Source organism: Equus caballus, chromosome 30 (genome assembly GCF_041296265.1).
Source record: "Equus caballus isolate H_3958 breed thoroughbred chromosome 30, TB-T2T, whole genome shotgun sequence".
Lineage (NCBI taxonomy): Eukaryota > Metazoa > Chordata > Mammalia > Perissodactyla > Equidae > Equus > Equus caballus.
In genome coordinates, this window is record NC_091713.1 from 29,563,217 (window position 1) to 29,851,574 (window position 288,358).

The 288,358-nt window shown below is 40.4% G+C and overlaps 3 protein-coding genes, 1 long non-coding RNA gene and 1 pseudogene across 5 annotated transcripts; 4 read left to right on the top strand and 1 right to left on the bottom strand.

Moving 5' to 3' along the window:
- The first annotated feature begins 42,895 nt into the window (after window positions 1–42,895).
- On the top strand, window positions 42,896–46,428 carry RGS1 (regulator of G protein signaling 1). The gene is given in 5 exon segments (NM_001081939.1): window positions 42,896–43,015; window positions 43,387–43,467; window positions 43,891–43,952; window positions 45,258–45,421; window positions 46,175–46,428. Coding segments are annotated over 5 exon segments (591 nt in total). The 5' UTR covers window positions 42,896–42,917; the 3' UTR covers window positions 46,361–46,428.
- A 28,516-nt stretch (window positions 46,429–74,944) lies between these two features.
- LOC106782902 (uncharacterized) lies at window positions 74,945–235,511 on the bottom strand. 2 transcript variants are annotated; one of them, XR_011434177.1, is made up of 5 exons: window positions 235,265–235,511; window positions 208,071–208,219; window positions 202,540–202,648; window positions 137,490–137,593; window positions 74,945–75,061 (listed from the first exon to the last, which is right to left on the bottom strand). It is a non-coding gene; the product is annotated as an uncharacterized lncRNA (long non-coding RNA). The 2 variants fall into 2 exon arrangements; XR_011434178.1 differs by lacking the exons at window positions 74,945–75,061; window positions 137,490–137,593 and adding exons at window positions 186,346–189,582; window positions 205,933–206,054.
- RGS13 (regulator of G protein signaling 13) lies at window positions 106,154–132,301 on the top strand. Its single transcript, XM_001490478.5, has 7 exons — window positions 106,154–106,386; window positions 107,694–107,764; window positions 108,250–108,321; window positions 113,362–113,430; window positions 116,857–116,918; window positions 129,854–130,020; window positions 131,158–132,301. Exons 4-7 carry the CDS (start codon window positions 113,366–113,368, stop codon window positions 131,341–131,343), a joined length of 480 nt encoding a protein of 159 aa, XP_001490528.1. The 5' UTR covers window positions 106,154–106,386; window positions 107,694–107,764; window positions 108,250–108,321; window positions 113,362–113,365; the 3' UTR covers window positions 131,344–132,301.
- Window positions 235,512–235,684: 173 nt separating the features above from the next.
- On the top strand, window positions 235,685–238,385 carry RGS2 (regulator of G protein signaling 2). Its single transcript, NM_001144133.1, is given in 5 exon segments — window positions 235,685–235,794; window positions 236,900–237,001; window positions 237,105–237,166; window positions 237,748–237,914; window positions 238,191–238,385. Coding segments are annotated over 5 exon segments (636 nt in total).
- A 36,695-nt stretch (window positions 238,386–275,080) lies between these two features.
- LOC100629218 (CDGSH iron-sulfur domain-containing protein 2 pseudogene) lies at window positions 275,081–275,448 on the top strand (annotated as a pseudogene).
- Window positions 275,449–288,358: the final 12,910 nt, after the last annotated feature.

Consider the following 288,358-nt stretch of genomic DNA (forward strand, 5'->3'; position numbering starts at 1 on the left):
AAATCAGTAAAGAGGATCTCATACAGTGCCAAGTACAGCTGAAGTGCTCAAAATGTCAGCTGAGTTGATTCAATCAGAATGGCCAGGATGTTGAGGGCATTGGTGCTTCTGGTAGAACTCATGCTCACAGCAGTGGCTGTCAGTCGTACGCCACATAACGACACTTCAGTCAACGATGGCTGCACATGTGATGGTGGTCCCATAAGATTAGTACCATAGAGCCTATGTGTGTAGTAGGCACTCCCATCTAGGTTTGAGTAAGTACACTTTATGATGTTCGCACAACACGAAATCGCCTAATGACGCATTTCTCAGAACATATCCCCATCATCAAGTGGCACATGACTGTGTACCGAAAAGAGTTCTCATTTCTCAAAAATTCCAGCCAAGAAAAAAATGAATAGTTTTGTTCTTCCTTCAGTGCTCTGAAAGTTCCCAGATAGAAACACACATGACCTATAACGCTCAAAATCCACATTCAAAGTTCCACCAACCACCAACTAAAATACAGAATTTTTCCCATTTCCTCCTCTTTCTGTGTTCCAGGCAGGTAGTGAGAAGGTGTTGGTAAAAACAGTGGTTTCCCCTCACACGAGCCCATTGACCTTCTGCCCTTTCTGAAAATGTTTCCTTCTTCAACATTTGAAGAACTCTAATGTTTCATTTTTCCCACTGATTAACCATTAACTACATAGGCAAGCTGCCAACTGAAAGACTGGGAAAGAAGAGAAGGGCAAATGAAATTTCCCTAGGAAATACTATTTACAGCACTAATTTACCTCCAACACTTCGGATATACCTAAAGCCTAGTTTATCCCCACTAGAGAAATCGGTACTTCTGAAATATTAAGATTCCAAGTAACAAGCATGCAGTTGGAGCAACACTGGAAAGTAGGCATAATAAGAAACTTGAAATAGATGCTATTGGGGCATTACTAGGGAAAAATAAGTTGAATCTGGTCTTCAAAATTTAACTTACATTTTCTAACACATAGACCACAGAGAGTGAGCTAGAAAATATGTCTATAAGTGTGACCATGGATAAACAGTCTAAAATCTGAATTTTGAGCAATGACATGAGAACAAGAAACCCTCACATTTAGTTAAGAAGAAAAAGATAAAAGACTTTCTACAAAGAATGAATCATTGCAACTTAGATGACCATAGGATTTTGACAACTGAGAAAGACAAGAAAGTATTAGCAGATAATAGAGAATCGGGATGAAAGAAGAAAAGGATCTTTTAGAAACTTAAACATGTTACCACGCCTTGCTAAGGAACTTCTAAGCCCCTTCAATTTCAAATTCCAGTGGTTAATTAGGATTCCTTCTCTTATTTGATCTATCAGCTGCATTTAACACATAGCTCTCCTCCTTATGAAAATATCTACTTTCTTCACTTGATTTCAAGAGCTCTCACTCTCCAGCCCTCCTCCCCTCTCCTGCCTCCTGCTTCGTTGCTGGACCATCCTTTTCCTCCTAATCGCTCATTACTGAGGTCATTCTCTTCTCTATCTGCACTGACTTCCTAGGTGTCTTCACCAATCCCATGTATGTGCTGGTGTCCTGCAAATGTATGTCTCTAGTCTGCACCTCTCTCTTAAAATCCAACTCTATTGGATGATATAGACTCCTGTATCCAACTCCATTCCATCTCTTCTTGGATTCCTAATGGGCTTTGGAAATTTCACATTTATCAAACCGAATCCTTGATTCCCACCCACCTATCCAAACCTGTTCCTCCTCCAAAATCTTCCCCATCTCACTTGATGTCACAATTATTCACCTGTTGCTCAGCCCACAAGCCTTAAAATTATCCTTGACTCCTCTGTTTCTCTCACATCCTACGTGAAGTCCTTCAGCAGATCCTGGCCACTCTATGTCAGACTTTATTGTGAAACCGGTTGCTTCTTATGACCTCCACTCTGTCTAGTGTCCTAGTTCTAGACAAAGTACTATTCAGCTTTCCCCTAGATTCCTATACAGTCTGCTGTCTGATCTCTCTCTCCTTCCATTTTTATACCCCTTTCTCCCATAAGTCTGTTCTCTAGAGCAAACAGGGATTCTTTTAAAAATATAAATAAAATCCTGTCATTTTCTTCCTTGGAAACCTCTAGTGGCTTCTCATCTCACTCAGAATAAAAGCCAAGCTCTTTAGGCTGGTCTACAAGGTCCTCTATTATCTAGCCCTAGTAACAACCAATACGTCACCCCTTCCATCTTTTCATCACCATTCATTACTTCATCATCTCCTGCCACAGAGCCTTTGGACCTGCTGTTCTTTCTGCCCAGATTCACTTCCCTGAGAACATCCCATAACTTTCATTCTGACTTCTTTCAGGTCTCTTCTCAAATGCCACATCCTCTGAGAGACTTTCCCTGACATATGATTCTTACTCTCTATCAGTAACCTCTACTTTTTGTCACTCCAGGCATTTTATCAATTATCTGTTTGCTCATGGTCTGCCCCACCCCCACTACTAGAATGTAAGTTCCATGAGGACAGGGACAAGTCTGATTTGTTCTCTGCTCTACTTCCAGTGTCAAGAACAATTCCCCAAACATACTAGGAACTAATAAATAGTTTTTGAATGAAATTAATTACTAATTGAATATATGTGAGTAATTGATTTAGTAAACTACAAGCAACTTATAATACAAGTGTAGTCAATCTCAGTGAATTCTCTTGATTTTATAAAGTCCCCAGTTGGATTCCTGTGTGCCTGGCTGGTGATAACAGACAAGGTTCTAGTGTCCATTTCTGTTTGTATGAGCAACATATCACACACAAATGCAAGTGTAACTTTAACATCAATAGTGACTCTAACCAGTTCATATCACACTGTAAATTAATAAAATATTATTAATAAATCTGAAGGCACACAGAGCCAAAGAGGTTAAGACACCAAACAAATACAAAGAAACGGCACAAAGAAGAAGTCAATGATCATTACTGACACATGGTGATCAGCCAGAGATCACAAAACCATGGGAGGGAAAGATCAAGGGCAAATCATTTGATTCACCTCCACATGACCAACCTACATAGTTTCCACAGAAAACAGAGAACCTACTAGGGCCACCTACTATTTTCCCTCTAGAGTTTTCAGAAGATCGGATGAGGTCTGCTCACTAAACCTTTCAGTGAACAGGTCCACGAAGCATCATTTTGGCTCACTGAATGACAACATAATGAATCCAGGCTTCCTCACACATCTTAAATGGAGAATAGGTATCCCAAAGGAAGTTATCCATGAAAATCAAGTGAAGCCTCAGTGTAGATTCCAGGAACTAAAAGACTCTTGCCATTAGTCACTTTCACAAGAGCTCTGTGCCATTTACTTCTAGCCAAGGATCAGAAGAGTCATGAGGGAAGCTGGACACTCAACTTCCATGACAAAATATGGGGGATTTCTCAAGGACAGTCCCCTTCTCTTGAGCAGCTTCAAATGCATTTAAAAACTAGACAGATGCACAGAGATACACACACACACAAATATATAGACACATGCTAACTCAGGTATATCACAAGAGATTACAGGAGACACACGGATCATTCATGCCTTCCTCTAAGTTTTTTTTCCTCCAGATTTATCATTTTCATGTTTTAGAAAGGATAATTAGATTAATATATCTGAAAATTATGGTATTTGCACATTTGGGGAAGATTCCATCATGGAAAAGCAAGTTGTTAAGTAACATCAAGTATTTTCTGCCTTTTTCATAATCTTCCATTCACCTTCCACATGCTGAGCGAGAGCAGAGTCAGAATGTCCTTTTCTTCAGCATGGGCCCTGTGGGTGACCCCTTCTGAGAAGCTGCTACTGGCTCATGCAAACTCTTGAACTGCAAATGACTAATATAAAATAACTACTAGAGTAAAGATGCCACAGGATGTGATTACAGAACATGCTTTCTAATCCCAGGAAGAAACCAAGAAAAGGCAAAAATGAAGTCAGATAGGAAAGTAGTAGGTAAACACCCCGCAGGACTGAATAAGTGGTTAACATGCATTCCAAAAGTCTCTTATTAAAAACAAAAAAAATCAACTAAGAATAATTCTATCTCACTTGGTTCTGATTCAGTTTCTTTCAGTGGGCTAAAATAAGATTTATAACTTTTTCTGCTTACCTATCGAAGACTGTAATTGTATTCATTTATAATCAGCTATGTACAAAACACATTCGTTTATTTATTAAACAAATATTTATTGGGCACCTCCCATGTGGCAAGCACTCTTCTGGCACCACAGAGGCATCAGTGGATGAAAAGAGAAAAGCATGTGCTCTGGTGGGAGTCATATTCTAGTGTGAGAAGACAGATGATTAAAAAGTAACAAATATATAGAAGGTTAGACAGTTATGATTGCTGTGAATGTGAAAAAAGCAGGGATGAAAGATAAAATGCTTTGAAGGGTTGCTATGTAAATACAAGTAGTCAGGGAAAGATTCATTAAGAAGCAAAGATTTAAGCAAAACCTAAATGAAGAGATTAAGTCATTCAGATATTCTAGGAATGTTCTTCTAAGCCGGGTAACAATTTGTGCAAAGGGAATGTGACTGGCATGGTCAAGGAAGAAGTCGGGGTGGGGTGAAGGAGTGGAGAAGGAGATAACGGTAGAGAGATTGTAGAAGGTCAGACTACTTAGAGACTGGCAGGACTCTGGAGGGACTTTGGCTTTGCTCTGAGTAAAATGGAAAGTTAAGGGAGGATTTTGAGCAGAAGAGTGAGTAACCAACTTTTTTTTAAAAGATCACTCAGGTTGCTGTGATGAGAATTGACTAAAGGTGAGGGATGGAATGGAGATTTAAAAAAAGGAAGATTAGATAAGGGGTTACTGCTACAATCCAAGCAAAGGATAATGTCTTAGACTGAGTAGACATGGGTGATCAGAGGGAATCAGATTCTGAATATTTTGAAGACAAAGCTAACAGGATATACTACAGACTGGATGTGAGAGGCAGCAAGATTGACTCTAAAGATTGTGGCCTGAGTATCCAGAAAAATAGAGTTCCTACATGTCCAGGGAGATCAGAAAGAATTTGGCAAGAGTAAATTAAGAGTGATGGAAAATATGGACATCCTCATTTGGAGGGAGGGGACGTGAGGAAGATTGTCCTTGAGCTAACATCTGTGCCAACCTTCCTCTATAGTGTATGTGGGACACCCCCACAGCACGGCTGGATGAACGGTGTGTATGTCTGCACCCAGGATCTGAACCTATGAACCCCAGGCTGCTGAAACGGAGTGCATGAACTTAACCACTATGCCACTGGGCCAGGCCGGCCCCTTAACATCCTCATTTTGAGAGACCAATTAAATATTCAAGTAGGGATACTTAAATCTTGAGTCAAAGGGACATATCCAGCGAGATATAAATATTTAGGGGTTTTCAGCAGTACATAGGTGGTATTAAAATCATAAGAATGAATGAGATCATTCAGGAATTAAGTGAGAACAGAAAAAAGATTTGAAGACAGCCTTGGGCCACTCCAAAAGAAAGAAGTCAGGAGATGAAGAGCAACCTGCACTGGAAAATGAAGAGAAATGGCCAGTGAAGTCAAAGGAAAACCGGGCTTGTCCTGGAAGACAAGTGGAAAAATATTTCAAGGAGGAAGTAATAATCAACTGTGTCTGATTTTTCGCACAGTTCAGGTAAGAAGGAGATTGAACAAAGATCTTGGTTTTAATGACACAAGATCTTGGTGACATAGACAACAGCAGTCTCTGTGGAATATTGAAAGCAAAAGCTTGATTCAGGGTAAAATTGGAACAGCGTAATTGGAGATAGTATGCACGATTGACTATTCTCTGGAGATTTACCATGAAAAAAAGAGGATAAATGGGGCAGTAGTTGAAAAAGGGGTAGTGACATCAAGTGATCTCATAAAAAAAAAAAAGGGAAAAGAAACAGCATATTTACATGCTGATGGGAAAGATCATGCTAACAAGGGGAAAATTCGAGAGAGAGAGGAGAATTGCTGGAGCAATACCCTTCAAGAAGGGAAGGAGCTGACCTTCAACATGGACAATTTCTCCATGGTAACAGGAGAGAAAGTAGAATAAGTGGGCACGGAGGCCAGAGGTTGGGTAGATAAAGAGGAGGGAGTTTGCAGAAATTCTCCTCTAATTGCCTCGACTTTCTCAGTAAAACGGGAAACAAGAGCACCACCTGGTAGTAAACGTTCAAAGAAGGAAACTCATCGTTCAAGGGGGAAAATACTGTTCAAATCACAAAAACAATGTCCAGAGAGAGAGAGAGCGCTGCAATCTCCTGGTAATCTGCCATCTCTTTGCAGACAAACATCTGTACCAGGGCTCAAGACAGGACAAGATGTGCTGATGTACAAGAAGTCTCCATCTGTGGCACAACCCGTGAAGAGACGAGGAGAGCCACGTATTTAGAGTCTCATTTAAAGGAAATGAAACTCAGTAAAGCTAAGTCAGATCTGGCAGTTCACTTCTGCCTCCAGTTCTGTCCAGACTCAGCCATTACCACCAAGAGGTTTCAGTTTTACAAACCACAAAGTCCTTGGTGTTCTTAAACTTGGTTATTTTGGGGGCAAATGGGAGGAATGGGAGGGGGGTACATATTTTGTTTGTTTCTAATGAGAAATCCCAACTTACTAATTTTTTATATTTCTATTGCAAAGTCATCAGCGCCCCTCTGCACAAAATATTTCCTATTTCAAAATTGGCCTAAAGTTGACTGTTTTTACATAAACTGGAATTTTCTCTTATTTTGGTGGAATTTAGAGGATCTTGACTTGTTGCTTTTTGAACTAGAGTGAAGCAGGCTGTATACGGACACAACAGAAGGATTTCTTGTGAGTGAAGTGAGCCACATTCTGTAGTGAAAACCACATGTAGCTTATTATTCTATATTATGTATAATTAACTATGGAGGTTATATCTTGTACTCTGGAACCAATCTCCAATGCTTATTCATTCATTCAACAAATATTTATTAAGCACCTGCTATGTATCAGGCAAATGGTGTACAACAGGTAAAAAACAGGTAAAGATCCTTGTCTTCATGAAGCTTACTAGATTCAAATGAAGAAATATAGATAACATAATAAATAAAAGAAAAACTTTAATATGTAAGAAAGACAAGTACAATGAGAAAAAAGTACATCAGAGTAAGGAGAATGGAGAGATGGTTTGCAATATACATGGTGTGGTCAGAGTAAGCCTCATAGAAAAATCAACCTTAGGACAAAGAGTTGAAGGAGATGAGGATGTGAGTCCTGTAAGCTCTCTGGGGAAGAGAGAGGCAGGCAGAGGGAACAGCAAGTACAAGGCTTGTGGGAGAGAGAGTAACTGGAGTGTTTATAGTAGTGTGAGAGGTCAGCTAATGGGTAAGGAGGAGAGGAGTAAAAGATCAAACTGGTTATGTCATTTGTGGGGCCCAGTGCAACATAAAATGTGGGGCTCCTTGTTCAAATTATTAAGGATTTCAAGGCAGCTACAGCAGAGGCTTACACCATGCAGGGGGAACTTCGAGCACAAGGCCCTGTGTGACTGCATGATGAGGTCAGGTCAAACAGGAAGGGACTGATGGAGCATATTTTGAAGGGCCTTGTAGGCTTTCGTAAGAACTTTGACTTTTTCTCTGAGAGAAATGGCACATCATCGGAGGGTTTGAAGCGATCTAACTGACAGCACCCTTGTTGAAATTAGCTGAGGGGCCCACTGTGGAAGAAGGAGACGAGATAAGAGACTGTGGCAATAATGCAGGTGGCAGACGATGGTGCCTGGGTCCATGGATAGTGTTGGTGGAGGCAGAGAGAAGTTCCGGCTCTGGCTATATCTTGAAGATGAAACCCACAAGATGAGTGATGGGTTTTATGTAGGGAAAAAGAGAAATTTCAGAAGAAATAAAGAATGACTCCAAGGTTCTTGGCTTAAGGAACAGAAAAATGGGAGTTGCCACAAACTTAGACAAGGAAGTGTGGGAGAGAGACAGACAGGGTGGTGGTAGTGGGGAGGGAGGGACCATCAGGGGTCAGTTCTCAACACGGAAGTTTGCGATTTCTCTTAGTCAAATAGTGGAGACAATGAGGTGGCAGGTGGATACATGGGTGTGGCATTCAGGACAGCCATCAGGCTGTAGATAGGAATGTAAAGTAACCAGAAAAGCCTCAATCCTTGAGTGCAACCAAAAGTACTCAACTCATTTAGATTCTCCAAAAGTTTTAGACTAATCAAAATTCTCCTTTGTGTGCCACACTGACCTTGGCTAATGACATTTGTGCTGCAACATTGACTTTTTCTCCATTTTCGTTTTATGAAATAGTCTTTTTCTTCTCATTTACCAGCATACCAAGGAGATTGAAATGTGACTAAGAAGAAGTTGGGGAAAACTGTTTCTAAATATCACAATTAGTTTCTACACCAGCAGTAGACTTTTGTTTTGGATTTGGAACAGACTATTTTTTTTTAATCTCCCAAATGGCCTTTCTGTTACATAAATGTAAAGAAAATACACATCTATTACATCTATGATGTCATCATTAATCTAAATGCAGATAGTAAATATTCTGGTTTAGGAATGTTAACTAGCAGGTTGAGCAGAGGCTGCATATTCTTTTTGTTTGTCAAGGGGAAAAAACAATTGTCCAGGGAGAGAAAGAACTAGCAATAGACGTGTCTGGACTTTTTCTTGTACCTGGCGAAAGAGCTGGTATTTTTGTTAGTTTTAGTTGTTGCTGGGGGAAAATATGGAACAGAAGGGGCTGCCTTTACAAAAACATGATGAATCTCTACCTTCAAGCAGTGCTGTATGCCAGCCTGGGTGTCAAAGGAGGCCAGAAATTGGAGAGAGGGCCATTTTCCCTAACTCTGTTCAGAAGCAAATCCACAATTCCCACATGTCTGGGAGTGGCAGCTTAGAGAGCATCTGGAGACAGTTCCCTTAGCAGGGTCCCGTCAACTCTTGAGAGGAGCTCCCAAGAGAGGGGCCTCCTGGGAGGGTGTGAAGACAGGAAACACTAGCCAGGGGGAGCAGGACAGGGCTGAGGAGGCAATGAGGGGCCACGTGGTGATTCTAAGGGAGGCACTCCTTTGAGGAGCCCAGAAATAATCTGGGAATGTTTTACAGGAGAGGATTGATATTTGCTAATTATAGTGAAAGAAAGTCAGGGTCGCTGTAATTTAGTTCACCGTTCATTGATGCATGACGCCATTTTTACCCCCAGCTCGGTGAAAGATTCATGTGCATATATATTCTAGTTCTATGCGTTCAATATATTCTAGTTCTAATAGGGACTGAGGAACGGTGTATTTATCAGCTGATGCTTTGAAATTACCTTTCCTCCAACATGATCTGTTGGCTCTGGCTAAGTAAGCAGAGCCACGTCATTTCTCTAAGCTGAGTGACTTGCACCCATACCCTTTCCAGTCTTCTGCCAGCTCTCCTTTCTCCTGCTCTCTGTCACAGTAGGAGAGATGGGTGGGAAGAGAATTTTTGTGATTGGAATCCAAAATGAATACAGATTGCTATTGTTTATTATAATTAGGAATGCAATGATACTTATTGTGCAATGGTATTATATACCTCATTCTCTTCTCGTATTTGAACAAGATGAGGAATGCCTATAGGTGTTACTTTTACTAATGCAGTATAATATGGGTTGTAATAATGTTTACAGTACTTATAACTTCAATGTGAAATAGAACTTTTGTTCCCCTGCAATTTGCATTCGATTTATTCTCAGGTTTGAAGATGCCCTCTATTTGGGGGTTTATGAATGGGTAGGAAAAGGTAAATTGACCCTAACACACACACAGAACAGGAAATATGTCTCCTTTTCATGTCTTCAAAAATATAATTATGGGGCCAGCCAGGTGGCATAGTGGTTAAGTTCGCGCGCTCTGCTTTGGCAGCCCGGGGTTCACGGGTTCAGATCCTGGTTGTGGACTTACACACCATTCATCAAGCCATGCTGTGGTGGCATCCTATATACAAAATAGAGGAAGACTGACACAGATGTTAGCTCAGTGATAATCTTCCTCAGGCAAAAAGGAGATCTGGCAACAGATGTTAGCTCAGGGCCACCAAAAAAAAAAAGTGTTTGTGTGTGTGTGTGTATGTATATATATACACATATATATATGTCCCATAGTTTCAAACTGAGTATGACATGACTAATTGTTTTATTTTTCTGATAACAAAACTCTAAAAACATGTGGAAAAAACATTTTTTTTTTTTTGTAATCTGAGAAGAACAAAAATACTTTAGGATTATATCCTGTATCTGTTAGGTAATTTGGCCATTCAGATAATTCCTATAAAATAGGGTTTCTCAGCCTTGGCACTAGGGCCCTCGAGGCTGGATAACCTTCCCTTGTGGGAGCCCATCCTATGCAGTGTAGCAGGTTTACCATCATCCCTGGCCTCTAACCACTAGATGCCTTCAGACCCTCCTCTCCAGTCATCACAATCAAAAATGTCTCCTGAAGTTGTTAAATGTCCCCTGGGTGGCAAATCACCTCTGGCTGAGAACCACTGATACAGAATCTACTGCTCTACACACTGCCATAGAGAAATAAATTCATTTTCATAATATACTTTGTTATTCTTTCATTTTGAGCAACCATTTTGAAGTCATCAACCAAGGGAAGACAAGAAAGCTTTGCCAAAAGGATACTGTAAAACATCTTATCTTCCCATATTATTAAATGACTCCATGCATATTGTCACTTGATGAAGCATACAAAGTCTCAGTAATCTCTGTGTCATAGTCCTGCTATTCAGAGATGACACAGTTGACTAACCGACTTCCTTCTTCAGAAATTCAGCAGCCTAGAAACAGCAAGTATCAGGCGATTTCTGTCCACTCAGTGGGACTCATGTCTCGCTAAGCTGGGCAACAGGAAGGAAGACCACAGAACAGAACCCTGTTGGTTTTTAATTTGTTTACTGATAACAGCCTACCTTTGAACACACTTTACCGCTGACATCTTTTAATACAATTACTTTTCATGTCAGACATTGAAAAAGTTTCATGTTAATTGCTTGGCTTTCCATTTCATAGGGGAAAAGCAATGGTTAGAAATTTCTAACTGATTGAATCATATATAAATCCAAGCTATTTTTTGCATATGTATCCATTACATTCCCATCTCTTGTTCTACGCTGAAGAAAAGCTGAAGTTACATAGACTTCACGCACAGAAAGTATTTTTATGAGGAATATAGTGGAATCTTTGTAGCAAAGCCTATTTTCAAGACTAGCTGGATGAGCCACTTATTTCAAACGATATTTGATATGATAACACCGATAATGTCACAAAATTTGATTAGTTCTCCAATTCCTTATGTTTACTCTTGATTATACTTGAACTTTGACCCTGTTTCACTGACTTTCTTCTGCTGAATATCAATGGCCTCAAAAAGAAGAAAGGAAAATTGGGCAGTTTGACGTATAGAAATAAGTCTGAGACAATGTTTCATTCAACAGATATTTTTAAACTTCCTCTACTTATTACACTTTTTTCTAGACCTTCCACTCTCTTTGAGGAGAATTCCAGACAAGAATATCCAGGTGGTGGTATGTCTAAAAAAAAAAAAAGCTGATGTAAACAGGAAAAATTTTTTTTAAATTTATTTCACGTTGTTTTAATAAGGAACCAAAAAAGAAAAGAGGGAAAGCATTCTGCCTCATGGGCAGGGTAGATGAGAAAATAGGGAAGCAGTGTGAGGCGGGTCCTTTCTACTGTTGGTAGAATGTCACCAGATACTGAGACAAATGGATTTCCCTGCATTCTGCAAAGCAAAACTTCATTCTTTTCAGTTTTCAAATTTTTAATCTGAATTTCTTGATGCATGCAAAAGACGTGTGAGAAACATTTTTCCTCTTTCATTAAAAAAGAAGTATTCACCAGCAACGGTCTGAAAAAGGGGAGAAAAAAGAAAAGAAAACAAGAAAAGCCACAAAGCCTCAGCTGCACTTAGTTCCTGTTCGTCGGGGCAGCTTGTGACGTCGGCTAGTTGTATTTTGAATTCACATATTAGAAATGTTCATTCAGAGAGGAAACTGGCTTTGGTACAATCTGCAGAAGAAAATAGCATTCACAGAACTGTTATTCAAAAAGATGCACGGAGAGCTGTATCTCTTATTTCAATGAAACTTGCCTTAACTAAAACAGGGGGAAAAAAATAGATGTATTTTATAGGTAACTGCTGATTTAAAATTTGAATGAAGCTTCATAAACAATTATTGGAATCGGAATTGAACATCAAAGAATTAAGCAACAAAGCTTAAGTAGCTGAGAATTGGGGTTGGGGGGGATGGGATCGGGTCTCATTGAACCAGGCGTTATCTTGTTTACCTCCAAGCACGTCTCTACTTGTAACATCAATATCATAGTTGAGATCCCTGAGCTATCAATTCTTCATGCAGCCTGCCCCTTGCTAGGCCCTTTCTGCTGTGCATTTCCTTGTTAGGGTCTACAAGACTCTCCCTGGACTAAAACTCTTCTGAAGTCTTCATAGACTCCAGATCGCCACCTAGGATCTAATTTAGCGCAGTAAAGGATCACTCATTTATTAAAGACACCCAAGCCATTCTTTGAAACTAGAAGCTTACATTTCAAAGATATGAAAATGACTTCTAGCTGCCATAATTTCATAGCATTGGACCATTGTATGTCACATACTCCTGCTCTGCTCATAATATTTAGACAGTATCATAGCAACACATAAAATATAACCTCCAGCGGTCTGCGTTCCTCCAGCCTACGTTATCAGGGGTTGGAGGAATTGCTGAAAAAAGGAATCACCTCACAGATCAGAGTCTGAAATGCTCCCTTTATGGTAACAATTGCAGGAACCTGGAACAGAAATACAAGCTAGGATTTTACATGCAGAGCTGACTACAATTTCTAGAAATGTCCCCTTTGCACTTGTAGTTTTCTAATTTTATTTACAAGACACCAAGAAATCGTCTTATTCAATTCTGAAATGGGCTGATAAAATTTGAGTGCTTTATAGTGTTTTTTTTCCTTTCCAGAGTAGAAAAATAGATTATCACCTTTTCATCATCTAAAGTGTGTTGTACTAAAATATTAGTGGAGATGACACAGAGGCAAATATCATTCTAAAACCTGGTTCTTTTTCCATATGCTTCTTGAATTCAAAAGTAAATTTCTCGTTTTGGCTTGCAGACAGAGAGCCAGACAACAAAAATTCATTTTATCATATTACCCATTTACACTAAAATAGATTTTCTACAGTGCCCAGCACAGAGATTTGATTTTATTCTATTTATTTATTTATTTATTTTTAGCAGCTTAAAACAACAAACACTTATTTTCTCAGAGTTTCTCCAAAAGTAGCTTAGCTGGAGGGTTCTGGCTCAGGGTCTTTGATGAGACTGTGATCAAGTTGTTTGCTGGGCCTACAGACATCATTTTTCATATTCATGGCTTTGTCATATAACGTCCAACAGATTCTCTCTCTCTCTCTTTTTCTTTTTCAGTTTAAATTTTTTGCGCCATTTGTCATTAAGGTACCGTCAACATCCCTGTGGCTGAAGTTGAGTCTTCTCCTGGTTTCCTCAGAAAGCAGAGCCATTGGTTGAAAAATCCCCATATTTCGTTGACCAGGAAAGAGCCTTGAATTGGGTCCAGGTGTCAGTCTGGAGCACAGGGACCACTCAAAGTCCCCGGTCCTTCATCAGCGTCAGCAGGCTAGAGGCAGTTATGATGAAACACAACATCCAGTTTGGGTATCTCCTAGGACAGTGGGTCTCAGGTTTGCCTGTGCAAATGAGTCACCTGGGCCTCTTGTTAAGAGGCAGATTCTAATTCCCTAGGTCTGGGATGAGCCTGAGATCCCGCATCAAGCACAGAGACTTTAAAGAAACGTTGTTGACGATCTCCCTTGTCGTTGTTAGCAGCTCCCCATTCCTACTGAGTCTCTTCTCCATCAACCTTCTAAGTCACTCTCTATTTTCCATCTGCATTTCATCCAAAATACCTTCTGATATATCTGTTACTCTCCATTCTCACAGCTACTACTCATGCCCAGATTGTGTCTCCTCACAGACGATTACCATGATGCTCTCACTTTACTTCTTTTAAAATGTTTCCTGTAGCACTTTCTAGGGTTCACAATGTTTCATACAGTCATCACATTTGAAACTCAAAACAACCTGTGTAGTAGGCAAGTCGAACATTATCCCAGCTTCACAAATAAGGAAATAGGCTCAGGAAGAGCAAAGTACTTTCTCGAGCTCCTGAAGCTAGTGAGTTACAGGGTTGGAACACTGCGTCTACACCGCAGTTCCCCAAACTTAATTCAGCCTTCTTACAGCCAAGTAACAAGAGCACCGCAAGAAAACCCACTAAAGCTTTCAACTTCTCAAAAGATGTTGCAATTTGAACTGGCAATGGCCTTACAGATTATGAAATTTAACAGCCCTTACTTTATATATTGTAGCTCCGGAGATTCAGGGACTGTGTGACGTGTCCAACGTGACAGAACTAATTATAGACTCAACCAGCAGTTGAATCTACTGCCTTCCAGATACAGTATTTTTCTACTACGCTTTTCTCTCTTACTCCCTTAAATGCCACCTGGCACATTCAGCTCTCCAAAATACGTGCCAGTAACACAGCCAACATTCACTTCTGCCAGTCTCAAAGACGTGTCGTTGCTAAAGACAGGTTCCATTTTCTGCTCTCCAACAGCTGGCCCACAGTAATACTACCTCTGGACAGCAGTCCGTGGTGGTCAACAAACCTGGAGCAATGTCCCTGTAGTCTTTCCAAATCTGAGTCTTAATCAAGTTCTATCCCCCTCCGCAAAGCCTTCACTAATTTCTCTGGACCTCAGGAAACCCCTCCTAAGTTCTCGTAGTACTTGCAGCTTCTACTATGCAATTTCATACCCCAAATCTCCTTGAGGGCAGTGTCTGACTGTCTTACATCTCTGTACATCCCCACAGTGCCGTCCCATCCTACACCACCCTTCCCCCAGGATTCACAATTTTCTCCTCGCTGAGGACAGTTGATATATGAAAAGCTATTTCTTCTCCCTAGAGCATCCTTCCAACCCTACGTATTAAACCATCTAGAAAGTTCCTACTCAGCCTTTACTTCTCAGTTGACATACTGCTTCCTCCACGAAGCCCCTGCTGATGTCTCCAAGTAACTTAGGAGAGCCTTCTTCTGGGTTCTTCCAGCATTCTGTGCATTACTCCTTCAGATCGTCTGGTTACATGGCTAGTGTCTGCACATCAGTTTCCTCACCAAAAAGATTCCTCATTAGAGACCCCACCATCCGCTTGTCTTCTGCACTGAGTACAGTGCCCAACACAAAACCGGAACTTAAGATGTTAAATGAATCAGAACAGTAGATGTCTATGCCCATAATAATGGAGACATGCTGTGTTCTTTAAAGCTTAAGAAATAAACACAGAGTTAGAAGCTTATGGGGGAAATACTCATCAGGGAAGTAGGTCTTGGGAATCAAAGGCCTGGACATATTTCCTACAGCAACTAGCAAGGTTGGAGAAAGACCAAGTGACATTTTGTTTAGATGTTGTTTTTTCAGGAGTTGGAGCTTTACACTTAGAGGTAAGGTCTTGTCTCCAACCGTGTTTTCTAGAGTGAGAGCAACGACCCCTCCCTCAGGACTGTATTGAACAACTTGCTGTTCCTTTAGCTCTACTCTTTAAACCTACTCTTTTTAATTTATTCTTCCCTCTAAGAAGACCCTCTGCCTACTCCCAGGTGGACAACCTTGTAGTCTTCTCTCCATAAACAGCATAGGGTCATTTTTGTGCCAACTTCTCTGATTCCATCTAGAGTTGACTTCTGTTATATTTCCAAAGCCTTGCATGCACAATTCTATTCCAGTCCTTAACCTGTGGGATGGTGACACTTCGTCTATCTCCCTGCTAGACTGTGAACTACGTGCAAGCATGAGTTTCACCTATTTCATGCACAATTTTCAGAGCTCAGCAATACCTATCGCTTTTCACAGAACAAGTAGGTACTCATACATTTAGAAGATGGGGGAGGAGAGAAAAAGAGGGGCAAAAATGGAAAGACACAAAGACACCTTCGTAGCCAGTGTTGTAGATGCAAGTTAGTTTCTGTTGATTAGAAGATTTGGAAGTACAGCAAAGTCAAAGCTGTCTTCTTATTTCAGCTTGCAAGCAAGGTTGTACAAACATGAGATGTTCTCTTAAATTCCAGCATCTATTCTACAACTTCTTGGTTGTCAAGAGTCAATGCCTAGCTTGCAGCTATGGGAATCCACCTTCTAGTGTCCTCAGTATTGGAAGGCGGCCATGGTGGCGGCAATGACGGCTTCTTAATTCCAGCATCTAACACCTACATTGTAACTCCAGGAATTGTCCTGGAACTTACAGCTCTAGCGAAGATCTCAGAGTTAGTAGCTTCTCCATGGGGTTAATCTGGTGTTGGTCCTGGAGGTCCAGCCTAGAATCCTCTTTTATCCGTTCTAATATTTGTGTAAACACATGATTTCCTGTATTAAAACTCTCGTTGCTTAAAATACCTATGGTGGCAGTTTCTGTTTCCTATAGTTCATCCTGTCAGATACAGTAAGAGAGAATAAGAGGGCAGGGGAGTAGAGAGAGAGGGGGATGGAGAGAGAGAGAGGGAGAGAGAGGGAGAGAGATAGAGGTGTTCCTGTCTGGAAAAACTCATGGCTGGCAAAGAATTTACTATTTGTTCTGGCCAACGCCTGATGATAGGCCTCTGACCTCCCTTTCTTAGAGCATTTACTAAAAGGGCTTACAATTGAGAACCTTCCTCTGTCCCTTTGAGATGTATTTGTATCTCCTATAGCTGAGGAGTGTCTTTCTCAAGGGCCTGAAAGCCATTCCTTCGAAATGCAATGATCGGGAAGCACAGGGCTCCATCTCCAGTCTCTATACGCGGACAGAATCCTAACTTCCATCACAGCCAGCTAGCAGACACAGCTGGCCTAAGTGTTTATACTGACCAATCCTTTATAATTTTTCACTTTTCTGACGCTGCTTGAGCCCCTACTCACTCCCACCCCCTACTCCATCATTCTTCCTTTAAAATGCCCAGGCACCTCTGTGCAAATCCAAATGGAGTTTAGCTCTTTTGTTTACTGTCTGTAGTTACTGCATCAAATCTGTTTTCACTGCTTTAACTAATGTCTGCCTCTGTTATGTTTGACAAGAGAGAGATTCACCCTTGTTGTTTTCTTTTTCTTCCACTCTGGTTAAATCCACTTATATCCAATCAAATCATAAGAATATAGTTTATTTTTTCTATAAAAATGTCATTTTGGTTTTGACAAATAAATAGCAAGCAATAGGATATTGGAGTATATGAGGAAGCCATTTGGTGTAAACCTAATTTGGCCTTTGTTTTTCCAAAAGGGCCTGACATGGCCATTGAGCGTGCATTGTATATCTGCTTTAAGCATTTGCTGTGTCCCAAAGACAAGAACAAATTGCCTTAAGATAAAGGTGCAACTTCCCCCACATTGGCATTTCCTTAAGGATAAGCATCTCTCCCTAGGCTAGGAACTGACTGCTGTGCTCATCTGTGACCACTCAGCTCATCTCCAGACAACACTCCTGCCACCCTGCTGTGTCACTTTTGGCCAATTGGGAGCAAAAAGAAATTCCCACTGGTGATTTAAAAGGGAAATTACCTGGAGTGAAGACAAACTCTAAGAGACCCACTCTTTCTTTGGCCTTTGACTAAACAGAAATATTTCAAAGGAGCTTGAATTCTTTGAAACACACTTAATACACACTACTTGCTACTATCCTCAGTTCATGTAACTGTTTGGTTTTGCGTTTGCAGGAAATGAGTAACTATTCAAATATGCAGAGTCCCATTATTTAGGTTCAGTTCTCTTGAGGAGATGAGAACAGTTAAGAGGGAGTTGCAGATACTTCGTAGTTCAAGCTATACTTGTAAATGTTTCTGACCTGGAAGACAGACTCTACTCATGGGTGCAGTTCTGGGTTAAGCTTTAAGAATGTTTGAGAAATCCCCCTGTTGACTAAGCATCAATTCACCGCAGTCCCAGAGAGTTATCCTCTGGACATCCCCTTTGAAGTTTTTTTGCCTTCAAAGGCAATCGTGCAAGGAACCATGATTCATCGAATATTCTTTCCTAAAGAGAAAGCACCTCCATGGATAACTTGAAAATTTCCAATAAAAGTAGCTTTATTACCATTTTTCTCCTTCTTCCTAGTCATTTCTAATGAGGAAGCCATGAAAAATGTGAACAACCTATGAGCTGTGGCCTGAGAATCAGTAGGTATCATGCAATCTCCACCTCCATTAACTCCCAGTGAAGCCTGAAAAATTTCTCCATTTCTAAAAGAAAATAACTTTGTCCTCTTCTAACCTCATAAGAATAGCACAAATATTAAAAAAAAGATTCTGTACCAAACTATGTGAAGTCTTTGGGAGAGATTAACATTTGTGGCTACAATGTCGGGATTATAATGGAAATGATTAGGAATAGTAATATTACAAAACATAATATACCATATTTATAATAGCAGATGGAAGGCCGCCTTTGGGAACTACAAATGTTATTTTCAACGGTGTAAACTCTTTCTTGATATAAATATTTCTTTCATTTCTAAGAGAACTCAAGTTAGTGTCAAAGAAAAAACAGAGCTGGACAGCAGTTAAGGCAGTAAAAACAGATTTTATTCAGGAGTATTGCAAGAGGGGAAAAGAGATTTCAGTAGAGAACTGGGCTCAAGTCTGAATGCAGCGTGGCTACTTGGAAATTTACCGCCAAGGAGCAGGATGGGGATTAGAGGAAATTTACTAAGAGGAAACATCAGGGGGAAGGGGATTCTGGCTAAATTGACCTAACAGGATTCTTGCTGAAGACAGGCAGGATGATCAGATATCACCTGGAAAATGGTGGAGGAGGAGGAAGATAACCAGATATTGAGAGTGATCAGATATGGAGGACGGAAGATTCTTGCTAAACTCAGTTAGAAGGGGGTTGCTAAAACTGGATTTTTCAAGGAAGGAGACAGATGAGCCTAGAAGGTGGTTCAGGAGCCTGACTAAAGTTGGGTCAAGCAAAGAATCTTTGTCATTAGAAACTCCATTACTAAAGAAATTTTCTGTACCAAGAAATGGAGCCAAAATGACTGATGCGATGGTCCCCACTTTTTAAGAATATTTCACTGAAAACACTATTTCACCCCATCACTTCTTTTTTTTAAAGTAAAGGCAATTAATGAAAACATACACGTGCAAACAATATAATAGTCAAAAAATCAGAGGGAACAGTAGATGGGGTGAGCTGAAGCTGATCTTTTCTGGATGTAATCCCTTTTGAAAATCATATTTTAGGTTTGCATCAAAATCATGACCTGAGATGGTAGCCAAAGCAGAAATGTGACCATACAGAGGCAGATGGCAGACTGAGGACGGACCTGTGTCTAAGGATGCCCTCAAGGGTTGAGTTACCAGGTTATTGAGTAAGTACATTAGAGGAACTTTGGACCACCCACCAGTAAGCATATAAAATTATTTTAATATTTCAAGCTGGCTTCTGATAGATCTCTGGTTGCCAGGCTCCATTAAAGATCACAGAGACTTTCATTCACGTCTGAAAGGCTGATAGCCACAATCTCTGTGCACAGTCTTCATAAAACAATTACTCACTTAAGAAGCAGCTGCTGATGTTTCCTCATATCTTCTTTGTTCATGGGGTCAGTGGTAGTGCTACAGCCATGATCAGAAATGGAAAACGTTGACAAATGTGTTGTGCAAATGCACTTCCATCATCAATTTTCTTGAGTGACAGAAATAACCCCATTTTTAATCACACATAATTTTTTTCAGCTTATTGCTACTGAAAGGGCTTTGGTGCAAAATCCAAAAAGCAAGATAAATGAATAGTTGTATGTTTATACCAAACGAGAAATGCAAAAGCATTCAGACCACCTTCTATACATCCTTTGCCAGGAGTATCCAGCTTCTATACATCCTTTGCCAGGAGTATCCACCTTCTATACATCCTTTGCCAGGAGTATCCACCTTCTATACATCCTTTGCCAGGAGTATCCAGCTTCTATACATCCTTTGCCAGGAGTATCCAGCTTCTATTTCCTGGCTATGCTTCACATGCAACTAACTTTCCATCTTCCACATTTCCCAATGGCTCCACCAATGTGAGGTTTTGCAGCTCTTTCTATCTCACATATCATAATAGAGGCTGGAACAGGGCACAAATGGCTGGTGCAAAGAGACACCAGTTGGGAACAACGTTTCAAATACTCCTATGGCTCTCCAAAGCCAGAGGAATTTAGCTCTCTCTAGCTGCTGCGTAGGTCTCATTACTTCTGCAAAGATGTAGGAAAATGAGAGATGGGTATCACTGCTTTTCAGATTTAACCATGTGTTAAAGTCTGAACTCTCTTCACTACCATATGATTCACACACTATCAGATAAGATCATGATAGCAGGGAAATATAAATTGAACTTTCACCAAGTCCATTCCATTTTATTTGAATGCAACAATTAATAAGAGTATTTTATTAAAAACTGGAAAATCTGGGACAAATGCTAAAAGGCATGATTGGACATGAACATACATAGGAAGCGTAAACCAGAACTAGTTAAGCAAACCAGTAGTAAATGTGGGAAAAGTATCAAAGAACTAATATTGGCATGAAATAGCAAATGAAGTAATATAAAAGTAGGCAGATAGGACTCTAATTTTACTTTTTTTTTTTTAATAATAGCCTGTATTTTTTAGAGCAGTTTTAGGTGCACAGCAAAATGGAGGGAAAGGTACAGAGATTTCCCATATACCCCTGCCCCCACACATGCACAACCTCCCCACTACCAACATCCCCCATCAGAGTGGTTCACTGGCTACAATTGATGAACCCACTCTGACACATCATAATCACCCAAAGTGCATAGTTTACATTAGGCTTCACTCTTGGTGTTGTTCAGTCCACGGGTTTGGACAAGTTGATTATAACACGTATCTACTATTATAGTATCATACAAAGTATTTTCACTGCCCTAAAAATTCTCCGTGCTCCATCTATTCATTCCTCCCTCCTCACTAACCTCTGGAAACCACTGATCTTTTTACTGTCTCCATAGTTTGGCCTTTTCCAGAATGTCATATAGCTGGAGTCACACAGTATGTAGCCTTTTCAGAGTGGGCTTATTTCACTTAGTAATATGCACTTAAGGTTCCTCCATGTCTTTTCATGGCTTGATAGCTCATTTCCTTTTGACGCTGAATAATATTCCACATCTGCATGTACCACAGTTTAGTTTTACTCTTTAAAATATTTTACCTTTCAGGGGCGGGCCCGGTGGTGTAGTGGTTAAGTTCACATGCTCCACTTCTGCAGCCTGGGATTCACGGGTTTGGATCCAAGGCACAGACCTAGCACTGCTGGTCAAGCTGTGCTGTGGCAGCATCCCACATAAAATAGAGGACGATTGGCACAGATGTTAGCTCAATGACAATCTTCCTCAAGCAAAAAGAAGATTGGCAACAGATTTTAGCTCAGGGCCAATCTTCCTCACAAAAAATATATATATATTTTACCTTTTAAAAAATACTAAGATATGGGGCTGGCCCCATGGCCAAGGGGTTGGGTTCGTGCATTCTGCTTCGGCAGCCCAGGGTTTCATGGGTTTGGATCCTGGGCACAGACCTGGCACTGCTCACCAGGCCATGCTGAGGTGGCATCCCACATGCCACAACTGGAAAGACCCACAACTAAAAATATATGCAATTATGTGCTGGGGGGCTATGGGGAGAAGAAAAATAAACAAAATCTTAAAAAAAAATACTAAGATATTTCAAATGTATAGAAAATTTTGAATTACAACACACAGCCATATATTTATCATCTCAATTTAACAAATATGGAATTTTTATATTTATATTAGACAATTTTAAAAGAAAAAATATTTGGGTACAAAACATTTACTTTCCTCTATCCCAGATGAAAATATTACACTGTAATTGGTGTATGTCTCTCCCCTCTTAGTTAGTGATTCCTGTGAACAATGCTGTGTAACAAACTACCCCCAAACTCAGTGGCTTAAAACTATATTCTTTTATTCTCATGGAGCTGAGGATTCAGCTAATCTAGACCGGGCTCTGGTGGGTGGCTCTGCAGATCTGAGGGAGCCCATTCATCTATGTGAGAGAGAGTTGGGAGAAGGCTGAGGACGTCTGCACTTGGCTGGGGCCTTTTGGCTCAGCTCCATGTGTCTCCCCTTAGGATGAGCAGCCAGCTGATGCACAGTCTTTTCCTAGCAATGCAGAGGCAAAAGAATGCAAGATGAAATACCATAGCCTCTCGAAGCCTAGGCTCAGAACGATCGTACCACCACTCCCACCACTTACTTTTGGCCAAAGTAAGACATATGACCAAATCCATTCAAAAGGGGGAAAAGTACAGCTCACACATAAACATGACTATAGGTTTCAAGTTGGAAGAGCTGTATACAGTAAGAAGGGAAGAACCGGGGCCAAAAATGCATTCAATCTGAACTCCCATGCTTGTCTTTATACTTTATCATTTATGTCTATACGCATAAATATTAAATTAGTGATTTGAGGGTTTTGGTTCTTTTTTTTTTTGGTGAGGAAGATTGTCCCTGAGCTAACATCTGTTCCAATCTTCCTCTATTTTGTATGTGGGATGCTGCCACAGCATGGCTTGATCAGCGGTGTGTAGGTCCACACCCGGGATCCAAATCCACAAACCCAGGCCGTTGAAGCGGAGTGTGCAGACTCAACCACTGTGCCACCCAGCTGGCCCTGATTTGAGTATTTTTAATTTTTAAAATTTACATTGCAATGATGTAATACCTTACTCAACCTTGCGCAAATTGTCTTTTAAAAATCATTCTGTTTGCAATGATTGTCTATGTTGATCAGTAAATGTAGATTATTTTTCACTACTGAATTTTTTTCTGTTATGTAAATATATTATAATTTATTTATGTATTCTGCTATGGATAAACATAAAAGTTGTTTCTAATTTCATGTTATTACAAAAATTAATGCAATAAAAATTTTGTGTAGGTGTCCTCATGTAAAAGTATGAGGACTTCTCTAGAAAGTCTCTAATATAAAACATTGGAGTCTTAATGGTAAGTACTCCTTTTACATCCAAAATCAATGTATTCAGTAGAAATATAATGTGATCCTCATATGTAATTTAAAATTTTCTAGTTCCCATGTTTAAAAAAGTAAAAAGAACAGTATTAATCATATATTTTATTTATCACAAACATATTAAATTATGTTTCACTATATATACACAAAATATTATCATTTCAAAATATAACAAAAATTATCAGCAACATATCTAACATTCTTTTTTATACTAATTCTTTGAATCCACTACATATTTCATAGTTAGAGCTCAGCTCAACTTAGCTAACCACATTTCAAGTGCTCAACAGCCACATGTGGCCAGGGGCAGGTTAGTCTAAGACAGTACATTTCTAGATATTATTAAATTACTTGCCCAAGTGTTGGTACCAATACATGAGAGCTCCAATAATTATATATCCTTATCAATAGTTGGTACTATCAGATATTTTCAATTTTTTGCCAATCTGGTTAAGCAGCAAAGGAAATTAGTGGAAAACTGGAGAAATTTGATTAAAGTCTGTAGTTTATAGTATTGTGCCAATGTTACTTTCCTGATTTACTAATTGTAAAACGGTTCCGTACAATGTTAAAATTAAGGGAAGTGGGTGAAAACTATACATGAACTCTGTACTATCTTTACAAGTCTTCTAAAAATCTAAAATTATATCAAAATGGAAAATTTTTAAAATCACCCCTTAATTGAACTTGAATTTCATTTTTTCCCATAGGTCACCAGGTATACCGCTTAATCAAGCCTTTCAAGTTTTTGATATGCTAATTGAAGGCATTTTTATTTAACTACAGTAGTAGATGAAAGAATTTGCTGGTCCCATTCTCAGTTAACTCCATCGATAATTCACGAGTGGCCAGACCATCTCGTGTCGGTGGACCCTGGAGACAAAGTAAGAGGAAGTTAGCTACTTCTGGGTACTGAACTTGATACCTCTATTGTGAGCTCTTCTTTTCGATGTCATATTGCTTTTCTGTACTTCTCTATAACATTGATTTTATTCCACCGTATACTAAACATAATTGTGCAATTAGCAGGCAACGCTTTCTTATTGCGTAAAAAAAAGACAATAATGACAACAACAAAAACCTCTGTATTGCCTTCAGCAGTGTGCACTAGATATTAATTAAATGTCTTAAATTGGTTAGAGGAGGACAGCAACATTCCAACCCTTAAAATTAGAGAGAAATTCAAATCACACTCTTCTTTTCACTAGAATTTATGGTTTACCATAAAATTTTGCCTTTCCCCCCACAGTATTCCTCAGAAGTCTTCAAAATTGCTTCCCAGTAACCAGAAGTGTTAACCAAAAGGAAAAAATAATTAGTAACAAGCGTCTAGCCTGCTCCTCTGGCTGCCCTACTTCTAGTTAGTTAGAAATCGTAAGCCTCTTGAGAGCCAGCTGAAAGCAGCTGTGAGACAGGAGGACGGCATCCTGTGAGGAAGTCGTGGTTTTTTCTCGAGCTTGCTGGGCATGGATACTGGCGTCAACGGTCACTTTCAGCCTGAGATGCAGCGACAGTGCCCCAGAAAGCTCCTCTCTCCCAAAGCTTTTCTCTTTCTCTAGCCAATTAAACAGTACTTATAATTCATAGGCTAATTTAACCTCCACATAACAAATACTCCATGTCAACTCCCTTTAATAATGAATAGTTTGGCAGATCCCCTTTTTAGATGAGCTTTGAAGGTCCCAAACTTGGAGACTGTTCAGAGCAAGCATTAGATGGGCTAATCCAGCTTGGAGGGGATAACCCTGCACTGAAGTGCCTCCCCTTTAACCATCACAGTAACTGATTAAAATACACAGGGGAGAAATGTTTTCACTGAGAAACTACCCAGGAGATCCATTGAAGATGACACAGTGAAGAGTGTGGACAAGGGTAATCCAGAAAGAGACAGAAGGGGGTTTACAAGTCAATTTCTATTTAATCCATTATGGTATCTGTGACCTTTGTTGGATTTTTTTCTGTCTGAATTTTCGAAGTTAAGGTTCTCAGTAGCATTTCCTCCCCAGCTAAAAAGACATAAGTTCCAAGCATTAATTCACATACTAGGTATCTATCTACAGTCATAGCTTTATTTTCAAGACCTGTGTGTTCCCTAGCTGGAGGTCTGCTAGTTGAGCATTCAGCCAAAGTTTCTACTCTGAAGCCCCAACAATAAGTAAAGAATGTTCAGAGGGAGCCAAAAGAGCAAAGAGCTCTCCTGATGGAAGCAGCCAGTGACTAATTGTGGTCACCAGCTTTCACACCGGCATTTTCCAAAGTTTTGGAGTCATTTACGTAGTCAGAGATAGGATGCCCTACATTGCCACCATCCTGGAAGAGAACTTGACAAACTGCCAGCTGGAACACTTCCCTCATGTCAGGTGTCACAGGGGAAGTTCAAGAGTGAGACCGAGAAGGAGAATTGATCTCTGAAGATAGAGCAGTGGGTTGACCATGCACGTGTTCCCATACGTGCGGCTTTGAAGTTGCTTGAAGGGAAATTTGATCTCAGTTTACAGAACAGGAAGGTCAATGGTTATCCTCGAGAATAACCCACCATCACTTCTCACAGGGTTTTCCTGGCTGACTCAAAGCCAAGGCTTTGCAAAGGACATAGGGTATATGCTTTAAATAGTTAAGGGAAGTGCCTTGGAGAGATTTTATCTTAATTATGTTTAATACTTATTTATGATCACAGTAGCAATCAGTGACTTTCAAGGACACTCTTTTAGATAAGAGGCTATCGCGGACATTCACTGTTGAGTTACTAAAATATCTTCTATCACTCTTGGTGAAGGATATGTCTCAGGGGCAGATGTTTCTGCAGTTTTAATCTTATAAGTAATAAATCATGTAAAAAAATAATTCCAGTTGTGGAGATCACTGCCAGTTCTAACCATCAATTTGTTGAAACTTCTACACACTTAGATCCCTGTACTTAGAAAGCACATCTTAGAGAGGGTGCTCCATGGGCAATGGAGTCAGAGGCCCTGAGATCATGTCCTTGCTCTGTCTTGATGGAGTTGGTGGGCCAGGGAAAGAAAATATGGCAGAGTGGACAGCCACTGGGTGTCAAATCAGACTCCCAGGACCAACAATTCCAGCCCTAAAACTTGTGAATTGTGTAAACTCAGGCTCGTTACTTAACCTCCCAAAGGTATAGTCACCTCATTCATCAAATGGAGATTAAGTTGTCCCGTCTTCCTAGAGTCCTTGTGAGGAGTGATGGATACATAGGAAACACTGCACAGAGCAAGCGCTCAAGTACATATTTCTTATTAGATGCGTGACCTTAAGCAGGTTTTTAAAAAATATCTGAGCCTAGAGTTTTCCATTGTAAAATATAAGAAGAATAACATCTATCTCATGGTATTGCATTCACTGACATATGGGAAAAAAGTATGCTCTAAAGATCTGTAAGTCAACTGTTACACTTTTAAACCAGTGTGCCCTTCTAATAAACATCTTTTGAGATCCTTTAGGAGAAGCGTAACATATCAGAACTGAAATGTAAGTGAAGCGAATTATCTTAAAATGTTTCTGGAATGGTATATAAAAAGAGAAACAGGAGAAAGCATAGATATCATTCAGATGTGTGTGTCTGCATGTTGGCATTAATGATAAATATAAGAACATGTGATTGCACCAGCAAAGGTCCTTGAGACTTTAATTGAATATGGATATTCTCCCATCACTGTGTTTTAAGTATATCATGTGAAAAATAATCAACCACTGATTCCCGGAAATGGCCACATTAGTATGAACCAGTATGCAGGGCATCCTGTATAGCTGTTGTGTATCTTTCTCATCTTTTTTTGAACCTATTTCCTGCACTGCAAAGAAACTGACACAGGATGCTCATGAAATGAGATTTAATTTTTCAGTCCAGATGTGTTACAGCTGAACATCAGAAAGCCCCTAGATTTCGCAGAACTAAATTTTAGTATTTTTCTAATGGAAACCCCCATGGGTTGTAGGGTTCTCATTAATCGCCTTGGAATCGTATTATTGAAGTTGGTCTCATACTCCTTTCCTAGCTTCTTGCCATCAAAATGTATTTTCATATTTTCATTTTGGCATAAAATGTTGTCCTACTAGGTGATCTTGAAACATTGACTTTAAAAAACACACTCTGCAAAGAACCCTCCACACTAAAATTTGCAAAATGCACTCAAAGGAATTAGGTAATAGATGAATTTGAACCTGCAAGATAGAGTGACTTTTCATGAGGGATGTTCAACTTGTGCAACTCACAAGCCAAGTTCTTAAAATCTCATAAGATGGCGCATTGTCGTTCTAATTTTGAGCTGAAAGAGCTAAAGTTTCCAAATCATACTTGAAAATTAGGTAAAGGTCTTAACATGCTGTTAAAAACTACAGTCTTCATACACTGGTGAAAATTTCCATGAGAAGAACTGCCTGGGAAAAGAAAGCAATTGCTGAAGCTGGTGGAGTTGGGGAGGGGGAAACCCCTTTTAGCCATGGAAGATAAGTTGCCAGCAAACAGCTTTGATTATGAGCTGTGGGCTCTACACATGTGAGATAAACCCCAAGATTCCAATTTGGGAAAGACACAGTTGCAAAAAAAAGAAGCTACAGGGGTAGCCCTCAGGACAACCCAAGTAAGGGGAAAACTTGATCTCCATGGGAAAGTTTCTCTCTTTGTGGTGCTGAAGAAGTCTCCAGGGTGCACAGTGCTCACACACTTATGGGAAGTGGCACTTGGAGGTATTGACATTTTTAGTCACACAAAGCAGGAAGGTTGAGAGCAGCTTAAAACAATGGAACAAGCATTGACTTTGAAGTCAGAGTCAGCTCTATTCCAAGTTTTGACACATTTAGTTAGAAAAGTTAATCTTTTTGAAACTTGGTTGTCTAATTTGTTAAATGGAGATAATGACATTTGTCTCAAAGGACAATGGTAAAGATTAGACCAAGTCATCTAAAACATCTGACAGTTTTATATCTGTCGTTTCACGCTATTATTAGCTATCATGATTACTTTTATGAGTGGTGGAAAATTACTTCTCTACTGAAGCTGGAGGAAAAAAATGGTATGAGTGTGGCCTTGGGTAGTATTTCTTTTGAATCACTGGTGTGTACAACAAAAGAAAAATTGGCACGGAGACTTGTGCCAGTGCGCATAGCATGAAAACTTCTGATAATGAGCCTGTTGTAGATCCCTTCCCTTCCCTCAGTTGACCCCTTTCCAGATCATAACACAAAGGGATCAAGACATGAAATCAGTCTCTTAAATGTGATTCTCATATCCAGATGCCTATACTATGGCAAAGTTTCTTTTATTGGTCCAACTATTGCAAATATAATGTGTTATTCCCTGCAGTTAAGAAGGGGAAAGTGGTGTCTGTTAATTATAGGAATGGATTTCTAGATCTACCTGTTACCCACCCAAACCTGCGAGTTATCATTTGACATAAGGACTCTAACCAAAGCAGGCTGTACTGTCTTAACCACGGCCAGGGTTTCGAATGATGGAAAGTGTGGTCTGGAGGTTAGGACAAGTGGTTGGAAGTCATGCTCCCACGAGCTGCCCCTGGCTGTGACTGTGACGCATGGTTGACTTCAGACTGGTCATTTGACCAGCATGAGCCAATTTGTTCATTTCTATTATTTCTTCTGAACCTCAGATGCCATCACTCTAGAGACAAAGTCTAATACCTCAACTTTAAAAACTGAACCAATCCAGCTCATTTGATAATCCATATGATCATTATATTATATTCACCAGTAAATGTAATAAGGTCAGCATAACAGTGTTCTGAAGGTCAAAATAGCAGTCAAATGAATATATGAATGAAGAACAAAATTTGGATATGAATGGCTTGTCAACATGTAATGTCATAGCAAGAAGGAGTTAGGACTAGGTAATAATTATATTGACAAAAAGTGACGCAAAAACTATGGTCACTGAATGTAAGGGTATCACCAAGCTGGGATTTCTTTATTCAAAGATTTACTCTTCTAGGGCTCTGAAGACATCAGACAGACAGAACAGCGATCCTGAGAAAAGGGAAACAAATGAGGCACGCCTCATGATTGCACAGTTTCCTGCTGGAGAAAGTGTCCTGGGCATGGTGGAGGAACCCCGGCAGAGCCCAGCATTCTCCCTGAGTTGAGGAGGCAATGCTGGAGGTCAGGGAAACTAAAGCAGACAGAGCCCGCAGGAAAAAGTACTGCAAAAGAATGAGCTACAGAGAGAAAGGACTCTAGAGTTTCCAGAGGGTTCCGCTTCAATATTAGTTGAATATAGATTAGCACGTGCCTGTGATGAAATTACCAGAGGCCAAGGAAAGAACCATTGGAAAGGATTAGAAGAACAATACTCAGAGGTCACACAGGGGCAGAAGGAGTACCAAAAGCCAGAATGGAAGATTGAAAATTCAAAGGGTGTTGGGTAGAGTACTAAAAATGGCCACGCCCCAGAAGCGGTGGAAAACTAACCTACGATGAAACGCTGCTTTGATCCCACTTGACAAAGCCTGACTTGGAAAAATGAAAATGTTTTCAAGTAACTTAACCATGTCCAAGAATATTTATAGGAACGAAAATACATCTAGCACCCAAAAAGGTAAAATCATAGCTTCTGGCGTCCAGTCAGAAATGACCAGGCATGCAGAGAAGCCTGGAAAACACAACCCGTTAATGAAGCCGAAAATCAATCAATGACGCTTCTTCAGAAATGCTACCAGTAACATGACTAGTATGCAAGGACGTCAAAACAGTTGTTAGAACTGCAGCCCGGCATTCGAGAAGTTGGAAGACTGAATGTGTTAACTAAAGATACAGAAATGAAAAGACTCAAGTTAAACTTCCAGGGATGGAAACTAAAATATCCAAAATGAAAAATGGACTGTAAGGGACAATGTCACATTAGACAATTAAGACTAAACCTAGAAAGAGAAAATAGTGTGTGTGTGTGTGAGGGTCATTCACCACCATTTCTGAAAAGAAAATTTTAGGAAGAGACTCAAGATATGGTAACCTAAAATCCTATAGATGAACAGAGAAGTCATAACTGGGATGTGAAATGTCCTATCACTGAGATAAAAAAAAAAAAGGAGGGAAAGAAATTGCTTTCCATGGGAGGTTTTGATTTCCTTTTTTAGAAACATTCATGATGTGTGTGTATGTGTATGAGTGTGTGTGCTTTCCTTCAAAAGGGGAAGGAATGAAAAATGAAAGTGGAGCTAAGGGAAATGAAGAGGTTTTTCCCAATAAGATGAGGCCTCCAGAGGCAGAGACTGGCAGGCCCCCGGGGATCTAGGGGCTGAAGTAAGAACTATGAGCAGACGCCACTGAATAGACCACTAGCAAAGGGAGGAAAGACAGTTTGTCAAGAGAGAGCTGCTCCTGGGATCAGAGGACAGAAAGAGACAGGTCCTGAGCATGGGGTGGGAAATCTCTGTCCTTCTCTATTGACTATCACATCCTAGCTGTGTGATCTTGGGTAAGTCACTTAATCCCCTTGAATCTCTATTTCCTTCTCTAAAATGGGAGTCATTATAAATACCTCACAAATTGCTTTAAAGATTAGTGATATAGTTTTCCTAATCAGAAGGCTCCATATGATCTATTTTCTCAGGAGCTGGGGGTGGAGGTGGGGGGTGTATAAGAAAAAGTAAGTCGTAATAACCAGACACATCTGACCTGAGTCCTGAGCATGCAGATAGAACAGTCAGCTCAGTACGATGCTCAGGTTGACTTTTCTATAATATTTGCTTGCCTCCTTTTTTTACCTTTGTTCTATTTAAGCTCGACGATGTATTCTTTTTGCATTTTTTGTGTGTGTGGGAGGAAGATTGGCCCTGAGCTAACATCTGTTGCCAATCTTCCTCTTTTTGGTTGAAGAAGATTGTCGTTGAGCTAACATCTGTGCCAGTCTCCTTCTATTTTGTATGTGGGATGCCACACAGCATGGCTTGATGAGTAGTATGTAGGTCCACACCTGGGATCCGGGCCAGCGAACCCCGGGCCGCCAAAGTGGAACACATATCCTTAACCACTATGCCACCGAGCCAGCCCCACTTTTTGCATTTTTTTAAGACACTGCAAGTGGTACGACAGCAGTGAGCTGTATTTCTTTCAAGATAACATTATGAGAGGAAAGGCAGCACTGCCTTTTAAAGCCCTGAAATAGCAGTGTCTGTGCATCCTTGTTCCTGAGACTTGAGAGAAAAGTCCATTCAGCTGGGATCCCCAGGACACATCCATAATTTCACTGAATCTATCAGAGTTCAGAATACTGTTTCTGAGTAGAATATAAAAGGCTTTGCTCCTGAAGCAACAAGTATGAAAAGAAAAACAAAAAAAATAACAAAAACATCATTTTTTTCTGTAAGCACTTCTTAGAAGTTTTACTATTTAAATGTTTAATTAATTTTCCCCAGTTTTATTGAGATATAATTGACGTATAACATTGTAGCAGTGGTAGGGGTGTAACAGAGTGATTTGGTAAATGTTTACACCGCAAAATGATAACCAGCACAAGCTTAGTCAACATGCATCATCTCACAAACCTCCAGTCTTTTTCTCGTGATGAGAACTTTTAAGATTTACTATCTTAGCAACTTTCAAATATACAATGCAGTACTGTTAACTACAGTCCCCTACTGTGTATGACGTCCTTGTGATTTATAACTGGAAATTTGTACTTTTGACCTCTTTCACCTATTTCCCCCATTCCCCACACCCCCGCCTCTAGCAATCACCAATCTGTTCTCTGGATCTATGAGTTCGTTTTTTGTAAATTCCACGTATAACTGAGATCATACAGTATTTGTCTTTCTCTGTGTGGCTTATTTCACTTAGCCTAATGCCCTCAAGTTTCATCCATATTGCCGCAGACGGCAGGATTTCCTTCTTTTTTATGGCTGATAATAATCCATTGTGTATATATGCCACATTTTCTTATTCATTCATCCATCAATGGACACTTAGTTTGTTCCTTGTCTTGCCTTTGTGAATAATGCTACAGTAAACATGGGGGTGTAGATATCTTTTCAAGACAGCAATTTTGAAAAATGTCAAATTTTTAAAGAGATCAGATTGTTGTAGAAGCAAAGAGGACTAGATGAATTAAAATTCTAGGGCCAGCTCAGTGGTGCAGCAGTTAAGTGCGCACGTTCCACTTCAGTGGCCCCGGGTTCGCCGGTTCGGATCCCGGGTGCGGACATGGCACCACTCAGCAAGCCATGCTGTGGCAGGCGTCCCACGTATAAAGTAGAGGAAGATGGGCATGGATGTTAGCTCAGGGCCAGGCTTCCTCAGCAAAAAGAGGAGGATTGGCAGAAGATGTTAGCTCAGGGCTAATCTTCCTCAAAAAAAAAAAAAAAATTCAGAGAGGGAAGAGCCTTTCATAAGCGAGCTGAGATCACCAGCCACTTTCTTTGCCACACCCAGGCACAGGCGGAGAGTAAGCTTTCAGACTAGGCAGAAAAAACTCCATATGATAAAAGATATTAGCAGAAATTCTGATGGCCACAGGGGTTGATGTGATGGATTAGAATCTAGAGGAGTCCCAAACACACAGCCAGTTTTCCACCTAGGACATCTGCTTTGTGCTTTTGCTGCACAGGGGTTGGGCATGTCATCTTGAAAAACTGAATGGAATCTCCAACAGTCTGCTGTTCTAAGCTGTCCTTGATGGCTTCCTGCAAAGAAGTCTCTAAGACAAAATTGCTGAAGAAAGCAACCAGAAGAAAAGGGGGAGGCTTCCCATGGCCTCATCTCTATCTGGAGCATGAACTCCTTCCAGAAAGGCTTGAGTCTGTCTTCCTTCACCATTCCCTCATGTCCCCATCACCGAGGCACTGATGCTCCAACCAACAAAAGTTGGAAAGGGAAAGAGGGGTGGAGGTAATTGAAGATCCACTGATTTCCTTCTCTTTTATTGCTGGGTGTCAAGTGATATCTCTTAAAGATGTTAAGTCTGGTTTACCGGTAAAAGTATTTGAAAATATTAAGAAAGACGCTAAAAATATACACATACCAAAACTGAATTTGAGAGAGAAAGTAGAGAAGTAGGGAAAGTAGAATATGTTACATGCATTATAACGCATAGTCAATAAGGGGCATCCTTTAAAGCAATAATGGATAAAATGTATAATAAAGTCATAGTCAGAAAGATAATCCCTAAGACAAAAATGCAACCTTCAAGTTAATGGGGAGGAACACAACCACAAACTAAGACAACAGTGAAAAATGACACAGGCTAGGGCCCATCTGGTGGCACAGCAGTTAAGTTCCGCCTCGGCGGCCTTGGGTTCGCTGGTTCGGATCCTGGGTGTGGATCTACGCACCACTTGTCAAACCATGGCTGTGGCAGTAGCAGGTGTCCCACATATAAAGTAGAGGAAGACAGGCATGGACATTAGCTCAGGGCTAATCTTCCTCAAAAAAAAAAAATCACACAGACTATATCTTTTAAAATAATAAAAATAGAAACCGTGACATAATGTGATGAGATGACTAAGTTGGGTCATTTTCTTTTCCTCATGTACAAAGATCTGGAGATCCGCTGACCAGCCTGGAACTGTGGCTCCAGGATTGCATCAGGGTCTCAGATCCTTATACATTTCTGCTCAGCCATCTTTAGCCTCTGGTTCTCATCCTTTGAAACCTCATGGTGACAAGATGGCTGCTCAGACAGATGGCATAAAGAGGAGGGGCAAAGAGCAAAAGGCATATGCAGTTGTCTGCCCTCTTTCCCTGGAAGAATAACTGGCACATCATAAGTATTATTCATTGAGTGAGCACATTTTTCATGACCCTGCTGACACCAGGTTAGGTGCCACCGTACAGCCCCCCAAGTACCCTATACTTAACCCCACATTGTACATGTAACACATGTTTCTAAATGTCCCATTTATTTGTCTCTCTCCAGAATAAGATTCACCTCTAGATTCCCTAATATCTAGCAGAGCGAATAGCATACAATAAGCACCAAACAAATATTTGTTGAACAGTTGGATAAATTAGTCTAAGCCCTTAACCCCTTATTCATACGCGTCATATGATTTTTTGTACTTTATATGCGTCAGGAATTTTTCTGGACATTTGAGCAAAACAAACTCCTTCTCATCCTTTGTAAAATCAAGTCAAAAAAGTTTGTTCAGAAAAATTTTGCTCTGTTTGTAGAATATGACTGAAAGACTATAGATTTTTGTCGAGCTTGGGAGACAGGACCCTCCGAAGCCCTAATCTTTCAACTATCCATTCGCTTCCTCTCTTCTTCCTTCTAATTTCACAAAAGAAGACAGCGAATCAAAGTAAAGTTTTCACAGTGAAATCAGGTAGCCATCGGCCATCTGTACCTTCAGAAGCCAAGTAACTTAGGGAAGAATAAAGACAAGAGAGAAGAAAAGGGTTTTTGGGTACAAAATGCCAGGGTTTTAGCAGGAAAGGCAAATTAAACACTGAACTGTGTTTCTGAAAAAAAATAAACAAACTTGGATAATGGCTTGTTTACTATATAATGTTGGGTACAGTTTTAATCATTGATTAATATCAATTATTGCCACCAAGTTAGGCTGCGGTTAAACTAGACTTTAATTTGATGTAATCATGGGGGTACTTTCTAAGAGATCACAACCACCTGTATCAGCATCCTCACCTTGCAGCAGTTCTGCACACGGTGGCACACTCGTAGAGAGCTCCACAGCTGCCCAGACCCTCTTCCTCTGGACTGTCTGATGTTTGATTTGATAGTTGGGTATGGTCTCTGCCAGAAAAAAACCCAACAAACTTCAGCATTTCAAACCTTTTTCATTGTTGGTTCTGAAGTGGTAGATTGTGTAAAACAACTTTTCTCAATTAAAAGGGAAGTGAAATGGTGACCTTCTCCCTGGTATTATACTCCATTGTCTTTGAAACTGTCCCAAATCAGGGGGAATTCTGCCTAAAGGGGGAAAATCCTAATTTACCGATCATTTGTAGATCTTCTCAGAAGCTTTTAATTTTCTATGCAGGGTGAATCATGATTCATTTCGAGATGTAAAGGATGAATTATAAAACGTAAGCCTCTACAAGCTACTTGTTTTAAAGGATATGATTTCCTGGATTGACTAGGGTCATGTAACTCAGGATGCAATTGCCATATTCTAAAGAGGTTTCTGGTTTTTCAGGAATCAATTGCTGTTTCATAGTGAACAGTGGAGTCAGGAGAAGGACTGATCAGTTTCAGAGATCATCATGGACATTGCCAGCCCCACTGTGACATTTCCAACCCTTACCCCATTCTGACCTAGCTTCCCTGCTTTCTTGCACACACCCAGCCTTCTGCTGTAATTTGGTGCAAACATCACTAACCACCTCCCTTCGTTTGTACTGCTTGCTCCCTCTTTCAAACGGGGGAGGCTAAGACACCTCAACCTTGCTTAAGTAAAATGTGAGAAAAGAACCTCCAGGCTAGAAGAATGGAACAAACTCCCACACACAGCAGGCTGCCTTTAAAATTTCTATACACTCTCTTTGGTGTGTTAAGATCTTACTGTCTCAACTAAGAGCCTGGGCAAAACAGAATCACAGGGGAAAAAGCCAAAGACTCATAAACAAGACACCAAATCAAGACGAAGCAGAACTTAAAACCTCTCAATGACCAAAAAAAAAAAAAAACACACACACATAAAAATTTCTCAGAGTAAAAGTTACCTGATTTTCACAGAAAATAGTAGCAGTTTATAAGTTTATCTCTCCTGATCTTTCGTATCATCTGAGACAAAAAACAAGATTATGAGCTTCTTCTAACTTTGAGTTCTCACCAAATATATTGCCCAGCTGTTCTGCTTCTAGAAATCTAATTGAAAACAAGACAAAATACACAGGGGAAAAAAACAGCGATAAGAAGAGACTGGAAGAAGGGCTATTTATACTTTAAGAGTCTGCTATCCTTGGAAGTGAGGAATATGAACTTCATTGTAGGTGGCAGCCATGTTTCCTCAATTTGTACCTGTCCCTGGTCCAAAGCAAAGTCATAATTTACAAATATTCTGAGGCCTGGCTGAGGTTCAGCTGACCTTTGAAGGATTAGTTCATTCAGCATTTCCTTTTAGTCCTTGAAGTCCCCTCCAGGACATTTCCAGTTATCTTCTTGTTTGTCTAAGCTAGTTATTGCTCAAAATGGGGTTGCTGTCACTTGCAACCGTGAAAATCCTATCTTAACAGCAGACCCCACAGTGGAAACTTTCCACCAATCCTAATTCAGACTGATATGACTTAGCTCTTTGCAGTCTCAGAATGGATTGGCTCAGAAACTGGAGCTGGAGAAGGTCTGTGGGCGGGAGTGATCAATATTTCCAGCTATGAGTATCTGTAAAAAGCAGATGGCAAGAAAATTAGATTGGGGTTGGCAGAAATAGGCTGATATTTCCACATCACTAACATCTGAACATACAATTGTACATTTGTTGAACGTGTTAGTTTAGAGAAGTACACTAGCTAAGAGAAAAGGAGATCAGGACAAATAAATATTGGTTGAGAAAGGAACAGTCTGGAAGATTGGCCCAGAGAATGCAGAGCTACAATGCCAGAAAGAGCCCTGCATTTGGAGCAGTTGGGTTGCCAAATTCACTGAGTTTTAGGACAGAGAAGTCTAGGCAAAGGGAGCTAACATAGACATGAAAATGGAAAACATACTACCTATATAACAAATTCTACCAAAATACTCAATTGTTTGGGTCTAGTTCTGATCACTGTAGAACCTCAAAAGGAGCAAAAATCTCTCTACACCACTGCCCTATCTGTGAGTTGCTTAATGATTGCCTTTGACTTCTGTACAGAGGAAACCGACAAGAAGTCAGCTGATTTAATCAAACTCACAAGACAGCCCAAAGTTATAGCTTGGTATTGAAGCCACAGACCATGAAACGCAGCCAAATCAACACTTCACTAGGATCCAATGGGCTCGAAAACTTTGGGTTAATTTAAAAAATAGAAGATAAATAGGATAATAAACGAAGGCTATTTGAAAAGGACAGAGCAGACACAGGAAAGAGTAGAACACCACAGACCATTTGTACCCACAATAATAGTAGATTCATGCTCAGAGTGGCTGCTCTCTACTGACTTAAAGGTGCTTATGCAAGCGGGAAGAATATGACTTATTTTGAGAGTATGCCATTTATTATGAAATAAACGTCCAGTATGTCTGACATGAATACTTGGTAAAAAAAAAAAAAAAGTAAATAAAAACAAAATATTCAAAAAGACATGGAGGAAGTACTGATAATGTAGCCACAAGAAATAAATGGTGTGCCTTTGGAAAGAACAGGGCATGTCAGGCAACCTGGATAGATTTTTCTAGGAAAAATCACATAATTAATGGGGAAGAACAAAGCAAATAAGGCAATGGTGTTGACTTCTTTAATGTGTAGTAAAAGCAAAAGGAAATCACTGGAATGGTGTTATTGGAAATTTGGAAAATTAAAAGTCATTTATTGAAGTGGTTCCCTAATAATTCAAATATACTTTCCTTTACAAATTTTCTCTCCATGCTGACCTTTGAGTATCTTTGTTTTTGCATTTATGTCCTGTGTTATATAACAGAATTTTCCAGTCCAACAGCAAATAATGCGTCAATGTTCTTATAGCATAGTTTTCCATCTATTTGAACTTAGGAATAAGACACCTGCTTCAGTACTTGGTAAATTTTATTTGCAAAGCATAGTCAAATAGAGTCTGACATGACTACTCTCCTTTGTTGAAATGATAATAGAGCCTAGAGCGGTAGTAAAGGAAAATGAGTCCATTGTGGAGGAAGCATAATATTGTCAGAGACAATATTAATCAAAGATTTTTTTAGGATTTTCAAGAATGACTTGGAAGATGGCCTATTAATGAGAACTTTGCTGTAAGATGAGATCTAGAGTGAGTGAGGTTTATAGAATTCCATGAGCTCAGTTCACTGAAGGTCCCACATTCAGTTTTCTTATAATCTCTTAAATTATAGAAAGGAGGTGTTCAGTGTTGACTATAAACTGATTAGAACAGAGTGAGAAAAAGAAACTAGATTCTTATCTTGCTCAGTTGGCAGTTACTGAGATCACTGAATTTCACCAAGTTGCAAATATCTCCTCTTTAAAATCTATCAGCTGATTTCTTCATTTAGAAAATAAAATTATAAGCAAGGCTAAAATGTTTAATCCTCATTCATAAACAATATAACATTAGGTATCAATGTCCCCACCAACATTCTATCTGGACATAGAGAAAAATCCTTCCAAATTCATCTTTGTTGAAGCTTTTCCAACAAACTCTGAAATGGAGCTGAAACACTGTTGGTGGCCCTACCTATAAGCCTGGAGGCTGTCAGAGCCAAAAAAAGACCCAGTAGTGAGCTTTGTCTTAATTCCCTAACCATTGAGTGGTTATGCTAATTCAACAGTCTTTCAGAGCCCCTTTTAAACTCTGCAAAGCTTTGTGTTTACTTATAGGATCCTTTCTTCCATGATCTTTCTACATGTGCGAGATGTCTACTTGCTGAAGACCAGTTTCTCCATTGTAGTCCTTTGTACTTTCCAAGGGATATTGATCTTGAATGCAGAAATGGGCAGAGAATAGACACGGGCTGATTGTGTAGTAAGTGGCAACAGCACTTTTCTTCTGTCTCAACTTCTGGAGTTAATCACTCCTCTGTACATTCCTCTCCGATGGCATTTTTCACTTTGATTACTTGCTTAAATACTTTCTGCCCTACTATACTGTGAACTCTTTAGGAGAGAGATTCATTCATCTCTCTATTTGCAGTAACTAAGTCTGACACATTGTAGGCCTGCAATTAAACTTTGTTCAATCAAGACATCTTGTTTCAATGGATCCAAATTGCTGTTCACGTCACTGACTCAACAGTATAGATACCTTTTTACTTTTAAGACACAATCTTGTACTCATTATTGTCCTTTTCCTCATAATTCCTAATGTCCACAACAAAATTTCAGCAATCTTATAAAGGCTTAACATCAGTTTAATCAATATTAAGTTGGAAAAAGTCATTCAACCAAGTGCTCTCTACTAGGATTCAGGCAGTTGGAGTAATTGGAACCAAAATGTAAAATCAAGTTAGCAAAGAGTAAAACTTTCCCCATCGAAATTGATAGACACAGTCTGAACCGTTTTATTGAACCAATCTCCTAGACACTTTAAAATATAACACTGGGATTTCTAGGGCAGGGAAACTATTCTGTATGATACTATAATGGATACACGTCATTATACCTTTGTCAAAACTCATAGAATGTACATCACCACCAGTGAACCATAATGTTAACTAAGGACTTTGGATGATAATGATGTTTCAATATATGTTCGTCATCGATATATACCACAAATATACCACACTGATGTGGGATGTGGATGGTGGCAAAGGCCATGGGAGGTAGAGGGAGTATGTGGAACTCTCTGTACTTTCCACTCAACTTCAAATTGCTCTAAAAATAAAGTCTATTAATTAAAAAATAAAGATGACATGAAGACTGCATGAAGTATTCCTTTTCTTAAGACTCCAACCTAGTTATTTAAGCACAGTTTCACAGAGGAAATACACAAACAAGACTATGTTTGGGAGAGCCACTCTTTCTTCTATTGGCTTTTATCAAATCCTCTACAATTTCAGCCAAAGTCCTTGATTCAGTAAAGTTACCATTTGATCATTCATCTTTTCTTAATGAGTTTTACAAAGAAGGGCCAGACAGAGACACTATGCACAAGTGAAGGGATCTTCCAGTGCCCAGTCACAGGTTTATCAGCCCTTGCTGATGCAGCTTCACCAAATTTGCCTACCTCTGGCACATAGAGGCTTTGGATGTGCTAGCGAGCAGCTCTGAGAGAGCAGCTCCATTACTGTGCCCTTGAGGTGGCTTCAACAGCCAACTGTGATATGGGAAGTTCGGCTGGACCCCCTCTATCAGGAATTTAGCTCTCTGTTTAGGCTTGGAAGCATGCAATTATAATTGTTTGCAAATACTTAAGCTTGAAAGTCTATATTGAGGTAGCAGAAGGTTGGAGATTTAAAGGAATTATTAATGTATAAGAAGCGAATATTGATTTCTATCTCAGACCAGAGTTTTCTAAATAGGGTGTCAAGAGAACATTATTTCTTCTCTTTTTTTTTTTTAGGAAGATTAGCCCTGAGCTAACATCTGCTGCCAATCCTCCTCTTTTTGCTGGGGAAGACTGGCCCTGAGCTAACATCAATGCCCATCTTCCTCCACTTTATATGTGGGATGCCTACCACAGCATGGCTTGCCAAGCAGTGCCATGTCTACACCTGGGATCCCAACCAGCAAACCCCAGGCCACCAAAGTGGAACATGCACACTTAACTGCTGCACCACTAGGCCAGCCCGAGAACGTTATTTCTGCAAACTATTTTTCCTACCTAATGAGGGTTCAGTTTTCTAAAATGTTATGAAACTGCTGCATATTCTACCCTCCTTTTAGAGACCCACAAATGTGCATTAACTTATCAAAAGCTCCCAGAAGATCTGCATTGATCAGTTTAAGAAGCTTATTTAACTTTAACCCAACATTTCCCAGACTAATGCGACCCCGTAACCTTTGCAACTGCTGCTGTTGTAGTTGTCATTATGCTCATTAACATCCAAAGGAACTTGTTACAGAAACATACTTTGGAAATTGTCAGTATATTTGGATATTAATAATAGCGGGTCATTAAAAGTAAACTATAAATCATTTTTCTGTGACATAACTTACCCACAATTATACAGAGGAATGAGAGATGACTAGATAAACAAACATGAGCCAGAAGATCTTAACATAAACGTAAGCATGGACTGAACCAAAAGAAATACACAAACAAATCTCTTTATGTCATCAGTCTTTGAACCCCATCATTTTTATTTGGGTCTCTTCCAAAGTGGCCAGTTCATCTCACTAGTTCCCTTTCTTAATGCATCATGTTATTTTTTTGAACATCAAATGATGCTTCATACGATATACATACAATTATATGTTCATGACTGTGTAGTGAGTGAATTTTGAAACGTCATAAATGTGATTCCTTCAAATATCTTTTATCCTGGTGATAGAACCAAGATAGGGCAAGTAATACTCTTTTCCTTTTTGTTAGTTTTACCTAATTCCATCAGAAGCCTCTCTAAGTAAAATTTGTTTTATCTTCTCGGGGGGCAAAAATCAAAGGAGGTTTAAGTTAAACTGGGCACTCTGTAAACAAACCACACTCTGTATTTAAACTCCATAAGAGCTCATATTGCACTAATTCCTCTACCCTGATCAGTGACTAGGCATCTAATACCTTGGGGTTTTAAAAAATGTTTTGGTGAACAACATTGTTGCTAAGCTAACATCTGTGCCAATCTTCCTCTATTTCGTATGTGGGTCACCACCACAGCGTGGCTTGATGAGTGGTGGGTAGGTCCACACTTGGGATCCAAACCCACAAACTCCGGGCCGCCACAGTGGAGCACAGAAACCAAGTGGAGCATGCAAACGTAACCACCATGCCATCAGGCCAGCCCCTGGGGTTATTGATCAATCTCTAATCTTCATTACAATTAGACTATACCTCACCAGAGCTACTGCTGAAATTTGAAAGATCATCACCTCGGAAGTATGCATTATTGGCCTGACCAAATATACTCTTATTTTACTATGAACATTTTTCCTCTGATACTGCGCAATTCTTTAGTATCAGTATATTTACATATGTGTCATATTTTTGTGTTAACTATACTTTTGTTTATAGTTTTGTTTTAATTTTACTTTGTTTTTATCCTAAGCAGTAGTACACAAAAAAATCACAGTTTGATATATTAATTATATTCTTAATAAATATTAAAATCCATGCACCCCTCAAGATCACCTTATATATCATCAGTTGAGTATCTAGCACACACGTTGGGAAACACTAACATGAAAATTTCTTGCCAGGGGGCCGGACCCGTGACCAAGTGGTTAAGTTTGCGTGCTCTGCTTTGGTGGCTCAGGGTTTCGCCAGTTCGGATCCTGGGCGCAGACATAGCACTGCTCATCAGGCCATGCTGAGGCGGTGTCCCACATAGCACAACCAGAGGCACCCACAACTAGAATAGACAACCATGTACAGGGGGGCTTTGAGGAGAAGGAAAAAAACAAAACAAAGATTGGCAACAGATGTTAGCTCAGGGCCAATCTTAAAAAAAAAACATTCTTTCATGCTTTAAAAGAAAAAACTTCTTGCCATGGAAATAATGGATGAGAGTTGGAGTGGGGCAACGTTAAGATAACCTCTCATAACTCTGCTTCCTACCACATATCTGCACAAATAATCAAACAAAAAAGTGTTAGTTTTCTTCACGCTGAATACATCACTAATATTGAGCTTCTATGTGATATGATATATCCACCAAATGAAATATTTTATTGAAATACACAATTTTTATGAAGAAACAAGCATCCCCTGGAAGGAAAGACTCATACAGCTAATGCTGTAGGCATGTGATATATATGTGTGTGTCTCTGTATGTTTAATTCTCTTTCTTTCAAATCAAGTGACCTAGTCTCGTTCGGTTAGGTTTCAACCACAAAACATCACTGTAGGCTTTTTTTTTTTTCAAGATACACGTCACAACACACCAAGAAAGAGGGAACTTCCAGTGTCTGTGGTAACATCACTTGATAAACAGTCTCGTTTGAACAGCAAGAGACTGCTATATAAAGCAGCAGAGACGGCGGCCAGCAGACACTTGCCTTGCGAGGACGATACGAGCAGCAGCCATCTCCACGCCAAGGTTAGACAAAATGCCAGGAATGTTCTTCTCTGCGAATCCAAAGGACTTGAAAGGAACGGATCAGTCACTTCTAGACGACAAAACGCAAAAAAGGAGGCCAAAGACTTTGTAAGTTCATTCAGTGTCTCATTTTGTGAATTTTGACTTAGATTATCTTTAATGGCAGAAGGATTGGGAATGAATGGAAGAAGATATGAGCATTTCGTTTGGCCAGATCAGAGCGATTATCCGTTCTGAGCTATAAGTATATTCAGTTGCATTAAAAAAATGAATCACAATAGGGCAATAAATTAAGGTGGGAATTTTTCCAGCCTTTGGCCCATAAAAATGGGCTCAATCTTAACATAGCAAAATGTTGTATCAACTATTTTTACTATTGCCTCATTCCTTGGAGAAGTTTATTTCAGGCTCTTTTCTTTTTACAAATAAAGTGTATTCTATTGAGGAAGTATGAATAATTACTTTTGTGTTTTTTATAGTGGGATGGACGTGAAAGCATATCTGAGATCTATGATCCCACATCTGGAATCTGGAATGAAATCTTCTAAGTCTAAGGACATGTACGTATGCTAATACATTGAATTATCATTATAAAAGCAGCCTATGCCTTAGGTCTATAGACTAGCAAGAAATTCATATTGCACAGAATGGACTTCATTTCTTTTAAGCAATAAGCCTAAGAAGATTAGGCTGCATTAGTACCAATGTAAACTAAATACACACATGTGTGTGCATATATTTGCTATTTATTATACTGTTGGAGGGTGTGTATTTGGATTTTTTCACATTTTCTTGGCAGATATTTTCATAACTATAGTAACTCTAAGGGAAATTTTGTTTTCTTATAGATAAATTTTAATAAAATTTATTAGAACTAGAGTCTTCATTTGCGAAGTTCTCAAAATGCAGCAGCTATTCTAATTTCATTTGTGCTTACATGAAAAAGTCTTTTACTAATTGATGTAAATTTTTGTCCTCTGCAGACTCTCTGCTGATGAAGTAATGCAATGGTCTCAGTCTCTGGAAAAACTTCTTGCCAACCAAAGTAAGTATAGATTAACTACTGAATGTTTTGGGTTTAGCTCAATATGCTAAGAGATTGAGTGGCTTCATTAAAACATAGTATTCTGGCTAGCAGAGTGTATGAAAAGCTGTATTCTGATTTTTCTGTTGTCACTGATGGCTTTAGCATATTATGCCCCATGGTGGTGGAATGTTGACTTAACACCCAGTTCTGTCACTGTCCTTTAGACAAATTTGCCCAGACAATTTGGTGTTTCCACGGATCATGATAGGAGCAACATTAAAAATTATGCTGGAAGTTTAACGTTTTTAAAAGTAAACCAAATATCTTCACATGTGAACTGCTCTTCTGAAAGTTACCTAAAGAATGTCTTTTTGTATCGTTGGATGTGTGGAGTAGGATTCATCCAGTCAGTTAATGATTTTATCCTCCGTACATTCATGAACTCGCTCATTCAGCCCACTTTTATGTGGCAGGAATTTTAGAAGCACCCAGGATTCAAAACCCAAAACACAGTGCCTCGCTGCCTTACTGCTCTGCAGGCAATTGAGACCCATGGCACATAACTGCATTATATACGACATGACACATGTTATAACACAGATACGATACAAAGAATTTTGAAACACAGAGTCATGTGGAGAGTTTCCGATGAGAGAAGGTAAAGAATGAAACCAGCTTGCCTTACCCTCCTCACGGGCACTGCAATTCTACTGGGGTCAGGAGCCTTGATTGGAGATCAGGAAGTTCAACCTGGTTTATCCATCTTATTATCTGACTTCGTTTATGATTCAGCCTAACAAATAAATGGAATAGAAATAGCCCATTTAAAAGTCTCTTAACACCAGCAATTATAATCACACATAGGTCATACATAGGCATCACATTTTCTGACTAATATGAATTGGATGGGGAAATTATATTTGTTAATGATTAACGTGATGTTAACGCCCTTTGTTAACGTTTGCCTCCCTAAAATACTCTACAGTCTGGCTAAGAGCTGCTATTTATAAGAAGAGAGATTGTTTCATAATCAGCAGAGGAGAATTTTAATTTAATTAGTAGATGGAAGGAAAGCATGGTTTCATAGCCACCACAAAGTGTGTGTGTGGATATGTTTGTTTGGCCCCAGATACACTACAAATGAAGGAATCTATAAGGCCTTCCCATCTCTACAAAGTATGACACAGCTATTTCAGCAGCAGCCATCTCTTATCTTTGTACACAGAAAATGCAATAGTATTTTTCTTGCAAATTTCTTATTCAAGTTATTCATTTATTGGCTCAATCAATTTAATTATCTTATCCCTTGCCTTGTCTTTGTAGCTGGTCAAGATGTCTTTGGAAATTTCCTAAAGTCTGAGTTCAGTGAGGAGAATATTGAGTTCTGGCTGGCTTGTGAAGACTATAAAAAAACAGAGTCTGATCTTTTGCGTTGCAAAGCAGAGAAAATATACAAAGCGTTTGTGCATTCAGATGCTGCTAAACAAGTGAGTATTAAGTTCATTATCATGCGTTTATATGTAAAGGAACTTAGATACAGAAACAACATTCCACAAACATGGCAAGATGAAATCCTTTTTGAGTATCATGATTTTACTGCTATATATTTAGGTACATGCACCTAGTTCAGTGCAATGATAATCTAATTTTCTATGTTTGTGAAAAGATTGGATGCAAGATTGATTTTGCAAAATTAGCTAACATGATGGGGGTGGGGTAAGGGGTACTGGTGTTGCTGGGCAGAAGTGCATGTCAGGGAGTCCTTAATGAGCTAGTTCATCTTAGATTAGGGTAAAATACACTATTACAATAGTGCAATATGTACAATTGCAGCAGCAAAAATATTTCCAGTTAGCAGTTGTGCCCACCTTCCAGTCAAATGCTGTTGGTTCAACCAGAAAATAGCTGCGCCATGTGCCTTCTCCCCCTGTAAATCTTAAATGTCCGCATCACTTTTTCTGATGCATGTATCACCTTGCATGGATATTTAATTTTTCATGTCTGCCTCTTTTGTATCTCTCAATGATGCTATGAGCTCACTTGGAGCGAAGACTTACTTGTGATATTTCTTTTTAGCTCCTCCATACCTAGTATAGGGCTGGTTTAGAGTAGGCTTTCAAGAGATATTTGAGCTGATTGAAATGAGGGCTTAAAGCCACTGTCCTGAAAAGACAGAGTAACAGCATAAAATAATGCAATAAATTGAAAGTACATATTAACTAATGAGGATTTCTTTTTAGATCAATATTGACTTTCACACTCGAGAATCGACAGCCAAGAAGATCAAAGCACCAACCCTCACATGTTTTGATGAAGCCCAGAAAGTCATATACACGCTTATGGAAAAGGACTCCTACCCCAGGTTCCTCAAATCAAATATATACTTAAATCTGCTGAATGACCTTCAGGCTAATAGTCTCAAGTGACCAGTTCCTGGCTGGAGGGAATTAAAGATGGTATCAAGAACAGAAGGAATGTGCCAGAATGGCTCCCTAGAAGAACAACTTGACCTTTGGAGGTGACTCAACATCAGTCCCAGGGGAAGAACATATGACTCAGAATGGGTTAACCTGGAAGTTATCCAGGCGCAGGGTTGAAGAAGCGTAAGATGAAAATTGAGAGACAGTAGGAGGAAGGAGATACCGTGGTTCTGTCATAGAACATGGTGGACCTACGTGCTAGAAAATCCCTCAGAACTGAGAAGGCCGGGTAACTCTAGTTACACAGAAACTGTGAATAAAGGTTTTGAAACTGATTAAAACATGCTATAAGCTTCAAGGCCAACTGACATTTATGCTGCGTATGGTTCTACAGTGGGTGTATTGAGCTGCTGAATTCTCTTTCACTTGGATGACTCTTTGTAAAAAAGTATGTGTTGAAAATCTCTCTTGCTATCATTGACACAAAGTTTATGGTGTTGTTTTGTCTGTTGAATTGTTTTTGGCTTGAAAGAGAAGAAGAAGAGAACAATGTATTTAACTTAAGCTATTGCTCTTATAACTGGGAAGTTAGAGTGTATTTGTAAATTAAATTATCTCAGTGTCGATAATAAATGTGAGTTTTGTATTAAAAATATATACGAGCAATTTCTGTTTACATTTCCTTGCCACTGTTACGAACTGTCTTTTATTCCTGAAATGTCAAAAAACTTCAAGCAAGGGCCTTCTATTTTCTATTACCTCTTCAACATTTAAAAACATCATCCAATTAATTCTACATTTTATGTATTATGTGTATTATTGGACAAAATTCATTAGTTTTCTCTCTGCTATCACAATGCATAAAAATCAGACAAATATGATATGCTTTCATATAGTCAAGCTTCAAACTGATGAAAAATTGAAAAAGTCTTTAAAAAAGGGATGGGGAGCTTATTTCAAGAAGTAATCTAATTACCAATTGATATCTTATTGTGATTTAACGTTTATAAAATCCAGGTGTATTTTCTCATTTGATGCTCAGAGCAATCCTATGAAAGCTGAGACTCAGGAAGATTAAATCACTAACTCCCAAATTTAGCTAGCTATCAAAATTACCTAGAATGTTAAAAAAAAAACAAAACATCTATTTCAGGGCCCTACTCAAATCGAGTGAACCAGAATCTCCAAGGGATAGAGTTATGAGAATCTATATTTTAAAAGGAAACCCCAGGTAATTCTGAAGATGCTCTGGGAATCCAGGGTTGGGAACCCTGGGATTAAGGGACAGTCAGCCTGCCAGGGATTGTACCTAAATCTCTGACTACACAATTGTGCTCTTTCTACTATGCAACACTGCCCCCTATTGACCAGCAGACATTTCCTAGGGATCACCTTCAGAGAGAAGAAAAATAATCAAGATGATGCATATTCCATAGCCTGTACAGCTGTATCTTCCCAGGCACCTGGGTCCCATATCTTATTGAATAATGAGCAATCCACACATCATAATGAAATGCAATGGATATTCTCAGTACAGGTGTGCCCATTCATCAGGCACACAACAAATGTATGGGGCAATATGTAGATCAGATTCAAAGAGCATTATTCTTGAGTTTCCATGGGACAGAGTTCAAACTGACTCTACCTTGAGCTTTATTTCATGGTTTAGCAGGTTGTTTTATAAAGGAAGTTTAGGAAGGAAGCTCAGTTCCATAACAATAATAATAATAATTGAGTATTTCTCGCCCTTACTCATTCCATCTCCAAATTCTGTCCTCTTTCTACAGTCAATGTGTGTAGCTGGCATATCACTTGCTCTTTTCCTATTACTGCTGCCCTAGCACCAGCTCTCATTGCTTGCTAATTCATGTGACTTGTTTTCCCTCTTTCCAGACTCTTCTCTTCACTCCATCTTCTGAATAGCCACAAATATCACCTTCTGAAACATGGATTTGGCCACGTCACTTCCTGTGACATACAAAATAAAGTTCAAATTTCTCCTCCTGGAAATCAAAACACTCCCAGTGAGACCTTCAGGGTCGAATTCCCACTGTTTCCTTCTTGGTATCCTCCTACCTTGACATCACCGTGGATTACCTGCCTTTTCTTGAACGGGCCCCGGCCTTTACTATCTCCAGGCCTTAGGTTACTCTCTATTATCTCTCTAAAATGCCTTATTCTACCTGATTCCAGTTTTCAAAGTCCAACCAATTCTTCAAGGCCCAAGTAGAATAACCCTTCCATAAAGTCTTTCTAACACCTTACATCATTTCGTAGTTATTTTCAATGTCTAATGGAGGGGAACTGAGTCCATATAAACACAAGACACTCTGCTCCTATTTCTAATCCTACTGTCACATTAAACAGTCCAGGCCCTTCAGACTGTGAGGGATGAGAAGCACAACTGCCCAACACATACACCAGACATAAACTGAACGCTTCTGGTCTGTGTCTTGATAAGACCCCATGTTAAAGAGCCATCCAACTGTTGGACACATGGTCCAAAAAGAACGTCTAAGACACCTCTTCATTTTCAAAAAAGAAAAGTGCCATCATGACTGCCTAGACTCAAGGTATCGTAAAATAACTGAAATGATAATTTTCTTTTCATTGGCATTGTTTCTCATGATGTGATTGTTTTAGAAGACCCTTCACGGAAATGTGATGACCTCTAGTGACATCTACTATTTAAAGAAATCTCATCCAAATGTTCGATCTCAGAGTCTCAGATCATGACTTCTCTGCTGTTGTGACATTAAAGCAGTGGCAGTCAACAATACTTATGATTTAGAACTCATTCATGAAAAAAGTAAAAACATTTATTGTTTTCGGACTTAACGTTACATTATTTCTAACATGCGTTATCTCAGAAAACTAGGAATCTGTGAAGGTAGAAATGAGGGTGATGATATACCCCATGATATCTAATAAAAAGTACACATCTAACATGATGTAACATATCCAGAATTTGAAATATGATGTACATCCGAAAAAAATAAAAATTAAAAAAAAGTACACATCTACCCATTTAGTTCACATGGGATAAACTAAAGTTCAAGTTTCTTTCTATGTGCAAACATAGACTGCATTATATTAATAGGAATTTTTGATGATTTATTGTTGAAAATAAATTCTGAAATATGTGAAGGAAAAATAAAGTAAATGGTGATTTAAACTACCATAGATAGAAATAATGGCTGTTGAATACAGAACTGCAGAATTCCTCAAGACCAGCATGAAACCACATCTGTAGAACAAAAAATACTCATCCACTGCTGAAATGCTTCCATCTTTTTGTTCAGACCAGTATCTTAGAAGCTAAAAATGTATCATCCTAATGGCAAAATCTTGTGTGTTACTCCATGCCTAACCAAAATGAAACTTTTCTACAAATAAGTCAGTGGCAAAATATAGAACCTTCTATAGATGTTTCTATATAGTCAATATTCGACTGGGTGGTTACTTCTCAGTGGCTCTTTTAGCTTGAATTGGAAAACAAGACAAAAAGAAAAAGAAAGAGAGAGTGAAAAGGAATTGGCTGAGCATCTTAAATGTTTATATTACCTTACACCTCATTTTATAACTTGAATGTCCTGAACGACCACACATAATATTTTACCTTCTCAAATTGAAATTTTAAATCAAAAAGGATTATAACTTAGGGGCTGGCCCCGTGACTGAGTGGTTAAGTTCGTGCACTCTGCTGCAGGTGGCCCAGTGTTTCGTTGGTTTGAATCCTGGGTGCGGACATGGCACTGCTCATCAGACCACGCTGAGGCAGCGTCCCACATGCGACAACTAGAAGGACCCACAATGAAGAATATACAACTATGTACTGGGGGGGTTTGGGGAGAAAAAGAAAAAAAAAAAAAGGATTATAACTTAGATTTGTCTACATAATTTCACTTTAAAACTCTCATAACTGATGGGATATTAGGCTAGGAATTTGAATCTAACCCCCAAAGAACTAAATTTATAAACTCAGGAGGACCTTGCCTTGGTCTGGAATCTTGGGAGAGATCTATACTGGTGGGTTTGATGATTGAAAAAGAAGTCAAATTCATAGGATTTGGGAGTTAACTTGTTTAAATAAGAAGAAATGGTGCATTGTAAGCACATTTATTAATTTAGAAAACTGCGTTGGTCATGTCCATTACACTTCAAAATTACATGTTCACCTCCTCTGCCCTCTCTCTCCTGTCACACTCATAAGCCAAGTCAGATGTTTTAGGATCCATCCAGCTGAGGATGCACAACTTCACAGAGTTTGGGAACATTCCAAATAGACACTCTTTTATGTCACCCAAGAGAAAAATCAACCTTCTATTTCTCAAGTGAAAAATGTAAGACTTCTAAAAAGTTCTGTAGCTCCAAGTTTTCTTAGCAAAAAATAGTTATTCAAATAATAATACATTATAATAGGCATTAGATTTTTTTCATCCAGGAAAAGTATTTGATTTTGTTCTATATTTAATGCATATTTTTACTCGTTAATAATATTAGCTGGCTGATTTTCTCCATCTTTTTCAGAGGGAAGGGATAATTAGAGCCAATCTTGAAGAATAAATACAACCCAACCAGAGGAGAAAGGAGGTGAGAATGTTTCAAGTACAGGGAAGAGTCTGAATAAGTCAGGAAATCAAGAAAAAAATTATGCTGTTCAGCAATGGTGATTTATTTAGTGTGGTTGGAATATATGGGGGAAGAGAGGGTCTAAGAGGGAAAGCTAAAAAGGGAGTTTAGGGCAGATTCTGAGAATAAATATAGTCCATTCCAAAGAGTGTAAATTTTATCTTTTATATGATAGGTAACTACTGAAGTTTCAAGCACAAGAGCAAAAGACTTAACTGCTTTTGAGCGTCTATTACGATACATACATGTCACTTGTTTAGTCCACACCAAAACTCTTTGATACCAGCACTCTTAACCTCCTTTTATTGATCAATAAACGTAGAAACAAAAAGGTGAAAAAAACATATCTAAGGACACGCTAGTGAGTAGCCGACCCAGAATTTGAATCCAGGTATGTGTGTTTCCATGGACTTTCCATTAGCTCATGCTTCTTCCCGAAAGAAGATGATTACTTTGTGTTTTAAAAAGTGAATTCTAGATTTAGTGTGGAAGACGCTTTTAAAAGAAGATATAATGGAGGAAGGAAAGCCAGAGAGGAAGCGAGTTTTTTAGCCCAGCGGGAGAGAATCAGAGCCTGAACTAGGACAGAAATCAAGAAAATGGCAAAGAGACGGCAAACAAGCAATAACTGGGTAAGCTGTTTGCTGTGAGGAATAATTACGACAAAAGAGTATAGGATGCCTCCAGGGTGCCTAGCCAGCACCCTCAAAATTACAGCAAAGTCCTTTCTGGTTGAATTTTAAATATATTGACTTTGAGGTCCTTCCATTACAAATGCACCTTAAATGACTTGGAAAAAGAAGATGGCCGCCCTGGAGGAAGCTAAAGGCAGATGCTTTTAAGAGGCGCCAAATAGAAGAGGCAGTGCTTTCAATAGATAACAGCTTGTTGATAATTAACCTCCAGAGGAAGCATTCCACGTGTTTTCTCTCAAAGCCCACTTTCCTTTTGGACAAAAGCAGAGGCTTGCAAGCCATCTTTCAGGCTGAGAACAAAAACCAAGGACCGAGAGATTCAAAAGATTTGCAATAAGAAATTGCTCTAAGATTCGGAGCACCTTTTAAAGACAGAAGACAAAATTGAAGTCTAGGACCCAGGCCAAGAGACAGGCAGAGCAGCTGTCAAACACAAACAGAAGCTGCCCTGGGGACCAACCACACTGGACAGTATGGAGGACTGTGATGAAATCAACAGGGCCAGGCATCCTGCGTCCTTATGTGGAAGGTCTGGCCATCACCTTGACAGTGGGTCTACGTGACTGGTGGCATATTCTAGGGTTCGTTTCTTGTTGACAGAGACAAAAAAGAGGACCAGAGACCTGAAGGTAGCCAGTCTCTCTTTTGGCACATTTCTTCATTCAATCCTCCTTACTTTAACTCCTCAAAATAGGCGAAGTCATTTTTATCCTTTATTTCTGGATAGAAAAAAAAAAACATAGACATATTATGAGTTTCAGATAGCCTCTTATCCGCCCCAAACTATCTCTTGGTATTCAGGTCAAACCTAGAATGTGAAAAATTCAATGAGCTTAGTTTAAACCACTAAAATCAACACACTTTCCACAGGTCTTATCTTCTGTACTCTGTCTTTGAAACCCCAGGTTTGAATGAAATATAAGAACAGATTGTATTTCTGGTCTAGTGGTTTTTTTCTTAAATCTGTCAGTTAATTCGGTGCTTTCAAATGACCCACTGTGAACAAGTAATAGGTAAAACATGTTCCCATATTAAGAATTAAACTCAAGAACTTAGAATAGATACTTTCTAGAATGTTTATTTGGCATTATTTTGTCTAGCATGATTATAATTCATACTATTTATGGGTGTAGTTAAAAGTGGCAAAGTTGAGGGAAAAAGTTCAAAATATTCCTTGCTCAGAGGTTTCTTAACTCCTCTTCAGAATTCTAGACTCCATCCATACTCCTAGAAAATGGTCTAGATTATTGCCTCCTTAATATACTCACAAATTAATGACACCTGCTCTGTGCCATAAGCTATGCCAGGTGCTAGGGAAACAGAGATGAATAAGAGACAGCCGTAAATTATTGACAGCCTTATGATGATCTTGGAAAGAGAAGAGCAAAAGGAATTGCAGTGGAGTAGACTAAGTATCATAAGAGAAGTGTAGAGGAGGGACAAAGAAGATTGTCTGATAGACGACTTTCCATGGTGGCTCTCTCCAGGTCCCTGGCGAAAAGCCAAATGGGATTGGTGGTCCTTGCTCCCCGTAATGGGCAAGGCTGCACAGTGCCAACTTTCCAAAAGGTCTCTAGGTGTTATGGCACCATAAGCAACTTCCTTGGGCATCAAGTTTGTCTCCTTTAGAAAGTTCTCTCCCTCCATTGTCACAAACTTAGTTGGGTGCTATCTGCTCCCTTCCGAAGTTCCTACTAAAAAGGAAGCAGTGAAAGAAACCTACTCCTCCCCCTCCAAGGGATGCTGTGAGTCTAAGGAACCTTGGGCATCCTGCCGCTCCCCATTCTGCTCCTATGGAATTCTTGGGGTTTATCCCAGCCTCCTCTCAACAGAGAGGAACGATGTACTATGAGAGCTCAGAGGAGGGAGTAGGAATTCTGTCCTGGAGGAAGGATACGGCTTCAGAAGTGACAGTTGCACAACAAAATGTGGATTAAATTCTAAGTAACTCGAATTACTTTTTGAACTATTATATCATTGGATTAATTGCAAGCTCTGTAACTTGCAAATAAATGTAAATTCTGGCATTATTCAAAAGGGCTGGAATAAGTCTGTCCCACTAATTACTAATACTGTATTATTGTGCCCACATCAATATCTTTTCACTTTAGCTATTGTTATTGTCCAAAAATGATGATTTCCTTTTCTCTTTCATTTTAGGAGGTTGTGATAGAGATTGCCTAGATGGTCACCAATCTTAGGCCTTCTCTCTGGGAACCAGAAAGACTACATTATCCAGCCCCTCCTAAAGTGAGTAGAAAATACAGAATCTTCTATGAATGTTTCCATACAGGCAATATTTGACTGGCTATTTACTTCTCAGTAGTTCTTTTACTTGAATTTGGCATTTTATCTTGAATTGCAATTTTATATTTTATCTTGAATTATCAGAGTCACAAAACTGAGCTCTGTTTGGTGAGCAGAAGGAATAAGCACCAGTTCCAGGGCTGGCAATGCAAGACCCCCATTATCTCTTTTCCACGTACGCTGCTAGAAGCAAGCACTGACGTTGCAAAGCCACATGAAGGTATTACGACACCCAGAATAGTCAAACAACCCACAACGGCACTTGTGCATGTGAAAAATAAGCCTCTAAAATTTGAGGATTATTTGTGAGAGTAACTATGGAGTTTTATCCTAATGAATGCAAAGACATTGATACACATTTATGTTTCCTTCAAAAAGACACAATTTCTTGGGGCCTGCCCAGTGGCATAGTCGTTGGGTTTACACACTCTGCTTTGGTGACCTGGGGTTCACAGGTTCAGATCCCGGGTGCAGGCTCATGGATCTTAGCTCAGTGACCATCTTCCTCAAGCAAAAGGAGGAAGATTGGCAACAGATGTTAGCTCGGGCCCAATCTTCCTCCAAAAAAAAAAAAAAAGAATTTCCTATTTCATCTCTAAAGATATACAGAGACATCCTGGAAAAAACCAGCGCAATTTCTCTGTCATAACGCAGTGTTATTTAGTTCCCACATTAGGCAGAGGTTATCTCTCTGACCTTGTGATGTTCTTCGAGATAGAGCTGCCTGGAAAAGAGGACGTAAGCTATGGATGAGAACAATATGTGAAAAGCTTATTTCAAATGCAACTTAGAATAGAAAATGCCAAGAACAACACAAAAAAGGGAGTGAAGACTAAAAAGCAGGAAAAGAATAAGTGATGGAAAATTTTGCAACTGATAAAAACACTAAGTGAAAACAAGTTGGCCATGTAACATGTTTTTTCCACTCACTCGCTTTGACTCAATTTAGGGCTACATACTATACTGATATAAATACTTTGAAGTTTAAACTGACCAATTACCAAGTAAAAGCCAAGATTCCAAGGAAATGCAGTGGGTGGGCTCTGGAAAGCATACTGTGGTTAAGCTGGGATTCAGACCGGAAGTGTGAATTCAGTGCATACCAGGCACACTGGAGGGGTGACTCACCAGGGCCAATCTTTCTAAGAGAGCAAAGAACTACCCATGAGATAATTCATCCTAAAAGACGAGAGTCTTGTGATATACAAATTTGGTCTAAAGACAGTGGGAAAGAGCTGGAAGAAACGGGCTACGTTAAATACAGGTGGCTGACACTCATACTGCCCTTTGATGCACGTCTAAATCAGAGGGAGAGGAGAGAGCAATAAAAGAGTGATAAACACGAAAAGGACAAATTCCCCGAATGTCCTGTGAATTTCTGAGAACACATGGTAACGGTGTATCGCTCAAGTGATGGTGAAGCACTCTCATCCCCTGGAGTTGGGATTCGAGCACAGACAGGACAGAGCACACTCAATTGAAAATCAGTCCTCTCTACATCTAGAAAGGAGAAGAACTGGAAGGGGGTTTGGGGCTTTAGTAAATGTCACCACTGCTGTTAGCAAACATTTATAGCAGCCTAATGCTGTATGGTCTTGAAGGGGCTCTTGAAGCGGAATAAGGTCCTTCTGCCTCACCCAAGTTCCGATTATTTGAGAAATAAAATAAAAAGATTAAGGTGGAGGCCAAGATATTACTGATACAGCTAAGTCAGAGAACAGGGCATCGAGAGAGAGTCAAATGGCCTGCGAATTTAACCACAGAATTAGAGCAACCTGCTACCCAGTTCCAGGTAGTGTCAGACAGAGACACAATCTCTCTACAGTGGATGGCCAATGTGGGGAGCAGATACCCAGATGTCTTGTCTCAATTCGCACAAATATGAAGAGTTGGCCTAGCTCAGAGCTCCTGGCATGCGACTGGGCCTCATATAGATAGAATGTCTGCTCATTATGAGCTGGGTTCTATCAGACCACCAAGCCATAAAATCAGGTGGGCCAGCAGCAATCCACTGAGAGATGGAAATGGCAAATCCAGGAACAAACATGAGCAGGGCTTACATGTGCCCTACGGCACCTTAGGGCTCCCTTATGGCTAATGATGGAAAAGTTCACACCAAGTTTATTTTGGCGTAGTATGTAGGTACAAACTGAAAATGGACTGATAACTGCAATACAGTCTTTCTAAGGGATGGACTTAAAAGACAGGAGTGAGAGGAAGTCCTCCCAATGAGCGGAGTTTTGGGCAATGCACCTGGTCATCTACTTCATATGGACAGAAAAGTGACCTGAGGTTAGAATAGATATTGACTAGTGGACAGTGGAGAATGGCTTGGCTGGTGGATTGGGGCCTGGAAGGAGAATGATTAGAAAATTGGGAATAAGAATGTCTAGGGAAGATGCACGTGGGTGGACCTAGCAGAGCATCCAAAAGTATGAAGGTCTTTGCATCACATGGTAACACCCAGCAGAGATCATCCACCACACCACAGATATAAACAACCGAGTAGACAGAAGGACTGTGCCACTTGACCTCAGACAGCTGCTGTCATCAGCCAGCCTGTGAAGGGTTCACAAACGGAATAGCCATGAGATATGCATTGGCCCAACAGAATGGACTTCCGCCCATGAAGGCTGATCTAGCTATTGCCCTTGCCAAATCCAACCATTAAAAAAAAAGGACAAATGCTGAGCAAATGATATGGTACCCTGTCTCAAAGAGGCCAACAAAGCATTCATGGCAAGTTGAATACATTGGACTTCTTTCACCCTAAAAGAGGCAGTGATTCATCTTATCTTGAGTCAACGTATATCTGGGGTATAGGCTTGCCTTTCCTGACAGTAAGGCCATACCCAGCCCTACTATAAGAGGGCTTACAGTTTTTCATCCACCATTAGAGGATCCCATATGACATCACATCAGACCAAGGGACCTAATTCAAAGTAAAGCTGGTATAGCTGTGGGCACATGGCCATGGGATCCATGGGTCATATCACATGCTATATCACCCAGGTGCTGCCAGCCTGATGGAGCAGTGAAATGCTCCATCCATATGATGGCCCAGGTGAGGCACCATCTTGAGATGATACCCTTCAAGGGTGATATATCATCCTCCAGAACAAAGAATACACCCTTATCAATGACGATTGTATGGTTCTGTACCCCCAATACATAGAATACATGGGTCTAGGAACCAAAGGGTCAGTGTAGGAATGGCCCCATTTGCTATCACTCCCAGTGACCTTATTCCTGGAAGGTGAATGCTTCTATCAAGGGACAAAACCAGAGTCACATTAAACTTTAAACTACAGGCCCCTCTTGCTTACTTTGGGCTTCTTGTATCAGGAGACTAGGAGGCAAAGAAAGGCGTCATCATCCTGGAAGAGGTAATTGACCTTGACCATTAAGAGAAACTAGGGCTGCTGTTACACACGAGGGAAAAAGGAGACTACTTTTTTTTTTTTAAGATTTTATTTTCTCCTTTTTCTCCCCAAAGCCCCCTGGTACATAGTTGTATATTCTTTGTTGTGGGTCCTTCCAGTTGTGGCATGTGGGACGCTGCCTCAGCATGGCTTGATGAGCAGTGCCATGTCCGCGCCCAGGATTCGAACCAACGAAACACTGGGCCGCCTGCAGTGGAGCGCGCGAACCCAACCACTCGGCCACGGGGCCAGACCCATAAAGGAGACTATTTTTGACATTCAGATGTTCCAATGGGGCATCTCCTGGAACTCAAACAGTACATAGACAACCGTAGCAGGCAGGCCTGGGAGGGGCATCGTGACCAGGGAATCAGACCCCTGGACAACGAGGATCTGGGTCACCTCACCACATAAGCCACCAACACCAGCAGAAGGGCTGGCTGAGTGTGAGAGGAATCTAGAATGGGTAATAGAAAAGGGAGATAATGAGGACCAGTTGTCGCCTCTAGACCAAATGCAGTGCTGGTGTTGGTGGAGTATTTCATTCACTGACCTTCCTCTGATAAGTTTCCCCCAGGAAAAGAGTCCTTCTAGAACCCTCCAGCAGCTGTTTCTGGAGGCAGTTGAACATACTATCTGAAGCAATTATATTTAGGTGGTGGAAGGCGTGGATGGTGGTGGATACTTCGGGGAACAGTCTGCCTTCAGAACTGAGCACTCTTTCTCCCAGCAGCAGGAGTTTTGGCTGCTGACAGCTCACTGACGAGTCCCTCTCTAGGAATTGCTCTTGGCCTCGGAAGCTACCTCACCAGCTTTCCATCCCTCTCTGGGAGAAGCCTGCAGTCAATGCCTGGTCAGTGCAGGGTCCCAAATTCTGGCCCCCTTGCTTCAACTGGATCAAATATGAAGGGCTATTCCATCTCCCAAATTCCTGCTCCAATCATCTGAGACCTCTGATGCAACTATGTCAGATATTTGTTTAAGATTTATAATCCATCTGCTTCCAAAACAGGAGTTGTATCAGGTCATAAAATTAGCATATTCTATAAAAGAATAAATTACCATGAAATAAGGCAAAACTATTTACAGGGACTATTTGTTCATGGTTCACAACAAATATTTATTAAGTTTATTCTGCAAATAGGGAACTGGGTTAAGTGCTGTGATCAACCAGGCACGTATTCTGCCATCAATATGATTACAGATTGATCTAGAAGATGGCATGTGCAGAAAGAAGTATAAGGTAGGAAGATGAGGACCTCTCACAGTATTCACAACTCTAACATATGTCATTTCTTTGATTCCAGAACAGCATTATGAGATAGAAGGAGCTGTCACTATTCTTATTTCATAGGTAGCAGACCGAGGTAAAGCAATTTACTCAACTAGTGGCAGAATTAGTTAGTACTTTAAAGCCAATTGTTCTGTCACTGCATTAGGATAAATGTTGTTTGTTTGGATCATAAGATCACCCAAATAGATGATACATTTTCTCTGTCATCATCAAAAAGCCTCTAAAGAACATCCATTTTATAACATTTAACCATTTTGGGAATCTGCTTCATTTTGCTTGGTATCCTGCGTTACTTTTTTAAGTAGTTTTTAATGATTCAACATCTCTGGGTTACACTGCATATTATCTGTTCAAGGGATCTTTCAAGCTTCATAGATTTGAGTGACAACGTGGATATTTGCTGACTCATTCCCGAAGTAATTCCACGGTTATGAAATTGCTCCTTCCCGGAAGGAAGTTTGCTTAAAGGTAATCAACCGCAAAAATCAAGGACCAGAATTCGATTTTCACAAGGTTAGATTCTAAAGTTTGGCTTTTGTTAAAGAGCCCCGCGGTGGCAAGTGAATCATGAAATGGAGAAGGCTTATCAGGCTTCCCAAGAATAGAAAAAGAAGGAAGGAAATGGAACAGCAGGAGGATGGCTTGTTCTGGAGCTGGGCTAAGAGAAACAGAACAGATGCTGCCTTGAGGCAAGGAGAGTTACCGGAAAGGGTAGCTGACCAGAGGCTCATTGTTGACGGGGAGATGAGGCCACGCCCCTTGAATAATTCACGCATTTGCTTGGATCAGAACTCGGAGAGTCAATGCAGAGGCAAAAAAAATAGGAAAAGGATGTTGAAACTCTTGCTGAGCAGGACAGAGAACTGGGTCATGGGAACACCAGAAAGGGGACATGGGCTGCGTTTTGTGAAGCACAATCTCCCACAGAGGAGCCATCCTGAGAAGCACAGTTGTAGACACGGGGCACTTGGAGCATCCTTTCAACTTGCTGGGCAGGGCTTGGTGGTAAAGTCAGTCAGACCCTAAAACTGCCATATCTCAAAGCTGATGGGGAAGCTTCTGGTTCCCGAACTAGCACCAAGGGAAGGAACTGAAGCAAGGGAATCAGGGAAGGAAGGAAAATAAAGACCAAAAAGGGAAGGAAACGTGAACCCCAATACCATCCCCATCATGAATGGTCTGACACGTATCCATGAAATCAACTCTCTGGACACAAACAGCACGTACAGATGCTCATTTCCCTTTTCTCTACTTTCTTCTGTCTGAGTGCCCGGGCCACCCAGACTTTATTAAGCACTTTGTGGCATGCGTGCATGTGTGACTAAATGAATTTTATTTTTATTTCCATTTATTAATCAACTGAATATATTTGTATTTATCACAAAAAATCTGGTTTCAACTAAAATAATAAGAAAAGCTCAAATGGATTCCTGACATTTTCTTTTGAAGAACTCAATGCATCTAGTCTAGTCTTTCTATGCAAATTTATCAAATGTGGATCATACACAAAGCTATTGCCAAGTATATTAAAAGACAAACCATGGGGCTGGCCCCGTGGTGTAGTGGTTGATTTCAGAATGCTCCTCTTCAGTGGCCCGAGTTTGCATCCCAGGCGTGGACCTATGCCACTCACTGGCTGCCATGTTGTGGCAGCAACCCACATACAAACTGGAGGAAGATTGGCACAGATGTTAGCTCAGGGACAATATTCTTTAAGCAAAAAGAGGGAAATTGGCAACAGATATTAGCCCAGGGCCAGTCTTCCTCAGCAAAAACAAGCAAACATAAATCATAGAACAAATGTTTCTGGAATCAAGAAGTATCTTATGTAAGGTAAGTTCCTCCCATATTAACACAAAACCTCAGTAGTTTGACACAACAGAAGTGCATTTCTCAGGCATGTAAAGTCCATGTTATGTTTGTTGGTTTTATTGGGCAGGAGGGTTAGAGAGGTTCTGCTCTTACCCAGGCCTTCCAGGACCTGTCTGTCATCCTTAGCGGATGCTGATGTGATCTTCCTGGCCATCAATATCTAGCTGGCAGGTGAAGTAGGAAAACATGTGGATGACCACACAGATCTTCATGGACAGGGCCTAGAGGCAGTGTGATCATTTTAATCCACGTTCTATTGACCAGGACTAGTCACCTGGCCACAGAAGCCCTCAAGGGAGATGTACTCCCTGGTTAGACAGCCACTTCCCAGCAATAAATTTACACTATAAAAGTGAAACATGATGAGGCTAGCCCAGCGGTGTGGTGGTGAAGTTCACGCACTCTGCTTCAGCAGCCCAGGTTCATGGGTTCGGACCCTGGGCACGGACCTACACACTGCTCATCAAGCCATGCTGTGGTGGCATCTCATATACAAAGTAGAGAAAGATTGGCATGGATGTTAGCTCAGGGCCAATCTTCCTCACCGAAAAAAAAAGAAAAAGTGAAACATGAATACATAGCAGCCAGCCAGCTGTTTCTGCCTCAAGATGTTTAGTGTGGGAGACATGAGTATCCATAAACAGATCATTTCAGTACAGGATCCTTCCTGTGGGCCAAATGTCCAGGAGGACTTTCTGGACAAGAAAAAAAAAATGGACTTATGTCTATGCCACTATTTGTAGTAACTGTTGCTAATAGCAGCAATTTTGTTTGACTCAGTTTACCCAATCTTTTCCTTAAAAGAAGCCATTCGTATTTGCAACATACCCCAAATGGCCATCTGCTAGTCATCTAACTACTTGAACTTTTTATTCCAGTCCAAAAAGATAACTCAATATCTTATCAATAAACCTCACAATTTCTTACCTATATGCTTTCATTTCTTTAATAAACTTTATTAATGTGCCAAATTCCATATAAGTCCCAGAATATTGTGTTAGGGGTCTTGGGGGTTGCCTTTTTCCCCTATATAGAATAACTTCGCTTTGTCTTTGCCATCCAAATCTTACCATTCCTTTAAAATCCAGCTCATATCATTCTTTCCGATAAAGCCTTCATGGAACAATCAAAATTGCGGTTAATTTATCTTCTTCCAAATTCATATATTACTTTCTATCTCAGCCTTCCCTAAGCAGTTAATTCTATAGGGACTTACTTTGTGTCTCTTCTTTTTTTTTTGAGGAAGATTAGCCCTGAGCTAACATTTGCAGCCAATCCTCCTCTTTTTGCTGAGGAAGACTAGCCCTGAGCTAACATCCATGCCCATCTTCCTCTACTTTATATGTGGGACGCCTACCACCGCATGGCTTGCCAAGCGGTGCCATGTCCGCACCCGGGATCCGAACTGGTGAACCCCGGGCCGCCGAGAGGTGGAACATGAGAACTTAACCGCTGCGCCACCGGGCCAGCCCCTTTGTGTCTCTTCTACTGTTAACTTAAGCTGGTATTTTTTCTGAATTTCTATCTCCTATGGAAGCTTCTAGAGGGAAGGATCCATGTGTTAATTTTTTTTAATCTCCTAGGCATGCAGCATAAAGCTTGCAATAACAACTACTTATAAATATATTTTACTTTGAAAATATTTGTGAGAAATTCTAATTGTTTAATTGATATATCCATCCTTGTAGGGTAAAAATAAAGAAACACCCATAAAAGTGTTCTGTCAACTGTTAAGCTTTTCCTTAAAGGAAAGGAAAAAGTGATAATTGTGGTGGAGAATGGTGGACATTCAGCAGAATCTGATCTCTGCTCCTCCTGGGCAGTCAGATGTGGCTTCGTTCTCTAAAGTGGACTGTGAGTGGAAGTGACGTGTTCCACTGATGCCCAGACCATGAGGCAGTGGGCGGGCCTCCTCCACCCTTTGTTCCACTTCCCGTGGGCGAGAACCTAGACAGGGACCCACCCAGCTTCAAGTGTGAAGATGACGCCAATGCCCCAGAGGAGGGCAGAGCTGCCCTTTCAGCCTCCTTGAAGGAGATGTTTTACCATTGCTTTTGGAGTCCCATTGTTATAACCTTTACCCTAGCCAGCACGGTAATATATGCATTATTACTGTATTTAAATTTCAGGTGAACAGCCATATTTAATGGTTTGGCGCTCACGTCTGGTCAGGTTGGGCGTAGGTGGGCCCCAGTCGCAGAGCTGGCCTGTCACCCTTGACAATGGACATGTTCAAGTATTTACCACAGTCATAGACAAATTATATCTTTTTTTTTAAATGTGCACCATGATGTGGAAAGCGTAGGAAGGTATCAACTTAGAGTTTTCTGAACGTCTCCCAAATTCTTAATGACAAATTCTTAACGACTATGCCATTAACGCCTCAACAGCATACATGTGGCCTCATGCCAGATATTGTATATTAAAAACAAACAAAAGTACTAGCCGAAAGCTATTGCCCTTTTTCAATGGATTCCTCATCCCTTCTTTGATTTTCTCTCTTTTCTGCATGAGCAATATGCAACAGGACAAATTTTCCTTTTGACTAAAATTGGAAACTAAAAGACCCTCCACCGCTCATTTCCCTTTCAGCCAAGCTCCTTGGAAAATACACAAAGGGAGATTTTTGTGACTCTTCTTGTAGTCACAATCCAGGCCCTTCCTTTCACATTCTTCCTGCTTCTTAAGGGTCAGAGCCTTCTTCTATGACCCGTGGTTTCTGTTCCTCCCTCTGGGTATTTGTTCAAGTTTCTGAGGTGGGATGGTGGTGTATTTCCACTAGGTTCTCTTTCAAACATGAGTCTCCTTGGCCTGCATGACTTTACTTTTCCATTTATCAAAATGAACCCATGTTCCAGCCTCTATAACATAATTACAGAAAAAAATTCCAATTACAGCAGTTCGATTTATTCCAGGAAAATGCCTGACCAAAACAACTTTGCTCACATACCCCAAAAGCTAAATCGATGCTTTTAGTGGTATCATGAAAGGAATGTCATTGACAAAATGGGGCATCCTCCTTTAATACTCTGGAGTCCAGATCTGGAGAATGTTTGCAAAAATCTCCGAGGGCTCCTGACCACCCTGAATGAACATGACTCAGTCCACAAGGACTTCTTTTTTTTTTTTCTGTCCATTTTTTTCTTTTTTTTTTTGTTTTGAGGAAGATTAGCCCTGAGCTAACATCTGCTGTCAATCCTTCTCTTTTTGCTGAGGAAGACTGACCCTGAGCTAACATCCGTGCCCATCTTCCTCTATTTTATACGTGGGACACCTGTCATAGCGTGGCTCGCCAAGTGGTGCCATGTCCGCACCCGGGATCCGAACCGGGGAACCCCAGGCCTCCGAGAAACAGAACATGCGAACTTAACCGCTGCGCCACCAGGCCAGCCCCAACACAAGGACTTCTTAAATGTCTGTTCCATTCCAATACTATCTGGGAGGAAATCATGAGATGGGAAAGCGATAAAATTGGGCTTTCTGGCTAGCTAAGTCTTCTCTCATCTGCTCTGTGGGGGAGAAACAAACCCCACATCATTATATTCCACTGTCTGTAATCATAGAATGTCAGATCTAGGGCTATCGAATTTACCCTTCCTATTTGTAAATTATGAGGCCCCAGTGCAAAAAGGTTAAGAGCTTTATCCATAGAGACCCAAGTAATAAAGTCACAAAGTTAAAAATCCACAAGTAGATAGTGCACTGGAGCCTGCATCAGATCTGAGTTTTATAAACTGCCCCAGGCTGTCTCCCCAACTAAAGCTGGTCAACTTTAACCCGGTAATACTGTAACCTGGTAATAGTCCAGTAATACTTCATCAATGCAATGCTCCCATAATACTTGCAAAACACAATGCTGCAGGCTGGTCTCTGTTTTCATTAAATGCATTAGAACAGGGCAGTTTACCACGTACAGAATTATACATCAGTAGCAAATCTATGGCTTACGAAGCTTGTCGAGGTGGAACAGAAAGTGCCGATAACACCATACGAATATTTTATTGAACAATAACTTTTGAGGCCTCGCTTGCGTCCAGCCAATGACTCTTCTGGACACGAGCATCACGTAGATGACCTCGTCCTGACTCCACATAACAGCCACTAATCGCCAGCTCGCTGATCCACCATTCCGTCTCCCCATTAGCTCGTATTCTGTCAGTGTAAATTTGGAAAGCAGGAAAAGAGCAAAATTCCACTAGATCCTGCTGAGAAAATTGCTGCCAGTAATTCACATGTGTTGCAATAGTCTGCATAAATTGAGAAAAAGTTCTCTTCTCTTTTATTTTTCCCTCATCTTTACTCTAGGTTTCTATCATTTCTCTACTTTCTCTACACCTGCCCTTCCCCTTACCCAAAACCTAACTTCATTCATGAAAAAAGCATTTTCCATTTTCCCAGCATTGAACTGTCCACCTTGAGAGCACTTAATAGTTATTTGTTTTTAAAAATAACTTGTCTCACCCACATCCAAACATTGTCAGTGAAAAACTGTCCAGACCCTCTTGTGTGGTCCCTCTCTACTCAAAACACAGGCTTATCATAATACTGACAACACGTATAATTTATTTAAATGATAATCATTGGACTGTAATGCCTTTGAAGGCAAAATGTCTGATTTATTTTTGCATCTCCATTTCAGACAAACATGTCTGTTTGCTGAATGAATGAACATGTTCAATCTATTAATAAGCTCAAACAACAGTGCTCACTATTACTGTGTATGGGAATATAGGACTTAGGAAGAAAAACACTAAATAGTCCCTATAGTTAAGTGAAAGAGAGCAGAAAGGGAAAGAACTTTCTCCTTTGGTTCAGGAGGAGCTTTCCAGAGAACGGGAAAGACTGCATTCCTTACCTGGATTTTATATGCTTTTCTGGATGAAAGTCTTATTTTAGTTTGCATTATTTTCATCACTTGCAATAAATATGTGCCCTTTTTCTTAGGCGGTCTTTGTGTTTACTATTTCATTGTTTCCTTATCATAATTATAGTATATCTAATAAAAAGTCAGCATTTTCCTTAGGGTAGATTAGAATCTAAGGGAATTGGGAAGGAAGAATTTGGGAGGAGAAAGATGTTCCATCTAAGACGGCAGAAAGTTGCTGCAACAGCTCTTCAAAAGAAGTGATGGCTGTAAATGCCGAAGAAACAGGAAAAATGAGAAAGGCCAGAAAAACAGAGAGGGGCAGTGAGGAAGTGGTGAGGTAACAGGGCATATTGATCATCTGTTGTTTCATTTGACGTTGACTTGTCAGGATGTAAACCTTTTCATTTCATCCAATTTCCCAGACACACATACACCCAGTTGTTGTTTTGGTCTCCTCGGTAACATCTGCTTACTACCTAATAAACGCTTCATGTGAATGGAGAAATTTGTTGTTATTGTTGCCAATAAAGCGAGGAGGAGTCTGAGCTTGTCTATGTTGAGGCGCCAAAGAATAAGCAAAACCTATAATGAAACAGAGAAAAAAAAACAGGAAGAGTGGAAAGCACGAAATTTAAGATCTCCAACGGCCCTTCACCCCCCAAATTCACAGAAAAATTGGTACGGTTTTTAGATCACACAGACTGAAATTCAAGTTTCAGAGACATTTTTACCTAGAACTCGAGGGACAAAGAAAGCCCCAGAGAAGCATGATCTGCACGTGGTTTCTGAGAATGAACCCTCCAGTGTAAACTGAAATAAAATGATTAAAAGATGGTTTCAGAGAACTAGACTGATGCACAGAGATTTTGCTAAACTAGACTTGGAACGCATCTTGACGCGACATACTGGACCAGTATTCATCCTCACACTGAAAGGTAATTAGCAAACGTGCTGAAGAAGAGTTGAAGAAGTTTTTGGTTGGTTTACAGGAAACTGTTTCAAGCGACGAGCTACAGAGGATAGAACTCAGCTCTGTTTGTTACAAGACAGGGTGTTTGCTTCAGTGAGCGACTGTGAAGGGGTAGGACAAAGTGGAAATAAAATCTCGACAAAAACGGTATCTTTCTCAATCGTGTATTACGAAGTTTCCTAGAAGTGTTTACCTTAACATTCCTTGGAAGGACACAATCTTTTACTTCTTCGTTGAAACCAAAGTATTACTTTTCGTCTCAAGAACTCTATGGCTCCTCTTGGAGACTCATATGCCCAAAATTTAATCTGGAGGTTTAATATTACAACCCACAAAAGGAGTTCTTTACATTTTGCAAAAATGAAAAACTATTTATTCTATTATATTGGAGATTTTCTTCATATCATCAAAGGCGACTGTGATGATTAGTTTCATGTGTTGACTTGGCTAGACTATACTACCCAGTTACTCAAACAAATACTAATCTAGGAGTTCCTATGAAAGGTATTTGGTAGATGTGGTTAACATCTACAATCAGTTGACTTTAAAAAAGGGAGATTACCCTTGATAACGTGGGTGGGCCTCACCCAATCAGTTGAAAGGCCTTCAGGGCAAAATCAAAGTTTCCCTGAGGGAAACATCAGCTCCTGGCTGAGAGTTTCCAGCCTGCCAGCCTGCCTTTGGACTTGCCAGCTCCCACAGTCACAGGAGCCAATTCCAGACAGACAGATAGACAGATAGATAGATAGACAGACAGATCGATCCTACAGTCACAGCAGCCAATTCCAGACAGATAGAAACATAGATACATAGATAGATAGATAGATAGATAGATAGATAGATAGATAGACCCTACTGGTTCTGCATCTATGGAGAATTCTGACTGATACAGTAGAAAAACACAGGTTTGCCTAATACTGATGAGAATAGCTGTGAGAGAGAGATGGTTAACCTAGCAAAAAAATTTAATTGCTGAGTTTCTTAGATAGTAGACACATAAGAATATCTCCTTGAGTTGAGAAATTAGATAAAAGCCAGCTAAAAAAAAGAAGCTAAGCAATATCAAGAGTTGCTAGGGGGCTGGCCCCGTGGCCGAGTGGTTAAGTTTGCGCACTTGGCTGCGGCAGCCCAGAGTTTCGCCGGTTCGGGTCCTGGGCATGGACATGGCACTGCTCATCAGGGCACGTTGAGGTGGTGCCCCATGTACCACAACTAGAAGGACCCACAACTAAAATATACAACTATATACTGGGGGGATTTGGGGAGAAAAAGCGGAAAGGAAAAAAAAAGTTGCAAAAGACAATTTGATTATTGCCCAGTCTACATTTTAAGAGAAAAATATCTTTAGAGAGAAAAATTCAGTCTACATTTGGAGAAAAATACACCACGTCATATAGTACTAAGATATGTGTCTTAACCACCCCCCCCCAAATTGTAATCTCCTGAAAGGCAAGGAACATGTCTTAGAAAGCTTTGCTGACAGCAGGTACACAATAAGTGGTGGCTGGATACAAGAATAAATAGGGGCTGGCCCAGTGGCACAGCAGTTAAGCACGCACATTCCGCTTTGGCAGCCCAGGGTTCACCAGTTCGGATCCTGGATGCTGACATGGCACCACTTGGCAAGCCATGCTGTGGAAGGCGTCCCACATATAAAGTAGAGGAAGATGGGCATGGATGTTAGCTCTGGGCCAGTCTTCCTCAGCAAAAAGAGGAGCATTGGCTGCAGATGTTAGCTCAGGGCTAATCTTCCTCAAAAAAAAAAAAAAAGAAAGAAATTAGCATCCTGACTGTTAGTCATTCGGCACATATTGACTGGATGCCGTCTATGTTGCAGCCCTGGACTGAGTGTGGGGTTACAGTGGTAAACACACACAGCCCTTCCCTCAGGGAAGCATGCCCTGGTTTATCTGACCCAGTGTCTGACAAAGGTGCCCAGGGATATACTGAAGAAAAAGAGATTATCCTGGTTTATGTCAAACTCAGACAGCTGGCAGTTTTTTTCCCAGAATGTTTAGTTTGGCTTCTTAACCACTATACGCTTAAATCATCTTGTGGAGACAATATGGTAATTAAAGGCATGGTGGGAGTTGTCAGACAGCCCCAAGCCTGTAGCTTGCCATCACCACCACCTATGACCTTGGCCAAGGTGTTTAACATCTCTGAGCTTCAGGGTTCCCAACTACAAAATGAGAACAATACCTAACTGACAGGGGGTGTGCATGTGTGCGTGTGTGTGTGTGTGTGTGTGTGTGTGTAGAATAAAGCACGGTTAGTAAAGCTTGCAGCTCAGGGCCTAGCATGTGGAAAGTTAGCAATAAATGGTAGCAGGATTTGATGTATTTTGCATTTAAAAGCCACACAATCTCTGGGGTGACAAGTGTCTTAAAGTAACCACTACGCTAAATAATACTTCCTTCTACACATCAAAGCTTACCTCCACGAGGCTCCGAGGAGCGTCCCTTCTTTCAGAATGACGTTAGGACGTGCTCAAAGCTTTAGTTTACCCGAGGGAAAATCCCCAACATGTGATGGTAACGCTACACAGAGAAATTTCAAGGAAAAAAATATAGATATAAATATACATTGATAGGTTTATATATTCAAATATAACTGTGTATATACAATTTATAAATATAAATAATAGGCACATAAGATTCATGAGAATCATAGGCTATTAGCTCTGGAAGAAGTGCTGGAAATCACCTAGATCTCATTTGATAAAAGTCTGGAAAAGCAAAATAACTTCCTCGGGCACTAATTAGTTAGTGGCATAGTGAAGACAAGCCATTAGTTCAGGGAGGTGATCCTTTATCTATCATATTGTTATATTAATTATATCATAATATTTATCACTTACCTATCATTTATCTCCATACTTTGCAATTATTGTTTCTCAAAGGGATAAATGCTATTTCCAATACAAATCCTAATACTTAAGACTTTCTCTGTAAACATAAAGACAATGCTTTGTCCTCTAATATAACACACACTTATTAATAAAAGTCTCTGGTCACTCCATGAGAGGCGCAGGGAACCATGACTGGGGGCCAGTCTGTCTGTCCTTCCTGTGGGGCAGTCACTTGGCTAAGGGCTTTGCTTGGGTTTTCTCACTAATCCTCACCCAAGATCCTTTAGGATACATACTTTGACTCTGAATATTGTCCAGCTGGGTTCACTCAGGCTCAGCGAGGTTGGGTGATTCATACAAGTTCACGCTGCTGCCCATTGATAAGGCACGACTGGAAGCTCTTCAGCCCGACTCCAAAGGCTGCAGACATATGGGAGTCTCTTGGCATTATGAATTGCTAAATCCCTCTCTTTTATCTTATTTCCTAGTGTCCAGGCTTCCCTGCCTAACCCATGATCAACCGTGCTAAGCGCTTGACTTCATTCTCAAGCTGGTTGACAGGAGATGACAGCCACATAAATCAGAAAAAACAGCCCTGGGTTTTGTGCTGATGCAGCGAAGGAGTGGTATGTATCAGCCTGGGCCTTTTGCACCTGTAGATGATGACACAGGAGTACAGTTCCTTGGGGTGTGAGGGCGACTGCCCAACAGCAGGGCCCAGTGTCCTATGGACCTGAACAGAATCAACATTTCCCAGAGCCCTTTTGAAATTACTAAGGAGATAGCATTACCCAAATATCTTTAAAAGGCCACTGCCTTTAGCAATTATCTTCCCTAATCTGGGATGCTAAATTCAAACAGCAAATGGGTACAGAATGTGACAAAGTCATCTTTTCTCCTTCAAATTTACAGCAGAGTACGTTGATGTCCGCACTGTTCATTTGACAAAGAGCACAGAAATTGAAATCAGAAACTGGCGCCCACTTCACATTAGCTACATAACCTAGAGCTTCTCAGGGACCCTGGAAGAACTTCAGTATCTTTTATATAATGGAACTGGTTCCATCTACTTTTATTTACTTAATGCGTTTATTATGCCCACCAAATGAGAATGTTGTGGACATGGATGTGAAAAATATAAAATGCTGTACAAATCCCTGATGTTACTAGCAACTAGCAGTGTTCGAAAAGAAGGCTCTGGAAGGTTTTTGATGACATGTTCATAGCAGGTAGTTTAGTGAGGCGGAGGGATTTCAGGCCTGCTCTACATGGAATGGTAGAAACCACTGAGGACATTGTGCTCCCCATTGTTAAGGGGAAGCCCACCTGTCCAGCCCAGGTCTCAGACTCCAAATGGCAGAGCTGGAAGGGACTTTTAGAGATGATCCATGCAGACCCTTAGATTATTTAGACACTTAGGGAACCAAAGACACAGAGACACAAGGGCTTGTCCAAACCCGTCCAGCGTACCCAAAACAAAAGGAGACTAGAACTCAGCTCTCTGGGAGTTAAGTCTGGTGTTCTTTTAATGTTGCCTTACTCTCTTCTGCATTTTGATTATTAAAATCTAAATTTTCTTTGAAAACAATCTAAAAGTAGAAATTTTCATGATTAATCCAGTGGCCTCTAATGGCCAGACAGTATTTTCAGAAAGCATCACAGGATAATTCAGACAAAAAGAAAATGACCTCAGGGCAGCTATGGGACCCAGGCTCGCAAATCACCACCCGAAGATGACAACCAACAGTTAATCTTGCCACTAAATGACGTAACCACAAACAGTATGACTCTTTTCCTTCTTTCTCTGGTTATTCCAGAGACAAGAAAGCACCAGCTTTTGGGGAACTTCTGGAAAAAAAGGAGACTAGGTGAGACCTTTTTTTCCGTCAAGTTTATTTAAAACCCAAGGATGGTCATGGGCTTTTGAAGGGTATTAAACCCATCCTTCCTTCTCAAACACCCTATTTTAGCTCCACCCACTCAATGCTTTTTATAAATAAGACCACTTAGTCACACAACAAAAGGAAGTAACCAAAACTGGTGGTTGCTTAACTATTTCACACATTTAAAAGTTTTAACTGACTTCAACTGAGATACACACTTGCAACTGAAACTTTGAATATGGCACATAAATTCTTGCAGTTGGAAGCTCCATTAAGAGGCTCACTTATGCAATCTTGCACCTGAAGAAAATATTCTCCCTGTGAGATCCTGCACAGAAAGCCATCGGGCAGCTCCTAGAACTAATCTTGTAATGAGGCATTCCTTACTGGAGGAGGCGGGTCAGGGGTTGGCAAGGCCACTTCATTTATGTATAATAATTATTATTTAAATGCCTGGCTCTCCATGTCTTCTACCACTTGGTCCCGTTGCCATATGCATTCGTGGTATCCCATACCTCCCCCCTTGGCATTCACCTCATTTTCTTCTAGGTTTCACAACCTCTCCCTCTTTGAATGCAGGGGCTGTGTCTGTCTTATTCCTCCTCTTTCCCCGGCATCTGGCACTCCACCTAGCAAGAGACAACTAATAAATATTTCATGATTTCCCGCTTAATGGTTTTGGTATATTCCCTAGAGATTTGCAGAATAAATCAAGTTATTTTTCCACGTGACATCCTTTACATATTTTTTTTTTTTTTTTTTTTAAGATTTTATTTTTTTTCCTTTTTCTCCCCAGAACCCCCAGGTACATAGTTGTATATTCTTCGTTGTGAGTCCTTCTAGTTGTGGCATGTGGGACGCTGCCTCAGCGTGGTTTGATGAGCAGTGCCATGTCTGCGCCCAGGATTCGAACCGACGAAACACTGGGCCGCCTGCAGCGGAGCGCGCGAACTTAACCACTCGGCCACGGGGCCAGCCCCATCCTTTACATATTTTAAGATATTTAGCAGATCTTCTCTTCTCCAGAATTAACAACCTCAAATCCTGTGCAACTCTTGACCTGACTGGTCCCCGAACCTGCCCCATTGCAGTCACTGTCCCCAGCATGTGCCTGCATTCGTCAAAATCCCCTAAAGAATGTTACAAAGACTGGGAGCAGAGGATGCCAGCAGAATACAATGAAACTGTTCTCTCTTGAGTCCACCTCTCCTCTGTCAACACAGTCTGTGTCTGCATCTTTTTCTCACTTAATCACATCATATGTTTGGATTATATTGCATTCAGGTCCTATTTATTTTCATGTGAATTTATTTGAAGGAAGCACTCCTTACTGCTTGAATTAGATAGAAAATTTGAATGTATTCCTGCTAACTTTTTCAGTCCATATCCCATGTTATTAAGAACATTGCTTATTCTTTTTTTTTTTTCTTTTGAGAAAGATTAGCCCTGAGCTATCATCCGCCGCCAATCCTCCTATTTTTGCTGAGGACAATTGGCCCTGAGCTCACATCTGTGTCCATCTTCCTTTATTTTATATGTGGGATGCCTGCCACAGCATAGCTTCATAAGCAGTGTGTAGGTCTGTACCCGGGATCCAAACCGGTGAACCCCAGGCCACCAAAGCGGAGCTCGTGAACCCAACCACTATGCCACCAGGCCAGCCGAACATTGGTTAGTCTTGGTTCTCTCATTTCATTCTTGAGGTGCCCCCCGCCCTCCCTCCAACTGTCTACAATGTTAGTGTCATATGCACCTTGAAAAGGACTAGAATTTAAAGAGTGATCCTGGTGACAACAGAAACCCAGAATTTTTTAAATTGTTCTGTAACTTTAGAGAAAACGGTCCCTAACTATGTCCAGCATGGATGTGAGACCGTCCTATATAGGAGGCCCCTAGGAAATGCCAACAGACATGAATCATCACCATCCTTCCTCTGAAAGAGCCCATCTTTCTGCTCAGAATGGCCCTCCTCCTTCTAAACAAACTCGAAAATGAGGAATGCAGGAGGCATCATCTGATAGTCAAAAGGTTGAAGCCTTTTACATATGGTAGCCAATTGGAGATTCTTCAAATCTAAGCTGATCGTTTTTCTATAAATCTGCATTAATTTTATTTTTTATTTTTTATTTTTGCTGAGGAAGATTAACCCTGAGCTAACATCCATGCCCACCTTCCTCTACTTTATATGTGGGATGCTGCCACAGCAAGGCTTGCCAAGTGGTGCTGTGTCCACACCTGGGATCCGAACCGGCAAACCCTGGGCTGCCGAAGCGGAACATGTGAACTTAACCACTGCACCACTGGGCTGGCCCCTCTGCATTACTTTTTAATACCCACCTCTACTCCAGGTATCCCCACCAGAATTCCAGATTAGGACCAATCCTTATCTTTACTCTTTCCTGTCCCCACTGCCTTTCTCCAATCTATTAGTAACCCCTGTCACGGCATCCTTCAAAATGTCAAGGAGATTCCTCTTTTTCCTCATATTCTATGCTCGATTTATTTAATCCACTTAACAAATACAAATTAAGATCTTACCCCGTGCCAGGAAATATATTTGTTGTTAGGGGTACATCTCATTCCAGAAAGTGACATAAATGAGTCATAAAGTTCCAAAACAAAAGAAAGAAATAAAACATGACACGAAAAACAAGAGAAAATGGGAGTAAAATCAGACCAGGTCTATCAAACGGAGTGAGGAGTGAGTTTTAAAACCCATCCCATGAAGATCTAGACACCACGGTTGAATCAGAGTTAACTTGAATTTTTGGACAGTCAAGGAGAAGTGGAAAAACCTAACCCATTTCACAATCAAAATTGTTCCTAACATTAAAAACAGAATTGCCCAGAAAAACCATTCTTCTTTGTCCTAGAAGCAGAGAAGCGTTTTTCCTCAAGGGTCCCTATGGAAATAGAAATGATCAAGTGTTTCCTCTCAGAAAACAAAAGAAACGATACCAAGTTTCTCTCTAATGACTTTCCCATTTATTTTCCCTTTCACCCAGGCATCCCCTTGACTCACTTCCTATTCAATTTTCAACCCACTGCATTTGAAACTTCTATCCTTACAACTTCTCTGAAACTGCCTGACATACGAGGTTCACGTGCCCGGTGACTTCACACTTCCATTTGCTACAAAATATTCTCATCTGCTCCACCTTCCTGACCTTGCACATTACTGCTAGAAGAGTTTGCATAGAGAACTACCTTGATGTGGTTGTTCTCCAGCTGAGGAACCTACTGAACACCAACCACATCAAACCAGAACTCTTCTTCCACTTTCTAAGGTGTTCAGATCCAACTTTATTTCCTGTACTCCAACACACGCTCACAAGTCCAATCACAGAGCATGCTATGTTTGGTGCCTAATCATTATACTCCTCCCCTCTTGAAGCCTCCATGTCCCTACCCACCTGTTCAACCCTGGTTCTAGGCTCTGAGCAATCCTACGCTTAAAACAAGGGGAAACAAGAATCTCTCCATTAATAATTTACTGGGGGTATGTTGAACCAGTCTTGCTGCTTACTTCCACTTTGACACAAGTAGCTTTCACCTTTTCTTCTGATCACTAGTGCCTCATACTGACTTAATTTACTTTTTATCAACCCGATGTACCCAGGCACTAATATTACACCCCCACTAATGGATCTCCACTAACTTCCCATCTTGTGGGTCTTCCGTTTGTTGACTGCTGCTTCAGCCTCCGTTGACAGCCCCTCTCCTGCTTGATGTCTACTTGTTTGGGACCCTTGATTAGAGTGACCCACCTTCCTTTCTCCCAACAGTCGAACAACCTGGTTTCACACACTGACCAACATGTCCACTTCTCAGATGACCTTGATTCCATGTTTTAGAGCTGGCCTAGACTTGAGTCTGTCAATTCTAGTTCACAGATTTCTTCAGTCTGGCCCATCCTGTAAATGAACAGATTCAGCCTCTTCATTATAGGATCCACAACAGTATTTATCCCACTCCCGTGTGTTTTTTGTTTCTTTCTCTTTTTTCCCAGTTTTTATTGAGATATAGTTGATACACATATATATTGTGAAACAATGACCACAATCAAGCTAATTAACATATCCATCGTATCACATGGTTATCTTTTTTTTATGAGGATGATTATGATCTACTCTCTTAGCAAATTTCAAGTGTACAATACAGTATTACAGTCACTTGCCACACAACGATGTTTCCTGTCAAGGACAGACCACATACATGATGGTGGTCCCGTAAGATTAGTACCACAGAGCCCAGATGTGTAATAGGTTATACTTGCCACACAACGATGTTTCCCGTCAAGGACAGACCACATACATGATGGTGATCCCGTAAGATTAGTACCACAGAGCCCAGATGTGTAACAGGTTATACCATCTAAGTTTGTGTAAGTACACTCTATCATGTTCACACAATGATGAAATCTCCCGACAACCCATTTCTCAGAACGTATCCTCATCATCAAGGGACACGTGTTTGTATTAACCGTAGTCGCTGTGTTGGGCATTAGTTTTCCAGACCTTGTTCATTCTGCATAACTGAAATTCTGAACCCTTTGACCAACATCTCCCCATTTTCCCCACCTCCCAGCCCCTGGTAACCACTATTCTATTCTAGTCTCTGCTTCTAAGAGTGTTTTTTTTTTTTTTGCTGTTCACCATTTTTAGAATGCTATACCTCTCTTCTCAAAGCCAAATCTATCCTTTAAAGCCCACTTCAAGTCCTACTTCACTGAGAATATTATAGTTTTTCACTAGTATATCATCTTTGAACTTTATAGTAGTTTTCATCTGTACCACATAAAATATCTTATAATTCTCTGTTCCCCCAGGTATATAACACAATTGTTTGCTAACAACATTGCAGTTACATAGCAAATATTTTATCTCAGCATGAAATTGCATTTCAAAATTCAGAATATTTCAAAATAGGAGAGCTGTATGGAACTTTTATAAAACAAATTATAAAGTGCTGGACTGTAAATTTAACCCATATATAGATGGAAAGATAGATAGTAGATAGATAGATAGATAGACTATTTGCATGATGTCAAAGCTGTAGAAATACTTTAGTCCCAAGCTCTCAGTCATCTTCCAAAATAAATTCTATTCTGTTGTTGGTGTTTATCTAAAAAATATATATTAAGTAAAAGACAAACTGGGAAGAGTAAAATATAAACCCCATAATGGAAGTAGACTTTGAATTAACTTCTTTAGGTTAAATTCTCTCTTAAAGATTATAATGATTGTATCAATATACCTTGTTGTGACTTTTTTGTACATTAAAAAAGTATTTAGCCTCCTATGACCAAACTTCCTATAAATTATGTTTATTTAATGTTTTTTTGACAAATATGAGCAATTAAAAGTTGGTTTTGATGGATTAACAGAAAAGAACTATCATTGCAACACAAAATAAAGTGAAATGGCGCGATTACATCTCTAGAGTCTTACCTAGCTTTACCACTGTAGGATTCTATGAAATACTAAAGCATCTGCTGCCAACAGATTCTTGAGATAACTTTCTTTTTGATAACGTATAGACTGTATACAAAGAAACGGACCCGGATAACTTTTTCTTATGGTTTTTAACTTTATTCCAAGTCTACAGTCTTTGTGATTAGAAGACTAGAGTTAAGTCTAGGCTCCACCAATAAATAGCTGTGTGACCGAGGACAAGTCAACCTCTTTGACTTTATTCCCTCATTTATAACATAGGGATAATAAAAATACTTACCCTTTCTTCCTCAAGATAATATCATGAAAAACATATGAGAGAACATATATTAAAGTGCTATGCAAATAATGTTTTATATAAAATTTAATTATTATTTTTGTCAATAAACATAATCACAAATCTTTCAAGATTACAGTCATTCAACTTGAAACAGCTAAAATTTTGCATTCACATCCGATGACCTCTTCCTGCCTTGGTTACCAGCGAATGGCCAAGCTTGTTGCTGTAAATAAATGGGCACTAGGCTGTTTCTAAAAAATACATGTGGCTCAAGATTAGACTTCTTCCCCTTTGTGGTCTCACATGTCTGACCACACAGCTATTTTTAATCATGGCCTATGCTTTTGGGTGACATCTAACACCACACGTAAGCGTCATCATCCTTATCGAGATGTGGAGATATATGACGTGTTGTGGATTACAATGTACTTCTTGTTTTGTTTTCTTTTGTTTTCCTTATCATTTTAATATGTGGGTGTTTTTTTTTCTCTTGAGAAAGATTAGCCCTGAGCTAACATCTGCTGCCAATCGTCCTCTTTTTGCTGAGGATGAGCTAACATCCGTGCCCATCTTCCTCTACTTTACATGTGGGACGCCTACCACAGCATGACGTCCCAAACAGCGCCATGTCCGCACCCGGGATCCGAACCGGCGAACCCTGGGCTGCTGAAGTGGAACGTGCGCGCTTAACTGCTGTCCCACCAGGCCAGTCCCTTATCATTTTAACATGTGCTTCTACTTTGGTAACTTTGAAAACATTCAGATCACCTCACCATATTGAGATAGCCTAGACCACTAGTTCTTCAAGTCTGTAAAGTTCTGATATGAAAGTGGGCTAGCCAACTGTACTTGACCTAATTTATTTAACTAATAAAAATGTTTTCAAAGAAAGTTTATAAAACAACGATGAATTCCCATTATTTTCAACTCTAAAATAAATTTTAAAAAAGCACTAAAGGCTGAATGATAGTATTTTAATAACCATTTGGAATCCCAACTTAGGCTGTGTCTTTAATGCTACCGCATAATGGCTGCATGCTCTTTGCCATTTCAGCTGCTTACAAAGTCTTGATGGAGAAAACATGACGAAGACTCATGAATATGTGGCCTATTGGATTGGTTAAAACATTGTTAATATTATGAGCTTATGAGTTCTGCATAGTGTTTTAGAGTTTACAAAGAGCTTCCACAGATGGCACATTGTCCTGGACTGAGCACCAACTTGGAGGTTCAAATCCCAATCGTCCTATCTCCTGCCCCTGTGAACTCGGGCAACTCAATTATTTATATTACCTGTAAAAAGGAAACAATAATATTTATCATGAAAGATTATTCCGAAGTGTCAACGAAAAGCTGACAAGGTATTTATAGCAGTACCTGCTATCTTAGTAAAACGTTATCTTGCCTTTCTTCCTGTTATCTGGAGAACTTATGAGTTCAAAAAGGCAGCCATCCTTATTATTCTCATTAAGGATAAGACTCAATGTTTAATGACTCGCTCAATGTCATATTGATTGTAAACAGAAATGGGACAAGAATCAAATCTCCCAGACTGAATCCAATGTCTTTACAATATCAGAGTACTAACCTATCTTTCATGAACTGGTTTTATCATTTGACCCCTGCCCCCCAAAATTACCAGCTGTGTATAAGATGTGTAACTCACTGTAAAATCTACATATGAGCAATGAATCAAAATCATGAATGAGCCAATATCCAATATTTTCACTTGTAGGTATAGATGTAATGTAAATGGTTGCGTTCTGACTTTTGATAATGTAATACAATTATATCTCTATTTCTATTCCATTCTATTTCTAAGAATTGATACAAAAGTTGTGTCTCTATTTTAGTGCTGTTGTATTACCATATAAGAAAATGAGACGCATTAGAAATAAACACGTCAGAGACCCAAAGTTGTTAAGGCTCAAAAAACCTTTTCTGCTGCAATTTTTACAGTATGTGAAAACATCTATTACTGAAATTTGATTACTGGGAGTCTGTGAAGATGTGCCAAGAGAATAAATTTCACACACACTGAACCATATGGATTTTTTACGTCCATAGACTATCCCAGAGAAGATTGTTTTGACAAAACCCTCTGAGAAGTCAGAAAGAATCTATGACCCAAATAAAATTCCTACAATCAGAATCAAATCCCTTACCCATATAATACTGTCTGCTTCTCTTTTTACATACGCATTCAGAAACTACAACTCCCAGAACACAGTACGGCTATGAGAAGAGAAGCATCCTAAAATGAGTGTACTCCACAGGTAAACAGTGAGAGGAAAGGTGAGACAAGTTGCCGTGGGGACTAGCTGCCCACCCCACAGGATGGGGTCAGCCTCCAAGGCCATTTCATCCTCAAAGATGGAACAGAGCGGGTTGAGGGCCGGGGGTTGTCAGCACAAAGGTGTCTGCCATTGACTCCATTCCTCAACATCACACTCCCAACCACTAAGGCCTCTCAGTAAATTTCCTCCAAATAAACACAGCACAGTTCAAAAGAATTGTGATGGATGAAAAATGTATCTTTCTTACCAGGCATATGTTCCTTCTAAAGAGAATAAATGTATCTCTTTTGAAGATGAGAAAGAACATTAGAAAAGTTGATCACAAAGAAAATCGTCGATAAATTTCCCAAAGAAGAAATTACACAGACCACAATTCAATAAAATTTGATATTAGGGGCCAGCCTGGTGGCGCAGTGGTTAAGGTTGCACGTTCTGCTTCAGCAACCCTGAGTTCACTGGTTCAGATCCCGAGTGAGGACCTACACACTGCTTGTCAAGCCATGCTGTGGTAGGCATCCCACATATAAAGTAGAGGAAGATGGGCATGGACGTTAGCTCAGGGCCAGGCTTCCTCAGCAAAAAAAAGAGGAGGATTGGTGGCAGATGCTAGCTCAGGGCTAATCTTCCTCCAAAAAAAAAATAAATCCATAACCAATCCGCTTTTTGCCAGCATAGCTTCCTTGTTCCTGCTCCCTTCTGTCTATAAAAGTCTTTCATTTCGTACAGCTCCTCAGTGCTCCTTTCTCTCTGCTAAATTAGATGCTGCCCAATTCAAATAGATTTTGTTCAAATAAACTCTTAAAATCTTTAATATGCCTCAATCTATCCCTTAACACTCCCTATCCTGATACCACAGTTCTATGGAAACCCCCAGAACAACCAGAGATTTGAATTCAGTTAGAGGAGATGAGAAATTTCAGTTTCTTGAATACCTCAGTTAATGGATTGAAATCCACGTTCACTCACCTGTTGAGGGAAATGAGAATGCAAATAGATATACAGGCTTGTGCCACATCATGACATTTTGGTGGACAGACCGCATGTATGACAGTAGTCCCATAATCTTAGCACCACATAGCCTAGGTGTGTAGGAGGCTATACCATCTAGGTTTAGGTAAGTACCCTCTACGATGGTCGCACAACAACAACAAAATTGCCTGACACACATTTGTCAGAACATATCCAGGTCGTTAAGCAACACACAACAGCATTTCTATACAAATATAAAATACACACTTGGTGTGGAATATATACTTTGCATGCCAAGACGTCCTTTTTCTTGCTCTATTTTCTTTGGGATTAAGGTTATCTAAACTCTGGCTATATCATCAATCTCGTACAGACCAAATCCTGGATGTGCTAGGTAAATAGCCTTCTGCTGTAACTCAGGCAATAAGTCAGCTATGAAGCTGCTATGAAGAAGTCTGCCTGTGGGAGTAGAGAGCAGGGAAATCGGACCTAGCCTGGGGGACCAGGGAAGGCTTCCCAAAGCAAGTGGCATTTTCACACAGGTTCCTGGGTGAGGGAGCCTCCCCTAAACCTGTCCAGTAGGTTTTATCACACCCTTTCTACAGCGAGGAAAAGGGTGATCGAGTTTGCCTGGGGGAAGGTCAGGTACTGGGGCACTGAAGGGGTTCAAGGAGCTTTATTTAGCCTTATCTATAACTGTTCACTTTTCATAAGGAGAATAGCTTTGTGTATTACTTGTGTAATTAAAAATCCATTTTTAGGGCCGGCCTGGTGGCGCAGCGGTTAAGTTCGCACGTTCCACTTCAGCGGCCTGGGGTTCACTGGTTTGCATCCCAGGTGCGGACATTTGTCAAGCCATGCTGTGGCAGGCATCCCATATATAAAGTAGAGGAAGGTGGGCATGGATGTTAGCTCAGGGCCAGTCTTCCTCAGCAAAAAAGAGGAGGATCGGCAGCAGATGTTAGCTTGGAGCTAATCTTCCCCCCCTAAAAATCTATTTTTCCATACATTTAAATACCTTATGTCCGAGATCACCTAGAAAATAATTGCCATTGATGGGATTCCAACTTCAACTCAAGTCTGTCAGACCCCAATGCTCGTAACCAATATGCTCTGGAAAACACCTAACCTTCCAATAATAAGCCAATGGGTATGGAAATCACAGTAAAAAGAATATGGAATGGGATATTTTCATTGAGGTGTCTGAGGCTCAGATGCTTTTGATGCATAGAGAGGTCTCCAACAGATCTTCCAGCATTTGGGACTCAAATCCTGCTCCAGAGCAAGAACCCAATGCCCTTCCTCCTACTAATGTATGTTCATCCATTTTTCCACATAAAAGCTGTGACATTCTTCTGGCTGCAGGTACTGTAACTTGTACGTACTGTTCTGAACGATGAAGAAAAGATGCAGAACTTAAACAAACAAATACTAAGGGCAGGACCTGCATCCTTGGCCCATAATGGCAGAAATTTCTCCCTGTTGTCAAACACACACACATCACACTCTCTCACACACACACACACACACACACACATATACCACTACCATCACCACCACCACTTTATCCAGCACGTTATTAGCAGCAAAGAGGAAATCTATGATAATCTGCTAAGAAAGAGTGATAGGCCTTATTTCACCACAATGAAGGCATCCAAGTTTTTCTGCCTTGGAAACTGGAAGCATATAAGTCAGAATTCTTAGTTGTAAGCAAAAATAAGACAAAATAAGCATAAAAAGAAATTTATGTATTAGAAGGCCAATTATTGGGTAGCTCTTATAATCTCTAGGCTGCCCAGGGTTTGGAAACTCCATCCCAAATCCTGCTGCAAAACTGTCCCATGGATTGGCCATTACCACCCCGCTGGGCACAGACACTGCTGCCTGCTGTGCTGACACTCCCAACACTGGGCACATATGCTGTACTGGGTCGTACTGGATTCCACAGCCCCGCTGCCCTGGAAACAGGCTGTGGCTGCCGCCCACACACCACTCTCCCTGGAAGGATTCTGCTGTTCCCCTTTATCGTGTGACTAGCTTCTGATTCATATTATGGTGCAGAGGCATCTGACTGGCAGGTGCTATGACATGTACCCATGTCCTAGCTGCAAGGGAGACCGGAGCATTTTAAATTTTCACTTACAAAGTGGGCCATGGGCTCTATCTTACAAGGCAGAGGACTCTTCAAGGGGTTCAATGCTGAGAAATCGAATAGAATGATGTATTGACCAAGAGCACCACGGTAGAGAAAAAGAGAACCCAAAATGTTTTTTTCTGTCCTAGTTTTCTTTTCTGAAACAGGGGACTGAAAAAACCAAAGAAGTCAATGATGGATGTGACAGACCATTTCCGAAAACTCAACACCTTCATTTTCGGCCAAGAGTAAATGAATATTTTACCCGAAGGAAACAAACCTTCATAGAGGTTAAAGTGTAGGACTGCAAACTGGTGTAGGAGAAAATAGATGCCCGATTAGTTTCCAGTTAGCCAGGCCCAGTGAGGTGCCCTTTGGGTACCAAAGCTGAAGTTCCAGCAAAATCATCCAAGGTGGTCATCCTTCTCCTGGGCAGCCCTCCGACCCTCCACCTTGAAACGAAAGAGTCAGGGTAGATCTTGGGTCTTCCTCCACCTTCTCTCTCTTGTGAATAACGTGTTTGACAGGTGAAATCCTAAGACACGATAAATGTTGTCATTATTTAACGTTGATAAAACATACCATTCTGGTCCCTAAAATCCTCAGTACCACGATTACTCCTAGTTCATGAACTATGAAAATAACTATGGGAAACCTATTCCTAATTAATCTTTCCACCTAGGGCCTAGATAAAGAATCCCAGGGGTGAAAATAAAGAGATCTATAAAAGTATCAACGCTTCAGCAAAAATGTTGCTCTTGACTTTTCCTACAAAATTAACACATTGGCTTTTAACTATAGTGGCTTGTGGTGACATCTAGTGGCTAATGGGCATATTTTGAAATCCCCAATTTGATCCATTTCATCAATTTTCCTTTTTTTTTTTTCATAAATACAATCATAATCTTTTCACTTATGGATTCTGGCCCATTTAAAGAAGAAAGTAAATATGTAAAATCTCCCTTTCTCATCACAAAGATAGAAATGCTTAGAAGAGCGATCTGTAGTTAAGAAAGGCCACCTTTTTGAAATTCTGCTTCAGTGCTCTTCAGATATCAGCTACCAATCACAGATAGTTAAAAAGACAGAAAATAAAATCATGCAAGCTCAGAAGGAATGCATGCACTGTAATCCATTAACCCCCCAAAAGTATAGGAATATGAGGCAGAATCATTAAAGATAAAATTACTGGCATGGAGGTCACAGATTGATAGTCCTGACTCTGCCACTAACTAGCTATTGTGAACTTGAGCAAACTGTAACTTCTCTGTGCCTCGATTCCATAGTTGGCGACCTCAGGTTAGAATTGAGATGACTTTCGGGACACTTCCAATGTGAGACTCTGCAAATCGCTGTCAGTCACATGGTCTTTCTCACCTAGGCCCTGTTCCTAACACCACGGAATATTGACATGCTCTGTTCTGACTCAGGACTAAAAATTTAATATATCAGTGCTCTGGCACATGAATTTTCTTTTAGGTCCCAAATTTATAATATGTCTCTGAGATTTAATTCACTTATAATCTCAATCTGTTTCATAATTATATTAGCTATTGAATAAAGCGATATGAGCTTTGGATGTTTCCTCAACTCATTTCACTAAAAGGAAAAAGGACCCATTAGCATCCTTCACTCAATATTTAATAAACAGATCTTTTCTCACTTGATCCATGAAATTCTTAATTTTGTGGAACTCCATCACGTCTTCTCACACTCTTCCAGTTTCTACACTTGAAAAGCCCTAGTCCTTTTTGTTTGAACTCATTTTATAGCTATTGACCTCCTCCACCATTTTTCTGATCTTCACTTTCCTGTTATTTTAGTTTAAAAATATAAAATTTGCATCTTTTAAAAAAATTTGTTACTGAACATTTCGAGCATGGAGAAAATTATACATAATAATATGTCAAAGACTCATGGATCCACCACTTTTTTTTGTACATCATTACATTTCGCCATATTTGACTTGGTAAAAGTAGCCCACTGCATGGACAATGGTGACCCTGTGTATATATCCCAATTCCTAACTCTATCGAAAATCACTCTCTAGGGGCCAGCCCGGTGGTGCAGCGGTTAAGGTCTCAAACTCCACTTTGGCAGCCTGGGGTTCACCGGTTCAGATCCCGGGTGAGGACCTATGCACCGCTTGTTAAGCCATGCAGGGGTAGGTGTCCCACATATAAAGTGGAAGAAGATGGGCATGGATGTTAGCTCAGGGCCAGTCTTCCTCAGCAAAAAGAGGAGGATTGGAGGCCAATATTAGCTCAGGGCTAATCTTCCTCAAAAAAAAAGAAAAAGAAAATCACTCTGTAGATTTAGGGTTTTATAATCTACCTGCATATCTTTATATTTTTATTACATATAACTATAAATAATATGTGTATAGGTTTGTGGGTTTTTAAACATTATATAAATTTTATATACAAGTATATATCCTTTTGCAATCTGTACAGAAGTGCTAACTTTAACTTACTAAAATTTACCAAACTTTTCCTTTAAGGTTTATTCCTTTATCTTTTTCTTTAAGGATCTTTCTCTAGCTCAGGCTCATAAAAATATTCTCCATTAGTTTTTTTTAAAGTTTTAACATTTATGTCTTTAGCCCATATTTTTGTGTGTTATGTGAGGTTGGGGTCTAAATTTATGGATTTTTTAATGCGTATAATCAATTATCTCAGCACTATTTATTGAGTAATCTACATTGTCTGCTGATTTCCATCTCTGTCATTTTATTTTTCAATATGAGTACAACTGTTCTGTGCCAGTTCATTTTTCTATTTGTCTTTCTTTGTTCAGATACCACGCTATTTTAATTTCCGTAATTTTAGAGTAAATCTAGATATGTTCTCTCGACCTTTATAAAAAGTGCCTTTGCTATTTTTGACCTTTCCTTTTACATATGAATTATAGCAAGAGGTTGTCAAATTCAAAGAAAAGAGCTGTAATGTAAATTTTTTTGCAATTATAAGGAATATAGAGGTTAATAAGGGCAGAGTTAATATGTTTACAATATTCTCCTCTGTGAACATAATATAGTTCTTCATTTATTTAGGTCCTCTATTTGTTTTGTGAAAAACACTAAATTTTCTCTAGTTATTCTTTCATATCTCCTGTTAGATTTATTCTGAAGTTCTACGTAATTTTTGTCACTATATAGTTTTCTCATTGTTGAAACTATGTAAAGAAAAGCTCTTTATTTTTACATGTTAATCTTGTATTTCAACAACCTTATTAAACTTTCTTTGATGTCAAATAATTTGCTTGTATCATTCCTTGGATTTTATAAGGAGAAAATGAAACCCTATGATAATTGCAGTTATTTTGGCTCTTCACTGCTAATAGTTATACTTATTTTTAATTTCTGCGTTCCAGCAAAACGTTATAGAAATAATGATAGTAACATCACAGGATAATGCTTTAAAGGTTTTACACTTAATACAACATTTGCTGTAAGTTTTTGGTAAGAAACTCTTCACAGGATTAAGGAAATTCTCTATTGTTATTTTTTCAGGAGTTTTATTATAAGTGAGTGTTGCATATTTTTTATCAAATGCTTTTTCTAAACTTATTGAGATGATGACAGGATTTTTATCTATTATTGGAGTGAAACACACTAATAAAGTTCATAATGGTAAAACGCTGCATTCTGAAACAAACTCAATTTAGTCCTAACATATTCTTTTACACAATATTAGATTGAATTTGCTACTATCTTCGGAATTTTGCTTATAAATTCATAAGAATGATGAGCTTGCAATTGTCCTTTCTGGTGTTGTCTTTCTCTGGGTTTGGTATAGAGGTTTTACTAGCCTCATGAAATGTGTTTACAAGGGTGCTGATTCTCTAGTCGTTGGAAAAGTTTATGTGGTATTGGGATTATTTGTTGCTGGCGTATTTGGTCAAATTTACTTGTAATCTTATCTGGGGCTGGATTTGCACGTTTGTGAGTGTAAGTGAAGGCGGAGGGGAGGAGAGATGTATGTCCATGCACGGGAAGATGAAGATTTTCAACCTTTCACTCAATTCCCTTAATATAGATTTATTCAAATTTTTTATTCACTTCTCAGTCAGCAAGGTAATTTACATTTTGATAGAAACTTCACCATTTATTTCCTGCATTCATAGTCCTCTCCTATGATAGTGCTAAACACCTATTGGATCTGTAGACCTGTGGCCATGACCTTTTCCCATCCCTAATATTGTTTTAGGACATCTCCCTTTTTTGTTCCTCCATCAGAGACTTCCTTGTTAACTTTACACAGAAATGGACAAATTTGTTTCTTTTTTTTAAAGACTGGCACGTGAGCTAACAACTGTTGCCAATCTTTTTTTTTTTTTTTTCTGCTTTTTCTCCCCAAATCCCCCCAGCACATAGTTGTATATCTTAGTTGCAGGTCCTTCTAGTTGTGGCATGTGGGACGCCGCCTCAACATGGCCTGACAAGCAGTGCCATGTCCATGCCCAGGATCCGAACCGGTGAAACCCTGGGCCACCAAAGCAGAGCTCGAACTTAAACACTCGGCCACGGGGCCAGCCCCCAAATTTGTTTCTTAATCATTTCTATGTTCCCTTTCTATTAAATTAGAATTATAGTTGTTTTTTATTCATTAATGTTTGTTTTCAGTTACTCTATTCCTTTCCTTTGGTTTGTGTGGGTTCTCCTTACTGTTATTTCTCTAACTTGTATTCATCACTTAGCTCATTATTTTACAGTCTTTCTTCTTTTTAAAAAATAAGCATTTTATGCTTAAAATTTCTCTTAAGAATCACTTAAATTTTATCCCACAAACTTTGACACATAACATTTTTATCTTTTGTTTACATTTTCCAGTTTCCATTTTGATTTGTTGTGTGCTTTTTATTGATTTATTTTGTTTTCGTTTCCAAATGCATGAGGAATTTTTAGATATCTTTTAAAGATTGAATTCCAATTTATTTTTATTTTATTGTGGTAAAAACACTTGACATGGGAGGTACCCTCTTAACAGATTTTTGAGTGTAAAAAAAACAGTATTGTCAACTATAAGCACAGAGCAGATCTCCAGAACTTATTCACCCTGCATAACTGAAACTTTACACATGCTGATTAGCAGCTCCCATTTTCCCCTTCCCTCAGCCCCTGCCAACCACCATTCTCCTCTCTGCTCCTATGAGTCTGACTATATTAGATACCCTGCATAAGTGGAATCCTACAGTATTTGTCCTTCTGTGACTGGCTCATTTCGCTTAGCGTAATGTCCACAAGTTTCATTCAGGGTGTGTAATATTGCAGGACTTCCTTGTTTTTTAAAGTTGAATAATATTCCGTTGTATGCATACAACACATTTTCTTTATTCATTCATCCATTGATGGACACTTACGTTATTTCCACATTTTGACTATTGTGAATAATGATACGATGAACGTAGGAGTGTAGATATCTCTTCGAGATCCTGATTTCAACTCTTTTGGAATAATATCCAGAAGTGAGACTGTAGGATCATATGGTAGTTCTCTTTTTACTATTTTGAGGAACCACCGTACTGTTTCCTATATGCATTTCTACCAACAGAGTACAAGGGTTCTAGTTTCTCCACATCCTGGCCAACACTTGTCTTTTGTTTTTTTGACAACAGCCCTTCTAACAGGTTTGAGGTGATATTTCATTGTGGTTTTGATGGGCATTTCCCTGATATTGACACTGAATATCTTTTCACATACCTGTTGGCCATTTGTATGTCTTCTTTGGAGAAATATCTATTCAAGTCTTTAGACCATTTCATAATTGGGTTATCGGTTTTTTTGCTGTTGAGTTGTAGGAGTTCCTTATATATTTTGGAAATTAACCCCTTATCAGGTTTGCAAATGTTTTCACCCATTCCATAAGTTGCCTTTTCTGTTGATTGTTTCCTTTACTGTGCAGAAGCTTTTTAGTTCGATGTGGTGCCACTTGTCTATTTTTGCTTTTATTGAATGTGCTTTTGGCATCATATCCATATTTAATTGAATTTCAGCCAGAGGACAAATGATAGCAATTCTCTGATATTTGTCCCACTTGTTTGGGAAATCTTAGGATGGTACATTTCTATTTTGTATTCATTCATACTGAATTTTATATATGTCTTGTAGATCAAGTTGTTAATTTTACTATTCAATTTTGTAAATCCTTACTTAATTTTTAATTGTTTGATGTACAGTTCCAGAAAAGGGTAATTAAAATTTCCCATTGTTACTCCTGGATTTGTCCACTTCTCAAGATTCTTTCAAGAATCTTAAAGATTCTTTTAATTGTTGTTATTAAGTACCTGAAAGTTTTGGATTGTGATATCTTCCTGGTGAATTTTTATTTTTATCATTACGCAATGGCATTTAGATGTCTAATAATGGTCTTTGCTCTCAAGTCTGTTACATCTAATACCAATCTAGTGTTAATTGCTTTTATATTTAGCTAAAATTTGTCTGACATCTTTTTTCAGCATTTTACTTTCAAATTTTACTAGGTTGAAATTTCTTGAGGTTAGTAAATCGGGTTTTTTTCACTACTTATTGAGTTCTAGGCAATTAATAAATATTTTTTAACTTAATAGAGAAATATATTTCAACCTGTCCTTCTGTTTTAGGTGGATCTCTTGTAAGTAGCGTATGTCTGGAAATTGTTATCATTGTTCTTGTGCTAAGTTGTTTTAATTCAGTCAGACCACCTCATTCTGAAAACTGAAATGTTTAATTAATGCTTAATTTTATTGTGACTTCTGATATATTTGGATTAAATTCATCCTTTTTATTTTAAGCTTTATATTTGTCCTTTTATGCTTCTTCCTATTTCTTATCTTGGATTGGTAGGGGTTTTTTTTTTTTTTCATTTTTTTATCTACTGGTTAGAAAAATATATACTCTTTCTAACCTCTTTCAGTTATTATCCGTAAAACCTTGGCATGAATACCCAACTGACAAAAGTATAAGGTTTATTTTAAAAATATCTACTTTCTTCCCGTTACAAGAATGCAGGAACATTTTAACTCTGATCGAGCCCCTCCCAACCTACTTGTTATTCTTGGCAGCATTTAAGTTCTGCTTTGTTTTTTACCACTCAAATTATTATTGGGGCCTGCCCTGTGGTGTAGTGGTTAAGTTCATGCACTCCGCTTCGGCAGCCCAGGATTCGCAGGTTCGGATCCCAGGTACAGACCCAGCACTGCTCATCAAGCCATGCTGTGGTGGCATCCCACATAAAACAGAGGAAGATTGGCACAGATGTTGGCTCAGCAACAATCTTTCTCAAGCAAAAAGGGGAAGATTGGCAATAGATGTTATCTCAGGGCCAATCTTCCTCACACACGCAAAAAAAGAAATTATTATCATTGTTCATACAGTCAACACTTGAGTAGATGAATCTCCACATGTTTACCAATTTCTTTGTTTATCATTTCTTTTTGAATTTCAATCTTCATCTAATTTCTTTTTTCTTAAGTGTATCTACTTGAACTATTTCATTAAGAATCGAATAGTCACAGATTTTGCAGTCTTTGTTTAAAAACCTGTCTAACATTTTAACTGCACATAGAATGTACAGCTATTTTCTCTTAATGCTTAAAGAAAATTTTCCATTATATTATTGTTTCTATGCTTGCTACTGAGATATCTGCAATTATTCTTTCAAAGATAATCTGTCATTTATATGCAGTTATATCTAGAAAAGAGTAAGCTTTTTTCTCTTCCTTGATATTCTACAGTTTTATGCCGAAGTTGTCACAAATATAGATTAAAGTCATAAGAAAACATGCAAAATGCAATCAAAAGTAGAGATTGTGTTTTATCTATGTAATTCCACTTCCTTGTGTAGTACCTGATTTTGCTAAATAAAGTTAGAGTTATCTGGAAAGATTTTCTCTCTTTAAGCACTTTGTAGGATACCCTGCAGTTCATAAAAAAAATTATAAACATAATCCTTCTTAGAAATTACTGAAACCTCAGCTCTTAGCAACTATGTCTATAAAAAACTTTCATTTAGTGTAAAAATAAATTTCTTTTTCAAAAAATAAATTTTTTAAGATCTAAAAATTCAAATCATAATTCTCTCGTCTAGCAATTATGTCAGTCAACAAATTCGAGTGTGCCAAAAACATCATTTTTCTAAAGTAAACTTACTGTCTATATCAGTAGGTTCAGACTAACTATGAAATAAACCAATGAGACTTTTTACCACAATATAACTTAGGCCAAGTACTTCCTGGAGGACAAGGGCATCTTGCTCTTTTCGATGGTACTCAGCAAAAACTAGGGCACATTTCTATCATCCTTAACCCTCTATCCCTTCCAGGATTGGCCGAGGGCAGGAAGGCACAGCCCGGCTCAGGAACTGACTCTGGCTCTTCAGGACAGAAGGTTCTTGCTACTACTGAAACTTTCGTCTCCTTCTCTGTTACTGAGAAGCTTTAGTTAATCTGAGGACGGAAGTAGCAGAATTTCTACCTGTGCTCAACATCTATATTTTAAACTCTGATTTAAGCATTTGAACTTCAAAGGCCAGGGATGGTATTTTCTTGTGGCCAGTTTTTCTCTGCATGTGTTGTGTACCATCCTTCTCCAAAGCAAAGAATGCTGCAGGCCTGCTGCGCAAATGTTTGAGACAGGTTAGGGGGCAGAATATGGAAGGGTAAAGAAATTTCCAAAGAAATGAGGTGACTTGGGCCTACTTTATCTACACAGAAGAGACAAGTCTTAGAAGCCAACAAAAGTTGACTTTAAACATGAGTAAAGATAATAGCTTGAAATTATGAATATGCTACCATTTTCTACCTTATAAAAAGACAATTTCATATGGCTCAACCTGATATAAGTGTATACATGTTATAATCATTCAGTTCATCAGCTTACCATATTCTCTCTTTAACAGGGAAATCAGGGACCATTCTGAATCTATATAATCTTTATAATCCACATTTCTCTGTAGAGGAGGAATATAATTCCCTTCATAACACCAACCTAAGAGATTCTCCATCATCAGTGAATTTTTATGATGTAAAAGCCATTGGACAGCTTGGGAAGACCTAGGTGACACAGTGTACTTTGGTGTGAAAGAGTTTGCACACTGGAGCCAGATGGCCTGGTTTCTAACCCAGGATCCACTATTTGCTGGCTGTGTGACCTTTCTGTGCCTGAGGGTTCTTTTTTGTTTATCTATGAAGAAGGGATAAGAATAGTATACACCTCACAGGGTTTTTATGAGGACTCAATGAGTTAATTTGACGGGCTTGGCAGAACAGTGCTCGGCACATTTTGTGCTCTGTGAGTGTTGTTATTATTACTAGATGTAACGGGTTGAATTATGCGCCTCAAAGATTCATATGTTGACGTCCTAACCCCCAGTATCTCAGAACGGGGTCTTATTTGGAAATGGGGTTGTTGCAGATGCAATGTCATACTGGAGAAGGACGGGGACAAAAGGGGACATTTGGACACAGAGCCAGACATGCTCTCGGGGGACACCCTTTGAGGATGAAGGCAGAGATTGGAATGATGCTTCTAGAAGACAAGGGGTGGCAAAGATTGCCAGCAAACCACCAGAAGGCAGGGGAAAATTGTGGAACACATTCTCTCTCACAGCCCTCAGAAGGAACCAAGTCTGCTGACATCTAGATCTTGGATTTCCACCCTCCAGAGCTGTGAAACTATACATTTCTGTGTTTAAGCCCCCAGTTTGTGGTACCATGTTACAGCAGTCCTGGCAAATTAATACTTTAGGTATATGACCAGGGAGTCTAAAAATAAATCTACTTTCTCTTTTAAAAGACACCCACGTTCCTTGAAAGACAGTGCAGTTTGACAGACAGTAGCCTCCCCAAGTATTGACCACCGCTGGAGGGAAGACTGGCCTTGTTCCGCGTGGACAACAACTTGCAGACAGCGATATGACACTGGCAGCCCGTGAATTTTCCATACTTGCTAAGCAGGCTTTCTGCACTCACACATACGGCCAGGATAGGCTTCAGAATGCTGTGTGTTATGTGTCCTTCCAACTCAGAAAAATACCTGTGCCGACACGTCCAAGATCAAGATCAACTACAACCCAAGTTTGACTGAACATTATCCTAAGAAAGATTTCTTTCCTCGTTGAAAAATCAAGTGGAGGGATTATCATAATATTCAACCAAACATTTTCATCTAAACGATTTGGACATTTCAGGTGAAATGTCTTGGTGTCTAATTTGTTTGTTTCATTCCTTCCTCTCTCTCCATGTACAGCTCTTGCCATTTTTCATTCTGTATCTAGACAGAATTTAGCCTTTAATTTTAAGATTCACTTCTGAAACAACAATGTGAATCTCGCCATCCCGAGGAGTCTGTCAGATTTTTCAAACATGCTTTGCTCTTTGAAAAATATATATGTTCCCCAAAGTCACTAACTCAGAATTCACTGAAGAATAATTTATTGTGAAATAGACAGAAAAGACAAGTCCATGGGGACATAAAGTAGACTAGGGCTTGACAGGGGCTGCGGAGAGACCACATGTGGGCGCAAGGGATCTTTTGGGAGTGACTGGAAATGATCTAAAATTAGATTGTGGTGACAGTTGCATAACTGTACATATTTACTCACACCACTGAATTTTACAATCAAAATGAGTGAATTTTATGGTATGTAAATTATTCCTCAATAAAGCTGTTAAAACTAATAATAACTTGATCATTTTTAATAAAAATTTACCTCCGTACAGTTTGCATTTTCATAGGCAGCTGTAGAAGCTGAAAAACGAATGGAGAAGCTTAAGGTTATAAGAAAAAGCTGTTGCCACAGGACAGCTGATTAACATCTTTAATATCCATTCCATTTTCCTTCTATTACCAAAAGGATCTCTGGCCATCCTCGCTGGGAAAACATTCTTAGTGTGTGATTATGTGTTACTTTATGCCGTTTTATCTTCATCTAAGGCATGCAGGTTGATCCCACGGCAGACTGGTTGCCTAATATTTATACAGCTCCCACTATATTTTACGTTCAAGATACTGCCATTTGAGAAAGGGTTATTTACCGTGACAAATCTTAAATGAGAAACGAAACAAAATTTAACCAGAAAAATGTTTCTGTGCCAGAGTCATATGTGCATTGCAAGAGGGAAAACAAACTTCCCTTTAAAGTGGTTTTAATTATTCAGTCTCTGACGTTATTTCAATATAACCCAACCCAAATGCAGCCTGATTCTTCTTTGCCACTTCCGATGAGTAGTGTAACAATACACTCCACCGTTTAAGGAAGAATCCTTTCCCTTTCCAGACCCTTTGAATTTCATACTCAAAGCAATCTGACTTCTCGTGAAAACTGAGTCACTGAACTGGGGCTTACATTAATTCCGTTTCCTACTTGCCTAAAAGCACGTTTGGGTCGTTTTTTGGAACAAACTTTTAAGGACCAGATCAACACCATCTAAAAGCCCAGGCTTCTGGGCTGCTGGCCACTCACACCTGACGTCTTTACTACCCCCCAGAAAGCCATAAACTCTCGCATTATCTTTTCAGTGTTATCTTGTCTAGTTATTTCTTAATTGCTTTCTCTAGTCCACTGTTCCCTGACCTATGGATACTCACTCAGCACTCCTTTCTGCCCAGGAGTCTTGGCTATTCTTAATGGCAGAGACCATGACTTTACTCATCTTCAAATGTCCAACAGATGAAATTGTTAGATTCCACCCACTTTTCAAAAGCCATCCTAATCCTACCCCTTCCACGATATATTTCTATCACCAACCAGACAGAATGTCTTACTCCTTTTATATCCTCTATATATTGTACCACTTTTTCTACATTTATTATGTTCTCATTTGTTATATAGAAATGCAATCAGTGTTCTTACTCCCCATTATACTGTAAGTTTGTGAAAATAAGAGCTAGGTTGTACTCCTATATAATCTCCATTCTGCCCCCAACCCCCAGTCTCACCCAATATTATTCTTAGAATTGGAAAGTGCTCAATAATATCAATTAAATCAAATGGTAATGGTTATGCCATCCTTAGCTTTAATTACAGCATCCACGTCTATCAATTCACATGGTAGAGATGATGAACAAACATAGCTTATCTAGTTTGTCTAAGGAGCAAGAAACATTTGTACTCAATGAAAAGAACTTCTCTGCGAAAATTCTGAAGGGAATACGTCTCTTTGTCAATATATCTACAAACTTCCCTGTCTCTCATGTTTTGCAAGTTTCCATCAGCATCTGGAATGATGGTTACATCGCTCTACCTTCTGATATGCAAAGCAGGGTGGGGTAGTAGATAAGGCGTGTACTTTGCAGTCACACAGACTCAGTTCCAAACTATGTAGCTCAGTCAGATGACCAAAAGCAAAATAACAACCTCATATGGTTATTGTGAGGATTACATGGGAAAACAGTTTAAGACACTCTTTACAAGGTCTGGCATACTAAAGATACTAAAAAATCTTGAATTAAAGGCACCAATTCAAATAAACAAATATTTATGGAGTGCCTGCCAAAGGCCATGCACTAATTTGTTCTGGAGACCTAAAAATGAGCAAGACTGGCATAGGCCCTATTCTAAGGAGCTTAGAGTCTCATGAAGGAGACAGACAATGGAACATGCAAATGTCGTGCCTTGTGACAAGTCCAGTAATGCAGAAATAAGTTCAGAGTGCTTTTAGGGTACAAATGAGGGCACCTGTGGAATTAGAACAGACTCTTTCACTTTTCTGATGTGTTCAAATTGCAGTGAAAACTCAGTACCTACAAACTATGGTCCTTATTAACAATAAAATCTAGTTGATAGTCTGGTGCTGGGGGCACAGTGCAAGGTGCCCAGTACCAATTAACTGCATTAGAGACCATCATGTCTTCCAGGGTGCGCCACATTCTAGAATCCACTAGCACAGTCCCCTGGAGAAACAGGAATCAGATCTACATGCAAATATCCGTCGTTTACATATGGAGAAGAGCCTCAAGATAAAGGCATAGTCAATACACGTGTCTTGTATTTGCATAGTTTCCTATTTTTGGAATAACTTAAAACTCAGTGTGAAGAGACAAAAGCTGATTAGCAGTTTCTGCCAAGCAGATGCCCTTGTTACACTCCTAAAGCCTGCTTTCTTTATGGTCTAAAATAGCACACTAATTTTAAAAGGCGAAATAATGAAAGCCATAGAGGGCGGCGGATGGAAACGTTTTCAAAGCTCACAGGCCAATTTCTCATGTAAGTGGCCCCTGGGGAGTGATGAGAAACTTGCGCTCCACTTGTTAAACAGGAACCCAGGTGGCTATTTCACACTTTGGGGCACTTATAGCAACCTTAGCAGACCAAGAATGCGAAGGGGGAAAAACAACGCGAGTTTAGGGAAATGAACTCTAGTGGCTTTACTATTTAGTATGAATGGCAGAAGGGCCTTGAATTCGTTTCCAGGGGCCATGTCCTCCGTCTCTGAACAGGGTTGGCAAAGAGCTGCAGGAGGAGGGCACAGCATGTCTACACATTCCTTCCCCAGGCTGGCATCCTTTACACTCCTCCTAATCCTGCTCTGCTCTTCTCTGCACCCAGCAGAGGGGTGAGTATGCATGTTCTGACTTGTAGCCTAATTCTAACCATCTTGGACAAGCACAACCTGGAAAAACCTTTTATTTCCCTTAGTCTCCTTCGCTTTCCAGTCAGCTCTGCTTAACATGATTTCAATTCTTGTCCATCCTTATAATCAAAATACTTTATTCAACTATGTCTTCCAAATAGTTGACAAATATACACAAGTTGCCATTATATTTCCATAAAATGTCACCCTTATAGCTCTTATGCACTCCCATCTCTGTCACCTGGATTCTTTGTAAAAGTGAGTACCCTCCCCAACCATGATTTGACCAAGAAGAGTAACTTAAGTCTTGCACGTCATCAACTGGAAACAAGAATGAAATTAAGGATCATGAATGAACGTATAGAACAAAAGGCTGAACGCTGTAAGAGAGATATCCTTGTAATGAGCACCCTGGTTCTTGTTCAACAGTGAAGGATAGAACGGAAGAGCTCCGACTAAATGCACCAGGGTCTGCTCAGCAATGAACAGCTACTAAAAACAGCTGGAAGGCTGAAGAAGTCCTAAAATAGATCTAATTAAGAGCCATGTGATATTGAGTCCCAATTTCCTCTTCTGAAAAACGAAGACAACAAGACTTACCTCTTAAGGTCGTTGAAATGATCGGGTGAAGTTCCAAGCTCACTGTGCCCACCGTAGGCCCTATATAAATGGTACTTGTTATTATTATTACTCTGATTAATAAACACTCCATAGAAACCGTGGTACATCTGTAAACACAGAATGCAACAGAACTCCTCATACGGACCTGACTGCCTAGAAGTCATGTGTGATGTAAGGGAAAACCCCTGAGCCACAAGTTGATCCATCTGGTCACTAGACACGGCTCTACACACATGGCTGTGAGACCTGGGCCATCTCTCTTTCAATTTTGTCATTTGAAAATTTAAGGAGTCGACCTAAATTGTAATACCCTGGAGAGCTCAGACTACCGTTCTCATGAATCCTCCAGATTAAGCAAGGTCCACCTACAGTGTCTGAGCGATCCGATGTCTTGGGTCTGACCTCATACTCAACTTTAGGTGGAAGCATAACTAGATAATATACTGGAGCTTTGTGGGAAGAAGGGTGGCTAAAGCACACAAGATGTCTCACCAGAGAATGACTAACTAGAACGCTTGAACTCCTAAACTTCTTCAGACCACATCCTCCTAGGCAACTCTACTAGACCCCCAAATTCATTTATTTCTGTTGAGAGGAAGAAGCTGCTGTACCAATTGATAAAGAGCCTATCTCTTAGGAGCTCGGAGCACTTGACAGATACTATCACATTAAAACTGTTAGTTGTTAGAGGGCAGCTAGTAGGAAAAATCATTCTACTGATAAGGAATCTGAAACTCGGAAAGTCAAGTGACTGTCTCTTGGGCACCAAGTGAGTCGAAAGCAATGTGACTCTCCAAATTCTATTTACTCTTCAGGCTTCTTAATTAGGTCAATTGCAACTGTCCAGGCAACTTTGACATCCTCGGTTATGGATCTCCCACCTGGTGGCCCCTGCTGTGCTTCTCCCCGAGACCCCGACCCTGGCTCTGCCCCCTCCCACCACCACCTCCCCACTCCCACCACGTGAAATTCATCACTGCCCTTCACGCGACCAGGAGCACATCATTATCAGCTCCACTATCATCTGCACTCAGCATCTCCATGGTCAAATGCCCTCTTCACATTTTATGCAATTATAATGTTAGGAGGATAATTTAAATACCTTCCCTCTAAACCTCATTATAGAGAGAGAATTTTCCCCAGCCCAAATTGAAACGTACACAAAATTTGCCTTCCGGTATCTACCCCCTGACCTTTTATGTTTCCTTCCCGCAAGACCTGACAAATAATTTGTGGGGCCCAGGGCAAAATGACAATGACAGCCCCTTTGTTAAAAAGCTATTAAGAATTTTAAAACAGGGACAACAAAGCATGAAACCAAGCTCTGGGCCCTGGGTAACTGTGGGACATGTCACGTGATCATGAAGCTAGTCCTGTCTCCCAGTGTCTCGTCCTCTTGAGTTCTAAATGCCTCTGAAGATGTACACTCTGGTATCTTCAGCAAGCCTGAAATATTTTCCCTCTCCCCACAGCATCCTCCAGTGCTGTTTCGTCAATCCCTCGTCTCTACATCTTTACCTTGTGCACCACTGACACTTGCTGTTTTCCTGCCTCAACCCGTCAGAGACCAAGCTATGAGCTAGTTAATTCACTAGATTAACTGTGCCCTGTGTTACCTAGAAAGTAGTCCTTGCATTTCCATTTCAAAGATGGCCTCCAACATCCCAGCTGCATTTTTATTGACTAGTCCATCACTAATTGGCCCTGGGGAAATCCTGCGTGTGTGGACAGTGTGAATCTCAGTATCTTTCGAGTAACCTCGCATGTGGTTCACCTAAGAAGAGGACTTGACCCAAAGAAAGTCTCCTCAGTCAAGGAATTGGTTTCTTTTCTCCAGGATGATAGACAAAACATTTAATTTCTCACTATCTAGAACCAGTAAGACATCTGCAGACTAAGAGGAGCTCTGCCAATTAGCAGAGGCCACAGCCTGAATCAATAAACCGCAGCCTAAAAATAAAGCCACATGGTCCCTCTGGAACACTGCTTGACTTAAAACAGACCTAAGTGGAATATTCCTTAATGACCATTGTTTCATAAGACTTTTTTTGACCCTTTTTTTCTCAGGCATATTTGATTCTCCAGGGTATTTCTAGGCATTGCAATTTAGCAATTTAAATCTGTTTCTAATCTACAGATAGCATCGTTCGTCCTCCCAAACAACCCTGAGCCTTGGCAGAAAGTAAAAATAAAATGTTTTATTAAATAAATAAAAATAAAATAAATATACCATTAAGCATATTATTGTTTACATTTTCAGCTACAACTAGTGTTTTGAACTGAGAAAGTTATTTAGAAAAGTTTGAGTGCTTTTCTTTTGTCACCTAATTCAAATGCCTTTTGCTTTATGTCATGTTCTAGAAATACTGGGCACCGACTGAATTTCAGAAATTTAAACTAGAGAATTCATTAAAGGAATTCCTACGAATGTTTTTGTAAAGTAAATCATTATTTTCAATATGAATACTCATCCCCTCATGTTTATTTTTTGTCAGATATTTTATTATATTCCAGTAGCAGGTGGCATCTGCCTACTGCATCATTTGAGACAGATAAATTAGATTTAGAAGCATTCCATGCCATTTATTCAGCTCAATAGAAAGCACGTTAAAAGCACTTAAGTGGCAAGACCATGTTCTCAATATGAAATTAATTAATTACAATGAATATAATGCAGCAAGCATGGGGCCGAATCTGTGTCATTGCAACATCTGTGTCACATAATATATCCACACGTGTGCCTGAAATCTTTAGCTATTACACAAATGGAAATGAGAATATAAGATACAATTCTTTGGTTTTCAACCAGAAGGAAATCAAAAAGGGGCTAAGAGAGCTTATAGGAAAAGGAGCACCGGAGTGGTGGGTTAGGAGGTCTCAGTGTGTCACAACTAGCTGTGTGATTTGGGGCAATGTACGAGAGATCAGTGTCTTTGTCAATAAAATGAAAACTTTGAACTAGACTATCTCCAAATTTCCTCTAAACCCCAAATTTCTGTGATACACCTTCTGCTTTAAAATGAGCTTGGAGAAGCAGCTTCTGATACCAGCTCTTCAACGTCCTATAATGACAACCAAGACGTAAATATAGAAGTCTTATAAAGTCTTATAAAAATCTCTTCACAAAGCTGTTCAGCAACAATATTGAGAAAACAATCTGTTAAAATAAATTTCACATTTCTATTTACCCTCTGTCTACTCACTTAGCAAAGAAGACGGGATAACTATCTACTAACCCAGGGGAAAAAAAAACCCCAAAATGCCATTTTTCCTAAATGACTATATTTGAAATTTTTCAATAAGGTTAAACAAGTTTCATGTTTTATTAAATATTATTCTCTGTAGTATCTGAAAATGTGTTTAGGAAAAATGGATGCTTGTGATTGCTGTCCACAAAGTTTTCTTTTTCAAACTACACTCATACGTCTCGTGTCTTGGTCCCCCTCACCTGCTTCCCATTCTGCCCCCATCCTTGGCTTCATCTACAAAAGTCACCTGGTAACACCTATTGGTCTCAAGTCCTACCTTCAGAATGCCCTACACGATTCTAGGCCCCCAGGATTCTACCTTTTATAATGGCAATTTCTTTTCACTTTCCTTTGGGCCAATTTATTTTCCCCTTCTGTAAAAATGTCTAAAGGACACATTTTCTATAGCTGAAAAAAAAAAATTTACTCGATGGACTAGTTCTAGAGTTGTCAGTGCAACCCTCAAATATTCAAACGTGAAAGGGAAAAAAAAAACACAAATTTTTTTTATGGAGGAAAACATACCAAAGTAGGATTCTAAAGTCTCTGGGATGGCAATTTTTTAATTTCTTTGCCCTTCCTAGAAATTAAACACGTCTGAACTAATCTTATTTGCATATCACGCCCTTCCAAAGGTTTTAGACTGTTTATGTTTTTTTCGGATCCTAAAGACAAACATTTGCTTTGTGCTTTATTTTATTTCCTTGTTTGACAGAATCATAAGGACTCCTTTGTTCAAATTTGCATGCTTCATAAAAATACATATTTGAGTAAATTATACTTACAAAGCTTAGCATTTCCAGATATATCTCCTTAACTACTACACTATTGTAGGTTCTAAAAAGGTTACGGCAGAGACGGAACTCTCTTTAAGGAAGGCTTCCAATGTGGGAAAACTTATAAAATATAATCCTTCTTCCCAAACTCCACTCCGCAATTTTTATGTAAGCGAAAATTGGTTAAAAGAAAAGAAAAATTGGTTAAGAGTAGTTTTTATTTTGGATGCATCTTGTTAGAAAGGGAATATATTCATTAATTGCTGAAATATTTATTGAGCGTCTACAACACCAGTCTCAGGGCTACGTTCATTGATGCAGCTGAAGTGAGTAGGAGAAAAGCAGGAGATTTCTTTAGCAAAGGAGGGAGAAGGCATGCGAGGGAATCCTGAGTTCTCTACCCTTTTGTGTACCATCTGCCAGACAGAAGGACCTGTCTTCTCAAATTGCCCTTGTGTCAGAGTCACTATGGAGCCCTCTGCCTCCTGAGTCCCTGGACACCACACAGACCTCCGTGAGTGGGCGGGATGGGGCTACACATCACCATTCACCATAGCTCTGGGGACAGGTTTGTTTCAAGATTGTCAACAAGTTTTTAAATAGTGATCTGCAGAAGAGCCATTTTAATCTCTGCGATTAAGAAGAAAAAGAAACAGGAAACATGGCACAAGCGTTTTTGTTCTGCCCTTCTCTAGCAGAAAATTCATGCATCTTGCAGAAAGTGACAGGCTCATATAAGAATAAGGGCAGTGAATTGTTTAGGTGATGAGAAACCAGACAGGCCTCAGCTTTGCAACCACATACCAGCATGGTTAAGGCCTCCTTCACTTAAAGAAGCAAATAATAGTGCTTTCCGTCTGTGATAATGAGGAAATACTGAAGGTCCAGTTTCCTTGACATTTCACTGAATTTGGTTTTATTAAAATGTATTAGTGTATTATTTCATATAAAAGAAAATATGGATTACGGTAGACAAGACATATCTTGAAAGATCTTTTCACTACCAGCCACCTAGAAATGCTAGAAAAAAATATAACAAATACCCCCATTTACATGCATAGCTGAGTTTGCACAAAGTAAGAAAAGTCCCCAAGGAAAGAGGGAATCCTAAACCAGAGCGGTAAACTTGTATCGATCCTGTAGCTGAGCTCAGCATTTGCCAACCTCAGTTACCTAGAAAGCTGGCTTTTAGGAGTCCTTTGCAAGCCAGAAAAGGAGAGCTCAGGCTATACCAGGGTGGGAGGAGAGCCAAGGACCCCCAAAGTTAGAGCCTCAGTGAACGAGTCAACAGGAAAAAGAAGTTACCTGCAAGACTGAAGCCAAGGAAACAGGTTGGATTCAGCATAATACCAGGTGTGTGCTCTCTTGGGCTTATCATTTAAATTCACCCTGTCTGTGTGGTCCAGGAACCCCGACCGCCCAAGCCAAGAAAATAACAAAGCCGTCCCGAGTTGGAAGGGCCTGGGTGGCCTGCCGAAGTTAATGCAAATCTTCTTCAAAGGAATGTACCCTCAACTCCCATCCTCAGAGGGCTCCACAGATAAACAACGTGAATGTACGCAAAAGCTAATGGACGCTTCCCAGGCCAAATTAAACAACTGTGGGCTGTCTTCTTTTTCCAGGAAAAGAGTATCGCTTTCCTAGTTATGTCAACGTTGCCTTCAATATATTGAGGGAAACAATAAGATTCTAACTGATCCCCTGAAATCTAGTTGGTAAGGACAGATGGAGACCACTAAGTGCTCAGGAGAAAATGGAAACCAGGCAGAAGCGCTGTTCCTTTTCAATTACAGACTGCAGACTCGAAACCTGAGAACTTGACTGATTTCCTGGGAAGGCCAAGAGAATGGATTTAGAGCAGCTGCCAAGTGGAAACTATAATGATTGGGCTTTAGGGACTGAAGTTTATAGTTGGCAGAAGCATGATTATAACAAAGGCATCTTTAGAGTAAGTAATTTGAATAAATGCAGACAAAACTGGTAGCTAGTTTTAATTGCTATTTTGCGCTGGCAACAGTGTTGGGTGCTCAGGAATCTGCTTCTCATTTATGTTGTCACTATGTTTCTGGGTCACACAAGGCAGAAGGCAAAGTTAGATTGTTTCTAGTGGGCCACGAGCCAGAGAGGACAGGACGAGGCGATGAGTCAAGTCTCCAGGTTATAGAACGTTAGGCCACACTCTAAGATAGGAACGTCGAGTCTCTTAAGACAGACGGAGATGCTCTGCAAAGATGCAACACAGGAAGGAAATGCAGGCAGAAAGGACCAGTGGAAAGGCTAAGGGGGTCAGATTCAGAGCTCAAGGAAAGCAGGAGCCGGCTCCAGTCACCCTGACACAGAGCGTGCAGGTGGAACTGGGAAGTCCACAAGGAAACCCAGATGGATGTCCCAGGATCTGGTGAAGGGAATCCAGCCATCGCAATGTGCAGATGATGCATATCTGTTCACTTCAGGAGAGGGGCCATATCTCTTGCTTGGTGATATAATGAAGATTTTGGTGAAGAAACTAGTATTTTGGGTGGTTTCTGAGAGCACGGTACTGTCCACAAATGACACAGAACTCAAACGTTTCTTAACTTTTCAGTAAAAACTCTATATCTGTAAATAAAGACAAATAAAATTTTTTTAAATTCCTTGATGAAGGAATGTAGAGCTAAAATAATTGTTTTTTAAAGAAACTCTTCTGTTAAAGACTAAGGAGGCAATATCTGACATATTCACATCAAATATTGTCTTTGATAGATTGTTCTATCATCTCTTTCTTTTCATTTTGTCTTTTTAGATTACTAAGCAGGAATAACATTTTTCCACGGTACTCAAGTGTTAAGCGCCATCATGAAAGTTTTCATAATTTATCTAACCACTTAATTTTCACTTGAGTTAAAAGAAACAGAAGCATATTCTAAATAAATTTACTGAAGTATCAGACGTACATAGCTAGAAATAGCTGTTGAATATGATTATAAAATCTGGTTTGAAAAGAAACATTTCTGCCGGCAGATAGAAAATAAAACTATAAAGTTTGTGCTTCCATCTAAATAGAAAACTCTCTGGGGCCAGCCCATGGCACAGCAGTTAAGTGCGCTCGTCCTGCTTCAGTGGCCTGGGGTTCACTGGTTCGGATCCTGGGTGTGGACATGGCACTGCTCATCAAGCCATGCTGTGGCAGGCATCCCACACATAAAGTAGAGGAAGATGGGCACAGATGTTAGCTCAGGGCCAGTCTTCCTCAGCAAAAAGAGGAGGACTGGCAGCAGATGTTAGCTCAGGGCACACCTTCCTCAAAAAAAAAAGAAAACTCTCCGTCATAGTACACGTAGTAACCATTCCACAGGGTCATAAAGTGGGTTAACATACTTGTGAACATCTCAGAGACTCTCTTCTCTACGGGAATGAAATCACTGGCACAAAATCTGCCTCCATTTCTCTGAAGAACTTTCCAGTGCCTACGAGTGAATTCACCAGTGATTTATTTTTCTTCTTGAATATATTAAAAATTGTTACCCTAGGAAAAAATGCCAATAGCTATATACTATAAATAGGATTCACTGTAAATAGTAGGCTTATTTCTTAAACCACCACCACTAACAATAATCAATTTCTAATATTTCATTTTTCTGTTTGAGTGAAGAAGTTCATTTTGGGTTTTAAACATACAAAGATATTAAATATTCATTAATTGTGCACATTTGAACTTGCGTTACTTTGGACTTTGGTTGAAGCAGAAATAGAGTGAAAATGCTCAAGAGTAAGTCTTTCAAAGAAAAGGACATTCCCAAGATACACCAACAGAAAGAGCAACGATGATGTTACCTGCCCTCGCCTGGCTTCTCTGAATGAGTAGGATCCACCTATGTCCCAAGGATTACATTGCAATGACCAGGGATTCATTGTTCTTGGCCTATCCTTTTCCAGGGAAATAAAAAATGCTTAGATAGCTGCCATAAGCATCTACACCTTGTAGGGGAGGAAGACATTTCCTCTACCCGCTGTGGGTTCTTTGGGCGGAGAACGAATTAAATTCACATGAGACAGAATAGCAGAAGAAAATTAAACAAAGCTTTATAACATGTATACATGGCAGAGGCTCAGGCAAGCTGAGCAACTCGCCAAAATGGCTGAAGCCCCCACCTTAAACATCATCTTGAGCAAAGGAGGATGTTGGGGGTGGAGGGGGAGTCGATCATGGGAGATTACCACACAAGTACAGTAAAGAAACGCAGATTTAAGTCCTTGCCTTTGGCATTGATTAAGAGTTTCTAGAGATAAGTTCATCCCCCCTTCTTCCTGGTACAGAGAGGGAGACACCTTTACAGATGGAGATTTCCCTTACAATGTAAATGTCTCTTAACAAAGGGTAAGTAAACTCTGCTTCTCAGAGTTCCTTTCCTGTCTGCAGTTTATTAAAAGTAACCAGGCACAAATAATCCATGCCAAAGAGACATATCTTGGGGTGGCCAGTGCCAGTCCCCCACAACCTTATTCTGGATTCTTCCAGGACCGCCTTTTATCTACCCATTCTGTTACTCTAAATGCCGTGGCTTTTTTTGTTTCTCAAGCCCTGTTGACACCCAGTTTTCACTCCACAGGAAGATGCTCACGTTTTATTCTATTAAGCAGTCTTTGAAATTGGCACTCCTACATGGTATTACTTTCAGAATCTTCCTGCCTGCTCCTTGCACCCAAACTATGAGAAAGAGGAATCATTCCTGAATCCCAGGCATGATGCCTGGAAAGACTCCCAGATGTCCTGAGGTAGGGAAGGAATTGAACAACTAGAGACCACTGAAAATGAATGCATTCAGCAAACACCTGGGTCCTTCCCAGCTAATCCAAACCTCGCCCTTGACTTCCTGCATCATCGCTGCATCTACACAGCCTCCGACTTTCTGAAGTTTCTCTGCCTTTTCTAGTCCCAAACTTATCCGTTAGGCTTGAGAGATACAATTTCTCTGGGTTTGAACCTCAAAATAATGAATTACAAATAAAGATAATCTTCTACCTCATTGAGCTCCCAAATACTTTAAGAAACACTCCATCAACCATAGTCTGATCTTCTTTCCTGCTGTTTTATTCTAGCATTCCTCAACTCCCACCACTCTGTTTCACACACACACACATACAAACACATGCACATACAAACACACGCACACACAATTATATTAGACATAGGACAAGGGCATTAACAATCTCACCATATTCTGCATTCATTAGTCCTCACCAGGAGCACTGTGTTTAGTTCAGATTTTAACAGGTATTTTGACAAGCTGGAGAATGACGGCAAGTCTAGAAGCTGCCCTATAAGGACCAGTTGAAGGAACTAGAAAGGTTTAACTAGAAAAGAGGTCTCTTCAGATCCTTCAATTGTTACAAGTCCTTAGTAATTTGACTATTCCAAACAGATTGATTTTAATAATTCTCAATAATTTGATAGCAAGTGTTTGCAGGAGTAGCCTTCTTATTGGTATTCACTTCTCTGTTTTGTTAAAAAGGGGGGTTTTACATTAAACTATACATTTTCTGAAACTAGGAAAATGAATTATTTGGGGGGAAAAAAGCTTTGAATATTACATTGAATATTTCATGGAGCTACCACTTCCAATCAAATGATCACTTCAGATGGGCTGATAATGTTAGATAAAACCTCTTTATCAACAATGCACTGGAGTCCCACAGAGCTACTTTCCATATTCAACAAAAATCTTTCTTTGCATAGATACGTGTGTAAAAACAGAACATTCGTCCAGAGGCCAGAGTGCCATCGAAGGTAACTAGAGAGACAGTAAAGTCTTTTATGCCAGGAAAAATAAAATGCTGGGTGTCTCACAGAATTTCAGAACCTGATTTCAAAAGGATCATATGAAGAGGAAATAAAATTTAGTATGGTGGACCGCTCTACAGGATATATTTGTAAGTATGAAATTCTATAAAATCATTGCTGAATTACAATCAGGTTGGCTGGGTATAAAGGACTGGTAGATATTTACTTCAACAGCAGGATGCTAGAAGTGTTAGCAAGTTTCTTCTAAAGAAAACAAACTGGTAAACACATATATTTGCCTGGCCTAGGCTTTCTATACTTTAAAAAAAACTTGCAGTCACGCATGTATAAATGAAACTTCTAAATTGGGCCGTAAAGGAAATATTACAGTTTTAGAGTACAGCACGATTTTTTAATTTCTGGGGTTTTTGTGTGTACATGAGTGTATGTGCTTAGATAAAGATATATTATAAAATCAGATATTTCAGAATTGTTTCAAAAATCGTGCATTGCCAAATGATTAGTTCCATCATTTAATTAGCTGTACTGATTGCAGGTGTGGATTGTTGTAAGGTTTATATGAAACACCTAATCTTGATTTTGCAGAACTTCTTCGTCCCTGAGAGTTATGCCTAAGCCCGCTACACACAAATTACTGCCTTTTCAAAAGGCAAGAATTTTACACGCTATGGCAAACAAAACCTTACTCAATGTAAATTGCTCTCGGTTTTTCTCAATTTTATGTGACATGCTACATCATGAAATAAAGAAACATTTAAATGCAGATATTAAATATGAACAGAAAGAATTTATCAATTGCCTATCAGGATGATAAAAACACTTAAATATGTGAAAAGGCTTAATTTAAGAAATTTGATTTATTTTCACATGGCTTTGAGAAAGATTTCATTTAAATGCTAGAGGAAACTTCTATCTATTTCTGACATAATACACATCCAACTCAATTCATTACCAATGCGTTTATAACTCCTCTAAGAAATAGATTCTGCAGATGAAATGCATGCTTTTTAAAATAATCCGGAAAAATATTGGAGGCAAAATCATTACAGAGACCTAAACTTCTTCTAAATCCTCTATACTTAGACTGTAAAAGTGTACACCCGTTTTACCAAGAGGATATTGAAAAAGTAAAAAGATAGGCAAATTAATGCATAATGTTCGTGTAAGAAAAACATAAAATATTTAAAGAAAAGCAATGGAAAATACAAATTAAGAGCACAGGAATTTTTTATAATATCAACTCATGAAATTAATAAAATTCTAGATAAGCAGTTAATAAATCAAAAATAAGAATAACCATAATCCAGAGCTTACAAAGTGGAGAAATTATTTCCTTAAAATGTAGGAGAGGGTATTTATAGAAATCCTTGCCAAATACGCATTCTCCAGGAAGCACACAATAACCTTTCTGTTTTTGTTATTATTTTATTTTTAGGTCAATGGAATTTTTCCACATATCATACGACCAGCAAGAGAAAAAAATAATTATTGTTGATTTGAATTTTGGTGAGTTTCTCCAATTTAAATGAATTCCACATCATATCAGTTTAGCCCATTCTTTCACAGGGAACTCTCTTTTTGACAAAACTGAATTGTAGTTCTACAGAATATTTGAGGCTCATTTTTATTTTTACCAGTAAATGACCACATGTGCTCTAATTATAAGGGTACAATTTAAATGAAGACACTCTTAATTGGATTTAACTATAAACAAAATAAATTTGAGATTATCAATAGGATATTTTAAACAAATTCTAATCCTGAAGAACTATACTTGAAAAAAAATTAGAATTTACTCCTTTTGGAATTATCAAAAATATTTCTTAAAAGTTCTCAGTTGTAAATGTGAAAGTTTCACTCTGCCACTCTATGTTTTGGTAGTATTAAACGGTAGATGCAAATGTATTACTCACTGATAAACATTGTTGAATGCAGGATGGCAGATATTACTTTTCAAACCACTAGTTATTTTGGAAATTCTTTGTCCTCAGATTGTGGATTCTATTTTCTTCATTTGGTCAGATGAAATTCCAAAGGCCGCCTTTTCTCTTCTCAATTTAGAGGTATGAGAATTTTAATTTCTATTCCTTCTCCTGCTTTCCGTCTTCAAAAGTAGTTTGAAATATTTTGTTGTTTTGTGTCTCCTCGTTTAATCTCCTTTTCCCTTCACGTTTAAGCCCTATATATTCTTTTACTATAATTTTAGCAGTGTTTTTTTGGAAGAGGTCATAAACTCAGAAGGTCAATTTTCTGTTACCAGAAGCTGGGTTAAATATGTGTGAATTTCTCTCTCTACGTGGAAGGCATGATGACGACGCGGGGAGTGTGCTGTGATATTCCAGCAAAGTAGGGGTGCATGACACTGAATCCAGTAGTAATCAAAAGAGGGCAGTGCAGGCAAGTGAGGGGGCATTCAGTGACAGAAATCTCCAAAGATGGACAGCAGGGATCCACTACAGGGACAGCTCCCAACAAGTTCCATTTCTTAATGACTAGAAAACCAGAGAACTTCATAGAACAAGACTGTTTCCTGATCTCTTTAGGCATAACATATCTTGTACATCATTCTGTCACTAAATGCTTTCTTTAATTGTTGACGCTTTTATGGCATTATCTTCCATCAGTATTCCATCATTTAATAAGTCTGTGAATGTTTGACTTTGAATACTAAACAACATATAAACGACCTCTTATCTGTGATTCTCAAATAGCATTTGAACATAACACTTCAGAGAATTTACAGACTAGTAGGAGTAGATAAGTCAGAAATCTAAACATTATTTTCATATATTATATTTTTTGTATATTATATATATAATAGATATATATATATACACACACATATGCCTGAGCTCTTCTGGCCAAATAAGTCATCCCTGGTGGCCCCATTCCATCAAATGACACACATGCCCACACGTGTCTGATGTTATTTATATTAGACCCAGCTAATTCCAAAGCTGGAACCCTAGCTACGAATATAAGGTGTGAACAATAGAAATATGGGAATACCAGAACAAACAAAAATGAAGAGAAGGAGGATTTGCAAGAAGTATGCCGACAGGTTGAAGAATGAATAAAATTAATCGGGAAAACTTAAGAGATCTGAGTTGAAATTGAAAAAGAGGAAGGAATGTACTCTGACAGAATGTGTGTTTCCTGTCCACACAAAAGAGCTTAGGAAATACTTTCCGAGTGACAAGCGCAGGAAGCTGAAGGAAGACAGATTAACTGGAACAGAAAGTTTTTGCATGGGTGTATTTTTCTAATATTTACAGTTTCATTTTAGAGGAGAGGAAATTGAGAATCTCAGAGTTTAATCAATATGCCTAAGGTCACACAGCTAATAAGAGCCTGAACTCAAGCACATGTCTGTCTGGCTTCAGAGCCCAGAATGATTTTAATGTACTCTGTTACCTCTCAGGAGCTGTGGGAACCCCCTAAACTTTGGTGCATCTGGAAATTACTTTACCTTTGCTGTGCTTCTGACCTCCGTGGGTGTTGCACACTAATAGTGATCTGCCTTTGCCAAACAATTCCATTACAGTTATAAACACAAATAAAATAACTTGTAAATAGACGTGAATTTTAATTACAAAAATCGCCAATGTATGTCCATGGCTCCAGTAGATCAAGAGAAGAGACAATGAGCTGGAAAGACTATTGTGGAAAGTAGAGGTAGGGGAGAAGTCAAGGCCCAGTAGAAGACAGAGATGATGAGTTATACTGAGAGAGAAGACACAAGAAGGAAGGAAGTCCCTTACCCTCCTCTACTTACAAGATAAGCAGAGAGCCGTTGGGTAATCTGCATCTTAGAGGTGATGACGGAAATGAGGATGCTTGAAATTGGAGCTCCATTACTATAGTTCTGGTCCAATTACATACGAGATCAGTATATAATGTGACAATTTTCTTAACCTGAATTATTTCAGTATTAATCATCAGTCAGATTTATCTTTCTAGAAAAAGACTTATTTTCATCACACTGCTATTTAAAGACCTCAATGAATTACTACTACCGAAAGAATAGAGCCTAACATTTAAGGTCATCCAGAATCTAACTGGACGCACGAACATATCCTTACAACAAATTTTCCCTTTTACTTAAACTAATTTCCATCTATAATTGTAATTAAAAGAGTCCAAACTGTGTTCCTTCCTGTAGATATGTTTAACTACTGTGTCCGTGGTCCTCCTCACAGTAGAGACCCATACAGACAATAAAGTCCATCAGACCACAGCGTCCAGAAGTTCTTATCCCCAAACCTGCAAATATACTTAGACCTGCCCCCATCCTTCCGCACTCTTCCAGTCACAAGGAAAGGGTACCTTCTTCCTGTACTTCCACCTCCCCAACGTCCTAGCCCCCACCTTCTGAATTCCAACGCCTCCTTATTTCTCAGGAACCCAAAATTCTATTGATCTTCCCTCTTTCTCCTACGTCTTCAACCTCTGTCCATGGCCACCATTTGCCAACCCCAGGGCGTATCACTTTATGAGCAACATCTGAACAACAGTGCAGACCAGAACCGTCAAACAGCATAGTCCTGCCTCTCCATCTCTATTATATCAATCTGTCCACAGCTTTAATCATTGAAGGGAAGGAAGGAAGGAAGGAGAGAGGGAAGGAAGGAAGGAGGGAAGGAAGGAAGGAAGGAAGGAGAGAGAGAAGGAAGGAAGGGAGGAAGGAAGGGAAAGAACTGAGAAAACACAAGTCGACCTACATTTGCCCACGTCTCCATTTCCTCTTGTTTTCTTCCCTCTTATTTCTGCCCTCCTTGATCCACCAAAACCACTCTTACCAAGGTTACTGATGACCTTGTTAACAAATCTGACTGATATCTTTCAATTCCTTGCTCTCTTAATCTCTTCCTAGTTCTTAATACTCGGTTGGCCACTCTTTCCTTTTTGATAACTTATTGCTTGGTTTCTCTGAGACCATATTGTTCTGATTTTCTTCCTGCAGGCTCCTCTTTCTCAGTCTCTCTCTTAAATGTTTGTGTTCTTCAGTCAGCTGTCTTGGGCCATCTGCTTTTCTCAGTTCATACTTTTCCGAGGCCATCTCATCTTTTTTTTTGGCTTCTCTTACATGGTTTATGAAAACTGCCCACCTTTATCTTGAGGGTAATCTCTCAGCTGAACTTTCTTCCTTTTCTTCTTCCACCTTCCATATCCAATAAAGCAACATGTTCTGATAGTTCCTCCTCCAGAATACCTAGTCTATCTCTTCCCTCCATTTCTACTACTCCCTTCTTGCTCTAAGCCTGTCACATCCCTTGCCTAGACTCCTGCAATTGCTCCTAACTAGTCTCCCTAATTCCACCCTTGCCACACTACAACCCATTCTACTCACGAAACAAGTTTCAACTGTCAACATGTCTATTCCATATTTTAAACCATTAAATGATTTTTCTAGCTCCTTACTATGAAACTGATGGTGTGTAAGGCCTCACGTGCTTGACTTCTGCCTATCCTTACAACGTCAGCTCTCACCATTTTAAGGTTGCAACAAACATTTTTGAACATGATTATTGGTCCAATCTTAGCCCTCTAGCCTTTTCTCTGAGCTCTCTTCCTGCCAAACTCTAGATTCATGGGGTGACTGCGTTCTTTATTTCCTTAACCAGGACGTGACCCCTTCCCTTTGGACCTTTGCCCAAGCTGCCTCCTTCTCTTCACTCAGCACATTCCAGCACATCCTGTAGGTTCCAGCTCAGCTATGACTTTACTGGAATGACTTCTCCAACCACCCCCGAGTCTGGTTAGGTTCTCTTCCTGCATGTACGCACAGGCCCCTGCACTTCCTGTATCAAAGTCCCCGTCACTGGAATTTTAAAGGCTTGCTAGTGAGGATGGGAAGAGGAAAGACCGGGTGTATGTCGATCACCAGCAGTCAGAACTTAGCCCATGTTAGGGTTCAACAGATGTTTCAAATGAATCAATAAAGACTGATATAAAAACTTACTGTTTATCCTTAATAATTCATTGTATATAAGTGTGTATATATGTTTAGCAAAATATTTCCAGTTCTCACTATAAAGTGTGGATTTAACTATCCTTAACAAATTTTTCAGTTGTTTTCTCAAAGTCCTGAGTTAAAAACCCTGTAGGACATACATTGTGACAGAAAGCCTGGGCTGAGAAAACCACCTAAATTTTAAAATCAAAGTTACACTGCCCAGAATGGGGAAAACCAGGTAAACAACACCCCTTTCAGAATTTACCCTCAAAGAGGCTTATTTTTCACCTGGCTATTTGAACTACTTTATTTGGCTAATTGCCAGCCCTAGTGGTCTAGTTGTTAAGATCTGGCATTCTCACCGCCGTGTCCTGGTCAGGGAATCACATCCTCCTGTCTCTCTGTCCATCTGTTGGTTGTTATACTATGGCGGCTGGGTGTGGCTGTGATGCTGAAAGCTATGTCACTGAGATTTCAAGTACCAGCAGGGTCGGCCATGGTGGACAGGTTTCAGCAGAGCTTCCAGCCTAGACAGAGTAGGAAGAAGGACCTGGCCACCCACTTCTGAAAGAATTGGCCATGAAACCCGACGAATAGCAGCAGAGCATTGTCTGACGCAGCACCAGAAGGCGAGAGGATGGTGCAGAAAGACCAGGCAGGGTTCCTTCGCTATACACGGGGTGGCTAGGAGTCAGATCGACTGGACAGCACCACCAACAACAAATCTGGCTAATTACAAAGAGGCAAATTCTTGTTTAAAACATTGAGAGATCTTTCTAAAAATAAGAATTATCCAAACAGGGAAGATTGGGGAGTTGGCAAATTCATCGTGAATGGGCCCTAAATGGAAAGATCTTTTTCAGAGAGCCGTACCTTTTTAAAACACCGCTATTTGATGAGTAGGTGGGCCCGGTGGGTTCTAAAGCCGATTCTAAGCAGCTATATTCCTATAAAATATTTATGAGATGATTCATTTTACTCTCCTCTCTCCTCCGCACCTCCACCGGCGATTGTATTCCATTAATTTCAAGAACTCATCCTTATTTTTTCGTGATTTATAACTTTGTGTGTTCTTTAGAAATTGACTCTAACCATATAATTATCTTAAAGGGCTAAATTACACTAAGTATATGCTGTATTTCTTTAGAAAAATGAGCAGGAGGAATTGTTGGATTTGTAAGATATGCAGAGCTGAATCTAAGAGGCCCCCTTCAAAGTAAGTAGCATTTAAATTCTATGGCCATTATAATGCATAGTTATCACATGATAAATAGGTGCATATGTATTCAACTGCTACCTTAATATATTTTGCTCAGAAGGTAAAATTTGCATTTACACATGAGTAATTCCAGCAGAAGAGCAGCCATGTGTTACACTAAGGTTCCGTTTTCATTATTCATGGCTTATACTTGAGAATTCAGCAAGCTGAATGTTTTTAGAGTCTCTTAGGAATAGTCTTAGATTTTTTTTTCAAAGTTTTACACTGTTTAGTATAAGTGAGATTCTTTGATCTAAAATATGTTCATGGTGCATCAACAAAGTGCCAGAAACCCTCAAACCTAGTGGGAAGAGGTGGGACTGGAGGGGTAACCAAACCCTTACCCAGTTCCCAAGTTTCTTCTCCACTTTGCAATAACTAAAAATGTAGCCATTTGGATGGAAACAGTGACTGCATTCAAATGCAAAGCAGCATGTCAGAGAAGGGAAACACAGCACTTGATTAGACTCGCTCACGTGAAAGAATTCCCAAGTCAAAGACGCACGTGAGGTTAACAAGAGCGCTTAAGCTGGTCCACGTGGAGACCTCAGTTCTGGCCACATCTCCCTACTACCATCAGCGCTCCCGACACACATGCGCCTGCCCAAAGACCCGAAATGTCCAAACACGCTTACCAGCTATGGTGTGTGGGAGGACGAGGCTGCGGTGGTGTGTGGAGGAGATGGTGAGACCTCAAGCATTTTAAAGGACCGGCTGAGGCTGTGCACTGCACAGGTGCGGGGAAGAAGGAAGATGAAACAGGCTAATTTGGGGACAGCTTCCCTCTCCTCGGCTGATGACTCCCATCAAGTATCACCAGCAGGGCTCGCATTTCTTTCTACCTGCTTGTGGACCCACTATCAATGAAAGGGAAGGCCAAGGAAAGAGATTTCACATTCATGGCAAGCTGCTGGAAAACAGTCATTTGATATATGCTTTCCGTTTACCACCTAATTTCATTTGCATGATAACTTTGTGAGAGAGATATTATTTTCCCCATTTTATAGACAGTAAAACTGAGGCTTGGAGATTTTAAGCAAGACTAAAAGCTATGAAGTACAGCACTGGCATTAGAACCCAGGACAGTCAGACTCTTCGTTCCTCTTTCTGAGCATCATGATATCTCAGAATGCTCCTGTATCTGTTTGGGATCCATTGCCTACCTAAAAGAAAGGAGGGCACACAAGTGGAGAATTTTTATTAGGAAATCTGGGTGGGTGAGGGGACAAAGGAGTTTAGAATAATTCTGATAAGGGCACCTGGATAGCCATGGGACAGCGTGAAACTTGTGATATACTAAGAAAAAACTACAAGCAAAAATGGGGTTAAACCAAAAAAAATTTATGTCACAACTTTACCCCTATGCGTAATTACTCCAGTCATGATCAATCTCCGTAAATCTCATGAATCACAGAGGCAAAGGAATTCTCAGGTACTAACACCTTATTTCAAGCTAACCCTAGCCAATGATGGCATCTTCACTCATGTTGCAGATTTTATTCTTTCCTATATAATGGGAATGGGTGGAACAGATAGGCATACAATGTAACTTGCCTAACACTTTCCATTTCCTTGGATAGAAAAGGCTATTTTGGGTTCCTGTTTTTAAAGTTCTAATAAGAGAAAAGAACAATGAGTCAGACAAGATTTCATGGAAATGTTTTTTTGAACGCAATCTTAATAGCGATAAACTGTTAAGACTCGGTACTAATAACAGTCTATCTAAAACTGGCAAGAGCCAGCTGAATTTGTAGAAAACAAAAGTTGCTTGACCTTTTCAGGACTCCCAATAATTTTCCATGTTCTAGGTTATTTTTTAACCTCTTTAACTAACCTTCCTTCATTGTGATAAGCACCTGCTAATACTGATGGCTGTTCCTTCAACACCAATTATTAATCCAACTACACCAGGCGCAGCCAGCGGACAGAGCTTGCTTACATCTAGAGCTGTCTTTGATTACGTGCAATTATCGAAAGCAGGAAAATTAAGCATACATCATAAACGGAACGGCAATGAACACATTAAGTATTTTAAGGGAGGGAAAGTAAAACGATTTATATGTAAGAATACATAGTCACTTGCCAATTCCCTTCATCATCCAAATGGCTCACAAAATAAAGAGAAATGAAGCCTCGAAGCCAGTCTCTTTCACAGATATTTTTGAAATGGTAAATGGCTTTTTTTTTAGACTATTTAGGTCAAATGTAATGACATATTATTCACAGTAATAATTAAAACCCTCAACATAAAAAAAATTATAGCAAATAATAGGCTGAGAAAATATCTATACATAATAGATAGAGGGTTACTAACTTTATTATATGAATGCATGTAAGTGGGCTTTGTGGACAGACTCTAAGATTCTAATAGATAAATGAGCAAACGCATTGCTGGTGGCAGCAGCACACAACACATAACCCTTTAAAAAAGCAATTTGACAATTTGTACCAAGAATCTTAAAAATGTGCTTTTTTTTCTTTTTGAGGAAGATTAACTGTGAGCTAACATCCATGCCCATCTTCCTCTGCTTCATATGTGGGATGCCTACCACAGCATGGCTTGCCATGTGGTGCCATGTCTGCACTCGGGATCTGAACTGGCGAACCCCGGGCCACCAAAGCAGAACTTGCGCACTTAACCACTGCACCACCAGGCCAGCCCCGAAAGTGTGTGTCTTTTGACCCACTTTGATTCTACAACAGCTGATCTCCTAAAGAATTGTCCTGCACCGAGCATGGCAAGGCTTAATCACAACAAGCTTTAATGCTAAAAACTGAGAAATAATCAAAATGCTCATTGAGAATAATTACATAAACTATGGAATGCTCCTTTGTAGAATACGCCACAATGACTATAAATGATTATAAATGTATAATTATAAATTATAACACTATAAATGCTTACTAAGACAATTGTGATGACATGTAAAAAGCTTGTTAAAAGTGTATTTACATATATACACATATATATGTCACACACATAAAGTACACACACGCACAATGACACACGTGGAGTATGACTACTTCTTGGCTAAAAACACACACATTCACATGACAAAAACACTAAAAAGAAATAAGTCAAAATATTAATAATGGTGATTTGGGAATAAGGAGATTATAGGACTGTGGAATTTTGTCTTTCTAAAATTTATTTTGTCATATTTTCAAGTTTATACTCTTTTATCATTTTTTAAATTTTAACAATTTAGAAAATAAAAATAAAATGTAAGAGATCACAGGAAGATAAACTTCCATCTAAAACCACACACAAATAGAGAATAACTATACTTTGGTGTTATTGTGAAGATAGATGATATTTCTAGGGAATTCAGCAAAACCTTAGAACGTTTTGGTATGATGAACACCTTGTGTTTCTTTTCAAAGCCTCACTTTGGAGGAAGTGTTGCAGTGGGCCCAGTCTTTTGAAAAGTTGATGACTACAAAATGTGAGTATCATGTCTATGTCATCTTTGAATAACTAGTCAGTTTCATGCTTAGGGGAAAGGGGGCCTCTGGAGGATGAATGTGTGCCCCTCTTCTCATGGCCTTTTAAATGGCAACTGCCACAGTTAAAAAAAGAAAACCAGAAAATAGTTTGTCGTGTCAGCCACTATTGTTTTCGCTGGTGTTAATTAAAACAGGATTAGTCACGGTGCATATTTATTCTTCATAAGTATATGTGTAGATCCCTTGGCAAATATGCTTACATAGTAACGCGTACCAAAATATACTGCCTTACCATAGCCTTCTAAAGTTAGAATTTGCAAAAAGTTAACAAGATGCTGTTCTTAGGGCCTTCAAAAATAAGAATAAATTTGAGTCTTGACGTTCTAAATCTCCTCAAAGTTTGTTTCTAACTTTGTCCGTGTCTCATTGAAGTGGAACTTTATGTAAGTCTGCACAGACTTGTAAATACGTATCAACAGTCGGATGATACAAATGAAAGTAGCAATGCGTATGAGGGACATTGAGTCATAGGCTCCACGCAAGAGATATAAAGGACTACGTGCGTTCAAGTGAGCAGTCAATTGTGTTTGGGGTAGGAAATTAGGAGGTTATAGAAAACGATAAACACTAGAAGACAGGTACAGAAAAAAATACAGCAGGTACTCAAAGAAAATTCTCCTGTTTCCTGAATTGGGTACTTTTTTTTGTGGAGTTTGCTCCTCTCGAATGTTCGATAATTTTTTTTCTATAGATCTCTTTTTGTTCCATTCGCTATGAGCCTTGCTGTGAATGTTTCATCTGTTTAGACCTGTTCACTGAGGAGTGGAGAGTTAGCAGTGCTATCTGATGTTTTAATTAGTGGGGTGTGCAGGTGGTTATCCCGTTCATCCTGGGGGTTGCCAAAGAACATCTGAGGCCGCAGTTTCTTTCTTTGACACAATTGCCATGGCCCTTCACTTTTTCAGTATTCCTTACGGTTTGTGATCCAGTTTGCCAGTGTGGTTTTGAATTTTTAAAAATATATGTCTTGGTCAATTTTAGGACATTGGAATGGGAGGAAGAGACAAAAGTATATGTTCCATCAGCTATATGGATGGAGCCTCTGCTAATAATTTGGATTTCAGCCCCAACCTCCTGTAATCCATGTTTTGCAGCATTGCCAGCTTAGTCTCTCTCTTGGAGTTTCACACTGTTTGTCTGTAAAATGGGAATAATATCACCTCTCTTTTCAACATTATTGTGCAGATTAGATATAAAACACCTAGCTCAGTGCCTGATACAGATTAGGCACACAATAACTGATAGTTTTTTGTTTTGTTTTGTTTTGTTTTGCTTATTGGTGAAGAAGATTAGCCCTGAGCTAACATCCATTGCCAATCCTCCTCTCTTTGCTGAGGAAGATTGGCTCTGAGCTAACATCTGTGTCCATCTGCCCCTATTTTATATGTGGTATGCCTGCCATAGCATGGCTTGATGAGTGGTGCATAGATCTACACCTGGGACCTCAACTGGCGAACCCCAGGCTGCGGAAGCAGAGCACACAAACCTAACCACTACACCATCAGGCTGGCCCTGGTATTTATTTTTGTTAGCAATAAAGTTCATGTCTCTGGATATCATTCCTTTTTCTCTGCCGCCTACCACAAAGTCCAAAATCTCTTCATATTCAGGACTGTATACCCTAACCCAATACACTTTCCAAAATTCATCTCCAGCCCTGTCCCTTCGCATCCCATGCCCTTCCACCAATGTGACCACTGCTCCGTTTTCTACATCTATGGCTTTCCTCTCCAGGCTTTTGCACAAAGTTCTCTCTGTCTCCTCTGTCCACTCTGCCCATGCTTGAAAGCAAAATTCAACTTCCACCTTTTCCATGAAACCTTTTGGAAGTATTTTTCCTCTCTCTTCTATTTTGTTAGTATCAGTGTTTATTCTGGTTCTAATTACAGCTCTTTTGTGTATTGGGTTTTTTCCACAGCCACTTTCTCACTAGCTTGTAAATTCCCTAGGAGCACAGATCACCTCTCGTTCACCTTTCCTCCCCCTCTCCCAGAGACTGAAAATGTGCTTTTTACCTAATGGGCATGCAATAAATGTTCAATGGATAAATACAAGACAAATATTAGTAAGAAAAGATCAAAACACCAAGCCATATTATGTAAGAGTTTCTGTGCCAGGCCTTGAGGCCTCATAAACAAAGTGGATAAAGTTAATTCCTTCGTAATGATCTCAAGTGGGAGCCAGCTACAATTAGCAATTTAGAGATCTAGCGTCATGAGAATGAGCAAAGTCCACAGAAAAGATGAAGACAGGAAGGCAGCGTACTGCTCTTTATTAAAACCAGCAAAAACAGAGTCAGAGTCTTACCAGAAATTGAATTACTGGCAAATTCAGGTAAAGATTCAACAATCACATAATAAAAAGGAGATAAAACAAATCATTTTATGGACTCTATCCAATCAGAAGGATAAAACTAAGAAACAAACATTAAGTGTACCAGAGAATAAAGTGTGTTTACATCAACCAAAAACACTAGCAAAATGCATCCTCTAGCTAAGATAGGTGGACGCGTCTTTTGACACAGATTAAAAGACTATTTCCAAGAACAGGCAGTTCAGAAACCCACAGGGCAAGGAGCTGTATAAGGCTTGGTCTCAATGGATGAACAGGAATTGATTTAGGAGATGTTTGCTGAGGAGCCATTAAGTAAGAGTCATCCCCATACAGTTCAATCCAACTTCCTCGCAGCCAAAGGGGATCCAAGAAAATCATCAATTTAAGAACAGAACCGTGGCAAAATTAAGACGTTAGGAATTGAGAATGCTAGGAACCTTGATGCATTCTAGATGCTACTTAATAATATATTATTGACAAAAAAGTTAATTTTTTAAAAACAGTGTGTGCCTTTGTTCAATGTATATTTGATAAATATCTAGTACTTCTTGGGTACCAGGTAATGTGCTTAAAAAAAAAACCCCATGTGCCCATGCAGCACATACCATAACACAGGAAAACAAGGAGATTTTTCAAAAACTGAAAATCCCTGGAAGATAACAGGGGAGCCTACCATTTATGGCCCATTGAGGTGAAGTAAAAAATGGTGATCAAAGCAACTTCTAGAAATACCCTGAAGGGGATTCCAAAGGCAAGGCAGACACAGACTTTTTTAAAGCAATAGCCTTGAGGGGGCCTGCCCCATGTCCGAATGGTTAAGTTCACGGGCTCCATTTCGGCAGCCCAGGGTTTCACCGGTTCGGATCCTGGATGTGGACACGGTACCACTCATCAGGCCATGCTGAGGTGGCGTCCCACATGCCACAACTAGAAGGACCCACAACTGAAATATACAACTAGGTACCACAGGGATTTGGGGAGAAAAAGCAGAAGGAAAAAGAAAAGATTAGCAACAGTTGTTAGCTCAGGTGCCAATCTTTAACAACAACAACAAAAAAACCAATAGCTTTGAGCCAGCCTTGAAGGCCTAGTGGTTAAAGTTCGGTATGCTCCGCTTCATTGGCCCAGGTTCAGTTCCTGGGCACGGAACCACACCGCTGTCTGTCAGCAGCCATGCTGTAGCGGCATCTCACATAGAAGAAATGAAGGACTAATGACTAGAATACACAACTATGCACTGCGGCTTTGCAGAGGGAAAACAAGAGAGGAAGATTGGCAGCACATGTTAACTTGGAATGAATCCTTCCCAGCAAAAAAATAATAATGTTTAAAAAAGTAAAAATAAAAACAATAGCCTTGACAAACATTTTCACCCAAGACTGCATACAGAGCTGACTGGCAGTATTTTTTTTTTTTTTTTTTTTTTTTTTTTTTTTGCTTCCAGAGTAAAGATGGTTTTATGAAGCTACATTTTTCCCAGGAAAAGTCTGGTGCTACATTGGACAAGCAGAAGGAAGCTCTAGACATAGAAAGAAAAACACATGTACACATTTCTTTGACATAAAATTACTTGCGAGGTCCTGTTAGGGTGGCCTTATACAAGATCAGCATTAGAATATATCCCCCAAGCGTGGGTTGTATTGTGACAGCAGCAAGATGTGTTTATGAACTGCCAGATGTAAAGGCTGAGAATCAGAGGGGTGTCTAGGTTGCCCAAAGAATGGCTAAGAACAAAAAAGCATTTTGAGTTTTAGCTGATACATTTTGAAGCAGGATCTCTCAACAGTGAAGCATTCATTGAGTTCTTACTGTATACGATGTAGGGAAATTGATCCTATGGGGGAATGGGAGGGAGTGTGTCCAAAAGATGCTACCAGTGCTTTCCTGAAGGCATTCCTCACTAAGGAGAGATAAAATATACGTGGACCATAAGCAGCTTGAGAACAAGAAGAAGGGAGACTGGAAAGAGAAGGCACTCAGCACAGACCTTGATGCACACGCTGAGGGATGAAGATAGATGGGGAGGCATGGCCAGGTCTCCCGGGGAAAGATTCTCACAAGAAGTGAATTTAGAGCTGGGACTGAAATGATTCAGATTGTCGTGAAATGATTCAGATTGTCGTAAAATGACAAGGTGGTCTGACTGACAGTAGTTTAAAAATAGGGAACTTTAGAAGAAGTAAGCTCAGTAAGGATAAATGAGTGCTTCTCTCATTGAAGAAATGTAGTGTGTGGGATTCCTCAGGATTTGGTGTGAAAATTGGTCTCATTAAAAAATCTCCACAATGAGTTAAGCAGAAAGGACTCCAAAATTTCCACATCTACAGATGACAGAAGGTCCTCCAAGCTTCCAAATGTCCAAGTTTTGACGAAAGAATTAAATTACTTTCAAATGCATATAAAAGCAGTAATAAGTTTTTTAATGGATCAGGAAACATTTGTCTGAGCTGTTAGTCATCTCCCCATAAAAATACCTGAGAATTACTAAAGATTTTTCCTTGAATGATGTTGACCCAAAATATGACACTGTGCCTCAAAATATGGTCAAAATGACAGGCATCACCAAGTTGAAAAATGGAAAGAAAATTCTATGGTATTTCTGATGGATAAACCTAGTAAAAATCCATATTTCTCATGGCTATATCTAGTAGAACTAGAAAAGATAAAGAAGTGTGCATTTCAAACGACAAGGGAACTGACAATTGCCTAAAACCCAAGGGTTCTTCATACTGGAAAGGCCAAGACAAAAAAAAATGATCAAAATCAAAATTTTGACTAATCCAAGTTTTATTTTTGATTTTGATTAAAATGTCAGAAAATAGTGCCAGAAAAAATGCAGAAGGCTCATACATATATTTGTTGGCCAAATCTCAAAAGATGAGAGTAGAGGATGCCTGCTGATATTTAATAAGTATGTTTAATATAAATAAAAAGAGGTTTGGTAAAATTGCAACTAATGCCTCCTTGGATGATTCACTGGGTCCCCCGAGTGTCTAGTGACCTTCCAGGTGCCAGGACTGTGGGGCAAAAGAGGCCAAGGTCATTGTGCTCGGCTCATGGGCTCCATCTAGAGGGAGGAGATAGACAAGCAAAGATATTAATTAATAAATTAATTTCAGAAAGTGGTAAGTGCTTTGAAGAAAATAAAACCAGGCAATATGACCAAGAAAGGCAGTGCAAGAGGGCAGTTCAATTGGATGACTGGAGAAGAACTGTGAGATGGGGTACAATATGAGCTAAAAGCTCAATGATGAGGAGCAGCCAGCCATTCTGGGGTCTGGGAGCAGAGCGGCTCCAGCAGAGGAAAACCACGTTCGACAGGCCCTGAGATATGGGCAAGGTTAGCGGCTTCCAGTAACTGAAAGAAGTTCAACATGATGAGAGTGTAGGGCCTTATAGGCCACGTGGATGGCCATAGACTGCAGAGTAACAAGAGTCCACGTGGTTATAAAAGTAACAAAGGCTGGTTCCCTTCTGAAGGATAGAAGCAGAGAGAGACCATGAGAAGGCTATTGCCGTAACCCAGGTAAAGCTAGAACTCAGTGGGGAAGTCAGATCTAGCAGTAATTAGCAGATAGATGCTAATCAAAGCCATGTGGCTATGAGATCACTTATAGGGAGAGTTCAGAGAGAGGAGATCAGCGATCCAGAGATGGCGGTGGACACTAATATTTCCAAATCGTGAGAAGAGGAGTAGTCAGCGCAGGAGATGGAAATGGAGCATCGGGTGAGTTAAGGATGAGCAAAACAGTGTATCCGCATGGAAGGCAAAGAAGAGAGCAGTTCAGGAAGGGAGCTGTGAACTGTGTCAAAGGCTGCTGAGAAGCCAGCTAAGATGAGGAAAGAACAGGGACCATTGGATATGGCAATACAGAAGTCAATGGTGCCTTGACAAGAGCAGTTTGAGGGGTGTGGTGGAGATGGTTAGGAGAGGAGGAAGCAAGGCAGATAATATAGAGAATTACTTACATAAATTTTGCTGGGAAGGTCACCAGAGTAAAGAGTAGAAACAGGAAGGAGGCATGAGGTCAGTATCGGGAGCATAGAGTCAATAGTTATTATTGGTTTTATTTAGAAAATATAGCAGCGCATTTGTAAATGATGGCAACCATGAGAGAGGAAGAAACTGATGACACAGAAGAGAGTGGGGACATTTTTAACAGCAACAGAGAAATGCAAAGCAACAGGGAAAGCAAAATTAGGTGGGAGCCAAAGAAGAACTGTTTGGCCAGCCCAAAAAGGAACAGGGATCCTTTCCTCTCAGGAGGAAAGCTAGAAAGAGCAGGTACCAGTGGCGGGCAGTTTGTGGATTTGGTGGAGGGAAGATGAGGGAATCTCCACCTGATTAAATCTCTGTTCTCAGGGAAGTGGGAGGCAAGGACATCAGCAGAGAGCTGGCGAAAGGATGTGTCGGCATTTTAAAAAGGGAGGAGATGTGAAATCATTTCTGGAGATTTGGAGAACCATGATATTAAGGAAGGAAAGTGGGGGGACTGGATAATGCTGAGTGCCCATTTAAAATGAGCGGTGATGATTTCAAGTGAGAAAGCACAGTTATGGATTTTTTCTATGGCCTGTTCAGTCTGCAACAGCACAGACACAGAGCAGACATCCAGTTAAGCCATTCCGGATAGGCAAGTGTGCTGAATCTCAGGGTTTGCATCAATTATAATTTTGGTCAAAATCATCCTCGAATGTACTGTATGCTTTCCTCCCTTCCTCAATGATCACAATCACCTTGGATATGCCAGGCTGAATAGTGTGGGACCACTCTGCTGAAGGCAGTGAAGGCAGTGAAGGCAGCTCCACACTGATCAACCACCTATGCTGGCCAGTGCATCTTCATTTTCATCTTCACGGCACAAAGCGGGCGTTAGGAGCTACTGATGGATATTGCTGTTTCCACATGGGCATCCTGATCCCAGAGGCAGAGGCATTCTCTCAGCTCTCCGCATCTGCGAGAACTTCTGTGCTGCTCACTGTGGATTGGCAGCTTCCTACACTGTCATTTATTCTAACCTCCGCTAACTCTTGTTGCCATGGTTCCCTTCGCCAACCCTCTTATTACCTGTGCTGTCATGCCTCAGCCCTTCCCAAGTAGCCCATTTTGTCTTCTTTAACAGCTCATGCATTTCACCTTGCAGGGAAAAAACAAACAACAAAACCTGGCCTTTTATAGACATCACTGTTCAGTTAGTACATTTTTGTCTCTCTCTCTCAAAAAAACCAAAAAGTAACAACACGCCAGATATAATCCTCCGGTCTTTGGTGCTTCTCGGGTGCTCAGTAATTAGGGCCTGCTTCCGCACTTTTCAAAGCCTAGGGAGAGTCGCTTTTAAATGGAGAAGATGAGGGATCCAAAAGGCTGGATGAACCAACACTTGCTTATTCGGTCTCGGCTACACATCAGGGGGTGTGTAGGCACTGGGCACATCGAGATGAGTGCACTGCAGTCCTAATTCTCAAAGGTTTGCAGGTGAGTTGGAAAGGAATAGAAGTAAATCAATAAATATAATAGACTGTGACATGGAGGGAGATAGAACTATAATTAAAATAAGTGGGCACTAGGCACTCTTTGTCAACTGCCAGGAAACATTTATCTAACCTGGCGTGAGGGGGAGCGGTTCAGAGCAATTTTTTTCAGAAACTGAGATACCTAAGCTGAGTCTTATCAGGGCAGAAAGGCCACCACACAGAAGGAACTGCATATGCCACAGTGTGGAGGTGACACACTGCTTAACAAGGAGCAGGCTCGAGCAAAGACTATGCCCATCAGTGATAAGGGAACAGGCTGCCGAAGTGGAAAGTGCTGTGTTCTAATGGGCCCTGCAGCCACTGCCAAGAGGTCCGGCTTTTACCATTAGGGCAATGGGAAAAAGTTGAAAGTTATAAACAAAGGATTGTGGCCAGACTTTTGTTTTAGAGATTTTTCTCTAATAAAAGTGCAGAAAAGATTGAAAGCTGAGTCAGATAGATAAACTGAGGCTTTTTCAGATTAGAGGGTTTACAAATATTCCTCAAAAATCATAAACAAGGGGCTGGCCCAGTGGCGTAGTGGTTATATTCACACGCTCCACTTAGGTGGCCCAGGGTTCGCTGGCTCGGATCCTGGGCACGGACATGGCACTGCTCATCAAGCCACGTTGTGGTGGCATCCCACATAAAATAGAGAAAGATTGGCACAGATGTTAGCTCAAGACCAATCTTCCTCACACACACAAAAATAATAAACAAAAATAATATAAAAAGAGGAGAGATGTTAATGCAATAAATATAACAGAGTGTCTTTTATATATAAAGGGATCCGAAAATTCAAGAAAACTCTAACAATGCGAAAGAAAAATGGAGAAAAGATTTAAAATTCACAGGAAGAAAAGAAATGGTCAGTAAGAAAGAAAAATGTTTAAGCATTAATATTTTTAAAATAAAAATTTTTAAAATTACAAGTCACTGGGTTTACCCCATCAGACTGGGAAGTATGGCATGAGTAGACCATTTGACACTGCCTTTGGTGATGAAAAAACAAATCTTTCTGAAAGCAATTATACAACAGGTATCAAGAGTCACCGAAAATATTACATCATCAATCTAGGAATTCCACTCCTTTAAATTAATTCTAAGAAAATAACTATAAATGCAAAGATTTATAAACCAAAATGTTCAATGTAGAATAATTTATAATATAAAAAGGGGAAACAATCTAACTATTCAAAATAGCAGAGAGGCTAAATATAATACAGCATAGTCCTACAACAGACTGTTACATGATCCTTAAAAGTAAAAAGGAGAAAGCATTTGCTACATGGTATGAATGAGTGATACAAAATTGCTGTCACGGTATAATGCCAATAAGATCATTTGTGTGTGTGTCTGTGTTTGTGCAGGTGAATGGATACTAGTTAGAGAGAAAGTTCAACATAAACAAAAGACGGAAGGAATAAAAGGAAATGTATCAAATTGCTAACAATGGTTATTATCTTTATGAGAAGTTTTCTGTATTTAAAAACAACTCATAGTACTTTAAGCTACTTTTATAAGAATACAGCAAAGAGAAGTTAGGAGAAAACCCAGAAATGATTAATATCACAGAAGCCAAACCAGAGAATTTCAATAAAACAGAATATTTACTTTAAAACTTCACACAGAGGCTGGTAGGAATGTGGAATTCATCATCCCCAGTGGTATGGATTGAAAGTAAAATGGATGTAAAATTGTTTCAGGCCCATTGCTGATGGCAGACTGGCACACAGCTCCCCTTCAGGATTTAATGCACGGGGTGAGCCTTGCTGCCTCGCAGAAAACAATCCTGAAACAGATGGGCCACTCTTCTGATTCAGCCAGGAGGAATGTCACGTTTTCCTTCTGCATTAAGACACTGATACATGTCACCCTGAGTGTCATAGAAATACTAATTTCAGTGACTAGTTTTAAAAGAACTAAACGCTAGAGAGTCCCAAAGCACCACTCTCATTCTTCGAGGAAAAGGCGCACGCTACATATGACACAAACCTATTTTTTCCATCTTCTCACTTAATGAGCAATTCTGTTGTTTATCCCTGTTCACTCTGCTCAAGCAGAATCAGTCTGTCGAGCGTAGCATGCAGGAAGGAGTACCATTTAAAACTGTAGAATGGGCTACATTGCCTGATTTGGAAAAGGTTTTTCCATCTTGTAATTCACTTGTTGTATGAGTCAATCGAAATTCTAAACTGAATGATTAAGTGCTCAGATTCCTTTTATACAACACTTTTATACAAACTTTTTACAAAGGCATTCTCAGCTGCTCACATGGCTAACTTGTAAAAATCGGCCCGATGAAGACAAAACTCTGTAAAACATACCGATCATGTGAGTCTGCTTGCTCTACACGCCAGAATCGTCTCTGAAATATCACATAGGTTCAAGTGGCCCAGGTCAGCTTCCACTAGGTTGTGATACAGTAACACACAACATTAAAATCCCACGAATTCACAACAAGAAAGGTTCATTTCCTGTTCATGTTACACCAGGACTGGGGTCACCTCCAGGGCTGTTCCGTCTTCATTCTGGCCTTCAGGCTAAAGGAACAGCTATTTTCCAGAATGTGTCCTTCTCATGGCTGGGGGAAGAGCATTGGCAGAACCACCTGATGCTCCTTCTGCTTGCCCCTGCACCTGGTACTTTGCATGTATTTCATTGGCTAATACAAGTCTCATGGGCAAAGCTGATATAAATGAGACATGAGTGTAATCGTTCTACAAGACCAGGGAATAATTGAGAACAACACTACAATCTACCACATCAAGTATCTATATAAAATATATATCACAATGCATGGATGGCTTCATTAGCAAAAGACTTGATATGTTCAGAATTGTCCAGCCAGCCCAAAAAGATCCTTCCTCCACTCAATCAGGAGGAAAGTTAGAGAAGGCAGATACAGATGCAAGCAGGTTCTTGAATGAGAGTCTCTAAACATTTTACTACACAATTAGGCTGAACAGACATTCAGAATACTGTAACATGAACTCAATATTGGTTTCCAGAGCATCTCCTTACCCCCACCTGCATCCACTCAACGCATCCGAGTAGACTAGTGGTTAACTCTCATGCCAAGATCTGTAGATTTTATCTGCTATCTCATTTTTCTCCTGTTCCATAGCTCCTTTCTTTATTTTAGGGTCCTTATTTTCTGTTCCTAATGAAGCACTCAGTCAAAATCCCTCTAAGTACAAAGTATGTCAAATTGCTTTGTATTTTCTTAAACAGAACCCTATTTCTTTCAATACACACCGCAAATTATTGGGTTTCAGCTTTCCTTGGTAAGCCAGAAATGGCCTTTTGTTCTGATTTGTTTTGCCCATCCATTCAGCTATTTCTCCAATAGGAGCCCCAAAGTTTACCCCTGTATTCTCTGACTCCAGCCTTCTGTGCCTGTGATGAGGTGAGGCACATCTCAAAGTTACCTTGGTGTGAAAATAAACTTCTCATTTGAAATCTAAGTTAAAATGTATTCCCCCATTGGAAAGGAATATCTAATTCACATCATTTCCTATGTTATATTTTTATACATGCTCTACCCACATCTCGTCTGTCCTCTCAACTCAAGTGATGTTCCTTTTGAATCATCTCCCACTCAATGTTGTGAAGGCCACTCTTGCTCACTTGATAATAATAAGCCAAGCTCTAATTTTGTGTATTTCAACGATGGCACATTTCTTGTAGATTGCCAGCTTTCCCCAACCCTGATACCTCCTTCGAAAGGATCTGCCTCTATTTGAGATTGCCTCTTGAACACAAGATACCTTAATTGTTATTTTTATTTTTATGTCAATGCTGACAGAGCCAGTAGAAGGCAAGGAGTCAAGGAACTCAGCTTTCTAGTGCTGGGAAACTCGATCTAAACTCTCATGTGAAGATCTAGGAAAATGTGATTTTACTTGCCATTGCCCTTTCATCTGATTATCATTATTTCTTGTAGCCGTTAATGATACTGACAAAGATAGTGTTAATGAAAATTCTACGCGAGGTCACATATTCAATGTGCCTACACAGCCATTTCTATTACTATCAATTGCAAGTTACATTGTTGTGGCATCATTTACCAATGCAGTTTCTCAGAGATGCCAAGAGACTTCCTAGTCACCAAAGAAGTTTAATATTCATCTCAGAGGGTTCATCTTGAATCTCGAAAATACTTGGTCCTCCCAAAAATTCTTACTCTACTAGATTTGTGAGAGCTGGCCTAACTCTCTTCTCCAAACACTAGTGCCTAGACAATAGTGGCTCAATGGGAAGAGCTCCTCCCACATGTTTGGCCTTATTGACTCACTCCACAAAGGCAGTTCAAGACCAGAGCTGAAGATAACCATCTCTGACATCAAGTGTCATTTGACGACTGTGCTGCACGTCTCCACTGTCCTGTTCTGGATTTTGAGATAGTTTCCCAAAACCCATCCGAATTACATTCTTTGCCTGGTCCTTCACTTCTAGTTGGAACCATAAATCATAAATATGAAGTTGAGTTTTTATCAATCTACAGTCTCCTGCTCTGATTGGACATTGAGAAATAGCCGAGGCTGTACAACTTGATCAATTTATAACTTCTATCTGGCTTGGATATTTTCCTCTCAAACTTGACCTGCTTGTTTAGCTTCTAAACCTTGTTCTAATCCTCTAGTTTGGCTGGAGGCCTTAGATTTTTCATGTCAGTTTCCGGATCAGGGCACTGTCCAGAGATCCGGCTTAAGTCCTATTTCTGGGTCCCGGTGATCTCTTCCATCCAGATCCAGTCACACTAGCGGGCATTTTGCTCTGAGTGACTCAGAATAAAGGAATAAATGGGTGACTACACCATTGGCCAGCATTGTCAAAATATGCTTCAGAGGTATAGATCTCAGTGTGATGCGGTGCGTGCGTGTGTGTGTGTGTGTGTGTGATTATAAAATATTCACTTGTTCACTAATTTGGGAGCTTTGATTCAGATTTTTAGGTTTAACAGCACTAAATATTGTTCAGATTTTGATGCATGCAAATAAATTTCTTTGTCCATGACTTTTAGATGGCCCAGTCATCTATGCAGCATACTTAAAAATGGAGCACAGTGATGAGAATATTAAATTCTGGATGGAATGTGAAACCTATAAGAAAATCGCCTCACGGTGGAGCAGAATTTCTAGAGCAAGGAAGCTGTATAAGATTTACATCCAGCCAGAGTCCCCTAGAGAGGTAACTATGTGACAATGACAGCAAATGGAGATCAGGACATCCCTGGGAGGGCGCTGATATCTGCCATGCACACATGTGCGTCAAGCTCTTTACATCCAGTATCTCCTGTAATCTATAAAGTCAGGACTGTGAACCTTATTTTACAGAGAAGAAACCTGAGAATCTGGGAAGTTAACTCACTTGTTTTGTCACACAGCAGTTAAGTGGGAAAATTAGGATTCAAAGTTAGGCCTATCCAACCACAAAGCCTGTCCTTATTAAATTATTTTAATTCCCAGGAAAGTTTAAAAGAAAAAGAAGTCCTTGTAAAAAGAATTGGCTTTGCTAGAAGGAACTACAGACACCACAAAGAGGCATTTTGACACCCCGAGTGGTGTTGGGCAAAATCTGTATCACCACACTAGGGTTCACGCTCAGCTTAGTTCAAAACCAGCCAATTCGGCCAACAGTCACATTGGTGTCACTCACTGCCCGTCATTTGCAACTGTCTTAAGAAAATAAAGAGTCAAGAATGAAACAGACACACTGAGACTCCTCCTGGTGGAAAGAGAATGAGGAGGGAAAATCTCGTCCAGAGGATAAGGGTAGAGGATGGTAGGCGAGGTTCCTATCCCTCATGATAGTCCTCCATTCCTGACTTGTTCCTCAAAACTCCTTTTTGGAAAATACTTGGTTTATTGAAATAACCACTTCTCTCCCGTATTTCTCCACTTCTCTTCACTTTCTTCCCATTTCAGGGCATATTCAGTGAAATCAACATTCACGACTATTAAGGAAGATAAACTTAAAAATAGCACCAACTTCCCCTTTCCCTAAAAGAGACCCCCACCTGATAAACTTCCTTGTCTGTGCACTTTGCTAACAAACCACTTGCATCCTCCTAAGTAATCAGTGGTTTCGGAGATTCCCCTGGTCTCGGGCCTCATGCTTGCTTCAATCCGAGACGCGGAAGTTGATGTTGACTTTCAAAAAAGCAAAGAGTTTATCTTTTATGTCCTTTTTTAGACACCTATGAAACGGCAAAAGAAATTACCCTATTCCACTGAAAAGGAGAGGGGGGAATAAATTAAACTTTTCCATTGTATTCTCATCTTCAATTATGCCTACTTATGCTCTTAATGTAATTTTACTTTTCAGATTAACATTGACAGTCTGACAAGAGAAGCTATCATCAAGAATATTCAAGAACCCACTCGAACGTGTTTTGAAGAGGCTCAAAGAATAGTGTACATGCACATGGAAAGAGATTCCTATCCCAGGTTTCTGAAGTCAGAAATGTACCAGAAACTTTTGAAGACTATTCAGTCCAAGAACAATTCCTGACTATCCCTCGAAAGTTTCAATTCGACACGGCAGTGAAAGTACTGGCTTTGTTCTGTTAATTTAAAAAAACACAATATCGGAAATAGAGTAGAAATGAAGTAGAAGAAATCAAACTACAAATTGACTTCTAGTTCCCAAAGAGATCCCAAAAGGGATGGACTCTAAAATTCTTATACCATAAATAACACAATTTCTGGCATACCTAGGCAGCTCAGTTAATATATAAGGAAAAGGAAGATATTTCTCATGACACCAATATGATGAAGTTTTTACTGTAGTAGTCAACTAATGGATGTTTTCCTATTAATGAAATTTTTCTGTCCTAATGCACAGATTGGGTCTTTAAAACTTGTAGCTGTGTGAGTTGTCTATCTAGCATGAATATTTTCCATAGATAGATGAAGTGCTCTTGATAACGTTAATTAGTGAAGTTGGTACCCACGGTACAATCAATTGTATTATAACATGAGCAATACCAAAAAGATGTGTTCTTGAGATTTGATCTGTAAAATTCTCCTACTATTATGTTCATAACTGAACTTCTAGATCGCATATATCACCTACATGTGAAAAATTCCTGGTGATTCTAAGTTATTAAAAATGTATGAATTTCTTCATTTATTTCTATACTTACATGGCTATAAGGGTGGAAAATTTGGTTCCTATATTCTGAGGGGTTTTTTTCCTCACAATGTGAATTCATTGTGGTCCTGATAACCAGTAAATCCAAATATAAGCTAAAAACTTACAAATGTATAGTTTTTTTCAACGACACAGTAAAGGACTGTTTTTTATCTGTCCTGTCATAGCAGCTTCTTAGAATTTGTCAAAAAATTCCAGAGGAAAGAACTCATATCTATTTCACTTGCTGTGTTCAGCACATTGTATAGGATAAGTGTTCCATACAAATGGGTAAATATTCTATACTTTTGATGAAAAATAAATTACCTAAAATACTTAATATCATTTTTTACAAAGAATTAACTGTAGGAAAATTTTGTTCAAGATTTTTAGTTTTACTATAAGAAGTGTGTCTCAGGTCTCAAATTTGACTGAAATCACATTATTATTTTAAATTGCCTATATTGTATCACATGAAAATGAATATTGACTGGAATTGTTTTCATTCAGCAAAGGATTATTATAACAGAATAAATATTTGGGGGTTCATTTCTGAGAGAGAGAATTGGCTGCACAAGAGAATATTTTTATTGAAAAGTATCTCGTAGATTAATGTGGAGTCCAGTTAGTCGCACAAAGTGTTACCACAGTAGTCCAATTTCATGTAATTCACCAAATTTTACTTATTTTCTCTTAAAAATACCAATAGAAGAATACAGGTTGAACTCTTAGAAATCTGAACTTGATGATGGTCCTCAGCAACAATAAGCCAGAAAAAAATTGTTGCCCCATATGTTTCAAATAGTTATCTTATCTTACTTCAGCAGCAAATGAATATATTTATGGGCGAACAGAAAAAGTCATGGGGAGTTCAAGCTGTCTCAGGAAACCTGGGGCCCTTCTCATTTAAATTGTACTAAATCAGCCAAACACTGAGAGAACTCACCAGTGGAAGCAGAATAAGCCGCATTCTTCATTATTTATTTCTCTCTGTATTCCAATGCAGGCTAAGTCTAAAGTTTTCAGTTTTGCTTATCTATTGATTTTACCTCCCAAATTCAGTCCCTCTGCTCAGCTCTCAGAGCGCTTTGACCATCACGTTGGGTCAACAAGGGGCCACACAGTAACATGAAACAAAAAGCTTTGAGCGGAGGTACAAAGCCATTGGAGTCGTGCCTGTTCATTCACTTGGTGTGGTTTCACCTTGGGTACCAGTTTCCTCAACTATAAAACAAAGAGGTGGGGGCCGGCCTGGGGGCATGGTAGTTAAGCTCGCATGCTCCCCTTCAGTGGCTTGGGTTCATGGGTTTGGATCCCAGGTGTGGACCTACACCACTCATCAGCCATGCTGTGGCAGCAACCCACATACAAAATAGAGGAAGACTGGCACAGATGTTAGCTCGGGGCCAATCTTCCTCAGCAAAAAATAAACAAATAAATAAATAAAGAGGTGGGACCAGCTGATTGAATGAGCCACATGCAGTGTGTTTTGTTACATCCCATTACTAATGGATTCATCATTTTCTTCAAGCTTGGTCTCATTTTGAAGAGTTATTCCTCCAAAAATTGATTTTTTTCATGAGGAACTGGCTAATGAGCTACCTATATATCTATTTTGTGTTTGATGTTGGTTAAGGGAGTTCTGAAATTTTTTACTTAGGAACAGAGAATTTAAACTTAAAGTGCTATCTGTTCAAGAATTCTACACGGAAGTATATGTTTCATGTAACTGACAGTTAAAATACTTTTCAGATCATTTAAAGTTAATATTCTAAATCTTGTTCATTTTTCTTGGGACTTTTTAAAATTTATAAATATTTTATTTTATTAAAACAATCCAAAAATTGATCATGCTTATCAAATCAAGGATATGTCCATATTAATACATTTTTTACATGATTTCTGTTTTATCCTTAGAAACTTGAGATTAACAAGTTAAAAACATATTGTTAGATTTCTGATATTAGAAAATGGATATATTTATGGATTTTTTTCTATTTTGAGCTATACATTTTCAAACTCCGGAGATGTATAAGATAAGCCTTCATTGTCTCTGCATAAAAATAAAATCTTATCTTCTCCAAAAGAAGACAGTGACAGAGATTTGTACAAATCAGATTCAAGCATCTTGGCAGAGATGAAAACTTTGCTATTTATAATTCATCAGTCACACCATAGTTTCCTCAACTGCAAAGGGCTTTTTACCAATTTTGGAAGAATGATTACAAAAAAGACATACATGAAGCTTTCTTCAAAGACATAATATGGTGTGATTTGAAGAAAATTCTTAAGATTCCCATTGCCCAAAAATATCTTCCTCATCCTGAGGACCTGAAATTCCCATCACTGGTCACAGAAGATGAAAAATGGCAGTGAAATTCAAGTTTTAAGTGAGGAGTAAAACACTTTACCTGTTGCCTAGCAGAAAGCAAAACATGGGAAGATAGAATGCAGGCATGTGGAGTGATACAGGAAAATGGGCTGGGAGAACAAAGATATTAGGGGATCTAGAGGTCACCAGATATCAAATAGGATGTGGGAACCTGGGGAACAAATGAAAAGGGATTTGTTATTAAAATCTCCCTACGTTGTTTACAGAAAACCAAAGGGGGGGCTTAGTTCGAAAAGCAAGTATTCTATGCATAAAGATACATGCACCCCTATGTTCATAGCAGCATCATTCACAATAGCCAAGACTTGGAAGCAACCTAGGTGCCCAACAAGGGACAAACGGATAAAGAAGATGTGGTATATATACACAATGGAGTACTACTCAGCCATAAGAAATGAGGAAATCTAGCCATTGGTGACAACATGGATAGACCTTGAGGGTATTATGCTGAGTGAAATAAATCAGAGGGAGAAAGTCAAATACTGTATGATCTCAGTCATAAGTAGAAGATAAAAACAACAACAAATAAACACATAGAGACAGAGATTGGATTGGTGGTTACCAGAGAGGAATCGGGGAGGGAGGAGGGCGAAAGGGGTGATTAGGCACATGTGTGTGGTGATGGAGTGTACTTAGTCTCTGGGTGGTGAACATGATGTCATCCACACAGGAATCGAAATATAATGATACACACCTGAAATTTATGTAATGTTATAAACCAACGTTTCTGCAAAAAAAAAAAAAAAGAAGAAGAAAAAAGTGGGTATTCTACATCACTAATTAAACATTTTAGTAGAAAAAAATAAATGTAGCATTCTTATAAAAATAAAAGAACAAGTACTAAATCCCTCAACAAACAGTATTCATAGAGGCATTCTTTAATACAAATCTACCCAGCTCCTACTGAGTACAGATTCTGTACAGACAAAGATGAATTAGGTGAGGTTTCTACTCTCGGGGATGTGTGAGCTGATAGTTAAAATACAAAATAATAATGGCCACATGTGTAGAGAGGGCTGTGGAATCCCCGCAGAAGCATCTACCTCTACTCAGAGAAATCTGGAAAGAGTAGAAGAGGTTATGTCTAAAATGAGTCTTGAAGAATGATGAAGAGATCACTGAGAGGAGAGGGGAAGGCGGTGTGGGTTGAAACAAGATCTGAAGAAGGGAAATCTTGTGACAAATAAGAAGAATTTGAAAAATGGTAGATGCTTTGGCTTCAATCCTTAGCAGCTGTGACAATTGAGAAACTGCTTAATCTCTCTGAAACATCGTTTTCATCATCCGTACAATGATAACAACAACACTAATAACATCTACCTCATAGGCTTTCATATATTTAAGTGAATATAAAGTCCTGATGCCACGTTCAATAAGATTTAACCATATTATTAGTTACCATAAAAAGTCCAAATGAAAGATAAGGATAGCCTGAGCTAGGCAAATGAAGAAAAGAGACATTTCCGAGGGAGAAATGGTGAACTGATCAGATATAGGAAATGAGGGAGGGATCGAGGCTGACCCCCAAGTTTCTAATCTGAGCATCAGGGTAAGTAGAGATGCCATCAACTGAGAAAAGCAGCTCAGGAGGATGAGCAGCATTGAGAGACACATTGAGTGTGAGGTGTCTACACAGCATAAGTGGGACCCTAGAGAGAGGTAAAGAGCGGAAATGCAGATCTGGAAACTGTTAGCATGGCTGAGTCACTGACCAGAGGAGATCTTATAGGGCAACTGTGCAGAACAGAGAGTAGAAACCCAAAGGACCCAAACAAAACTTAGGGAACGGGGCCGGCTCAGTGGCATAGTGGTTAAGTTTGTGCCCTCCAATTTGGCAGCCTGGGGTTCACAGGTTCAGATCCTGTGCACGGACCTAGCCCCACTCATCAAGCCACACTGTGGGGGCACCCCACATAAAATAGAGGAAGATTGGCACAGATGTTAGCTCAGGGCTATCTTCCTCTAAAAAAAAGAGGGAACAAAATAACATATTAACAACTCAAATTCTCATCGGAATCTCATCCCAATATTTATAGCAATGATAACGATCATTTATTGAGTTTTACTATGTCGTTGATATTGTGCTAAGTGTTTGGATACAGGATTCATTCATTCAACAATTATTGAGCACCTACTGTATGACAACACAGTTATCAGAGATGGGCATTCACCAACAAACCGAGCAGAAAACGTGTCTGCCATCACGGAGCTTATGTGCATTTATGATAAAATAGGAATCGAATAAAGAAATCACATCAGATGGTGATGAGCGCGATAAAGAAAGAAAAACATCAAATGATAGAAGGCGGAATGGGTGGAGTGGGGATGCAATGGAGAAAGATGTCAGGGGATTCTCTCTACACAGCTCATACGCTCCTCCCTCCTGACACCCATAATCAAGAAGGAATCTAGGCTTTGAGAAGTTAAAACAATCCTTCAGTGCCTCTTGGCTAGAACCAGGACTCTTCTTTACTCTGATATCTTTTTTTAAAAGCCAGCCATTAGTTTTTTGTTGTTTTATTTTGTTTTGAGGAAGATGGGCCCTGAGCTAAGATCTGTTGCCAATCTTCCTCTTTTTTTTCTCCCCAAAGCCCCAGTACATAGCTATATATCCTAGTTTAGGTCATTCTGGTTCTTCTATGGGGGATGCCGCCACCACATGGCTTGATGAACAGTGCGTATGTCCGCACCCAGGATCCGAACCGGGGAACTCCAGGCCGCCAAAGTGGAGCACGCGAACTTAACCACTCAGTCATGGGGCTGGCCTAACTCTGATATCTTAACCATCCTAAGTACAGCCTCCCACAAACACAATACATGGAAGTAAATGTACAAAGATCTAATATATAAAAATACGTATTTAAATTTAAAATGCCATCACCTATACAGACCATTTTAATACAGAAGTTCACTATTATCGCTAGCTCTAGTTACTACTGCTAATAAACTCATCCAAAGTGGTTTAAAACATCATTGATGCTTAGGTCTCTGCTAGAAGGAAGAATTACCAAGCAACTGATGTAATGATGCCCAAGATCCAGTAATAAGATGAAACACCTTCTTTTTACTAGGCAAATATGTTGCTTATGCCAGGAATTTCAGCACACATACTGGGTACTCAGTATATACTTACGGATGTGAGAAGAGGCGAGGGAAGGAGAGCCAAGCTCCCAGCCTGTGCAGAGGTTGGCGGTCATGGTCCTCACCAAGCAGCATCCCAGGGCTGTCACCATTGTCCTGGATGAAAAAGGAGCAGAGCAGATCCAGGCTCAGGGCCATGGCCATGGTCAGTCAGTACCAACTGGCTGCATCTTCAGTTTGAGATCCTAGTGCCACAGGTGTGGGCAAATAGGAAGAAATGTCATTAGAAGAAGCAAAAGCCAAAGAAAGACAGTACTGAAAGAATCCAGAATGTACGGCCAAATAATTCAGAGAAAATACAGTAGGAAATCAGAAGAACATTTTATTGAATTTTAACAAGCAGCCTCTTTCTCATCTGAGGTGCTTTTTTTCTGCCAGTCATCCATGCAGCAGCATTTGCCACTTTCTGAAGACACCACCCGGCATCTGGCACCTACTGCTGTCACCTGGCCCTACAGTATTGCTTAAAATGAAGAACCAGTCACTGAGGGCTTAGGTCATTTACCTAAATATAAACAAGAATGTTTGTAAAAAGGATTTGACCAGTGGCATTTTCAAATTATAACAGGATTTGACCAGTGGCATTTTCAAATTATAACAGTTTATGGGCAGAATGCCTTCAAAAGAAATAATTCATTTTCAAAAATCAATAAAGTCTTCAGAGTTCACGAAGAATATTGACATACATTATTTTACCTGAGCCTCCAAACAATCTTACCAAGATGCCTTTCTATCCCTGATGTATAGAAGAGGAGCGTGATGAGACCCAAAGAGCTGGGAGTTTGACGCTAAGTGGGCCAGTGGTTGAGTCAAGCATGCACATAAAAATCCAATGATAGAAACTGCCCTGCAGGCATGCTGCATGAATTAGCGAGTTGATGGATACAGATGTCCAGACCAGAGTACCTGGCAGATCATTGTAAACCTAAAAATGAAGATATTAAGACACTCAGAGTGTATGATTTTAGAAAGTAATGGTTTGTGAGAATCAAAACGGATGAAAGCAGTAGTAAATGAGCGAGGGGAAACAGAAGGAGTAGCGGCGTAACCTGTAGGGGGGCAGTGGGCACAGATGTCACAAGCTAGAAGGGAGGGAAGAGAAATGAAGATATAACCACCATGCAGAGAGTGCAATGACAGTAAACAAGCAGTACTTATCGTGATAGACCCCCTTTATTAGAGAGCTACCATTCTTAATAAGGAGAGGAAACTTTGCAATACAAGCAAGGAACATGCCAGATCTATAAACATACTTAGTTTGAAACTTATACTTTAAAAGGAATGGTGGACAGAGAGAGGTGGGAAAATCTCCCGGATAATTTGACTTCTTGACGGGATTACAGCTCATCTTCTGCTTCGAATTAACAATGCATTTGCTATATTATTAGACACTTAGATGTGTTTCTCTGGCCACACTTGTAACTGTGTTCTTTCTCACAGGCCTTTGCTGGTGAGAAGAATGAAAAAAGACAGGTAAGGTAAATATAGTCTGTTCTTACACTATAATGCTGTCTGGTAGCACCCCAGCCCTTGATGATTCATACGCAAGTTACATCCCAAGCAGCTAGATCTAAAATTGGACTCTATGCGCTGGCTCGGTTCTTATGTCCCAGTTTGGCAGTGTGTCTCTATAGCGTTGCCACAAATGAATGTTATTATTAGCGTAAAGCTTTGGTGAAAGGTGTCATCATCACTTACTCTTTGAGAAGAGAAGAAAAAAATTTTGAGATTTTGTTTTCAGGACAAAAACTTGGCAGTTACTAGGTGCCAGGGACTCTGATGGTCATTTCTTATCTTACCAAAGTCTCACAATAAATGTGCAAAGAAGTTATTATTAACTACATTTTAACCTGGAGAAAACCAAGGTTCAGAGAGATGAAAACCTTGTCCAAGCTCACTCAAGGAACCCAGAAACCAAGCCAGGACTAAAACTAAGAACTTTCTAACTCTGAAACGCATGCTCTTTTCATAAATCAAAATGAAATTTTGCTTATAAAAGTCCAAAATTGGAAGTTTTTTCAGTTACCTGCTTGCAAATCAGCCTAACATTGAGGACACTCTTGTGTGACTGAGCAATGACTGATTTTCTTGATAGATCTCAAAAAAGCTACTGTCATCACTTGAATGACACCATAAAGATGTAGCAGTCATCATCCTAAAGATACACAAGCTAGAAAATTCTTCCTACGCCATATGCAACAGTTACTGATATGGGCATTCCAATGCGCACGTTAAGAAGAAAATATCATAAAGACCTCATTTTAAAAGAGATTACTGTCTTCAGTAATTCCCCATCTTCCCAAAGGGATGGAAATGGTTCAGATAAACCTCACTGAGTAATCTGAATATTCAGAACGGAATAACCGTTCAGATAACAGGAAGACGTTCAGAAACTGTCAAGGTTCCTCTCTCTCGCTAGACTCGTCTGGAGTACTCTTCACCCACTGCAGCATCATCAGTCCTCTTTGTCCGCCCAGCCAACATCTCTTACCTGAATCTGGACCTGAACTGTGCCAATGCCGCCACATTTCAGAACCACCACTTAAGGTGCACCCTTTTTTTGCCGGTGATTGTGCTAAAGTACGTAACACAGCATCATCACTCATGCTCAATCACTCTGAAAAATGGATGATCTGAATCCCATTTTTCAGATGAAGAAACTTAGCTACCTGAAGTCACAAACCTAACAATTGATGGAACCAGGCAGCAAGTCAGGTCCAGGGCTTTCTGATTCCGAGGTTGATTCGTGTTCTTCCAGCCCCGCTGCCTCTCAAGGCCCACCTGTTGTTCCAGAGCTCTGCTAATTTTTTGTGTCTAGGACTAAATGCATCATTTCTCCTTCAAATTCATCTCTGCTTTCTTTCCCTCCTATCTTCTTATCAGAATGAAGGGCATCACTTATCGACTGTAATATATTTGTATGTTCACTTGTCTCTCTCTTCCATTAAACTCTCAGTTACTTTTGTTTGTCCAGAACCAGTCAGAGAGCCTGACAAATACTTTAAAACACAATAAATATATAAATATTTGTGAAATAAATGATGCTACCCGGTCACATTAGCTAGAACTCCGGGAGTCATCCGAGACTCCTTCCTCTCCTGGCCCCCAAGACCAGTTGCTAATCAAGTCTTGTTCATTCTATTTTAAATGTCTCATGAAGCTGTCTTCATATTTCCATCTTAGTGGCTCCTGGTTTAGTTCTTGTTCCCACCATTCTTCCTTGGATTATTACAGTTTTCTTCTGAAAGATGGAAACGCTCTTCTCTCTAAGGTGGCTCCCATCTATAACATTGCCTACCAAATGTGGTCCTGCTCTTCAGTAACTCTGCATTGCCTCTACCATGAGACATGTCTCTTCAAAGCTCTTACTCTTATGTACCACAGTAATCTCATCATTGGCTGGCTCTCGTGCTTCCTTGTTTTCTCTCTCCCCCTCTCTTTCACTCTCTCTCTCTAACACACACACACACACACACAGCATCCTCTAGCTATCAGAAACTGCTTACAAGCCCCTTAAACCCATGTGCTTTCTCTCCACTGTGTGGTTTCCTGAACACGAAATACCCTTTCCCCATTTATTTACCTCATAAATTCCTAATTACAAGGCCAGTCAAAGGTTAATAATTTGTCATCCCTTTAAAGTGATAGTCTTCAAACATGTGTTCTCTCACACAGAATTTCTAAGCATTAAAATACGTATATCTAATTTTATATGTTCAAACTATGGAAATCTACTGGCTGCATTAAATGTCACCACGTATTTTATCTTATCTGTTATTATTTTTATATTTCAGTTGATCTGACACTCAGTACTAGGTAGCATTTATAGCAAAAAAAAATATATATATATATGAGATATAAACCAAGAATTTGGGGGGTGGGGGGATGGACAAAATGGGTGAAGAAAGTTGAAAGGTACAAACTTCCAATTATAAAATAAATAAGTCACGGGGATATAATGTACAGCTAATGACTATAGTTAACAGTACTGTATTGCATATTTGAAAGTTTCTAAGACTAAATCTTAAAAGTTCTCATCACAAGAAAAAAAATTTGTAACTATGTGTGGTGATGGATGTTAACAAGACTTATAGCGGTGATCATTTGCAAAATAATATAAACAAATATTGAATCACTCTGTTGTACACTTGAAACTAATATAATGTTATATGCCAATTATACTGCAATTGGTAAAAAAAAAAGGATTTTTCACTTGCATTTCTTTGGCCGTCCCCCATCTTGTCAGCAGCAAACGGTAGCTCAAGAGAACACTTAGAAAGAGCATAGAAAGCCAATGGTCAAAGTCTTGGCTGTTGAGTTTCAAAATAAAGACCTGAAACTTGCAGGAATGACAAAGATCTAAAAGGTTTTTATGTGCAAGCACAGAGTTTTCTCTACTTTCAAGTGGTTGCTTGAAAACCCAGCCATAATGTTTATGCCATTAGAGAAATATATAAAAAGATCTCTGATAACAACTAATTAGAATCACTCTTTACTGAAATTTTTACTAAACTTTTTATATTTGGCAAGGAAAATTTTAATTCAAGCTATTTCTTATAAATAATATGCATTTATTTATCTTTCTAGTTTTTATACTTTATTTTGCCAATAGAACTTTAGAAAACAACTCATGAGAAAAATCTGCTCTACTTTGATAGAAATCCTAGCACTCTTATAAACTCTGTTTCTATAAACACACTTGCCCCTTCCCAGTTCTGCCCTTTACCCTCTTAAATTTCACCTGCCTGAAATTTCTGCCCTCTTCCTCTTGGGTTTAAACAAATCTTGTTTGTCTCTCAATATTCAGTTCAAATCCCATCATGTTTTCCCAAAGTCCTCCGGGATCACCTGAGTCTAGAACACCACCTCACTCTCACCTCTGAATGCCCATAGCAACCATTCTCAATGCAGTTCATGGACCACAAATTCCATGCTATTTTGTCATAATTGTTCTCCTCCTTCAACTACTTGAACCACTTCTTAATATTTTTATTATATTCTTTCCAAGAACAGTACTCTTCTGCAAATAGATTAAAAATTTTTGGAGGAAATTGAGTATGTTTTCCATCTTTATATCCACCAGAGACCACATCAATGGTCTGGAAGGAATAAATGCTAAAAACACACTTGATATGGAATTTTATCCTTTGGTGATGATGATAATAATAATAATAATATAATTTATTAAGCATTTACTGTGTGCCAGGTGCTGTGCCAATCACTTCACGTCGATTATCTCCTTTAACTCTCACAACACACTTAGGAATTGGGTTCCATTATTACCTTTATTGTACAGGGGATAAAACTGAGACCTTAGAGGTGTTAAGAAATTTATTCTAGGCCACACAGCTGGAAGTGGTAAAGCCACAACTTTGTTTTATCCTCTATGGTAAATTTCTACCTATAGGAATCCACATCTAGTCCCAGGTAGACAAAATTTTATTATCTGTTTCCTGATGTCTTTGTTTTAGGAAAAGGATTCTTTACCAATAACAAATCTCCATTCAAAGATGTATATCCCCTGAGAGCAAGGAGAAAGCACCCGGAAATGGGTCCATAAGTAAGAAGTGGATGGTGTTAAAGTTGCTTCATGGTTTTAATGAAGTAACACAAATTTTCAGGGGAAAACTGAATCACAAAAATAGAAAATGTAATGAACCAGAACTCCACAATAAATAATAATAAAGACAAGGACTTCTAAATATTTCATAAATATTAGACAAGGATTTCTAAATATCAGAATTAGTGATAACCCTGAAAAACAAATAGGCAGTTAAAAAGCACAAGACAGAATGAAAGAATTATTGTCAACTAAGACACGGTGAAAGAGAAAAATGTTTTTTAAAAAAACCTCCTAATAGGATCTGGAATTGGTGAAATCATCTACAGTTGAATCATAACTAAAGAAAGTGAGGACCAAGAGATGATAAAGTACTTTGAGTGCAGTAGCATCTGTTCCTAGTTTAGTACTTCTGACAGACAAAGAACTCTTACAAATGAGGGGAGTACGAAATGTTTAAAGAAATAAATAGGGTGTCTAATAAGACATTTCAAAGCTATGATGTCCAAAAATGCTTGATCTCCCTCCAAAACCTATTCTTCTTCAATTTTCCTCATCTCAGGAAATACCACTGCCTCTCCCAGTTCTGCCTTTTTCCTTGATAGAGGTCACCTGCCTAAAGTTTCTGCCCCCTCCCCTTTTGGCTTTAAACAAATCCTGTTCCTCCCTCAATATCCAGTTCAATTCCCACCATGTTTTCCCAAAGTCCTCCGTGATCAGCCCAGCTGAGAACACCATCTCTCTCGCACTTCTGAATGCCCACAGCAACCATACTCAATGCAATTCATGGGCCATAAAAATTTAGGCCCTGACCCTTGGAATCTTCCTGAACTCTGCTCTTTCTGTCACATCCCACATGCAATGCATCGGTCCATCCGGTCATCTCTTCCTTAGAAACATATCCTGAATCCTATCATTACTCATCATCTTCACTACTTTGACTAAGCACTGTCATATTGTGCCTGGACTATTGCAGTAGGCTCCTAACTGGCATTCCAGCTTCCACCTCTCCACTCCCACCGTTTTCCCCAAAACACACACACGCACGCACACACATGAGCCAGAGCATCCATCTGAAAATATGTCAGATTGTATCACTCTTCAAAATTCTCCAGTGATTTCAATTGCACTCAAGGTAAAAAGCCAAAATCCTTGCTATGGACTACTAGGCCCACCAGTACCCCCCACCACACCTAGCTAATCTTCCTCTTACCACTCTCTACTGCTCCAACAGAAAACCATCACCCTTCCCTCTACTCCAGACACTGGGGCCTCTGTGCTCTTCTATGGACTTATGACTCCCTCCTCCCTCTCCTCCAAGGCGTTTGCACTTGCTAATCCCTGTGCATGGAATGCTCTCAGTTCAGTTCTCCATTTGAATGCCTTAGGGAGATACTCCCTGATCACCCTGCATAAAGTAACATTATCATCCCCACTCTTTCTAGTCCCCTGACCTTATTATTTTTCATAACACTTGTCAATCCCTCACATAGTATTTTTATTTGTTTAATTTCCGTAAACCCCTATTAGATACAAGCTCCCCAAGAGCAAGGATTTTGTTGGGAAGTCCACAAGATGAACAACTACGTATATATCAAAAAATATTCTTAGTTCTCAAAGTTCCAAAACAACCCTGTGAAAAGAATGTAGATTTTGGTTTGGCGGGTTTGCATTTTTGTCTATGTCTTTGCACTTTTTTAACTGTACTGAATTTAGGGAAACTAATGTCTGTGAGTCTCTGTTTTCTTATCATTAGAAAAGAAAGGGAGTATGAAGGGTGCAATGAAGTAGGACTGATGAGGAGAAAGGCTAGAGATTAAAAGCAGTATTGGTGAAAACATATCCACACAAAAACCTGAACGCTAATGTCGGTGGCAGCCTTATTCATAATTGCCAAAACTTGGAAGCAAACAAGACATCCTTCAGCAGGAGGATGGACAAATAAACTGAGGCACATCCAGAGAATGGGCCATTATTCAATGCTAAAAAGAAATGAGCTATTAAGCCATGAAAAGACATGGAGGAACCTTCAAAGCATATTACTAAGTGAAAGAAGCCAATTTGAAAAGGCTACATTCTGGATGATTCCAACTCTAGGACATTCTGGAAAAGGCAAAACTATGGAGACAGTAAAAAGATTGGTGGTTACTAGGGGTTGGCTGGGAAAGACAGATGAATAGGTGATGTATAGAGAAATGGTAGGATAGTGAAAATATTCTGTATGATACTGTAATGATGGATCCACGTCATTATACATTTGTACAAACAACTAGAATGTACAACACCAAGAGAGAACCATATTATATACCATGGCCTTTGGTGATTATGATGTGTCAATGTAGGTTCATCAACTGTAACGATATACACTCTGGTGGGGGACGTTGACAGTGGGGAAGCTATGCATGTGTGGGGACAGGGGTAGATGGGAAATCTCTGTACCTTCCTCTCACTTTTGCTGTGAACTCTATACTGCCCTAAAAAAATTAAGTCTTTAAAAACAAAAGCATTATTAGTGGCTAAAAGTTACTTCGCCGAGTTGCTGTGACAATTACATTACTCTCAATAACACCTGTAAAGTATCTAATAAACTGACCAGCCTATTCCAAGCCTTCCATAAATGTTCACCAACACGCGTTTTTTTCCTATTGCTCCCATTTGACTGTCTGTAAATGGGAATATATAGCTGCCTAGAGAGTAAGATCATTCAACACTGTAACCTGAGAGGTATGGAGCACAGTCATTGTTAGTCTGCAAACTGAAAGAGAGACAAGCATGGGCCTGTTGGTTTGCATTGTTTAAAAAAATAATCTACATCTGGGCTGGTGTGGAAAATCAAAATAACCTTGTCAAAAGTCAGATTATTATGGTCTTCAATAGACGACAGGCTAAGTTTTCACTCCCATAAAACATCTACAAAATGTCAAGGTGTTTGAAGGACCCACTTTCAGGATACTTTTATTTCAGCAAAATGTTTATGTAGATACTATCTATCTTAGTATCTAATATTTCCTGGAAACTGATTATTTGGAAAAAAAAATGAGTAGATCCTGTGTCAATAAGCTCAGGCTAGCATCTTTTGCCATCTAATGTTTTAAGAATCTTTGAGCATTTTTTGGATTACAAACCAAATTAAATGCAAACAGTCAAGGAGCACACAGAGACCCCATTATCAAGTCTTTTCTGCCAGCCGAGAGGATGAACAATATAATGAGAAGTGTTAATTATTTGCTCTCCAGCAGCTGTGATTGATTAGTTATGACTGGTACATTTTGCTAATATGATAGAGTACAGCAAATATTGGGGATTGTTATTTTTTCCAGGGCAAAGAAACAATGATCTCTAATGACCTGCTTCATTTGTAGCTTTCTCTACAACCTGCCAGGGTGATGCTAGACCCAGATAAATCTCTTTACCAAGTGAATTTCCATGTGAATTTCATGTTAGAAGACCCATCATCAAGACTAGTGAGGCGGCCAAGTTTTCAGAGCCCTCTGTCACGGAAAAGTTGATCTCTCTCTCTCTCTCTCTCTCACACACACACACACACACACTTCAGTTTCTGACTTAACAACGTATAGAACCAAACTTGTGGAGGTACTAAGAAATCCCAGCTACCATATGTACATTGCTTTCTTTCTACTTAAGAATACTTTTTAAAAACGTTTGCCTTTTTTAAACAACCAGACACCTTTTGTGAGTCCATGAGTGGTTGTCCCCGATCCAGTATTAGACTTGAAATCTTTGAACTGAATGTGAAGAGCTGTGAATCATGGCCGTCAGGAAGAAATCGTCACTAGAGCAACATTTCTCAACCTTTTTATCAGTATCATCCCCCTTAAGGAGCCTTTTTAGACATTTTTTTCCTAACACGCCCTCCCATGAAATTTTAATACCTCAGATACACTGTATTCTGATTATGTGCTATGGCCCTATATAGGGCCACAAACCATTGTAATATCTGAGAGGGTTTTTTTGATCCTCCAAGAACCAATCTTCACCCCTTGAGGCAACATCACGTGAGCCTGTTGAGAATGCCTTCACTAGAGTCTCCATTCTACTTTCTCTTTATCATTCCCGAGATTACATAGTCTCATTTGGACACATGACCTCCTCTTATCTCATATTTCCCATACAAATTGGGAAACAGGCACACAGCCCCAAGTCTAGGTTCTCCCCCTCAAGGAGGTAGTCAAGACAAGACACATGGTACAAACACACTTTATTCCCTTTATCCACTCCCAAATAACACGGGCTGAATCAGGCTCAAACAACCTCAAGGCAATCTTGAAGGGAGAAAGAAATCTCAAAAAAGCCATGTGCAAATTGTGCTTTGCAGAAAGACTGACTGAGTTTGACCCCACAGTCTACTTTAGTGAAGTACTTGATTTTTCTGACCTTTAGTGTCCACGTCTATTAAATGGAAATATCAATAGCTATCTCTTAACCATTCATTCATTTAACAAATATTTGTTAGCTTGGTTGAAAGTCCCTATGAAGACAACCAAAAACACTATTGATCAAAAAAAGATGAGCTTCCTAAACTTACTGCAGCAAGGAAAAACACCACCTTTACAAAGTCTTAGAGTCCCCAAAGGGAGACAATTAAGGAAGGGTATCTATAGGGTTATGGGACCCATGCTGAATGCCCTTAACGTAGTTCTTGAAAAGCAGAGGACCAGTTGGGATTGGGCAAAATTAATGACATAATAGCTTTGGGTTGGTGGTCACAGTCAAGCGAGGTCTTGAAATGAGTGTGATATGTAAGCTGTTTTTCAAAGCAGCCTGAGAAGCAAGCTGTTTTAGTTGGTTCACAGTTTTAGCTTCCTGGAACAAAGAAGAAATCACTTTTGTGTGCTCCCAGTATCATTTAACACGGGAACCGGAGTTTGTTAGAGTTCTCAGTTCCTACAATATGTCAGACATTTATTTAGGCATGAAAGATATAGCTGGAAATAGGACAGGTTCCCGGCCTTCAGGAAGCTTCTACTCCAGTATGAAAAAGAAACTTTGAATAAGATATCACGTGGATCCAATCTTTTCAAGAAGTGTAGGTTGCTAGGGAAATGAATAAGCAGAGGTGGGTCGTTAATGAGGACAATATAAGAAAATGTCTTTTTGTAAAATGTCTAGCAGAGTCTCTGCAACACAACAGGAAGGACCCCTGAGGATATCCACTAGCTTTGTAGTGTCTGGGCTTGAGGGTGAATGACAGGATGGCACAGTTTACCATATTTTTCCATTGTGATTTGGAGGGATTTATATATTAAATGATTTAATCTATAGTTATATATAAAATATATATATAATATATAAAAATATATAATCTATTTGTGCCTCTGATGCTCTAAGCTCCAGCTAGGAACTATAGCAATCTTTCACACGACTCTAAGGAAGGCCCTGCCCCACCCTCTGAGTTTGTGAGGACAAGCATAAAATCAAGGAAAAGAAGCTACAAGACTATATTCTAAAAACTGTTAGTTCCAGTTAACCCAAATTGTCAGGGATTACAATCAGCAGAAATCCACACCCCGGTTTTAGTAAAGATTGCATCTTAGTAGGTATGAATATCAGATGTGCATATTTACAAATCATGACTAAATGATTTCTTGACACAAGTCTTTGAAGTCCAGAGGGCCGACCTCCTATACTGTCCATACAGAAAAGCAAAACTCAACAGGAGTTGCAATCTAGAATTACTGAAGCACTAAAAGGTAAATAAATCTACTCAAGAAACCCAAACAGATCCAAGAAAATAGGACAATTTAACTTCGTGGAATTATTGCTTTGGCTCTGTGTATTCTGGCTCAGTTTTAACAGATTCTCTGAACAGATCCGCCACGAGCCAACAAACACCTCCTACTACGTTCTTCCCTCTCAAATCTGGCAGGCCGCATGTGCCCTTCTCCCTTCCCTACTAAGACTTTCTCCATCTCCATCATACCCATCTTGGAAACTGCCATCACACCAGGCTCACCAGGCAAACCTGAGCTAATACTCTGGCCCATTGCTTGCTAATATTTTACCCCTAAGTAAGTCATGGAAATTTCCAGATAGTTAACTTTTCTCACCTATAAAATAGGAGTAATAACAGTACACAGCTTGTACAGTTGCCCTGAGGCTTAAACGAGACAATGTACAAACAGAGGTTAGCACAGTATCTAAAAAACAGAAAACTATACATCTTGGCTATTGTTATCATTCATTCCTTCAACACGTCTCTCTGATTTTCTCTCTCCTCGATTGCTGGTGAATCCAACAGAATCTTGACTTCTGTTGCCTCACTTGACACCTTATTGTTTTGATGGCTTTCTCAGTGTTTTCTTAGCACCAATTTTTCCCTCTTCTTCATCTTTGGCATTAGTAATTAATTATCTTGTTCTCAACTTCCCATCACATCAAGTTCCTGGCTTGGACACATTCCTGTGCCTCACTCTTAAGATTTTCTGTAACCTGACTCCACCAAACCAACCTAAACCCTTTGTTAAGTCACAACTAGTGGGTTCCTTTTGGTAGTTTTCAAGAGCAACCAATGGTTAGAGGAAGATGAAGTCTATAGGGCTCCCCTCCCACAGCCTTGTCACTCGGAGTACACCAGAATGAAAGCAACACTTAGAGTTGACCAGTGATCTGTAAATAGTCATCTGACCCGGAAATAGCCATATCACCTCTTCCGTAAGCTCAATGATGGCCCGTCTCCCTATTCTTTTCCATGTTCCAACTGTGCTCTGCATGAGAAATTCATCTGAAGCAGAGTCTACACTATTCTTTTTCTTCCCAGCTTTATTGAGATATAATTGACACACAACATTGTGTAAGTTTAAGGTGTACAACACGTTGATTTGATACCCTCTATACTGCAAAATAATTACCACCATAGCCTCAGCTACCACCGCCATCTCATCGCATAATTATCTCTTTTTTGTGGTGGGAACATTTACCATCTACTCTCTCAGCAACTTGCAAGTACATGAGACAGTATTGTTAACTGTAGGCGCCATGCTGTAGATTGGATCCTCAGAACTTATCCATCCTATAACTGGAAGTCTGTACCCTTTGAGCACCATCTCCCTATATTCCCCACCCTCGAGGCTATGCTAACGGCAGGATTAAATTACCCTTCTGGTCAGAGCTGGGCAACAATATTCTCTGTTGAAGAACTGAACACAAGACAGGTCCAGAAGCCTACACCAAGAGTGCCTTGCCAAGGCACGTGGTCTGTGGGATCTCTGTGCCTTGTTTATGCCCCAGCTGCCATGCCCTCATTTCATGGATTGAAAAATAATATCTAACATCTATTGTATTAATGAATAAGGTAACGAGTATTAATTGAAATAAAGATAGTGAAGTTCTCTGCCTACCTGGGTCTGTGGACTTGGGGCCTCTGCTCAGAATCTTTCCTACACTAACTAACCACCCCTGGCATGCACATTTCTGATTAAGTTACCTAAAATGTTAACTAATTGACCTTAGAGTGTAGATTAAATTAACCAACTCTTTCTATGCTGAACTATTTTACAGTAAATTGGAGAATTTACTAATAAACATCTAATTTACCTTCCTCTCTTCCCCAACACACGCACTCACCTAGAGCAGGATTTCTCAACCTTGGCACTACTGACATTTTGGACTAGATAATTCTCTGTTGAGGGGAAGACGTGAGGATGATAGGATGTTTAGCACACCACTTGAGGTCTACCCACGTGATGCCAGGAGCACCCTCCTCCAGGTATGATAAGCAATGTCTACAGACATTGCCAAATGTCCCAGGGAGAGAAAATCACCCTCACTGAGCACTACTGCTCTGAGCCAGGCTTCCTCCTTGAGGCCATTGCCACCCCCCAGGCTATTTTTCATTCTTTACTTTTGCTTATAGTGGTCCCCAGTCTGAGAAGTTACCTTCTCCACTCTGCCACTCAAAGGTGACCCAGCCTTTAAGACAAGGTAGCTACAAGCACCTAAAAACCCACATGAAGCTCTCGGAAGAGATTCATTTGGTCCACATAAAGGCAGTTTCCAGATCACTGTGGTCCCCACAGCTCTGGTTATCTTAAAGTTTCCCACTCTGGGGGCAGGCCCTATGGCCGAGTGGTTAAGTTCACGCGCTTCACTTTGGCGGCCCGGGGTTCACAGGTTCGGATCCTGGGCTCGGACCTATGCACCGCTCATCAAGCCATGCTGTGGCAGCATCCCACATGGAAGAGCTAGAGTGACTTACAACCAGGATATACTATGCACTGGAGCCTTGGGGAGAGAGAGAAAAAAAAATTGGCAACAGATGTGAGCTCAGGGCCAATCTTCCTCACCAAAAATTCATTTAAAAAAATACAAAAAGAGGGGCTGGCCCCATGGCCGAGTGGTTGGGTTCGCGCTCTCCGCTGCAGGCGGCCTAGTGTTTCGTTGGTTCGAGTCCTGGGCGTGGACATGGCACTGCTCGTCGGACCACACTGGGGCGGCGTCCCACATGCCGCGACTGGAAGGATCCACAAGGAAGAATATACAACTATGTACTGGGGGGCTTTGGGGAGAAAAAGGAAAAAATAAAATCTTTAAAAAAAAAAAAAAAAAAAAGAAAAAGTTTCCCACTCTGCCTTCTTATCTCATTTATGTTACCTGACTGGCTCTGGAAGCATTTACTTTGAAACCTATACCTTAATATTAAACATAAATCATCCTTCCACAAAATTTTCCACTCAGTATGTCCATACTCACTCCTCCTTCTCTAAAGAAGTTATACACTCCGAACCAAAAGAAAAAAGAAAAGAATTCAACACACTTCTGGTACCAAAATTTTATGCAACTTAATTGGCTCCTGGTGGTCGAAGTAAACTAGTAAACCATGATACACAAAAGTCATCTATTCATTAAAATAGTTGCAGAAACCACAAATTGTTAGGCTGGCTAAAAAATTATTCATCTGGGTTAATACAGAATATGGGCTGTCTTGCACTGCTTAAAGGACCAAGGCCCACAGAAGACAGTGTTCTTAATAAAAACTCATGTGGGAGTATCCATTTACATAGCAATCTATAAAGCTGTTTGGATTAGGCAAAGGGTACAGGTAATAATTTTTGTAGCTAAAAAAAGTTTTGTAGCTCTCTTAAGTTTTAATAATAAACCCCATATTACATCAAGAACATCATAAAAGCAGATGTTGGCAAAATACAAAGTTAAGTGAATCGTGGCTGTTTCCAGCAAGGCTTAATAAACTTAGCAACAGTTATAACGAATTAATGATTAATAAAATCACCGTGAAAATGCAGTAATGTATCTGTGCGCATATTACAAACGTCAGTTAAATAATTTAAAAGTAGTTCCACCTGAAACCAGTTTGAATATGTAAGGAAGGTTTTAAGTTTTCCCTAAAATACAAATGAGATAAACATTTGGTGACATTTTATTAAAATACCTTTGTATCTTCGTATTTGTTTTATCTCAAAAGTCTTGAACAGTGCAAAAAATATTTCCCAGACTGAAATAAATATATTAGGAAAACACGTATACATGTTAAGATGTTTGTGAACAATCCAGTTTTTGTAAACATAAATTACATGTGTTTATCATCTTCCTCTTTTCCTTTTCCAACTGAAATAATTCCACATCTCCTTTTTTCTATTCTTATATCAAACATGTTACAAGGTTACAGCACAGCCAGATACCCCTACCGCAAGAAAACCTTTTTTCAGATAATATAGCATTTGTTAATCCTTACAACCACCATGAGAGGTAGTTATATTCAGCTGATAGATTGGAAAAGGAAATCTCAGAGAATTTAAGAATATCGTCTAACTTCTTAAGTGGAAAATTCAGAACCCAAATTCGGGCATATCTGACTCTGAGTCTGTGGTCCTCCAGCTACTCACACAGCTCATCAGTTTTCTCACCCTTAGCAGCATCCTGACTGTGGCGGTCAGCAGTGTCCATCACAGTTCAGTTACTACAGATAATTATTATACTATTATTATAGATAATTCAGTTAGCTATATGTCCTAAAAGGCTCTCTTTTAAAAAATATTTTTGGCATTTTATGAGATAACCAAAACTTTAATTGAGAATGTAAAGAATGAATAACCCCTAGTATAAGGTATATATGGATATGTATGGAGATATTACTGTATTTTAGAACACATTAAACAAATGAATAGCATCCATCATATGCATAACATTTACGACAAGTACTCAGTGGATAAAAATGAGGATCTGAATAAACTTCCTTGCCCTTCTTACAGCATAACTGGTGAAACCCTTTAACCAGTATGGCTAAGAGAGAAGTCTCCATTCTGGTCTGGATTTCTCTTTTTGTAGCATCTTCTTTTTCTTTAATGAATACCTCACTATGTATGCGCCAGCCTAGTCTATTATGGAAGGTTGGTTTACTGAGCATAAGGATCTTTCTTTTCAGACTCTAGTTTTTCACATGCTGAAAGTTCAATTATGAGATCTACTCATCACATTCTAATAACACTGACTCATGACTACTCAATGTTTGCCAATCACTATGTTCAATATATTACATTTATTATCTCATAGCACGTTTATAGAACTTTGCGAGATAAATATTTTTACTTCCACTTTTTAGTTGAAGAAACTGAGGTTTACGGGCATTGTGTGAATTCTAACGTCACACAGTTGGGAAATGGTGACCTGGAATTCAGACGCAGAACTAATTCCAAGCTGTATCCTCAACCACCTGTGGTACAGCTGAGGAGGGAACGTTTCTGTAATAACTGGCTTTGCCAAATGGCAGCTGCATGCTTCACAGGCTAAGAAAGACATCCTCTCCCTCTGTTTATGTGGCATTCAAGCTCCGGGTGAGGCAACTACTCCCTGTGCCAAAGGAAAGAACACTTCATTCGGTTCCCTATGAAGCAAAGAGGGCTCCTGTATTTTATGGAGAAAAGTACACCTTCCGGATTTATGATCAACTTGAAAATAATCATCCATCGGGCAAACATTTCTTATAGCGCGGCATTAAATGTTCTCCAGTGACAGTGCGCAGGGGATGTTCTGAGTTAATTCTACCTAACTGGAGGTTACATGTTAATCAATTTTATCCATTTTATACAATTTACCTATTTAATTAAGTTATACCACTTAAGTAGTTAAGATCACTTTAAATGAATAATGTAAGATAATTTTAGCTATATAAAATACATTAACTAAATTACATAGAACTTCGTTTCACCTTAAGTCCAACTTTTGCCAGATTTGAGGATATGAGAGCCTTAAAAATGCTTTAAGCAGGAATTTGAACTTCTAACAGGAAATGTTGTAATTCACATATTGAAAAATACCCTGTCATGTACCAAGATGAAATCTGTGAACTTTTTGCAATATGCGACATTGAGTTTCCCAAGAAAGAGGAGGAGGAAATCTACCATAATACAATAGACAAGTGGGCGCGTTTTAGCTAAAATCCACATCCTTGGCTGGGGATGAATACATCTACTATTTGCAGTTAAATACTTCCTCTATGTGGAGAGATCCCTGCCCTGGAAGGCATTTTAGAACAGGAAGTACAAAGATCTGATTTTAAGAATAGGGTGCGTGAATGACAATTTTCTAAAATCCTTGCCAGGAGGAAGAGAGATGCTAAATATAGACTGAGAAACTCCATCTTATTGGGGAGATTAAATCACACCTGGGTAAACACCTGAAGTCATAGAAATTTCCACTGCAAACCAGTCAACTCTTACATTTTCAAAATTCTGCACTCCAGTGTATCATTTTAGAAGGCACTTCTGTAATCACTGCATCCTTTTCCAACCACTCCTCAAACCCCTCAAATACTACTCTTCACATAAATTGATAGAAAAATTGATTCACTAGCTAAAAGGGGTAATTTATAGAGTAACATACAAACCAGGATAAAATACAGAAAGTCCAAGTAGTCTAATGAAAAAGAAAGTAGGTATTCTCAAAGTTTCTAATGTTAACTAAACGCAAGTATCATCTAGGACAAATTCTACCACTCACTGTTGCCCTATGACATTACAGCATCTTTCTCCCACACAAACGTATTGGACCTTTACAGCCATTCCTTGGGGAAACCATTATTATAATAACCTCCATTTTATAAATGAGTAAACAATAACTCAGAAAGTTGGAGTGTCTCCTAGGAATCAAACTCACCTTTCAGACTAGATCCTTTGGATTTTCTAAGGCAAGCAAGCCCCATCAAAAATGAGGGTGAATTGGGGGCTGGCCCCATGGCACAGTGGTTAAGTCCAGCGTGCTCCACTTCAGCAGCCTGGGTTCACAGGTTCAGATCCCAGGCATGGATCTACACCACTCATCAAGCCATGCTGTGGCAGCGACCTACATACAAAATAGAGGAAGACTGGCACGGATGTTAGCTCAGGGCTAATCTTCCTCAAGCAAAAGAAAAAGAGGAGGATTGGCAACAGATGTTAGCTCAGAGTGAATGTTCCTTACCAAAATAAATAAATAAATAAATAATGAGGGTGCGTCATTACCCAAGAATGACGATAATCAGTGAGGATACAGGTCAAATAGCACTTTAGGAAACCCAGCTGCTATACTGTATGTAGTGACTATTCTGTGGTTTCACAAAACAAGACCATTTCCACAATCCTTCAGATGCCAGTATAATAGTAACAAAGAGCTTAGCTTGTCTGATTACACGGAACTCTATTAAGTAACATACACATCCCTCATAGATACCTCTTTCAATAGTAAAGATGTTACTTTCACATTGAGAGGTTTCTAGTTGCAAAGTAATAGTCATTGCCCACGGAAGAAGTAAAAGGATAGGCTATGACTTCAGCTTCTTAGCAAAAACGTTATACACACAAGGTTTTTTCATATATTCTAATTCTCCCATCTCCAAGTATGTTTTAGCAATACTAGTAACTCTAAATCCATCAATAGAAATAAAACCCAAAAATAAAATTAAAAATAAAAGTACATTTTTATTTTACAAATCTGATGAAATGGAATTCAAGCCTTATACGGAGATTTCTGGAGCCCCTTGGACCTAAAAAATTATTAATTAGTACTAAGTGGCTACAGTTGCAGAAGAATGCAGCATGACGCTACTCAGCATGATGTATTCTGCAAATGGATCTCCTTGATCTACTGTCTTTTGCACCTTAAACTATGGGTTTGACTAAACCACAAATTAGTACTTTGAAATTATACATTTTTGCTCCTTTTTAACCTTTTCTACATTAATTACCTCATGTATATTCATACACTCTTATATGCGTGCACACACACACATACACACACACAGTTTAATTGCCTAACAACTATTTTAAATATTTTTAAAAGTCAGTGGTTTTCTCTTTAACCTGCTGAACAATTTCACCTCCAATTATCCATTTATCCATTTTCACAGTCAACTTCCAAATCAACCTCTCTCCTTCACTCCAGATGCACGTCTAGTTTTCAGCTGGACCGCTATCCTATGAATGTTCCCAGAAGCACATCAAATGCCTCATATCTTCCAACTCCTCATCTTCTACTCAAATGCAGTCTTCCTCCTGTATTCCACTTTTCATATTATGGCCTCATCATACTCCTAGTTGGCCACATCTGAAGTCTCTGAATTTCAAATCATCTACCTACCCCCATCCTCTTTCACTCTCCTCATCTAATTAGTGTCATGTAATCATTGCTTCCAATTCCACCGTGTCCCTTGAATTCCTTTTCTCATCATTTCCACCGTCAATTCCTTAGGTTAGCCCTCACCACGTCAAGTTTCCTACTAGTCCTTCTGCCAGGAGCTTAGGCCTCTTCCTCATCCCTGTCTGCTTCATGAAGTTACAGGTCCCTCCCAAAAATTAAGATCTGGCCATTACATTCTTCCAAAAATTTGCAATGGTTCCCAACATCCAAAGAATAAGATCCAAATATCTGGTGTTGGTATTCAAGAGCTTTCTCTATGTGGACCCAACACAACTTTTTAGTTGTCCCTCCCAGTCTACTGCTTTTCCCTTGGCCTCTACTGTGAACTACTCATTATTCCAATCACACACTTTCTATTACCTACCATTTCCATTATCTTTCAAGGTATCAGCTTCATTTGCTCCTGTCCTTACTTACATCTGGAAATCCTAGTACTGTAATGTCCTCTATCTCTAAATTCTTCCCAATTCCTCAAGTCAGAATGATTGTCTTCCTCCTGTTGCCTTCATTACACTTTGCATCTCCACCATGGTACCTATTCAATAGCACTTTAAATTACATTAGGTTTCACGCAATCCAAAAAACATTTATTGAGGGTCTCCTCTGTACCAGGCCAGTACTAAGAAAAACAATACGAGTCAGACAGCATCTCTCCTCAAAAATTTACAATCTAAACCAGAAACTATAGCAGTCAGATTCTTTATCACAAAAAAGATACAAACATGATGCTGTGAAGGCCTGAATGAAGCAAATCTTTCTATGTCCTCCTTTCTCAGAAAAGACCATGAACCATCTTTCTCTCTCACACGCACGCACATACACAGTAACACACACCTATAGCAAAACACAACATATACACATACCATTGTGTGTGTCACGTAGTAAATATTTATTGAGTGGAATTCTTTTAAGTAACTCAGTAAATTGATCAAAATAGATTCACTCCATGTTATGGACTGAATGTGTCTCCTCAAAAATTCATATGTTGAAATCCTAACCCCCAGAACCTCAGAATGTGACCATATTTGGAAATAGGGCCTTTAAAGAGATGACTAAATTAGAAGACTGTTAGGGTAGACCCCAACCCAATCTAACTGGTGTCCCTATAAGAACAGGAAATTTGGATACACAAAGAGATACCAGCGATGTGTGCTCACAGAGGACAGACCATGTAAGGACATGGTGGCCATCTGCAAGCCAAGGAGAGAGGCCTCAGAAGAAACCAAAGCCGCTGACACCTTAATCTTGGACTTCCAACCTCCAGAACTGTGAGAATTAAATTTCTGTTGGGTGAGCCACCCAGTCTGTTGTACTTTCTTATGGAAGCCCTAACAAATTAATACACTGCATATCCAGAAAACAGCAGAGAGAAAGGGGAAGTTGACATACGAAAACTAATAAGAAAATAAGCACATAATTGAAAAATGAACTACATAATTGGTATAGGTCTACACATCGTAAAAGCAAAAATAATCGTCTGATTGGGTGAGGTTTACATAACCAAAGAGGAGAGTTATGATACCATGTGTGTTGAAACATGCATTTGATTAGGGATTTCCAGTCTTTTGCTACAATGTACTCCCTTATTCTGTATGCCCTACCTTGGGGCCCAAGTATTTGTTGCTAATTGGGTTTGCTTCTTTGCTTGATCAGTCAAACAAAACATATATTATTTTCCTATACATTAAAGAAAATGTGTGTGTGTGCCTACCTGAGTGTATTTTTCATAAAGTGAAATTAGCTTGACGTTTCAACTAATCTATGCAGTGATGCTGCAGGTAAGCACATGATTCCAGTAGATTTTTTAAAACACTGGAAGCAGCTTGAATAACATCAACTCTCTTGAGTGATTAATAGTTTGGATCTCTACATCAAATTTGATTTAATCAGATCACAAAAATCCGTACTCTTCAGTGTTTGGCATAGTTTTTTACTAATATAGATCTGAACTTGAACTTTCTTTGAGAGCACATTCTGAAGAAACCTCTTAAGTGGCTTTATGATAACGTGGTAATTTTAAAATTTTTGCTGCCATGACCTTTTAAAACATATACATGACTTTCTGGTTTCTTGCCAAAAGTGAGTAAATAAATACAAATCCATTGCTTCACGGAACAACCTATGTTCTAGTATATGCCATAGGAAGAATGTTGAGCAAGTTTTATTTATCTGCAGTCAACAAAATACAAAGTCTTGTGCAACAAATCAGTTGTAAATAAAACTAAACATAACTGACCAAATTAGTGGTATCAAATTACTATGTAGGATTTATCTGACAAACTATCTAGGCTTAAGCACTTATAGTCTATGATTGTGGAAAACAATTAAGCACACCCACTCATAAGAAGTTCAAATCGGAAGCTGAAACTTCATTAGCACCACGTTCTAGTCACACAGGATGGGTGTTTACGAGTAACAGCTCAACCATGGTCAAAATTCTTAATTGACTCTGTGTAATTCATTAGTTGATGGAATAAATTTTTAAAGGAAAAACAAAACAAAACCTAGACCGCTAAACTTGACATTTTTTGTTCATTCACTTTCTTGATGATAATACTTGGATATAAAGCAACTGATTTCATTGTCACATCATGAATCTATCTTAGACATTAAAGTTGCAAAGAAAATCACGTTAATGGTTAAAGCAGTTTATTCAAAGGATGATGCTCCTCCTGGTTAAGCAGTCAAGTAATAGCGAGAACCTGTAGGGGACCAAATTTCTCCATCTCTAAATGAAGCTGTCAGAGCCACTCTAAGCCTTCTACACATTCTCTGTACAAAGGCACAAAGCCAAGGGGGTAAGAGGGGGCTGAAAGGCAGCCTGCGCTGAATCCCCAGGCCATGTACCTAAAGGCCCTCAGGAGCCCAGAGGAGGTGCCTTTGACTAACTACACAAAGGGGCCCTTTGTGCCCTAGCAGCCCTGAGGCTGTCACTTTCTTCAACCAAATGATGCTAAAAAGTCCACATATTCTTAGAATCCATCCTAACAAATGCCCAAAGAGAACATGACTCATGAACCAATTAAACCATAGAACTCTCTTAAACATGATTTGAACATAAACAATTGTAAATAGTTTTAAATTTTTAAATGACTATCCTTTTGTGAAAGATAAATATTACATTCTAAGAAGTAACCTCTGCCCTACATTTTCTAACATTTTGCAACATACTAATCTTCTCAACACTGGAGGCAAGGAAAGCAATGGAGTATCCTGAAATCCTACCTTCTTTCTATCTCTGCCCTCTATGAGAAGAAGCAAATCATTAAGCAAAAAAAATTAGGATCACAAGACTAAACCATGTGCCAACTGAATATTGAGACAATTTGGAAGTGAGACCTCATGAAAGAAGCAAATAGAGATATTTCTTTTATACTCATTCCTTATTTCAAAATTATTTTTTTTAATTTCAACCAGGTTAATGACTTTAAAAACTTTGCACCCACTTCTTGGATAGTAAAGATATCTGTGAGGTGGAGGAAAAAAGGGATATCTGAATTGCTGCCTTCCATTTATCCAAGGGGCATGTAATTTTTGAGCATTTGCTATATGCTTTGGAGCATGCTCTTTCTCTGCTCTTCCTCACTGATGAAGCAAGTTGCCATGTTATGAACTACAACTGTCGAGAGACAACATGGCAAGGAACTGAGGGTAGCTCCAGCCAATAGCCAGCTAAAAATTGAGGTCTTCAGTCCAATAGCCTCTGAGGAACTGAATCCTACTAACAACCATTTGAGTGAGCTTGGAAGCAGTTCCTTCCCCAGCTGAGCCCTGAGGTCACTGCAGCCCCAGCTGACACCTTGACTGTGGCTTTCCAAAAGACTCGGAGCCAGAGGAGCCAACACCACCACACCTGGATTCCTAATCCACAGACACTGGGAGATCATAAATGTCGTTTTAAGCCACTAAACTCTGGGGAAATTTGTTACACAGCAACAGATAACTAACCCATCACTTGATGCATCATCCCTAAAATTAGAAATTTGAATTACAGACTCTAACACTGAACTAAAATTCTACCTCTCGTAGAAATTCATGAATCAGTTGGATTCCCTACAATCACGTTTATATCCTCATTCTTCCCATTTCCTTTTGGATCATTTTGTCAGATCTATTCACCATCCCCTGATTCTGTTTTCATTTGTGTTTATGCCCTTTTTATGTCTTCGAATACAGTTTCCATATCTATAATGTTTCATTTTCCTTCCATTTTGTCTATGAGTTCTTCCAGCTGACTTTCCTCTCATTTCTCTTTTCTTTATGCTCTGATTTTGGAGATATATGTTCTCTGCTATTTTTTTAACACTGCAAAATTATTTATCTAAACGTTATTTGAAAATTACTTGTTCTATTTCTTTGGGTAATTCCCTTTGTAATGTGCATTCTTCATCTAGTTTTGATCATCTCTTATTTCTTCTTTTGCAGGTTTTATGCATAGACACTGGGCCAGTGCTTTCTCATTGTTACTTATTTTTTTAATGGGGTCAGCTACTTGCTCTAAACCATGAGGGGCTGTGAGTGAAAAAGAAACAGGACAACATCATAGTCCTAATTCCACAATATATGACAGATAAGTATAGCTCACTGTTTCTGATTTGGCATCGCGGCCATTTTTTTAGTTCATTTTTCTCTAATTTTAATTCTTTTTATTGACTTTGCTTATTTTGAGAGAGAGAAGCAAGGTTAAAAATTCCTTTACTCATCACCTCTAAATAGAATTTTATTCAATGTCTTAAAAATTAAAAATATTGTAACTTTCATTTGATAATATCAGATTCCAATAAAATTATATATCTTATTTTTCAGAAATTTTCAAGAGACAATAATAAGTGAATTTTCCACATAAAAGAATTTTCAAGTAACATATTTAATTTTAAAATTTCATTAATAATTTTAAGAATAGGTCTTTCTAAGAGGATAGCCCTTTTTAGAAGACTTTTCTAGTCTTCTAAAGATCACTTGACTTTTCTTGGTGACTTGAGCCATTATTATGCGCAATAACTATTTTACTGTCTGTAGCAGAAACAATGCTATGTGTCCACCAAACCACATTTCGTTTTCTTCCTGGACAAATGCAAAGATTACATTTTCCCATATTTCCTTTCAATTTCTTTTGACCACATGACTAACTTCTAGTCAATGGAATATAAGTGTGAAGGATGTAAACCACTTCTAGGCCTGGACCCCTAAAAATTCATAGATGATCATCCATGCTCTCCCTTCCTTTGCTACTCACCTGAATATAGAGGACCCAGAGGAGGACCCCAAGGTCCTAAGATCTGGTAGCACCATGTAACAAAAGACACTCGGGTCCCAGAAAGAACACATGGAGCGAAACACAGTCTCCCCTTGCCCTGATGTGTATTGTACTGGGAAAGGAACAGAAATAAATTCTTATGATATTAAGGCTTTGAAATTTTGGAAAGTTTATTACAACAATTAGCCTAGTACACTGTGCTTTTAATTCACTGATAATTTCGGGGCCTTCTAAGATAGGTAAAAACTATTTGCTAATTACTGGGATGATGCTTTCTAGTTATAGATGTCTCCCCATTTTTTAAACCCGATGTTAAACGACAGCTTCTTCAAACTCTTTTTAGGTTTTTATGGCTGCTATAGATGGATGATAGGTAGATATATGATTGAGAGAGAGAGAGAGATTTGTGAGAGTTCTCCAGAGAAACAGAACCAATATAATGTATATATAAGGAAGAGAGATGCTGAGATTTATTTTAAGAAATTGGCTCTCATGATTGTGGAGGATGGCAAGCCCAAAACCTGAAGGGCAGGCCAGCAGGCTGGAGATGCAGGGAAGAGCTGATATTGCAGCTCAAATCCAAAGGCAGTCTGCTGGCAATCTCAATGGATGTCAGTCTGTTTTCTCTGAAGGTCTTCAGTTGACTGGATGAGGCCCACCCACATTAGGGAGGGTAATCTGCTTTACTCAAAACCTACTGACTTAAACGTTAATGTCACCTGAATAATACCTTCACAGAAACATCTAGACTAGCGCTTGACCACATATCTGGGTACTTTGGCCCAGCCAAGTTGACACCTAAAATTATCACAGATCTATAGATAGACACATACATACATACATACATACATAGGTAATCGTAATAGATAGAAAGAAATGTTTATTATTATCATCATTATTATCATTTTGCCTTTTCCCTCCTGCTTAGTTCTGAGATACTGTTTTCGGCTGAAGGCATTGACCTGCTTCTGTCATCTCTCTTTCCCTCTGCTTTGATTTCCCACTGCTAATCTTCTGAGGGATGGATAAAAAAGGGAAGCATCGTTCTGAGTGTAAAATGGAAGAAAAATGCCTGGAACTGACAGCCGGAGTGCTCACCTAGGAGTAAAAATACACTAAGTTGGGCATGTGGATTTTGTGTTAGTGTATTTGGCTACCCAAACGTCTTTCTTATGTATTTTTACACGTCTGTTTATAATGGTGTATGGACTTTGCCAGATAAGTGAGAGGTAACAACACCAATGAGACTTTTATAAGAAGTTCTTGTTTACCCGTTTTTAGCATAGGAAATGTGTAGAAAACTTACCGTAATGATCTGACCTATGAATACAACTGTCAACCTGTTTGTCTTCACAAAAAATAAAGCTGATACTTCACAAATTTTCATTCATGGATATTCTAGATTACCTTCTATTCTTCGCAGAACATGATTTGTTTTTTACCTGCTTCACTTAATAATCAAGGGACTCTGAGATAAATAGAGCAAATCAATTATCAAGAAATTAGGGGCCGGCCCTGTGACCCAGTGGTTAAGTTCACGCGCTCCACTTTGGGGGCCCAGGGTTTCGCCAGTTCGGATCCCAGGCGCGGCCGTAGCACCACTCGCCAGATCCAGCAGAGGCGGTGTCCCATATAGCACAACCAGAGGCACTCGCAACTACAATACACACACAAAAAAAATGATTGGCAACAGATGTTAGTGCAGGTACAAATCTTTAAAAAAGGAAAAAAAAATCTATCAAGAAATTAAATTCATTTTAATCTATTACAATAGCCAGAAGAGAGAAATTAAATAGTTTACTATCTTTTTCAAGTCTAATAACAGTGCCCTTTTCAGAAAAGTGCATACGATATTTTGATGAGTCAGATTATGCTGTTTTAAGAATTTAAAGGAACATTTTGACCTAGAGTATATCATATCATGAAACTACATCACAGATGAATTTCCCTATACTTTTTATGAATCTCACATGCAATCTGATAATTCAAAAATAACAAGAATGTTTTAATTAATTAACGGGTCTCATTAATATTTGTTAAGATTTCCAATCAAATATTTAGAAGACAACTAATATTTTTACTTATGATTCTGACTCTGACAAGAAACAGTCCAAAGTGTGTTCAACCTGGTATTCACTTACATCATGGCCCTTTCTCAAAAACAGGGCACACAGTTGTGGCCTAAGTTCTTGCTAAAACAAGTCAGAATTTTTTTTCCCTAAGATTATTTAATTCCCCACAGAAAAAGATATATAGAATAAGCCTGCAGAAAATTTACCAAGTACCAAGTGTGCTGTCCCAGAATCCATTTTCCAAGTATCCCTTCTTTGCGTACTCCACAAAAGAATCTAGGTGGTGTAGAGTTGAAGGTCCCAGGCTCCCACAGGCCTGGGTGTGAAGCCAGCTCTGAGTGGTTGAAGGCAACACCTCAGGAGTCAGGCTGCCCAGGTAAATCCTGGCTCAGACAATTACCAGCCCTGGGACCATGGGGAAGTTATTTACAGTCTCCATACCTCGGTTCTTCTGACGTTATGGATAAATGAGGATAACAATGGGGTAACCCACATGAAGTTACCGGTAAAATGAAACAGTGTAATGTTTATCCCTCATAAGACTTGACTGTCTACTCACAACTTCAATAAAAATGAAACAGAACTGTAGATGTAATTCAGGTTTGAGAGAATGAATATGGTTCCTTTTCATAGTTACTTAAATAGCAATGATTAAAACCAGCATCATTCTGCCTCCACCACACATACCTCCTTGCATTTCTTTGAACTCATCAAGCACATTCCTTCGCCCTTCCTGTTCCTTTTCCCTGGAATGCTGTGTCCCCAGATGGCCGCGGCGCTCCTTCACTTCCTTCAGCATTCTGATTAAATGTGATCATCGCAAACAGAACATTCCTGATCACTGTAGCCAAAATGGCACCTTGTATTGTTCTTGATCATTTTAAGCAACTTTACTTTCCTTCATAGCAGTTAGGGCCACTGATATGTCATGATGTATCTATTTCCTTGGTGTCTGTCTCACCACAGAGGGAGGCAGACTTCTGTTCACGCTGTTCTCTGACACCTGTAACAGTGACAGGCACCTTGGAGGGACGCTAAAGGAGGTGTTAAGTAAATGAAGGTTGCTGTTGAATGATTCATAATCAGTCAGGTTACACAGAGCAGTAAGGGTGCTTCCTGTGTGTCAGACAGCGTGCTGCCCTGAACAAGATGTACCCAGCTCCTCTCTTCGTGGACTCACGGTCTCCATGGAAGGGTCCTCTCAGTTCCATCCATGCTAAGATGCCTACAAGTAAAATGGATGTTTCTCACCACTACTTGACATTAGGGAGTTCTGATCTGTCTGCAAAAAGACAAATGTTTGTTTCAAGATTTTTAATTGTTTCAATACCTGGGGTCATAAAAAGTGACCGAAATTAAAATATATTCTATAACAATCATGGGTTAAAGTACCACTAGCTCAGTAGATACAAAAAACACAAGGTTTGAAACCCGGTTGCTGCGGCTGACAATGAGGTTGTCTGCTTCACTCAGTTAGGAGCGTGCATCTTTTTCATTTCTGTTCTACAAGTGTTGCCATAAAAACCATGGAGTCTAGGATCCAGCTCAGGTTATGTCGTGTGTGGTTAAGTTTGCAAACTGGCAGAGTTCAATTCTGCACGACTCTAACTGATTGAGATTGTCCTGTTTCAACAAACACTTAAGTGTACTGTCCGTGGGGGACTCTAAGAGGAAAATGCAACAGGGTCATTGTCTGTGCCCTGGAGCTAACAGGATGCTCTGAGATGCTCAGTCATATTGGTAGAGTCAGTGGACTCAAGAATGCTTTTCTCAAAGATTAGAGAAAATAATTGTATTATAAGTGGCATCAAAAATCAATGCTTGCAGTGTATTTTTTTTCATGCAATGCACACAATATGCTTCAGAATGATGTTCGTCGTAATTACATGGAACTCCTCTCCTGAAGCTTTTCCAACTTTATTTTTAATAGCAGCCTAGTGACTCCTTAGGAAAGGCCTATAAGGGAAGAAAAAGGGGGTACCAAGAAAACATTTTACAAATAAGGACATGGTGGTTCCTTACCCTAGACTCAGGCTCTACTTGGAAAGCAAGGCCAGAAGAGTCTGAGGCAGAGCCTTTTGTTAAATGTCTAAAAAGGTAATGATTGCTTTTCCAGCATATCTTTCAAATTATTGATTGATCTCAAGGTCATGGAATAATTTTTACAATTTCCCTTCAGCTTTGTGCCAGCAGCAATTGCGATTTGTCACTAGCCTTGGAAAGGGATCAAAAGGTTGGGGAGGCAGCATGTGGATTTTTTTTTAAATTCAGATATAACTGAAATATAACATTGTAACAGTTTAGGTGTACAGATTTGATGTGTGTATATATTGCAAAATGATTACCTAAATAAGTTTAGTTAACATCCATCACCACACATAGCAATTTTCAAATATAAAATACAGTATTATTAATTATAATCACCATGCTGTTCATTACATCCTCAGGATTTATTTATCTAATAACTGGCGGTTTCTACCTTTTGACCACCTTCACCCATTTCACCCACCCTCCAGCCCCTGCCCCTGGCAACCACCAATCTGTTCTCTGTATCTATGAGTTCAGTTTTGTTTTTTGTTTTTAGATTCCACATATAAATGAGATCATACGGTGTTTGTCTTTCTCTGTCTGGCTTATTTCACTTAGCATAATGTCCTCAAGGCTCATTCAGATTGTTGCAAATGACAGGATTTTCTTCTTTATGGCTAAATAATTTTCCATTGTATACACCCATGTGTCACATAATGATGTTTCAGTCAACAATGGACCACATACACGACAGCAGTCCCATAAGATTAGTACAATACATAGAGCCTAGGTGTGTAGCAGGCTATGCCATCTAGGTTTGTGCACTTCACTCTGTGATGTTCCCACAATGATGACATCACCTAACGACACACTTCTCAGAATGTATCCCTGTCATTAAATGACATGTGACTGTATATATACCACATTTTCCTTATTCATTCATCTGTCAATGGACATTAGGTTGTTTCCATGTCCTGTCTATTGTAAATAATACTGCAATGAACATGGAGGTGCATACATGATTTTGAGTTACTGTTTTCATTTCTTTTGGATGAATACTCAGAAATGGAATTGCTGGATCATATTGTAGTTCTACTTTTTTTATTTTTTTGCTGGAGAAGATCAGCCCTGAGCTAACATCTGCACCAATCTTCCTCTACTTTATACGTGGGTCGCCACCACAGCATGGTTGATGAATGGTATAGGTCCGCACCCAGGATCTGAACCTGTGAACTTAACCACTATGCAATGGGGCAAGCCTCTGGTAGTTCTATTTTTAATTTTCTGAGGAACCTCAATGCTGTTTTCCATAGTGGCTGCACCAATGTACATTCCCACCAAGAGGGCAGGAGGATTCCCTTTTTCCACATCCTTGGCAACATTTGTTATCTCTTATATTTTTGATAATAGCCATTCTGACAGGTATAAGGTGACATATTGTGGTTTTGATTTGCATTTCTCTGATGATTAGTGATGTGGAGCATCTTTTCATGTATAGCTATTGGCAATCTGTGTGTCTTCTTTGAAAAAATTTCTATACAGATCTGCTGCCCACTTTTTAAATTGTTTGGGTTTCTTTGCTATTGAGTTATAGGAGTTCTTTATATATTTTGGGTATTAACCCCTTATCAGATATATGATTTGCAAATATCTTCTCCTGTTATTCCATAGGTTGCCTTTTCACTGCGTTGACGGTTTCCTTTGCTGTGCAGAAGGTTTTTTTGTGATGCAGTCCTACTTGTTTATTTTTGCTTTTTGTTGCCTTTGCTTTTAGTGTCAAATCCAAAATGTCATTGCCAAGGCCAATGTCAAGGAGCTTATCCTCTATGTTTTCTTCTAGGAGTTTTATGATTTCATGTCTTACCTTCAAGTCTTTAATCCATTTTGAGTTCATTCTTGTGTATAGTGTATGATACTGGTCCAGTTTCATCCTTTTGCATATGGCTGTCCAGTTTTCTCAACACCATTTATTCAAAGACTGTCCTTTCCCCTTTGTATATACTTCTCTCCTTTGTTGAAAATTAACTGACCATATATGCATGGGTTTATTTTTGGGATCTCAATTCTGTTCCATTGATCTATGTGTCTGTTTTTATGCCAGTACCATACTGCTTTGATTACTATAGCTTTGTACTGTGGTTTGAAATCAGGGAACATGATGCCTCCAGCTTTATTATTCTTTCTCAGATTGCTTTGGCTTTTCAGGGTCTTTTGTGGTTCCATACAAATTTTAGGGTTGTTCATTCTATTTCTATGAAGAATGCCACAGGAATTTTGATAAGAATTACACTGAATCTGTAGATTGCTTTGGGTAGTATGGACATTTTAACAATATTAATTCTTCCAATCTATGAGCATGGAATATCTTTCCATTGTCATCTTCAATTTCTTTCATCATTATCTTACAGTTTTCAGTGTACAGGTCTCTCACCTCCTTGGTTAAGTTTATTCCTAGGGATTTTATTCTTTTGAAGCAATTGTAAATAAGATTGTTTTCTTCATCTCTCTTTCTGATAGTTTGTTATTAGTGGATAGAAACACTACTAATTTTTGTATCCTGCTTTACTGAATTTGTTTATCAGTTCTGTTTTTTTGGTGGAGTCTTTAGGGCTTTCTATATCCAATATCATATCATCTGCAAAGATGGTTTTACTTCTTTTTTCAGATTTGGATGACTTTTATTTCTTTTTCTTGCCTAATTGCTCTGGCTAGGACTTCCAGTACCATGCTGAATAAAAGTGGCAAGAGTGGCCATCCTTATCTTGTTCCTGATCTTAGAGAAAAGTTTCCAGCTTTTTACCATTGAGTATGATGTTAATTGTGGGCTTGTCATACACGGCCTTTATTATGTTGAGGTACCTTCCCTCTATATCCACTTTGTTGAGAGTTTTTATGAATGGATGGTGAATTTTGCCAACTGCTTTTTCTGCATCTATTGAGATGATTATATGATTTTTACCCTTCGTTTTGTTAATGTGGCATATCACCTTGATTGACTTGTGGATGCTGAACCATTCTTGCATCCCTGGAATAAATCCCACTTGATCATAGTGTATGATCCTCTTAATGTATTGTTGACTTCAGTTTGCTGATTATTTTGTTGAGGATTTTTGCATCTATGTTCATTAGGGATATTGGCCTATAATGTTCTTTTTTTCATAGTGTCCTCATCTGTTTTGGTATCAGGGTAATGCTGGCCTTGTAAAATGATTTTGAAAGTATTCCTTCTATTTTTTGGAAGAGTTTGAGAAAGATTGGTATTAAATATTCGGTAAAATTCACGAGTGAAGCCATCTGTTCCATTTGTTGGGTGCAATGCATTTTTAATAAACCAGTTTTGAAAAGCACTCTGTGTCTTCATAAATAGATAACATGAGAGGCATGCTTACCAAGACAATCATTCTCTTAGGGAACATTAGATTAATTTCAACATCATAATTATCCCAGCACTAATTCAATAAAAGCTCTTTCTCCTTTACATGAGTTAAGGTACTGAAATGCTACTGAATTGAAACAATCATAAAATTAAGAAAAATATTATATACTGGCAACCTAAATTAATATGCTAAAGTATCAGTAACTTGTCCCATTTTTAATGGCCCATTGATCAGTAAATTCCATGCCATTGCTCCAGCAGATCCCTGAGTCACTGTAGCTTCATGACTGAGAATTGAGGACAGGCCAAACTCCCCAAAGAGACTGCACAGTCATGTGCCCAACACTCTCCCAAAACTTCACCACGCACAAAACGCTAACTCAATTCAGAATCACAGAACCCTGCTTCTTAAAGATTACTATGAAGCTTTTCTAAATTAATAGCCTGCTCAAATGCTTTTACAAAACTCTAAGAAAGTGAAATTCATGGAGCCTCCTTCATATTTTTCATTTTAAAAAAAAGCAATGTCACAAATTCCAGATTATGCAAAAAACATAGCTCTTGCTGCAATGGCCATCTGCCATGATGATGCTAGGCAGAGGTCTTCTCTTGGTGCCTCACTCTTCACTGTCCCTAAAGCGGAAGCTGGGTGTCACTACTTGCTATAATTGGACCAGACTCAGAGGCATGGGCTCAATCAGACCAACAGCTCCTGTTGTCTTTGGTGCCACAGTCACTGAATCTGGGTCCTGATGGCCTCCACCACAGCTGGGGTACACCTCCTACAACTTCCTTAGGCTGTTGGGATTCCTTAAGTTTTGATGCATGCACCTTCAATGGGCTTCCAGTGTCAGCTCCTTCACAATCTCACAGCCAGCGCTCTCCTCAATCTCCAGACCCTGAGAAAGAACCTCACCCACTGGTCACATCTACTCTGTTGGGGATGAATTCACACTCAAGTGCCTCAAGGCTCCTTCAGACAAACAAGCTATAATGAAGTTCACACATGTTAATTTAATAAGTCTAACAACTAACTTTGAATTTCAAAAGGAAGGCATCAGTGTGGGCCCCGTTCCTCAGAGGAAACTCCTGTAAGCGCATGGTTACAGATAGATTCATAATGGAGGGTTTCTCCCAGTGCCCCTCAGTAGCAACTAAGCTCTATAGTCCAACAGATATCAGAGAAGTGGAGTAAAATCTACCCCCTATAACCTGAGCATATTTCCTGGCACAGATGAAGTGTCTTTCTCAAAGACAATGTATATAAAATGCTGTGCACATGACAACAATTTATCAATGAAAGGCAGCTATTGTTATTAGAAACATAATCACACAGTATACAGATTCTGCTGGGCCACTTCTTAACTAGGCACAGAAATAACCACATGGAATGGCAACCAGCATTTCTTTCCAATTCCATAGGCATCTACGTATTCCTTGAAAACTCAGAGTTAGGTCAGGACAGCACAGACCTTTGGAAGAGTCCAGATCAAACTCATTCTATTTTTCCCCATTTCTAAATTTTCCATTTGCAAGTAAATGACTGTCATGAGTTGACTAACAATATAAAATGATAAGAGTGTGTATTTTCGTCAATAACTAGAACTGGCCTGCCTGGATAGATTCTTGGAAAAGGAAAAAGGAAAAAAAAAAGGCAAAGCTCATAAAAGTAGAATAAGCCGAAATCAAAAGCTGACCCCTGGATAAATTCCTCAACTGCGTCTATACCCTCACCAGCTCACAGACAAGGAAAACAGGAAACCAGACACTCCTTTTAATCCTAGAGGCCAGAGCTGAATCCCGTCTCCTTTCCATTTGTCCAAAGAGACTGGAAGATGGGAGGTGTTCACGAATGGAATGAGCTTAATCCGCTGGAGTCAGCCTGGCATCGGCATTCCAGGCTCTGCTCCACCCCATGGATGTCTAGGACAGCAGATGACAAGGACACACATTCACAGTCCTGTCTCCCCAAATGTGTACTACTAATAACAACAGCTTACATTCATACAGCGCTTACCATGTGCCAGAGACAGCTCTAAGCACAGAGTGTGTGGGAGAAAGACTGTGTGTGTGTGAACGAGTGTATCATGTAATCTTCACAACAACCCTATGAGGAAGCTACTATTATTATCCTTACTTTACAGATGGGGAAACTGAGGCCCACGGTCACACAGCTCAAAAGTGGCAGAGCTGGCATTTAAACTCAGGCCACCTGACCTCTGGAATCTGCGCTTTAACCCCTCACCCTACTGGCTGGAGCGGACATTTATCCAAGAAGGATGCCAACTGGAGGACACACCTCCAAGCATTGCCCCCAAAGTGCCACCAGAGGAAGTGTTGTCTCCTATTTCTTTAGGTGATCCTGTGGCCTTAGGATTTTTCAGACTTATAGTGTCTGCAGCTCAGCTGGCAGAGCTCCTGGGCCCCTTTGAGAAGTTAAAGATAGAACTGGTCACTTAATTACGCCACAGTACAGTCTGACTTCCTCTCCCCTGGGAAGCACTGCCTGAGCACTGACCATTTACAGACGTAATGTGAGAATGGCTCTCGTGCTCAGACACTGCTGTGGATGAACGGTGTCCCCTGAGTTCATATGTTGAAGCCTAACCCCTAATGTGATGGTATTAGGAGCTGGGGCCTCTGGGAGGCAATTAGGGTTAGATGAGATCACAAGGCTGGAGCCCCCACGATGGGATTAGTGCCCTTATAAGAAGACGTACCAGAGATCTGGCTGTCCTCTCTCTCCACCATATGAGGACATAGCACGAAGGCAGCTGTCTGCCAACCCAAGGAAAGAGCCCTCACCAGAAACCAACCATGCTGCCACCTTGATCTTGGACTTCGAGACTCTAAAACTATGAGAAAATAAATTTGTGTTTTTTAAGTCAGCAGTCCATGGGATCTTGTGATGGCAGCCCAAGCTGACTCAGACAGACACAGACAGGGTTTAATGACAAAGACAGGACAGACACTTAAATCTATGTCCAGGGAAGAGATTCCGACCAGAGCAAGAAACCATACTAGAGGTTCACTCGTGGAAATATTTATGCATTTTAATAGAGAAGGTAAAGAGGGGAGAAAGGGTATTTGTCATTGAGGCAGATAATTATTATTTATTACTATTGCTACCATTTACTGAATATTTAACAGATCACGTTCTCATTTAATCTTCAAAACAATCCTCTGTGGAACTGAAGTTTAGAGAGACTAGGGAATTTCCCCAGCACACACAGCAGTGACTGGCGGGACAAAGACTGGGCCCCAGCTCTGACCCCAAAGCCACCTCACTCTGCTTTGCATCACGCCAAAGGTGGCAGGACAGGTCTGGATTTTTCTGGCAAAGCTTCCAGAGTCGCTGAAATCTAGGTGGGTAGAAAGCCAAAAAACAATGTCTAGATTCAAGGCTTTCAAAAAGAACAAGAAGGTACTTCTATTTAGTTCCTGGCAAAACAAAGGAAAATAGCAGCTTCTTATTTGTAAAATGAGTCTCCCTTTTAAATTAATCCAGGGTGAATAAAAAGATGGCATCAGCCAATGTTGTCCATGAAGACTGCTATCTCAAAAGATCCCAAAAGGGCTTTTTTTTTTTTTTTTTTGGTGAGGAAGATTGGCTCTGAGCTAACATCTATTGCCAATCTTGCTCTTTTTGCTTGAGGAATATTTTGTTGCTGAGCTAACATCTGTGCCCATCTTCCTTTATTTTGTATGTGGGACACCGCCACAGCATGGCTGGATGTGCAGTGTGTAGGTCCGTGCCCAGGATCTGAACCCATGAACCCTGGGCTGCCAAAGCGGAGTATGTGAACCTAATGGCTACCCCACCAGCCTGGCCCCCTGAAAGGGATTTTGATAGAGGATAACGATGTGCTTGTGTTATTCAATCTTAGGTCCCATATCCTTTCAGGTAAGTGTGAAAACTGGGAATGACTTGATGCTTTAAATTTAGTAATAACATATTATTTCAAGATTTTGGATTTGAGACCCAAAGTGCTATATTCTCCCAGCACTCAAAAACCTCTGCTCTAAAGTAAATTAGTTGAGGACTAAAAAATTCGGCAATGCCGACTGAGTTCAGGCTGGCTATATTTTTTTGTCTGAAGCTCTCTGCTCATTTGAGCATTTTGTTCTCAGGAACAGCCCAGTATTTAAGAAAAATTGTCCCACAAATCAGTAAAGGCATTCTTTGTCAACCATCTGGCAGGCTGTTAAATGGATGATTTTCTCCTTCTTTTCCCAGCCAAATGAATTCAACATAATCTACTACCAGATGTCTTCTGTTTCTGAACAAATGATGATACGAAGCAATTTCTTTCCATCTGCAAAGGTATAAACAGTGAAAAATCTTGGCTCCATTTAAAGTGTAATGCAACAAAATGTGGTGCTCTGAACTCTGAGACACACTATTCAATTTTCTCTCAATTTTCTTACGGATATTTTCTATTTCCCAAGATTATTCTAAAGAATAAGGGAAATGATACATTCAGAGATGAATAGATAATAAATGTTGGCTCTACCTGTTTTGTTATGAGAATAAAGTTTACCAGGAATTATAAATTACTCATACATATGAGCAGAATTCGATACTATAATCAATATGCCTTAAGAAAATGTTCAGCCTATTAGCATTTAAAGATATGCATGACTGTTGTTGCTCTGCATGCTAATTAAGCAAACTAAAGTTTATATTACTAAGTGTAATATTTAATTTACAATTAACATAAAATGTAATACACAAATTACTTTGTATGTGTCAAATGACTTATATGCCTCCTCTTTCCAAAAGAACTTAAAGCAGATTACAACAAAAGCTATAACTAAGAAAAGCAGAAAATTTCCAGGCAGAGGACCAAAAAGAAGATGTAAACATTTTGACTAGAAGATAACTTCATTGTTGCCACTGAAATTCAAATTTGGTTCTGCATACCCTCATAATAAGGTCCAATACATGACTGATGATAGATAGACACACAGCTACATAGATACATATAAATACAGAGATATATAGATAGATACATACATAAATAGATACACAGATAGATACACAGATAGATGATAGGATAGTAAATTGTGTGGTGGTCATAAATAGATACATAAATAGATACACAGATACATAAATAGATATACATAAATAGATACACCGATAGATACACAGATAGATAGATGATAGAATAGTAAATTGCGTGGCTGCCATTGTACCATTACTGCAAAGGAAGAAACATGGCAGCTCTGTAAAGAAGACTTTTTCCTGGTGCTAAATTCAAACCAAGAGTTTATAGGTTAAGGGAAGAGAATTGATGAAGAAAAGGAAACACATTCTTAGAACTCCTCTGAATCATCTTCAAAACATAAACCAGAAAGTCTCTATGGAGATGGACCATGAAGACCACTTCAACATTCCAGGAGCTCCAAGATGACAGGATCACCTACACAAAGATGCTGAAACAAAGACAGAATGGGTACTGTCTTCTCAGGGCTAGAGAGGAGACAGAGATGGCAAACTCAGATGACTGCAGGACCAGGCGGTATACAGAGGCTACGCATTCAGGCGAGTATAATACAACAGGCGTGCGGCGGGGCTGTGCCAGGCAGAGAGAAGTCAGGCCCTGCGGACAGTACGGACTCAGCCCTAGAAGAAACACACCATCAACCACACATGTTTGAAAATATTACCTTCTTTGATAAAACCCCCCAATGTAGGAATTCAACTCAAATGTCATAATTGTCCTTTATAAACCAGTATGGGTCTTTCATGTCTGGGTTTATCTAAATTCTTTGTTAACTCATTTGCATTTTTAACCTGTGCTATTACTGTGAAAAATGAGTCCTGTAAGCTTACTCTCCACTCTAGACTTCTCTCACATTTCTTGTATTTTCTTATGATTCGGTCAACAAAATAAATTATATTTATTTTATAATTTATTACTAATTTCATTTATAATATGTTTTGTGGGGGTTTTTTGGTGAGGAAGACTGGCCCTGAGCTAACATCTATTGCCAATCTTCCTCTTTTTCCTTGAGGAAGATTGTCGCTGAGCTAACATCTGTGCCAGTCTTCCTCTATTTTGTATGTGAGATGCAGCCACAGCATGGCTTGTTGAGCACTGTGTAGGTCCACGCCCGGGACCCTAATCCATGAACCCCAGGGCCACCAAAGTGGAGCACACAAACTTAACCACCATGCCACTGGGCTGGCCCCCATAATAGATTTTTAATATAGTCACTTCTGACTCTCCGATTCTAGGCTTCAAGGCACTAAAATATTTAGTCTGCTTCTCACTGTATCCTTTTTTTTTTTGCATCTTTTTGAAAGTTATTTTTAAATACATAGTTAATACACAAAGAAATGTTTTTGAATACAGATCTGTGGCCCCACCCAACCCCACTGCCTTCCTCAGAAGTAACCACTTCAATGTGAATACTTCCAGGTCTTTTTAAAATACATTGATAGTCATATAATGCACATGGAGATACATTTAAGTTTTTTATATTAAATATTTATGTTAGTATTACATAATGTATTGCAACTTGGTTTATTCAGGTAAAAAAGCAAAATCCTCAGATGTACAGACACACCTGTACATGTGTCATTTACTAACAAGAACTCTTGGGTAGAAAGTGATCTGTGTCAAAACAATTATCCATCACGTAAAATCCTGGTCGTAGAAAGAAGTTCATTCAGTTCATTATTCTTTCATTTCAGAAAAACGTCTCCAACTGTATTCCTCACTGCTGTTCTGTATTTTCACTATATGTCTCATTGTCCATACACTTCCTGTTCGTTTTGCTTCTATGCCTGGTCACCTGCCTCTTCTGTCTGCAACTCCCCCGCAGTGACACATGTTCAAGCCCACTTAGCCTTCAAGAGTAGCTCACTGAGGCCAGCCTGGTGGTGTAGTGGTTAAGTTTGCGCACTCTGCTTCAGTGGCTTGGGGTTTGTGGGTTCAGATCCCCAGTGCAGACCTACACACTGCTCATCAAGCCACGCTGTGGCGGCAGCCTACATACAAAATAGAGGAAGATTGGCACAGACGTTAGCTCAGGGCCAATCTTCCTCATCAAAAAAAAAAAAAAAGAAGAAGAAGAAGAAGAAGAGTAGCTCGCTGACTCCTTCTCCTAAATCACTGCTTTCTTTGTTTTTCCAGTCAATAGCTGTGTTCTCTTGGGAAAGTCACTAAACCCTTAAATCTATTTGCCCAGAGAATTAGAGAATGTCTCATCTTCCTTCCAGTCCTCATGTACAGTGCTTCTAAAACACCTCCCTCTTGGTGAACTCCCAGTTGCTTTTCGCATGTTCCTCTTTGTGGAACTCAGCAAAGTCTCGCTTGTATGATGGAAAGCGTGGCTGCTTTCCTAGGCTGGATGGCGGAGGGAGCACCCTCTGGCTGCTCGGTCAGGACTCACAGGTGAGCACTTGCTGGAAAGCCTCGCCGTGACTCAGGTCCTTACTAGTTTTCCTTTTGAACAGCTTGGTTGAGGTATAATTGACATACAATAATGTGCATGCATTTAAAGTGTAAAATTTACTCTTAAGTATGTTTACAACTGTGTTCTGACACATTTACGCAACCAAGAAACCACTGGCCCATTCAAGATAATAAACATATACATCCACCACCCTCAAAAGCTTCCTTGTCCCCTTCGCAATCCTTTTATTCAAAAAGTCCTTCTTCCACTAGGTTGCCATATAATTACAGATTCTTCTGTATATAAATGATGGTTTACCTTGGTTGCATAATTAAATTTCAGCAGGGCCCTTATCTTCCAGCGTTGGCTAGGAATCATCTTATTTCCTAAGTTACTATTTTGCAACCTTTTTTTTTACACAACCCAACCCTATCAGTGACTGTTCTCACAATAGGGAGGGACTCTAAAACAGCCCTTTGGTAAAAATCCTTAGTCTTTATATGGCTTAACTGAGAGAAGGATCTCAACAGACTTTCCCAGAGTCTTCAAAAATAAAAAGCAACTCTTTATAAAATATCCATGCATAAGCATTCTATGACCACGACATTTTAGAACAAGAAGGCACTACTACTTAACAAATATTTAAAGAAACAGAAGTTCCTAGGAAAATCAGGCCCCTTATAAACTACGCAACAGTTCATAATTCACTCGACAAGGATTAATCCCCACCAGCATCATTACCTCACACGCACACACCTTCTGGAAGGTTACTTCCGATGAAAACTCAGCCATTATATCTTCCATTATGAATATCAGAATATCTACTTGGAGACTAAACACTTTAATATTCAAGGAACAGAATCATTCGAAACACAGCTTTTATGATGATATATTTTTAAAATAATGACCTTATAAAAATTGAAGAATGGTTTGCACAGGGAGCATCACATGATAGGATGTAATTCATCAGGCAACAAAAAGCCAGGCCACAAGATGCAGATGAGGTCATGCAGATTTTACTGGAAGAGGGCAGTGACATCACAGCAAATCTCTAGTGACGCATGAATTGTGACAATTGCCAGTTGTCAATTGTGTGGGGCGGGGTAAGGATAACTCTGTGTGTGTGTGTGTGTGTGTGTGTGTGTGTGTGTGTGTGAGATCAATGAGCTTTTCGAGAGGCTAAAATGTCTTTAAACAATTCAGGAAGTTTACTAATCTGGAACAGACCAGGGCCAGACATTCTGAGAACATTACCTTCTACTGAAGTTTAATTCCTAGATGATGAGCTTAGCTTAAAATCTGAGGATACTCACACAGCTACTTGGCGCTGCTTTCAGAGTGAGTTCTTGCGCCTAATTTATCTTTGCATCTCCCAGGCTGAACAGTCTGTATCGAAACTTCGTTGGGTGAGGAGTGACAGAGTTAATAAATGCAGAGGAGAATAAATAAGCCCAATGGTGATCGCGACACATAAATTTATGAGAGGGGGCTGTTGCTTTCGCATCAGGCGCTTTTGTTTCATTTGCTCTTTTAATAATTGGGAGATGGCACTGCAGTCACAGTGGGACAGAAGGATGGTGGGGAAGGAGGGAGGCATTCCAATCAGAGGCAGAGAAGCAGAGTGGTTACAGCATGGCAGGGCCAGACCATTTGGGTTTGAATGCTGGTGCCAATATGTACATATAAACTTGGACAAATTAATCTCACTGTGCTTCATGTGTAAAATGGAATAATATCAACACCTACTTCACAGGATGATTTTCAGAATAAGTTAATATAAGTAAAGTGCAAAGAATATTAAAGAACAGTGCCTAGCATATTTTAAGCATTATATAAGACACTGCTATTATTGTTTCAATATTTCTTTTATACTAATTTGTATTGAACATCCAAATAATTGGAGAGAAATAGGTGAAAATATAATAATTTGTATCCTAGGTTGTAGGGTACTGAAACCCAACCAAGGTTGGAATTTTTTTTTAGTGGAAATTATGCTAAGAGAGCTTGGGGAAGGTGTGTGTCTGGTGGAGCAGCAGCACGGGCAGGTGCTTGGGTGAGCCTCAGGAAAGAGTGGAACCACGGACAACTCAGATACCGCCAGACTCTCTCCATCGCTCGTCTCCATGACAGCTTCCCTCTTCCCTCTCTTTGCAAAGTGGCTTTCCCATCTCTAAAACCCCACCAGGAGACATGGGGCTTCCCATCATAAATTCAGAGACCGGTTTCCTTTTCTCAGGTCCAGTTTTAAAAACCTGGGGCCAGCCCAGTGGCGCAGCGGTTAGGTTCACGCACTCTGCTTCGGTGGTCTGGGGTTTGCCGGTTTGGATCTGGGCACGGACCTACGCACCACTTGTCAAGCCATGCTGTGGCAGGCACCCCACATATAAAGTAGAAGAAGATGGGTGCGGATGTTAGCTCAGGGTCAATCTTCCTCAGCAAAAAGAGGAGGGTTGGCAGTGGATGTTAGCTCAGGGCTAATCTTCCTCAAAAAAAAAATTAAATTAATTAAATAAACAAATAAAAACCTTCCCAGGGAAGGCCTCCTATTGCCCGTTCCTGAGGCAGCTCCAGAAAGGTCCAGATGGATAAGGGGTGGAACAACACCCAACAAATGAGGCTGCAGGGCATTGCTAAGCACACTTTAACATCTTTAGAAATGTTTTTACATGAAACGAGATATATAAGAGCAAAAATCAAGTTCTTCCTCTGAATCAGTGCCATCTTCTCCGCCAGGTTTTCTCAGCTGGCTTTTCTTCTCAAGCTCAGGAAGACTCCAGGAGCCAAAGTAAATCTCCCAACGTGCTGATACTTTCCCACACTGGAGACAGAACTGTTTGTATGATGTTCATTTCTGAATGGGTCTTGCTTGTTGTATATTATTTGTTTGGTCTAGATTCCACGTCTAGATGCCTAAGTTAGTTAGAGGACTCTCATTCTGGTTCCTAACCACAGGTTTTTGTTTTTAAGTTGCAACTTAGAAAATGATGCCATTTGATTCTTGTCGTCAAAAAGTTGCGGCTATGTATCATAAACTCTGAACCAGAGTTTTAATAAACAAAAACAAATTTATATTCTGTTTGAAAGTGTTGCAATATGTTTAGCACGTGGGTATGGGTGTGCATGTGTGTGTGTGTATTTTTTACGACATTCTCAGTACTTTTATTTCCATTAGAATAACAATATGTTTCCTTCAAAATAATTCCTGATATACCGCAGGGAAGACACTCTTAGCCTCATGTATGTCCAGCTTTAAGCACAGTGCTAAGCACACAGAAGTGGCTCGCCAAATAATGCTTTAGAAAATTAATGAGTGAATGAATAAATGAATGGACGAATGGAAGAAGCGGTCGTCTCTCCAAGCCTGTTTATTACAATTCAAATGTTACCATGCAGGGAACAAGAGAAAAAAGGAGGGCAGCGGCGTGGGGAGAATAGTGTTCTAGATTAAAAGTAACTTCAGAACCAAAAGCAATAAGAGGTGCTTATTGGATGTTGTTTTGGGGAAGGGAAAAAAGCAGCTGTATAAAAGAACATGATATAACTGGGGAAATTTGAATATGGGCTGGGTATTCAATAATAGGAGACAGTTATATTACTCTGGAGTGTGATAGCACTATCGTTATATAAAAAACTCCTTTCTTCTTTGATATGTACAGTGTATTATTGGGAATAAATAGGAGGTTTAGTATTTATTTTAAAATATCTTAACAAAAAAATGGAAGCAAAGATAGCAAAAGATTATGGTTTATGTATATATGGGGCAAAAGCTACTGACTACAAAGGCGATTAAGTAGTTCTAAAACTATGATTTTGGAGATTTATTGTTTGCAGGGATAAAATATGCTCTTCTTTTTTTTATCTATGGAAAGAAACAAAGGGCCCTTTTGAAATGCCACCAGACTAATTTTCCCGTTTTTTAAAAAATTTTTATCCTTCTAATGCACCATACCTGAGACAAATCGGAAAACTCACTCTTCCACAAAAAGATAAAATTTCAGGCTGGTCATTTCCTTTTATCCTCTTGGAATATCCTCCGCTCTCATCTCAACCTCTTAAAATCCAACCTTCCACTTAAGGTCCAGATGAAATACTGTCTTGAGTATTAAACAGTCGCAGCTCGAAGGAACTGCTTTACCATTCTAGAATCATGGTGTCAACACTTTGGCGAGCACGGGAATCATATAGGGTGTTTTTAAACCTACACAAGCCCAAACCACACCTCAGGAGACTGGGATTCAATGGGTTGAGATTGGAGTCAAGAAATCCGTATTTTTCCATGAGTGACCAGGTATTTGATGCAGGTGCTCTAAGAACCTTATGTTGAAACAAATGCTTGTCCAGACGTGCTTCTGAGCCTTCCTAATTGTTTTGAATACATGTTCTCCCCACCATAGATTTAATAAGCTTACAAACAAAAATCACGATTTACAGTTTCCATACCCCCCAAGAGTCTGGCACAGTATCCTCTACATATAAAGAAAATTAAATATTTGTTAGAAAAAGGATTTAGAGTTAGTAAGAAATTCTAATTGTTCCTAAATATTTATATCTCTTTAAAAATTGTCCCAGTTGATTTTTTAAAAATATTTACATTTGTTTTAGTGGTCCCCTTGATTAAAAAAAAACAACACAGAACATTTATAACATAACTTTGGTTATATATACACTCAGACTATTATATTATGGTCAGGATTTGTACTTACGTGGCTTTTTTTTAATACAAAGTCATATAGTTACAATTTAAATACTGGCTAATCAGCCTTTCACAGATTTTAGTTGTTACTAACAGTTTCCTTAAAGGAAATCAAGTTTCCTTTAAAAGAGTTATACTTTTTATAAACAAGAAATCATGGTGATTTCTTAAGTTATGGAGGAAATGTACATAAATATATATTATATATGTATATTTATATATTAAATATATGTAAATTTCCTTCGCAACATAAGAAATCATCACAATTCCTAAAGTCTACAATAATACACAAACACACACATACATAGACACATATATACACACACATATATGTATGTGTATAGAGAGAGAGGAGTCAACTTTAGCTAATTAAAATATGGTGTAAATGAGGCAAGGAGTCCAAAGTAATTAGTCTCCTGGTATTCCACACCCTAAATGTTATCAGATAGTTCACAAATGTCAGTCAGCTTGCACATCAAGGAAACTAGGGGAGGGCATCCAGGCGAATAGATATCTGTACTCATCTTTCCATTTTTTTCCATGTCCCCTCCATTGTTAACACTGCTGTCGTCCCCTACATTACATGACTATGATGTGTTCAGGAGTAACATTCTCTATGTTTATCTTGTTTTGGGTTTGTTGAGTTTCTTCAATTGCAATTTAATGTTTTTCATTAAATTTGGGTAAGTTTTATCAGCTCATTAACCAGCCGACACAGGCCCCATTGGAGTCTGATTTTGCTTAGAACTTACTTGTCTCTTACTTGACTCTTATTCACAGAAAAAAGCTTGAAAGCTTTGACTATTTCTGAGACATAATGTAAACAAAAGGAGAGAGAAAGAAGGAACAGAGGAGCCGGTGATGGTGGAAATGAGATACTGGAACATACTCCAAAAGCACAGTAAACTGCTCAACTGGAATTACAATATGCCACAGACAAAACTCCCACTGGTACTCTAGTCAACAAAAGTCATGTTAGCCACTGTGTCACCAGCATGCTACCAGATGCTCAATTTTTATCTCATCATAAGCTTTATCTCATCATAAATCATTTATAAGTGAAACCATTTCACTGACTCAAAAATAGAAGTCGGTAGGGAAATCCTACTGGTCTGCTTCATAGAAATATATTTTATAGACACCTCTGCTGTAATAAATGTATTCTATAAAATAATCAATGTCTTTCTACCCTATACCATATACGCTTTCATTACCACTCTTTCACAAACTCTCTCTCACTTTAACATTTTTCTCAAGGAGTATGTCAACTGAAAGGAATGTGGAAAATCAGAATCTTTGACATTGATCCAAGATTCGTTTATATAACTCACAGGTAAAGAAATAAGAGCCGAGTCTAGAATGAAGCATATGAAAGTCCCAGATGGTCTAAAAGCAAGTCTTTCCCACCAGCTTACTTACCGCGTCACGTGCCTTTCATCAGCATTTAAGTGAGGAGAGTCCCACCTAACCTTACACACAGGACATCTGAGGACAAATGACCACTTGTACCGCTTTGAAGTCCTGAAAGATAGCCTTTTACTCACAAAAGGCAGTTTGGATGGAGTTTTATTTAAAGCTTTTCATTGGCTTTCTGTACCAAATGAGGGGTAAACTCAAGGTTCTTTTTACTTCTTTCTTATCAAATATGGCAAAGTCTCTCACACCAAAGCTAAAACATAAAGACTTGCCTATCCCTCACATCCTTTAAGAGCTACACACTTTTGTTGACTTATGCTGGGATGGAATTTCAAAGACAAGGCGCATGCGAATTTCAACTGTGGTCAATATATTTAGCAAAAACAGCTGGAATAGTTGTCTAAAACAAGAGGAACTACAGAAAATTATGTTTAATTCTCACGTATGTCACTTGAGTTCAAAGAATCAAAAACGCACTGATAATCTGAGAAGTTTTTCTTCTACCTAAGAAACAGCTAATCACAAGAGCACACGATTTCTATTTCCAGTGGGCATGTTCAGTGAAAATAAAAATAGAATTCACTGACTATCTGTGGATCCTCCTTCTTAAAAACCGCTTTGAATAGATATCAAAGGAAATATGGTTTTAAAATTATCATTTAAAAAAGGAGAGCATTTGAACAAGAACATATATCAGATTTCCTTTTATTTATGAATTCTGAATTTTGGCTCTATCGTAATGCCTTTGCCAGGAAAGTCAGGTGGTGTTCTCATAATCAAGTAGGGATTTCCTCTAGTGTCCTCAATGAGGAAGTTTCTAGTCATCCCAGAAGGAGGATTAACAACCAAGATTTCCCATCTGGTGGTGAAGATGGAGAGGTTAAGGATAAGGAGCCAGAGACGAAGTTCTGAGCTGAACCACTCCCAGTGAACAGAAAGGAGGCCTCCATCTGGGTTCTTACAGCATGTGATTTCCTTCACTACCGTGGGTTTATCAATTTAACTCACATCCAGCCAGATGATAGGCTGGTTTTTATTTCTAAAATTACTGACAATGATGCATATGACCTAAAAGTAATCCAAGAAGAATCTCTGGCCCTTGAGGAGTTAGTAGTCCACGTGTGAATTCATGGTGCATCCACAAACAATGTTATTACTACCCAGAAAGCATTTTCTACACAAATTGTTATATGAGAGTCTTTAATGTTTTAACCTTGGAGGTGAAATTAAGAATGTTTGTGTTTGCATGAATAATCTTGCCATGGTAGCTTTTAGAAACTAATTCTCCTCCCAACCCCCACCTCCCTGGCCCTCCTAAATAGCCTAATACATTCATTCAATTAGCACAGGTATTTTGGCAAAAAGTTCTCTCCACCCACCCGATTTATAACCGAGCCCCAGGGCGAATCAGTCTAGAAATCAGACCCGTGAGGAAGGATTATGTTATCCGCCAAGGCAATGCTACGTGCTCCAGTTTACACCTTTCTGTTGATAGTTACCCTGGAACTCAAGAAGCCGCACTGGGCTCTGGGGAAATGAGATTAATCAGATGTGATGAAATGCTGATTCGGTATCAGAGAATATTTCAGTGATACCATAGATACATCCATCTTTCAGATGAATACAACAATTTGCTCCTACAGTAATGGGGAATAGTAAGATGTTTTAAGGGGATGATGTAAGCATGGTATCAAAATTTTATTTGGACAACAGACAATAAAAGTACTTACAGGGGCGGGCCCTGTGGCGCAGAGGTTATATTCACACACTCCACTTCGGTGGCCTGGGGTTCGCCTGTTCACATCCTGGGTGCGGACCTACACACTGCTTATCAAGCCATGCTGTGGCAGGCAACCCACATATAAAAAGTAAAGGAACATGGGCACGGATGTTAGCTCAGGACCAATCTTCCTCAGCAAAAAGAGGAGGATTGGTGGCAGATATTAGCTCAGGGCTAATCTTTCTCCCAAAAAAAGTAATTAATTAATTAATTAATTAAAATAAAAGTAGTTATATACACAGACATTATCCCCATTTTCAATATCTTTAGCAGACATGCACTGCTAGGGTTTTAGGCCTTATTTTTTTTTTTTTTCCTCTCTTTTTTCTACTAGAGAAAAACTAAGACTTTATCTTCTTTTTATGAAAAACTACAGCAAACTTACAGCACGTAGAAATCTTCAATGCTTACGTCTCCTTCCTCATCACCTTCAGTTCCACCAACGCAGACCCCTTCTCCTGTCCCCAGAATAAAGTGATCAAATCGCGACAATAGAGACTGAGAAAAATATTTGAGGTACTGGAGACTCCATTTCTTCCCTTTGTGCTGATTCCTACTCCTTCTCCATGGAAACAGTTTCTTTTTTTTTCAACAAACACTCGCTGGCCTATGATAACATAAACATACTTTGCACTGAATAAATTTTGCCTAAAGTTTACTGCACACATTCAAAGTCAATCATACGACTGTATCAATAAAATGCCCCAGAGTTGAGAATATCTCAATGTTTCTGGGGTAAAAAACTCAGTAACATTTCTAAGGCATTCCTAGACCCCCTATCTCCTATCACTGAAGTATCTCAATAAGTCGTTGCTTATTACAGAGAAAACTATGTTTCAAAAAAAGGTAAGGACACAAGCTATAAATCCACGATAAAAGGACATTGATACATGTTTTTGTTTCTTCAATGAACAAATATTTATTGAGAGTCAACCAAATGCAGAGCATTATGCTAGTAATCTGGTGCAGGAAAGGGGCTGTGTCAGGAAGGTTGAAAATAAATATTGCAACACTCCAAAATTCCGAAACAATTTACAACCTTGGGGGAGAGGGGACTGAAATGGAGGAAAGGTTAATTATTAATATAAAGTAATTTTATTCAGCAGATAAGAATATACTTTTGAATCCAGGTTTCACCAATTTTAGCTGGTGGCCTTTATTCAGTTCTCCAAAATATCTCCTTATCTGAAATGAGAATAAAAATAGCACCTTTCCCATGAGGTCTGAGGATTAAATAAGAAGATGCTCTTAGTACAATGCTTGGCACTCAGGAAGCACTCAGGAAATGCCGTCTAAGTTATTAGGTGTCAAATGAGCAATACAGACAAGATCATAAGAACCTGGAAACGGAATTGAAGTACTACAGAACAAGGCTGTCAAAGGGAGCTTCAAGCCTGAGGGAGGACTTCCCCATGAACTTGAAAGATGGTTAGGACATGAATGGGCAGAGATGACTGAGTGAGAACTACAGTCTGTGGAAATGAGTAACAGTGGAAGGATAGACATGTCACATTTACTGGGCCAGTCTAACTAGAGTAGAAGGTGTGGGTTGAAATTTACTAGGAAGTAGTATTGAAAAAGAAAGTAGAGGCCAAATGATGAGGGACTTTGAATAAAAGGCAAAATAATCTGCACTTTATTGGTAACGGGGAGTCATTGGAGATTGGTGACTTTGCATATTGATCAAAAATATTCACACAAACTTATGGAATTTAGCTTTTGACAACAAACGTTCCAGAATAAAACTCAAGATGGTAATTAGAGAAAGTGACCCGTTTAGAAGTATGTTTAGATTTTTCTAACCCATGCGTCATAGTTTAATGTCTTTGCCCTATCACATTCCATTTTCGGACAGATGTCCAGGGGTCTTTGAATTTCCAAGCAAAAGGTAATAGTTAATCTATTTTTACCTAAGATACTAAACATGTTTGGTCTACTGAGGTCTCCGAGTAGAGGAGGATAAAGCAATGGTAAACAGAAATTACCTAATGAGTCAACTGTGTGTCTAGTCTTGAAAAAGCTGTCTTCGTATTACCTCATTCTGATTACAAGCCAGCTATTCATCAGATCTCATTAAGCAGATAAGCATGCAAAATTAATCTTCATAATACTCAACGTGATTTTAGGCCAGACCAAAGATTCCTATATATTTTATGTCTTCTGAAATGTTAAAAATTAAAAAAAATTAATAGAACCTTTTAGTTTTAAAATTCCAGAACTCTGAAAAATTTCAAATCCAAAACCTAACACAGGCTTCCATGTGTTTCATTTCAGATTTAAAAATACATTCTTTTTGTCTGTGATTACCTAAAAAATATTAAAGCATGGAATATATCTATTCTACAGACATCATACTTAAATAAAAGAGCAATTTTTGGTCTTGGTAGAAATTCCTCTATTATCCTAGAATAAAAGTCTAGTAGCAAATATGGAGAACTCTCATGGATCCTCTCTGTCTTGCATTCATTATTTTCTTTTCCTTTGGTACAGATATGGTTCAGGACCATACCTAAAAATGGACATACGAAAGGATTTATCGCCTTTTCCCCATGAAAACAGCTTTCAGCTTCGGCGCCCCGTCTCTTGCAGCTGGGAATTATAACACTAAAAGTTAGAACGGGCCAGAGACAAAACTGTGGAGGAAATAGTTTAGGGTTTTGTGCCCTTACAGTATCCTAGATCCTTAATGCAGGCAGCTTTGTGCTCTGAACACACATTTCTGCCTTTCTTTCAATGAGCCCTTGTTACTCAAGTCACTGCAAATTAACTGAAGTCAATCTGATGAATTAACTAATACTCATAAGATTCAAATGTATGACAATAACTTAGGCCGCACCTTGGGAGAGCATGGGGAGTGAGGGATCCATATCTTAATAGGGGTGTTTTCAGACAAACTGCTTTAACCATTAGAAAAAGAATTTAATTGCTGACTCTAAAACCCAGAGGGGTACCTGGGAAGAGATGCTTTCTAGCAGAGTTCCCTCAAACCAAATCACTCTGAGGACGCAGTCATTCTACCAATAAGGGCAGCCTCGCCTGAGGATAAAGGAACCCTGTCCTTTATCACCTATCCTTAAAGGTGCTTATCCTTTAAGCACCATGTGAAGGGTCAACAGTCGCCAATTCCTGACTCCAGGCACGTCTCTACACAGCTGAGTCATCTCTAAAGGAAAGACCTCTGCTCCTATTCAGTTCAGCTCCACAACCATTTACTCAGCAGCCACGAGCAGTAAATAAACTACCACGTGGGCTAATGTGGGGCAGCAGTGCTCAGCTTGGCCTAGTGACACATGACCTGCTGCAATCAATCGTGGGAAAGCAGTCACTGCTCATCCCTAAGACTTATTTTAGTTCTTCTTCATCTTGATGGCCAAAATCTCAGTCAATCCCTAGCATGTCTTGAGTGTGAGTACGTGGTGCTGTGCAGCAAAGCTTAAGCACACTGATTGGCAAAGTAAGGAGCCCACACTCTCCTGAGTGCTCAGCAACTACTGCTCCCAAATGTCTCTCCACCAGCCTAAGAGTGTGCTCTTGAACTTCGGCAGCAAGAAATTTTGCAAGAGGCTTCACAGCTTAGTTGTAACCTGGCAGAGTTCATCCCAATAGCCTTAAGCTTAAAATAGTTGAAACTAGTATTAAATATTACTAGATTAAAATCTTCTAGAGTGCAGTGACTATGTTTTATAATCCACTGTGTCGATGCAAACAATCCATAATCAATCTATAAATCAAAATGGGGGTGAGTTTATCATGAGCCAGGTCTGAGGACTATAACCCGGGGCCTCCCTTCCCCAAGGAAGGAAGGGCAGCAAAGAAGTGGGGTGTACAGATTGGTTATAAACCATCTTGAAACAAAGAGCATACATTACATATGATAGGAATGTCCCTTGTACTACTGTCAGGGGATGCTTAGCTGGCTCAGCAGGTCAGTGGTGACAAGGTGAGCACAGCAGGTCAGTAATCCTTAGCTCCCAGGATGAGATGCTTATCCTTAAAGCAACGCGAATATGGAGGGAAGTTACATCCCTATCTTTAAGGGCATCATTCTTATCTTTGGGACACAGTAAGTAGTTAAAGCAGATGTACGATGCATGCTCAACGGGCCACATCAGACCCTTTTGAAAAAACAAGGTCAGGCTGAATTAGTTTTAACCCAAATGGCTTCTTCATCTACTCCAATATATCCTACTGCTTTTCATTTATTTGTCAATAGTAACATTCAGCATCTTCAAAGGTTGCTCAATGGGTGAAACAGAAAAAGGACAACACATTGAGTCTGGGGAAACAATGAGCTGGGAACTTCAGGCCCCTCTCCTCCTACCCCACTCACCTCGCTGGTTGCCCTGAGGCATCCCTGAAACCTTCAAGGTTTCTCAGAGCACAGGTTAAAGGCATCACACCAAGCTTTAAATTCTATAACTGCAAGGATAAAGTTCACCTGGTTTATCACTGCCATCCTAGTGCATGCCATAGGTTTGTTATGAAACCAAAGTGGGTTCCCTCCGGATAAGTTAAATCAGACTCTCCACCAGAAGCAGTTGTCTCACAAAGTAAAGTGTATTTGCGGCAAACAGGAGACCATGTGGAATTGTTTCCAGAGTCATGGTGTCCTCCAAACAAAGAGAAGCAGGGACCTTTTATTTCGGATGTGGATGAATATTCAACAAGGAGAGGTGGGTATTCGCTTGCACAGGCTCAGTTGGAAAACATGCTTCCACATACACCGCAGGTTACAGCGATAAGGCCTAAGCTCCTCCTGGAGAGATCTTAGCATTAAAAATAAGGCAAAGGTCATAGGTGTAGCTCTCATGGTGATGCTTGGTCTGTCCAGGGTGGTTGGTGACTTCATCTCCTTAAGATAGCAAAAGGGAAAAAGAACAATTTGGAAAAACAGTTAAAATATCCAAACCCACCCTTGAGTTTCTTGGGACAACGAGTCTGTGACAGGTTGTGGCTCATAGGACATGCTCAGTAAATACTGATAGAAGGAATGAATGCAGGACCATCACATTTCAATAAACCACACAAGGAAATGGGGTAAATTTTTAAAAGACTCTATAGTAATCATCTTATTCATCGTAGGATTCCTATAACATTGCCTTTAAAAACTAAAAAAGCCTAAACAAAAAATCCTCAAAATGCATGTGGAGAAATTTTATGTTACTGTAGTAAATGTAACAATTCATTGGGCTGCAGGTCTTCAAGAACAGAAACTAAACAAACAAACAAACTCCATTTCAGGAGCAGCTATTCCATTGTGCTTGAGTAGAATGAAAATTGGGATTCATCTCCAAATTCACTCATGCTCCTCATTGGCTTGAGTTTGAGCCATGCATCATTTATTATCCTTTTGGAGAATTCTTTCTCCGGTCACTGGCTATGGCTGCTGAAGGGAGTGACTCTTTCCTTGGGTTCCCGATCTAGCTTTTGTTCCAACTTCAGAGTGCCCTTGACCTACTCAAATTAATGCTCCAGTTCCAAGTTACAGGAAGCTTTCCCCAACCCAGATCGTTAAAGACTCATGTTTCACTGACAAAGGTGGGTACACTTTAAGGTTGCCCAAAGGCAGAGCCCGCCCAGAAGCTCTTCCGTGGCATTTCTTAATTAGAACAGCACACGCTGGTCGCTGAAGACAAGGAACTGTACAATGTTTGCTGACAAATTATATTGAATTTATAAAGTGAAGTTATCAAGGGAAACTGCCTTCTTCACTGAGACAAACAAATGTCTTCTACAGCGCGAGTCAGCAATCAAAATCATCAAAGAGGCAATCAAAAATCATCTGACAGGAGAACCTTTGGGATATTTTCATTTATTAGAAATAATGGCGAAGTGGTTCCAAAAATTTAAATTTATACATACAAGAGTGCACAGTTATAAGACCCATACTGTTCATAGTTTATATTGATCAATTCTAATAAAAATATTAAAAGACTAAAATATTTTTGAGACATGGAGACAGATTGGGGAGAGAGAAAAAAGTGAGTTCTGTTAGAGAAGATCTCACTTATGACTCAAGGATTATATCAGTCACATCAGCTTTCACTCTGATTTGAGAAATTCCTTAAAAGAGTATATGTCAGCCATGTGGATCTATGTCTGCAGTTTGGTCATAGGCTCCAAAAGAGTAAGGATATTCTAAGATTGATACGCCCATTTCAAAAATTAAAAATTCTAGGAATTCAAAGATTCACTTTCCTTCCTCTCTTGAAGGATGGGTGCTTAGTAATTCAGACAACTTGTAAAGTTAGTTCAAGAAACATATCTGCAAAAACTTGAAGATAATTCATAGTCAAACCCTCAGACTCATCTCTAAAACTCTGGCTTTGTCCCCACTGCAAAGCTCTGAAATTCTCCAAAATCTACTGTTCCATTGGAGTCAGAACATTCAAGCCATGGAAGAAAATTCAGCTTTCTATTAGCATTTGGTCTATCCGCACACTCAGTTTTAGCCTGAATACCTGCATTTCCTTGAACAAATCAGTACTATTCATTTTTCTTTATTGTTTAAATTTCAATATGCTCAGATTTCTCATCATATCATAGAAAGATACAATTTAAGAACCACTCATATCGCTCAAATTGGCGCTCTCAAAATCCTCTGACTGAAAAAAAAATACTTAGTCTGAAAAAAGCAGCCCAATGAATATCTTCAATAACTTTCCATGCCCCGGCCATCTATCGCCACATTCTATTTCAACATCTTCCAAACACGTCATAAACTATTTAAGGGCTAAGGGGATGAGAACAAAAGAGAGTTTCAAATGTGGTCGATTTCTCCATCTGTGCTATTAACTTGGCTTGCAAAGTTTATTGCACAAACTCTGATAATTTATAGTACAATGGGAGCTGTGCACAAAAATAGTTGTCTTTAAACTTAAATGACTAAAATATTTTCTTCTTTTCATCAGATGCCCCATCTGTGGCAAATGAACTCCGTTTTTACTGCTCTGAAGGTGATGGAAATTTTCTATCTCTTGATCTTGGTGGTAGTTACAATGTTTAAAAGTCACATTTATAAAAAGTTACAAGGCTATACTCAAGATTTGAATTTTTTACCATACAGTAATTATACTACAGTAATTATACTATACTCTATTCAGGAAGAATGCGTTCAAATCCTAGAGCAAGCAGATCTTTGCAGAATTAACCTGGGTCTCAGTTTTCACATATATAAAATAGTAATAATTATGCCTCCTTCCCCTCATGGTTATATAATTTATGTAGCCAGGGGAAGAGCTATTTTTCATACAATAAAAATTAGCTAACGCCAGGTGCCACTGAACTTAAGACACAAAGCTTAAGAGCATTTTGATTATTTTCAATTGCTTGGAAATCTGCATAGTTATCATTTGCTCCCTGCCTCCTTTCTCCTGCTCCAAACCCACCCCAGTTGCTATTCAGCAAGAAAAGGTTGGCCTGGCACTGGTCATACCCTTGCAATTTGAGGCTGCAGTGCTGATGTCACACTCTGAACACTGGGCAGGGCACCAGGAACCTTTCTGTGTCCCTTTTCAGAGAGCCAGCATTGACTTCCCGAGCCTACTTTTAGTTGTAATACGGACCTGGCATAGAAACCCCTTTGACCCCAGGGCTGGTGTCCTAAATGGTTCGCTGGGTCTTTTTTCTTGTATTCTCATTCCTTTGTCCAAAAGAGAAAGAGAAGGAAACCTAAGCTGGAAAGCTACCCTGGTGACAAAGCTTCTCCCCTTTATTCCGAAATTGGGAACAATTGTGAAAGCAATTTGGGGCTGAATGCTAGAGATTCTGTTATACGCTTTAAAGAGAGATTTGCAGTCACATTCTGATGACTAATGTTCATGACTGTTTTTCTTAAGGAAACAAGTCCTATTCCCCTCGGCAACGTTAAGCAGAAATTCACGTGTAACAGAACAAGTCTTAGGGAGAATCAGGCAGTGATTTCTTCACAGAGAGCAAACATTTTAAACCAAATCAGTTTGTAAGACAAGCGATTCTTAAGCACTTTCCTTTGAGCAAGATAACTGTGTCTTCACACCCCAGGAGTCTTCACAGAGCATCTTCCACACTGAATGCTTTAACAATATTTTCAAAACAGTTTTCCCAACCATCAGTTCAACTGCATGAACTGGCCATTTATGGCACACTGCCAGACACCATTACAGTGTTCAGCCAGTTACACTGAACTACTCTTAAGCTGAAGCCAGAGAGCCAAGAATCTTTTTGCCTAACTATATTAGTCTCAGCAAAAACACTAATTTTAAGATCATTTAAATCAGCTTATTTCCTAACATATGGCACATGCAAAATATGTTTAAAAGCTATTTAAATCATTTTTATCTTTCCTCAGCTACTGCTTCTTTGGCTAGGAAATGGTATGAGTTATGCATGAATTAGAAATTAATATTAGGTAGTATTTATTGAGGCCTTACCATACCAGACACTATGCTAAATTAACACGTTTAATCCTCATAAAAGTGCTGTTTTAGATATATATAATTTTTATTAGCTCTGTTCTTCAGATAAGGAAATTAAGACTCAGAGAGGGTAAGAAACTTGTCCAAAGTCACACAGCAGTTATTTTCATTCAGGCAGTAAGGCTCCAGAGCACATGCTTTTAACTCCATGATATACGGTACAACTGTACTGTAAATCGTCTACCACTTATACACAACCCAGCAAGAGAGTTTCTTGACAGAAAAATCAAATATCAAATTTAAAAGGCACAAAAATATCCATGTTTTGGCTTTCATTTCTTTACCAGCATGTCCTATCACTTTCTGGGTGACCCCTACGTGCCTGGCACTGTTTCAGCTGCTCCCTAAACAGAGAATAAGACAGACAAGGTCCCTGTCCTCAAGGGGCTTGTTTCTCGTAGGAGCAGGAAGCGACAGAGAATAAAACTATAAACAAGAGAAACTCAGAATCTGCTACGCGCTGCGAAGGAAAATTGAATAATATGATAGAAGGTGCCTTTGAGACAAGATGAGGGTAACTTAAATAGAGAGGTCTGGAAAGCGCTCTCTGAGGACACAGTATCTGAGCTGAAAAGAAAAATAACAAATTACAGAGGCCGGAGACCAGAGAGCACTTCCCTTGTGCACAGCTGAAAGGGAAGAAAAGGGGAGCCCTCTGGCTGGAATCTAGTGAGCAGTGCACCCGTGGAGTGTGCTGCAGTCAGACAAGCGGAAAAGCAAGCTCAGAAACAGCCATCCAGGCAACGGACAGATTTTCTTCTGAGCACAACAGGCAACCGCTGGAGGGTTTCGAGCAGGGCGACACAGACCACTCTGGCTTCCTCGTGGATTGTAGCAGAGACACAAGCAGAGCGGGGAGACCAGTGAGCAGGTCAACCATCTCAGTGAGAAGGGAGAGGGGCTCGGGTTACGGTAATAAACATAGAGAAGAAGAGGAATAAATGGTTTCCGAGAAGCATTTTGGACGCGTATTGACAGGTCTTTTGGCTAAGAGCAAGCGCATGGTGGTGACACTTCCTGAGACGGAGGAGGTCTGGAAGGGAACAGGATGGGAGAGGTGGTCCAGAGGCAGGGAGGAGGGGAGAACAGATTCAGGAGTTCTTTTCCCACGTGTTGAGTCTGAATCGTTTCATTCGTATCCAAATAGAGATTGTTCACAGCAATTTTTGAGTCTTCCCTTAGCCTCTGATTCTGACGACAGGACAGGGCAGGCTGGCTGTAATGCATGAGCTCAACATACATAGCCAGTTATAGCACAAATGAAATCTGTACTGTAACCCAAGGGGGATAGTTAAGGTGGACAGAAGTTTAGTCTCAGTAGAATGTAACTGCTTCAAGATGTAACGTCTTCACTATCTGAAAGCCGTTAGATGACCTGGAAGGCTGAAATGTTTACATAACACAGAAGAACCCACCTCCTGTATGCTCTGATCACCACCTGGAGCGGGCCTTTAGAGCTGCTAAAGGGACAAATAGAAATGGCAAGCAATAGGATACATTGGAGTAGATGAGGAAGCCATTTGGTGAAACCGAATTGGGCTTGACTTTGTTTTTCCAAAAGGGTCTGACGTGGCCATTGAGCATGCATTGTATATCTGCTTTAAGCATTTCCTATGTCCCAAAGACAAGAACAAATGGCCTTAAGATAAAGGTGCAACTTCCCCCACAATGGCATTTCCTTAAGGATAAGCATCTCTCCCTATGCTAGGAACTGATTGCTGCGCTCACCTATGACAAATATAAATGGCAAGCAATAGGATATATTGGAGTATATGAGGAAGCCATTTGGTATAAACCTAATTCGGCTGACTTTGTTTTTTTTCAAAAGGTCCTGACTGTGGCCATTGAGCATGCATTGTATATACATTTCCTATGGCAAGAACAAAGGCCTTTGAGATAAAGGTGCAACTTCCCCCGACATTGGCATTTCCTTAAGGATAAGCATCTTTCCTTAGGCTAGGAACTGATTGCTGCACTCACTTTTGACCACCCAGCTCACCTGTGACCACTCAGCTGGGGACAACAGACTGGGCACCCTGCTGTGTTCACTGAGACAGCAGACCTACCTGCTATTTCCATCAATCGCTGTGCCGACAGAGCAGTCTCGTGACTATTGTAAAAGGGGCATTTCAATCCTACATGAAACATCCTCTCGGGGGGTATATAACCACTCTGTGCACCCGACTTCTTTGGTGCCCTTTCTTCTGGGAAGAAAGGCCCTGGGCCATGGTCCTCAGATTTCAGCTCAGAATAAACTCACCCAAATTTTCATTAATAGATTGGTTATGGATTATTTTCCTCGACACCTGTGACCACCCAGCTGGAGACAACAGACCTGCCACCCTGCTGTGTCCACCAAGACAGCAGACCTACTACCTGCTGTGTCCATCAATCGCTGTGCCGACAGAGCAGTCTCGTGACTATTGTAAACGGGACATTTCAATCATAGGTGAAACATGCTCTTTGAGGGTATATGACCACTCTGTGCAGCCCACTTCTTTGGTGCCCTGCCTTCCTTGGGGAAGGAAGGCCCAGGCTATATGGTCCTCACATTTTGGCTCAGAATAAGCTCACCCCAATGTTCGTTTATAGATTGGTTATGGGTTATTTGTGTGGACACCAGGATGCTCTATTTCCTTAGTTGTTCACACTCCTACTCTCCCAGATGACTATTTCATAACTGCTCCTCATTCCCCAAACTTCGAACAGCTCCTTCCCAGACTCGCTCAGCTGAGGACCTTGCTTCTCGCTTCAGAACAACCCGTGTCTGTATCCACATATCCTACCTGCTCTCCAGTTACCATCTAGAAATGTCTGTACTCCCAGCGGAGGTAAACTAGATCCCCCGCCTTGTGGCTGCCCAAGGACTTTGCCCAGCATTTCTCCACTCTCTCCCCCTTATTAACCAATCCTTCCTTTCATACTGGACCTCTGGATCTTTCACATCTGCACACCGACATTTATTTTTCACTGCCTAAAAGAAAAAAGTATTTGGATCCCCACTTTTTCTGCCAGCTACAGTCCTGTGTCTTTCCTCTCCTCTGTAGCAAACTCCTAAAAATGTAGTCTGTATTCACCATCTCCAATTTCTCTCCTTTCACCTCTTATCCTGCCTTAAATTCACTACAAATTTTATCCCCACCACTCCTCCAAAGACTGCTCTACTCAAGATTGCCAATAATCCAGCAGTTGAATTCACGTGTCATTTCTCAGCCCTCACGTTGCTTAACAGCAGTATATATAATGCAAATGATTACTCTCTCTTCCTTGAAATATTTTCTTTCTCTTGGCTTCCAGGACACCAACTCTCCTGATTTCTTCCTAGCTCATGGCCAACCTTTCTCAGGTTTCTTTTTAGATTCCTCTTCTCTCCAACCTCTTGGCCTCAGAATGCCTCTTTATCTACACTCATTCCCTTAGTGATGGCTTTGAGTACTATCCACAGGATGTCAACTCCCAAATATTTATCTCCCTCCCAAATCTCTTTCCGGACTTTTATATCCAATGTCATGCTTAACATCTTCACTTCGATGTCTAAAAGGCATCTTATATCTAACATGCCCAACACTGAGCACCACCTCCAAACTCTTATCCACTCCCCCGAAAACCGTTCTATGGATGGCAGCTCCATCCTGCCAATTGCTCAAGCCAAAAGCTGGCATCATTCTTGATGTCTGTTTTCCTCTTATACTCCACCCCCAACCCATTGTTATCTTCATCTGACAGCTGAAGACCTGAGGCCTGGAGAAGCTAAGTGAGTTGCAAGCCACTTAGTTGATTCCTCAACTAGCAAGTGATTGCTGAGATTCAAATCCACTTCTCTCGAGCACTAAAGTCTGGGCCAAAGAGTGGACAACTCACCTTCAGTCTAGCTTGAATATTAGCCTGAAAATGAGTCCTCCAGCCAATCACTAGCACAGGAAAGGAATATATATGGTTTATGCAAATATTCCACAGGTTCTCTGAGGTGACTGAGTTGTAACTCTAAACTAATATATTGTCTCTGATACATTGCACTTTCACAGCTGGTGAAAGAAATCTGTTCAGCAGTTTTGTGAGCGCACCAACCTAAGAATAGTTTATCAAACACTGAGTAGGGGCATCTTTTCCTCTCTGACTTTAGATAAAAATCACCAGGCACAAAACCTTCCTAACTACGTTGTCTAGAATTCAGACGAGCAGATTTTCCAAAGCTCTTACCAGAAATGACAGTCAAACATATCCTCCCATCTCTCTTTCTCTGACCCCATGTCTTTTCATGTGGCTTTCCGAGTTTGGCAATTGTTGACAGATTTATGAAGCTGTGGAAAGACGCTGATGACCCCATTCCATTTTTCCTCCCCTTGGTAATTCCTGAACACGGCATTATCAGATTGTCTCAAAGATGTTATCTGTGTAAATTGTTTTGATTCTTTGACCCCAATGTTTTTGTTACACATACTCCACACGATGTCAGGAACTATCATTTGCAGAAAAGGGCTTGGAGAAGCCACTCAGTTCACGGTGCAGAAACATTGTTTACAAGTGTTCTAATGGGTCAGTTCCTCTCATGGGGACGACTTCCAGAGTACTAGTGGCCTCTCGAAAGTTCTGGCAGCATTTTGGCTTTAAATACCAATATTTAGCTTCACGATCCTTTATGCTTTTAGGAACGGCAGTGGGATATTGGAGAATAAGTTTAAAGAACAGTCATTTTCATGACTCAAAGTTCTCCTTCTATGATATATTGCAAAGACCAGCAATTTTTTACGATTTTTAAATAATCTAATAATTTCTCCATTCTTGCACTAAAAGAAACTGTCGTCTCTCCTCCTTCCTTACCGTGATTTGAATTTGCTCATTCACCCCGAGAACAACACTTCTCTGTTAAAGCCACAGTGGGCTGGCTGCTATTCCTTACTTTCCAGTCTGGGGAAGGACTCAAAACCAACAATTCCTGAAAGCTCCTGCTAAAAGAAAATCAACTGGAAGAACCTCTATCTGCACACACTCTTCCTAATTCTCCCATCATTAGCTGCACTGAACAGCACTTGTCATGGTCACTCGTTCTCATATATTGATGATATCTAAAATACAGGATGGACTCTTCCCAAAAGTGTGGATTAAAAAGGTGAACTGGCCCAAATATTTCAGGGTACATTGACCAAACATTAAGTATGCAGGCAATGAGAACTAGGGATTGTCCAACCAATGCACCCACATAGCTGTCCTGATCCCTCCACAGGACCACATTCAAAACCATGCTGTGTTGCTTCAAGTGTCATAGCTTCCCCATTGTCCTCATTTCCATCCTCATCAAGGTCCTCATGGGAAGCACCTCTGTCGTTCATTCCTCTCCCTAGGCTTGCTTTCACATGCTGCTCACAAGGAAGCTTGGAGCGAGCAGAGAACTTCCTTGGAACCATTCAACATAACTGCCATCATTGTGGGACCCTGTTAGAAGCTATAGGCCGTAGAGAAGCATGTGCTGCCTCTTATCTTCCTTGTGCTGTGTCTTTAAACACTTGACAATTTTATTAAAGAGGAAGCACCCTCCCTCCCCACAATCTCCTTTTCTATTTTTCCAAACATCACATTTCTGAGATGGCCCTTGAGAACTCCTCATTAGTATTTCTTTTTTTTCTGAGAAAGATTCACCCTGAACGAATATCTGTTGCCAATCTTCCCCCCCCCTCTTTTTTTCCTCCCCAAAGCCCCAGTACCTAGTTGTATATTCTAGTTGTAAGTCCTTCTAGTTCTTCTATGTGAGCTGCCACCACAGCATGGCTACTGACAGATGGGTGGTGTAGTTCTGCACCTGGGAACCAAACCCAGGCTGCTGAAACAGAGTGCACCAAACTTTAAGCACTAGGCCATCAGGGATGGCTCTCTTTAGTACACATTTGTACTTCAGTCCATTATATACAGTACTAAGATATTTTTGCTCATTGTGTTTTAAACTGGACATGGTAAGTATAATGTCTATGGGTAATGACAAAAATGGAAGAAACTTTTGTTTGATCTATAGTCTAATGACCATGAAGATCCCATTTTTATAAAATATAGCAAAATAAAGAGAACTCTTAAAGAAAACTAACTTAGAAAATAGAATGAATAGAATAGAGAGTCTAAATTCACATCATGGGGTAATAAATAAAATTTAGAACTTGATGCAAGTCAACCCAACACCACATCCCTTAAGATGTGGGACTCAAAGTCCGCTGGAGAAACGTCAATTCAAATACGCACAGAGCTTAAGACTCCAACTGCTTTTTTGTGTGTGATGTACAACATTATGAGAACATCTCTCATCACTGAAGTACTCTTGACGAAGAATTCAGCTGTTTGAACTGGTGACTCGGGCTCAATGGAAGGGCCTGGACTCTCATGGGGCTGGGCTGGCTGTAGACACTGTACGATTCTGACTCAGCTACTATGTGCCTCGGGATTAATGACTGAGACTGTAATGATAAAGCAAACGCTGTAAGGGAGGTCAGAGCTACGGGGTCGTGGGGCAAAAATAGCTGAGACTAACCCTGGGCAAAGGGACTTTGCTTCTTCCTACACTCTGAGAAGCTACCGTCTGATCAGAAGAGACATCACGGCTGCAGTCAAGAAGGACAGAATCTAATCTCTTTTTTCACAGCAACACCGAATGGCAGTGACCACACATTCTCCAAGAAGAGAAACTGAAGTGGTTGCAGCAAGAATATCATTTCTGTACTAAATCATAAGTTGTTGAAAATTCAGTCAAAACATGCTTTCATAACAGCAGTTTAAACTTCAATTCCAGAAAGAAAAGCTAATAATTTCCCTTATAAGCATTTTAAAAATCTCCAAAAAAAGATAATAGCTACTGTTTAAAATTATTTAATTTTATAGAATGAACTACAATTTATATTCATAGCAAAAGCATAAAATTTCCTAAATTAAAAGTCAAATGGAAGGATAATTGTCATCTTATCTACAAATAATATTTTTTTGTACCTGTTATCATGATCATACGTTAATTTGTAGATAATGTATAAGTATCAAATCATAAATCAACTTTCTTATGTGGGAAAAAAATACTAAGAGAAAAGAGTAGTCATTTCTCCTGGATCTTCCCACAGTTTGGAAGGATAGATAGGCTAGAGTCTAAGGTATTGCTAACTTAAAAATCTACACATTAGGCATGAAATTTATTAACTTTTGCATCTTACGCTTTAGTTTCTTAGAAGGCTCCCCACAACTAGAAGGCCTTCTCTTACTTTGAGCCAGGAGCACTTGCTACTTTTCACTTTGGTTACAAGAGCCCTTATTACACCACGCATCACTACCAGCCCAAGAACTAGCTCCAGGAGATGTCATCAAGTTTTCTACTTTGGGATGATCTAAATGCCCAATTAATAACATGCACCAGCTGTTTGCAGTGGGAGTTCCATAGGACAGTACTGGGTCTGTTGGCCGAGGTCTCAATGTTTAGATTCAACAGCATCAGAGTAACTTGCCAACACAAAGTACTTCCAGCTGTGTCACATGCTCCCTCCTCTGTACCCACGCTCTAGCTTGAGGTCCCTAATATTGACACCAATTCACACAAACTGTGCACAAAGGATCACCTTTTATTTCCCCTTTAAGGAATGTTGATGTAACACATTTATAGCTTTGAGGAGGAGGCAGGTGCATGCTCAAGCTCATGGAAAGGAATTCTGGTCGCAGGTGTCCACAAGCGCTGACTGTAAATCATAACGGAACATTCTGAGGAGGCCCCAGCCCGGCATAGACACGCTTAACAATTATCACTGAATATGGAAAAAAACATACCCATGAAGTCAAACAGACACAATCGTAACCAAGTGATCAAGGTTAAAAGTACCAGAGATAAGCCACATTATATCATGTACCCCTTGATGTAATGCAATGAGAAGAACACCTCACTTTGTGGTGTTCTTTGCAAAAATCTAATGTTCCAGGGTAGTCATAAGAAAATATCAGACAAACCCAAAATGAGGAACATTTTACACAACGCCAAACCAGAACTCTTTAAAGGTCTCAAGGTCATGAATGGCAAGGGAAGATTAAGCAATAGTCACAGACGAGGAGACGAGGGAGATGAAGATTAGATGCAGTACGGTAGGCTAGGCTGGACACTGACAGGAAAACAAGACATTAGTGGGAGAAACTCGTAAAACCCAAGTAAAGTCTGTAGTTTAGTTAATAGCACTGTACCAATGTTAATTATTTCTTAGTTTTGACAAATACATTGTGATTATGTAAGATGTTAACATTAGATGATACTGCTTGAGGAGCTATAGGAACTCTCTGTTCTATCTTTGCAACCTTTCCATAAATCTAAAATTATTCCAAAATAAAAAGTTATTTAAAAATACTATTAAAGTATTATTAAATGTTACCAAAGGCAAGAGACCAAGAAAAAGGAGGTATGTTAATCTCCTGAGATTCGTGGAAGATGTTGCAAATTTGGTACCTAAGACCTAAGATTCTTCTCTCCTTCCTTATAGGCAGCTGGAGGTAATTGAATAATATTGCTGGGGGCCGGCCCAGTGGCACAGCAGTTAAGTGCACACGCCGCTTTGGCGGCCCGGAGTTCACCGGTTCGGGTCCTGGGTGTGGACGTGGCACCACTTGGCACACCATGCTGTGGTAGGCGTCCCACATATAAAGTAGAGGAAGACGGGCATGGACATTAGCTCAGGGCAAGTCTTCCTCAGCAAAAAGAGGAGGATTGGCAGTAGTTAGCTCAGGACTAATCCTCCTCCTCAAAAAAAAAAAACCACATGATAAGATAGATTTATCTAAGTAACAGCATTCAGCACCAAGACAGACTGTGGAAAAGGCAGACCCTTATCAACCACAGTCAACAGAACAAGGAAAAATGTTAGCATAAATCCAGTAAATGCAAACGCCTACGTTAATTACTAATACGTCTCACTTCGCTGAACGAGATAGCATGTTCGGAATCCGAGTCATTCGGCTCTGCATTGTCTCAGTGCAGCTGAGCAGCGAGTAGTGGAAGCTCACTTCGGTCTCCCAGGACAACCAAAAACACATGTGCTTGCCCGTTGTCTCAAGGTCTTCGTAAAGAAATGCAAACTCTATTTAAAACAGCACGAAGGCCCAGCGAATAGTGACACATATATTCAGACGGACGTTAAGATGACATTTTCCAGTTCAGCACCCTTTCACAACATAAATTCCTCCCGATTTTCACTGCATACCTTTTGCAGCTCAGAGGAGTGGTGCTTAACTACCTGAATTAGAACACTGACTTTCAGGATGGAGTAGGGAGCGTGAGAGCAGAACGTGAGAGCAGGCATATTAACACTGCCAAGGAGAACCTTCGAACCAGCTCACAGCCCCACCTCACTCACCTCGGACTCTGATGCACTGAGTCTTAGGACCTAGTTGGGGTGGGAGGAGGTGCAGGTTGTAGGGACTCAGTGATCCTGCTCCATAGACATCTTCCCCAATTTGGAACTCCTGGAATGAAGAAAAACATGTTTCTTTTCCATCAGATTTTTTTTTCTTTTTTGCTTGAGGAAGATTGGCCCTGAGCTAACATCTGTGCCAATCTCCCTCTATTTTGTACGTGGGGCGCTGCCTCAGCATGGCTGATGAATGGCATGTAGGTCCACGCCCAGGATCTGAACTGGAGAAGGAGAGCACACGAACTTAATCACTATGCCACCAGGCTGGCCTCTCTGTCAGATTTTTCAAAGGTGGACTCCTGAGAGAACAAATACAAAATACTCAGCAGAATAGTTGCAATGTTCCTGTGGAAGACTGAACCGTGTTTCCTGAGCATTCTCCTTCACGCCTCTGTTATCTCAGAGCAGAAGTACTTCTTCCGACTTTCTCACTTGACTCTCACCTTCTAGGCAAGAGCACGTCTTACAATACTGAATCGTACTAGAGGGATGATGCTGGAAATTTCTGGCAGATGGCTTCATGGAGTATTAATGCAAATGCAGAATTTAATATTATTGTCTAAACACAATGCTATGTATCCCCCCAAAATTTTCTTTTCTTCACATAATTTTACTCTTTCATTGAAATAAATTAATACATGCCTATGGTGTGCTGTATGATATCAACATTTGTCAGAAACGTTTAACCAATTTTATTCCATTCAATTGTGTAATTTGACTCTCAGGCTTCAAATCCTATTGCTTCAACTTCAAAAGTACCTTACAGTACGGCTGGCCCAGTGGCGCAGCGGTTAAGTTCACACATTCCACTTCAGTGGCCCAGGGTTTGCCAGTTCGGATCCTGGGTGTGGACCTATGCACCACTTGTCAATCCATACTGTGAAAGGCATCCCACATAAAATAGAGGAAGATGGGCACAGATGTTAGCTCGGGGCTAATCTTCCTCAAAAAAGAAAATCTTACATTCTACTTCTCCTCTATCTCTACTACTGGAGCGGCAGATCCAACTCATCACCGCTCATGAGAGCATCATTTTCAGACCACCCACCCAGCAGGCTATACAGTAGTCCCCCCTTATCCATGGTTTTGCTTTCCACAGTTTTAATTACCCATAGTCAAGCGTGGTCCAGAAGTAGATGCTCCTCCTTCTGATGCATCCCCAGGTCAGCAGCAGCCTAAAGCTACCTCACAATGCCTACATCATTCCCCTCACTTCATCTCATCACAGGAGCATTGTATCATCTCACATCATCGCAAGAAGAAGAAGGGCGAGAAGAGTCCAATAAGATATTTTGAGAGAGAGAGAGAGAGAGACCACATTCACAAAAGCAGGATACGTTATAATTCTTCTATCTGATTATTAGCTATTGTTGTTAATCCTTAGTGTACCTAATTTAGAAATTAAACTTTATCATAGGCATGAACATATAGGAAAACACATCGTATATATAGGGTTTGGTAGTATCTGTGGTGTCAGGCATCCACTGGGCGTCTTGGAATGTATCCCCTACAGACAATGGGGGGACTACTGTGCCGTAAGATGTCTTTAAATTCTTTGACAATCCTCCCCCAAACGTTGGAGGATCTCCTTGAGTGTTATCCGGATTTAGTGATTGGCTTCCAGTCAATAGAATGTGGCAGAGGAGATAGCGTTTCTCTGAAAAGCCATTTCCTCCTTGCTCTCTCTCTCTCAGGGTCTCGCTCTAGGCCTGTTGTCACAGCATTAGAACACTTAGGCAGCCCTGTAGGGAGGTCCACGTTGCGAGGAACTGAGGCATCCTGCCAACAGCCAACAAGGAGCTTTTGCCAACAGCCATGAGAGGGAGCCATCTAGGAAGGAGATTCTCCAGACCTGTTAAGGCTTCAGACCCCTGCAGACCCAGCCAACATCTTGGCTGCATGAGATTCCCTCTGTTGGAACCACGGGTTAAGCTCCACCCAAATTCTTGGCCATAGAAACTGCGAGATAATAAATGTTTGTTGTTTTATAAGTGGTGATGTTGTAAAGTAATTTATTCCACAGCAACAGATAGCCAAAACGCCTTGAGGAGAAAGCATAATTTGAGCTGGTTCTTGAAGGACCAATAGGAACACTTATTTTTATTCTTTTAGTAAAGGAGTCGGGGAAGGCATTCTAAGCATAATAGGTGGCATATGTGAAGTCACAGAAAGGCCTGATGTATTCAGGAATAGTTTTCAAAAGTCTAATGAGTTCACTGAGGCCAGAGAATACTAATACTACACACCGTGGGGAGTTGCGTGAATTGAGACTAAAGCTTGTGAAAGGTCTTTTGCAAAACTAGGAAGTTTAGACTTTGTCTTTATGGTCATGCAGGAACAACGATAGATTTTAATCGAGTATAACATGATGAGATTTGGATTGAAGAACAATAAATCTTACAGTACAGTAGTCCCCCCATTATCTGCGGGGGATACGTTCCAAGACCCCCAGTGGATGCCATATGTCTAAACCCAGAGACCCCTAAAATTGGATTACTCAATCAATGATAGAGGGATAATTTACCAGAGAAAAATATGAGCAAACATTTTTATTATCTTCAAGTGGAAGAGGACTTTCTGAGAATGACATAAAACCCCAAAGTCATAAGGAGGAAGAAACTGATAAATATGACTACTTAAATAGCAAAACATCTGGACAGAAGAAAAAGAGATTTAAACAAAAAGAAAACAAGCAAAAGATAAACATAGGGAAGTATTAGTAACATATGATAAACAAAAAACTAATTTATTTATTTATTTATTTATTTATTTATTTTGGCAAGTAAGATTGTCCCTGAGCTAACATCTGTGCCAGCCTTCCTCTATTTTGGATGTGCCACTGCAGCATGGCTTGATGAGTGGTGTGTAGGTCCATGCCCAGCATGCAAACCCGCTAACCCCACTGAAGTGGAGCACACGAACTTAACCACTACACCACCAGGCCGGCCCCTAATTTTTTTAATAAAGAGTTCTTACAATTAATAAGAAAAAAATGTACAGGTAAGCAAAGAGACTCCCATTTGAAGAAGGCAGAGCACATGCTCCAAACTCAACATACTGTAACAAATCCCAAAATATTATGAAATAATGTTTAAATTCTTAGCTTGCCCTTGAAAACACAAAGGAAACTCTCAGTGTACTGCAAACTGATAAACCCCTATACATGAGCTAGGATTAGATTTATTTACAAGTGTCAGAGATCCAAAGTAACAGTAGCATAAATGAAATTATATATATATATATTTCTCTCTCACATAAGAAGCCCACAGGTAGAGTCCAGGGATGGTATGGCAGCTCTACTAATGTCTTCAATATACCAAGTTCCCTTCAGCTCACCGCTCTGCCATCCCCAGTGTGTGGCTGTCATCCTCATGGTCCAAGATGTGAGCCAGGTCTCCAGCCTTCACATCTCCTAAGCCGGAAGTGTCCAAAAAGCAATCATTGATTGAAGAAAGTTCCTAAAAACAACACATGCACTTCTGCTTACATCTCAGTGACCAGGGCTTAGTCAGAAGGCCATATCTGGGCAAAAGAGCTTTGGGAATACAGTCTTCACTTTGTACATCCAGATACCCAGCTAAAAACTCAGGGACTCTATTACCACGAGAGAAGAGGAAGAATATATATTTGGAAATATCAGCAGCCTCTATATTCACTAAAAGTCAAAGATAAGATAGAAACAGATTGAAGAGAAGCCTTAGCCTAGAACATTACTGAAATTTAGAATGGAAACACACACAGACTGAGATCATTGGTACCAACTCACAATAATGGCCATATTCTATGGAAAATGTCCATTAGCTCTAGTTACTAAGCCTTGGAGCTGCCCCAGTTCTTTACCTTTCCATAATTTAGTTGACCACTTACTCTTTAGGTTGTAAGATGTACCCCAATATCAAACCAATGGATGATGACAATTTTCTCTCCCTTAAATTAGCCAGTTTCTGCTGTTTACAACAAAAATAATCTCAACCAATATATCTCAAGATATTTATTCCAAAATCTTCACATAATTAAATGCATGTGCATACACATACATACACACACACACACACACACACACACACACACACACACAGAGAAAGAGAGAACGATGAGAGTGTTTTTTGAGAAATCAGGAGGTTGGCCCAGTGGCACAGTGGTTAAGTGCGCATGTTCCGCTTTGGCAGCCTGGGGTCCTCCGGTTCAGATCCTGGGTGAGGACATGGCACTGCTCATCAATCCATGCTGTGGTAGGCGTCCCACATATAAAGTAGAGGAGGTTGGGCACGGATATTAGCTCAGGGCCAGTCTTCCTCAGTGAAAAGAGGAGGATTGGCAGATGTTAGCTCAGGGCTGATCTTCCTCAAAAAAAAAAAAAGAGAAATCAAGACAGATTTGGTGGGGTAGTTTATTAGAATTCATCTACCTAAACAGAAAAAGGTGGATTTCTCTCCATCTCATTCCACCCTCTGAACATCTCTTCAAGGGTTCAACAGAGGCTTTAAAATATCTAAGGATAATTCATTTTGAATTTCATGTTTTAAATGTCGATCTAATTATACTATTTCCCTACTTAAAACCCAGCATGAATCTCTATCATTTTTCAGGACAAAGTCCAAATTCCTTATCAAGACACAGAAATGTCTACATCCTGGCCTCTGCATTGATCACCATCCTCGTCTGTGTTCATCTGCACCACCTCTTAATCAACACAACTACTTGTTTAGAGCCGACAGTATGCCAGCCACTGTTCAAGAAGCTAGGAATACAGTCAGGGATGATATTTAAAATATCTAGTAACTAGTATAACGTTACATAGACCAATTAGAATGGATACTCAACCAGCAGACACCAGCTATAAACAACTGATAAAGCTTCGCCAGTGTGTATTATCAGGATATCGGCCTGAATACAGCAATAATTACATTGGAGCCCCCACCTGCAAAGAGTTTACATTTGTCCTAATGGGAAGGGAAACAATCAATAAAACATTACAAATTATTAAGAAAATTTCAAGTACAAGGGTATGAGGAAGATAAAATAGAGGAAATGTCATGTGAGGAGGTGATGTTTGAGTTGAGATCTGAATAAATAAGATGTAAGAAGTTGAAGGATGCCCCCCAAAAGACGATATGTCCATGTCCTAACTCCCAGGACCTGTGAATGTTGACCATCTTTGGAAAAAGGGTCTTTATAGATGTGATTAAGTTAGGATCTTGAGATGAGGAGGTCATTCTGAACTATCCAAGTGGGCCCTAAATCCAATGATACTTGTCCTCGTAAGAGAAAGGCAGATGGAGATTTGAGATGGAAAGGAGAAGATACAGATACACAGAGGAGGCAGTAACCTAAAGACAGAGGCAGAGATGGGAGTGACACGGCCACAAGTCAAGGGATGCTGAGAGCCATCAGAAGTTGGAAGACACGAAGAATGGACTCCCACTGTCCTGGTGAGCTCAGGCTGCCACAACGGGGTGGTTTAAACAACTCACATTTAGTTCTCAGAGTTCTGGAGGCTGGGAAATCCCAGATCAAGCAGCTGGCCAATTCAGTTCCCCAGGAGGGCTCTCTTCTCGGATTGCAGATGACCACCTTCTGTTGTTTTCAGGCACACAGTTCCTAGTAGTTCGTTACAGCAACCCTAGGAAACGAATACAGAAGGCAAGTATGCAAAAACCCACATTCTAATCCAAAGGGACAGGAAGCGAAAATTTCCAAGATCACCTATAGAGAATATACCACTTATCATAAGGATATGAAAGAAGATTTGGGGTGAATATATCATGTTCATAAAGATGCCATTTTTCTCCAAAGTAGTCTATAAATCCAACGCTATTCCAATCAGTAGCCCAAAGATTTCTCATGGAACTTTATAGATTGATTTTAAAATTGATATGGAAGATCATAGCCAAGACAATTCTGAAAAATGAAAGAACAACAAGGTCAGGGCAGGCCCTGTGGCACAGCAGTTAAGTGTGCACGTTCCGCTTCAGCAGCCCGGGGTTTACCGGTTCAGATCCCGGGTGCAGACATGGCACTGCTTGGCAAAAGCCATGCTGTGGTAGGTGTCCCACGTATAAAGTAGAGGAAGATGGGCATGGATGTTAGCTCAGGGACAGTCTTCCTCAGCAAAAAGAGAAGGATTGGCAGTAGTTAGTGCAGGGCTAATCTTCCTCAAAAAAAAAAAAAAAGAACAACAAGGTCTAATATTTGCTTAATTTGTATGTATTGTCTTATTATAAAGTTGTGGTAATTAAGAGAATATGATATTGCTGTAAGGATAGAAAAATAAATCAATAGAACTTAATTTCAAAGCCTAGAAATAGACCTACATTTATATATAGAGAGAGAGAAAAGTAAACAAATATATTATATATATACACACGCACATTTGCAAAGTAAACAAAGCTGGCACTTCAGATCAGAAGAACAAAGAAAATTTATTAATAAACAGTGCAGGCACATACTCACACGCAAATAGATCCCTACCTTACAACATATATAAAAGTAAATTCCAAGTAGATTAAAAAACTAAATATAAAAAATCAAACTTTATAAATTTTAAAAGAAAATATTTAAAAATATCTTTATAACCTCAGAGTTGAAAAGATTTTCCTAAATAAGACCCCAAAATCCAGAACTGTAAAGAAAAACACTTTGTAAATTCAACTACTCCAAATATTTAAAGACAATATTAAAATAGTGAAATGAAAAGGCTCAAAGGAGAATTAATTTGGAATCCGTATAACTGACAAAGACTGAGCATCCAGAATATGTAAAGAACACCTACAAAACCAATAAGAAAAGACAACCAACTAAATGGAAAAATGAGAAAAGGACCAGATCATTTATAGAAACAAAAACCAAAATTGCTAATACATGTAGGAAAAGATGTTCAACCTTGCTGGTAATCATAGAAATGAAAATTAAAACTACAATGAGATATTTTAAATGCATAAGGTTTGGGGAAAAAAATTTAAAAGTGATAATAACAAGTGTTTGTGAAAATGCAGAGGAATGAGAACTCTGATGAACAAGTGATGGGAGCACAGGTTGATACAAGCACTTTGGAAAACAGTTTGGAAGTGTGCAAAAGACATATTTACCATAAAACCACAACATTCCACTTCTAAGAATGATACCAGCTCAACATAAGGTTGACATAAGGGAAGCCACATTGTAGAAAAGAAACCACATTGTAACTCTGAATGACCTCTGATTAACTAGCCCAGACGTGCTATGTAGACTTTGTGGCCCCTCCCAGCTGCTTTAAGATGATAACTTTGCTCTTTTGAGTTCTCCAGGAATGTGATGACCCCCAGGGCAGAGAGCCTATGCTGATAGCCATCATCAATGACAACCGAAAGATCAGGGTATAGAGAGTTGCTCCATTCTCTGCTGTATATCCAGTAAAACAAAGGACTATCAGGAACTGGGACCAGAGGTCTGTGCCCACCTGGAGAGAGATGGAGGCCCCACCCAGAGCCCAGCCACCTCCCCCGCCCAGAGACCAGCCCCTGTATAACTGGCCTGTAATCTTTGTTCTGTAAGATGCTTCTTTTGGATATTAGTCAGCCATCTTCCCTCTCGCGAGCAAGCTGTAATAAACACTTTCTCTCCTACCACGTTGCCTCCTGACTTTTGGCATGTCTCGCAGCAAGCAGACAACCCTCCCTTGGGCGGTAACAAGTATATATCTTAGAGCAGTGGTCCTAGGGGGTGTGTGTGCCCTGGGGAACCCTCCAGGCTCCCTTACACCCTTCTTTCAGGGAATCTGCAAGATCAAAGCTATTTTCAGAACACTACTAACATACAATTTGCTTTTCCACCTTCATTCTTTCACAGGAGAGTTTTGCAGATGCTGCAGGATGTGTATACTGCAGGTTATGGTAATAAGACCTAAGCTCCTCCTGGACACTGGCGGCCTCCTGGGGGAGGAGTGCCTCCTGGGGGAGGAGTTAGAACGGAATCAGAGAGGGACTCACAGGGCGTCAATCATGTGTGCACCGTTTTCTCTCTTGACCTTTTTATTTCTAGTTACATGGGTGTTCATATTGTTCTTGATACATGTTTCTATACCTGAATTATTCCATAAGAAATAAAAAATCCAACAGAGTTAAGAATAACGAACGTATCAAGCATCATCGGGAAAAATAAAAGGACCACATAGGACTGACTCGTTATCCTCCCCGTAACCTTGAGTAGATGTAAAATGCTCATCACTAGCTTTTCACAATTCTCTTTCCCAGACTGCATATTAAAGAGTCAAAGTCTCCTATTCTGTATTTACCTAAATAAACTATACTCGCCAGTCTCACATTGTGACATGTAAACAATAATCCTTACAGTAATCATAAATTCTTCTGTGATTACCTAGAGCTCTTTTGGGTCAGAAAAGTGAAAAGACTTTAAAGATAGTAAGTAGCACAGCAGAGGAAAAAGTGCAAAAGCCTTGGCTGAGAAGGGCCTAGATTTGGCCTTCAGCCATGCTTATTGTCACTGACTAATTGCCCCGAGGAACTCAAGGTGAGTTTGGATATTTTAACTGTTTTTCCAAATCATTTTTTCCTTTTGTTATGTTCAGGAGATGCAGTCACCAAGCACCCTGAACCAGACCAAGCCTCCCCACCAGAGCTACGCCTGTGACATTTGCCTTATTTTTAATGCTAAGATCTCTCCAGGAGGAGCTTAGGTCTTATTACCATAACCTGCAGTGTACGTGGAAGCATGTTTTCCAACAGAGCCTGCGCAAGCGAATACCCACCTCCCGCTTTTGAATATTCATCCCCATCCCAAACAAATGTCCCTGCTTCCCTTTGTTCAGGGGACGCCAGGACTCATGGTTTCCTGTTTGCTGCAGATATACCTTACATTGTGAGACAACTACTTCTGGTGGAGAGTCTGATTTAACTCGCCAGGAGGGAACCCTCTTTGGTTTCAGTAACACTATTACTCACTGACTGGCCCTGGGCAATTTCCACATCTTCCAACCTCCTTCCTCCATTCGATACTTGTTAAAGGAGAATAGTTACGATTCGTAGAAACAGTTGTCAGTAGAGGGGATGGCTGGTGAAAAGAGGAGTCAAACATTTTTTAAGCCAGAAATGGCCTCTTGGGGTGGGAGATTTGCTTTTCTCTTTGATTTCCATGGTTAATCAATAAACCCTCTGTTCCTTCCTTTGTAAATATCCTTGACTCCCCTGCAGTGGCCCAGAGAAGCTCTGCAGTGGGAGTCCTCTTTTCTTTCCCAGGCGCAGGCAACAGAAGGCTGCACTGCCTAAAGAGAATTTACATGATGAAGCCGACTAGAAGCCCATCTGCTGTTTATTGTCACCATGTGCTGGCAATTCTAAATATGTCAACACTAAATGCTCCTCCTCTGCTGTGGCAGACCATTCTACTGCCGCTCCCTCGGTATGCCACTGCCCTTTTCCACTCTCCTCCCCCTACAGTACTCAGCAAAATTCTGACCTTGTTTAAACACAGCAGTCTGCCTGCTCACTCTAACTGACGCAGCTGAATGTGGCTGAAGAAAAACACACAACCAAGTCAACAAATCCCTTTTACACTCCGGACCTCCAATCTCAAATGGGCACAATGGGCACAATACACTGCTGGGTATTTCACTACACGTTCTTGGAATATTTGTTTTCCCGCTATCCAAAATTACTATTTCACACCATGTTCTTCCTTCTCAAATCCACAGTACCCCTCCCCCACATTATCCATCCCCACAATGCCCATTATCAGCTCATTATCAATGCCCATTCCTCTCATTATCAGCTGATGACCTGACTCATACTTCATTGAGCAAGTAGAAGGACTGAGATGGGAATCCCGTCATCCTTCTACCATCAAATTTCCACCTGTAAAGTCTACCTTTCTGCCTCCTCCTCCAACAGATGAGGTGTTCCTGCTCCTACATGCTTCTCCATCTGTGCTGCTTTGGATCGCATCCCCTATCACATTTTCAAAGACTTGAGGCATCCAGCAACCTCTTCTCTCTCAATTGGTAATTATAAACAATGTGAGGATGGGGATGGGTGGATGGATGGATGGATGAGAGAGACAGAAAGAGAATTATGTTCCCAGGATTACACCTCCTTGCAGTTACAACCCCATTATATTGTCTCCTTTCCCAGTAATACTCCTCTAAGTTGATGTCTAAAGTCTTCTCTCCATTTCCTCACTTCCTAGCTTCTCATCAATCAGATCTAACTGGACTTTGTGCCCACAATTCCACAGAAACTGTGCTAAGCAAGATCACCAGAAAGCTCCATCACGTCCAAACCAACATCACTTCTCTGTCCTCATCTTAAACTCTCAGCAGCAATTATCTTGCTACTCTCTTCTCCTTGAAACGTTTCTCCTCTTGTGGCACCACATTGTCTGGTGTTCTTCCTGACTAACCAGCTGGTCAGCTCATTCACATCTTTTTCAATGCCACCTATACACTTCATTCTTACAAATCTGTATTTCCAGCTCTGACCTCTCCCCCAGACTCTAACAGGCATCTATTTCACTGTTAACATGTCCAAAAGTGAACTCTTGATTTTCCCCCATATGTGTTCTTTCACCATGTTCCCTCATTAGCAAACGACACCACAGCCCACACAGTTGCTCAAGCCAGAAAACTAATAGTTATTTTTTCTTCTTTTGTTCCTCATACCCCAAATTAAACCCATCAGCAGTCTTAGCTGCAAAATATGTCCAAACTCCAACCATTTCTCTCCATTCTTTATCATGGTAGCCCAAGCCATGGTCATCTTTCACCTGGGCTACTAAAATCTCCTCCTGCTTTCCCGCCTATCATTTTTGCACCAAAAATTCCACATTCCATACAAAAGCAAGAGTGGACTTTTAAAAATGCAAATAAGCTCATACTCTTCCCCAGGTGAAAACCCTCCAATGACTTTCCATTATCCCTACAATAAAACCCAAAACCCTCACCACAGCCTCGAAGCCCCTGCACAGTCTGGCTCATCTCTACCTATGTGGTCTCATCTCATGCGGCAATCTCCATTTCTCGATACATTTCAGCAATATTGACCTTCCTTTTCTTCCTTGGACGTGGTCAAGACTCTTCTGAGAATGAGTTCACAGGCCAGTTTGCCTAGGTGGTCCAGGTTTGTGTCTGTCATCCTGATGTCCTATCCACTTTTGTAGTTGTCCCAGACCTATCTTTTATTTTAAAACCAAGACTTACGAATAATCACATTAAAATAAGCCAGGATGAGTTTGGCACATCTTCACCTGTACTTCTGGTTACTGCCCTGGTCTCGTCGAATAGCGTGTGAGAAACACGTGCAGTGAACCGAGCTCTCACTCTAACGAAGTGGTTAAATCTGAAAGGTGACGCGCAGTGAGCATCCTCTCTTTTCCAGACCCTTTAAAAGGAAGAGTAACACACAAGCAGAGCTCCTCCTAAAACAAAGTGCACTGGGACCAAGAGGCCAGGGAGAGCCAACCCTTCCAGGTCTCTGCTGGTGTGGGAGATGCAGGAAACGTCTCTGCCTGTGGTGGACGAGCCCCAGGAAGAGAAGAACAAATCTCCCCCCTCAAAAGGCCATTTCTGGGTACGAGCAAGACCCTGGAGCCAGACCCTAGGTAACAGCCTGGGGACTACTGGACCTGCCCTGTCTGAGTGTCGGAGTCTCCCTTAGCAGTGCTTTTGGGCGAGACTGTGTTCCCTTTCTGTGGGAAACCAGTAAGAGAGCCTGGATCCTGAGCACAGGTTATGGCTGATGACTTAGAGCTCCAATCCAGCCCTCTGAGGAGCCACTATGAGGACCAGCAGCAACTGCAGTGAAAGGGCATTTGCTCTGCTGCACCCAGACTGTCTGGGCTTCCGAAGGGACGCCCAGAGCAGCAACATCTGCAGTAGCAGCTGGGAAGGATGCATTCAGCATTCTCTCCCAGTTTTTTGGAGACAGAAACTTGGAACAACCTCATTAGACTGAGCAAGCAACCCTGGGGATCCATGGGGTTATCTGGAGACGAGAAAGAAAAAACTGGGCTGCCACAGATTGTGACATAGAGATTTAGCATCACAATCGTTTTACATTCAATCATGTGAGCGTATTTTAAACTCTACTCTGGGTCATTCCACTTATGCGGTCTCCAAAACACATAAGAAACCTGAACATGCTCACTGCGTACCAGGTCGCTCCTACAAAGCCCTTGATGCCATGATGTGCATGCTGGGTAAATGGTAACCAAACTCCCTGACTACCTGAGAGGCACTAGACGATGTGAGGTGCCTAGAAGTTTACAAGAAGCTACAGACCCTGGTCCACACACTCTGAGAGTTTACCTTCTACTTGGATTGTAACTTGAAAACATATGGATTTCAATGACAGCAAAAGTGAGAATGAGAATAAGCTCAAAAGAAAGAATTCCAATAATAAATGCTGCAGGAGTTCAATGAAAATATCAAGATCTATTTTTTCCCCCAAGTAATTTTATTGGGATCATAAGGGTCTATAACATTGTGTAATTTCAGGTGTACATTATTGTTTATCAATCTATGAATACACTTCATCGTGCTCACCCCCAATAGTCTAATTTTTATCCATCACCATACATATGTGCCCCCTTTCCCCTTTCGCCCACCCCTCAACCCCCTTCCCCTCTGGTAACCACTAATGTGTTCTCTGTATCCACCTATTTGTTATCTTCCACATATGAGTGAAATCATGCAGTGTTTTTCTTTCTCTGTCTGGCTTATTTTGCTTAACATCATACCCTCAAGATCCATCCATGTTGTTACAAACGGGACGATTTTGTCTTTTTTTATGGTTGAGTAGTATTCCATGAAAAGGGCAAGATCTTTTTATATAAAAATTCTCGAGTTCATGATTGCACTAGGCTATACAAATCTCCATTAACAAAAAATAATCTTAACAACATCCCAAAAAAGAAGGTTGCAAGCACTGAGAACAAGTTTAATGTTTTAATCTACTTTCTTTTCCTCTAAAAATAAATCATTTACTATTAGAAGTTCAATTAAAGTACATACTGTGAAAGAGTAGGAACCTAGAAAAAATACGACGGCCACCCATCCAGGGCCCACAGTACACTTTCTTTTGGACACGTGCTTCTCAGAAACAAATTTTCAGATGAGCTTTGTGAGCACAGGCTCAGAATGGGGGGCAGGGCAGTTAATTTTACGATTTGAATATTTGATGATATCAGATTTAATGGTCTTACGGGTCCATCTCTTTAATAAGGAAAGAGTCACCAAATAGCCCCATAACTCATGTTGATCCCCTAGAACATGGTCTGGCACACAGTAGGCTTTCAATAAATATTTGTTGAATGAATGAATGAAAGTTTCTCTGAACAGTGCTTGGATAATTATTGCCAAACCCTGTCTATTTTTCTACAATTTTTCCTGAAATGTTGCAAATTGCATTATTCTAAGCCACATATTTTTTAAATGATATATTAATACCTTCAATCCCTATACTCAAGATTCACTAGTAGGAAAGCCAGTGGTTCTATGAAAGCAGGGTTTCTCAACCTCAGAGCTGGTGACATTGGGAATCAGGTAATTCAGTGTGCTGGGAGGTGTCCTGTGCACTGTAGGACGTCTAGCACCATCCCTGACCTCCACCCACTAATGCCAGCAGCACATGCACACACTCCCTCCTATGTTTCCTGATAATATTGACCTTTGCAATGCATGATATTTTGTCTCATGATTTTGACATAGTTCACTGCCATAGGACTCAATAAAAAGAGGACTGGCTTGAGGTGGGGTGGGAGGAGGAATTTGGGAGGGAAGACCAGCTAAGAACAGTTAAGCCAATCAAAAATGTCCCCAGCATTGCCAACTATCCCCTGGGGACAGAATCAACCTCAGTTGAGCACGAGTTCTTTAAGGTGACATCTCTGCTCTTATCCACTAAGTACTAGCTTCAGAATTTAACAAGACAGTGTCACTGAGAGTTCTCAGAGTCTTCACTGCTGTCCCCGAAATGCCACCCTGACCCCCAGATATTGCCAATGCCAGCAGACTGTTACACAGATACACCATGACCAGGAGTGACTTCAAGGGAGAAGGAAAAGAAAGTTTGACTACAATGACCATTCCTCTTAACACAGATTGATCGAGTTATATCAGGTTTTCTTTAAAACCTATACGCTTCTGGCTTACCTGCCTTAATACAAAGTTACTGGGAAGAATGAGAAACACTAAAGAATTTCGAAAAGTCAGGATTCTTGATTCACTGACCCTAACAACAAAATGAAATCAGGGGCCAACTTGCTTTCACTATACTCAGCTGTCTGTTTGCAAAAGTAGTTAGATAAGGCATTAGTGCAACCCACCCTCTAGATAACATCTCTGATACTTGGGTCACCAGGGTAACGGACAGGGTGCTCAAGTTTTTCAGGAACTGAGTCACTCCTTATCCAGTTCAGGCAGGTTGAGACCACCAACTCATCAACTGGGCCTGCAGAGATGACCAATAAATGACCCTTTGATGTCAGGGAGCTAAAATCTCCACCCTCAGACCACAGGAAGGCTGCCATTTTGTGAACACGCATCCTATGAAGAGCCATGGTGCTGGACTCTGTTCGTGCAAATCATTCATTACCTCACCTCTCCTCACCTCTAATCATCTATCTCTATACTTCAGACCACCTTGCCCCCTACCCCATAAATACCCTGGAGTCCCCATTTTTGGGGAGGTGGATCTGAGATTGATTCTCCTGCCTCCTCACTTGGCTGCCTTGTGATTAAAACTCTTTCTCTGCTACAAATTCATTGTTTTGGTGATTGGCTTTCTGTGCAATTGGCAAAAATGAACCTGGTTGGGTAACAAAAACGAATATATGAAACAAATATTATGTAAACAACATATGACTTTTTACAATTTAAAAAGCCTATTACTTTATATAATATTTTACAAGTATAATATAACATAGCACATATTAAAATACATAAGAAAGCAGAAATTAAACAGATGCCAAATACAATCCAAAGTAAAACTTATTTTATAGTTGAGAGAACACGGACCCAGACTAAGTAAACTATTACCTGAGATATCAAAGTTAGTAAATAATAGAATCAGGATGCAAACCTTGAGTTTTTTCCCCAACCCCACAGTCCCTTCCACATGAACAAGTTTCATTATTTTCTATGATTTCACAAAAACTTTAATAACTACCATAACTTCTATGCCTAAATTATTGCTACAACTAATATCATTTTACCTAAACCATTTTAAAATACCATATAAGCCTTCAAGATAAACGTTCTCGATGTTTTTCAGTTGGTTAAACTAAATTGTGTTAAGCATAAGATTTTAATGGTCTTAAAAATATAAGACAACAAAGGTGCAAGAGTGATAAAAAATTAAACAGCCAGAAATTCTATGTATTCATATGTTAGGGTGATTCAGCTACACAAACCTAGATGAATCAACATATAACCAAAACCTAATCAATACACTGACAAAATAAGTATGTGTGAGAGGTTAGCAGACTTGAGCCACGTTTAGTCCTATTTGGTGAAATGGAATGTTTTAACGCGTGTGTTTTTCTTGACAAAATAGGAACGTTGCTCTCAAGGAAACTACCAGGGGCTGTTTGGCCCACTCTCCCTGCCTGTTGATCAGGTCTCGGAAAGCCATGGATATTTTTCTGTTTTAAAGTCAGCCATGGTATTGAAGCCAGGTACCTGAGGGTTACTGTAAATATTCAGTAAGATGACCTTTGACTTTGTTATGAAAAGAAGCTAATCTTATCAATCTGCTGTTTTCATGTTTAACCTGAGGGGTGTCTCAAGGGCCACAAGGATTTATGAGCTTGTTTTACAGACGGAAAAAGAATACCTTCCAGCCCCCAGCTGCCCTTGCCCCCAGAAGTCTGATGGCCTAGGGGCTTATCAGGAGCCCCTAATCCTCCTCTTTTTGCTGAGGAAGACTGGCCCTGAGCGAACATCCATGCCCATCTTCCTCTACTTTATATGTGGGACGCCTGCCACAGCATGGCTTGCCAAGCAGTGCCACGTCCACACCCGGGATCCAAACTGGCAAACCCAGGGCCACTGAAGCAGAACGTGCACACTTAACCACTGCGCCACCGGGCCAGCCCCTCTAGGGGCCTAATTCTTATTCCATGAAAGGTTGGGAGACCCAAAAAGGATAAAAATCTGGCCTATGTTAATGCCTACACTCAACTATATAATTGTGCACATACCAAAGATTTCCAAAATGTATTGCAGAATAGCAGAACAGCAAAACCAGTTGTCAAGTAGCAAAACTGACAGAGACCTTGGCGATTTTCTCTTCTCTAACTGTTAACGGGCCACACCTTCAGACCCTCATTTATCAGTGGCTTTCCTATTGACATCAACTTACGAAACTCTATATCTTTTTCAAGTTTCGCTATTAGGTTTCGCATTACGTTTGCATCATATGTTATTGATTGTTAACTACCAAGACTAATATTAAGTGGGGAGAGGGTTTTGAGTGGCAAATGTATTGGTTTTCAGTGCCTTAGTGGAATTTTCCGATTTTGATGGCTTTTGCAGCCCTGTGCGCCCAAGGCCTCAACAGAGTAGGATAATGAATGATCAGATAAGGAGGACACTCTATTCCTACCTTAAAAGCTTGTTGTGAGGGTAAAAATGAAATTCTACTTGGCACACAGTAAAGCTCCATAAATGTAGCTTATTTGTATTTTTAAAGATAGAAAGCAGTGAGCAGAAGCCATTAGGCAGAAACAAGGAGAGATAAAGAAGGAACCACTGATGGAATAGGAAGGAATCTCCAGAAGGAAGAAGAGAAAGAGGGGCTGAGTGACAAGCATGACGGACAAGCGGAAGCACCCCCGGCTCCCCAGGGCTCACGGACCCCAGACATGGCAGCCTGGCTCAGGGCTTCCTGGCTCTCCTTTCAGACTGTGAGTACACGGGGGCCATACACGGCTATCACCGAGGTAAGCTGAGGAGGACTCAACCCTGAAAACCCCAAACACACCAGTGAAACCTATTCGTTAAGTTTTAGCCAACCAGACTTGCCTCTGATGAGATACTAACAAAAGAAACATTCCTTTTCACCCAACGAAAGAGCCCTTCTCTTTTCTGATTTAACTGAGTCGCTAAACCGTTCCCTTCCTTGAGTTTCAGTAGATCCCAAAGGATATTCTCTCCAACCTTCATGTGAACACAATTCCTTAGTAATACACCAAGTGTGTACAACACTCCACAATTTACAAAGTGTTTTATTTCACATTCACAAAAGGAGAGTGTAAAACGAACAAACTCTGGGGATGGAATCTAGGAATCTTCATTTTCAATAAGATCTCCAGATGACTAGCCAATCCCCTTATTTCATATTTTTCACAGACTAAATGAAAATCAAATTCTAGTTTTACCTTCCTAGGAATATTTGCGTGTCATGTGAAGTTGCGTGTCTTTAAGAACTGTTCAATCACATACTCAGTCTCTTAGCTTATTAGATAAATTACTGATACCATCCATGGGCTTTTCATTAATTAGCTAATTCAGTACTTTATTCAACAATTATATATTGAGCATGTAATTACCACGTGCCAAGCAATGTATGAGAGGCTGGATTTCACTAGCTCAACTTTCAAGGTCAACCTTTTACAGGCCATAATTACACCGTCAGGGTACCCGTGAGGAGACCCGCTGATGACAACTCAAACCGAACTTCGCATAGAAACATCAATTCCATAGCGGAAAGATTACAGACTTGGAATCCAAACCCTGGCTATGCCAGACTTGTTTGCTTTTGATTTGGGGCAGTTTCTTCCCATCTCCAGGCCCTTATATGGCGATAATAGCACCCCTCTTATAGAGGTGGAGGGATAAGAGACAACAAGAAAAGACATGAAGTGCCTGGCCAGTGTTTGGCACATATAATAAACGCCCAATAAACAAAATCTATCACTATTATTATTAAAGGGGGCAGGGCCTTTTTTCTAAGGAAGATTCTTGGAAACCCCTATTTCATCTATTATTAATATTCTCATTTTTCAAATGGAAAAAAATTAAGCTCAGAGAAGTCAGATCATTCATTCCTCTAACAAACTTGTCTAGCACTTACTATGTGCCAGACCAGGGCTAGTCTCTGCAGGTACAAGGACGCAGAGGACAGAGTCTCTGAACTCAAGCCCCCATTGTCTCCTAGAGGAAACAGAAGAATGCTAAATGCCCTGAAAGAGGGAAGCACAGGGTTGTGGGAGAACATGAGCCAGCTCATTTGGAATGCAGGGTGGAATGGTGCCAAGGAGGCTCCCCAAAGGGAACGTCCTGGTGAAGCCAGGTACCTGAGGGTTACTGTAAATAATAAGAAAATGAATACCTTTTTTTTTTTTTAAGAATGTTCTCCCTTATTTTAATTTTCTTTTTGAGGAAGATTAGCCCTGAGCTAAGTGCTGCCAATCCTCCTCTTTTTGCTGATGAAGACTGGCCCTGAGCTAACATCCGTGCCCATCTTCTTCTACCTTATATGTGAGACACCTACCACAGCATGGCTTGCCAAGAGGTGCCATGTCCACATCCGGGATCCAAACCGGCGAACCCCAGGCCACCAAATCAGAACATGTTCACTTAACTTCTACACCACCAGGCTGGCCCCCGTGATTACCTTTTGACATTGTTCCCAACACAGACATAGATGAGAAGAAGCTAATCTTCTCAATTTGCTGTTTTCTTGTTTAACCTGAGGGATGACTCAGGGGTCACAAGGATTTATGAGCTTGTCTTACAAAAGAAAAAGAATACCTTCAAGGAAGTTACAATCACCAGATAACCAGTGCCCAGCTGCCACTGATGCCCAGAAGTCTGATTGCCCAGGGGCTCACCAGGAGTGAAAGATACACAGATTACCCCTTTGTTTCTCTGAGACTCCTCCTGCCAAGGAGGAGACCCTTAGCTCTATAAAACCCCCTGCTTTCTTCTCTTGTGAAGGCGGATTTGAGAGATCCTATCCTCCTGCCTTCTCTATGTTTTGGCCAATTTGAATAAACCTTTCTCCATCTCCAAGCTCCATGTCTCAGTGATTGGCACACGAGCTTGAGATGAAGAGATCCAGTATCACAAGCTGAGCAGTCCATGAAGTAACCTGACAAAAGCAGATTACCATTCACAGCCTGGCCTTCAAGGAAACCAAATCCTCATCTCCAAGACCAGGGAACATCCCAGCATATGACAGCTTCTTTGATTACACTCAATTAACAAGTATTTTCTTAGCACTCACTTTACGGAAACGTCTGTACCTGGTGGCCACCAAGGTGAATAATTATAGTTCTTCTCTCACGAGAGCAAAGGGGAAATAAGACAAACAGATAACCCAGTCAAAACACAAGTGGCAATGTTCAAAGTCAAGTGCTGGATATCCTCCTTCATCTTTCACCTAGTTCTCAGATTTTCAGTGTGGATGCTGGGGAGTCCTCACTTTCCATGTGGTACCAGGTCAACACCACTGCCACAAATGTGGATCTCACCTCGTAGCAGAGCTGGGCGGACCTTATCTATAAGTTATAATACAGGTCCTTTAATTTCTGCTTAACACAAATTAAAAGGAGCTTCTTTTGTCACTCGTAGGTGCTAAGAATTCTATATTTCACTGTGCAGAATGTTTCTGCTTACTTTAAACTGTTTACTAGTGGAACCTATCTGAAATATTTTACCTAAGATGTCTACATCTTAAAATGGAAATTTCTCTTTTGAGAGCTCTTGCCATCAGATTTGGGGATCAGAATTATGCTCGCCTCAAAAATTTACCGGGAAAAACTTTCTGTCACTCTGTGCTTTGGAGCAATATAGGAATTATCTGACCCTTAACAGTTTTATTCAGCTTATCTATAAAATCCGTTGAACTCTGAAGTCACTACTCAATAATATCAGTGCTCCCTGCTCAGTACAGACTCACCTTCAGACTCCTTCTTAACACAGCACTCCACATAACCGTAAGTCACAATCATGGATTGGTTAATTTATTTTCAATCTTTCTTCTGCATTAAGAGATTAAGATCAATTATTTTCCATGTATGGCTTTGACCACATCCCATAGATTTTTATACACAATTATCCCATTTTTAATCATTTCTAAATAGCATTGAACTTTTATTTTTATTTCCTCTCTGACCTATGAGCTCTTCATTTAGTGAACTGTCCATATACAGCAAAACCTAGGGACACTGACTATGTGCGTCACATAGTATGGGTGACATAGCTTCTTAAAGAATGGAATTGAACCCTCACCCACTGCCTCTACAGCATGCCCCTGTTTAAGCCACTGTTGCTGCAAACCAGAAACTTTTTCAGCTTACGTTGAAGATGTTATCCACTCACTTCTCAAGAGGCTCCAACCTACCTGCTTTTCAAGCCTGATTGGTTTTGCCTCAGTTTGGTCTCCCCCGTTTCACATACTCCCAAAGTCCCACACTCATGTCAGTGGTACCTTTCCCTCCTTTCCATTGGTCCTACAGAGATTCTCCTGTTTTCCTTGTTTACTTTTTTGCTTCTTTCAATGTACTGTGGACAAGCAGAGAAGGAAAGCGCATGGCTCCCAGACATGACCTTAAAGTGATTATGTATAATTTTTTTTAATTATGTTTAATTTTCTTTCAAGTGTTACCCCAATTGACCATACTCTTAACAAGTCTTTCCTCTTTGTTTTCCTCATCTTGAACCTAAGGAAATTACCTAAATGGATCACTGTATATGACATCCACTATATATTATAATGTTATAATAAATTTGGACATTATCCAAATAACGCAACACTGCTTCTATGTGAACAGAAATTCAGACCTTAAAAGCAGTGAAAGTACGAAGGAAATTATTTTCTGTCATTCCGAAAGATTTAAAACCATCAGGCAATGGCCTGTCCTCTAAAATCTGTGATATGTTAGGCCTCAGGTCCATTTGCCTGACAGAAACAAAAAGAGGGAAACTATTACATAATGGCTTGAAATGGAAATTCCTAAAAAGTCTCAGAAACAAGCTACTTTTATATTAGATGTGATTTATTATTAAATTGTCTAAGACAGATGTACAGAGACACAGAGATGGCTCCATTCAAATATATATTGCAATAGTGAAATGAAAACAAATGATAAAACCATGTAGTCTTTTTAATCCTGTGGGTTTTAAAAAATATTTTATTACAAAAAAATGTGAGATTATCCACATATTCATAATGTTTTAAATAAATATCCTATATATCACTGCCTTGTCAATTTTCATCCTAATTTGGATCTCTGTTAAGTAGTTTTATAAACAAAGTGTTCTATTTACAACAGGTAAAAGCCAGATTTGTAAAAAACTAAAAAATAGGTTATCTCATAAATTGCAAACAGAAAAAAATACCAACGTAAAGAATAGAAAACTAATTTATAGGGGCCAGCCTGGTGGTGTAGCGGTTAAGTTCCCACACTCCACTTTGGTGGCCCAGGGCTCACCAGTTCAGATCCTGGGGACGGACCTAGCACTGCTCATCAAGCCATGCTGTGGCAGGCGTCCCACATATAAAGTAGAGGAAGATGAGCACAGATGTTAGCTCAGGGCCAATCTTCCTCAGCAAAAAGAGGAGGATTGGTGGCAGATGTTAGCTCAGGGCTAATCTTCCTCCAAAAACAACCTAATTTATAAACATTGCAACACTCAAGGTTAATATGGAAACTTTATAAGGTTACAATCAGAATTTAATGATAGATCTGTGAACATATGAACCTCTGACACAAGTCACACTGATAAAAGATGGCAGACTCTCTGGAACAGTAATCATTCCTGCCTGCCTTCCTTCCTTCATACGTCCATCTATCCACTCCCTCAACAAATATTGACTGAGTATCCTCTATGTCCCAGGATACAATAATAAAAATAAATATATGAAATACGTCTAGTGGGGGATACTGACAAGAAAGCAGGCAATTACAATCCACCGTGGTAAGTAACTTGACAGGTACTGTGAAAGCATGTAGGAGGGGCACCTCACCCAGATTCGTTAGTGGAGGGAGGAAAAGTGGGCAGGTGATGTCCAGGAGAGAAAGTTCATTTAAGTGATACCCAAAGAAGTATGGATAATATAGAAGACAGTCAGATGAAGGGTGGGAAGAACAGAAAACAGGTCCTGGTAGAGGGAAGAGCATGTGCAAAGGGCCAGAGGAAAGAGGAAGCATGGCACGCAGAAGGAACTAAAAAATATTCAGTAGGGTAACTGTGGCATAGAGAGCCATGCAGCAGTAATCAACGATAAGGCTGGAAAGGCATTCAGGGGCCAAACAAAAAGGGTCTCACAGGTCACTTCAGTGAATTCGGAACTTAACTTAAGGACAATAGAAAGCCATTAGTGGTTTTAATCAGGAAAGCAATGAAAACCAGATAAATGTTTTAGTAAAATCATGCTGGCTGAAAAACACATAATTCATTAGAGAGGGTTGATTAGAAGATGAGAGATCAATAAGAAGTCTTGCTTAGATCCATAGAGAGATGGAGAGAGAATTAGGAAGGTGGAAATAGGAGTGAAGAGAGGACATTTATAGATTCAAGATACATTTAAGAAGTAAAATGAAGAGGCAGGCCAGATTCAGTATGAGACTGGGCAAGGATGGAACTCAAAGGGGGTCACTCTCCCTCCACTCCCTTCTGTCTCAGGTAACGGATGATGGAAGCACTCAATGAGATAGAGAACAAAGACAGAGCAGCAGGCTTAGGTGCAAAGATGGGAAATGCTGTTTTTAACAAGCTCATTTGAACTGCTGATGAGTCATCTCTGAATCAAGCTAAAGGACAATTAGCTGGAAGGGTCTGAGATGAGGAGATCGGCACTGGGATTCATCAGCTTACAGACCACAACCGAATCTATGGGGGTGGATGCACAGAGTGAATGAGGAGAGCAAAAAGAGAAGACATCTAAGGAACTTCAACATTTAAGGGACAAACGAGCAGATGCTGCAAAGGAGGCTGAAAGAAGAACCTCTCCCCAAACAGAAAATAAATTTGATATCCCTATAAAGATTCTCCGCTTAGATCTGGGAGACCTATGTGTTGGCACCACTCACGTAAACGTACGTATGTCTTTACTATATATATTAAAACTTTTGTTCTTATTATCTTTAAGCTAAATCAGGGTGTAGGGCACTGCTCCAGTCTCTGACACATATCCAGTTGCTCAAAAACAGGAGCATCAGTCACAAGGGAGGAAAAACAAAAAGATCATCAGAAACAGAGGCCAGATGTCTGCCCCACCAAGAGACCGGCCCCTGTGTAACTGACCCATAGTCTTTGTTTTGGGAAGACGGGCTTTAAGGACACTAGTTCACCATCTCCCATCTTTGCTGGCAAAAATGAATAAACCCTTCCTATTCCGCTGACTTGCCTCCTGACATTTTGGCTAGTGTTGCAGAACAAGCTCGTTGCTCAGTAACATATGGAGAGAGGTCTCCTGACCACCTTAAGCTCACATCTTCACCAGGCTTTCTAACTTCTCATAGCCATCATCGCCTACCCTCTTCTCTACCCTCTGCCAACACACACACACTCACAAACACACCTTCTCCTTTTCGTGAAGTTCTTAAGCACTACTGTCTCAAATCAAAAAGCCGTCTGTTAAGGGAGCCTGTTTACACACCATATGTCAAAAAGAAACCTTAAGTATTATGTAAAAAAAAGGGAGATGCTCCACCCCGGGAGCAGCTTCACAAAGCAGAGACTGCTTCCCCCAGATGCTCCTCATTCACCAGCCGACCAGATCATGGCGTGCCCCAAAGGGCAGGACCGCTAGTGTCTCCTGGAGGGGCAAAAGAGAAGATAAACAACGAAATGCCAAGTTGACTGAAATTCTGAAGCTCTTTGTTTCAGCTGGGTATTTCTGGGCAAGAATTAAAGGCTTGGCACCCTTTGGCAAGACAACAGGAGGAATGACTCAGGGCATCTTCCTCGTACCTTGACATGGATGTTGATTTATTCTTTCAAGAAAACACTACAATAAGTGAAAAAATAATAATAATAGCACTCTCTGAAAAAACCTCTCTCAGTCCTGGCAAAGATGAAGTTTTCACATCCATTTAAGCCCCACCAGATTCAGGATCTGGGTGCTATTCCCATATTTCCTGCTCTTCGGAGAGGGAGGCTGTCAGTATGGGGAGACTTCCCTGGAATCTTACAGTTACTCAGCATTTGGTCCCGCTCAATCAGCGTCTTGGACACCCAGGCTGTTGTTACGCCATCGGACAGGATATGCTGTGAAGACTTTCTTCACGCCTGGTCAGGACAGTGCAGTAATTTGGGAACACTAAATTTAGCCATCTCTGGGCTGATGTTCACTGCAGTAGGATTTCATCTCCGTCAACTCACATGTCCCGACTTCACAGAGGCCAGTGAACCAAGCCATAAGACAGAGAAATGGGTGACTATATTGACTCCCACTCTCTATATCCCAATTTCAGAAAACCTAAACTCTCCCTCATGATCATGACTTCATGAAGAGAAAAGGCCATCAAATGAGACGTTGACATCTCATAGTCAGGGTAAATTTTACAAAGCAAATTGGATAATCTCTCCCCAGTGGCTGTCTCTTGTTCTGCCATTACCATGGAAAGAAAAGACCAGGCTTTACCACAGGTTACAAGACAAGGATGAGAGGTCTGAGGGCAGAGCCAAGCATCAAGCTGTAACAGCCTATATCAGCTGACCTCCAGCTGACCTCAGGCACATGAAGGGGTCCAGCCAAGACCTGTAGAGTCACCCAGCCTGGTCCAGCCCAGACTGGCCAATGTCAAGTCTACTCCAGGATGCATGAGTGAGCCCAGCCAACTCAGTAGAGATGCCCAGCCCAGCTCAAACCAGTGGACCCCCAGCCGACCTGCAGACTCACTGTCAACAAGATTGAGCTGGAGAAACTCTGGGTCCCCCATGGCCTAGGAATCAGCCTGTGAGGAAGGCTGCCTCCAGCATCTAATACCTCCAGAGATCATTATTCAGAACAGAAGTACCCTGAAGAGCTTCTGTATCATCAAACATTTCACCACGCGCAAGAAGAATTTGAAAAAATCCTGTTTTCCTTTCTCACAGTTGGACTGTACATTCTTGAGATGGGAAAACCTTTAAAAATTCCACTTCTTTCTTCCTTATTTTTTAAAGGTGGAAATGGTGAGGTAAGGTGAAACCTTTATAGGGTCCTCCATAATCTCTCCCCCTCACCCCTTCCCACGTACACTCAAGGCCAGCCAGACATGGCGGGGCTCTAAGAGTAGGATTTTTTCTGTGGCCTGTATGGGTCAAATAAGTCTCTAGGGCCACAGAAGAAAAAGTTTAGTCAAGAGAAGGAACAGTAGCCAACAATTTACTGTATTTGTCACCCCTCCTGCACCTCCATGGTGGTCTGCCCTAGTTATCAGCTCCTGGACTGGCTCCTGGCAGAATGCTCACTCGTGTTCTCTACAGTCAGGATCCTGGCAACCGGAAGTGGCTCCAAATAGCCTGGGGGATCTTGGAGGGTCTGCTCACGGCTGTGACGCTCAGTGTTGCCCCAGTTCTGGAGACACTCTGCCAGCCAGTGGCAGCCCTGCCCGAGAACATCAAACCAGACCCAGATGCCCAGAGATTACTATGGGAGCTGGTCCTACTTATAGTCATAGTCAGATTCTTTAATAACTAAAAGGCCACATTACGCAAGTAAAAACAGAGAACTAGACACTGAAGTTTCTGCCCTTCTGGAGGAAAGATATCAAAATGTTGACAAGTTTAACCTAATTCAAAAAGAACTTAAAGGCCCTGAATCAACTCTAATGAAAGTAAGACTCAAGAACAAACTATCAGAAATAGAAAAACTGGAGCCCATTAATAAACAGCTGGAGGGGCTGGCCCGGTGGGTGGTGTAGTAGTCAACTTTGCGTGCTCCACTTCAGCAGCCCAGAGTTTGTGGGTTGAGATCCTAGGCATGGACATACACACCATTCATCAAGCAATGCTGTGGCAGCAACCCACATACAAAACAGAGGAAGATTGGCATGGAAGTTAGTTCAGGGCCAATCTTCCTCACCAAAAAAAAAAAAGAGAGAGAGAGCTGGAAATCTCCAACTCTTTGCTTGGGCTTAAAATACAGACTTTTAGAAAAGGACTTAACAAAGAGAAACCTAAACATTTAGAACACACTGACATGACAAGAAACAGTCAGTCTGTAGAAGATGCATCAAAATACATCCAACGTCAAGTACCTACAAGCAAAACAGCCTTCAAAGTACACCAGAAAAGTGAAGAACAACTTCAGACAAGACTAACAAGATGATTCAGATGGAAATTCTCATTTTCAGGAAGTATATAAAACTGATTTCACAAGAAGCTAAAGAATGGATAGAAAGAGTAAGCAAATTTATTAATCAAAAAAAAAGAGTTTTTGGGGGCCAACCCCATGGCTGAGTGCTTAAGTTCGTGTGCTCTGCTTTGGCCGCCCAGGGTTTCGCTGGTTCGGATCCTGGGCGCGGACATAGCACTGCTCATCAGGCCACGCTGAGGCGGCGTCCCACATAGCAGAACCAGAGGCACCCACAACTAGAATAGACAACTACGTACTGGGGGACTTTAGGGAGAACAATTAAAAAAAAAAAGCAGAAGACTGGCAACAGTTGTTAGCTCAGGTGCCAATCTTTAAAAAAAAAAAGAAACACATTAAAAAAAAAGTTTAAAAAAATCCCAAAACTCTACTGCATATGGAATAAGTTCTGAATGATTAAGAAAGTCAGATCATTGCTAAAGACGAGAGGTCGGTCTGCTGTTCATGAAGACAGCGTGGATGGTGAACCTTGAAATCAGATATTATAAACATATAGAAAATGGAGACTTCTAAGATGAATCCAAAGGACTTTTGAAGAAACTGGTGTTGCTGAGTTAAACGCTGGTCTAGGTCAGGCTAGGCCAGGTGACTACGCTGGCCTCAGCTGGGTTTATTTAAAAACTTATTTAAAAGCTCTTGAAGACTCTGCAACCAAATGCACACTAAATTAACCGAAGGAGATAAAATAATGGATGCTCTGAAAGACCGTAAGTCTCCAAATGAGAGAGCTTCGCTACCATCAGAAGAGTGGGGGATGCAGTTAGAAACAACAGGCAAAGTCCCAGAGCCAACTTTACGTCCTTCCCAAGCTGCACTGAGAAAAAGAAATGAATTTTCACCCAGCGTCTAAGAAAGAGAGAATTCACCTTGTAAAGATAGAGGAGAATTCTTCTCAAGTAGATGAAAAGATGAGCATGTGAAGCTGAACATTTCCAAAACATTCTTGAGGAAGAACTTAAAACATCTCAAAGAGTAACCTGACATCCTTAATGATCCCGATGGGCCATTTGGAAGAGGCCAAGGGGACCACCAGGGAACCAACAGATGAACAGACCCCAAGAAAGGAGTTGTATCAGGCAGTGATCGCATGGGATCCAGGGTCCAGTGCCCAGTGGAGACCAGATGGACTCCTCCCAGGGTCAGGACCACGGACAAAAGAGCCCTCCATTAGGCCAGCCCCATCCTTCCCACGGCGCGTCCTCCACAGAAGCAAGACGGAGCCTGTCCTGGTGCCCCGTGAACCGGTAGACACTCAGGGCCTTCGTTTGATTCAACCCTTCCACCTGAATGGGAGACATGGCACCCTAGGAGCAGCAACAAAGAGTGGGTGCTAGGAAAGCAGCCACAAAATGGGAGAAAGAGTCACTCCAAAGAAACTAGCCCTGTGACAAAGTTTTGCTGAAGGCCAGCCATGTGCATTACGTACCGTCATCAACCCAGACACCCAGGGCGTTCCCCGAAATGTTTTCTTTTAACTTCCTTGCAAACGAAGGCTGCTGTAATTACTTCCACCCTAAAGAAATGAAGCCTCGGCACAAGAAGGCTAAGCAATTTGTCTGACGCCATAATAGTGCCAGGAAGTGGGAACTAACAGTAATATCCCAATTATGGACAAACCCGCCAGCCACCTGGCTCTCCTAAGAATGACTTACCAAAAGAAACGCAAAATTATTTTGTCTTCTGAAGCTGAAAATGTTATGCGGTCTAGTGCCATTAGTTCAGCATTTAAGATCGGAATATTGAGAACATGACAATTGGGTCAGGGCCTCCTGGCATCTCCTGGAAAGCACTGTTCTTTTTCTAATTAATTTGGTTAAGATTTAGGAAATTGTTTTGTCTAAAAAATGTGTTTGGGAGAGAAAATCCACAAGGCCTTAGGCTTACAAAGTAGTCCACGGATCAAAGACCTTTGTAAATCTCTTTGCAAAGAGATTCCTTATTTACTAAATGAAAGGCAGCCCTTCTCCACACTTAAAAAAAGAGGGGCTGGCCCGGTGGTTCTCTGGTTAAGATCCCGGGTGCAGACATGGCACTGCATGGCAAGCCATGCTGTGGTGAGCATCCCACATATAAAGTAGAGGAAGATGGGCAGAGATGTTAGCTCAGGGCCAGTCTTCCTCAGCAAAAAGAAAAAAAAAAGAGGAGGATTCGCAGCAGATGTTAGCTCAGGGTTTATCTTCCTTAAAAAAAAAAAAAAAAAGAACAAAAGGGGGTTGGCCCAGTGGCATAGTGGTTAAGTTTGCGTACTCCAGCAGCCTGGGGTTCTAGGGTTTGGATCCTGGGCATGGACCTATGCACCACCTATCAAGCCACACCCTGGCAGACATCCCACATATAAAGTAGAAGAAGTTGGGCATAGATGTTAGCTCAGGGCCAATCTTCCTCAAAGAAAAAAGAAAAGAAAAAGAAAAAAAGGACAGACTCTCAGTGATTGACATCATATATAGACCTTTGAAATCTTGTATAGTATGAACTCAATATCCCAAAATTTCAAAAAAGTAGGCAATAGGATATTTGCCACCCTAATGATTTGACAAAATTCTGTGCACAGAAATTAAAATCATAGGCAGAAGAAAGGCCAGGGCCAGGAAAGAAATTCCTAGCTTTACCTCTGCACCTTGTAGACATTATGCCATCTATGTAATTTATGTTATAAGAAAGTATTTATCATCACCTACCCTTCCTGAGGTTTTGTATAGCCCAATGTCACAGAAGACAGCAATCCCCTAGCTTAGACTTCATGCTATGGGTCCTTTAACTACAGAAACCTATTAGAGGTATTTAAATATACGTTAGCTTTTATTTGGAAAAAAAATCTTTGTGATGCTCCTGTTGTTGGTTCAGAAGCCCTGTCTTTCCTTTAGGAAAGGGGGTTATTACATTTATGAGGCGCTGCCCGCATCTGAAGTACGACATACTCCACACCATGGATGAGGTGAAGGCAGAACCACGGAAGAATCTAACCAGAGTTACCAACACAAGGACTGGGAAAATTACTAACTCCTCCGTAAGACATGTCAAGTATCAGGCTGAAACTCTGATTCATTCCTGACAAAAACACTTTCTTTTTTATCAGCTTCTGCATATGCAAATTACACTCTAAGGAACACAGTAATTACGATTTTTAAATCTCAGGTCATATTAGGAGTGAAGAGTGGAGTACAGAATCTTGTGGGGTCATATGTTCATTCTGTTAAAATAGTATTTCACCAGCTAAAGTTAAGCGAGAGGAAGGGAAGGAGGGAGGGAGGGAGAGAGAGAGAAAGAAAGAAAGGTGAAACCAGAAGAAAGGAAGGAGGAAAAGACAAGTGTCACTTCCTCAAATATGGTCAACAATTTGACCATAGTAGAAGTTTTCATTTTTTCCAATTACTCATCACATCCTTTGCCACATGGTGTTTAATTTCCTAGTTTTCTTTCCCTGTTTTCAACTTACTACCCATGTAAGATTTCACGAGGTAAGCAACAGGTTTACAGCTTTCACAAATTTAGGAAGTAAGATCTCTTACTGACCAAAAAAAGCAAAGCGCGGCGTAATACACAGAATGGTCCTTTTGTGTGTTTTCTAAAGCATGTATCTTGTTTCCTAAATTTCTAAAGTATAGATGAAAACTACGTATAAATATTTTTAGCTAATAATAATTAATAATTTTTGGTTAATAATGGCACACAGTTGGAGGGGAAGAGAGAAGTCCGGCAGGGAAGGCATTAGCTTTTCATACTCCCCCTTTGATATTGCTAGAAACTTGTATTTTTTTTTTCCTTCTTCAGTTAACTTAAAAATCTTTTAAATACAGAAAGTTCAAGAACCACGCTAAGAACCTCCACCACTAAATTCAGAGAGCTTCTCCAGTAGAGGGCGTAGCAGATTCAACATGGAAAATGTATGGTTAGTTTAGCAAGCCATTCTCCAGCTGTGGTTTTGCTGTGCAGTATTTATAACGCATTGCATTGTTTCTTCCTCCACCACGGAATGGAAAATATGTGTCATCTTAACATTGAGCAATCCCATTTACCTAAAAGCCAGTTGCAACAAAAAAAACAAAGAAAAGTCATCAGACATTGTAGCTTGGCTTTTACGTCTCCCTGTCTTCCTAAAAGACAGTAAAATGGCAACTTTTGGATGAAAAGATTTCTCAAGTCTATAGTACATATCGCCTTAACTCTTAAAATTACCCACAGACACAGAAATGATAAGTTTACATTCAGATTTATCAACCTCATAATTTTCATGAAAAAATTAACTTTCTGCCACTTAGGTGTTAATTGGAAATGGCTTATGAAAAAAGCAAATAATCAGACTTACAAAAACATCTAGAATAGTCTCTCTCTCTCTCTCTCTCTCTCTCTCTCTCTATATATATATATATTTGGTAAGGAAGATTAGCCCTAAACTAACATCTCCTCTTTCTGCTGAGGAAGACTGGCCCTGAGCTAACACCTGTGCCCATCTTCCTCTATTTTATTTGTGGGATGCCTGCCACAGCATGGCTTGATAAGGATTGTGTAGGTCTGTGCCTAGGATCTGAAACTGTGAACCCCGGACAGCTGAAGGAGAGTGCACGAACTTAACCACTATGCCACCAGGCTGGCCCCAAGAATAGTCTATATGTAAACCAGTTGCTTACATAGATGTGTATATATCCACTTTCGCAAATACATTAAGATGACTGAATTTTTCTGGCTTGGAAATTTCTGAAAAGTTTAAATGTCAAACAGTTTGCTTATTTTCCTTATCCTTATTTCCTGTCCATTCCTATTATGAGCTTAATATTCTGCAAACCTCTTGACCTCATGTTGATATTTTAATAGTACTTACAGATTTATAACCTAATTAACTCTGAGTTAATACTTTAATGATTTTCCTGTCTGTAACAGCTATGCTTCCAGATATTTTCCTCTTCACATATATGCAAATTAATAATAATAAACTTTTGTATTGTACTTTCAAATTTATAAAGGCCTTTCACAGAATATTCACATAATATCTATCGAGGTTGGCAAGAAAAACACATTACTCTTAATACAGGTGACAAACTGGGCCTCAAGATGGTGTGACCGGGCAGGTCCAACAGTTTACCTAGTAATCACCGGTTAACCTCAGACTCTATTTAGGTCTCCTGACACAAGCCCAGCTCTCTCTCCTTGCTGCCTGTCAGAACTCCTGGCCTTTCCACAATGAGAGAATTTTACCATCCAAGGTTGCAAGTGAAAAATACGATTGAGGTTTACATCGGCAAGAAAAAGCAAGCGTCTGCATATTACACATATTTAATAAGTATGGAATCATCAGAAAGTGAAAATAGATCTGGAAATACGCAAAGTTCTTTTAGACATGAGCATATGCTTGAGAAAAACGACATTCTTACATGTCACAAGCATATTTAAAGTATGATTACTGAAATCAACGTGATTTTCTGTTTCCATGATAAAGCACATGGCTGTCCTCTTTAGTAATAACTGCAGATTTTACTCTTCAAGTCAAACCTGGAGCTCCAACTACTGGCAGCTCACCCTAAGAATGTTAAACCAGCTCCAGTTTTCTTTTAACAGTTAAAATGCAAAGCAGAAGATTTGCAGCCCAATCAACACCTTGCTGTTAATCTTATTGTCTACTTAGATGCTTGATGGGGAAAGCACTTGAATATTGCACTGCAGTTTTAATAACGTTATCTGAAATCAAACCATTTTGTAGTTGAGGTTATCTATTTGTGCTTACCAATCAGACCATTTAAAGCCTGCTACAGCAGAAAATTTCTGAAAAAATAAATTAAATTTACTCAAGCAAATTGTTAACTTCCCACCTCCCCCCTTTTGCCAGTGAAGAGTTCTGGTAAATTCTAAGCCAACCAAGAATGACTCAGAGGAAATCCGACATCCTTGCACGTTTACACTCGAACCTGTGCTGTACAGCTGCGAGGTCTCGCTTTTTCCCTCTATCTCAGAAAAAGATCTGTGATTTCTGTTCTGCAAGGAGAGGCAGGCAAGGACTCCTGAGGACTAAGCCTGCAACCCCACGGACAGACCCAGCCACGTGCTTACTGGTGATCAAAAATGCACACCGTGTTGTCTGAGAAAGTCACTTTCTCCTGGTCCTTCCCTGACTAATGTTCATCAACCAAAAGCGTTCCCAAACGCCCAGGCGAGCTGCAGAGTAAGTCACAGCACTCACCCCTGCACCAACCCTGTTCCTCCCGGTCACCGTTTCCGTCCCCAAATTAAACGGAGTCGCACAAAGGAACAGGTGAGGGTCCCCCAATTTGCAGACGTAGCATTGAGGCGTGGGGAGAGGGCGCGCGCCCCCCAAAACGTGGGGGCAAATCTTAATTCAAAGGAAGGTGATTGCACTCGGGCGCGCAGCAACCCACCGTTCCCCGCGGGGAGTCATCACTTTCTGGGGTCGGCTGCACGTGCGCGTGGGGGAGGGCAGGGGAGGCGGAGGGGAGCCGCCCACTTCGGCTCCTCTCCCTGCCGAGCGCCGGGCCGCCCCGCCCAGGAGAGGTCGCCCGCGGCGACACACAGCGAAACCTCTGTCCGCTCCGAGTGCGCACGACTCCAGGACCGCAGACGTCAGCAGCGCCCTCGCTTCGAGACCCTTCGGCGGTACCCGGGACTGCGCAGGCCAGCGCTGACCCCGCCCCTATGCCCGAGTGGGTTCAGCCGGCCAATAGGCGCCCTCTGGAGGCGGGACCTGCGCCGTAAGGCCCCGCCCCCGCGCCTCCGTCTCTTATAAAGGCGGCGGCGCGCGCCCGACCGCAGACCCGAGCGGCGCGAGCGCAGAGCCTAGTATGCAAAGTGCCATGTTCCTGGCTGTCCAGCACGACTGCGGCCCCATGGACAAGAGCGCAGGCAGTGGCCCCAAGAGCGAGGAGAAGCGGGAGAAAATGAAGCGGACCTTGTGAGTACGGCCTTCTTCTCTCTCCCGCGCCCCGCTGCCGACCCAGCTCCCCCAGGGGGGGCTGCAAACCCCGTGCATTCGCGCTCGGCTTTGCCATTGGGAACTCTGTAGTCTGCGCCTCTGCAGGAAAAAACAAGTGGAAAAGGTTCATTTGCTAAGTAAGGTTAAATCACTGTAGTGTGCCCTTATTTTGTTAGGTGAGCGAAGGACTCTGGGCTAGTTTAGGAACTGCAGAAAATTCTTGATAGGGAGGCGGTGGTAGATGCGCGAAGAAATTGCGGGCTGGCTTTTTGTCCCCCTGCATTGAAATGACATCAGAGAAGCCTGCGGCTGAAGCGCGTCCGCTGCATTCGTGCGTTGCATGCTAAGTTCTGATCAGCTTACACAGCTGCTGCGATGGAGATGTTTTTGCTAGTGTTGGATATATTCTTTTGAAATCCAGTTTTGTTTTTTAATTGAAAAGCAGATCTCATCCACTCGCGACGGTGGAACAATAATCGTTGTGCATCATCTGCTTGAAATGAGTGTTGTGGTCGGGCCCTGGGATGGGGCAGACACACACACAGAGATGCCGCATTGTTCACAACAATGAGTGTTGTAGTTGGGCCGTGGGAGGAGGCAGACACACACACGCGCGCCGCATTGTTCACAGCTCCTGGCGTGGTCCAGAGCCTCTTGCTCCAAGGGTAGAAGGTAAATGACCATCGTCTGGCTCAAGGCAGTTCCACTGCGGTTTTATCAAGTGTGAAATGTCTCAGAACTGTAATTAAGTTGCAGAAAAACTGCCGCCCTTTGTGAGCCAGAAATAGCATCTGCCTTTGGAACTATGCAATCTAAATTCATTAAAATACCCTAACAATTTGAGGCATTCCTACCCCTAGTTATGAAACTAGTAATTATGTTGAGATGAACGGATGAAGCTGTTTTCAGGACAGACGTGCTGGGTTGAAACGTTAAATGAATAAGACGGACTTGAAGGGTTCTTGTTTTGTCTTATTTGGTTTGTCTGCAGCTACAGGGCGACTTTATTTGGTAAAAATGCCTTCAGCTCCCTTGGCGACGTCAAGTGCTGCCACTTAGTGAATATCTTTTTTTTTTTTTTAAGATTAAAAGATTGGAAGACGCGTTTGAGCTACTTCTTGCAAAATTCCTCCTCCCCTGGGAAGCCCAAAACTGGCAATAAAAGCAAGCAGCAGGCCTTCCTCAAGTAAGTCGAAAATCTTGTCGTTGCAAAGATGGACAGCTGGCCTGCTGAGCCCGGATGAGCGGCTGTGCTGTGCGTAAGCTAATGTGCGGAACCTCTCTTGCAGGCCTTCTCCCGAAGAAGCAGAGCTGTGGTCTGAAGCCTTTGACGAGCTGCTAGCCAGTAAATGTAAGTTCTCCTCTTGAATCGGATCCATTTCGAATATCGCAAGAGTCTGGAAAGGTGGTGTCCACACAGCAGAAGAGCGGCTTTCCCAAGGGGAATTCGAATTTACAATCACTGTAGCATAAGGCCTAGTTTCATCTTTTACTTCCCAGTGTCTAACCACGGAAATGTGTGGTTTTTTCACTCCGGTGGGAAGAAAAATTAACCTAAAAAGATTACACTGGCAGTCGGTCTTTGTTAAGATTGGGACAGCTTTTCCATTGCATACACTGTTGGCAAGAGGCTTTGTTCCCAGAGAACTTGTGACTCCCCTATAAATATTTGCATTGACGGCCAAGTTAAGTATTTATATTTTTCTAGCTGTGTGCCAACTTAAGTATTTTGCCTACTGGCCTCTTGGTCTGTAAGAGCTAAAGTCGGAGGATTACACGTTTGAGGGAAGTCTAGAAAATTGCTCACCATCTAGAAATAATAAAGTACGGGTGTGGCAGAGGAGGAGTTCTAGGAAAAAAGAGAAAGGATGGTTTGGTCTCTCAGTTCTTCATGTTCTGCATCCTTTCTCTCCCCCACCCGCTTCCTTTCAGATGGCCTTGCTGCTTTCAGAGCTTTTTTGAAATCTGAATTCTGTGAAGAAAATATTGAATTCTGGCTGGCCTGTGAAGACTTCAAGAAGACGAAGTCACCCCAAAAGCTCTCCTCAAAAGCAAGGAAAATATACACTGACTTCATAGAAAAAGAAGCTCCAAAAGAGGTAAGGAGAAAAAGTTCCTCATTTCAGCATATTTTGAACGTTCTTAGCACCAAAGTGAAACAAAGGAAGAGACAGCACGTTAAGAGCGGGGCAGGGGTGGAGGTAAAAATATACTTTCCCCTCATTCTAGCTTTCATTTAAGTTAGGTTTCTTCAATGATTTGGGCTGGGGAGGCTAACTGCACATTATAGTTTTTGGTTTTCGTTTTCAAATACTAAATAAATTTCAGTCTCTGACTCTGAATGTGGAATAAACCGGTTTCTTGTTTTATTTCAGATAAACATAGACTTTCAAACCAAAACTCTAATTGCCCAAAATATACAAGAGGTGACAAGTGGCTGCTTTACAACTGCCCAGAAAAGGGTATACAGCTTGATGGAGAACAACTCTTACCCTCGTTTCTTGGAGTCAGAATTCTACCAGGACTTGTGTAAAAAGCCGCAGATCACCACAGAGCCCCATGCTACATGAGATGGAAACGGGACCCTGAAAGTGGAGGACTTTTCCATTTTTTTCCTAAGGGGAAAAGTTGTGACCTGCCAAAAAAACTGACCTTGAATTCAGCCTGGGTGTTGAGGAAGCATCACTCAGAACTATTGATTCAAAGCTGGGTAGTGAATCAGGAGGCTGGGAGCCTTCTCGAAGAAGCTTGTATTGGTACAGCTTCCATGTCTGTAGAGAGCACAGGGAGAGAGAGGCCTGCATGTGGCGTGTCCCACACTGGAAAAGCAGGACTGTGAGACCAAAAGATGCAATGTAATAGTGTTGGTCCAAAAGCATTTAAAATCAATAGCTCTGGGATCATGTGGCCTTACCTAGCTGGCTGTACATCTTTCCCAAAACCAGTCCATGTTACCACGTAGTGGTTTTAGTTTTAGTTTAGTACCAAGTAAGATTAAAATGTTGACTATGTGCAAGGGTGTTGAAGTTCTTTGGACTCCGGATTGTCAGTACCGTTGTCTCCTGTAACGCTAAACCTGAAACGGTCTGTGTTTGAATTGTTAAATGGTGTGTGTAATAGAATGAGTGCTGTTATGCAGAAAACTACAGTGTCCGTTAAGAGTGCCAAAAACTGTCCGGAAGGCAGCTATACTTTGAAGTGGTCTTTGAATACTTTTAATAAATTTATTTTGATAAATAATGTCACTGACTATTTGGCCAAATATGGGTGGGGTTTTTTGTTTTTTGTTTTTCTTGGTGATTGGAAATATCGCAGACACAAGGGAAAACGTCTCCTTTCTGGTAAGGAATAGGCATCATAGTTCATGTGCCTCTTTAGTGAGAATTGACAGTCCTCAGAACTGGGAAATCAGAGTTGCAAGGAAGACATGCTCCTTTCACTGGAATGCTTTTGTAGGTCAAAGGAAGTCAGATCACATCCTTAGAACCACCTTGAAGTCAAGCTTTCTAATATAACCTTGTAAAAATCAAGCTTATTATTAAGGAAAACAGAACATTGGCCTAAAGCCCTTCATAAGTATCTGTTAAAGACCAGCTAAATAATGAGAAGTAAAATAATGTATTGGAGACAGAGCCCCCAAAATGAAAAAAGAATCCAAATAAAGTGAATGTAGGCCTACCATTTTTTCCCCTGGGTTCCAAGTTGCCCCACGGAGTACCAGAAGGAGCTTCCAAGATCCATACCTGAGGTTGTTCACTTCCATGATGGATCAATACAAAAGCAGAGGTTTCCTGAATCTCCTGCCTTCATTTGGCCAAGAAAGAAGCTGGTGATGTGACTTTAGATAATGAGGACGGCACAAGAAGCACATTTTTGTCTTTTACGCCTAATCTAGAAATGTGCTCTTTTCCTAGTTGAGGGAGAGAGGCCTTGAATCTATTACTCTTCAAACTGGCTTTTTAGAAAAGGAATACTCTTCGCCAGCAGCTTGCTTTTTTGATGACCTCTGATTATGGTTTTAATTTTACAAAGGGGGAGCCCTCATCTTGGATTTGAAAAGCTGAGCCCCTGTAGTGATTTCTCATAGCTTTGTGACCTTGGGAGTCCTCTTCTTCCCTGCCTTCTCAATTGACACCTTCCTGCTGTCCCACCGGCTCCTGGGAGGTAGTAAGGGGCTCGAGAAATTGTCAAGCACTAAAAAATAAATAAAAGCGTTTGTTCTGATTTGCCGAAAGAGAAGTTGACCTCCCATAGTTTAATTACTTTTTTCATTGTGCTTGTACTAACTTTCACCTTGACCAGACTTTCTGGCACCAACAGGCACCAGCTCCGGTGTCACCAGCAGCCAGAATAATACACAATAGGTGCCCCATAAGTAGTGGTTGAATAAATGAATTCTGAAGGTCGTTGCAGGAGAGGTTTCTGTGGAGAATAACTGGGTCAGGTCTACACAGGCCTGAATTTGGAAAGGTTTTGGCCAGCAGAGAAACCCAGGAGTCATGCCATATATCTAATTTGTCACCAACGCCTATTTATTTTGCCTCAAGTCTCCAGCCTGCGTTCCCTCACCACCCTGGTCACAGACGCCACCATCTGATGGCTGGATGACTGCAAAAGTCTCAACACTTCTACCCTCACTCACTCTTCCCCTCTCCAGTATGTTCCCTGCTTTTTAACTCTAGAGGTCCTTTAAGACATAAACTCAATCTTGTCTCCTGTTGCCTGTAAACCCTTGACAAGTTCCCCAAACAATTAGGATAAAGGCAATATGCCTAATATGGTCTAACACCTGCACAGCTCGGCCCCTCCCTCCACTCCAACCTTGTCTCCATCACGTTTCCCCCAGCTCTCTCTACCAGCCATGCTGGCCTACTTCCATTCCCTCATAGGTTCCATACCACTGGTCCCACAGGGCCTTTGCACGTGATGGTCCCTCTGCACGGACTGTAATTTTAGCTCTTACTCATCATTTATAAATCAGTGCAATTGTCACTTCCTCAGGGAAGCCTTCCCTGACCTCTTACCCTAGGTCAGATCCCTTTTTAGATATTCTGATAGTGTCAAGTTCTCTCATTTGGAGTGCTTACTGGAGTTCTTGCTAATTTGCATGAATATTTGATAATTCTCTGTCTTCCCTCCCTAGTTTGTTGATGCCATGATTTGACGACCCTCTCTCACTGCTCACTGCTGAATCCCCACACTTAGCACCATGCCTGGCACACAATGGGAGCTGCATAAATAATTGTTGAATGAATCAATAACTATGAAAAGGTCTTAGGAACAAATTTGGGCAAAACAAGAAATATCTACAAATGCACAAGGAAATAAGGACAAGGTTTTTAAAAGCCCCACTGGCTCAACTGTCTGAAAATATCTGCAAAGCTTCTTCCCTCGGCAAAAAATAAATGTCTCTTACTAGGCATGTTCTTTATAACTTTAATAGAAGGAGAAGCCAGATTATAGTAACAAAAAATAAGAGTTTTGGCTTTTTCGAGGCTGCTAAAAGCACAGGCTTTACTCAGGTGGTATTTCTCAGTGTTCTCTAGTGTGGAACAAACTGGAATAGATTTAAGATTAGAAACCACATACCTCCACAAATAAATATCACTTCATGTTCCAGTTTCTCAGAGTTCATGCATTTAGGACCCACAGTCCTTTCATTCTGATAATATTTCGTTTTTCCTATATTTTAAACCCAGGAGCATTTTGAAATATGATAATTTCATCCAGTCCCTCTGAAAAAGGTAAAAGAAATGTGTATTAGCTGTCCTGTGAGCACAGGGAGCACAATGAGATGGCTTGAAGTGATCACCCAGAATTGCATAGGAAACAAGTTTGGGAGAGGGTAGATTGGTAGGCTGATTGGTTGGTTGGTTGGTGGTTGGTTGGCTTTACCACAGTAGTTGATCATTTATGACGGTGATTCTCACCTTGTGGGGTTGGAGAGTAAAGAGCATTTCTCTGTGTCATGAGAGATGTTGCGGATGGGGATGCATTGTGCATTTGGACAGAATAGAGACTAGGAGGTGCCTACCCTGTGCCAGGCCATATCCTAGTTCTAACTTTGTTTTCCTATGTTAGCCCCAAATTACAGCCAAAGAAGGAGTTAGTCTGACTTTATAGGGTGGCATCGCCACTATTAAACCGTGAATTTGACATGTACAGAGATTCCCAGGGACTGGCTTAGCTGCCTTTCGACAACTTTAGAAAACCATTTTCTACATTTTTGTCAATGGCAAGGAGATGAGGTTTATCTAATTTTTGGCATCACAGCTAAGGAGCAGCTTGCAGTCCCTTGAGGTGACAATAACAACCCAAAAGAGTTTTGCCCGCGACCTGAAGGATAAGAAAAGCAGCATCACCAGCAGGAGTAAGAAGTACGTTCCAGCCTAAGGCAATAGCATTAAACACAGGCCTGATATGAACCATTCTGGACCAGCGATCCAGCATGACCAGAACACGCTACAGGTGGAGGATGAGGCCCAGCATGGGCATAGAAGTGTAGCCCAGGACCAGGTCATAGAGGGCCTTGAGTTCCCAAGGCTGGGATTTTATTCTGAGGCCACGGATACCAATCTCAACTAAAATGCACAAAAATAACTTGGGCGGCAATATGAAGGAGGAAGCGGGGGCAGGCAGCTGAGCTAGGAGACTGCAGCGATAGCCCAAAATGTGCCTAAATCTGGATATTGTCGCCAAATAATTCAACGTGACTTAACAGCAAATTATTCATCCCCTACTCTAGGCAGAACACGGGTCTAAACCTACAAGGAATAAATATAAAGACACCTGAGGCCTATTGCCTGTCCTCCGAGAGGCATCAATTAAGTATCTAATGAAATAATGTACAGAAATTAAAACATAAGGTGGGCTGTGATTGGTGATTAATTATCAAAAGAAGAGTACAAATATCTTTAGCTGGAATGAATCAAGAAACACTTGAAGAGACATTTTTTGTGAGATTTAAAGAATGGGTAAGATGTAATATGGATGAAAGGGAGAATATTCAAGGTGGAGAAACAGTTTAAACACAGGGTAAGGGGAAAGCAGGATTACATCTTACATTGCGCTATGATATTTTCGTAGGCAAATATTTTTAGTGGGGATATATATTCTAAAGCTATTTCATTGATTCACTTTTTTGGCAAGTATTTATGAAGGATTTCTCTGGGCAAGGAGGATGTGAAAGATTAGATGAAATGGTCATCTCTTTTTTTTTTTTTTTTTTTTGAGGAAGATTAGCCTAGAGCTAACATCTGCCACCAATCCTCCTCTTTTTGCTGAGGAAGACTGGCCCTGAGCTAACATCTGTGCCCATCTTCCTCTACTTTACATGTGGGATGCCTACCACAGCATGGTTTGCCAAGTGGTGCCATGTCCACATCCAGGATTCGAACCGGTGAACCCTGGCTGTCAAAGTGGAACGTGCACACTTAACCGCTGCATCACCCGGCCGGCCCATGTTTGTTTGGTTGGTTTTTGGGGGTTTTTTTTTGTTTTTTTCATGAGGAAGATTGGCCTTGAGCTAACATCTGTGCCAATCTTCCTCTATTTTATGTAGGATGCACGACAGCATGGCTTGACCAGCTGTGCCAGGCCTGCAATGGGGATCCGAACCTGCGAACCCCGGGCTGCCAAAGCAGAGCGCATGAAGAAATGGTCATCTTTTGAGACGAAAAAGACCAGAAAGGCTGGAAGCTCAAAAACACAACCAAAAACTACATTTTATTTTTCTTACAAACAGATTTCTGTAAGATCGTCAACCAGCCTAGTCATCAAGCTCTCTTGAATCTTTCTTCAGCCATCTTCCCCTTCTCTTGCTGCATCCAAGTGCTTACCATCGTCGCCCCGCTCTCAACTAGAACTCCACAGCTCTCAGGTCTTGCGTCCTACTTCTAATTTATTCCCTCGACCACTACGTGAACACTGACTTCTCACATCACTCTTAGGACCAGAAAAATCTATGAACTCTCTGATATCTCCTAAGTCAGGGAAAACCCTTATACGTAAGGTTAACAGTTCTCTGTTTTTTTCCACCTGTCCAATCTTATACCCCACCACTGATGAGAAACATTCAATGCGGATTTTCTTACTGTCCTGGAGATACATTATTTTTCTCCTATTATTACATCAAATTGTTCCCCTTGCTTAGAACTACTCTCTCTTCCCTTAAATTGTCCTCACTTTTCAAGACTCAGATCAAGTTTTACTTCTATGAAATATTGCCAAGGATGTGTCAGTCTTATCTCCCAATTAAATGGACAATAACTGGACCATTTTGGCTTATTCTACTTAGTTTTCAGAGTAACTAGTAAAGTTCCAGACATGGTAGATACTCGGCACCATTGGTCATTGATTAATTGATCAGTCATTTATTGATTGATTCACAAACTCATGTAAAAATGCATGCAGTGATATAAATTACTTTATTTAAATTTGTTAAACTCATTTGCAAAAAAGTAATATTTTTTCATGAGTCTACATAGTTTTTCATTTTGGCTGTACATTTTTGCTTTGCAAATCAAAAAAAACACTAAACTATGTGGATCTTGGATAAGGTCCTAACATTAAGTTTTCTTGAATCCCAAGTTAATCTGAAATTTACAGGGTTTAAGAAGGGCACTGACCTACATGGAAACTTCTCTTAGGAGTGAGGCTGTGAGTTTGTTTAGCTGGTGTATATCTTAGACATGTACAGACGTCACACCAACATCAAAATAAGGAAAAAGAGAAATGGGCCAAGAAGGACAGTGAGACGAAGCTATTTGCTGCTGTCTGCTTTAGGGTGAAAGGCGAACTGATTGTTTGGTTTTTTTTTAATGAGTTTGCAACTTCCAGTCTCATAGGCCCATTCCTGCTTCCATCCCGAATTACCGTCTCTGTCTTGAGCTTTGGAATGAAACCACAGGTTATATACAAGAAGTTCATTTTGAAACTGCAGTGTCGAATGAACTAAGTAAAACATGCAGCCTACGTGAGCCGTGGCGTAGTCTGAGAAAAATCAGACATAAAGCTCTGGTTTGAAAAGCAGGTGGGACTTCGTAAACCTTTGCTGTGCCGGCAGGGAAGTTTATGATAGGAAATCCTCATTTGGCACAAACCAACGCATTCTCATATAGAGCCATTTCTTACAGAAGTGGCCACTGAGGACGGTAACCCAAATGTCAGAACTTAGTTCTACCTCTTTCTAATTTCTTCTACTTCTGGTTTCAGATTCCAGAACTTCACAAATCCCATAACATCCTACAAAAGTGCTGGTAAGATGATTAACATTTTAAGAGTGCTTAATAACACAATAACTTCAGAAGTAATTTTGGTCATCACACCTTTATTTTTAGAAAAAAAGTCAATAATCCATTCACTATTGAAAATGTTAATTAATATTAATGAAGTATCTCTGAGCCTTGAGATATTTTTTATACAGAAAATGTAGAAAGAACCCAGAAACAGCACTGAACACAAAATCAGTAAATTAATGCTGTCCAACAAAAAAATATAAGATAAGATAATATGTCACATATGAAAGTTTAAATTTTATAGCCACAGGAAAATACGTAAAAAAAAGTGAAATTAATTTTAACAAAATATTTTATGTAACCCAGTATATTTTGAAAATATTATCATTTCAACATGTAATCCATATAATAAAATTATGAAAGAGATATTTTATATATTTTTCTTTTCTTTAAGTTTTCAAAATCTGATGTGTGTTTTATACTTACAGCACATCCAAGTCCACACTAGCCGCATTTCAAGGGCTCAGTGGCCACATGTGGCTAGTGACAATTTAATGGGAAAACATAGCAGAAAAGGCTGAGTCTGAGCTGATGGACCGTAAAGTAGAATAAATGTACACTTGCTGTCTTATTTTTTTCCAATCCCCAATATACATTTTATAGCCAGTGGTTCTCAAAATTCTTTACCACCATGTTGCCTTGAATTGGAAAAGTGTCTTCTATTTGCTGTATAAAGACAGTCACACTAGATCGACTGAGTTCGAATCCCGCCTCTATCACTTACTGGCTGTGTGACCAAACGTGGACATATTATGAACCTTCTAACCTCACTGTTTCTCATCCATAAGACAAAGCAGTAACAAATCCTCTTACAGGTTTTTTGCTCTTTTTGGTTTTTTTTAAACAAATGGATGGATCCATGTAAAGTGCTTATGATAGTGCTGGCAAATGATGTTTAATAGTGATATTGTTTATTTAAGTTAGCTATTGACATTACTTTGTATAATTTTCTAGACATGATGGAGATCAATAAATATTGTTGACTTGAAGTCCGCTAACTTTATGATAATGTGAAAATTCTGACTTGAAAGGACCAATTTCTCAAGGGAACTGACTCCTTGGCTCATTGGAATTGGAATTAGAATTAGAATTAATGAGAATATTGCTTTCATGAATTCAACAATGTTCAGCCAGGTACCCAACTAAGACGTGAACAAGACACGTGGTCTCTGCCATCAGGGGACCTTCTGTTTCAGTGGATTGCCCCGCTATACTTTCGCTGCTTATATCTATCATTAGGATGATTTCGTCTGCAAGTACTAGAAACCCCCAATCAAGCTGGCTTGCAAAATACAGAAATTCAAAGATAGGGTCGACACCAGTCATTGCAACCCAAGCCTCTACAGTTACTCGGCATTTCTTTTCACTGAGTCCTCCTCCGTACTTCAGTTTTGTCAACAGACTAGCTTCCATCATGTTCACAAAACAGTTGCCACTAGCAACAGGAGCAATGGAGGCAAAAAGATTCCTCCTCCAACTGTAGGATAAAAGTTTCTTTTTTAAGTCTAATTTGATCAACTTGTATCAGTCCAGAGAAGAAATCAGGCACTGATGCCTTTAGGCTGGGTTTTCGAATGATCATTGGCAAAGGGTATGGAATCACCAGGATCCAAGAGTAAGTACTCTTTAACCAGGATCCAATACTACTCTTTAACCAGGATCCAGTACTAGTCTTTAATCACGATCCAAGAGTACTCTTTAGGCCAAGAGTGGGGTCATGCCTAGGGAAGAGGTGGTTAGCTGAAGGAAATTAAGGTTTTGTTAGTAAGGAGGAACTGAAACTGTGTGGGCAATCAACAATGTCTATCACACAATGCTAAAAAGGAACTTATATTTCTGTAATTGTTCTAAAGTCACTGAAGAGACAGTCCATGACCCAATAAGTACTTGAGAATAACATCACAAAATGGGTCACTGTCAAACGAAATCCAGAACACACATGATTTTAATCCTGACCACATAGACTGTTGTCTTTATCAGTTCAAACATGGCTGGAAAGCATTAAATGAGCAAATAAGTATAAAGCAAGGAATAGATTTAGAAATTTGAGTTGCAACTTCACTTCTTACAATGTTACTTTATATTCTATTTCCTGTTCTCTGGAATTAAAGTTTACTCCTTCCAATTCACCCTATATATGGGGTCAGATTATTTTTCATAAACACCAATTTTACCATATATTGTCTTCCATTCGAACAGTTTCATTGCCTGCCTATTTCCAAAGTAGCATAGAAAGAGCACTAGACTGGAAATCAACAGAACGAGATTCTGGTCATATGAGCGTTAACTATCTAGCTAACCTGGGGATCATCACTTCAAGACCTCAGCTATTTCATCCATAAGGGAGTCAATCAGATCTCTAAAATTTCTTCCAGCTCTAAAATCCTGCTTGGTGTTGGATATTCCCTGAAATCCATCCTTACCCTAACAACTTTAATTTTTTCCCCAAACAATCTAACATAAAGTCATTGCTTTTATCATCTGCTCTTCTCCCTATCCCCATAAGCAAAACCACCATCATTGCACTCATACAGACCTCCTGTCCAGACAGGCTCCCCACACCATTTATCCTACCATATCCTACATGTTCTTTAAGACCCAACTCACGTTCCCTTGGCACACCAGTTTATCAATTTCTGCATCCAATCTCTCCTTCAGCAAATACTTGCCAAATGCCTACTCTGTGCAAAGCACTGGGACACCCTACTGGATAAAAGAGAGAGGTCTCCTGCCCTTGTGGAACTTACATTCCACTGGACTCAAAGATAATGAACAAGTGAGCAAAGGAGATAATTCTAGATTATGACAAGTGCTTATGAAAGAAATAAGCTAAGTGGTGAGATGGAGAGGAGATTGGCTGGTCTGGGAAGGCACATCTTAGCTGTGCACAACGTTGTTAGATACTCCATGAACTTGTGTTGACTGACTGATCAACCAAACCAAAGCCTGGTTCTGCTCTTCAGTAACAAATCCTCCTTGAAGAGAATAGATATAAAACTTACTTAAGCTGAGCCGTAACTTTCTATTAATTCCAAAATAATTTTTTATCCATAAAAAAATAACCTTTTCACAAACATATTACATTCAGTATTTTTAAGGGTCTAAAAAATCAAAATCCCTTCGGGCTGGCCCGGTGGTGTAGTGATTGGGTTCACAGGCTCCACTTTGGTGGCCCGGGGTTCATGTGTTCGGATCCTGGCCACGGACCTACACACCACTCATCAAGCCATGCTGTGGCGGTGTCCCACATACGGAACAGAGGAAGATTGGTACAGATATTAGCTCAGAGACAATCTTCCTCACCAAAAAAATAAATAAATCCCTTGAAGTATTTCTCAACTCACGAGTGATGCCAGCTTTATCTGAATTCTTTGCCAATGTTATTTTGATACTCCAGCCTAGTGTTTCTAGATAACTTTTGTCCGTCTTATTCTTTTTTTAATGGTTTATTTCCTTAGGTAGCATCTCACCTGCTTCTCTCCCTAGTGCCCTATCACATTGCTGTCACTATCACCCACTCTATCATTGGGCTAAAAACCTGCACTATATTCATTTTTTGTAAAAGTTAGAAACCTCAGCCATGCATATTTATTGACTTACTGAACCCCAGAGATTCTCCTCAGAGCTCTACTCCATTAAACTTACATGAAGACAACCAAAGGCAATAGCATTCTAAGTCATTCCAGGGTAACTCCGTTTTTCTAAAAAATGAATTTACATGAGGACCATCTACCTTTGGGCAGGTCCTCACTGTCTCTCAACTGCATTTTCTTTTTTTTTTTAAAGCTTTTATTTTTTTCCTTTTTCTCCCCAAAGCCCCCTGGTACATAGTTGTATGTTCTTTGTTGTTGGTCCTTCTAGTTGTGGCATGTGGGATGCTGCCTCAGCGTGGTTTGATGAGCAGTGCCATGTCCGCGCCCAGGATTCGAACTAACGAAACACTGGGCTGCCTGCAGCGGAGCGCGCGAACTTAACCACTCGGCCACGGGGCCAGCCTCTCAACTGCATTCATGACTACAAATTTCTCATGAGATTTCTCCCACCTCCAGCCTGGATTGGCTCCAGTTCATCCTACCTGAAGAATAGAGTGGAAAGATCATGGACCTGAGAGACTGACCAGACTCTAGCTGTGATCTCGATTTCATCATTTTAATTACTACTTCAGCCTTTAGCAGGGTACTGAACCCCTCTCAAACTGTTTTCTCACTTATAAATTGTATCAACTTCATCAATGGTCTTAAGAAGTCTAAGAAACATTGGATGCACTGTACTGACACTGTGCTGGCAGAGAGTAGACACCCCACCTTTGTTAATTCCCCTTCCCTTCCTAAAAATCCAATCAGATCACTTCATTTCTCCACCTGGGAAAGCCTGTTCCGCAAGCCCATGTTACTCACACAACCAGCTCCGAATCTATCAGCAGGCTGCTCTCATTCTGGCTCAATTCCTTTTCCAGCTTTCTTTCATAGTTTCTTAAATTATTCTCTTCATTCTCCACCAAGGCCTCATGGTCTGCCACCAAAGCAGACATCTCAATGTTTCTGGATAGCACAAGCTTCTCAGGAGGACCCTGCCCCAGGCTTTGGCATGGTGTTTTTTTTTCTTTTTTTTGCCTGAAATGCCCTTCCCTCCTCCTCTGATTGAGATTTCCTTATTCTTTCTTCAAGCCCTTGATGAAAATTTGATTTCGTTAAAATTTCACAAGCCCCCAGCAGAGTGAATACTTCCTCTTGCTCTTCTCCCACGTTATTTTGTTCACACCTCCATTATAGCATTTTTATTGAGATACTATCTACCCCACAACTTTAACCTCTCCTGAACTTGCTTGTAGAGACATTTCCTTGTCAATCAGAAGTACCATCATTGCTTGGGCAAGATGTGGCATTGTTCCAGAGGAGGAAAGAGAACTCCACGTCTTTGTCAGTGTCTGTCTGTTTGTTTATTATTTTTTAACACTCAAAATAGGTTCTAGAGCAGAGGTTCTGAGCCTGTCCACAGACCCGTTGGGAGTCTGTGCCCTTGGATAGGAAAAAATTAAATCTTTATTTTCACTGACCCCTTACTAAATTTGACATTTCCTTCCCTTGTGAATCTAAGCAACAAACCACAACAGTAGTAGCAAGACATTTGGCTGTCACAAATGGAAAACACATATTTTGACATCACATTACAATTGTTGAAGATATTTTCAAATACTGTTTACATTCATCATTACTTCCAAGTTTCAATAGTAATTAGACCTGCCATGAGGTCTCGTTTAAAGTGATAATAAAGAAGTACATATATTACTCTATCGTAGTTTTTCCTAAGTAAATCTTTTCTTTTGAGATATTGTAGATTCATATGTAGTTATCAGAAATAATACAGAGAGATCCTGTGTACTCTCTACTGGTTTTCACCAATGGTAACATCCTGCAAACTATAGTGAAATGTCACAACAAGGACATTGACATTGATACAGTCAAGATACAGAACATTTCAGTCACCACAAGGATCCCTTGTCTTGCCCTTTTATAGTCACACATACTTTCCTTCCATCCCACCTTAACCTCATCCTTAAACCCTGGCAACCTCTGATCTCTCCCTCCATTTCTATAATTTTTTCATTTCTAGAATGTCATATAAGGGGAATCCTACAGCATGTAGCCTTTTGGGACTGGCTTTTCCACTCAACATAATACTATGGAGATTCATCCCAGATGTCTCATGTGTCGGTGCCATGTTCCTTTTATTGCTGAATGGTATTCCACAGTGTGTGTGTCCCACCATCTGTTTGACCCTTTACCCACTGAAATACATCTTATTGCCTCCAGTTTTGGCTATTATAGATAAAACTGCTGTAAACATTCATGTACACGTTGTTGTGTCAACATAAGTTTTCATTTCTCTGGAGTAACTCCCCAAGAGTCTAATTGCTGGGTAATACAAACAGTAGTTGTGTGTTTAGTTTTGTAAGAAAACTGCCAAACTACTTTTCAGAGTGGCTGTCCCATTTAACATTTTCACCAGCTATGTATGTATGAGTGATCCAGTTTTTCCCATCTTCACAAGCATTTGGTATTAAAACAATTTTTTATTTTAGCCATCCTAGTAGGCGTGTAATGATATCTCCTTGTGGTTTTAATTTGCATTTCCCTAGTGGCTAATGATGTGGAACATTTTCATGAGCTTACTTGCCGTCTGTATATCCTCTTTGGTGAAATGTCTGCTCATGTCTTTTGTTCACGTCATTTTGTCCATTTTCTAATTGGATTATTTAGTTTACTGTGAAAGCGGAAGTACAATGTGCAATGGCTGATTTTTAATATTAAATTCTCTTTTGCCACTTATGTGTTGAGTTGGTTATCAGTGAGCCTGTCTTACTTCCCCTTGCTTTCATGAGGGAAGAACTGGAAGTAGTTCTAATGGTGCCAAATGGTCTTAGTTTTCCTTCATTTGAGAATGTCTTGATTTTCCCTTCATTCCAATCACATTTGAACTGGGTATAGAATTTTGGGTTGACTCTTCTTTTCTTTTAGCACTTGAAAAATGATATGCCACTTCCTTCCAGCCTCCACAGTTTCGGATAAATCTGCTGTCCTTCAAATGTTTTCCCCCTAGAGGTAAGGTCATTTTTTTCTCACTACTTATGAGACTTTTTTTTCTTTGTTTTTGGTTTTAGAAGTTTGACTATGACCTGTTTTGATGTGGATTTCTTTGGGTTTATCCTTTTTGTGGTCCACTCAGCTTCTTGAATATACAGGTTTAGCTCTGTTGTCAAATTGGGAAGTTTCAGCCACTACTTTTTCAGCCTTTTCCTTTCTCCCCTCCTTTCAAGACTCTAATGACACAAATCTTAAGATTTCTTGTTACAGTCCCACAGGTATCTGAGGCTCTGTCCATTTTTTTTTTCTCAGTCTAATTTCTCTTTTTTTAGATTGGGTAATTTCTATTTATCTTCAAGTTCACTGGATTGTTTTCTCTGTCTCATCCATTCTGCTGTTGGACCCATCCATTGAGGGTTTTTATTTAGGTTATTGTATTTTTCAGTTTTAATTTTTCCATTTGGTTCTTCTTTATATCTTCTATTTCTTTGCTGAAACTTTCTATTTTTTAAGTATTTTAAGTGTTTTCCTAATTGCTTTTTGAAGAGTATTTATAACAACTGCTTTAATATCTTTGTAGGATTCTCTTAACATCTGTCTTCTCATTCTTGGCATCTACCAATCGTCTTTTTTCAGCCAAGTTGAGATGTTTCTGGTTCTTGGCATGACAAGTGATTCTGCATGAAAATCTGGACACTTTCAGTATTTTGTCATGAGACCCGGGATCTTATTGAAACCTTCCGTGTCAGCTGGCTTCATTTGACACTGTTCCAGTAGGAGAAGGGAGATATTGCCTTATTATTTACAGGCAGATTAGAAGTCCAAGTTTTTCACTTGGCCTCTGTCAACACCCGAGGAGGAGAGATGTTCATCTTTACCGCTGGGTGGGGGTGAGAGTTTCAACTCTCCACTAGACCTCCAGTGATGCTCCCCGGCTTCCTGCAGGACAAAGGTGGAATTCTATACTCCCCATTCAGCCTTTGCTGGCAGTAGTGTGGGTAGGGCCACAGATTTTTTTCCCCCTCATGTTTGGCTGGAGCAGAGTGCTTACTGTTTAAAAGTTTTCTGTCTTGCTAGGCTGCCCCTTTCTTGGTCTTTTGGCTGAAGGCTTTTGTTGGGACATTTTTGTCTACATGCTTTGACATTTCTGGCTTGCCAGCTTTTTCAGCTCCAGGTCTGGGAGATATGAGGCAAAATGACAATCTAGGGAACACACCACCATATCATTCCTTGGGCCCTAAAGTCTCTAGCTGGTCTTTCTACTTCTCTCCACTTTTTGGAGTCTTTTTATGTTGGTTTCATATATACTGTGAAGGGCTTTTAGTTGTATTTAGTGGGAGAAAGAGGGGCAAAAACATCTATTCCATCTTCCATGAAGTGGACGTCTCTTCTATCCCTGTTTTTTAATATTTTGATTACTATATTTCTACATAATTGATTTCCTTTGCAAGCCTTATGTTTTATTTATGCAATTATAAACAATATTCTGAGACTCGCCAGGCAGCCATAGAGGTCCACAGCGCAGAACCAGGACTTTAGAGAAAAATTTAAAAAGGAGGCCCAAAGTAAGCAGCACAAAATTATATTCCAAGATGATATAGTCGGTCCAGCTCGCTTATTTGGAGCACATATTGGCTCTTTTAACTTCCATGCATCCTCTCCAACCCCACCCAGGGTTACGTGAGAAAGGAAACTACAACTAGAAGTAGGACAATTGCATGAAGAGGAGTAGGGAGCTGTCCACCACCAGCAAGGCTGTTGCTTAGAAGGTGACCCAAGCCTGTGGCCCTTCCTCAAGAACTCCAGAGAACACCACCTGTGGCCCTGGGAGAAGGAAAGCTAGCCATTGCTCCCATCACTTTGGGTGTGGGCTTTCCATTCCCCAGGACAGCCCCTTCTTAATTGTGCTGTATCGGAAATGCCCTTGTCAATGGACTACAATAATTATAGGCAGGGCTCCCACTTTGAGAGGGATGGAAGTCTTTGTCACCCTAATGGCAGGTAATGAAGTCTATAAAAGGGGAAGTTCATACACGGGGACTTGAGAGGGACTCCTCAACCACTATCATGTTACATTTAAATGTATTTATCATTTCATTAGACTGTGAATTAGTCAAAGGAAATCAACTATATTTTATTTATTTATTTTTTATGTCTAGTGTTTAGCACAGGGCAGGCATATGGCAGATGCCTAACAAGTGTGGTTAAATGAACAAATAAGCAAATCTATCCCATAGAGAAATGGTATAGATTAGAATTTACCAAAAGGCCTCATGCTTGTATATTTTTATTTTAATTGGAAAAAATATTCATAGATTATTAAGGCAAACTTTCGTTATTTCTTGGGCTTTCATTCCTAATTTCTTCTTATCCATCCACTACTACTCGCCCAAACTTGGACAGTAAAATGTATGCATACTTTCTCCATTTCACAGACCATCTGGCACAGATGTCATGCACGCTGCTGTCTCATAAATATGCTAACGAATGGCACCAGGTTTCCAGGTCCAATCACAACAATGCCATTTCCCTCCTACGCTTCCCCACCCTCACCCCAGGAGTCAAGGTGAACACATCCTGCGGCAAGAGTCTGAATAGTATTACCCTAGAAACAAGATTGATGCAGATAAACCCCAGAGACATCTGCCAATGACTGATGGCAATACCTTTGGTTAACCAGAGTCTGGAAACACAAAAAGATAAAAATCTGGAGTGCAGTCTCATAAATCTTTAACCCACATTGCCCTCCTCCACAGCGAACTCTTGTTGCAAGCACACGACAATATAAAGAAACCATTTACACATCTCAGTGTTAACTAGCTACCCAACCGAGCCCAAGCAATGAAACGAACATCACCCAGGAGTTGAAAGGAAATGACTAAGGAGGAGTTGGGAAATGGCTCATAGCATGAGGAATGACAACTTGTAAAGAAGGGTGACATTCCACGCCTCCTCTCTGAGCAGGGCGTACAGCACAGCCTATGAACTGCCATGAAATATGAACCCAGGTTGGTCTTACCAAGGCCAATGACAAAGGAATCTTGGCAGTGAATCCGACAGCTAATACTGTGAGTGAGGCTACTGGCAACAACAATTAATGAATAACCAGTCTGGAACTCTTCATCAGTGAGGTCGGAACCCCCGAGGAATAAACAGATCCAGGTTTCAGAGGAAACACCTTCTGCATAGCCCAGATAAAGAAATTAAAAGCAAAGACTGTATTTTTTAAGGCAGATAAATTGATCCTTATGCTTAAATAGAGAGGACTTTTTTTAAATTTTATTTTTTATTTATTATTTTTTTTTTGAGGAAGATTAGCCCTGAGCTAACTACTGCCAATCCTCCTCTTTTTGCTGAGGAAGACTGGCCTGAGCTAACATCCGTGCCCATCTTCCTCTGCTTTATACGTGGGATGCCCACCACAGCATGGCTTTTGCTAAGTGGTGCCATGTCCGCACCCAGGATCCAAAGCGGTGAACCCCAGGCCACTGAGAAGTGGAAGGTGCACACTTAACCACTGCGCCACTGGGCTGGCCTCAGAAAGGACTTTTTTGACTTAAAAACAAAACAAACATCTGAAGTAAATACAAAGATTTGATGAAATAAAAAAACAGATTTTAGATATACTGTAAGCATAGTGCATATGAAACATGGATATTTATTTTGTGGTTGCTAATGTTTTAAAACTGTCTTGCTTTATTGATGCAAAATTAACTCTATAAAGTTATAAGTGCCATGTTGCATAATATCATGACAATATAATGTCAAATAAGTTGCCTGGATTGGTTACGGTGCCAAATGGATTGATTTCATTTTCAAACAGGCTTATTTTCGGTGTGTGTCTATGCGTGTAGTCATCCTGGGTCAGACTGCAAGCTGGGGGGAGAAGGAGGGGCCGCTCACATCTCTTCTACAGTCATTGCCTGAGAGAAAAGATGGAAACTTTGGTTTGACCGTTCGAGTGGCTCCTGAATAGAACGGAAAATGTGAGCAGAGAAATCCCATGAACCCAGAAGTGTATGAATGTCTTCTCCTATACAATTTTTGAGAATTCTGAGTCATTTGGTAACTGATCTCTTTACTGCAGCCAAGATTTCTACATGACATAGTTCCCTTGATCTTTTACTAGATTTTGTACTCTCCTGTTTCAAGGGTTCCTTCTGATTGTGCTCAGTTCACGGTGTATAATCTATTTAATCATTCATTTAAAACATAAAAGCTTATTGACATTTGTTAAGAGCCAACCTGCTAGAAGTGAGAGAAACAAGAAATAATCTGGTACCTCTACTCTTAGTAACTGTAGTGTATACTACGATATACAGTATTAAGAGAATAATACTGTTAGTAATTATGCTACCAAGACTAAGTTATTATAAACAGTAAATATTAGTAATTATATGGATGCTGAATAATAATTCAGTGATTCTATTTTTAACTTAAAAATTGCTCATGGGGGCCGGCCCCGTGGATGAGTGGTTAAGTTTGTGCACTCCGCTTGGGCGGCCCAGGGTTTCACCAGTTCGAATGCTGGGAGTGGACATGGCACCACTTGTCAGGCCATGCTGAGGAGGCATCCCACATGCCACGACTAGAAGGACCCACAACTAAAATATACAACTATGTACTGGGAGGATTTGGGGAGAAAAGGTAGAAAAGAAAATCGCTCATGAACTCAAATGATTCTATCTTTATAGATCCTAACAGACCTCAAAAGCATAGCAGTTCTTAATAATTTGCCTCTCATCTTCAGTGCCAACTTGATTATTTATACAAAGTATAGAATAGAAAGAGTAACTTTTATTTTGTTTCATTTATTTTTTTTTTTTTTTGGAGGAAGATTAGCCCTCAGCTAACATACACCGCCAATCCTCCTCTTTTTGCTGAGGAAGACTGGCCCTGAGCTAACATCCGTGCCCATCTTCCTCTACTTTATATGTAGGACGCCTGCCACAGCATGGCTTGCCAAGCAGTGCCATGTCCGCACCCGGGATCCGAACCAGCGAACCTTGGGTCGCCAAAGCATAACGTGCACACTTAACTGCTGCGCCACCTGGCCGGCCCCAGAAAGAGTAACTTTTAAATAGAAAGAGTAACTAATACAATCTCTTCATTTCACAAGAGAGGAAGAATTAGAGAGGTGAAATGACTTGTCAATGTCACTTAGCTCATTTGGGACAGAACCTAAGATGAGACTTCAGACATAGGCCATTTCCCCCAACACCAGCTGCCTGAACTAGATTAGTCTATATTATAAAGACACCAAATTGGGGTCTCACGAGTTTAAGTGACTTTTTTAAGGTTATATGGCAAATAAGCGCCAAAGTCAAAAGCAAAATCCACTTGCCACTGTCCTTCTCTCTTCTTCACCCGTTCTGGAAGCTTGATTTACAATTGTAGTTTTTTACATACAAGAAGAATGGATTTTTTTCTGAATTTAGTAATGAAAGTACTCTCAGCCATTGAAGAAGTCATTTTAAGGGAGGACATGGACGTATAGTTTTTTCACCAGACATTTGGAAACAGGTAGATAGATCAGGCCTGAAGACCAAGACTCTGGAGCCCTCACTGTGTACACGCAAGTTAATGCATGAGAATAATTTAGGTCCCCAAGAAGAGCCTGTAGTGTGAGGAGGGAAGAGGTGGGCGGAGCATCTGTTAGAGGACGTCAACATTGGAGAGATGTGTTGAGATGCAGTGAAAGACACCGAGAAGGAGTTAACAGAGAGAGCGGTAGAGCCAAGAGAGAACACTGTTCTAGAAGCTAAGGGAGAAAACAGTTTGAAAAACTGAGTTCGGGTCAAACAATTCAAAAGGCTAGAGAAACGTCAAATGAGAGTTAAGAGGCCATTGGACCCAGGGTGTCCAAAAACCTGGCTAAAGATTTTGTACTTTGTTGTTAAAGAAACATAGAGAATTGCTTTTTAACCATTTTTGTGCAGAAGAGTAACAAGATGAGAATTGTTCCCAATAAGTCTGATCTGGCCACTTCATGTAGGGTAGATTGGGAGGAGAAGAAATTGCAAGAAAGAGAGATTATAATCATGCAGATAAAAAGAAATGAGAACTGATGGGGCCAGCCTGGTGGCGTAGTAGTTAAGCGCATGCTCTCTGCTTTGGTAGCTGGGGGTTGGCAGGTTCAGATCCTGGATGCGGGCCTAGCACCACTGGTCAAGCCATGCTGTGGTGGAATCCCACATGAAATAGAGGAAGATTGGCACAGATCTTAGCTCAGCAACAATCTTCCTCAGGCAAAAAGAGGAAGATTGGCAACAGATGTTAGCTCAGAGCCAATCTTCCTCACAAAAATAAAAAAAAGGAAGTGAGAACTGAAACTAGAGTGATATCAGTAGGGACAGAAATGTGAAAGGAGATGCAATCAATACTCTGGAAGAAATAAAAGCAAATATATATATATGTAATATATATATAACACATATAATATTTGTAACATATATATTATATTTTGTAACATATATCATATATTTTTTATATATGATATATATATATATCATATATTTGTAACACATGTATAATATATAGTCCAATTCTATCCTTTGAAGAATTTAGTTGAGGGGAAAATCAATTCTTACACATTTAAAATATTTGTCAACGATATATATCCATATTTACCACCTAAGAGGAAATTCTATGATGCAATAAGTGCTGACATCAGGGAAGGCTTGATAAAGAAGTAAGCATACAGGCAGGTCCCTCAAGATACTTTTAATTTATATGGAAGCCAGGCAGCGATTTTTGAGAGTTAAAGAGAAAGTGTTGACTTGAAAATTATGCATTACCTTCCAATTGAGAGATGAGTAATTAGGTTGAGATAGAGTTAGTCATTTAAATATGCACATAGTCAAACCAGTAGTGATGACTTCTTTTCATTTATAAAGAGAAAAATTATTTTAAATGGATGTATAGATGTAGTTATCTAAAGGCTGTGGCTAAGACTCCAGTTTTCTTTCTTTCTTTCTTTCTTTCTTTCTTTCTTTTTTGGTGAGGAAGATTAGCCCTGAGCTAACAACCATTGCCAATCTTCCTCTATTTTGTATATGGGACGCTGCCACAGCATGGTTTGATGAGCAGTGTGTAGGTCCATACCCAGGATCCAAACCCACAAGTCCTGGGCTGCTGAAGTGGAGTGTGCAAACTCAACCACCACACCACCAGGCCGGCCCGCAAGACTTCAGTTTTAAATGACCATTGGCCAGTGTTCTCTGAGGCAGCATCTCACAACATCCCCTCAAGTGCCTGTGAAGACATCCAGAGAAAAATGCAAAACACTAGAACCTGTGATTGACAGGCAATCTATTGCCAGATTCTAGGAGGAAATTCTGCTTTCCCAACGCCCCGTGGAACTGATTTAGGAATCACAATCTTTTGATGACACACGGTTTACAACCTGAAAAGGAAGGAAACTGTCTGCCTGCCACTAAGGAGAGATTTTGATCCCTTCCCCAGGGCCTGCCTCTCGGACTGTTTGTTGACGCTGCCAGGGTCCTGCTCTCCCAGGACTCCCAGCAGGTCCTTCCCCTGAGACACACAGCCAGAGAACACAACCCCCTCCAAGCCACACCCTCCTGCCTTCGCAAAAAAGAAAGTAAGAAAGAATCGGAGGGGGCTGCCAGAGGAGCGTTGAGTCCTGGGTGGAGAGTGCCAGCAAGCTAAGCCCCCTGGGGGACACGGTGGAGGAGGTGGGCAGAGTCCCGGGAACAGCGCACAGGGAGAGCTGCACACTCCGTGCACTTCACTGCGAGGGGGAGACGAGACAGAGGACCAGGTAATAGGGATGGACAATCCCCCTCCATCTATGCAGCAAAGTCTTATTTGGTGAACACCGTCGAGACACTGGAAATGAGGCCGCGAGTTCAAACACATCCTTATCCCCTCGACGTGTTGCTGGAGAAAGGAGATACTTGCGAATGGGCAGAATGGGACAAGCCAACCGCCATTCATGAACTCCATGACTGAGGCATCTGCTTCTCTTGGCCATGGCTCCTGAGTCTCTGGCCTCACCTTCATGGCCTCTTTTTCTCACCGACAAGCTCTTCTGCTGAACCTCTTTGCCTGATAGGGATGTATCTGCAGAGTAGTCCTTAAGAAAAACGCCCAGGAGTTCAAGTTGACATAAGTGGAGAGTTTATTGTGGTCCCCCCAGATCTAATGCTGTATTAGGCTGTGTTAATAGAGGTGGAGTACTTAGGATGAGGGAGGTGATAGACCCTCTCTGCTGTAGACCTGTCATGGCAGGAACATCCCTACAGTCCTGGACTCCAGGCTATGAAAAGAAAATGTCCTGCTTGAGGGTCTGACCGGGGCTCGCTTGTTCTCTCAGTCTGCCCCTTCCCTAGACAGTCTTATCTCTGTGGCCACATCTGGTTATGAAGGGAGTGTCCTGTACAAAGTCACCTGGCCAAAGGACAGGGGAATTTAATCCCACTGAAGTGCTAGTGCAGAGTTGCCCCGGGGGACGGAGGGAGGGAGGCAGTGCAGGTGTCTAATGATTTGGCCCAGAGGGAGTGTCCTTTTCTAAACATCATAAATGATGTGTTTGCCAGCAGGCAGCCCTGCCCCTCAACCACTCCTCCGGCTCCGGTCATCATTTGTCTGTTGACATCTCCCTTCAGACTGTATCTACAGCCAATCACTAGTGGACAGGAGGAGGTTGGTGGGAAGCTTCTGAAAAAGTTCCACGTCATATATTTTTTTTTTTTTTTTTTGAGGAAGATTAGCCCTGAGCTAACATCTACTGCCAACCCTCCTCTTTTTGCTGAGGAAGACTGGCCCTGAGCTAACATCTGTGTCGATCTTCCTCTATTTTATATGTGGGACGCCTGCCACAGTATGGCTTGATAAGTGGTGCACAGGTCCTGGCCTGGGATCCGAACCAGTGAACCCCGGGTCACTGAAGCAGAATGTGCCAACTTAACCGCTGCACCACCAGGCCGGCCCCTTCACGTCAGTTTTACAGGAAAGATGAGGAAATGGCTTCTCTCTTTCTACTACATGTGGAAAGATTGCTCCAAGCAGCCTTCTTGTTACCACAAGGAGAACCAACTTCTGGACGAAGTGATGCTGTGGGCCACAGAGCAGAGGCGAAAAGAACCCGTGTCCTTACGAACATCAGTTAGCAGCTGACGCAGCCAATCCTGAAGCCCACTCTGTGTCTGAGTCTCCTTTGATGTAAACTAACGAAGGTCTTAGTTGTTCAAGTCAGTTTGAATTGGACTTTCAGTTACAAAATCAAAAACATCCTAACCAAAACATCCTGTCTGCTCTCCTGGGTAATCTGACTGTGGCAAGGGCTTTGCACTGAACTGCTTACTAAAGGCTTGACCCGGGCCGGGGGGGGGGGGGGTGGTGATGGGCGAAAGAGGTGGAAGGGATCAAGAGGCACCGACCTCCAGTCATCAAATCAATATGTCACAAGGATGTAAGGTACAGCATAGGGAACAGAGTCGATGATATTGTAATAACGTTGCGTGATGACAGATGGGAACTAGACATGTCGTGGTGATCATTTCATAATGTATAAAATATTGAAGCACTATGTCGTACACCTGAAACTAATAAGTCAGTTATGCTTCAATAAAAAAATAAGGAAATAAAAGAAGGGTCAGACCCATCATTTAGTCTTATTAAAAAGATACCCTGGGGCTGGTCCAGTGGCCGAGTGGTTAAGCTCGCACACTCCATTTCGGAGTCCCAGGGTTTCCCCGGTTCGGATCCCAGGCTTGGACCTATGCACTGCTTATCAAGCCATGCTGTGGCAGCATCCCACATATAAAGTAGAGGAAGATGGGCACAGATGTTAGGTCAGGGCCAGTCTTCCTCAGGAAAAAAAGAGGAGGATGGGCAGCAGATGTTAGCTCAAGGCTAATCTTCCTCAAAAAAAAAAGTTCAGTTCCAAAAAAAAAGAAAGAAAGATACCCTAACTAGAGACATAAGGCAAGTAGGGATTCTTCTGTCCGATTCGTCTTACATGTGATGAATATACTACATGCCTAAGAGGGAATGTTAGAATCTCAGCTTTACCACCCAGCAGCTGTGTGACCCTGAGAAAGTTACTTAGGTTCTCTGGACCTTAATTTCTTCCCCTACAAATGGACATAATCATAGTACCTATCTCAGAGGGTGATTGCCAGGGTAAGATGAAATGATACAAGTATATTAGTTTGGATTTGTTTCAGATATGAATAGCATTGAAAAGATAAGTGCGGCTTAAACACAAAAGAAGTTTTCTTCACTCTCACATTCAAGTGTCCAAAGATATTTATTCCAGGACAGACAGGGACCCTTGTGATATCAGACACTCAGACTACTTCTACCTTGTCGCCTCATCCTCAAGGGTACATGATAGTTCCTGGAGCTCCTGCCATTCAGGCTGCATCCCATGCAGGAGGACAGAAGCAGGAAAGAAAGATATGCTCCTACTCTTTCAGGACATTCCCTGGAAGCTGGACACCCCACTTCTGCAGGTGTGCCCAGCTAAAAATCCAAGGATTGGTTCTGGAAGAAGGGGAGAAAGCGTCCAACCTCGGCCACAACCTGTGAGGTCTGAGCACCAGCAGCACTGCACAGCAGCCACTCTTATTCACAAGCCCCACTTCCGGAAATCCTGCCATAGAAACAACACGGGTGAACTTGGAGGACCCGATGCTGAGTGAAATAAGCCAGTCACACCAGCACACGTGCTGCGTGATTCCATTTATCTGAGGTATAAATAATCAAACTCATCGAAGCAGAGAGTAGCGTGGCACTTGCCCGGGGCTGGGGAGGCTGGAAATGGGCAGCTGTGCTCATGGGTTTAAAGTTTCACTTATGCCATATGAATAGGTCATGGAGGTCAGCTCTACAACCTGTGCCTGTGGTTAACCATCCTGTATTATACACTTAAAAATTTCAGAGGTACATCTCACAGCAGGTGCTCCTGTGACAATGAAAACAAAACCTCCACTTCTCTTCAGCACAAGAGCAGGCCTCTTCCCAGCCCCCAGCCCCCAGCCCCCAGCCTCACTTCCGTCAAAATCCCATCCTGCCTTTTAGGCCCTTAAAGAGTTTATTGAAACGAACGGCTATTGAGGTGCCACATTGTGAAGGCACAAGACATACAGAAATCAAACATCGATTCCCAGTCTCGAGAATCTCAAGGGTTGCTGTCCAGTTGCTGCCCGCGAAGCTGAATGAATGAATGAATGAATCCTTGCAATTACGACCCTTGTGGCCACGGGCCTAGACATTGGGGTCAGGAGGACTTGAGCATGAACGCCTGCCCTACCACTTATAGTCTGTGTGACGTTGGGCAAGTCACTAACTCTCTCTGTGCAGTTGGCCTGTTTTCCTTCTTCGACAGCTGCCTTCGGCTTCTCACGTATTACGGGAAAGAACGTTGCTGCTTCAGCCTCTTTCCTAAACTTAACATTTCGGTTTCAAGTCTCGTAGACCACAACACTCTTAAGAAGTTATTGTCTAGAAGCAACTTCAAAACGTCACTCTGTGAGAAAGAAGAGTGATTACTTTTCTCTAAATCTCCTCATGGTTTTTGAAGAAGAAAAGGCTTCTTAAATCTGCCCTTTTGACCAGTAATACTAACAACATGTCTTGTCAAGTACTGGAGGTTCGAATACACCAGAAGGATCCTTGACGAAGAAACAAACAGTTTAGAAAATACATAAAACGTCTTGGTCCGAATTTACTCATCTTCCAAGGAAAGATCAAGCAGCTAACACTTGTAATCACGTAGCTTAGAAATCTAAAAACAGCTTTGTCATACAAGGCCAGATCTCCAGAACGTGAAAGGGAGAAGCTGGGAAACAGATCGCTGAGGTTTATCATTTCATCCATGGTTATCTGGTCATTCAAGGTAAACATGAAGACCCATTTGGCGGTGATGGGTTTGTAATCCACTTCCTGGTTTTCTCATGAGAAATTTCAAGATAGAGCGATATTTCCAGTAAAATATCCTCCGGGTTTGTTAGAATGAGAAAGACAAAAAGAGGGAGAGGAGAAGAAGCTAAAGGAGGGAATTTTAACTTGTCTTTATTTACGGGAAACTTGAGTGGCCCAGCAGAGGAAGGAGAGCCCAGTGCTCGGTGCTGGAAAAGAGCGTACAATTCACTTTCTTGGCTATTGTTTGGTTCCTCAGAATTCTTTGTTGGAATTCTTCCTAGGAAGACTGGCTCAACCATAGAACATCTGATCACTTTGCAGAGGGACAGTTCGATTTGAAGTTGCCAAAAATCTTGATCATAACTTCCCATGACGAATGCCTCTCTGAATTAAAGACCATAATTTAACAATTTGTGGAGCAGGTTGGCTGCTCCAGGTGAGTGTTATCCACAACACGCTTTGCCAGAAAGCTTTCCAATCCTCAATCAAGTCCTGAAAATCTAAAACTATTAGTTGAAAGTATTCACAAAAAAATAACGTTCTAGAAACTGGCGCTTCTGAGGTTACTCAAATTCCTAGATAAATAATACTGTGTTAGGGGAATCCTGACCAAAAATGTGCCTCTCATTCTGTCGTCTCATCTGTAGCATTCTGTTCCTCATTTGTTACCGTGGCTGGTCAAAGGGGGGCCTCACTGTAACCTGTAAGACAGAGCGACATTGTCAGATCAACATTTCAAAGGACAGCCCAGAGACGACTGGATTTATAAATCCAGGGTCTAGATATAAATCAGCAGGATTTTCATGCCCGAAGACGTTAGCAAAAACGAAATAAAGGACTTGGGTAAAAATATTCTGAGTGTGTTACTGTTGGTTACGATGCTTTTGTTTGGGAAATAGCAAATCTGACTCAAATGACTTAGAGGGAAAAATACACGGACAGACTCAGCGTCGGCTTCAGGCATGATTTGATCCAGAAGGCCACCATGTATTGTTTCTCTGGGTTATCTTGCTCTGCCCTCTGTCTGGCTGCCTCACCATAGCAAAATCTGCAGCAGCTCCAGATGTCTCATGGTCCTGCCACATTGTCTGAAGTGGAAACATCTCAAGTCCCTCACCCAAATGAGAGTAGGGGTATTTTTCCCAGAATCTCTCACTTAGTATCTCCCACCCATCCACTTATGTGAAGGGTCACAGGCCTATTCTTGAACCAACCACTGCAAGCAAGAGTAAGGGCTTTGCCGATTGACACGAGGGTCCTTCCTTGGGCCTAAGGGTGAAGTCAGTCCCACCCACTTCACTCACCATAATGGTTAAAGAATGTTAAAAAAAAAATAATTCCCCCAAAGAAATATCTAGATGCTAGTAGAAAAGGAAATGGTAGGTGGACAGAGGTCAAGAAAGAATTCTGAGGAAGCAAACAGTAGATGTCCACTACAAGTATTTAGAATTTCTTTTTAATTGCAGAAACCAATTCTAACTAGCCTAAGCAGAAAATGGAACTTTATTATAAAGACCCCCCCCCCAAAAAAAATCCCTGAGGCTTAAAGGCATGAATGCTATCTGACTTCTGGAAGGGTTTGGAACCAAGGGGACAAAGTCATTGGAATTTTCTCTCTGTCTTTTATTTCTCCTCCAAGTGTGTATGGTTTCTTCTTTCTGTGTGTGGACTGATTTGCTTTGTTCTTAAGGCCACATGACAGGGAAGACTTCCAATGGCTCCCGTCTAGACATAAGGTTCAGTTCCCAGAGAAAACGAATCTTATCCTCTGGGGCTCAGTTCTAGAATTCTAGGAAGGAGATTCTAATAGAGTTCGGATCAGGTGATTCTCCCTGGTCACGAGGCAGAGTTTCATTTCATGAAAGGACTCCCAAGAGTCGGCTTGGGTGACTCAATGGACGGTGGGATCACGGGGCATTTCCCAAAGAAGGGACGGCTGAGAAGACCATCCGGTAAGTGTTCAGTGCACAGCCACTACAGTATGTTTTGCACGACATTGGCCACATGAAACATTTAGAGTATAAACTTTGTTCTAAACTTGAAAAAGAAGCAAACTCTCAAACCTGGTACTTAAAAGGAAGAAGCCAGAGAATGCTCCTATTCTCCATCACTTGGCTCACGTCCTTCTGAGCTACTCTGTGCTCCAGAAACACTTTGTACCAGTGGCTGTCAGCACTGATTGCGTTATCACGGTTATTTCCCTGTGAGTTCCCAGAGAAGGCCGCATGCTCTCAGAGTTGGAGATGTGCTTTTCAACTCACTGAACCCAACAACGATACCGGTACCAAGCGCAGAGTGAAGACTCGTTCATATTTATTCAGTGGAGGATTCACGAGGAATAAGTCTCATTCCGGATGATCTCATTTCTTCCTTCACTAACCATTTGAAGACCTGCTTTCTTTGAAGAACTATTTGAGAAATTATACAAAAGATTAAACCTTGAATACCCTGTTCCTCCCTTCATGACTTGTACGTCAATGAAAAGATGTTCAAAATGTACTTACATGAAAAAACAACATAAGATCCCTCAATAAGCATTTTCTTATTCTCTCTCAAAGTATTTAGTTGACTGTTGTTAATTTAAGGTTTTCTTTTGTTATGAAACTCTATAAAAAGGGGCCCAATACCGTGTACTTGGAACATGGTAAGACTTCAATAAATATTTGTTAATGAACGAATGTTGACTTTAAATATACCTTACAAAAATGCTTCTCAATGTCTTGCACATCATGGCACACCTAAAAAATTACCTCTTTGGGGCCAGCCCCCTGGCTGAGTGGTTAAGTCCATGCACTCCGCTTCAGCGGCCTGGGGTTCACTGGTTCAGATCCTGGGCATGGACCTGGCACTGCTTGTTGGGCCATGCTGTGGCGGCATCCCACATAGAAGAACTAGAATGACTTGCAACCAGGATATACAACTGGGGGCTTTGGGGAGAAAAAAAAAAGAGGAAGATTGGCAACAGATGTTCACTCAGGGCCAATCTTCCTCAGCAAAAAAAGCATGCCTAAAAAAAAATTACATTTCTTTGGTCAGGACCACTGGGAAGGCTCCATGAAGCCACTCTAGGTCTGAGGTGATGAGAAATGTTTTGCTCTGACCACCCCAGGCAAGAGCTTCAGGGATCAATATTTCAGCTTATCTTTATATAAGGAACGATGTATGGTGCGAATTTTTCATCTTAGATGATTCAACTCCCTTTAGACTGAGTGAGACTTGTAGAGGACTTTCCTTTTTAAAATCACCTTTCAGGTAAGTCACTTTTAGCACTACCACCTACACGGTATATTTCTTTTTTCTTTTCTTTTCTTTTTTTTTTTTTTGAGGAAGATTAGCCCTGAGCTAACATCTGCTGCCAATCCCCCTCTTTTTGCTGAGGAAGACTGGCCCTGAGCTAACATCTGTGCCCATCTTCCTCTACTTTCTACGTGGGATGCCTACCACAGCATGGCTTGCCAAGTGGTGCCATGTCCGCACCAGCGAACCCCGGGCCGCCGAAGCAGAACGTGCACACTTAACCGCTGCACCACTGGGCCGGCCCCCCGGTATATTTCTTTATATGATGATTCCAAGCAGAATCGTGGGGACAACTGATTTGGTGTCATGCTTCCAAGTTCCCTCAGCTCTGAAAGCATCAGCTATTGGAGATCTGGATTTCCAGAAGAGGAAATAGTATGTGTTTTTCTTCATTTCATCTCTTTTTCTCCTATTTTCAGGAGTTGCCTCAGCTGTGAAATCTGGGAATGTTGAATCAATTTCTTGGTGGGCAGAGAGACCACACAAAACCATTCCATGACACTTGTAAATACCAGAACCATACATCCTCTTGCCTACGAAACTTGTTCTCCAGAATGATTCACGGGCAGCCCAGACTTAGCTCACTCCCAGCCCCTCCTCTTACACATAGCTGCTCTCCACACTCAGAGGTCTCTGTCTTCTCCTCCCCTGGCATCCTCTTATGTGGCCTTTTGTGGTTGATGACACCACCACCTTAGAGTCGCCCATGCCAGAGTCTTACCGTCACCATGAATCTCTCCCACCGCCCCCCCCATTTCCCTTAGCAAACCAACCACCAAGTCCTATCATTTTACCATATACACCATCTCAAATTTGCCCTTTTCTCTCCATCCTCACCACCACCCTCATCCCGTCTTGTTGGAGCCCTTTTCAAAACCCCCCTGCCGTCATTGCCCCCCTCCTTTAATCAATTCCCACTGCTCCAGCCAGAGTGATCTTTTTAAGTATATAAATACAAACATGGCGTTCCTCTGCTCGAAAATCTTCAGTGGCTCCCTAGGTCCCATAAGAGAAAAAGTGAACATGACATGGCACGCAGAGCCCCTGCTGGTGGCAGCCCTTAGCCTTGAGGAGCATTAGACAACCTTTCGTTTCTCAGATAGTCCATGTTCTTTCGTGCTTCCCTGTCTTTGCACATGCTTTTCTGTCCTCCTGGAAAAGATGCCCGTGATTCCACCATATCTGCCTGGTGGACATCTTTTGCCATCAAGAGTAGACTCAAGAATCACTTTCTGGGGACAGCTGGGCGGTGCGTCAGTTAAGTTCTAATGTTCTGCTTTGGTGGCCTGCAGTTCACCAGTTCAGATCCCGGGCGCAGACCTACACACCACTCATCAAGCCATGCTGTGGCAGGCGTCCCACATATAAAGTAGAGGAAGATGGGCATGGATGTTAGCTCAGGGCCAGTCTTCCTCAGCAATAAAAAGAGGAGAATTGGCAGCCGATGTTAGCTCACCACTGATCTTCCTCAAAAAAGAAAGAAAAAAAAACAAGAATCACTTTCTTGGTGGAACTTTCCCTGAGCCCCCTAGACTTCCTAACACCCAGTGTCTGCATTTCCTTGCCTAAGGACATATGGCGTCTGCCTGTGCAGCTGGCTGGAATTGACCTGGATGAATGTCCCCAGAGGCAGCTTCAATCACTGAATGATCAAAGTTGGGGTATAAGTATCCCCACTCCCTGCCCCTTGGGTGACAAGTAACCGTGGGGCATGTGTCGTGTACTAGTCCCCAGAGTTTGAGAGTCTCATCATCCGCAGTGGTCTCTGGCTGAGAATCACCCTTTACGGTCCGTTTTCCCTTTTCCGTCTTCCTTCATCATTCCGCTCTCTGCTTTACTTTTACTTGCCAAAAACACAGCTTGCATTTGAGTCTTTGTCTTAGGATCTGCTGTGGGGACGCCTCCACCGAGACATCCTTTCCGCTGTGTTCTCATTGCCCTTTGAATGTGATTCCATTACATCAGTCATCTGAACTGGTTCTTGTCTGTCTTCCAATGCCACTAAATGTCTTGAGGTCAGCAATTGGGTCTAATTTTTCTTTGCTCACCTAAAAAAAGAAATGCTTGGGGCAGCCATGTGGTCGAGTGGTTAAGTTCGCGTGCTCCACTTCAGCGGCCCAGGGTCTCACCGGTTCGGATCCTGGGCGCGGACATGGCACCGCTCAGCCCACGCTGAGGTGGCGTCCCACATGCCACAACTAGAAGGACCCACAACTAAAATATGCAACTGCGTACTGAGGGGCTTCTGGGAGAAAGAAAAGAAAAGAAAATTTTTTGATTGACAACAGATGAACAGATGTTAGCTCAGGTGCCAATCTTTAAAAAAAACAAAAGAAATGCTTGACAATATTAGGCATTCTATGAATGTTAATGGAATAAATGGGTGAATTTTTAAAACAATGACTCAAAAGAAGAGGAGGAGAGAGGAGAAAAGGAAGCAAAGCTGAATCATGCTAAGTCACCGACTGTAAAAGTGATTTATGAGAAATCAATATGATTTCTGATAAATCAATAAGATTTCTCACAAATCAATGAGAAATTTCTATTAAGTATAATTCATAAAAGTAAAATCCTATCCGCATTTCACATCATCCATAGGTATATTAAGTATGTGGAAGTATTTATTTCATCATAATTAAATGTTTCTCATTCGTTTAGGTAATCATTAAGCCAACCCCACGTGCTGTAGGAGAATGCTGGCACAGAGTTTCACTGCATGCGATTGACCCCCAGCTCCATCCTCCCCAGCGGTGTGATTTGGAGCGATGCGTCTCTAACTTTAATGTGCATGTGAATTCCTAGGAATCTTGTTAAATGCACGTTCTGATTCTATAGGCATGAAGGGGAGCTTGAGAGTCGGCATTTCTAACAAGCTCCCAGGTGAAGCAGACGCAGTTGCTTGAGTAGCAAGGATCTAAGACAAAGGACATCTCCGTGCCTCTGTTTTCCCCATCTTTTAAAAAAAGGATAGGGACTGGACCTGTGGTGCAGTGGTTAAGTGCACATGTTCTGCTTTGGTGGCCTGGGGTTTGCCGGTTCAGATCCCAGGTGCGGACATGGCACCGCTTGTCAAGCCATGCTGTGGTAGGCATCCCACATATAAAGTAGAGGAAGATGGGCATGGATGCTAGCTCAGGGCCAATCTTCCTCAGCAAAAAGAGGAGGATTGGCAGCATTTGGCTCAGGGCTAATCTTCCTCAAAAAAAAAAAAAAGAAAAAGGATAAAAACAATAACCCTACTACACTGGGTTATTGAGAGGATCAATGAAATAATCCATGAACAGCACCTGGAATGGTCCCCACCATGTAGAAAACTCTATGTATGTCATCTGTTATTATTACAAAATTCATGCTTAGCACTGATGTTTTTATTTATATTCAGTCCAGGGATAAGAAACACCTGAAAATATTTTTAATGGTTGTTAAATAGTTTGCATATTATTAGTGTAATTGTTATTGCCATGAGAAAAATACAAAAGCCATCTGTGTACAATTCACATACACATGCACGTAGGAACTGAATGTAAATAATAACTGGTTTTCAACAATGTAAGTAGAAGTGTCAGGTCATGATTAGCATCCAGGGAGGAAAACACAGCAGTGACTGGGCCCTGGTCAAAAGCATGGGCTTGAGCACCAGGTAGGCTTGGAATCAAGTCCCATTTCTCCTTTATAAGCCTCATTGTTCTCATCTGTTCAATGGGGAGATTTTCAGCGCTCTGAGGCTGAAAAGAGATAATCACAAAGTCAGCACTCGGTAAATGTCGATTTTAGGCATGATTGTTCATAAGTCGAAGAATACATTATGTATCTATTGAGCACAGGTCCAAGAACTGGACGTTAGTTGACAAAGGACAGGGGGATAAACGCCCTAAGACCAAAGCTGGACTGACTTCTGCATCTGGCTACCCAAGGGCAAGAGGCTGATAGAAGACCAGAAGCAAGAATGATCTGGACAATGTCCAACCGAGGAGAACCAATCTGAGATAAGTGGAGGAGCGTGCCCGGGGACGCACGCCAGCGTGACCGCAGGCCTGCTCCAACATCAGCAGGCTTTTATCAGGACTTTGATCAGAGCAGAACATGTCATACCAGAGGTCCTCTTTCAGAAGTTAGAGGAAATCCTGAGGAGTTGATATTCTAGATTTCTCCTGACCAGAGAGAACCATCTAACTAGTGATGTGGGGGTTAGAAAAACACTAGAGGAAACAAGAATGTCACCTTAACATTCTTTTTTTAAATTAATTAATTAATTATTTTAAGGAAGGTTGGCCCTGAGCCAACCTCTGTGCCCATCTTCTTCTACTTTATATGCGGGACGCCTGCCACAGCATGGCTTGATAAGCGGTGCATAGGTCTGTCCCCGGGGATCCAAACCTGCGAAGCCTGGACCACTGAAGTGGAGCGCGCAAACTTAACCACTATGCCCTGGGCCGGCCCCTCACCTAAACATTCTTGAGAGCAAAAATGGCCAACATAGGCACAGTAAAATATGCACTCCAAGGGATATGAGAGCATATTTCGAAATACCAGAACAATGATAAACACAATTCCATATTAGGGACACTAAAGTGGGGAGATGAAGTTGAGGAAGACAAGAGAATTAGTGTTAATTCATGTTAACAAACACTTAACAAGAGTCGTCAGACAGATGTGGCGAAGTCTGGGTGCTGTGGAACACAGTAGAAAGCCCAGGATTTGAAATCAGGCAGCCTGGGACCTTCCTGCCACTTAAAAGATACCATGAGCTTAGCAATGACTGGACTCTTTGTCTTAACTGAGTCATTTCTAAAAATGTGAATCATAATAGAGCACAATTCTGTGTACTGTGGGAATACATAAATACATGGTACCTGCTTCTTGTGTTGGACAAAGGGATGGGAAAAAGACCACGTAGAAGATAAGACAAAATATGACAATGAAATACTGAGGGTGCTGATCTATTTCTACAGGAATATTGTGAAGAAAGAGATTAACTCTATCAGGAAAAGCAAAGCCCTATGAAAGAGATGGCATTTGAGTCTGGCCTTGAATTAGAGGGAAGAAGTGAGGAAGAGAGAGGATGGAAGTGAGGGAGAGAGTGAGCGAGCAAGACTGGAGGAAATATTCCAGCCAGTTTTAGCAAAGACACAGAAGCATGAATATCTGAATGTGTTTAGGGACTAGCAAGAAATAAAATGTGTTTAGATGTGCAGGAAAGGAGTCAAGGCCAGTAGCAGAAAACAAGATTGGAAGGCAGGTCAGGGTAAGATCATAAAAGGATCAACAGCACGAGAGAGGGCCTGACATTCTCTGTATCATCAAGACCTTATATTTTTATAGGCCTTCATTTCCACATGCGTCATCTTTTTTAAAGTCCCCAAAACCTTTGTCCCCACATTAACACAGATAAGGAAATTGAGTCTGAGTGACTTGCTTAGTTATCAACTAGTAAATATCAGAGTCAGACTAGAAACTAGACCTGTGGACTGGCCGATGCTCATTCCACATTGCCATGCTCTCTCCGCAGCCCTCCAGAGCCACTGAAGTGCCTTGTTACACAAGACTTTAAATGCCAGGCTGAAATGTTTGACTCAATTTGTTTTTTGAGGATTTAAATAAACAGAAAGGAAATTTCCAGTCTGGCAGCAGTCCCTAAGGATGCACTGGAGAGAGATGCTAAGGCTAGATGTAGAATACTAAGAAAAGAACCATTAAGATGAAGTCTAATAAAACGTATTTGTATGGGGCCGGCCCCGCGGCCAAGTAGTTGGGTTCGCGCGCTCCGCTGCAGGCGGCCCAGTGTTTTGTTGGTTCGAATCTTGGGCGCAGTCATGGCACTGCTCATCAAGCCACGCTGAGACGGCGTCCCACATGCCACAACTAGAAGGACCCACAACTAAGAATATACAACTACGTACCGGGGGGCTTTGGGGAGAAAAAGGAAAAAATAAAATCTTTAAAACGTATTTGTAAAGCTGTGCATTTAAGTTTAAAAGTATACACTTCAGAAGTTCAGGTTGCATTAGAACTGAATTAATAGCTCATAAAAAAATAGATCTATGACTGTTAACTAGCCACAAGGTTAATGGAAGTCTAGGGTTAGGTAGGTGCTAAAAACAAAAGTCCTGTTTGGCTGTGTTATCAGAAAACTAAAGTCCAGAATAAGAAAGATATGAGACTATGGACTGCTTTTACCACCCAGAAGTGTGCCCAGTTCCAGATTTAAAAAGGATGCTCTTGGTGAGCTGAAGTGGTATAAAACAAAACAACGAAGATGATGATTAAGGACTAAAAAAACCATGCGAGGTTTTTGAGAAAACTTGAAATTTAAGAGGAAAAAGGAGAGCGGGGAGGAAGATAGATTTCAAAGGGCAAGCCGCAGGGCAGAATAAGGGCCAACTGGGGACTGCGCACAGAGTTTGGCCAAACCTAGGATATTTTCCCCAAATTAAGAGGCGTTGGTAAAATACTAAACTTGCTGCTCCAGATGTCCAAGCGATAGCTGAGGGGCTGTGTGAAGCATGTTAGGGCTAATTGCTATTGTGGGAAACAGGTTTACTTAGAAAGTTTAAAGCTCTCTAAAAAATTTTGAGTTTATAATTTTATACATATACAAATGCACAAAGGTTATTATAAGCTTTCAGCAAATTCAGAACAAAAGGGGGATTAAGTTATGGCATTTAAGAGAAGAGAAACTTGGGGCTGGCCCCGTGGCCGAGTGGTTAAGTTCGCGGGCTCCGCTGCAGGCGGCCCAGTGTTTCGCTGGTTTGAATCCTGGGCGCGGACATGGCACTGCTCATCAAACCACGCTGAGGCAGCGTCCCACATGCCACAACTAGAAGGACCCACAACGAAGAATATACAACTATGTACCAGGGGGCTTTGTGGAGAAAAAGGAAAAAAATAAAATCTTTAAAAAAAAAAAGAGAGAAGAGAAACTTTATTATAGCTGTTCTATATTGTATTATACCATACTGTATTATGGCTATTAAATTAGTCCTGATATACTGTATTATATTTCTTCCTTTTCAAATCATCAATAGTGAGTGATATGACATGATTTCTATTCTACAGACATGGTGAATGATAGTAATTTGTGAATCTCCATTTTCATTGTTTGTAAATTAATAAACTAATTTACACTGATGGGAATTTTCAGTGACATTTTATTCCCTCCATGGGTCTTGTAAACACAGTTGCTGCTTTCTAAAGAATTCATCAGTGTTAGATTATTAAATGTGCAGTGAGCAATAACAAACACCCATCACTCAAAGTTTCTTGTTTCTTATAATTTATATGTGCTTTAAGGAAGAGCCATGGAATTGGGCTTGTTTTTTTTGCTGAGGAAGATTGGGCCTGAGCCAACATCTGTTCCAAACTTTCCTCTTTGTGCTTGAGGAAGATTGTCACTGAGCTAACATCTGTGCCAAACTTCCCCTATTTTGTATGTGAGATGCCGCCGCAGCATGGCTTGATGAGTGGCGTGCAGATCCAGGCCCCGGATCCAAACCAGCAAATCCTGGGCCCCGGAAGCAGAACACCAGAACCTAACCACTAAGCCACCAGGCCAGCCTGAATTGGACATTTTTAGTGTTTTGGGAATACAACATTTTCTTTAATCTCTAGTTAGGACTATGTGGTCTTTTCAAAAATTATACCATAGAAATACTCATAAAAATCATTAAATTTTAGCTCTAATCTCCTGATATTTTTGCAAAAAAAAAAAACCCTTAGAGATTGTTTTATTAATATAATTTTTTTCTAACTTGTTTTCTACATGCTTGGGTAATTTAATGCTTATGTGATTTATCACATTTTGAACTGTGAAGAATTTGACTATATAACAAATACCTGTGTATTAGTCATAAGTTTATGCACATGATAAAATCAATCCCATTCTTTAGTAGGCTGTTAATTAGAGCCTTTTGCAAGCTAATACTTCTGCATTTAGAAAATAAAGTGATATCATTCCGTGGCATCTAGATTAGGCCCTTAGGTATCCACTGAAATATGTTCAAATTAGACAAAGTGTATCTAATTATGTTCTCATTCTCCGTAAACTGCTAATCCAAGTAGTAGATAAATCATATTTTTAACCACACATCTCTTTGCTCAATCGAAAATCCAAAACATATTTATGAAGCTCAGAACCATATAAGTTTATTTTCCATACAGAAGAGAAATAAAGGAGAGGGGCGGATGCCGCACGTGAGGATGCAGCTGGACAGCGTGGCCCGCGTCGTCAACGTGCACCTCCCCGCGTACCTGAAGCAGCTCCTGGTCCCCGAGAGCAGTTGCGCGTTCGCCCACTCACAGTTTCAGGATGGCTTGGGTGCTGCCCTTCCTCGGTGTACTTGCGCTACTTCGTCCATTCCTCCCCAAGAAAAACACAACAGAAAGACAGCTTGGATCCCAACGTGGTGAAGGAAAGAAACACTGAAGATTTGTGTCTTACCAAAGCAGCTTCTTGTAGGTGTCCGCGTTCCAGAACGTCTCCTGCTTGTGGTGGTTCACATAATAAACACAATGAATTGACAGGAGACGGTGTGGGTCCGCTAATCCTGCAGATGAAAGAAGTATAATAGTTATGAATTAAGATTGAATTCACTTGTGAGCTGTAAAATCTTATAATAGTATTTTTTCATTCTTCGTGTATAGATCTTTCATATGGTGGTCTTTATTGCTACTGGTTGGAGAATTATTTCTGCCAATTTATTTTCTTGCTACACTGCTTTTAAATTTGATACTTTGTATATTCAAACAGTCATTTATATAAAAATCATGCAACTCTTTCATTCTGACTTCAAAGAATTAATGTATCTTCCTACGATAAAACCCACACCTTTGATTTTAACTTTAAAAAAAAATAAATACAAAGAAGTAAAATTTGTGGAAAGCTTTCAATGATCTTATGAGCTGTTTGATGAAATAAGATATTCATGAAGATATAATTAAAAGTGTTATATTTTACAATGACAGCTTAATGAGTGATGACAACTAATATCAAAAATATTTTGACAAAATCGTCTTATATTTTTTCAGATCTCCTTATATCACTGGTTGCTCCTTTTGGTCAAACGAACTCAAAAAAGACTCAGAACGTAAACTGTAGATCTATCTATTTGACCAGGTAATACTGGTGCATCGTTTCTTGAAGCGTCTTTTGACCTATTACCAGTACCAGTTTCTAGATGATTTCATTACGTACACCGTTAAACACCTTATACACTCCAGCAGGATTCCTGCTGAAACATGAAAAGGAATTCTTCAGTTGGCTTTGAACAGCTGTGGTCAGTTGGGTTTGTTTTTTTTTTTAATGGGCACATCCTGTTCTAGTCTTATTTATATTTAGGGGGGTCTTTCTTTTACTCACCTCCTCAAAGATTAATTTTATTTGTTGCCTTTGCCAATGATGCATAGTTGAGAGGAGGGTCAGGCTCAGCTATTCTAAAACAGGGATGACTTCTCTTGTAACACAGTGTCCAGTTGAAAGAAAGCAATTAATATTTATATATCAAATCTTGACATCTGAGAAATTTCCAAAAAAATTTTCCCCTGCATCAAAGAGTGACTTAGAGATTTCTTTTAATGTGATAAACACTGTTGCTGGAGAAGGAAATTGATAGATTATTGAGTATCAATAAAATGATCTACTGATCAACATAGTTTAACATGAATGAGAGTTGCTCGGATCTCTCAACTTCCCAACTATCTTCATTGATTGTTAGAGTTGCATGTTTGAATTCATCTTGTTAGCACTCCCTATTAGAGATTATAAGTCTCAGCTCATTTTTTACAAAGTATGCTATAATTCAAATGCCTTAATAGCTGTTAAGAAGCAAGGATACAAACCACATTAATGGCTTTTAAAAGTCTTCCTTAAAAGTTCACTTCTCGTAAAAGCTGAAGACCGGTCCAGAAGGGATCTACTCTACAGTGTGGTTCATGATGAGTAAAAAGCAGTCGATCATAAGTGACATGGTCTGAAGCACAGACATTGTCATAGACTACGACGATATATTAAAAGGAGAGAGTGAAATTATAAGAAGAGCAAACCCAAAGTAGTGATCACAGAAGAGTTTTAGGAAAACTAGAGCTGAAAAACGAAAATTAGTCCTATGTTAAGATCCCAGATCATGATTTCAGGCTCATCAGAGAAGGAAAGCTCTTCAGGTACCGTAGCTTGATAAAAGATGGCGTTAAAATGTTCAAATTCCTTTGCTTATTCCCTATTCGTCAAATTTCTAACACTATTTTTTTTATGAGTGAAAATGTCTGGAAAGAGAATACCTTGGGTAGAATCTGCTCTTATAAATTAATAGTGAATTTGTTTAGCACAAATCAGTTAAGAGCTTCTGAGACTTAAAATTCAGACTGGGAACAAGAAGATATCAATTTGTGATACTTGAGCCAGACTGCCATCCTCCCGCCTTCTTCCTTACTACTGTCCATTTCATTTCTAAATATGGACCATTTATAAACATTTATCAACATCACAAACAGTGCTCCCATAAGTGGAATCTCTAAGAATGTGATATAATACCTATATAAGTGGACCTGGAGACTTTATATTTTTTACATTAAAGGCCCAGCTGCATAGAAAGTTAAAAGAACTTAAAATTTTAAAAGTTCCATCTCCAAAAAAAAAATGTGAAATTACAAACTCTTAGAAGGGAACAAATATTGAACACTTTCTGTATGTGAGACGTAGAAAAATAAACAGGACATAGCTCCTGTCCTCAGAACGGTCACAGTCAATTTGGAAACATGAGATACATGTATAAAAAGTGCAGGACGCCAAGGTGAAGAGGCAAGCTGTGAAGACTGGGGCCCAGGGAACACGCTACAAAAAAGGTATGATTTGAGCAGGGCTTAAAGGAAAGGAATGGGTTGGGGCCGACCCAGTGGCGCAGCAGTTAAGTGCTCACGTTCCGCTTCAGCGGCCTGAGGTTCGCCAGTTTGGATCCCGGGTGCAGACACTGCACCGCTTGGCAAGCCATGCTGTGGCAGGCGCCCCACATATAAAGCAGAGGAAGATGGGCACGGATGTTAGCTCAGGGCCAGTCTTCCTCAGCCAAAAAAGGAGGATTGTCAGCAGATGTTAGCTCAGGGTTAATCTTCCTCAAAAAAAAAAAAAAAAAAAAAAGGAAAGGAGTGGGAAATAGGTAAGGAAGAATATTTACCTGGGTAGGAATCAAGGATGCACAAAGCATGCTCAGGGAGAATAAGTTGACATTTTGCAGAGAGTTTATTTAACATTCAATGGGAGCCGTGTTCAGAAAAGTAGGTTAGGATCAGATGTGAAAAGCCATCGAATATAACAATTTCAAATTTAGCCCTTATCCAAACTTCTAAGACTGTACTTGAGGATAAGAACTGTGTCTTAGTTATTTTTGTAGTTTTCGCTAACCCTCCTCACTGCCTCTTACAGAGTAGGTACTCAGCATGTGTGTGTGTGTGTAACTGACTTGACGTCTACTGGAAATGTAAACCCTTAAAGTGTTTTAATAGTGATATGACATGAAAAAGCAATTCCTTAAAAGATTTACCTAGCTAAGCTGGATGTTCTAGATAGGAGAAAGGCTGATGGTAGTGACGCCAGTTATGAATTAAGAAAGTTAAACTTACCTTATATTTGTTTTAGTAAAGTTAAGCACCTCTTGCGGGTTTATTTTTAAAGGCAAGATGGTAGTTAAAGCTGACACTCACAAAAATGCTCACATACTAATTAACCCACCACATGACTATGTGAACACAAGTTGTACTAAACAAATGTTATAATTATGGTGTTGGCAATTATTATCGGCAGCAGCATCTAAGCTGCTGGCAAACATTTCTACCCAAGTCAGAAAGTGTTCAGGCATGTATCCACTAGCTCTCGATGATAAGATTTTCCTGGAAGAAGAGAAACAAAAATACTTTCAACTTTTATATGGAAAGATACTTTCCATAGTATATATAATTAAATCAAATAAAATGATTAAAATAACATTTTAATTATTACAATTGATACAAAAGGCTGAAACTGTTTTAAGAAGGGTTTTGCTGGGAATTTAGGCTTAATCTAATATGCAACGTACATGGAAAACGGAGGCAAACAGCAGTTTGGTTCCAGATATCTGGTTTATGAAAAGAAGAAAGTAGAGAAAAAGGAAGAAATACTTGAGACCAAAGTGGATTTTATTATTGTTGTTTTTGTCGTCGTTGTTTTTGGTGAGGAAGATTGTCCCTGAGCCAACATCTGGACCAACCCTCCCCTTTTTGCTTGAGGAAGACTGTCCCTGAGCTAACTAACATCTGTACCAGTCTTCCTCTATTTTGTGTGTGGGACACCACCACAGCATAGCTTGATGAGTGGCATGTAGGTCCGCACCCAGATTTGAACCGGCGAACCCTGGTCCACTAAAGCAGAATTCTCGAACTTAACCACTATGCCACCGGGCTGGCCCCTATTGTTGTTTTTTGAAACCACCAGTCATACAAATAAGTTTCACGTATAGGCTTGGATTTAGAATAGAATCACTTGGGAGTCTTTAAGTTTTATGGTTTCGTTCTGTTCCTAGGAAGGACACCATGGCTCTTCAACAGATATTCTAATCATCACATCATAAGCACAACTGAGCTTCAAATGAAAAACAGATTTCACTTGGTCCCCAACCAAGTAGAAGACTGAACAGGCTACACTGTGCAGCTGGGAGGACAAGAAGCCAAAAGGCACATTTATCACCCCTCAATCACAGTGAGCCCTGCTTTGAAACAAGGTTTTCTTCTTCGTGACCACTTTAAATAGTCAATCGGCGGGGAGGAGCAAAGAAAGGAGGGCCTGGGCCGGTAGGAGCCATGAAGTGAGTCATCCCAGAGTAATTTGTATCCATTACAATGTGCAGAATGATTTCAAGTTGAAAAAAAGCTTTTCAAATATTGAGTTTGATTTTGGCAATAGATAGAGATAGCTGTATGCATAGAAGAAGGGAACAGTTACCTATTCACTGGACTTGAGAGACACCAAAAAAATTCAACCCACTTCCCTCAACAGTACAAATCAGTGGAGCAAACTGAGCCTTTGTAATTTCATCAGGTTATTATCAACAAGCAAAAGTTTCACTTAAATAGAAAAATTTAGAAGTCACTAGACCTCTAAATCATTCATTAATCCTTGATTGACTTGTCAAATATTTTTAATGCCTACCATTCTAGGTGCAGGGACTAAAGAGGGGACTAAAGTCCCTACTCTCATGGAATTTGCATACTAGCAAGGTGAGAGACAGTAACCAAATATATCAAATGTCGGTGGGTGAGAGGTATAGAAGAAAAATAAAAAGGGTAACGGTGATCATGGTAGTGATGAGGTGGAGAACAATTTTATACTGGAGGGTTAAGGAAGGCATCTTAGACAACGGGACAGTGGAGACCCAGAGGAGGTCAGGAAAGGCTCTGTGCAAATATACATGGGGAAAGATGGATTGAGAGGGAGGAACAGCACGTGCCAAACCCCTAAGATGGGAGAATACTCAGCACGTTCTAGACGCAGCAAGTTGCCTGGTGTGGTTGGAGTAGGGAGTTGGGGTCCAGGGGAAAAGGTGGATCATAAAGGTGCTGGAGGGTCCAGAGGGAGGTCAGAAAGACTATATAGAACCTTTCAGGCCACAGTAAGTATTTTAGCATTGACTTTCAATGGAAAGCTATTCAATGGTTTTGAGTGGAGGGATGGTATGCCAGTTTAAAAGGACTGGGTGACAAATTCTTGGAGTGGGTGGACGCAGGGAGAGTGAAGAGACAGATATCACAATAATCAAAGTGAGGGTTGATCCTGGCTTGGAGCAAGGAGAGAGTAGTCGGGATGATAAGAAGTAGTTGTATTCATGATATATTTTCCAAAGAGATCCATAAGATTTGTTTATGGCCTGACTAGGGAACGTAAATGAATCAAAGATGAACACAATGTTTTTGGTTTGAGCAACTGAAAGGATGGAGTTGCCACATCTGTGGGAAAAGGTGGAAGGACGTACTATTGGGGGAGTGAGAGGAGGGAGGAATTAAGAGTACGGGTTTGAACACATCACATTTGAGATGCCTGTTAGACACCAGAATGGGAAAATCAAAGAGCCAATGATATGTACGGAGTTCCAGAGAGAGGTTGAAGGTGAAAATATCAACTTGGGACTCATCAGTTTTTAGACGACATTTAAAGCTATGGGTTTGGAAGAGGTTACATGGGGAGTGAATATGGAGAAAGAAAGTGAGGTTCTAACACTAAGACAAAATCTAGAGTTTAGGAACAAGAGGACGAACCAAAGGAAGACTAAGAAAAAGTCAGCTAATCAAGCAGAGGAATAAACAAGAAGGAATGATGTCCTGGAAGCCAAGTGAAGAAAGTGCTTCAAAAAAGGAAAGAGCAACCGTTAATGCTGCTGATTGGTCAAGAAAGTTGAGAACTAAGAATGTAACATTGGATTTGACGGGGTGTACGTCATTAACGACCTCGACAAGGGGAGTTTCTGCGGAGAGATGGATAAGAAAGTGTGATTGGAATGGATGAAAGCGAATGGGAGAGAAGAATCGGAGACAGAGAGTACAAAAAACTCCTTGAAGTGTTTAATTGTGAAAAGCAGAGGAGAAAAGGGATGATGATTGGAGGGAGATGTGGCGATTCAAGGAAGGGATTGGTGAAATGAAAACTGTTCAAGCGTGTTTGTTTCTTGCTGGAGATCCAATAAAAGGAGGTGGAAAAAAGATAAAGAGAGACAGTCATAGGAGCCACGTCCTTTATAACATGGGAGGGGTGGGACGGTGGACAAAGAAAGATGATGATTACTTTAGATAAGAGCCCTGGAGGTAGTTCTTAATTGTATTTGTTGATCAAATTAGCAGGCTCTTCGAGTACTGATGATAAATTTTCATTGATTACTTACAGTGTACCAGGCACTGTTTTAATCATTTGACACATGGCTTTGTCTCGTCCTCAAAACAACTCTATGAATTAAACTGAGCCCACAATTCATTCATTCATTTAATCATCAAACAGATACTTAATAAGAGCCTACTGTGCTCTAAGCACTATACTAGCTGTTGAGGAATAAAAAGTGAATGTAAGAGCCATAGAATGTTCATGCTACACCAGACTTTTTGCTAATAACTCCATGTGTGTAATCTCATTTGCTTCTCACACTGACCCTGGGAGGTTAATACTGTTGTTCACAATTTATAGATTAGAAAACCAACATTAAAAAAGAGAGATTAAATAACGTCTAGGAGAACACTTCAACAATACAAAGTGGGACTGTGTGATTCCACCATGTTCCCTGCCCTCTAGACTATACCAGATGACCCTTTACATGTGCATTACTGAGATAGACAAAAATCATGTGAACAAAAAACAGGCAAACAAATAAGCAAAGAATTGCAATGTGCCAAATAAAGAAAATGGCTGGGTACTAAACCAGAGAATGATGGAATTATGGGGTTGGGGAAATCTGTCAAAAAGAGTTGTCAGAGAAAGTTACTTAGTAGAGAAGTAACATTTCAACTGACACCTAAGAGACAAGAAATATTGGATGAGGGTGGGGAGAAATTTCCAGGTTGAGGAAAGAGTAGTAAGTGCAAAGGCCCTGAGGCAGGTAAGAGCTTTGCCTGTTCAAGGAACCAAAATAGAATCAATTTGGCTGGAGCATAAAGGAAGGATGTAAGAGGTACTTGAGATGAATTGAGGAACTAGGGAGGGCTCTGATTATGTAAGAGCTTGAAGGCCCAGAAGAGGAGTTTAAATTGCATTCTGTTTAACAAGAAGCCACTGAAACTTTTTAAGCAGGAGAGGACATATATCAGATTTATGTTTAAAGAAAACTCTCAGGCAGTGTAGTAGATGAATTAGAAATATTGGTGGGGAGGGGAGGTATGCAATAGTGGAAGCAGCGAGACCAGTTGGTAAGCTATGTAGTCATAGCCCGGAAGACAGAGAATGGTGATGAATGGACATGGAGACAAATTAGCAGCATCCGAGATATATTTGGGAGATAGCGTTTATGGGACTTGGTGATGAAATGGATGCAAACGATGAGAGGAAATGGGGATGACTCCTGGGTGTTTGGCTTGAGCAGCTGGGCAGATGGTGAATCTGTTACCCAACCAAAGTGGGTTCCCTCTGGGTGAGTTAAATCTGACTCTTCACCAGAAGCAGTTGTCTCACAACATAAGGTATATTTGCAGCAAATAAGAGACTGTGAGGAATCATTTCCAGTCCTGGCATCCCCTGAACAAAGGGAAGCAGGGACCTTTTATCTCTGATGGGGGATGAATATTCAAAAGGGGGAGGTGGGTATTAGCTTGCGCAGGCTCAGTTGGAAAACATGCTTCCACATCCACTGCAGGTGATGGTAATGAGGCCTAAGCTCCTCCCAGAGAGATCTTGGCATTAAAAATAAGGCAAAGGTCACGGGCATAGCTCTGGTGGGGAGGCTTGGTCTGGGTCAGGGTGCTTGGTGACTGCATCTCCTGAACATAACAAAAGGAAAAAAAAATAATTTGGAGGAGCCGGCCCGGTGGTGCAGCGGTTAAGTATGCACCTTCCACTTCTCAGCGGCCTGGGATTCGCCCGTTCAGATCCCGGGTGCGGATATGGCACCACTTGGCAAGCCATGGTGTGGTAGGCGTCCCACATATAAAGTAGAGGATGATGGGCACGGATGTTAGCTCAGGGCCAGTCTTCCTCAGAAAAAAGAGGAGAACTGGCAGTAGTTAGCTCAGGGCTAATCTTCCTCAAAAAAAAAAAAAAAATAATAATAATAATAATAATAATTTGGAAAAACAGTTAAATGCTTCCCAACCCACCCTTGAGTGCCTTGGGGCAGTTAGTCAGTGACAAATCGATTTATTTAGATGAGGGAACTTAAGGGCTGGGGCAAGGAACAGGTTTGGGAAGAATCCAGAATTCTCTTTTGAATAAATTTTATTAAAAATGTTAGAGAACTGAATGTTGGAGTCTAGTAGAGAACTCTGGGCTGCAGACACACACTGGAGAATCCATGGTGTAAAGATGCTGTTTAAAGTTATGGATACGGATGAGATTACCCAGGAGTGTGGTGAGGTGAGGGAAGAAAGGAAGAGAAAAGGATCCGGGAAAGACCTAAAGAACCTCAACCTTTTACATTTGGATAAGGAATGAGAAGATGGCAAAAAAACAAAAAAAGGCTATGAAAATAGTCCAGTGTGTTCAGGAAAATGTGGAGCCGAGGTTGCCAGCAGAGGAGTTTGTCAAGAGAAGGGACTAGTAAATTCTACCACATGCTGATGAGAATGAGGGAAATGAGGACAGAGAAGCATTGATTGTTTATCTACACGGAAGTTACTGAAAAACATACAAAAGATTTTTAGGGAGCAATAGCAGAATACGGATGGGAGCGGGTGAAGAGTTCGTGAGAGGCGAGGAGACAACGCACGTGATGACACACGGAAGCTGAGGACGGGAGACGTGCAGATGCAATGAGGGCTTTTTCAACACAGGAGTGTGAAAGATGAACTGAGGTCTGTTAAAGAATTTTAAGAGTTTATTTGAGCAAAAAATCGATTCGAATGGGGCATCAGCAAACCAGAAGTGGTTAGGAGCACTCCCCAGGCAAGAGCTGGGAGAGACTTTTCTAGAGAAGAGGGGAAGCAAAGTAGGGAAATTATTCGATTGGTTGTAGCTTAAGGGGTTGCCTTTTTTGGAAAAGCTTGGTTGGCTGTTTGTGCTGGGTTGTCCGCAGGTTTTGATGTCTTCACCTTGAGGCATTTACAGGCTTAAGTTTGGGTTTGTCTACACTGGCTGCTAAGGTATTGGAACCACATCAGTCTAATGGCCTCCTTGTTTAATGATTTTAAGAAGAGATGTGAAAGCCTGTCAGTGTGCTGATAGAAATGATCCAGTACAAAGGAGCATCGTGGCTTGCAGATAATATTGCAAGGAGAAGACTGTGTGAATTCCCAGAGAAATTGAGGGAAAATGCAGTCCATAACCCAATTCATGTCAGAGGGGCACCGTCTTCATTATGAGGGGAAGAAGTAGAAAACAGGTGCCAAGGGAAGTTGGTTTGTCAATTTGATAATGGGAAGGAAGATGAAGAAATTGGCTGATGAAAAAGCAAGCCCAAGTCGGAACCCGGGTCTGTCCCCATCAAAGCAGTGTGGCCACTGATGAAACAGCCTCTTTCAAGCAGCCTTCAGTTGCTGAGCAGGGTCTCTGCTGAACCTGGAGAATCACTTCTACTCTGTGGCTGTAGTGTGCGACTCCTGGCGACCCTGTGCACAGCAGAGCGGAACCCTGCCCGGTCTTTCTGCACCATCGTCTCCCCTTCCGGAGCTGTGCAGACAACATCCACTGCTATTCACAGGGTTTTCATGGCCAATTTTTCAGAAGTGGGTGGCCAGGTCCTTCTTCTCAGTCTACCTTAGTCTGGAAGCTCCGTGGAAACCTGTCCACCATGGATGGCCCTGCTGGTATTTGAAATCCTGGTGGCACAGCTTTCAGCATCACAGCCACATGCAGCCACCACAGGATGACAATGACAGATGGGTGGTGTGGGTCCCTGACCAGGAAGTGAACCCAGGCCGTGGCGGTAAGAGCACCGGATCTTAACCACTAGACCACGGGGCTGGCTACCACTATTTTCCCAGAGCAAAAATGGCCACAACTTTGCCCCAGCATCGCAAGGGACATCCTGCTGTCCTTCCCTCCTAACAAGATCAGGACTCAGCTATTTCAGCAAAAGGCAGATCTAGAAGACAGCTTTCCTCATTCTGAGAAAAAGGCAGATTCCTCGTCTACCGTAGGTGGGAGATGAACCTGTTCCACTTGGTTCTCTTTTTCTTAGTCATTTCACGTGATGAATTTAACAATTCTGGGCTCTAAACTTCCTATCAGCGACTCTTGCTCATATCAAACTTGGAAACTGTTCAGACAACAGCTTTCCCAAAATACCAGTTATTAAGCTGATTTTTCCCCTGTCTATCCCCTGCCCACTCAGCTTTCTTGCTGTACCATTATTCTTGACTGGTCCTCCCTGTTTTTGCCAAGACAACATCAAAGCTTTTCTCTTCTACTCATTCTCTCCTTCTCTTTGCTGCTTACATTTTCTTTTTTTTTTTTCTTGAGGAAGATTAGCCCTGAGCTAACATCTGCTGCCAATCCTCCTTTCTTTCTTTTTTTTTTTTTTTTTTGCTGACGAAGACTGGCCCTGAGCTAACATCCATGCCCATCTTCCTCTACTTTATATGTGGGATGCCTACCACAGCATGGCTTGCCAAGCAGTGCCGTGTCCGCACCTGGGATCCAAACCGGCAAACCCTGGGCCACTGAAGAGGAACATGTGCACTTAACTGCTATGCCACCGGGCCGGCCCCGCTGCTTACATTTTCTAACCATTTTCTAGTCAAAAAGTAGCATTCTCCCCATCACAATTCTCAAGTTAAAGTCCTGTGCCCTGCAGGATGGTATTTGACAAAGGCCACATTCTGTTCTCCAGTGCCATCTCTCTCACCGTCACAGAAAAGCCTTAAATTTAAAAATTCAAACTGCTCAACTTACTTCTGTTTGAAAATCCACATAAACATGGTTTCCTTCCCTCTAAACAATTTCAGGAACAGCAGTTTTTATTCCAATTTACCCTCAACTCTCACTATCATCACTATTGGCTTATGCCAGGCTGTTATCTATCTCTCTCATTTTGCTCAGTCACTTCCACCCACTCCTCATCATTTTCCTCAGTAATCCCGTCAAAAAATCAATTCACCACTTCCTACACTATTGAAGTGGCTTATCCAGCAATTCTCCCCTTTTATGGAAGAGAAATGAGGGTAGAGATAAGCTCTCCTCTGTTGATCCCTAACGTAGGCATGCCTGAATTTCTAATACAGGTATTGTGCCATTTTAGGTCATTTAGAGAGCCTGCTGCATTTTAATCAAACCTCATTAAAATGGAAATGTTCATTATGATTCAAGAGCACTTGCTGAATTGTACATCAGTCTGTTCACTGAAAGCATTTGCTTTTAGGGTAACGTGACTATAATCGATGCTATGAAAGGAGAAGCCTCGAATACACCCAAAACTAGACCAAGGACAAAGGGACTCGGAAATAAAAAAAAGATTTGAGACCTGTAGAGAACACTGGGTCTTAGATATGAAATCAACTTAATTAGCGCGGGTGCTGTCATGTGGTTAGTCCACCTGCGGGAACGGAGGGTAGAGATATTGTCAATATCTGGACATTATACCCCAAAGCTTGAGATTAGGGATTGCCCTCTGAAAAAATTTAGACTGTGAAGTTAACACTTAGAGGTGGAAGTTTCTCCTAGAAGTAGAGCCACAGCCCCAAACAATAAGTCGTAAGTAGGAGGCTGGAGATCTCCCTGTAATTATGAGAACAGGGTGGAGATCTGGCGGGGACTCGCTCAATATTGATTCCCCCTTTGATTTTCTCATTGAGCCAATGGTTGTTCAACAGCATGCTGTTCAGTCTCCATGTATTTCTGACTTTCCCAGTTTTTTTCCTGTGGTTGATTTCTAGCTTCACAGCATTGTGGTTGGGAAAGATGGTTGTGATGATTTCAACCTTCTTAAATTTATTGAGTCTTGTCTTGTTTCCCAACATATGGTCTATCTTTGAGAATGATCCATGGGCACTTGAGAAGAATGTATATTCTGCTGTTTGGGGTGGAATGCTCTCTACATATCTATTAAGTTCATTTGATCAAGTGTTTCATGGGACTCACTCAGTATTGAAAACTGTGGCATTGATAACTGGATCTATCTAAAGAAGAGAACAAAAAGAAAAGGGAAGACACAGATGCCTAGTCCTTGTGCATCCTGTCCCACTGTGACTCCAGAGGATCATCCAAAGGACTGCAAGAGTTCTGCTTTCTGGCTGGCCCGGTGGCGCAGCAGTTAAGTGCACACGTTCCACTTCTTGGCGGCCCGGGGTTCGCTGGTTCGGATCCCAGGTGAGGACATGGCACCGCTTGGCAAAAGCCATGCTGTGGTGGGCGTCCCACATAGAAAGTGGAGGAAGATGGGGCATGGATGTTAGCTCAGGGCCAGTCTTCCTCAGCAAAAAGAGGAGGATTAGCAGCATATGTTAGCTCAGGACTAATCTTCCTAAAAAATTAAAATTAATAAAATTTAAAAAAAAAAAAAAGAGTTCTGCTTCCAGTAGCAAGCTCCCTTACAGAGCATTGATTCGAACGGGTGACTGCTTTCAAATTTACATTTTGACATAATTTCACACTGACCAAAAAGCTGCAAGACTAGTACGAAGAATTCCTGTACATTTTTCACCTAAACGTCATATTGGTATTTTATTTTTGCTTTATCCTGTCTTTCTTTCTCTCCCTCTCCCTCTCTTTGTGATTTTTTTCTGAATTATTTCATTGTAAGTTGCAGACATAATGCCCCTTTACCCCTAAATACTTCAGTGTGTATTTCTTATCTAGCGGTGGTACAATGATCAAAGTCAGGAAATTAA

Bases quoted from the DNA above. Each gene is read 5' to 3' on its own strand.
- RGS13 (XM_001490478.5), top strand. From the start codon at position 113,366: ATGAGCAGGAGGAATTGTTGGATTTGTAAGATATGCAGAGCTGAATCT. The intron at 113,431-116,856 runs GTAAGTAGCATT...TTCTTTTCAAAG, and splicing joins TCTAAGAGGCCCCCTTCAAA to CCTCACTTTGGAGGAAGTGT. The intron at 130,021-131,157 runs GTAACTATGTGA...TTTACTTTTCAG, and splicing joins AGCCAGAGTCCCCTAGAGAG to ATTAACATTGACAGTCTGAC.